General features: G+C 45.8%; 8 protein-coding genes across 28 annotated transcripts in view; 7 read left to right on the top strand and 1 right to left on the bottom strand.

Annotated features, from left to right (window-relative positions):
- Positions 1–72,588: 72,588 nt before the first annotated feature.
- On the top strand, positions 72,589–77,954 carry ASIP (agouti signaling protein). The gene is made up of 3 exons (XM_086474804.1): positions 72,589–72,769; positions 75,722–75,783; positions 77,802–77,954. Exons 1-3 carry the CDS (start codon positions 72,589–72,591, stop codon positions 77,952–77,954), a joined length of 396 nt encoding a protein of 131 aa, XP_086330930.1.
- Positions 77,955–93,628: 15,674 nt separating this feature from the next.
- AHCY (adenosylhomocysteinase) lies at positions 93,629–122,770 on the bottom strand. The gene is made up of 10 exons (XM_086474983.1): positions 122,739–122,770; positions 120,681–120,871; positions 117,773–117,848; positions 114,744–114,896; positions 108,160–108,272; positions 105,928–106,135; positions 104,999–105,086; positions 103,979–104,096; positions 97,704–97,898; positions 93,629–94,619 (listed from the first exon to the last, which is right to left on the bottom strand). The coding sequence occupies exons 1-10, from the start codon at positions 122,764–122,766 to the stop codon at positions 94,488–94,490; spliced, it is 1,302 nt and encodes a 433-aa protein (XP_086331109.1). The 5' UTR covers positions 122,767–122,770; the 3' UTR covers positions 93,629–94,487.
- A 10,763-nt stretch (positions 122,771–133,533) lies between these two features.
- On the top strand, positions 133,534–197,441 carry ITCH (itchy E3 ubiquitin protein ligase). Of its 5 annotated transcripts, XM_086474858.1 has the most exons (25): positions 133,534–133,557; positions 161,190–161,280; positions 163,786–163,924; positions 167,092–167,216; positions 168,475–168,612; positions 170,657–170,699; positions 172,729–172,898; positions 174,072–174,306; positions 175,558–175,653; positions 176,960–177,134; positions 178,111–178,177; positions 179,262–179,346; positions 180,713–180,841; positions 181,486–181,558; positions 182,528–182,599; positions 184,653–184,741; positions 185,387–185,546; positions 185,831–185,964; positions 189,728–189,868; positions 191,644–191,764; positions 192,522–192,626; positions 192,844–192,940; positions 193,296–193,368; positions 194,049–194,187; positions 194,452–197,441. In XM_086474858.1, exons 2-24 carry the CDS (start codon positions 161,211–161,213, stop codon positions 194,146–194,148), a joined length of 2,637 nt encoding a protein of 878 aa, XP_086330984.1. In that variant the 5' UTR covers positions 133,534–133,557; positions 161,190–161,210; the 3' UTR covers positions 194,149–194,187; positions 194,452–197,441. The 5 variants fall into 5 exon arrangements, with proteins under 5 accessions (XP_086330984.1, XP_086330982.1, XP_086330985.1 ...); XM_086474856.1 differs by having other exon boundaries at positions 194,049–197,441; XM_086474857.1 differs by lacking the exon at positions 133,534–133,557 and adding an exon at positions 138,436–138,453 and having other exon boundaries at positions 194,049–197,441.
- A 1,646-nt stretch (positions 197,442–199,087) lies between these two features.
- LOC147414212 (dynein light chain roadblock-type 1) lies at positions 199,088–213,418 on the top strand. Of its 4 annotated transcripts, none has more exons than XM_086474543.1 (4): positions 199,088–199,121; positions 202,549–202,624; positions 204,826–204,993; positions 213,379–213,418. In XM_086474543.1, the coding sequence occupies exons 1-4, from the start codon at positions 199,119–199,121 to the stop codon at positions 213,381–213,383; spliced, it is 252 nt and encodes an 83-aa protein (XP_086330669.1). In that variant the 5' UTR covers positions 199,088–199,118; the 3' UTR covers positions 213,384–213,418. The 4 variants fall into 4 exon arrangements, with proteins under 4 accessions (XP_086330669.1, XP_086330667.1, XP_086330666.1 ...); XM_086474541.1 differs by lacking the exon at positions 213,379–213,418 and adding an exon at positions 206,054–206,572; XM_086474540.1 differs by lacking the exon at positions 213,379–213,418 and having other exon boundaries at positions 204,826–205,664.
- On the top strand, positions 209,891–217,140 carry LOC147414211 (dynein light chain roadblock-type 1-like). Its single transcript, XM_086474560.1, has 4 exons — positions 209,891–209,954; positions 213,379–213,454; positions 215,645–215,812; positions 216,887–217,140. Exons 1-4 carry the CDS (start codon positions 209,952–209,954, stop codon positions 216,928–216,930), a joined length of 291 nt encoding a protein of 96 aa, XP_086330686.1. The 5' UTR covers positions 209,891–209,951; the 3' UTR covers positions 216,931–217,140.
- Positions 217,141–220,456: 3,316 nt separating this feature from the next.
- Positions 220,457–248,860, top strand: LOC147414210 (dynein light chain roadblock-type 1-like). Of its 9 annotated transcripts, none has more exons than XM_086474552.1 (4): positions 220,457–220,537; positions 223,962–224,037; positions 226,228–226,395; positions 234,526–234,565. In XM_086474552.1, the coding sequence occupies exons 1-4, from the start codon at positions 220,535–220,537 to the stop codon at positions 234,528–234,530; spliced, it is 252 nt and encodes an 83-aa protein (XP_086330678.1). In that variant the 5' UTR covers positions 220,457–220,534; the 3' UTR covers positions 234,531–234,565. The 9 variants fall into 9 exon arrangements, with proteins under 9 accessions (XP_086330678.1, XP_086330675.1, XP_086330672.1 ...); XM_086474549.1 differs by lacking the exon at positions 234,526–234,565 and adding an exon at positions 227,456–227,708; XM_086474551.1 differs by lacking the exons at positions 220,457–220,537; positions 223,962–224,037; positions 226,228–226,395 and adding exons at positions 231,037–231,100; positions 236,791–236,958; positions 245,101–245,140 and having other exon boundaries at positions 234,526–234,601.
- A 5,620-nt stretch (positions 248,861–254,480) lies between these two features.
- On the top strand, positions 254,481–259,435 carry LOC147414209 (dynein light chain roadblock-type 1-like; the record flags this gene model as incomplete). Its single annotated transcript, XM_086474561.1, has 4 exons — positions 254,481–254,495; positions 255,676–255,751; positions 257,941–258,108; positions 259,182–259,435. Coding segments are annotated over 4 exons (303 nt in total), but the record flags the coding sequence as incomplete, so codon positions are not given.
- Positions 259,436–262,761: 3,326 nt separating this feature from the next.
- Positions 262,762–285,128, top strand: part of LOC147414208 (dynein light chain roadblock-type 1-like) — a 26,230-nt gene continuing 3,863 nt past the window's right edge. Inside the window, exons 1-4 of one of the 6 annotated variants that reach the window (XM_086474557.1) lie at positions 262,762–262,825; positions 266,251–266,326; positions 268,516–268,683; positions 276,826–276,865. In XM_086474557.1, the coding sequence (XP_086330683.1) occupies positions 262,823–262,825; positions 266,251–266,326; positions 268,516–268,683; positions 276,826–276,830 (252 nt within the window). In that variant the 5' untranslated portion in view covers positions 262,762–262,822 and the 3' untranslated portion in view covers positions 276,831–276,865. The other 5 variants (XM_086474555.1, XM_086474556.1, XM_086474553.1 and 2 more) reach the window with 5 other exon arrangements.

The following is a 285,128-nucleotide window of genomic DNA, read 5'->3' as shown; positions in this document are numbered from 1 at the left end:
ATTACATGAGGTATTTTTTGAAGTTATCATCCTTTTATGCTGCAGCAAAAGGCAATTACATACAAGTACAAAGTCAGGCTCAGAATGAAATCCCAGCCTTACTGAAGTGAGACTTGACATCTTTTCCAGAGGATGCTTTCTGTACGATTTATCCCATTTTCTGTTTGTTTACCTAATACAGACACAGCTTCCGTTGTGAAGCACTCTGGAAACCTGTGCACCTTGCCAGTGCATCCACTATTGCACATGCAGTTCAACACTTTTTCATAAAACTGGCATTTTGCTCCAGTTATAAAAATGTTGAAAATTAGAACCAAGAAAAAAATCACGTCATTACTGAGGTAAGGCTGCTCCCCTCCCTTCTTGTAGGCATACCGATTGACTTACCCCTCATCACGCTGCCAAGAGTGCAGGTAAGAATGCTCCAAGAGCAACAGCCAGGTAATTAAAAAAAAAAAAAAGAATTTTTTTTCATTTTTTAACAACTTTAGGATGTTTCTTCTAATGCTGAAGTAAAACAGATTTTTTTTCAAACATCATTCAGGAAAATGGACATTTCAAGACATCTACCATCTATCTAGAAGCGTCTCAGCTGCATCTAGTCAGACCTGAAAGATTTGTACTTAAGTTCTTCAGACAAATATCATTACCAAAAAATAGGCTCCTCCCAACTAAATATATCATGTTATTTTAAAAAAAAAAAATTCTTTCTGGCCTCAAATAACTCAATTTCATCTTTCTTTACACTCCTTTAACTACATTATCTGGTAAAAATGTCTCAGAACAGTTACCTACCAGCACTGATACTCACATTTTCCTTCAAAGTGGTCAGCAGAAAACCACCTGGGCTTATAGGGAAATATTAACAATGCAAATCTGAAACGTCTCAAAACTTCTGCATAGAATATTTACAGAATAAATTTATTGGGCAGCATTCAGCTTGGTAAGCAGCTTTATCTCTTCCCTCTGAAAAAAGGCTGAATGTTACTCAGTGGAGAGATTCTGCCTCAAGACGTACAGTTGCCATTATGTAGGACTAGTCGAAAGTTTTGGCCTACAAACCACATAGTAAGAACTTTTACTACAGAGAAAAGGATTAGAGCTTATCATTACCTCATCTTAAAGGATAAAAAAAGATTCCCATCAAGCCAATGCATTGTACCTGTAATTTTTGCTATTAACAATTCAATAAAATTCCATTAGATAACACTGTGATAAGCACTTTTTCTTCCATCACTGCTGTGATTCAGAAAAGCAAATCAGCAGGAATGGACGCTAAATAGGAATCCAACTAAAGTTTTCTTTTATTGAATGCTTTTATATTTCTCTCACCATTCTTCCTCAGTATTGTGAGGTTTAGCTCCTCATTCTACAGTGGCTGGAATTCAAAATATTAATGTTTCAGTAGTCATGGCCTCTTCTCAATAACTTAGGCTGGGATTTGGACATGTAATGTTGAAAAGTCTGAAGTTTCTTAAAGTTATCTTAACACTCGTGTTCTGGACAGTGCTACATTCCTATGTCAACAAATTCATCTCCCCCCCCTATTTTTTGTATAGCTGTGTATGTTGTTTTCTTTATGATCTAGTATCAGTAAATCCCTTGACAAGTTCTTTTGTAGCAGCCTCCAAGGGGGGCATTCTGGCTTTGCTGGACCCTGTTCCAACACCAATCTCCTGCAGAGCAGAAGGCACTGCAGCCCCATCCTTGCAGCAGTGCACACCATAGAGCAGTGTGCATCGGGCGGAGCAGGGATACCTTTCTGAGCTCACTGTGGGCTTGTGTATCAGGCACTGGACTGCAAAAACTGCTGCAGATTGCCCAGATATATCTTAAGTCCTCATTCCTACATCAGTTACAAGCGTCCAAAGGCAACAGCGGGTCATGCAAATCTTCTTCCTTAACTGAATTTCTAAATTCCTTTTATGTACCCCACAGCATAAGCAAAACAAAATAGCACCAGATGAACTCGTATGCCGCAATAAGCTTTGAAAAGGAAAACAGCACTACTGTTTTGACATGCTCATGGGTTCCAAAATGAAAAAGATTAAAATAACATTCTGGAAGAATCTCTTGTTTGCACAGGATTTCCTAGTAAAGGAGACTTAATAGTCTTTCAGATGAGTCCTCTAAATCTGCTGCCTCTTTTTAACTACGCTGCTGAAAGGCCAAAGGTTAGAACCAACACTTCTGGGATTTGTGTTGCACACAAAGGAACTGTTTGTGTACAGTCAAGGTTATTTAAAATAACATTTGCGATGAGTTAAGTGGAGACAGATTCTCATTGACTTTCTCCCAGAAAACCTCTATTGCTTTTAAAATTTGCCAGACTGAGGAAAATAAGCCTAACAAAGAGACTTTGTATTACCCTTCCTTACATTATTGTAGGAACACAATCCTTCATGGGGGACATCAGTCCTAATCTGGGTTTGAGTTACTGGCATGTGGAAGAGAAGGTATCAGTGACCTCCAAGAGTTGCATGCTCTTGCAGGGACACTGCAGCAAGGGTGAATGTCAGAGAGACTTTGAGGCTGCCAAGTCGCATTCATAGCGTCAGGAAGCCACAATGGTCTCCGTTGTAACTGTCCCACAGCATGCTCTTCCATGCTATGGATACTGCTTTCCTGGTTACTAAAAATGAATCTGGGGCATCTGCTGCTTCTATTGCCACAGACAGGCAATGTATTGAAGACTATCTTAATTTGAATAAGTATTACATTGATTTCCTACAATCTTCGAGTTGTAGAAGACACTGAAATGTAAAGGATATTCTAGCTGAAAACATACAGAATGTGCTACCAAATATGCATTTTAAAAAGCTGAGCAGAAAAATGTGTGCATTCCTAATTACACGGCAAACAGCTCCTAAATATCAAAGCAAAATAATTTTTTAGGTCTATAAATGTAACTGGGTAGAGCTGAACTTAATTATTTCACTGTCAAAAGAGTTATTTTATGAAAAGACTTCATTTTTCTAAGATTTAGACTGAATTTTATCCTACTGGTCTTTATCACAATTGTTTCCCTTAATAATTTCTAAGCCAGACCAAATAACCATTATCTGCCTGGAGAACTTACTGCCCCCTTATTCAGGATGCTTTCTGCCTGTGCTGCACTTCTACTCTGTAGTTGGGGTCTGAGTATTGCTTCTCTTGCCACTGAGTTTTGCTTTCTTGTGTTTGGGTTTTTGTTGTTGTGATTTTTTTGAGCCTTTTCCATACTTTAATCCCTTTATCATACCTGCCTTTGCTTGTCAACAGCACTGAAAACTCAAATTATTCATTCAGTTCTCAGGCCACATCCAAGTTACCTTCCATATTTCTTTAATATCATTGCTTGCTTTCCTTCATTGCTTGCTTTCCTTCTTCTCTTTCAGTTTACATAATCAAGTAATCTTCTGTCATTTGGAAAAGATATTCTTTATAAGTTTTACATCTTAGCTGGCTTCATCAGCTTTAGGCAAATGCTGCAACTGCACACAGCTGTGTAGAGCTTGAGGCGTGATGTCCATTCGTCCCAGGCCTCCTCTTCTTCCTTCCCATGGAGGCAGGGGGTGGGGTGACTCTGGCAGCACTCCTCATCTACATTGAGCAGGCAGTCAAATTGCTTGAGACCACCATGGAAGATGGCTCGGACTAACTCAGCCAACTTGTTAGTGCTCAACTGTTACTTCCTGTAAGCTCAGCTCTGGGAACGAGTGCTCACCCAGCAAAGGCTCAGTGACAGGGAGCTCGAAGACCACAGTACCTTAAATTGCTGCAGCTATAGTCTGACCAACTGCTACTTCTAAACTCTGCTATCATATTTGAGGAGACATTCAGTTTGAATCCACTTACAGGAGCAGCATGAACTGAAGATGAACCAAGAACGCTTTTGAGAGAATGAACTTCAAAACAACTGAAATGCAAAACATCTTAGCTGGCTTCTGCTATGGCTGCCATCCTGCAATTTGGTTCCATGTCACAGCAGCTCTCTCTCAAGGCTAGAGTGAGTGACTGTTCAGAAAACATCTAGTTTATCCTCTCTTTTGTTTCATATCCCAGTACAGCTGTTATGGGCTGGTGCTCTGTTCAAACACAAGCCAACAAACAGCTTGTAACACCATGGGAGTTGTAAAGTGTTTGCGTGGCAAGGTTTTGGTAGCAGGGGGGTTACAGGGGTGGCTTCTGCGAGAAGCTGCTAGAAGCTCCCCCTGCATCCAATACAGCCAATGCCAGCCAGCTCTAAGAGGGAAGTGCCACTGGCCATCAGCTGATGATGGTGTTGCCTCTGGGATAACGTGTTTAAGAAAGGAATAAAGTGATTGCACAGCAGTTATTGCAGCGAGAGAGAGGAGTGAGAATGTGAGAGAAACATTTCAGCAGACACCAAGGTCATTGAAGAAGGAGGGGGAGGAGATGCTCCAGGTGCCAGAGCAGCTATTCCCCTGCAGCCTGTGGTGAAGACCACGGTGAAGCAGGCTGTCCCCCTACAGCCCACGGGCAGTGGAGCAGATGACTGCCTAAACCCCATGGAGAACCCCACACTGGCGTAGGTGGATACCTGAAGGAAGCTGTGACCCCATGGGAAGCCTGCACTGGAGCAGGCTCCTGGCAGAACCTGTGGCCCGTGGAGAGAGAGAAGCCCACGCTGGAGCAGGTTTGCTGCTGGTGACCCCATGGAGGAGACCCATGCTGGAGCAGTTCATGAAGAACTGTAGCCCATGGGAAGGATGCATGCTGGAGAAGTTATGGAGGACCGTCTCCTGTGAGGGAGATCCCACACTGGAGCAGGGGAAGTGCGTGAGGAGTCATCCCCTTGAGGAGGAAGGGGCAGCAGAAACAGTGTGATTAACTGACCCCAATCCCCATTCCCTGTCCCCCTGCACTGCTCAGGGGAAGGAGGGAGAAAAATTGGGAACAAAATTAAGCCTAGGAAAGGAGAGAGGGGTAGGGGGGAAGGTGGTTTAAGATTTGGTTTTATTTCTCATTACTCCTCTCTCAGTTAACTGGTAATAAATTACATTTTTTCTCCCAAGTTGAGTTGGTTTTGCCCATAACAATAAATGTTGGGAGATCTTCCTGTCCTTATCTCCACCCACAAGCCTGTTCTTATATTTTTCTCTCCCCTGTCCAGTTGAGGAGGGGGAAAGTGATAGAGTGGCTTTAGTGGGCACCTGGCATCCAGCCAGGGTCAAACCACCACAGGAGTGTAAAGCTAGTAATGATTAATTGGAACTCTGAAATGAGGTTTTTGCTACAGAACACATCAGCAAGAATGGGGCTTCCCCAGGAAGGGGACAAGCCAGAAGCCAAGGGTGACCCCAGTACAAGCCATAGCCTTGCTAGCAAGGCAGAGTCCCACAGGGTCTAAACAGGGTAACCAGAGCTGGGTGCTGCTAGCAGGATCCATCACAATCCAGGACAAGAGCAATGAACCAGGTCCAGGGTCCATCCAGAGAGTCCAGCAAACAGCAAAAAAAAATATAATATGCACCTAAAGCCCATCCAGGAGATAAGACCTACCTCCAAGGGGGTCTATCCAGGTGACCATCTGCCTACAGCGTCCATCCAAAGTCAATCCAGGAGGCAAGTACTCCTATGGCACAGCTCAAGGAAGAATTGACCTACCAGGCTTGAGCTTAAATGGGGCACCAGGACCCATGGGCAGGGCATGTGGGTGGGAGTCCCAGGTGACCCTAGTCAGGGCCATTAGGCCCTATTAGTGCACTCAGGGCCCTAACATTACACAACTATGCCCAAGGTGTGGAGGCCATGGACACTTTTCACTGCTGCAGACTCCTTCAGTATAGGCATGTGCTCAAGTGTCCTCTGTGCTACCTTTGGTTAGCAAAGGGTGCAGGTTCTGTGTTGCTCCAGAGCTATTAAAGTAGTAGTGAGAAAGAATTGCTATGTCATGGTCACATTCCCATAATTAGGGCTATTTCTGCAGAATCCCTGTATCCCCTTCATTCATGCCATATACAATGGGAATAAACAGCTGCTGTAATAGGACGGCCAAGGATTCCCCACCTCCAGCTGGGAGACCAGTGATGTGACTGGCTATAATCCAGTTCGCAGGCAGACTCCACAGACATAGCTAGGACTAGCATTGGGGGGGGCGCAGGGTGTCCTTTGCTTTCTTGGGGGAGCAAGGAAGAAGAGGGAACAGATCTGTCCACAGAAAATTTTGATGAATTTTTATTTAAAAATAGGGAAAAGTGGGAGAGGGAGAAAAGTGCAAAGAAAAGTCCTGACTTTAGCACTCCAGGAGAAAATTTTGAGACCTAGTGATGTGCAGTGAGGATGGAGTGGGAGGACATGAAGAAAGATTTAAATGCTGCTTAGCGTGAAATTCAAAACTTGGGCACAGCCTTGAAGAGCTGCTTTCCATCAATCCTGCTTTACAGGGTGGCAGTGCCTGCTGAGCTCCCACTGGAAACAGTTACTGTCCGACGCACAATCCTTGTTTTGTTCCAGGTGCTCTGCTTAGCTCATCTCTAACTCACTCTTTAACATTTCAGAGCTAAACTTTATGTTCTTCCTTTTAATAAACTGCCTAGGATAGGAGAAGGTAACTTCTTAGGTGACAGCGCTGATGGTGATAGCAGTATATCCCTCAACTCCCCCAGTTACAGCCGTCCCACGATAGTTCTTTATCCTGAGCTCCCAATCACTCGCAGACAAGACTAGAACAACTCCCCTTCTTGCCCTTGACATCCACGGAAAAGGTTGTTCGTCTTAAGTCAAAATTAATTCCTTGCAAACATACAAATTATCGGAGAATATGCCTTGCATAAACTAACGTTGTGCATTGACCTTAGCAAAACAAGTTAGGTGAGAAAAGTCAAATCCTTCGTGTACATAACAAAACTGGAGGATGGGTGGCTTTTTTCAGAGTGTCAGATCCCATACATCAGTAAATGAATATAAAGCAGTAATTCCTAAATAAATGCAAGCAGGTAATGTTTTGTGTGCTTTTGTATACGATGGCATCCATTTTGCTGGGAAGCAATGATGAAGCAGGGAGGAAAGGCTAGGTGACTGCATCCTTATGGTTTGAAGCAAGCTAATTCTTCTTTTTCTGTACACCAGTTAATAAAGCCAGCTATTTCCACTGCTCCTAGAAAACCTCCCAAGATGGCATTTAACAATTCCATTTCCACATGCCTGGTCAATGACATGCTTCCCATGATATTTTTGTAATTAAGCTGTAATGTGTTTGCCAGCACTGCTGGAGTTGGATGTTACTTACGCCATAATATGATCTCACAAAAGATGAGAGAATATAGAGATTGTTTTGTACAATATTCTGAATTTGCAGATTAAGTTAGCTGATTTATGAAAGTATAACACAAGAAACACTTGAGAAGGAAAAAGGTAATTCCTTTAAAAAGAGTAGTTTCTGAAGAAAGTTGTTTTCCAGAAATACAGAAGTTGTGTCAGCCACTGGACAAAATTTCTTATTAATGAAAATCAAAGGGTGTTGATAGCTTGGTTGTCCAAGTCAGGGAGGCAAGCAAAGCAGAAGAACTATTGTTTGCAAAATGTGATGAGTGTGAGTGCAGAAGCTCCTGATATCTTCCGAAAGAAAACAAAGAAGCAAGTGGCATACCTATCCATTTTAGACTTCTGGCAAGGGAAAACACCCACTTGAACAAACAAACAAGATTTCTATGACAAGGTAACTAAGGAATGGATGAGAAATAAGATATGACTAAAATCAGAATTAAATTGGAAGGCTAGGACTGTCACATGTATCTGAATTGGTATGAAATTAGCTCTTTGGCATTGCAAACTTGTAGAGGAAATTTGTATATAGCCTGTGCTCAAAAGGCGAATTATCTTTTGCAACAATTGCAACAGACTTGGTATGGGTCTGAAGTAAGCTTCTGGCAGGTACTTCTGAGGATATCATGGACATACTGCCAACTAATATATTTTACAGATTTCCAAGTCTGTCACATTTCAGCAGATGTTAGGAGCTATGGCCTCACAGAGGGTCTTATATTCACAAGAAGTCTGGAGCCTGTGATGTATTTTTCTCAATGGTATTTGTGTTCTGTCACTGTGCTTTCATACAAAAAATGTCTGAAACTCTTCCATTTTATACAAATATTTTAATATTGATTGAGCAGAGAGCAGAAATCATTATGTCCATTGTTGTTCAGATTGCCTTCAAAAGGGAAGAAACCTCTGACCCAGGAGGCGTACAGGGTGTACAGTCTCCATGCGGTGCACTGCAGCAATGATGCAATCTAGCTCAAGAATATACAAGAAATGAGAATGGATCTTCCTCTAGAGAGAGAAAAAAGTTAAGAGCAACAGCCATTGCTCATCTTCTTGAGTGAGAGACCTCTCATTTCCTGCCATTTTCCTTAGCACGATCAAGATGATCACAGGGTTGTCCTGTTCAGATGTCTTCTTCATTCAGACTCGCTTCCTATATCTCACCATGTGCTCAACAGATTGCAAGACTGCAAGAATTGCAAGGCCCTTCTTACATGTCTGTGGGCACGATGACTTGTAATGTGCGGGACTGACAGAAGGAGATCATGGCAAGCACAACCTGTCAGACCAGCGGGTCACCTCGACAGGCCTCTGTCACAAACCATGTACATATGATTGATCCTGCCTAGGGAAGTGAAACAGGCTGGAGGACTCCCTGTGAGCCCTGCCAATCCTATATCCTCTGGCAGAGCAGAGCCACCATGTCACAGCAGGGGCACTGAGAGGCCAAAATAGGAAAAGGAACTTGCAGATTTGGGAAAAGGGATGCAGAGAACTGAAGGATGGATATTGAGAAGGTAGTGGAAAAAGCATGTGTAATGGATAGGTCCTTTGTTGGGATGGTAGGGTAGCATCTTGCTAAGCAAATGTCCCATGTATTCCTGTCAGAGAAAGCACTTTGAAAAGAGGCCCTTGTTTAAATTTTCTGTCTTCCAAATTCTTCTTTGACTGTAACATGTGCTGTGTTCCAGTCCATCATCACCACAGGGATGATTCAAATCCTTCCGTCCTCAACTTGTTTTGTTCCCCTGATGTAACAAGAAGGATGAGGAATATTTCCACACAACAGCAAGTTCTGAATCTCCTTTTGTTTTGTCTAGTTCAGGTTCCTGCATCAACTATTTTCACTACAATGATACAGCCTATACTGACTCCTATAAACATCAGAACAAAAGACATCTTCTGGTTGGGACCATTTATTTGAAAGCAGAGGCTGCTGCAGTCAGTATTACCTCCAGAGCTGTAGAAACAATGAAAGGTAAATCCGAATCACAGAATTATTTAGGTTGGAAAAGACCTGTAAGATCATCAAGTCCAACCATTAACCCAGCACTACCAAGTCCACACTAAACCGCGTCCCCAAGTGCCACATCTACACATCTCAAATACCTCCAGGGACGGTGGCTCGACCACTTCCCTGTGCAGCCTGTTCCAATGTTCCCTTTCAGTGAGGAAATTATTACTAATGTCCAATCTAAACCTCCCCTGATGCAACTTGAGGCTGTTTCCTCTTGTCCTGTCACTTGTTACTTGGGAGAAGAGACCAACCCCCACCTCGCTACAGCCTCCTTTCAGGCAGTCGTAGAGAGCGATAAGGTGTCCCCTCAGCCTCCTCTTCTCCAGACTAAACAACCCCAGTTCCCTCAGCCGCTCCTCACCAGACCTGTGCTCCAGACCCTTCACCAGCTTCGTTGCCCTTCTCTGGACACACTCCAGCACCTCAGTGTTTGTCTTGCAGTGAGGGGCCCAAAACTGAACCCAGTATTTGAGGTGTGGCCTCACCAGTGCCCAGTACAGAGGCACGATCACCTCCCTGCTCCTGCTGGCCACACTATTTCTGATACAGGCCAGGATGCCGTTGGCCTTCTTGGCCACCTGGGCACACTGCTGGCTCATGTTCAGCCAATTGTCGACCAACATCCCCAAATTAAGTGTTATAAATGAAGTAGCATATCAAAACACTGCACTTAGGTATTTGGCAGTGGTGCTACGGTATGCTGGCCAAGACCCCCAGCCTCATCCTATTTGTACCCACGGAAGCCAAGGAGGGGAGTTTACTGCAGTGCCCGAGGGACAGCACTGGGGATTACATCTCCTTATTAATCCAATTAATCCAGCCCGCAATGCTTTCTGGTGCACCCAGAAAAGTGAGAGCAACAGCTACATCCCCAACACAAAGACTTCTGGCATTCAAGTTCTCACATTAATTGATACGCAGGTAGTTAAGGTTATTTCAGGTCTCCATGTACATAACTTAAGGGCACAAGAGCCCATTTAAGCTGCCTCTTGAGGATCACTCTCTTAAACCCATTGCCAGAGTCAGTAAGTAGTTTCTGTTTGGGAAGAAGGTTGCTTTTCAAAGAAAATAAACTGTTTCTACAGCTAGATTAAGACAACAGTCTCTGAAAAAGAGCAGAGATGAGGGAGAAACAGCCAAATCCACTAGAGAGCTGATTTAATGATGCCAGTGAAATTGGGTGAGAGGATAAATAAGGGCAAGGAGAGAAAAGGGCAAGTCTGCATGACAGCAGAAAATTGACTGCATTCGCTAAGGAGGAAATCACCTCCTGCTTAGCAGAAAAAGGCAACAAAATACCCACAGCTATTCCTGCCAGTCTTTCCTGCGGAAGATCTCCTCTTGACCCCAAATCTAGCAACAGGCTTAAGCCTGGGAACATCACCACCACACCCAGGTTTAGCAGCAAGACATTTTCTCAAGGTAACTGGAAGTACCAGCGTGTTGTGGTTTTTTTCCAGCCACAGCTGCAAACCCTTGCTTTGGTAGGGGGAAAAAAACCCAAAAGCCCAGCCAACCCTAAGACATTCTGATGTGAGGTTTAAAGACCATAGCACCAAAACTAGGAGGCAGCACAGCCTCCATTGCTAACTGGAATTAAGCAGTTTGGTTTATGTTCTTGTAGCACTCACCATCTCTTTCTGCCACGGTGCTAAAAATTTCCAACTTTTTTTCTCAGAATAAAATGTTACTTTTTATCATTCCCACCCAAACCCACAGATACATTTCAGAAGGTTTAGCTCCACGGCAGGGAGAGATGGTGCATTCCTTTTACAGATTGGGAACCATCAATGCCAACTGGGACTGTAGCTGTAGAGCTCATCCTTGTCCCCACAGTCTGGGGAAGCTCTGGCAGATCTGGTGTTCCCACTGCTGATCTTCTCAGCTTCACCACCTTTCAGGTCTTCTGTGCTGCTGGGAGAGAGAGAGAGGGATTTAGTTCTAGCTGGCATCAGCATTGCTGCTGATTTCATTCCACCTTCACTGAAGCTTTTTACAAGTTTTGTGGAAAAAAACAGGGCAGGTAAAAATCAAATTTTAAAAAATCAGATGAGGTACTGTGACAAATTGAACGAGGTGCTGTGCCAACCATGTCTTTTCTTGTGTTTCCTTCTGGTTTGCCTCAGAAATGGTATGTATGATGAGTTGCATGGAAAATAAATATTTTTTCATTTTTATACAAGTTTTATTTAACTAAAAGAAGAGCAAGTCTCATGTTATCAGCAATATTCTGAAATGGAAGACTGATTTTGTTTTTTCCCCCTTATCTTAAGCATTATAAAGTGAGACAAAATATGTTCCAAAAGGCAAGACTGGTCTGCAAGTTACAAGACATCCTTAATTTACCAGTGACTTTTCAAAAATTGCATAAAAAAAATAATCAGTTATAATTCCTTTTTTCAGGGCATCATTTGTTTCCTTTACTGCAAAATTTTTATCTCCATATCGGTCTATGTGTGAGGTGCTCCAAGTCCTTTCTGGTCATTAAGCCCTAATGGCAATGGTAGTATCAACCCTAATACAGCTGGCGTTGAGATCCACAAGCAGAAATAAATTACAGCTTGCATTCTAGCCTATTCCACATTATTTTATTTACAGATGAAAAATAAATTGCCTATAATTGTTCTAATATTATTTACCTTTATTCCTTCCCTTGGATTATAACTGTCTACTATCAGATGGGTAAGAAGTTGCAAAGATTTTTCCCTAGGATAAGGCAGGGCAGAAGGGACTACAGATTTCATGGGTGCCTTCTTTCACACAGCGTAGCCAGGAAAAAAACCCTGATATGCCTACGAAATCACATTAATATTCAATATTTGCATCAGGAGCTGTGCAATCCAATGCAAGGAAGAGGAAGCTGAGCAGGTCCAGTTGCAATGGGCCTTTTTAGATATCAGTGGGAAATATTTGCTAAAGGATCATTTTTCTTCCTGCTTAAAATTGTAACACTATATTTAAAATGGATGCAAATAGCCTGAAACCATAACATTTCTCATATTCTTTGCCCAAGACTATATTAGAGCAAGCTTTAACTTGTACAGTCCGGGTACACAGAGGTGGCCAGCTGCAAATGGCTGGAAAATGGCAAACCCACACCATCCTTAACCTCAAGTGGAGGAGCTGGAGAGTAAGGCCTGTAGAAATTAATTACCCCTTGTGACACAAACCCTAGGCTTCCTATAGTTTTACAAATCCAGACTCCATTCGAGGGGGAGTAGTGCAGACTGAAAAACTGAACCTGTAGGAAATACATCAGGTGGTTGCAGGATCAGGCTCTGAAGCGAGGCAAAAACCCAAAGAAATTAAAGCTCTGAAGGAGTATGTCAGCCAGGCTATGTTCATGTCAACAAGGAATGCTGGCTTCCTGCTCCTGGCAGAAAACCTGGATTTCTTTTGTAAAGAGTAAGTCTGTCCCTTGATTTTCAAGGGACCAGAAATTAATCAAGATGGCCTGTGGATTTCACCACAAATTAGAACCAGGGAAGAGATCCTAAACTACACTGCCAGCAATGACTACATCTGAAGAAGAAAAAAAAACTTCAAGATGGTTATACACTGGTGTGTTTCAAGTTCCATTTAGAAGGTAGTAACAAAAGCTCCTTAGATAAGAGATGGGAAACCAGATGGATTTGTGGTGGAGGCATGTCGCGGTTGAGATGGACAAAGCGATAAGACATCAAATCTTTTTGAAAGCCTGGTACCACAAAAGCCTTTATTGCCTGTTCATTTATAGTCTCTTTCCCCTTAGCTTTCCCAGATGTGTCTCATTCTAATTGGTTCAGAATTGTTATACAATCTTATCATTTGTTATTTGCACAGTTCATTATAACTCAGCTCTTCTGTCAAAAGGAAGGACATGTACGCCTTGTCTTGTGGTCGACACTTTCTCAGGACTTGCTTATCTTGCAGCTGCAGCTCCTGTCTGTTCTCTCACGGGTAGACCGGAATCCTCTCAAGGTCAAAGTCGACCTGTCCAGGGGCCTCAGTCCAGCTGAGATCCCCCACAGAGGCAGTACATTTTTGTCCTTTGTTGACTATTTTTTCTCTCCCCTCTCTTTATGTACAGAGGTGTGTGTCTTTTTCTGGAAGATGGTGCCAGATTTCTTCTTGCCTGAGAGGCTATAGCTTCTTAAAGGCAATGGCTGTTCCAGTTGCACTAGAGAGAATTTGGAGCCCTCAGAATGAATGATTAGAGCCACTCTCTGCTCAGGTAGGACAGAGTTCCTTGAGTTTGTCCCTCAAGCATGTAACAAATCGTATCCCTTTCCTTTCTTGTTCTTGCCTCTTTCTCTCAAAACCCTTCAGTGATACTACATGTTGTAGAGAAAGATGTCATCTCTTGGTTATTCAGGAAATTGTCTTGCACTGTTTTTTACATTTTCTTTTTCAGCTGCAAATGTACAGAAGACTGTCTGGGACGGCTCGCGGTTACTATGTGAATAGAAGATACCAAATTTGTGCGTATCCTGTTTCCGTAGGCAATGTTATGAGCTAAAACTGGCTATTTTAGTGGCTAGCTGATCTTTCGAATGAGTTGCTGAGATATCTGATTTCCTTATTACAGCAAGCTTCTTTTACAGATGGAAAAATGTAGGCTTTATCATTTAGAGACACCTATAAAGAAAGGTGCCAGAAAACATACCTTCAACTGGTGCTGCAAACACTGAGGGTTTTTCTTTGCAATACCTAGGAATCGCTTTATATATTAAGAATTTCACAAACTCTTTAAAAAAAAAAAAATTAGAAGTGCTGATCTTTGGTACAGAGGTGTGTACCTACAGGCCTCAATGTTACATTTCCTGTTTGCAAAGAACTAGGAATTTTATTCCAACTAGCACAACATAACGTGGTTTAGACTATTAATGTATTAAATTTGTGTGTGATTATTATTGGTGGCATAACTCAGAGAAGAAATAAGTACCTATGGTATGCATGCAAATCCACACAACACTCAGACTGATGCTGCACTGATTCTCAATAGCTTTTAATTTAAAATACATGCTTTTTTGTAGTACCTTTTTTACCGTTTGAATCATTTTCAATTAAGCTTTTATTATTAAATTAAAAAAATTCTTAGTAGAATGTACTGAATTTTTTACATTTTTAAAATAAGCTAATTTTCCAAGATTCATGGATTTATGGAATTGCTTAAACTATCAAAATAGAAAAAAAAAAAAATGTTTTCCTACCAATGTTTATAGTCGCTCCTTAACTCCCAGTTTTGTAAGGATGCTGAGGAAGCAATTTGATGAAATCATCATACACTGTTTTATTTTAATGATCACTGAGATAGAAGTGTTTCCAATATGCAATACATATGTGGATTATCAGTCTTATTTATTTCGTGTTATAAGTAGACAGTGATAAAGTCGAGCTATAACGTAAACCATCTATCGATATCAAATGTGGCAAAGCAACCCTGAATACAAAAAGCACCTCTTTAAAGCTATAACAATGATTTTTTAAAAGTGTTTCCATGTTTTGCTTAAGCTTTCTTTTTTTCTTCATTTTTGTCAATTCTTGTTAATTTAGAATGTGTCGAAACACGAGATAATACAGCTCATTTTTAAAAGTTACTATGTTTAAGAGCTGAACTTCCTTAAAGCCTTCTGCTAGTAAATCTTTTGCTTCTCCTGGGAAGGTAACTGCAGTAATGACATTACGCGCATTGGTGAAGCTTTTCAGAATTTCCTCTTAAGAACTGTTTGGTGACTTCACTTTCTCAGTGTATTGCAGTTACCTACAAGGAGATGAAAGTACGTATCCATAGTGACACATGTTTTTAATATTTGGGGAAAAATCCACTGAATGTGCTTTAAGAGTGTTTTGGTAACTATATTTCTCTATAAATACCACAAATGTCTGATGCAAAACCTGCGCATTCCAATTCTACATCTTGCATTGCAATGGCATGGAGTTCTGTACTGACTTTATTTAGTGATCAAAGTGTCTGATTCCAGAAGATTATTTTTAAAAAATCCAAACGCAGCAAGTGCCACCGTAATGAAGATTGTGATTATAGTTCTCTTTCTCCTTAAAAGTATAATAATACACAAAGAATATATATATTAATGTTTGTATTGAAATGTATGCTTATAGCAAGCTTAATGGATAACGTTCTCTTTAAAGATTTTACAAACACTGTGACAGATACATGCTAGCTATCGATTTACAGGAAGTTTTGATCTATTTAAATGGCAACATTAATTTTGAGTTTACTATACCACTTTTAACATTCTGATTTAAAATATTTGCTGAATTCATTTTAAACAAGAATTAAATTAATCTTCTATTTCAAGGGAAGTCTACTGAGTTGTTTTAAGGTCTATGAATAAGCCTAAGTTCTTTTTTCCTGGTTCCCATAAATAGTTTTTTTGCAATGCCTTCTTACTTTCAATTTCCAAAATGAAAGATAAGGTTTAATTATTAGCTTAGTTTCAAATGCCATATTTTCCTTTAATATATGAAATTGGTTTTGCACAGTGCGTTTCAACATTCCTCATGCTGAAGAAATGCAAGCTGCAGTTAAAGTGTATGTTTTTTCTCAGTGACAGCCAAAGTTGTCTTACGCTCCTTCCGTGTGCTCTGTGTGTAAAAGCAATCTAAGTTTTATGTGACTGTTGAAAGTACATTGTCATTTTTGAAAATCTAATCAAAGTTGGAAACATTAAAGTGGTTCATGAAAAAGTAAAAATATTTAGTTGTTTCAGATAATTTATCTTGCAAAAAAAAGGACTTGCAGGTAAAATTGTACTTGCCTGAGTAGCAATGTTGGCTTTTCTAGATTTTACATGAAGCTGAAGAAACAAAACCCTTGCTGATAGCGAAAGTCATTGCAGCTCCTAGATCAAAAAGAAAAAACACTTTTTAAAAGTCATAAACTTCCAGGGACAGATTTCACCGATGTTACAGACCTCCTCAGTCTTTGACGTATAAGTACTGACAGAAATGGAATTCTTGCTTCCCTATCAAAAATGGTAACTTTTGACATATCTAATTCAGAAAGGATCTTAAATAAGAACTGTTTTTTAATAATCTGAGAATTAAATCCTTACGTGTTTACCGTAGTCATCGCTCTTATGGTCACAGTTTTGTATTTCAACCAGCCTACGCAGTGTAACAGATGGTTATCATACTTGGAAATGTCTAAATCCCATTTCTAAGAGACTGAAACCCATAACTCACTTGATTTTTCACTCATATACAGAGAATGCTCCCCAGTGGGTGTGTGGTGTGGAGACCCTCTCAACGGTGTTTTCCATGTGGGAGCACAGCTCTAGAAATCCAAGTGGTAAATTACAGTCCATGTCTTGCACAAACTGACACATGTGCTTGACTTTCACACTCCAGATGGGATCATTGCCTTCAGTAATATGTTGTACAGAATTTAAACAAGTATTTTTATTAATAACAATTAATATATAATGCATGCGATAATTTTTTTAAAAAATAATTATTTCATTGTTTAAATAAGTAAAATACCTTTTCAGGATCTAGGCTTGTCTGCCTTACAGCCAAAATCAGCACCTTTCCAGCCTCTTTGTAGGCGGAAGCCCATCCTGACTCCCCTGCCTGCCCACCTCCCTGCTCTGTCTCCATCCCCATCTCCTCAGTCAGGGCAAATGTTTGGCTTCAGGTTTGAGGTTTTGCCAGTGTCTCGGATTAGCGCTGGAGAGGTGAGCTTACAGTTTTGCTAGCACAGCCCAGTGAGCAAACCCTCTGCAAATCGATGTTGGACAGCATGTTAGTACTATTTTATCTAAGAATCCATTACACCACTAACTGAAAACAGGAGCAAGATTTTTTTGGATCTGCAAAATAAGTTTGAAAAGTGAAAATGAAAGACATAAGAGAAGTGTATCAAGGGAAATAATTGTGAGCTCTAAGAATCTGCAAGCCCGGTGGAAATTTATAACTGTGCTTCCATTTTAATGTGACATTAAAACTTTACGGTCTAAAGCTTCTGGGAAGGAACTAGAGGGAAATATTGTGGCAAGATTTTTCACAAACTATTCACACTCACTGAAAAAGATATTCTGTGGAGACAAAATTCACTGGCAGACTTGGCAAAAAGAAAGGAGATGGCAGTCTCAAAATAGCACGCTTTACAAAAAACGTTACCTCTCAACACTTCCTTCTTGAAGTGCATTGACTCTTTCGCATTGTGTGTACCTCAAACAAAAGTGCTGAAGAGTTCAGGCATCAGAAAGGAATGCCTAGATGTATTCATTTAGCTAAAATTTCTTTTGCAATTTGCTCTATCACTTACTGATACTTTTTCTCCTTTTTTTGCCAGAGAAATGTAAAGTCTATATTGCACATAATTCTAGGAAAGGCTTTGTGGTACAAACACATGGAAAAACTTTAGTTTTCTGCTTTGATGTTAAATCAGGAATTACAAATTTATCTTGAACATCTACTGCAATATAGTTTTCTCACAATTTATATATGCATTCTTGCAATAAGTGTTTGTTGCAAACCTGGTCACAAAGCCTGGCTCCCAATGGTAACTAAAGAGACAGGATCTGTCTGCATCTCCTTTTGGGAAGGAAAGAGAGCTTCAGAGCCACCATGGGGCCCAACACAGACCAAGTTTTGTCAACTAATAAAACTTCCAAGACTAATGATTCGGGGGGGGGGGGGGGTATTATTCAGTAAAATGATGTGCTGGTGAGTGACAGTACAACAAGAACATTGTACATGACGAAGAATAGGTGGCCAAGGGATACAGTTAAACTGCACTGATCTGCACTGATCCCCAGCTTTGCTCTTGGCTCATTTTGAAGCAGATCTTGGGCACACTGACAGCTATGGTGTTTGATGAGCCTCCAGATAGTTACATCTGGAGCTTTCTCTTTAATTTTTTGCACATGACCATTAAGGGTTGCCTGTAATCTTTATGCACGTTGTAGTCCTGCTCCTCCCCAGTTTAGTCCAGCAGAGAAATTAAAAAATCTCAAATGACACCCTGAGGACCTTACATGCTTTTCTTTTCTACAAGGAATCCTCTCTACAGTAGTAAATGCCGACGGTTTATCTGTACTGAATAGCAAAGTCAGATTAAAGAATTCTGGCCCTTAGCTTAGCCCTGGTGCAGACTGGCATCTTTACCCTAATTAAGTTGGTCACACTGACACTGTTATGAAACCAAGGATCAATCAGGATCACTTCAATTATCTGCATCCAAGCCAAGGAAAAGGTCTGATTATCTAGTTCATGTTCACCAGAATGGTTCATGAGTCCGTTTTCTGTTCTAAGTAAAGCTGTGGTGTAAGCAAAGGTTCAACAACAGTAACAGATTTTAGCTGATGGCTGAGACGTATAGCTAGGTCTGCGCTAATACGGCTTGCTTTAACAATCCCATCACGGGAATGTGCCAAACAGAGTAAGAGCAGTGCCATTAGAGTTTATCGTTGGAGTTTCTTTGTCCTGGAAATTTATATACGTTGCAGCAGTAGAAGGGCATATGGAGACAAAAACACACACTCTCAGCACACAGGAAGTTTTGCTGGTGTGTCCGTAACCTTGAGTTTTTCCACTGGAGGAAATGCATGCTCCCTCTAGCATGTGACAGGCCAGCCACTGCAAAGAAGAGATCGGTCTGAATGGGCTGTGAGCTGCTAAGAAGCTGGCTTTCCTTCTACTAGCAGTGAAAAAGATTGTCCATATCAGATATAGTCTGAATGTTAAGAGTATAAGACAAATGCAATGAGAGGCATCCTTGGGCAGTACAAGAGACATCGCCCCTAATTTTTTGTTATTCGAACAAAACAAAAAAAAAGGGTCAATGTAACACGACAAAATGTTTCACACCTTGTGACAAACTACTTCTGAGCGTTTTTTAAAACAAACCTTTCAATTAAAAAAAGCCACAGTGACTGATGCCCTAAGGATGGGAGTCCAGATTCCTGTCTTCCCACTTACCACAAGCACAGATGTCACCCATCTGTCATGCGCAGAGAGACACACTAGTACAGAATGCAGAAGCACCATTTTTAGATACTATGAACAGCTGCCTGTTGACTCAAATAGGCAGCAAAAGAGTAGAGAAGATGGGAGCTCTGGATTTTGCCCCGAGCTGTGCGTAGCAGCTGGTCAGACTTCAGTTCTGTCTATTACAGCAAGCTGTACGTGCGGCTTACCTCGGGATTCCTGCAGAGCAAAATAAAAGATGTATGATTACAGAGCAAAAAAAAACCCATCACAGCACTGTACTAAAGAATTGCATTACAACAGTCTCAAATAGGTAAAATATTTAGATAAGAGCCAACATTGCTTTTGCAGAGAGAACTCTTGCCCTAGAAATCTAAACATGTGAAGGCATTAACAGGCAGAGATAAAGATCCACTGTTGATATACCACAGAATTTTTTTTTTTTTTAAATGCATCTTTCAACAGTGCCTTTATGAAGGCACTTAAAGAAACTGAGCTGTCATGGGGCAAGAATTAAGTGCAAGACCGGACACCAGTTTTGCACCGAAAACTGCTTAAAGGGTAGGAAATAATGGTTGCTTTTCAGGAAGGAGAGAGAGAAGTCCAAAGGGACTTGCAGGATGCTCACAGTTGCCAAGTGATATCTAGTCCTTTTCCAGGTTACTTAAGACAAAGTTTGCAGACACAGTTACTCAGGATAACCATGCTTAAAGCATAAGGAGGTCTTGCAACAAAGCTTGGTTAATAAAATTTCAACAATGTGAAAAAACAGACATGGAAGGTGAAGCCTGAATCCTTGATGACTCCATGAGCACTTTCCAGAGCAGTTATCAGAGTGATTTTCCAAATCAACTCTTAGCATTGAAAAAATGACGTTATCTCATTAGGAAAGAAATTTAGAGGGGTGAGAGGGAACTGCATAAGCCAGTGATGCATCTGTATTTCGAATTCTACATGCAGTTGTGAGTATCAAAAAGTCCAGAGAGAGGCAAAAAAAAGATGACTAGAGCTGAGGAACCACTTCCATCCAAATAAATCCATGTAATGCTGGTTCTCAGAAGACATGACTGAAGAAGGTGCATGCAAAGGACCTATAAACCAGCCAACCATACAGAGAGGAAATGACTGGTCAATGTTCATTGAATTCACCTCCATTTTGAGACAACTGATTCAGTAAAAGATACTCAAAATATGTAAACGAGTTGTTGATCTTGTTGGCATTGTTGAGGACATTGTTGAGTTCCAAAGTAGAAAAGGATTTTTTTTTACTGGATGGAAATACAGTTTGACCCATCATGGCAGTTCTTAAGAAAAGGCTTTCATCTAATGTTCTCAGATCCAGAACGGTTTTTATGGAAATAGGTTCCATCTAGTCTGGAAGCAGGACAAAAGGCTGTGATAAAAACATTACTCACACATTCTCTTACAAGTGTTTATTTTACCCAGAAAACCCAGTCTGTGCCATGACAGTGGGGTATTGTGTTCCTCCATTTTTTAAAAAAGATAAATATTTAGTTATGTAGAATGAATGGATGTTAGTAATCAAATCAACAGCACTGTATGTGCATTACACACGTACAAGTAAAGCTTCTGAAAATTGTTCGCATTGGCTGCAGTAGTTCGAGCTGTAGAAATGCACAAGGAATTGTGCACTCACCATCTTCTGGCATGCCCAGAGGGGACAGCACCAAGCAAGAGCAGCAGCCTGCCATGGCATTTTCAGCTCCTGGTCTGTGCCTCATGTCATTGAAAAACTAATGTTCTTACTGGCCACTGGGCAGATGACATCCCTGGTGGCAGTGTGTTTTCAACTTTATCTGTCCCCTGTTTAACTCTGAGGTTCCAGAAGTCAGCCCTTCACTTTTCTGTATTTCCAACACGATATTTTTCAGCACTGCCTTTGAGTCGTTTTGATGCCATCGTGTAGCCTTGCTAGTGTTGCCTTTTGGGTAAACATACCCCCATCCTGTGTGCCGAGGCACTGTCAGGCATAGCTGTAGACAATAAATGTAAGATAAAACTGCCAGATAGAACAGTGCAAATGTTCAGGCTATTTGTAACCAAGATTGTTCTGTTTAGATACATGAACGTACAGCACGTTTCCCCTGACACACTCAGGTTCCCCCAAGTAACAATTCTGCACCCAAGGCACAGCTAGAAATAGAATTTGCTCTAGTCTTTGAGCTGTGCTGGTTGCTGTGGCTGTAGCATGGTCTGGGTCTGTTGGAGACATCACCTTCCTGGGAATAGAGCACTCTCGCTCTGACACTGCATTTCCATACAGTTCGGGTTCAGTCTGGCTGTGCTGACAATGCATGGGCAGGGCTTGACCTCTAGATACTTCCAAACATCTTTAGAAATGTTCCAAAATCCCAACAGTGTATCGCAGGTTGGTTATTAAAAATCATCAACTTCATTGCAGAGCAGAGGGTGCTGATAAAATGTCATGTGTTACTGTTCTTGATGTAGAAAAATCTGTTAAATGTAATAAATGCTACAAATTCTCTGTCGACAGGCAGCACTAACTAATGATTGCCTGTGAGTCAAGAGGGAGAGGGATCTGCAATGTGATGCAGCTTCGAAATGTTAAACTTGATGGCTGTTAGTGGACACAACTTTGCTCAATACCTGTATGTTCTCGCAAAGATGACCAAGATTAACCTTTTCTGGGTAGGTCTCAGCACCAGTAGCAACACTCGCTCTCTTCAGTGTCTTTCTTTCGCAGTTAGTTTAAATTGTTATGACTGCAATGCCTTACCAAAAGCAGACGTTTCTGATATACGTGCATCACATTTTAATTCTGAGAACAAAAGGTTTTTTATAGCCAACTGTGTCCTTAATGCTCTTGCTGTGCTAAACCCTTTTTTGCTGTAGTGTTTAGTATGAAGCAACATATCCAGTATTTGTTTTGACAGCAAACAGACGTCTGTTAGCATGATATTACCAATAGGAGTAGAACAGAGTTCTGCAGATCCATGGCACCTGATAGAGGTCACATCTACATAGAGATATTCAAGCACAAACATCGTGCTTCTCTAAATACAACTTTTGTCTGAATTCAGCAAACTAGTAAATACTTAAAGCAATACAATTTTATAGGCCCAAGCCATATAGAAGCTGTTGAGCCAATATCATCCTAATGCAGTAGAAATGCTAACAGTGCAGGACTGAACCCACAAATTGTTTGAGTACATAGAAGTAGTTTAAATGGTAACACTTGTAACTTCAGGTACTGATTGCTTGAGTACAGCAGTACCATATATCTTAGCAAAATGCTTAGTTGTCCTCTGACGTCTCCATTGATTGTCCTTTGCCTAATGTAATAGCTTGTGGCATCAGAGGTATCGGCTAGCAGTGGGGCTGTTATTCCAGGGTATTTGGATTCATCAAGCTTACACTCTCTACTCTAAGCATGCTAGCAGTCTGCAGACCTCGCTTCAGCCTTTAAATACGTTCTGCTCCATCAGAGCTCAAGCAGAACAAGTTCATCTCCTACAGAAGCTCTTCACCACTGCCAGCTCATATGTAGGTTGCAAACCATTCTAAACTAACAATTAATTCTTACTAGTTCTTCTATAGATGTACAAAACTTCACAGGCCAGTTGTCACCTATCATCAGCTTAATTCCCCTCTGCCACAGATGAATTCCTCCTTGGGTAGTGACACCAACCTGCAGTCAGGACATTATTCAATTTTTCCAGTTGATTTGAAACACCTTCCAGTTCCAACTGCTTCGAATAACAAAGTTGTTGATATTCTCTCCTTTCTTGATGGAAAACAGTTTGTTAATTCTTAAGATACAATGTAATTAAAGGGAAAAAACTTTAAATTCAAAGCTCAAATCCTGTCATTATTATCACTTTTTCAAAATATTTCAGTTGAATAACCAGAGCATTACAAGACAATTATTTTGAAATAGCCATTCCCAGTTGTATCTACCTACAGACAGGTACTACCTCAGATATTTGTACACCTGCTTTCTTTAAGATGATATGTCGTGTACTCAGCGCTGCAGAAGTTGCAGTGCTTTGCACAGAGGTGCACACTCCCAACCATTCAAAACTTGTTCCTTAGCAATCCCAGCTCTAGGATGTGGTGAGCTGGCTATGGGGGCAGGAAGAACATTTTCTTTGTCCATTTCTCCCTCCTTCCTACCTCTTCCCAAAAGTAAGGTTAAAGAGATTAGAGGGTAAGGCATTGTGTTCTTCACTGCCATTACTGTGACCTGTCTATAGATTATCACTGCCACCATTTTGTTTACTTAAAATAAGCTATTCAAGTCTTGAACAAATCAGTCTGTGCCTGCCAGAATCTGTGGTCAGCATTAAATCGCATTCTTGTGGCTCCAGAACTGTTGGATGAAACACATCGGTTTTGCTTAGGAAATTCTTTTAAAATCCATCATCTTATTAATACCTTTTTTTGTTTGGTTTGGTTTGGTTTTGTTGGGGTTTTGGTTTTGGTTTTGTTTTTTTTTTATATTATCTTGGTGATGTCTTAGGGCAACTGCACCAAAATGGTGCTGAACTGGACAGCTGCTGCCTGGCAGGGAAACTCCTTCTGGTTGGTGGTGGCACATTTTTAGGAAGGTGATGGCCATCAGCACCGTCTCCTCACAGGTGGGCAAGCGGCTCCCTGCGTGCAGCACAGCTATCGCTGCCCACCCAGCTGCAATGTTGCCCTTGTGCAGGAGTCTGAGAATTCGTCTTGGCTAAGATTGCTTAGAAGCTGCTCCCCTGGTCGAGATCACGCCAATCTTGATATTAATGTATTTAGTAAAAGTTAGGACTTAAATATGTAAAGTGCGTCAATTTAGACTCAGCAAGTAAGGTGAAGGAAAGCTTGTATAAAAGGAACGTGAAGTTATATGACCAGGCATGAGCAGAAAAAGAAATGGCAGAACAGACATGATAGGTATCAGAGAGTCCAAAGCAGGTCAGATGTGATTTAAAGTAATGACTTATATAGCAATCTCCTAAGTTAGGCTGCTCTGCTTCTTGATTTTGCAGCTTTTAGGAGGGCATATTTTCAGGCTCTCAGTAACCATACAATGTCCCTAACCTTACACTTTTAGTCTTTCAAAAGTGTTGTTTCTCCCTAAAGGAACAGTAAATAGTCCTGGATTCAGTAAAACTCTTGAAGTCGGAAACATGTGTCTCACATCCTTCAGAACCGCTTTTGTTACAGCATGTACTTTAAAATTTGCAGTTAACAAGGTTCCAAAACACTCAAAAAGTGGAGTCGATGAATGAATGAATGAGTTTCACCAACGATATTTCAAAATTAAATTAGACTGAAAGCGGTTGAAATAAGTAACACTGGATCTAAGGTCTCTTGACATAAATAACAGGTGATTAGAAACAGGCAAATAGGACAGAGAAAGTAGCGACTAAAACCAAGGCTCTGTTCTGCACCTCTCCACCATTAAAGATGGTCCATCTTCATCTAACAGATTTTTCTTAACCAAAGATCTGTTATTTAAGTGAGGTAGATTGACAGCCTGTTTAGCATGTTTGGGAAATAAACTCTTCCTGAATGTGTACCTTTTTTCTTCAACATGTAATACTCATTCTGTTAAACACATACATTAAGGAAGTATCTACTTATCCAGAAAATTTATTCCAGAAGCCTTCTCTTTCTTTTGTACCAAGTTGGTCATGATCTCATTTCCTAAATGGATTTCCTTCTCTTTCTGAAGGTACAAAGAAAATACATCTAAAAGCAGCATATGTGTCTGCACAGTAGAAATGAAATGTCTGAATTAACACTCATCGAATGATACAATTTGAAAGATTCAATTGGTTCCACTTACCCACACTGTAAAGACTCAGAAGATAAAGGTGCAAGGAGTTGCCACATTCCCTTTGTTAAAACAGTAGCAGGAGGAAATTGTGGTGCACAGCATTCCTGCAAGAGCCTTCAGGCTACTAGACAACTAACCTAGTGAGAGATCTGTAGCTTCTTCACAGAGGCAGTTACATTTCAGCTGAGGCGAGTAGCTTCTATCTCTAAAGAGCATGGAAATTCTCAAGCTGTTAAAATATTCTGAGGCACAATTCATATGCAGTATTAATGTTTTGGGGTTTTTTTGTCCAAACCCAGTAACCCAGTAAGAATGGATTTTTTTTTTTTTTTTTTTTTTTTTAATAGAAGCTGAGCCCCCACTAGGATTCTGATTTGTAGTTCAAAGGAACTGTTATATTCTGTCACTGGCACATAGAGTTCTGATCAGCTGCCTGTGCAGGCAGGGAGACTGTTACTGAAAATGCCTATATACATCAAAATTAAGTATGTTTTTACCATTGCATTTCTGACTGCTACCCCTCGAGGCACTGGAGGGATTGCAGGGAGGCATTGAAGTTTACTATATTTCTCTGTGTTTCTCCTTGCTCAAGGGTAAGAAATTAGAATCTTTCCCTGAGCTATTAAAAAAACAACAACAACAAAACAAAAAACCACCCCAAAACAAAACAAAAAAACCACAAAGATTTAAAAAAAAAAGGGGGAAACAGTTGAAATAAGAACAAATATCTAAAATTACAACAGCATTCCACATTTCTATCCTTATTCCAGATATTTCTTTGATCCTGCTTGTTTTCAGCTGAAGCCCAGCAGTAGGTACATACCCTGGTCCCTGCTGTGTTCTGAGTGTTATTAAGATCTCCTAGGAGCAGATGGATTCACTCAGGTTTGTACTTGCATGTAGGGGACTGTGCCATGCAGAGTTTTGATTTCTTTGAATCTGAAATCGGCCAGCAGAAAGACTGCACAGCTGCAAATTGGAGCCACTCTTCAGATAAACTGATGGATTTTTTTTCCCCTGTGTTCAAACTGCAGCATTGTTACACCGTCATCCAGCACAGCAACCACGCATCTTGGAGACAAAAACTTACAATCTCACTGGATTCCAAGATAAAATGAGTAAAAATTATTTGTTTTCTGTCTTTCTTCTCAGGCCTTTCTGTTGCATGTAACCAGAATGAAGTCAACATTCTTTTCTATCAAAGCATTCAAGAGGGGACCGAATCATTAACTGACTTAACTGTAAACATGGAAACTGCTTTGTTTTCTAGAGGAAAACCAGAACATTCAGGCAACTTTGAGATTCATACTAATTGGTTACATTTGTTTTTACAGAGTTCCTGTTCGTGGGACTCATAGTTCAAATCTGTAGCTGCGCGGAAGGAGGTGGGGAATCAGCAGATCTTGCCTGTTTCCATCACTACATTTCCACATAAAGGTCACTGCACCACTTTGTCTCCTTTTCCTCATTTGTACTAATGCTGACTTCTCTTTGTAAAACATTTTGCAATCTAGTGACAAAATATTATAATCTTACATAAGAGATTATTATTATTAAAGCCGTAGTGCCAATGTAATATAGCCAATGTTCAGAGAGGAAAGTAGCCTGGTACCAAAATAGTGATTAAGAAGCTAGAACCATAAAAAAACAACAGTGGGATACTAAACAGGTTTAAAATGACCAATAACAAAACCAGAATCAAATGCAGTTAGAAATGGAGAAGGAGCAGCTGAGGACTCTGGGTTTGTCTAGTTTGGAGAAAGGGAGGCTGAGGGGCCCCTCATTGCTCTCTACAGCTTCCTGACCAGGGGAATTGGAGAGCGAGGTGCTGATCTCTTCTCCCTAGTATCCAGTGATAGGACACATGGGAATGGTTAGAAGCTGTGTCAGCAGAGGTTCAGACTACACATTAGGAAGCATTTCTTTACCAAAAGGGTGGTCAAACACTGGAACAGGCTTCCTAGAGGGGTGGTCGATGCCGCATGCCTGTCAGAGTTTATGAGGCATTTGGACAATGCCCTTAATACCATGCTTTAACTTTTGGTCAACACTGAAGTGGTCAGGCAGTTGGACTAGGTGATCGTTGTAAGCCCCTTCCAACTGAAAATATTCTGTTCTATTCTATTCTAAGAGTGGCTGGAAAGCTGCCCAGTGGAAAAAGACCTGAGGGTGTTGGTCAACATGCAGCTCAACATGAGCCAGCAGTGTGCCCAGGTGGGCAAGGAGGCCAACAGCATCCTGGCCTGTGTCAGCAATGGTGTGGCCAGCAGGAGCAGGGAGGTGATCGTGCCCCTGTACTGGGCACTGGTGAGGCCACACCTTGAATGCTGGGTGCAGTTTTGGGCCCCTCACTGCAAGACAGACACTGAGGTGCTGCAGCGTGTCCAGAGAAGGGCAACGAAGCTGGTGAAGGGTCTGGAGCACATGTCTGTGAGGAGCGGCTGAGGGAAGTGGGATTGTTCAGCCTGGAGAAGAGGAGGCTGAGGGGACACCTTATGGCTCTGTACAGCTACCTGAAAGGAGGGTGCAGTGAGGTGGAGGTCGGTCTCTTCTCACAAGTAACAACCAATTGGACAAGAGGAAACAGCCTCAAGTTGTGCCAGGGGAGGTTTAGGTTGGATATTAGTAAAAAATTTCCTCACCGAAAGGGTTGTCAAGCATTGGAAGTCACTGTCCCTGGAGGTATTTGAGAGATGTGTAGATGTGGCATTCGGGGACATGGTTTAGTGGTGGGCTTGGCAGCACTACATTAACAGTTGGACTTGATGATCTTATAGCTCTTTTCCAACCTAAATGATTCTATGATTCAAACCAAATAAAATTAATGTGGAAACATTACATAAATAAAACAAAACATGGAAATAGGCAGAAGAATACATATGGTTCTTCTGAGAACTTAGGGACAGATTGAAATAGTTAGCAGAGCTTTTAACAAAAGCGTTGACAGAAATAAGAAAAATTTATACGGGGCCTTTTGTTTAATTACAATTGTTTCCATGAACGAGCAACAGCAAAACTCACTTGGATTCAAGAAATCAGACATTCACAAAGATCAATCACATACGAAGCTCTACCAATAGCCTAATCAGTTTCAGTGACGATAATTTATCACCTTGCAGTATTGCTTCAAGATGAGCTCAAATACAACAGGACCAGATGATATAGTGTAGGTGGAAGTTCTTAATGGAGTTGTGACAGCTATGGATTGTAATGCAGCTCAATAGCAGCAGATACGTGGAGCAAAGCAGTCAACACTTAAGAAGCCAGCATCCACAATACACACTTCACAGAGGTTTTACCTTAGTCCTGCTCTAATCTGGTGTCATGACCCGAATAGCTATTAGAGGCTGGAGTGCAAGTGCATTAGGTGGGCTCCTGGAGTGCATTTGGGCACAGTTTTACTTGGAATGAACTTGGTGGCTGCAACACAGACCCGAGGGTGAGAAATAGGGTCCATCAGGAGATGTCCTTCAAAAGCATACTCTGGATCCGAACTAAGACACCAATGCAGGTGCACGCTCTACTTCGCACCTACACTAAGAATGCAGAAGCAGTTTCTGTCATACTTGCCTTGTCTTCACTAAATCCAGACTCTTACACGCAGCTTTAACAGCTACTATGTTTCTTAATACTTCTATCAGCAAAAATTTGCTAGCAAGTTGCTACTAGTTACTATGGAGAATTTTGATTAGCTATATTCTGCCTGGATTGCTCGTCAGTAACCATGAGGATAGAATATGCAGGCTGCATCCCAACTAACACTGCTTCTTATTCAATTTCCACAAAAACAGAAAAAATGCTTAAGAAGAAAATCAATACATTTTTAGTCCAAAAAATAATAAAAAACACCGATATCCACCACTTAAGTGACTTTTTACTTTTTCACCCACTACCATCAGTGCAAAATAATTGGACCCCAGCATGATTTTAAGATAACACGTGTGATTCTATAATCATAAAGTTTTACACAACTGTCAAATAATTGCATGTCCCTTTGGTAGCACTTACATACCTAACTACCTAACTGTTTCCAGGAGAAAGATACCCTGCCAGCACCACTCCTTTAAAGCAATTTCCAGGTGCAAACTTTCCAGGCAGACTTGAAGTCCATTTGAGAAGACAGGCTTATGGCTAGCCTGTTACACCATAACAGCTGGGGGTTGATATTTGCATCATCCAGCCACTGGAACCAACCTGGGACCATCTTGCAGGTAGCCCAGTTACAGTGCCGTGAGAGGAGTACCAGGGCAGCAAACCACCCTAGGGTTTAGCTCACATGCTTTCCTCGAACAGCATCTCTTCTTGCCACTGCTGGAGACAGAGTACAGGGTTAATCAGACAGCCAGTCTGCCCTGGCAAGCATTTCTTGGTTTATGTTCATCAAAGGACTTAACGTCTTGGATGGCATGAAGGATAGGGCTTCATGGGAAGGGCTGGCTTTCTGGGACTCAGCTCTTCTAGTACCAAGGTCTGAAGTTAATCCTCTGCCTATTTTTCCCTCTCTTTTAAAGCAAAGCAACTTTGAAGTTTTTGTTTATGTATATGACTACACACTTTAACGAGTCTGTGGAGATTACAAGTGGGGTGATGTATGGATGAGCTACTAACTCAGATACACCTGAGTAAAAAAAAAAAAAAAGGTAACTTGGGCCAAGTAAAGGTGCTAAAAAGTACTGCAGCCAGTTACTACAAAGGAAAAATCCCTGCACAGGATCAAAACTTACATAAGAAAAGGGCAAGTGCCTCTATCTGTAGATCTACACTAGCTTAAAGACTTGACTTTCAGAGGCAACAACTATCAATAGTTCTGTCTTGAATATGAGTAAAATTAATCCTATCCAACTTTCTTCCTTGATCATCCCCAGTAACCTCTCTTAGCACCAATTAATTTTGTCTTTAGCACTTACTGATGAAGAAATTCCCTCTTGCCTCAAAGCATGATAGTTTCAGATAGCATTAAAGTTTTGACTATATGTCATAAAGACCCATATTTCTATACATAGATCAGGCAATGTCTGAAGGCATAGATGTCAGAAATGCCAACCACAGCATATTAGAAACATCCCAGCTGCTATAGCTGTTCCTTCAAAGGAAGAAAGGCAATTTCCTTCTCTTGTTCTAAATGTACCGAAGAAGGTACCATCAGTTTGGCTACTCGGAATAACAGTCTTGAGGGCTTGGGAAGAAACTAACAGTGGCATTTAAAATTATAGGTATAATGTCAAAAAAACAACCCAGAGTCTTTCCCAGTGTACCTTGCCTGTGGCCGTGCTCCTAGCCATGAACATGCCAGACCAGGTCTTGGTTTCTTTTATCCAGTTTGCAGGCATCTAAATCTAACAACAATTATGTAAATTGTCTGCAGCCCTGAAGAATTTGAAACGGAAGATTGATGAAACCTCCTCTTTGTTCTGAATTCCACTTTATGCAGAACTAGTCTACCAAAAAACCTTCAGGTCATGCTAGACATACTCAGGGCTCTGACAGCTCCAGGAAACCAGATAAAGTTCAACTCTGGCAGCTGAATTATAACCGCTCTTGTGATTAATTCAGGATATTAAACTGTGGGGCTTATATGGAAGAAAGGTAGCTGAACTGACTGTATCAGTCAACAGAGATCACCTGGACGTACTAGTATATATTACCTGAAAACAAGCCAAATTGGTGAAAGGGGACTGAAAGCATGTAAGTGCTCTTGTCCCCCTATTTTGAAGAACAGAGACAGCTGTTCATTCAGTAACATTCAAATACAAGGTGCGTGAACTGCTCAGGAGCAAAGCTTCAAACACGCTGGCTAAAAGTCTTTTGCAGATGTGCAGTTTTCTTTCTATTTCTAAAAGCACCAAACACACTCACGCTTTGGCTGAATAAGGGAGAGCAACAACCCCTCCACTGTATTGCTCAACAGTTTGTCTTGGACCACTCTCCAGATAAGTAGCCTACCTGCCACAGCTGCCAAGCAAGGTCTCTCAACAAGTACATCTCAAGCAACCACAAGTAATCATAAAACAGGATGCTTCAAGAGGAGTGATTGTGCCACTTCAGAAAGCAACTCTGAAGTGTCTGGAGCAGGATATAATAGCAGGCTCCCTTCTGACACATCTCTTATGAAGTTTTATTTTGACTTAATTTCCAGTTCTCTTGATTGTGAGCATTTCAGCACATACTAGTCAGCACCAGTGGGGTATCCGTGTGGAATGGAGAGCAATTTTCCTCCTGGCAAGCATATTTTTGTAAATCACTATTCTTATTCCAGCAAAATTTATTTCCTACTTCAACTTAAGAGGGAAAAAAACAACCCCAACAAATAAACAAACTCCAAAATCCCCACCACACTGTGGTTTAAACCACTTCATCTTGACAAAAAGCAGTTGGGCTGGTGGCAACACAGTGATTGTGAAGCTCGGATTAAGGAAAAGTCAACAAATGCCAATAGCTAAATTCTGGGTTTGAGATCAAAGTTTGAATTACTTGAGTAATGAACACAGGCTGGGGTGAAAATGCCAGACAGGGCAGCTCTCTGCTGCCATTCCTATACCATCCTCTGCTCCTGTACCTCTCACTGCACTAGATGACTATGGTATTGGCTAAATACTCACTCCTTGTGCACTGCTGGAGTCAAAGTGAAATGAAAATTCAGACTAAGAATTTGTCCCATGGGGGATGCTGAGAAACCTTAAGCTTTCAAAGGGACACAAACCTGAACTAAAGCTTAGCACCTGTGCAACATGACTTTAGGAAGGGCAACAGTACTTCCAGCAGCAGGTCAATAGCACCTATTTGTTAGGCTTGAGTAGAGAGCATTCATTTGCTGCAGCATGGCTCACGGAGCCACCATTGGTGTTCCTGGGGCCAGTCCCACACATTTCAGCTGCCAGTGTTTCATTTCAACCGGTTTGATGAGCCTCATGCAAGTATACGTCTCAAAAACCAAGACAGAGATCTTTCTAAAGAAATAAACACATCAGAAAGTCTTTCATTTTTTTTGCTTTTAAGACAGAAGGCTTCATAAATGACATGAACTTTATTCATCCTCATCAACTGAGAATCTGCAGTGGAGAAGCTAGTGAAAAATATTGAGAGATTTCAGGGTTTGCTTATTTACATATACATGTGGCAAGGAAGAAGGGACAACAAAAGCAACACTGGTTTCCCAGCAGTGACACTACTGAATACAGTTTTCAAATGGTACATTCCTTGCACACATACTATAAAACCCTCTTTTTTCCACAGGGATACCCTGCACTGTGTCACTTCCAGATGTTGTCCTACTGTGGTACATATTAATTTCTCAGCTGCCATCTGCAAGCAGATGTTTCTCTTCATGCTATAGTCTGTAAACATTTTGCCTTCACCAGAAATGTATTTAAGCAGTATTTTTGAAGTTCAAAGAACTGCTGTATTTCAGTGTTGTATATTCCTATTTGAGGAGAAACACAAAACCATAATTTCCCCTTCAATTCATGCTTCACAGACTAACGTCTATCACTCAGCTCAGAGTAGAATTTTACTACAAAACTGACCGAGAGGTTAAATTTTTGCTCTATAAAATTGCAATCAATGACCAAGTTTAAAAATGCATGCTAAAAAACTTTGAACTTCTCTTTCATCGAATAAGCACACAAAGTAGTAGGGGACTGTTATACGAACCCAAGCTCAGATAAATAATACAAAAGTAATTTTATTCTTTGTATGCTGCTATCTTGATCCCACAAACCACTTTATAAGGTGGACCTTATATTCCTCATCTCCATGAAAATATATTTCTTTCAAAAATGTGTTTAAAAACAAGTCTTGCTTTACTTTAGGTATAAAGTTTATTCTCCCCCTCACCTCCCCACAATTTCTATTATTTCTGAAGTTAGCAATAATCAAACACTTTGAATTCAGCAAGAATTTTCTACAGAACGCAGTATGTTCTGTTTCACCAGACATATAAATTGTATTAAATACTTTCATTCTTTTCTTTTACTTTTTTACATACTATTTTGTTCTTTCTTCTCAGACAAATCTACATGATAAATACTTTAAAGAACACCTGCAATAGAATTAATTTGCTGTTATTTGTCAATGACAATGTTTACTGTTCTTAAATATTCAGATGGTTGATCTATATTTGGGAAAATATTGCAACCTGTCAAATTGTCACTTTTGTAAAATGATAATTCTGAAAGTTTAGGCTTAAAACCAAGTCATTATTTGATATAGTCAAAGTTGTGTTTATGCAAACAAGGAAAAGAAAATTCTGCAAATACTCAGAGTCTGCTCAGCCGAACTTCCAGTCCCTGCAGAAATACAGAAATATACAATTACCAGATTAAAGTCCCCATAGACAGCTTCTTTGAATGAAATATCTGGAGATATTTTCCTGTGTTAACTTTGATGCCACTGCATTTGCTCTGGGATCTAAAAAGGGTTAGTTTCATGCAGAGAGATGGTAAGTCATGAGTATGTTTCCTCCAAAAATAGTTAACGTTTCAAATATTTGTCAGATATAGTGTATTGCATTGAAGCATATGTCCACTGTAAGTCAGTTGAGAATCAGATAAGTGATTATCCAGGGAAACCATTATCTGTTTGCAGACCATTTAGGAAAAAAAGTGTTACTAACTGAACCAAGTCATAAAAATAAATGCTGGCTTGTGTGTACATCGTCTTGAAATTGTTCTGTATTAGGTATCTTATAAAAATTTACTAGAGCCCAACTTTTAGCTTTCTCTTTCCACCCTTAAATCCACACAAACTTGAATCCCATGGCAGAGCTCAGGTGCTCTTTGGCCCCCATTCCCCTCTGGTCACTTTAATCTCCTTCCAAGCATCATTCTGGGATTTACCTCCTGTGATGAACACCTACTCTGCCCTTTCCTAGCTTTGTAAGAGGATGTTCTTCCCCCATTCCCAAGTACTACTTATTCTCTAGAGGTCTAAGCAACATTTGTTCAAGACATCAGAGTAGGAGACCAGCTTTCTGCTCTCACCACCTGACATCCATCGTTATGAGTTTCAGTTATTCTTCCTAATTCCCAGCTTCTTTATTATACTCAGTCTGAATAGGTTCAGTTTGTCCTGAAGGAATGCACAGAACAAGCAAGGACAAAGCCAGGACAGCTCTTGGAAACATTGTCCTGTTTGACATGTCCCAATAGCATGATTTTCTTAAAGCACAAAGGAGATGGCAGAGGACACCTGAGACTCATTAGGAGGTAGTCAGGGCAGCTCTCCAGCCTGGTCCATATGCACACCTGAGGGCAGTGCTGTACTGTGCACATGCCGCTGTCAGCAAGGAGCTCTGCAGGCTTCATGCTATGCAGGGCTGAGCAAGAAAGGGTTTATTTCTCTTTTTTTCTCTAAGCATATTTGGTACAGGTTGGTCTCCTCAATACCAAAGTTATAAACCTCAGCAACTTTAAAGGCATGAAGCCTGGGAAAATACAAGTGTGAATTAAATTTCATAATCAGAATAACTATGACAAGAACAAACTAAAACCAGACTTTCATTAGTTTCCTAGACCATTTTACAACAAGCTCCACCTAGAGAGAAGACTGAAAGAAAGGAGTCCTGTAGAACAAACATACTGATATAGAACCATATAGCCAGATAGTTAGGATGCTGCTTTAATTTTGCTTGTTGGGTTTGATTTTTTTTTAAGCTCTGCTTCTTTGAATTGAAGCATTGTGCAGCCTGCACTGCATAGGCATCTTGCTCAGGTCTATGCTGACAACCTCACTGGATTGCACTTCTGACCTCCTTCATTCTTGAGTTGTTTTGGTTTTTCTTTATCTAAAATAAAGATTTTGTGCCTGAAAAGAATCTGTGTTCTTGCCAAGTCAATAAACTTAAGCCAGAATAGGAATTCACAAGCTTCTTTCTCTCCCTGCGTAAAGGTTACACGAGCACAGAAATGCCGCTGGGCTCCACGTCTTTCATATTGTCTATGCTTCACCTGTATCCAGGGCTAAACTACAGCACTTGCTCTATCACCTGACAACCCCTCACCAGCCAGGGAGGACAATTAGGAAAAAGGGGAGCAGATTTTAATGAGATAACACCAACAGAGATACACAGAGTTATACTCAGCTAAATGAGCACCCAGTCATCACAATCAACCAGAGAGCAATCCTTGGGAGCAGGGAAAAACCAGAAGAAGAACAGGAGGAACCCCAGAGGAGCTCCCTCTCCTCAGCAAAACTCCCCCTTTATAATGACCGTGACATTATGGGATGGGCTACACCTGTAGCTAACTCAGGTCAGCTGCCCTGGCTGACTTGAGCCTGCCTAGCATGGCTGGCCCATGATTCTATCCCAGCCAAAGCAGTACGTACGGTAAGTTGGTACTTGACTTAGTTAATTAACAAGTCATACCAAGATCTAAGTGTCAGTTATGCTCCTTCATCTGGCTGTACATTGTCTAGAGTCTCAAAACAAATTTAAGTATTGGTCTGTGGTCTTTTGCCTTATCTTTTACAACAGGCAGAGGGAAAAGCTGCAAAACTCAATATTTCTAGCAAAAGCAGTAAGCATATACACCACTGCTGTTGCTTTTAAATAGCTGAAGTCTGCAGGAGCAAAAAGGGTTATCTGCCCTGGCCTCTCATTCTTGTTTCTACCTGCTGATACCCAGATATGGGTAATATTGTGATTATTTAATATTAACTTGTTTGGATTAATTTCTGATAGTCATACTGAAATTATTAATAGTGATTCACAGGCTTGTTAAATAGAAATTGGGAAGTTGACTTTTGTGGATGAGGGGAGAGCAGAGAACACTGTCTAGCACAATATTCTTGTGTTCTAGTTAGGACAATACAGTCTGGGTGGCTGGAAAGCTAGGTAGGTAAAAACCTGGTTGAACAACTGGGTTGAGAGAGTGGTGCTAATGGGTCGAAGATCAGCAGCAAGTGGAGTACTGCAGAAGGCTATTCTGGGACACGTCCTGTTTAATAACTTTATCAGCAACTTGGATGAGGCAACAGAGCACTTGCTGTTGCAGTGCGTCAAGGGCATGGCGGCCATTTGGAGGGACCTAGACAGGTTGGAGAAATGGGCCAAGAAGAACCTTGTGAAATTCAGCATGGACAAATGCAAAGTCCTGCACTTGGGAAGGAATAGCCCCTTGCAACTATACAGGCTGGGGACAGAGTGGCTGTGCAACAGCTTTGCTGGAAAAGACCTGGAGATGTTGGCAGACAGTAATCTGAACATAAGCAGTGTGCCTTGGCAGCAAAGGTGAAAGCAGCTTTGGCTGTATGAACAAGGGCCATAGCCAGGAGATTAAGGGAAACGATTATCCCTTCCAACATTCCCTTCTATCCTCAATGCCCTCCATGTCAATGCTCACTGGAGCACATGTAGAATACCTCATCCAGTTTTGGGCTCCCCAATGCAAGACAGACATTGACAAGCTAGAGTTCAGCAGACGGTGACCTCCTGTGAGAGGACACTTCGAGACCTGGGCTTGTTGAGTCAGGAGAAAAGAAAGCTTCAGGGAATCTCCTTGCTTCTAAAATGTAAATTCTGCTTCTGTCCACTGTCTCCTGCTCAGATCTTGCACTACACCTCTATGCATGTTTCGGTTCTTTCTTTGCTCCACATGTAATGAACCTGACCTGACTGGTTTGCCTTCCATACTTACAGTCATGCAATCTGGACCAAACTGCCTCTATCTGTCAGACAAAGAATATGGTAATTTACTTGCTCAGATGACATTTCTGATTATCCAGTCAGAGAGAATTTACCTACTTAAAAGCTCTGTGTGCAGTTCAACTAGTGGAATTGCTCTAAAAAGGAAAGCAATCCCCATGACCTGCATGTTTTTCTGGTCAGCCTCTGGATCTGCTCCTCAAAAAAAAAAAAAAAAAAAAAAAATCTTTGTTCTAAGCACAAAAATGGTATCGGGCTCCATATTTCTTTTATGGTAAGTTGGTATTTACCTTAGTTAACTTGCTCATGCTTAGGAAAACCTGCACCCACATGGGGCAAAGCACTGCAACATTTAACAAAATCGAACCCTTGAGGAAGGAGAAACACGAAAAAAAAAAGTCACTTATTAAGAGAACAACAATAAAGCATTGACTTCCTTGCAAAGAAACAAAGCATGAAAACAAAGAACATTCTTAGCCTAGAGGATTGTTTCTCAAGGACTGGCCAGACTTTTGCCGTGAAACCCTCCCCTCAGACTCAAAGACTGTACCATTTCAAACAGACAAGTTAAAAGGAGATGCAACCTCCCATCTATAAGTCAATGGAAAGAAGAACTTTATGTAGCATCTGGAGGGGAATGTGTGGCAGTGTACTCCTACCCTACCCACCCCCCACTTAAACCACAACCACTAGTTGGGGTTGTGATCATAGAATCATAGAATGATAGAATCATAGAACAGTTTGGGCTGGAAGGGACCTTTAGAGGTTGTCTAGTCTATCCCCCCTGCAATGAGCAGCGACATCTCCCACTAGATCAGGTTGCTCAGAACCCCGTCCAACCTGACCTTGAGTGTTTCCAGGGATGGGGCTTCTACCACCTCTCTGAGCAGCCTGTGCCAGTGTCTCAGCACCCTCACAAGTAAAGAAGTTCTTCCTTATATTTAATCTAAATCTGCAATCTTTCAGTTTGAAACCATTACTCCTTGTCGTATTGCAACAGGCCCTGCTAAAAAGATTGTCCCCACCTTTCCTGCAGCCCCCTTTAAGCACTGGAAGGCTGCTGTAAGGTCTCCCCAGAGCCTTCTCTTCTCCAGGCTCAACAACCCCAACTCTCTCAGCATGTCCTCACTGGGAAGGTGCTCCAGCCCCCTGATCATCTTCGTGGCCTCCTCTGGACCTGCTCAAGCAGATCCATGTCTTTTCTCTGCTGGGGCCCCAGAACTGGAAGCAGCCCTGCAGGTGGGGTCTCACCAGAGCGGAGTAGAGGGGGAGAAACCCCCCCTTCGACCTGCTGGCCACCCTGCTCTCGATGCAGCCCAGAATGCAGTTGGCTTTCTGGGCTGTGAGAGAGCATTGCTGGCTCATATAGAATTTTTCACCCACCAGCACCCCAAGTCCTTCTCCCCAGGGCTGCTCTCGATCCACCCGTCACCCAGCCTGTATCTGTGTTTGGGATTGCCCTGACCCAGGTGCAGGACCTTGCACTTGGCCTTGTTGAATCTCATGAGGTTTGCATAGGCCCACCTCTCCAGCCTGTCCACATCCCTCTGGATGGCCTCCCTTCCCTCCAGCGTGTTGACTGCACCACACAGCTTGGTGTCGCCAGCAAACTGGCTGAGGATGCACTCAATACCACTGTTGTTGATAAAGATGCTAAACAGCACCAGTCCCAATACCGACCCCTGAGGAACACCACTCGTCATTCGTCTCCACTCGGACATTGAGCCGTTGACCACAACTCCTTGAGCGTGACCATCCAGCCAATTCCTGATCCACTGAGTGGTCCATCCATCAAATTCATGTCTCTCCAATTTAGAGACAAGGATGTCATGTGGGACAGTGTCAAATGCTTTGCACAAGTCCAGGTAGATGATATCAGTTGCTCTTCCCTTATCCACCAACGCTGTAACCCCATCGTAGAATGCCACCAAATTTGTCAGGCATGATTTGCCCTTAGTGAAGCCATGTTGGCTGTCACCAGTCATCTCCTTATTTTCCATGTGCCCTAGCGTAGTTTCCAGGAGGAGCTCCTCCATGATCTCTTTGTCGGGATGCTTCTGAGCTTGGAGGAGGTGATCCTTGAATATTAACCAGCTTTCTTGGGAACCCTCTTCCCTACAGGGCTTTATCCCTTGGTACTCTACCAAGCAGTACCCTGAAGAGGCCAAAGTCTGCCCTCCTGAAGTCCAGGGTAGTAAGCTTGCCCTAAGGATCTTGGATTCCATCCTTTCATGGTCACTGCAGCCAAGGCTTCACATTCCTCACCAGTCCCTCCTTGTTGGTGAGATGACCCCCTTATTTAAGAAGACATCAACAGAGCTGCACTGAGTCCCATTTAAAGAAGCACTTTCTTCATATACTTTGGCTGTATACATTAGTATGCAACTGCCTTATAGGTGAAATCAATATCTTTTGGAACTTCACATTCTCCCTCAGAAACATGGGTACCACTGAGATGAACATGCTTTAGCAAAAAAACAAAACAAAACAAAAAAAAGACTTTTTTTAGTGCTGAAATCATGTGCTTTCTTAATTACTGATGATTTTCACTCGAAACAGGAGATTTTTTACAAAGTTAAAAAGGAAGAAAAATAACTATGATGCAAGTTATATGCTAAGAAATTACATACTTTTTAGCCTTTTTTGCTACTTTTTTATATTTTTCCTGTTTAGCAAACAGTTTAAATTAGTATAATACTAAAGATAATTGCTATAATTGGAAGAGCATGTGTTCTCTGAGCAGGAAGAGACGACCAAATTTAAGTCAGTATATCAAACCCTACGCAGCTAAGTCACAGCGCGGTATAGAAATGCACACAGCATTTTATAGGCATGTAACAGACACAGCATTTCAGCTGAGAAGAGTTTGCTGAAGTTTTTGCTGTAAAACTACACCCAGGAAAAATCAGAGCTTTTGGTGAAAATACCAGGTCCAGTGAAACTTCTGCTAAGTAATCTATTTTTTCCAGAGCTGCGGGGCTGTGTGCCCTGTTTTTCCACTGCAGTTTGAGTTGAGGTGGAAGGCAGGTTGGAGAAATTAGGAAATTGCCATGGATTTCCTAGAGCTGGCAATCCACTCAGAGCAGTAGTATTTCCAGTTGGACTGCCTGCAGCCAGGAAAATGGCTATGTGTGTACCATTTATGGACAGCAAGACAAAGATGTTGTCTTTTGTTCACAAATACATTTCTGATGGAGCACTGGCAGGACCAGCGTATCCCAGGCATCCAGCAGCTCAGCTGGAGCAAGAGCAGCATCCCTGCTCAGACTGCCCAACACCAGCTGGTGGGAGAGAGCTGTGCCCCTGCAAACCTGCCTCTTGCTCAAAGCTACTACCTATGCCTTACTCCCAGATTCCTGCTCAGGACTTTCTGGACAGGAATACAGGCACCCTGTCCTAAACAAAAAAAAAAAAAAAAAAAAAAAGAAGAACAGTAGCTTTAATTCATCCACTCAGCAAAACTGAGAAACCTCCCTTCAATGAAATCTGTCATGTTAATTTTATAGTTTCTATTCATTTACAGAAAGGGAAACAATGTGCTTCATAGCTGACTGACTTGAACACTCAAACTGGCATGTACAAACCTTGGGTGAGACTTTTGTTCTTCCTAATTCCCAACAAAGCACTAAGGGAGGACTTGTCACCAGCCATATGAGCATCATAATTTCTTGGCAATGGCTAACATTTTTTCCATAGTCATAAAAGAAACCGAGCATACATTTATCCTATGTAAAAACTTCTCATTAAATGAAATTTGACTTACGGATGACACTAGTTATAAATTAGACTTACAACACTAGAAATCATCTGGAAGTCCAGAGAAGCACAGCCCACTCAAAAAGCCCTTACAGGAATGCGTCTGGTTAGCTTTCAGTTGGGAGTCAGGGAACCATGTTTAGATAAAACTCGGTAATGCACTTCACAGGAGACCTCTGGTTCTTGGAAGAGCTGGATGACAAGTAGATTATATAAATGTGGAAATGCCTCAGAAAAGCACTCTGTGGCTGCTCTTTCTGGGAGACACGTCTATTTGGTGTCCTGCAGAGGTAAAAGGTGATTCCTTCAGTGTATCACCACTGTGTGATGCAGATGATGCAGAAACACCCAAGCTGGGGCCAGCACACTAGCGCCATGCTCTGCAAGCACCACCACAGCCATGTGTGGATGCACCAGCCTCACAGCTACACTGGAGTGGGGCTCCCCCAAGCTGTATCGCTGCTGCTTCTACTTCTGTCTTCAATGTCTCCACTATTCCCACACCTACATGCACTTAAGGTGGGGAGACAGGTGGGACAGAGCTGTCACAGCCCCCCCCTGCCCAGCTCCAGTCCTGGGGCTGGAGCAGACATGGAGCCCCAGGAGGCATGGGGGGAAGCCCCAGAGACACTGCCCAGAGCTGCTGGGGCAGGGGAGCCCTCAGCACCCTGACACTGTGAAATTATCCCAGGGTTTTAAAACTGATGTGACAGGAGCTTTGGAAACAAAAAAAAAAAGGTTTCTTAGCCACTTTTGCTACAATACTAGAAAGGCAGTTCATAAATTAGAGGAATGGGGTATTTTATTATTGACAGAAAATTGATGTAAGGAGAATTACTACATGATTGGCAAGTTAAAGAAAAAAATAACTGTTTACTCCCTGGACAAAGCAAAGGAGAATATGGTGGGTAAAGAGAGAGGAGTTGTAGGCACTAAATCTTATTTGCCGCACTGGGAGGAGAGTGTACTACAAGGTGTGGGAGAGGTCCCTGGGCTGCACAGCCCACTCTGCCCATAGTATTTACACAATTACACACTCTAAACTCATTGTCCCTTTCCAAGATGCAACTGTTTTGTCCACCTGGCAGTGTTTTGGTCCCAATCAACCACAGCAATCCCTGACGGAGCGAACAGCAATAGTCTGCCAGAAAAAGTCTGCCAGTTGATTGACATCATCTATTTAGAGAAAAGATCAAAACCGTGGGTCGTTTGCTTCTCATCTAAGTTCTCACATGCTCATCTAACTTCTATGTCTTCTTTAAGCTGATGAAAACAATCCATGTTCCTCTGTCTTAGAGCAGATTTTAGAATAAAGCAGTTATTTAATTTGCCCTCAGTTCTGATGGTACTGCAAGCATATTTGTACCTAGATTTTCCAAATCTGCAATGACTTGGACAGCCATGTGTCTCCAAACCAGGTCTGTGCCTGACACACCCATGTTAACTCTGTTGCTGGTGGACTGCCATGATTCTGTAAGAGGAGCTGAAAGGCTGCTGGAGGCCTCCTGGCCTGGTCTCCACCAGGGATAGGTACACTGCTGGGAAGTGTTTCACCTGAACAAAAAAAAAAACAACCAGCAGCACACACCTGGAAGAAACTCTGACCAGTGCTGGGGCAGGGCAGGTGCAGGGAGAACGTTAGAAGCTACCTGGACCTCCGGACAAAGTATTAACTTGCCTTCATATGCAATACCGTGCTAACGCACTGCATTAGGTACTGAATAAGTACTCCAGAGCATGTATTTGACAAACCATGATGATATATCCATCAAACATCTTAGTTTCAAGGAGTGCAATTGTATCTTCACCCAGAAAGTGCCCTTCTACCTGGCAGGGCTCATTTTCAATGTCTGTAGTGTCAGGCATCCGAACTAATGCAGACACCTTGATATCATAGGCCTGTGAAAGCAGAACTTATTCAGACTTATTTTATCCTTATACATAGGATAAAAAAGGATTTTTCCTCTACAGCACTGAGAAGAAATATACACCCCACAACAGGAGCTATGTTGGGTCCTGAAACAGATCGCTCTATGTGTTTAATGACAAGGCACTGACGCTTCCTCTGCAATATACTGCGTTCACTGAACACATAATTCTCAGTAAGACTTCTGGTATATGTTTTATTAGGATTTTATTTTTTATCTAGTGATCTCACTCTAATTAACAATAAAACTAGGCAAAGATGGTAAATACTACAAGGACTGTTCAAAAATGACAGGTAATGTAGGGTATCCTGGCCATAAAGATTTTACCATTTAGTCTTTAAGTAAGCACAAAGGCAAGAGGCTTTTTGCAGATCTTGCTGGGGTGGTGGAGTTCAATAGGCCATCCTGAAAAAAAGACACATTTTTTTCTTGTTTCAAAGTTGGTCCTGTGTGCCCATTTGCAATGAGGCTTTTCAAGCTTCTGTTATTAGGAGTTTCTACACCAGCTGCAAAGGACCTTGAGGTCAAAATTTACGTATGGTGTAAGATGACAACTCCATTTGGACCTATTAACTTCAATCACCTGAAGATCTGGTCCTTCATATTAAACATTTTTACTCAGTACAAAATATTATTACTTCTAGGCTAACAGAAAAATTAAACAATGCAATTATGTTGTGTGAAAGGGGACAGTAGAAAAATATATAGATTGTGGAGACAGGAGAGAGTGTATCTTATACAGTCAGAATTAAAACACCTCTAGAAAAAAAATAGAGGTTTTGCTAAAAATAGCCTCAGTGGCAGAAACATGTCAGTGCCCTTCTCAGCCTAATTTTTTTCTAATATACAACTTAAGAGGCATGTTTGGTAAATACACAACCAAATTCCCTAGGGGAGATACCCTGTGTAATCACTGTCAGAGGAAGCTGAAATAATCACAGGTTTCATGCAACTGTGAGGAGGCTCCAGCTGGTTCTGGCAGGGCTATATGCTACACATATGTTAGGTCAGGTTCAGCCTGATGCAAACCAGATAAACTGAAAAAAGAACAAAAAGCAGGGAAAATACTGAAAAGGAAGACAAATTACATGGTTTGCTCCTTAAAAAATGAAATCATAATTTTACATGTTTACATTTCCAAATTAAACCTCAGTTAAAGTGTGAATTCATTATTAACTGCTCTTCGTTCTCTGTCTTGACAGCTTACAACAAAAGTTGTTCCAAAACAATTTCTAACTAGGTAATAGATAATATTTTCATCTACTGAAAGCCTTACTTACAGCTATTGAAGATTATATGTCCAAGAGCCTGCACAGCCCCAAAACTTTAGGAAAAAAACCCTAGAAATTTCTTCTCACTGAAATAATGTCACCATTTTTTTCAAGGTCCCAGTCTTTAAGCCTTTATCTGCTTCAAGTTGTTCTGTTTTCTTACTTCTTTCTTTGGAAAACCTGAATTAATAGATTGCTTACATGTGTAGTTCCAGTAGTTCCAGTCCCCATACTTAGCATCAACTGACATGCTCTCGCAGCCTGTGTGTGGTACACTCTGGGATGTGAAAAAGCACAGCTCTCCATGTGCAATGCTTTCAGCCCAGTACTTCTGTCGTCCCTCTGGCAAAAATAAAAATCAACAAGTTTTGCATGCAGTAAAAATGAGAAGGTTTTTAAGACTGCACAATGCTTATTCATGCTTAATAATTGCCTAATAAGAATTTCCATTCAAATAAATACCCTTACATTTGAGCAAGGCAGAGCTGCAGAAAGGGAAATGCAAGAGGAGAACGTATCCCAGGCCTTGTTAGCAGAGGAGTAGTAGGTCTTGCAGAAGTGGGACTCACTTCACCAAAATGTCATACCCAGCCATCAGGGAAGTAGGAATTGGTTTGGGTGCTGTAGCTCCAGATTTCTTCCTCTCCCTTTGTCCTGGTAACAGGCCCTTGATTCTCAACAATACAAGATCCATTTGGTTGCTGTGAAGAACAGCCTCTCCTCCTGGTCCTTGCCTCAGTGGAGGATGATGACCAAGCAGGAGACAGAGAGAGAAAGGAGTACAATTCTTGCAGTGTTACCTGCACCTTTCTTGAGCATGGCTTGTACAAGATGAACACCTCATGAATCAAACTGTGCAAAATGCCATGCGCTCTTCCACTTGCTCCCCAACACGAGAGGCTTTTGGCCACGTCCCTGAAGCCCACAATCAGCAGTGCCCAGGCACAGCCTTGACTCAGGACGCAGGTGCTGTGTAGTGTACGGCCCACAACACTGTCAGCGTAAGGATGGATGATGCACCAACACCACAGCAGCAGCGTGATGCTAACTGTGTGTTACAACCAGACACCCATACAATCACAAGATGCATTATGGTAGCTTTGTGCCTCACTCTGCTGCCCTACATGGCCAAGTCAGACCTTCTTCTGCAATATTTGACCCTGCTGTGTCCATGCCCAGTCTTCTGTCCCCAGCCCATGACAGTGCTACCAATTTAGTCCTGCTCTACTTAGGAGTGGGAAACAAAGAGGAGCTGAAGCCAGGCTGCACTCTCCCTCCTCTTCCCCTAGCCATTGATGTTCCGCCATTTCCTGAGCAAGCTGCTGGAGCAGAGCTGCAGCACATATGGGATCAATGAGTGTCCTGGGGGTGGGAGGGAAGGAAATGCTCTTCTACTGGGGAAGGAAGAGGTTTCCAACTGCAGAAGGGGGCAAAAGAGATGCAGCCCCAAGTCCTCAGCTGCATATTGTACTACAAGCCAACATCACCCTTGGTGGAAGAGGCCCAGGGCTAAATCAGAAGCACCTGGCAAGGGAACCCAGCAAAGGAGACAGCAAGAGGCATTCACCTTCTCTACAGTCCCCCAAAGCTCATTGGCCATTTTTAATTCCCCGCAAATTTGACAGAAACCCAGGACTCAGTGGCTTGATCTTAGCATTGGATGCTCAAAGGTTCCAGTGCTCTTGCCCACCATTACTGAGGTGAAAAGAGAGCTCTGGAGGCCATGAGACCTCATGCCCCTGGAGGAGGCAAAATATCTGGTCAGCGAAACCTAATATTTGGGGGTGTGTGTGGTTTTTTGGAAAACCTGGAAACCCCATTAGACCAAACATTCTGCCCATTCATACCTCCAAAAAGGAAGGTACCAAACCAATAGACTTCCCTCTATGATGGGTCTGTAACCTGCTGTGAAGAGGATACTGAATATAGTCTTTAGGCCTTTCAACTCTTAATAGCTGCCAGTACTAAAGGCACAAAACAAGTAACCAACAGGTCACGGCTGTAGAAACATAATTGTACATAGTAGAATTACGTTGCCAGTTGCTTCCTCCTCTAGAGCTGCACACTGGGTCTCTTACATCTTATGTACCTGCTGTATAAACTTCTCTTGTGTAAGAAAAAGGACCACGTGAACTGACAGCAGTAGTCCCATTTGACATTGCATTGGAGAGGGAGGAAAAAAAAACTATAATTCTTTCAAAGTACCGCCCCTGCCAATATGCCTTGGATATTCAATATAAGCAAGACCTCTCACATCTTTTATTCACTGATGGAAGGTTAGCTTCTGATTCGTATGAAAAGGAAGCGGAACCAGAAAGTTCAAAATACAGACAGCGGAAGGCATATAAAAAAGGTATGTGGTAAATGCATTTGGAGGTTCATTTCTAATGCAGCTAAACACAATGTATTGAGCATATCCTGCTGTTCATTGCTGCCCTTAAGCTATACTACAATGCCAGGATGCCTTAATCCTACAGCAGTTTTTACAATTACCTCCTTTCCTTCGGTAGTTTATTTTTAAGAAAAATAAATCTACAGAAAGGCCTTAAAACTTGAGCTGCATAGGAAGCTCTAGATAAATCAAAGGATTTAGCAGGATTAGCTTTGGTTGACTTGCAGTGAAATTTCTTGCAATGAGAAAAGCCAGAACTACCAGTCAATGTACATGTCTTCAGCTATGACTTTCAAGTCTGGCTGGAAGTACATTCTTCTCAGCTACATGCCTGGGGTGAGTAAATTATTTGTTATTTAAGTGGACATTTTGCTTTTATTAATAAATTATTCATAAATCTGTATTTTTTACTGTTTTTCTAAATGACAACAGATTATTTTAGGAAGATATAGCTACAGCGAGAACTGTAGGTGTGATATGGATTCGTTCAGCAAGCTAAAATGACAATACAGGGGCCAGAGAAATCTATGGTTTAAACACTCTGCTTGTATGTATGTGTAAATAGATATATCTTATTTACTTTAAAAATAGTAACACTGGCCAGTTGAAACATGAAGGGTAATATCTACTTGCCAGTTTTTGTGAAATAAAAGTCGAATATATTAAAAAAGGATACAACAAGTTTAGTTAAATGAAATAATTGATTTCTGCAACTCTCCTTTATGGGCAAGATAGTGTTTTCTTCTTGCTTTTTAAATTATCGGTTTGCCTTTAGAAATTGGACAGTTAAGACTTATAAATAACTTTTCACATAAAACATACTTTTACTGCTTTTAGAGTTTTGTCTCCCACTGGCCTCAAATTCCTTATATTATAGGGGAAAAATAAGTAGTTCCTTCGTTGTGGGGAGTTAACTCTTGTGATTTCATTGAATGTTAGATCGCTTTTTTTAAGCTGTTTCAAAATTTTTAGTTGCCCTTTTCCAGTACCAGCAACTCTTATTTATAAACATTATACATTGTATATGTTCAGATTTATACAAGACGTTTTTATGATGTGCATAAAATTCTAAAACCTGTAAACACACTGATGGTATTAATAAGGATCAGATGTCCATTGCCTTTCTTGTACAGAAAATAAGAAGGTGGGAGTTCTGAATATTTGAAGAATTTAATGAACAGGTCTTTAAATGCGATGCTTGATTTCACATGGGCGCAGTTTTGTGGCTCTCGCACAAATGCTAAAGAAGTTTTACACTTTAAGATTAATTCTAGTGAGTTTCCAAGAACGTTTGCTCCATTTGTTGAAGCAGGATGGCAAGCTCCGATAAATTTTTGTAGGGCAATTAGATCAACAACCTTCATTTCCAGTAGCTTTAAGTTTTAAATTGTAGAAAAGAAAAAAAAAAAAAAAAAAGAACATTTTATTGTAATGCTGGTTTTATGAGAGAGTTTTTTCCATCCCTTTCAAACTCCTTTGCAACAAAAAATGTACCAATTTATCTGACAGCATACATCAGCACTACTGAGAACTGTCCAATAGAAAATGTTGTTGCAACAGACAGAAATGTGGGAACATTAATTGAATGTTATGGGCTACTTTTAAAATCTTTTTCTATGTTTAGTTAGAAAGTAGATGTAGTAGGACAATTAAAATTCATCTAGAAGGTTCCAAGACACCAACAGTACAGCCTGTTTTAATGCTTGGATACACCCCCCAAAGTGCAGCAAATCACTAAGGTGTGAAAAATGTTATGACTGTAACATGAACAAACAAAGCTATGAATGTAGAATGTAATTTAGCTATTTAATTAAAATACCATTTTTCCTTTCATGTGTTGGTCACAATTATCATCAGAGCTTGTAATTTAAAATGCAAAGAATAAAAGAATTTAATGTAAAATATTGTAGCACTTCCCAAACCTCTTTTTATATATATAGAAGTTATGTGTGTAGTGCATGTATTTGACATTTTGAGGCATAGTGATGCACCATGTATTAGTTTTGCAGGGATCAGAAATACAGCAGGTACTTCAAAGAGTAGTGAAAATCCCTTCCCTAAAAGCATTTACAATTTAAAGTCCTGAAAACCTATCACAGATGTGATCAGAGCTGAAACAGATGCAACAAGTGGGGTATCCAGAAAAATGTTACTGGCAGTAATTAACATATGTGTGCCACCTTTACCTTTATGTCACCATTGCCTCTGTCTTCCCTGCATTATTGCTAATGCTCTGCTCTATCTGGTTTGCTCTTGCTCTCTTTCTTCTTCAGGCAAATGAAGAAACTTTTAACAAAGGAGACATCCTCTAAAATTTTACTGCTTATTTCTATGAACGCAGGAGCAAGCCAGATAAGTTTATAACGCAAATTCGAAATATTTAACGTTCAGTTAAACCCCTTTCTGATTAAGTATGAAAGAAAACAAAAAAGGTTAGGATTAACTGCTCACGGGTGGTTGCCATTATTAAATAAATCTAATGAAAGATGGTATTGATTAATTTTTTAAGTTTTTCAATCAATACTTTGCCTAGGATTGTTCCAATCCAAAAATGTTGACGTTTTCAATATTTCTATGATCAATATGCTCTCTCTATTTCTCTTCTCTGAGAAATAAAGCATTTAAATTGGAAACCAAAATCGTATCTCATACTGGCCACAATGTTCTGAAAATTAGGGCAACAGGTAAAGAAATAAGGTCAAATCTGGCTGAAAGACTTTAGATTATCACGAGGGTGAAAGACAACCCATGTTATGAATTTCCTAGCAATGAAAAGGCATGAGAGAAGCTGTGGTAATAATGACCACAGCATATCAGCAGGTGGTTGGGGGGCGTGGGAGGTGTGTGTGACCAGTTTTTATGTTGCATAAACACAGCAGTAAATCTAGTACAAACCTGTTGCCACATGTGGACTGTTTCCAGTGAAATAGCATTCTTTGATTTCTCAGGTTTGAGGATAAACCATTAAATACCAGACCTCTCAAGCCTGAAGATAAGACGTTCTGCTGAGTATTATTTTACCAAACTGTGATGCAACTATCCACAATATTTTACTAAAAAGCATGAATCAGATCGATTTCACTTGCATCATTCACATGCAACACTTCTCCAAATGCTAAGGTTCCTCTGAATGTTTTCCAAATATGCCCATCTCCTCCATTAATTATTACAGAAGAAAATCCTCTAATCTCATAGCAGTGCAACTCCACAGAACTAGCAGCGAGAAATGTACCACTGAAATAATAAAGATCTTAAATGGCCTTCCACTGATTTTTACAAAGCCACGTGTGCATAAAGTGGTATTTCTGAGGTTTTTGTTACATCTATTCCCATACAAAAACAACAATCAGATCAGACCTCATCAGTTTAACCAAGTGTTCTGTTTTCAGGGGGGATCAGGACTTGATAATTAAGAGAATGAGAAATCTCACTGAGGCATAATAGCCCTTCTGCAAAGGAACTCTTTCATGACTGATTGTATTGTTTGAACCTCATCTTATCATGATGTTTCAGACACTTCATTACTTTAATTTTAATTTGTTTTACCCATTTTGTCATGTATGGATAAGAATTTATTGGACTGTAATAATCTGTTCCCTTTTTAAAATATTAATTTTCACTCTGATGTTCGTTCTATTAAAGGATTTTTGTTAGTTGCCAGTTATTTCATATTTGCATTCCCAGATCTCACTATAACTGAACAATATAGAGATTTCTAATCCGAAGATGTCTGATTAGACATGTCATTGATGTAAATTGAATCAGAAAGCTTATAAGAGTTCAAAGTATGGAAATGCAGAAATTTGATTTTGCTCAGACAGGGTTCCCCATCCTTATACTGTATTGCTGCCCAAAGACATGTGCTATTTCTCCTCTCAGAAGTGAGCAGCATGTTCATGTGAAGTCTGTAATTGTCCCTTCAGATTGTCCTTCCAGCAAATCCATTTAGATCACCCGCCAATATTAACATGTCACAGAAGCAGAGAAACTTCTTCCTACTAAAACCAACGGCAGCCTTGTAAATAACAGCAACTTTTAAGCTGGGCTTCTAGCTTTCTTATTCATATAACAGAAAAAAACCCTGAAGCCAAGTTGCAAAGGTTTTCAGAATACCAATGGTTTCCTGATAATAGCATTTTCAACTGAGAAAAAATAGATAAATTAGAAGTGCTACATTGTTGTGCCATATAAATGCAGCAAAACAAGGGTGGATCAGGCTGCTTTCTGTCACATAAACATAACTTCAAAATCAAAGAGACATTGCCAAGAGGAATCTGCTCTCATATGCCCATGAAAAACATCAAATCCTATTATAAGGTAGCATTAGGCAGTTAAAAAATATGATCTGTAACTATCCACAGACTATTCGATGGACGTTGCAGATGATGGATATATACTGGTCCTCGTCTGAATGGCAAACAGACCACTCGCGTATCCACATCCTTATAGGAACAGGAGAAAAACTCCTTCTCCTGTTGCATCCCAGTCCTAATGCAACTAATAACAGCTGCAGAAAGATGTGGATGTGAGGAGGATACCAGGTACAGGTAGGAGGTAGGCATGAAAGAGTAGGGTGTCACGCAGCGGTATGTGTTGGGGATAACAGACAGTGATGAAGGGTATGGTGAGGGAGCCAGGAGAAGTTACAAGGAGATGGAGAGAATGACAAAATGGGGGAAATTGATAGAGAGCAAGAAGCATGGATAATAAAAAAATAAGGTGGATAAAGGAAAGACAGAAAAGAGAGCCTGAAAACATATTGAAGAGAGGAAAGGCGAACAGCCAGACAGCCAGATAGAAAAAGAAGTGTGGAAAAACAAATGTCATAGAAGAGTATGTGCATGAGACAGTACAGAAGAGGAGGAAGAAAAGCCAAGATGTGCCAACATTGAAAGAAGGAAGAAATAAAGGGAAAAAAAGGAAAGGCAAAATAAATTAGTTTAGTTTTTCATGAACTTAGAGCAATAGAAAATATGATGAGCCAAACAGGGAGAAATGAAACACTGACTGAGATCAGAGAAGAGAAAGACACACAAATGTGCACACACCCCAGCTACGATGGCTGGTACTGTGCATGCAAACCAGGCTTCCTGCATCATGTCCCACAACCTAAACCGTTCTCCAGACTGAAAGCTGAGTTTCATTTCAAAGCAGCACAGAACAAATCCCTGGGATCTCTTTCTTTTTTAAAGGAGACAATCAGTTACATCCTATGAATATCTACAAGATGTTCATTTACATCACAAGATGCAAATCCGGTGCCTCAACGCTGGAATAGAAGCTAAGAGCAGAATTTGGCCCTAATTCAGATAGCAGCAGTGTCTGAAAAGTAGTTTTTCTTTTATGGAAGTGTTGACTAAGTTATTTTTTGTTTCAAATGGACAAAAAGACAAAATCAGAACATTTTGAACTTGAACTTTTGAAATGGAGTAAGAACAGCATTTTCAAAAGAAAGGAAATTGCTGATGCTGTAAACTCCCCTGCAGATATCAGCACATAAAGTTTTGTAATTGAAATTCTTTCCATTGGAAAATTGGTTGCTGTTTGAGTTTTTCGTGAGATAAACGTCAATTTTAACAACTGGGAACATTCTAACCCTCTAAAACCCAACCAGATCTACCACTAAGTGTACCACTTTATATTCATCAACCAACAAAAGTGAAGCAACACAAGCAGAGAACAACAAGGGAAAAACATCTGTCCTTCTAAAAGCTGCAGAAATATTTTATGTTCGTGCAACCCTGCCTTCCTCCCGCTGTTCTAGCTTTCTTCTCACAGCTACTCTGAGAAGCTACTCAGAGCACCACACAGTTATTTTTGCTCATCTCCATCCAGTCCCTCAAACATTGCTTCTCAAACATCTCAAGCACGTTTGGGTAACTCACAGAAGACACATTTTTTTGCCCACATTTCTGGCTGCTGGATGCATCTTTCCTTTGTGTGGGAACTCTGTTGGTGGGTAATCCCTAGGTGCTCCAGGATCCAAGCTGACACTCTGGATGCTTTTTGGAAAAGTATAAGCTAAGCACTGTGCATTTCCTTTAGTAGGAATAGAAATCCCCAGGTGTCCTGTGATATAATTTTGCTCATATATTAACACCAAACATGACAGTTTCTGAAAATCTCTTGGTCGTTGCTTGGTCTGTAACAACAGGTGAGCAACACTCAAACTGATTTCAAACTGATGTCACAAAATTGAGGCAAAGTTATCTACACACATTTCAGACCAAATGGGGAAACTAACTTGCAGTTAGATGTTCAAAGGATTACAAGTAAAATGGCCTATGCACGTGAGATTGCCCCAAGTATCCCAGTCTTCATGTACAAGTCATGTCATTTTATGTATGCTTAACAAATAACTAATTATCTGTGTATCACCTGCCTGAGTCCGTGCACATTTCTGCTGGCTTGCAAAGTGGGAGAGGCTCGGCCACAAATGGCTGGTTTCACATAAAAAGCTTAGTTCCTGATCACATCTTTTCACTATTACTGCCATACTACAGCAGCACATGTCTTAGTAAAGAACATTAAAAGAGTGTTACAAATGTGCGGCTTAGTTACCTCTTTTATTTTGTAATGATGTAAATATTAAATTCTTAATTATTACTTCTTTGAAGGCACTTAGAAATTTTCGTTTCACAATATCAGGCCAGAAAATGGAAAAACACATTTCTTCAAATTTTGTTGCAAAAAGAGACATCTTGGATGCAGGAGGTTTTCTTTGATTTATAAAGTTATTCAGTTTGAAGCAAAAAGATGTTAACAGCCCTTTTTCACCCTGGTAGGGTTTAATTTGAATGCTGAAGGTCTACATTAATGCTATCAGTTTACTTCAGTAAACTGATACTCCTCAGCATTGCATTTGCATAGTAATATTATACGGTTATATGAGTCTTCTGTGAAAAGCTGATTTTTGGTCAAATTTTGTGCTCCAGCTCTAATCATCTCCATATAAATCTGGAATTGTTGCATTATGACTTAAGTAAAACTACTTTAGACTTCTGTCTCTGAAAAAAAATTACCTCAAATCAGGAAAATATACAAGTCCACAGTCAGTTTTGGCTGAATAACTTCACTCACTTAGATAAATTACCTACATACTTCGAGCACGTAGTTATATGCTTTTTGTCCCTTTGGGGACTTACAGTTCATATTCGTGTCAAATCCTTTCTTAAATTGCACGACCATGGTCTGTTCACTGTTCTGTTTCACTATGGAAGAGAAGAACTGAAGCTGTAACACTGGACAGGTAAAACCCCAGTACAAAAATAGGGAAAATCGTTTTTACTGAAGGAAAGAAAAAAAGTAAATAAAATCAGCCTAACAATGGAATATACATACAATACTGCTAGCAACAGGAGTTTCCCAGGAAATCAGTCATGACAGATATTCAGGACAATCACAAGAGCATAGTATTTTAAATCAAGAAAATAAATGGCTGCAGTCAGCGAAGAGTTAGGATAATTTACTAGAAAGAAACAGTCTGCAGTGTCTTAGTTCGCTCTCGGAAAAAAACTGCAGTTAGATAAATGGAAACTGAAAGACTTTTCAAATACGACAAAAAGCACACTATGTTTTAGACAGCACTCAAAAAAATAAAAAAGGAGCTTCACAATCTGTTATGCCTTAAATCGTAAGTAGTAAAAAAAAAAATAATTTTTCAAGTTTTTATGTTTACAAAATTTTCCAATATGTAGGTTGTGAGGAGTGGTTACGACTCCAAAGCAGCAATTCCCATGGCCCCACATTCTTTGCAAATGTTTCGGCATTTTTTGCAAAAGTCCTGTAAAGTCAGCTTGTGTTACTTTAGTATCGTCTTTCTCATCTAAACTTTCACACTTTGCGAGGCTTACTGAGAGAAAAAAAAAGCACTAATAAAAAGACCTCCCCAGAGAGGTATTTTTTTCAACCCAGGCATAGCCCTGATGAGATCCTGAGGGATCACTAAAAACGGCCTTTATGAAAATAGACCTGTTAATCACACAGAGCAATGCAAAGGGGCTGCAGTTTAACCTTACATTGGGGCTTTACTCCCCCCCACCCCATCATCTTTTTTCATACAAACACTCTCCAGGCTGTTAAATCAAATTTGATCATTCAGGTTCCAAAAACCCATTGATGCTTTGTCAATTATTCCATTCTGAAACTTCTCGTGCCCTAGGCTACAAACATGAGCCGTCTTGGCAGAGGCTAAATAGCGTAACAATTACTTATTTCCATCTAACACCTTGCACAGAACTTAAGTAGGCATAAAAAAACCTCTCAAGGCACATGCGACGCACATGGCTGTAAAATAGCCAAAAAAAATTATTAGTATATCATTGAAATGTATAATTAAACCCTTGAAATTATAAAGGGACATTTAATACGTTTTTGAATAATTGCGTCCACATTTGGTAAACTCGTCTGGTTTTTGTACATGCAGTTATCAAGCTTAAGAAAAAAGCCTTTCCTCCTCTATCTTCTTACTTTCATTTACTCCACAAAACTGCCTCGTTGGAGTGGAGTTAATCAATGAAAAACTCAGCTACTCTCATGCTTAAGAAACTGCTGAGGAGCTGCTCGTGCACGTGCCCAGCATTTATAATGATTGTTCCAGGGAGCAAGACTGCCAGACACAGGACCTTGCAGCAATGAGCCCTAAACAAGCACTAAAGAGCACAACAGATTTTTTTTTTTTTTATTGTTAGGTCATTCCAGTTGTCCCCCTGTAATGTACCTTTTTCTGCCTGAGTGACAGAAAAAACTAGCTGCCATCAGCTGAAAATGATTCTGCCTGAAGCCTGCTGGATTGGACTGTCCCTCTGGTTGTCAAATGGGGAGAAAAAGGAGGGGCTGAGGGTCAACTTTCCACCAGATTTTTTCAGAGCAACAGCCAAAAAGAGAAGGAAAAGAAAAAAAAAAAGACACATAAAAGAATAAACTGTCCATCCTCGTTATAATTTTGGCAGCTAAAATGTGGTAAATGCTTCTGCACTGCTTTCGGGAGGAGGTGATACTCAAAAGCAGGCTGCTCAGCAGTCAAGCAGGAGTACAAACAACTCCAAAAGCTTTGCCTATATTCTCTGCAGATCAGCAGAACACGGGAGACCAGCTGCATTGATTTTCGTTAGGGCCTGATGAATAGGACAACAGCTTACTGTTTCGGTAGGACCAAACCATTTAATCTCTTCTACAGGGCATTTAACTTCCACTGTGTTGCTTGTGCTTAAAAGATCGTGTTTTACTGGGATGTGGCACTGGAGATACTTGTCTGTAACAGCAACGGTCCTGCAAATCTATCTCACGGCTCTGGGAAGCAGTAAAGTTTTAAAACTCTCTTAACTTCAATATTTTACCTTTTTGCTCTTTTGCATTTCTTTGCTCCAGTTTTCTGTTCAACTTCAAATATTTCTTTTTCAGTATTGCCCGTGACTTAGATTGTTTCGATTCTGTTTGATATATCTGACTCTTCAATCTTTTGTGGCAAATTTTGCTTTTTAGTTTAGTCTACTTGTATCTAAGTTTTTTTCTGAAATTATTTTAAATGTTATATTATCTCTATGCACCCTTTTATTGTGTGATTTTAATGTAAACAAAGTACATTTTCCTAAGCTGTATTTTTTCACTGCTTCAATTGGTTAGCTAAATTATTTTTTCCCCATCAAAGTGAGGTAAATAAAATTCCTATATAATATTGAAATAAAATCTTTATTTTCCCAAAGCTTTTATAACTCCTGAAAGATTTTTAGGGGCTCAGATTTTATTTGTTTTGGAAGTGGTAATATTTCTCTTCAAACTTCAGACTGTAATTCTTTTTCTAATTTGCCCTGCCCATTCTCTCTATAGCACATTGCAAAGAAGTAATTCTACGCTACACATATCCGAGCGTCTAATCCTCCATTATTTTTCACAACTTGATATAATCTTGTAAAAGTTTAGCAAGCAACAGTTGCTTGATGTAGTTAGTAAGATATGAAATGTAGAAATAATTTACCATTTGCAATACCAGCATTTTTCTTCAAACCTAAATTTCTGCGGCACTCCTATTGACTTTATAGTGACTGCACCCACTAGAAAATCAACAATAACATTGTTCATTTTATTACGTTTGTTATTTTCCTGAACAGATGCATTTCTTACTGTTTTCTGTATTTTTGTTTACTTTTTTCCCTACTTTATTTCTCCTCCTCTATTTTACATCTCTTTTTCTTTTGACTTTCAGCCATATGGTGAAAGAAAAGGACAGCTCATTGTGTTCACAAGTGCCTTTGCTGCTTTGCTGGCATTTTCATAGTTTGTGGGCCATCTTCTTAATGTCAGAAACACTTCTGATTGAGGCAGGAAGGGTTCTTTAGAAGTGTTATTTGACTGTAGAGTCTGCCACCCCTCCCCTTTAGAGTTATATGCATTTTATTTGGCTAGTTTGAAGTGTCTCCAGTCCACATTTTGGGCGGTTTTGGTCACAGTCTGTCTCAAAAAGGTCTTTAGGGGTTTGGGGGGGGGGGATTTTTGTGGTTTGTTTGGCAGATTTTTTTTGTAGGTTCAGATTGTTGGGATTTTTTTAATAGAAAATGTCTTTTGTTTGGCTTTCCAAATGTCGAAGTCGCACTTCCCTGTGCATCTCCCATGTTACAGAACTATTATTTTTCTGCACTGAAACAGGCTCAGAAAGCTTTCATGAGCATTCTAGCCCAAATGCAAAAATACACAAACGATCACAGATAGGGAAGATAACTAGGGAAAAATGTTATTTTTCTTGTACATGGAAAAAAACAATTCACTGAAAACTGAAGAATTTTTCCAGCTTCGATATAAGTTTTTATCTTTAGTATTCCCTTTAATCTGTGCACGAACAGAGTCATAAGTAGAGCTACACGCATGAATTAGCCCTCAGTATTTTGCAGAGTAAAGACCTACTAAAATCCTTGACCAGATAGTTAACACCTTGTTAATTAAGTGTGCATGCTCATGTGGTATACCTATTTGCGTAGAAGAAATACTGCATAACTTTTATTTTTAATTTTTAACAGCATTTCTTAAAACCAGCAAATTTAATGGAAAACCCCTCTGGCTTCTTGAACAGTGTTTGCTTATGAAATTTATCTTTCAAATCACACTATTTCTTTTCAATCTTCTTTGACTCGGGTGGTTAAAATTTTTCTTAATTTGAAATAAGTATACTGAATCGAAGTTATGAGGAAGTAGAAGGCAGCACAACCAGTGCTCTACTCAGGAAGCACTAACTACAGCTTTTTTATTTGCTTCTCTCTGCATTTTTAAATGCTCATGCCATGAAAAAAAACGAGAGATGCATTCTCACCTACAAATACTTAGGAAGACATTACTTTAATAATAGTGTTTAATTAAGCATTTCAAATCCATTCAACATGATAACTTTAACTGTTTGGCAAAATATTAAGTATACTTTCATCCTGTCAATAGAATTATCCCAGTTAAAAATGTTTAAACTGTACACACATAAGCCTGCTTCGATTCTTCCTGCAGAGTACACTTTTCAGTGGATTTTGCCACGTACTTTTCAGAGGTGTCTATAACTGAGGTATTTCCTGTAAAGCAACCCTGAAATTAGGAGCTCTGCTCGGAGCGGCTGCAGGTCCAGTATCCAGCCGCGGATGGCGGCAGGTATGTTCTTTTTGGGGAACGCTCTGGGAAGGCTGCAGCTGGTAACAACACCGTGTTTCTTGGTGGTGGTAGTAGGTTTGCTTAAAAGAAATATTGTAAAGGCGACTGCTCACCCTGGGGGGAGCCATCCGCAATTGCCCACAATGAATCATGGGTTGTAGCATAATAAAACAAAGTAAAGCTCTGTGCTGAGCAGATCTAGTTCACTCCTGTGACCTATTAAAAATGTGAATTAGAAAGAATCCATGCAGACACCTTTCTGAGCCCAAACCTTGCAGGATCTACACAGAATTATTTCCTATCCTATTATTTTTTATACAAACTGGAAGAGAAGCAACTTCAAGCAGATCATCTGAAAGCAATACACTGCATTTCAGGGGACATGATGAATGAAAGAAATAAGTACATTGCAGTTACTACATATTTATATATATATATGCATAAATAACATCTATTTATATATTATTTAGGGATTCACCCTGAGCTTGTTATCATTTGCATGTTGAATTTCAAAGCTTACTGTTTCAGTGTATGCTTTCTAAGATTTTGGAATGGACTGCTTCAGTATGTCTGACTCAAAGCCTGACACTCTGGAGAGAAATATGGTTTATTTTCCTAGAGCTAAAGAGGTTTCAGTGACCTCAGGATTTAAAAAACAAAAAAAAAACAAAAAAAAAACAAAAAAACACCAAAACAGAAACAACACACTTTGAAATAAATAAGTGGAGAGGTAGGTCAAGTTGGTAGGAAAACTGTAACTACTTTTGCATAGCTTTGTCTCCGGGATTATCTGTGAGAGGTGTGCCCCAGCACACCCTACCTGAAGCAAGCATACACACTGCTGGCACAGATTCAGAGACCTGTAAGATCAGAAATAAAACTGGAGGTCTAATCATTAGTTAGCACATAACACAGACAACGATGTAGTTGAGAGCAATTTTGCTTAGAATTTATATTTCGGAGTAAAAAAAAATAAAATACATATTTTAAGTTTCTATAGTGGAAAACCCATACGAGCCTTTGGAAAGATGTTCTAAAGTATAATTGTTAGCAAGCCAGAATAGTCCAGATCTTAGAAATTTTTTAGACCTGGCTTCTACTTCTGGTGACTTTATCTCATTATACCTTTATCATCTTCCCTGAAAATCCTTCTGTCACTCTATCCTCCCTCCAACCCTGCCAAGTATGTTCAGGAAGTGAGACACTACAATTTCTCTTTCGTATTAAAGAGATTGAGCTTTCAGAGCTCTTTTTAGACATACTTTTCCATACTTTCAACCATTTTTACAGTTTTTCCTAACTCTTTCCACTCGATTAGTGGTGTTCGTGGAATGTCTTCCAGAAATAGCCATACTAATCTCAAATAAATACTTTGTTTCCTATTTTCTCATTCAAGAACTACATTAGCACTTTTGACAGCAGTGTTACCCTGTTAGCTCCTTTCCACCACAATTCCCAAACCCTTTTGAGTCACTGCTTTCCAGAACAGTATTTCCCATCCTGAAAGTACAATATTCATTTTTTTCTTTGATGTTTGTCCGTAATTTTTTCATTCTTGGGATGCGTGGCGTTTTTCCTATGGGTAGTTTATTAATTAACATATCTTCCAGACATTTGTCTTCATCCTTATTTCCCACTTATGGGCCACACATGGATTTCCCTTCTTCCATGAAGAAAGCTGTGCCTCACAGCCTTTGTAGAGATAGTCCAGATCTCTCATTGATGTCGCATAGATACCCAAGACTGCTCTGATGTCTTTCCTCCATATGCTGCGCAATGTCTGAGTCACTGATGCTAGGTTTTCCCACACAGAGACAAGAACAATGCAATCGATCTTATTCTTATTTTCTATTTTCTCACTTCTAAAAGGGCATGTAAGGGCAACAAATTGATTTGCATTCAGTACCTGCAAACTTTAATGGCTCCAACTGTTATTATTTGTCTATGGCACAGTCAGGATAACATGACCTTGCCCATATGTGGAAGGAATGTCCAAAACCCTCCACTTCTCCCCACATTCACCAGTGACCACACCAGAACGTCTCCCTTCCCCCGCATTCAGCACTTTCTCAGCTACGGCAGGCCAACATGTGTCAACAATATGTAAGTGGTACCTTCAAGCAGAAATTGTGCTTATTGCCAGACAAAGATGAGTCAGAACCCTCTAGTTTAGGATGTCCAGGATACAGGCAAGCAGAAGAGTAGGATATTTAGAAGTTTTGTTACGCATGGAAAATAAACAAAAGACACCTATCGTTCTTTTTTAAATTCAGCCTTTTAGGCATAGCCCCTTCAAGTTTCCTGTTTGCAGGTCCTTCCACCACCAGCCTTCTCCCTGGCACCCAAGGGAAGCAGTGAGCCCGTGAGAGGGCATCGCTCAGCTCTTCCCCAGCAGCCTGATCCCAGGTTACAGCTGCACCACGTCAAAACTGGCCTCAAGCCCAGGCAGCCCGATCACCGGCAGTGGGGAAGAGGCTACAGGCCCTGTTGGTGCGCTCGGGGCCCCAACAGTCGCTCAGGTGTAACATCCTGGATCAATCACCCAGTCTGATCACCACAGCTGTACCCCATCTCCTATGCATGTACTACACAGTGGGAACCTCTACCAACACTACAGCTCCTATTACTCACTTTGCTTTCCATCCGCTGCAAATAGGTATCATATGGCACTCAGCACTTCTCGTTCCGTTACCTTCACTGTGGAAACTCTCTGTCCTCTGACCTAAGCAAGCCACTTAATGTTAATCAGAAGGAAAAGGCAGAGAGTGATTTTATTTTGGCTTTACCATCAGATATAAATTGACCATTGTTCTTATTTATCACTTTGCCATTATCACCAGAAGGATTATTGTTGCCCAAAGGATTTCTGATCCTAATCTACCACCAGTCTCCACCAGTCACAGATCAAATATCTCATAACCCACATCCTGCTAAAAAAAACCCCAAAACTTCACCTTTTAGGTCCCTTGATTGTAACGTAAAAGCCAATTTATTCCTGAATGTACAAATAGAACAAAACCTAAGACAATAGAGGTTTTATAGCAAATACAAATAGGAAATCTCTTGTCTCCATGTCTGTAAAGCCTGTATCTAATCACGCATAGGAAGAGAGTAGAAGGGTGGGTCAAAAAAGTAATAGATTAGCCTCTCAATCAAAACAACATGTAAGCTCTTAAAAGATAATAAGGGGATAAGTATTTCATATAGTTGTTTCTCTGGAAAGTGAACATGGAGCAACAGTAGTTTCACACCTTCCACTTTCCTAGTCTTCCAAGATAGACACTTTGCCTGTTTCCCATCTTCTGAAAATATGCCTGCCCTCCTAGAGGCAGTTCTATAGAGTTGGAAAGAATTGTATTTCCCCCAAATGAGCTAGGAGAAAGATTTAAACATGCAGAAAATGAGGGACAGCACAGAACACTTAAAGAATGCTTTATAAAGTGCCCTAAATCCCAGTACAACGGCAGGGATAAATTTCCAAACAGTCAGAGTCCTGTCCCTGAGCTTCAAACAACTTGAGCACCAGGAGAACACTGCTCTAAAGCAATTTTAAAAGGATAAAATATTGTAAGAGGTAGATGTTAGTAAAAATAAATCAGAAGATTAGAATTATTTAAAAAGAGAAAGCAAAATTATAATGTGGCAGGCAGATTAAATTCCAAATAGGCCCTGTAGAGTACACTGGAGATAAGCCCCCCTAATAACGCTATGCATCTGTTACATGATAGCATATGACTTGAACTTAAAAACAGCAACACGGAAAAGGCAAAAGTCTCCAAAATAATTATTACATTCACTATTTCAGTAAAAGCAGATATTAAAAATGTTTTACCTTCCACCAGTCAATCAGAAGACAGGTACTGAAGTTGTTTTAAATGAACTGGTCTAAATAACTTGCCATAAAGTATTTAACATGCTGGCTCATGAACAGGGAGCTTATCCTAACCGAGATGTACATTCAGCATTGAGAGACAGGAGCACTGCTTCTCCCTGTAGTCCTTAAAGCAGGAATGTAGGATTCCTTCTGTAATCAGTGGACTGATTGACTGATTGATTGATTAGTTGATCCATCCATCCATCCACCCATCTATCCATCCATCCATCCATCAGTCCATGCAACCACAGCCCCACAGTTTTGTCCAATACTGGTGGAATCAGTTGCTCCTTCAAGGAAGGCTAGGTAACCACTTCAAAGTAGTAGTTAAGCTGGTGAAGCTGGGTGGGAAGCTCATTTTCAGTAAGATATGGAATAGCTAGATAACTGCCAATAAATGAAATGATTACATAGACAATAAGGCCATTGTACATGCATTGGCTTGCCTCAGATCCTATAAAAAGTTTGGAGTAGAAAATAAAGAACTTGATTAAAAATAACTAGAGTGGAGTAAGGAGATTATTTGGCATTGGCAAGGTCGCTAAAAGAATACTGTCTCTGTTTCTAATGAAGAATTAGAAAACTGAACAGAAGAGCCATGTGGATAGCTGAAGAACTGGGAGAAAAGTAATTTATACTTAGTAATTCTATGGGCTCAACGTGTTCACCTGAGCTGGAAAAAAACCCAAAGGTATTTCCCACAGTGAAGAGGAAGGTTTAGAAGAATTCAGTTCCTAGAAATTGAAATAAGACAAATTTAGAATAACAAATTACTGGGCTCTTTATCACTTGGTTTAATTAAGAATCAAGCAATGAAATCCAGGCAGGGTCCATACCCTGTCATAGAAGAAGTCAGGCCATATAATCACAATGGTCGTCTTTGCTTTTGTAAGCCTGCAGCTCCATTACAGCTTTGCTTTCTCCTAGATATTTAGCAGCACATTGTTTATCCAGTCCCATCATAGGGGTTTCTGGTGACTTTCTGAAGAGCTCTTCTGAATCAGTAGTCACTTCTAAATACATTGTAGACCTACAGTAACAAGCACAATAGCTCTGTCCCAGGCAGTATCCATGATGCGACTTACAAGAACCACATCATTCAGACTGGTCACTACAAATAGGCATAAAAATTATTGATTCCTCGTGCCTTTTCCACTTGGGTAGAACAACAGCTCCCATCATTCAGAGTTGCTTCTTTTGACATTAGTTGTGTCTAAGTACTTCTATTATTACAGTCTATTTTTAGTTTTAAAATTCACTCCATCCTCAATTGCAGCACCTAATATCTATATGAAAAGTGAGACAAGGATCCAACCCTTTGCTTTATAGGCACCATCAGACCAGAAAGTTTTTGAGCTTAAGGGTGTAGTTCTGTCTGGTTTTAGGGTTTTTTTTTTAATCTCTGTTAGTTTTGAATATGAGAGGTGGCTTACCAGACTGAATGACAGACATATGTTTAAATCATTCCTAAATATCTCTGACTTTGATGAATGAATAACTACCTCCAGGCAAGCTATTCCAGTGCTTCTCTATCCTGAACATCAGAAAGGTTTTCCTTAAGTCTCATCTCAACCTTTTCTCCTGTAATTCAAACCTCTGCTTGTTGTTCTGTCCATCCTGAACAAAGAATACAGCATCTGAGCAGATGGGGGTGACCCCAAATGAGCGATAGAAGGGAGGAGAGCAAGCAGTATAATTTATAGTGAGTTGTGATGGACAAGTTTTTCTTCTAATAGACCTCTTTTTAGTCCGAACATAGTTGATCTCTGAACCCCAGTGAGTCCTGGCTTCTAGCTGCTATAGAGAGTGATTCTTAAGCCTTTTTTACCATCCCAAAATTTGAGCCGTGATGGCACAGTGGACTCAGCTGAAGGTCCTCAAGATGGAAATGTATTTTCTTACTTTTTAGTCCATCTGAGCTCAAGTGGTTTTGGTCTAAAAAGTGTGTTATATGGCCTAATTACATGGGGTTTGATAGGTGCGTGTAGCTGCAGAGAAATAAACGTAGGGTGGTTTGAAAGAGTCTGTGCTGAGCTATCCCCTCCCTTATATGCACACACAGAGAGTTAAAGATGACTGCATTTATATGTATCTACAAAAACAATGCGTACAGCATCTGTACATCAGGGGTTTTAAACCTATACAATTATGGCTGTCGTTGCACATTCCTGCACATGGCAAATCTTTTTAGATTGGCTGTGTGCCTTGTTTGCCTTTAACTTCTCTGTGGTCATCAAGAAGCCCCAAGCAGTTTGAGGTCATAAGAAGGGTTGATGTAGTCCGTACAACTTTCACAACTGCATCTGCGTGTACGGTTATCAGACCCAGATAAAGGAAAGATAAAATTTTTACCATTGATCAAATTGCAACTACTGTTAACAGGAATAGATTGTAGAGGATGCCACCAGTTTTGTATTGATAGTTTTGTAATACATCTGCGTGATATCAGATACTCAAAGGTGTGAAAGCTGTAAAGCCTCCTGCTGCAGTTAATGACGTATGTGTTGCCCCAAACTTTGAGGACGCCACCCATCCAGAATTTGAGCAGTGCAGTCTTCCAGGATTGGAGGACTGCCTTCCACCAGGTTTTGATCACTCCATTCCCCCAGTGTTTGATGGCTGTGCTTAGGCAGAATTCAATTACTGCACTCCTCCAGGATTTGAGGACTTCGGAGTTGGCAGTGCTGGGTTAATGATTGGACTTGATGACCTTAAAGGTCTTTTCCAACCTAAACGATTCTGTGATTCTATGACTTGAAGGATGACAGTTATGTTATTCTTTATTTAATAAAGGAACAGGTAACATTAGACACAAGAAGAGCAAAGCTCAAAGCCAGTATAATTGAGTTCAGTACAGAGATGGAACATGTCTCAGATACTCTAAGAGTTGCCTTCCTTTTTCAAAGTAAAGAGGGAAGTTTGAAACAATTTTCACTGTGGATCATTTTACTTTTATCGAAAATACAACAAAACAGTTCAATGCAATCAAAGAAATGAGGGAATGGTATATGTTAGTAAGATGCTTTCAAAAATGTGCGGTCAGGTGTAATAATAGTGTATTAGAATCCAGGCATCCTTAAGAAATCCAAGAATATCTGACCCCTAAAGCATTGTTTCTAGGCATGGAACAAGATTCTTTTGCCTGATAATTTTCAGGCTTATCACAAGTGTAAATAAAATGTTCTCATTTGTCATCAACATCTATGAGGGAATAGAAGCCCAGATCATGTTAAGTCGTATCAGGTAGAGTATAAAGAAATTGGGTGTATAGGACAGTATCATTGGAGACATTACTAGATCACATGTTATCTCAAGCAATGACATTTTGTAACCATGCTATTATTCTTCGCTGGCATCCATTCTAATTTAAATGCATTTCTGCTCCACATGGGTGACCAAAATTGGACACCATACTCTAAATGAAGACCAGTGTCTGCATGCAATATCAAATGCTTTCATATTTCTTTTAGGAATACTTCTCTTGATACACCCTAGAATTGAATTTGCTTTTTTCACAGCTTCACATTGTCACTTTTTGTCATGCTGTCATCAATACTGACAGTTCTTCCCTTTCTAGCATTTGAAATCCAAAAGCCATTGACTTCAGAAAGTTTTTGCTCTCAAGCTTAAGTATTTGAGCTTGGCCTCTGCACTGTTGCATCTCATCCAGTTTCACTGCTTCATTCCTCAGGATTATCCAGCTGGAGATGATGAGGACAAGGTACGGAAACAATGAAAGAGAAACAAAAAGAAAAAGAATGAAATGCATGAAAGGCAAGAGAAATTTGTCTGAAGGAAACTCTATGTCAAAAGCAACAGGCCATAATGGATCACTGAAAACGAAAGAAAACAAAAGGTAGAAACAGAAAATAGAAATAAAAGGAGTACGGGAGCAGGAAGGGTAGACTGGGTTCAATAACGTAAAACATTGTTGAAATTAAAATTGCACAGAAACTTAATATACTACATCAAACACTACAGAAGCTTCACCTGAAGTTCCGGCTCCAGGGTAATTTCTGGAAAGCCTAGGGGAAAATATGTAGGCTGGAAGAGAAACTTAGCTGATAGAACTAAGTAGAGGTAGTAGAGAAGAACTATAAAAATAGTCTCAACTATTACCCTTAAAAAAAAAGACTTGGACCTAAATTTGCTTGAAGTCTGAGAAAGGTTGCTTTTCCGCTACAGCCATGCCTATCTTCATAGAGAGCACATGGATAATTTTTTTAACCAAACTGAGGTATGTTTAGACCCAAGAACCACAACTGCACACTTTACCTTTTTTTAAAGAAGCCAAAATTCAAAGGTAGAACATGAAATAATAACTAATGAAGCATCAGACTGGAAGACTCTCAAAACATGGAACCTGTTTTTCACAATCACAAGGAATTTTTTAAGAGCGAATCAGAAAACTTAAGTTAGAATGGAAGATGCCCAGAAAAAAATACACAAATGGGACAATCAAATAGTCATATTTCCTCTGGGCCTTTCCTAACACAAAATAGATATTGTGGGGGAAAAAAATAAATATCAAGAATCATTGACTCTTATAAATATGTAATCATGTTCAGAACAAATGCAATGGCTGTTACATTTTGTGTAAAATGCATTTGTGCAATGAGTTTTATAGTTGTGTACAAGGAATCCACATAAAGATAAATCTGAATTTCTGATTGAATGCCAAAACTCATTGGTAAGTGGAATTAACATTGTTGTCATGGCTTCCAGAACAGCTGAGTTTGGCAGGATTCAAATGCTGTGGTAATTATAAATGCAAGTGATTAGATCTAGTGAAAAACAAACCCTGCAGAGCTATGCCCATGCAAGCAGATGCAAACGGTAGGGCTGGAAGTAGCCAGGAAAGTTATCTCCAGGCAGTGTAGTGGTATTTACTATACTACATCTAGCTGTACTGAAGAAAAGAGGAAAACTTGGAGTATTTTGAGGATTTCCTATTCTAATCAGTAGCAGATGGGGATATACAGGATATTTCCCTCAAGAAAAAGCCTTTTACACTGACACTGCACTTAAGATCAAAGGCAGGGGATGGATGTGCTCACAAGGAGATCCACCGTACTCCATTCATCTTTGCCGTGGGTAGTGAGGCCATTGAAGTACTTTTGCTATGACAATTATTGGTAGTTAGGTGCTCCGGTTACGGTAGTGTTTAAGTGAAAGCAGCACATTCAGCATCACAGGCGCAGGAGGGCTGTGAGCAGGCGAGGCACACAGGAGTTCAGCAGCTGACCAGCATGAACTGCAGCACCTAACTCTCAATGCAAAGACACTCTGGAGACAGTGCTTGAGCCCCCCAAGTCCTTCTCCGCAGGGCTGCTCCGATTGACCCAGCCCAGGTGCAGGACCTTGCACTTGGCCTTGTTGATCTCCATGAGGTTTGCATAGGCCCACCTCTCCAGCCTGTCCAGGTCCCTCTGGATGGCCTCCCTTCCCTCCAGCGTGTCCACCGCACAGCTTGGTGTCGTCAGCAAACTGGCTGAGGGTGCACTGAGCCCACTGTCCGTGTCACCAACAAAGATGTTAAACAGCACCAGTCCCAATACCGACCCCTGAGGAACACCACTTGTCACTGGTCTCCACTCGGACGTCGAGCCGTTGACCACAACTCCTTGAGTGTGACCATCCAGCCAATTCCTGATCCACTGAGTGGTCCATCCATCAAATCCATGTCTCTCCAATTTAGAGACAAGGATGTCATGTGGGACAGTGTCAAATGCTTTGCACAAGTCCAGGTAGATGATATCAGTTGCTCTTCCCTTATCCACCAATGCTATAACCCCATCGTAGAAGGCCGCCAAATTTGTCAGGCATGATTTGCCCTTAGTGAAGCCATGTTGGCTGTCACTAGTCATCTCCTTATTTCCCATGTGCCGTAGTATAGTTTCCAGGAGGAGCTCCTCCATGATCTTGCCAGGCACAGAGGTGAGACTGACTGGCCTGTAATTCCCGGGGTCTTCCTTTCTTCCCTTTTTAAAAATGAGGGTTATGCTTCCCCTTTTCTGGTCAGTGAGAACTTCTCTGGACACACTTTTTTGGATTTCGTGGATTTGTTTCTTGTGGAGTTTTACCTATCATTTCTGAACTTACAGGAAGCTATTTTCTTGAAGTGCATTGGTTTAGTTTGCTCCCCTCTCTCCATTGTTTCTGAAGACTGACCTCTGTCAAACATCTGTATTTGCTCTTAAGGGTTCTTACACACTATGAGACAATTTTCTGTGCAGTAATGTCTATTTTGCTGTTGCAAATTTCTGATATTAATCTTCTTACCGCTTTTGAAGATTTCTTGTTTCTCCTCCTTAATTTTCAGTTTTACTACAAGTGCTATATTTACTTGCTGTGTACTCTCCCTCATATTCATTGCTTTTTGAAAATTTCACATTCATTTCCTGAATATACAGTACAGAAGGTCACTATAGCCCTTGGAGACTGTATCTGGGAAATTCTCTTTTACTTATTAATATTTTTATGAGGAAAAAGTGAGAAGACTTTAACATCAGCCCTAATTCAAATCTTCATCTATAACATTTTCTGCCTTAGTGTCGTTGTTCGCAGTGTCAGTAATGGCAACCCATTGCTAACACTGCTAACCCACACTAAAGGATCGCCAAGTCTGAGATTGTCATTACTCACTAGACACCTGTAAACCAGAGCTGATCTCTGACTCCATTGGTCATTCTTGTTGATATTTAGCCATGTAATGTGTGAAAGTGCCAATGATGCGTGTGAAACCTGTCGGGAGCAAAAAGCAATCTAGATTTTCTTCTACTGAAATCAGAAGTAATCATACTCCTTCAGAATGGCAGACAACTTGCCTTCCCAAATATATAATACTCTCACAGTTTCTATTGATCAGTCTTTTGCCACTGACAGGTGTTTTTTTTCTCTAGTTTAGAAATTTCAGTTATTTTCAGTAATGCCTTGAATCATAGATGAAGATTTCTCTGCTGAATTGGTAGATTAAGTAACCTTTTACGCTTCACATTAGTTAAGGAACTCTTAGTCTTTTAGTTTCCTGACAGTTTTCCTCAATAGTTGTCATTTTGTTCGAGATAGCACACAAAAATATTTTCCACAGCAATTTTCCTCAATTGTTTCTCTATACATTTGCTTTCACTTATACTATAGTAGCTAACTGAGCATTTCTCAGCAGCAGGACCCCTGAATAGCTTTTAATTTTTGTAGATGGCTTAGGGAAATGTGCCAGGAATTAAAATCTGTTTTGTATAGCTCTTACAGTTGTTACATGTATACACCTTCCCATTATATCAAGCCACACTAGACACTGTCTTTATAAGGAGGGTGAAAGAAGAACCAGTCAGTCACATCTCTTCCTACAAAATTTCAGCAAGGCGAGTCATAGCTGAATATTCCCTCCCTTACTGAGAAATAAGTACCCCCCACCATGCAATGCATTGTCACGTAGCAGTCAAGAAAGGTGATTTGGAAACTGAGCTTTCCTTGCATATTTATTTTATTTTAAATTATTTTGTGGTTTGAGGATAAGTAACAGCTATTTCTTTGTGTTTACTGATGTGTTTTTACATCTTAACAATGGCCTTTAAAGCCTCAGAAAAGTATCTTTGCTTTGTATTCTGTGCAGTCAATCCTAACCTGCTGTTAGGAAGTGAATACTGCAGAGGAACCCCTGTGGCTGGGCTCAGTGGCATGCTGCCTGGAACACTAGTGATTCCCATGTGTCTCAGGGGGATTCATTCCTTCCCTTTTTATTACTATTCCTTTGCTGAAACCTGATGGTTGAGATGGGATCGCTCTGGAGACTGGATAGCACGGTTCTAGGTGACCATGAAATAATCACTCGGAACCTCCCCAGTCATCCTATTAACCTCCACATCTAATTTCCTAACTTTTTCAGTCTCTCTCCATCTTAAAATCTCAACATCTTTCAAGGCATCCACTAATTCTTTCTTCTTTCCTTGCATTCCCTCTCTTCTTTCCTATCCTTTTCAAAATGGGAGCACAGCAGCAGAGCGCAGATGAACATTTGTCAGCAAGTTACTGAGTGATGTAAAACAGTTTTCACTATTTTATATTTCTTTGTTCACATACTTCAACGTTTTATTTATCTAAGCAGCTGTCTTCAGCTATTTGTAATGATACAGGTTTATTTATGAGTTGGTCCAAATTTGTCAGACCTCTTAAGAAAATTCCATCTTGTCCCTTCCAGTGTTTATGACAGATTTTATGTATGAATGTCTTAAACTGTTCACTCTGTTCTTGTATGAGGATCAATTTCCAAATAGAATGAAATCAGCTGTGACAGGAAATGAGTTCCAAAGTGTTGAATGCACAGGGTGTTTCTGGGGAAATCAAATTTCTTCATGAAGACTTTTAATATGACATCACAAAAAAAGTAGATTGAAAAGAGACAAAAACTGTTTCACATCATCTGTCTTCTTCCAAATTTACATCCAGGAAAAATGCTTGTGAGAGCTAACAATTGGAGTAACTATTGAAACACCTGATTTACATATCACACATCATAAGCCAAAGCACAGAGGAAATGGCATAGAAAAGGGTACTATGACGTCTGATGACAATCAACAAACTTTTAAATGCTTGCTTTTGTTTTTAAATGTACTTCTGTCATTCCCTTGACATTAAAAGGCACCGCCACTTGTTAACTACTTTCATGATTTGTTGAACTCTGGCTGAAGTTCAGTGCTTAGATTTCAGTGCTGTGCAAGACTAAGTGCCCATAAACATCCATTAGAAAATCATAAATCAAAGTTCTCCTAGTACATTTTAGCTTCATTAAAGCAATAAATGCTATCTAAAGATACTACTATTAAAGCAATTTACTTATCCACTGTTAGGAGCTCAATAGGAAAATAAACTCTTTTAAAATTGAGTGTTCATAGAAGAGAAGATGTGAAACTTTCTGGAGCTAAAGAAAATAGTTTGATTGTCTTAAACAGCGTCTGATGAGTTCCAAAAGGACAATTAGGAAAACAATGAGCAAACTTGGAAAGTAAACATCTCTTTAATGCCAAAAAAAAAAAAATAAAAAATGGGCAAACTTGGGTAAGGGTTTTGTCATACGATGAAAAAGATGAAACCCAAAATTACAAGCACCTTTTTTCTCATCTTCACTTCTGAGTCCGCTTTCCACCTCTTTCACATTTTCATGAAATCTGCTGCACACATCTAGCAGACTGTGCTGCTCTAAGGAGTGTTACCTTTCTAGCTAATTCATATAATTTCCAGATCAAATGCATATTCACCAATTTATGCTTTTTTCCAGGTTTAAACAGTCACTTGAAGGCTATAATGAACCTACCGCCTAAGTGCTTTTGGGAAAAAAAAAACACCCATGCACAAGAATTCAAATCAACACATGCAGCTATGTTTGCATTTTAGCACTACAGCATGTTCAGATCTCACTCTGAAGTGGACAGATGCAAGCTGTAAAATTTTACTAGTTTATTACATTTGCCCAGGCACAGTTGCATTTATTGGCAGTTTTTCCCGACATAAGGACAAGGAATTACAACGGAAACAATATTTTGAGATGAAAGAAGTTTATTTAAACAGTACTTTGGGGCCATGTTGACAAGGTTTCCAGCAGGCAATTATGTGCCAGCTATACAGATGGGCAGCACACACTGATCTGAAAATCATAGGTAAGCTATAGAGCGTATCCTGCAACTAGGCTACAAAGTTGCTTTAAAAAAGGCAAAATCTGCAGCATGAACACCACCATGTGCAAATCTAAACAGCTTCCAGCTCACAGCTTGCTCTCTTCACTCCGGCTCAGAGCATGGAAAGAATTAAAACGTAAATGTCTACATCTACCTGTCACAGACATGTCCTGCATCAGAATCACAGAAAAGTTTGGGTTGGAAGGGGCCTTTACAGGCCATCTAGTCCAACCCCCTGCAGGGAGCAGGGACATCTTTAGCCAGATCAGGTTGCTCAGAGCCCCGTCCAACCTGACCTTGAATGTCTTCAGGGATGGGGCTTCCACCACCTCTCTGGGCAGCCTGTGACAGTGTCTCACCACCCTCATCATAAAAAATTTCTTCCTTCCCCATATACCTAGATCCTGTGAAAATCAGCATACTTAAATGTTAAGCACGCTAAGAATTTTTTAAGTAATGTGTGTTGTTTGACCAGCTGCACATTTGGAAAATGCAGACAAGCTTTTTGGGAACACAAGCCAGTATTCAGCTCTTTTTCAAATTTTAGACACATACCTAGAACCTGAACTTCACCAGGGATACTCCAGCTGGTAAAAAAAAAAAAAAAAAGAAAAAAAAAAAAAGACACCAGGGTGGTGATACGCTCTGTGCACCCTGTCTAGCTGCACTGCATCACACAGAGGGTGGCCAGGGGGCCAGGGCCAGTAGCTTTCTTCCAAGCTGTACGGCCACATTCTGCAAAGCTCAGGTTTCTCCATAAGTACGCTCAAATCCCATAGACCTTGTTACATCTTCGAAGTTCCTAAGTACATTCTAAACCCTAAGACCTACAAATGCTTTACAGCACTTACTTGCATGAGTTATGGCTATGATTCACTATGGGACCAGAGCAGCCACATCAGGGTATAATAAAACAAGATATTTCTTCATGACGTATTTTTAAATGGAGAAAACTAATAGGAAACAATTTGTGGTTTTCTAAAATGATCATTATTTTTCTAGGTTTTCTAGAAAAACATTGTAAACAAGATTTTCTGGGAAAAATCTGATTATGTAATTGAGCTGGTCAAAAGGGACAGCAGAAGTTCTTCCCTTGGTCACACAATCAGCAACACTGTAAAACTCAGTGGGGAGAACTCATTCACAGTTTTGGGGAAAAAACAGCCTTTTGAGAAAAGAAACAGGAAAAAGGAAAAAAAAGACCATCTAACAGAGTTATATTTGAAATAGCGTTTTTCCACTCAGACAACTGCAGTGTTAGGTGTTCTGGTATCAAAGTGCTGGAAACAAAAGAATTGTCAAAGGTATGTTGCTGAAGCTGCACACCGTGACAGAAAACAGTTGCTGAGATTTGTATCCTTGTGTCTCTCCTACATAGAGGTTTTGACCAACTTCCGTTTTCATGACACTGGAATTTTTCCTCCTCAGGATGGAAAGCAAGAACCTCTTCCTAAGCCTATTGCTCTGCTACAGCTTGCTCAGAGCTGCATATTCACACATGGTAATCGAAGAGAAGACAGAACGCAACCTGTCAAGGAGCAACAAAATGAAACTCTCGGATCTCCCACCCATCTCCATAGTAGGTTGGTAAAATCTGCCATTTGGTGCCAAATTAACAAGATTTGCAGAAAATAGAATTGTTGGTTAATATGGATTATTTCGGCAGCATACTGCAACATTGCAGTTTCATACAAGTGCCTTAGTAGTATGCAGAACTGCAGTGGCGATGCAGCCACAGCATCCAAGAACGGCAATGTTGTAAACCACATTTAGAGTAAAAAAAAAAAAACACCAAAACCAAACCAAACCAAAACCTAGACAACTTATTTTAGTTTTACAGATTTCACTTCACGTCCTATCAAACTGTAAGTCTTTTTCTATTGAAGGGAAGTGTTTTTCCTCTAGTATGGGCAGCAATCTTCCTTTGAAAGTCTAGTGCAAACACAAAAAGCGAACACAGCCTTTTATTTTTAGGATCTGCTCTTGTGGCAGAGAAATTCGCAGTTCTTTAAAGTATTAATACAACCTCAATTTGCTTATGTGCCAAGCAATCTTTAACCAGAGAAAGAAAAGAGCACTGCAAGGGACAGGCAGAGGTCATCCATTTGCCCAAGACAGGACCAGCTATGTCCCTGCTGTTACTGGCAGGTGACCATCTGTCCTGTTAGGGAAGAACCTTGTTAGGGCAATGCTTAACTCTTCTCTTCACAAAAGTTTTCCTAGTGCCTGCCCTAACACTTTCAATGCAATTTAAGCCAACTTATTTCTTTCCAGAAACTTACAAGTATTTGGGATAATTAGCTTCAGAACATCATTCATAACTGGGTCAAAATGTTAATAATTCAAAAAATAAATCTCTTGTTTAGCTCCTTTCTACAGGCTTTTAGGAGGTTTGCTTAAAACAAGGTTGGTTTAATATCTTTTTCCCTGTGTTTTTTTTCTACACTTTTGCTCAGGACAACATTTCTTTAAGGAGAAACAGTTGCCCCACACATGCATTTCCAATGAAACCTGAACCTTTGAATCCTGACTTAGCATGACGTTGTTTAAGCTCATGCTGTTCTGCAGCCTTCCAAGCCAAATCATTTCATGGTCCTTCTGATCCTAGACGCCTTCAGTCTCACACTTCCAATAATTTTTTTGTTCCAATTAAAATCAGAGATATAAAATACATCCCCTCTCTGTCTTCTCACAAAAATTTGCCCATGCTTTAAATATGGCAGAGAGACTATGTCATGCCATATTGCCTTGCCAACAGACACCCAAGACAGCAAAAATCCTCTAACACCATCAGGTCCTTTTTCTTTGGTTGGTTCTACAGTGCCTCACAAAAGCCATTCCTCCCTCTCTGCCCTGTTTGGCTGTCTGCAAGAGACACCTCCTCCCATGGGAGCAGAGCATCCATGTATCCTCACCACTCTGTGGTGAAGCCCAGCTTCACTGCCTTCCCATTTTATAGTCAACAGAGAGATGGGACAATTAGCCAAGGTCAGGAAATAAATCCATATCTGAATCTAAACAAACAGCACAACCTCCAGCTAACCTTTACAGTCATTCTTACACTACATGCATATGAACAGGATGGACGTTGGACATCATAAATGCAAGAACAATTCAAAAGAGCAGATATTGGCATGAAACTCACCTCTTCCCTAGTCCACTTTTCTTGGCTGACTGTTCCAAAAGGAAAATACAGATGCAAAACCCACTATAACACTGCTGGCCAGGGCTGTACTCACTTTCTTGGGGCATGAGGCACTTCCAGAGGCATCCCAAGCCTTTTCTGCAGCCTGTTTGTTCAAAGGCGGGAGGCCAGTCTGAAACTCCTGAAGAAAACTGAAAAAAACCACAAAGTGAGTAATAGAACTGAGACTTCTCACTCTTCTTTTTCTCATTCAGAGGAATCTGACCTAAGTTTTTAAATAGTTTATTTTGGAGCTGAAATGGCACGTGCTCAAACCTTTCTGGTTTTATTTTGGACAACTAGTAGCCACATTACCTCTGTTACTTATTGACTAAAAAAATTAGAATCAGAGAACCATAGAGCAGTTTGGGTTGGAAGGGACCTTAAAGATCATCTAGTTCCCACCCCCCTGCCATGGGCAGGGACACCTCCCACCAGACCAGGTTGCTCCCAGCCCCATCCAGCCTGGCCTTGAGCACTGCCAGGGAGGGGGCAGCCACAGCTGCTCTGGGCAACCTGTGCCAGGGCCTCACTACCCTTGTAAGTGAAGAGCATCTTGCTAATATCTAACCTAAATCTCCTCTCTTTCAGTTTGAAACCGTTACCCCTCACCCTGTCACTCCCCTCCCTGATCAAGAGTCCCTCCCCACCTCTCCTGCAGCCCCTTTCAGCACTGGAAGGCCTCTGTAAGGTCTCCCCAGAGCCTTCTCTGCTCCAGGCTGAACAACCCCAACTCTCCCAGCCTGTCCTCACAGGGGAGCTGCTCCAGCCCCCTGAGCATCTTCATGTCCCTCCTCCGGACCTGCTCAAGCAGCTCCATGTCTTTCCTGTGCTGGGGGCCCCAGAGCTGGACACAGCCCTGCAGGGGGGGTCTCACCAGAGCAGGGTACAGGGGGGAGAATCCCCTCCCTCGACCTGCTGGCCACGCTGCTCTGGGTGCAGCCCAGGATGTGATCGGCTTTCTGGGCTGAGAGCGCACGTTGCTGGGTCATACTCAGTTTTTCACCCACCAGCACCCCAAGCCCTTCTCCCCAGGGCTGCTCTTGATCCACCCATCACCCAGCCTGTGTCTATGCTTGGGATTGTCCCAACCCAGGGGCAGGACCTTGCGCCAAACACACAGTTGTGGTCTTTTGCTTTGCACCAGCAACAGTGACAGCATGAGTTCAGACACACGACGTATAAGCGAGGATGGCTCCTAGAAATTAACGTCTCTACTACAAAACATGCAGTGATGAGGCAGCAATGCTGGTTCTCTGACTTTTCTCACACAAAAATAGTCTTAAGCATCTCAATTAAATTATGTGTTGTAAAATTGATTTAATATTATGTTGTGCTATTCTCTTTGAAGATTTAACTAAAAGATCCCAGAGAGTCAGCAGGAAAGAGGCAGAAAACAGGAAATCTTCCAAGGTAGGTGACTGTTCAGAAAACATTGTTGAATTAGAAGTGTTTATTACTTCTATGATTTTCCTCCATGCATTCATTTGCAAGTCTTTTACAGCCATTCCCCAATTTAAATACTTTGAAGCTCTAAATACTGTAAAAACAGATGCAAAACATTAATTGTGGAAAGAAAATTGTGATCTTAACTTACTTAGAGGTGATTGTTTGGGTTGGGGAGTTTTGATTTTACTTTCATTTTTTTACAGTCCTCTCACACAAGAAGTACTTTGAGTTGGTTTAAGTATTTGTAAAACTATTTAGGCACCTGCCATAACACACGTGGGTTAACGATACAGGCTGTGCAGCCCAGGGGCACAAATCCACTATCTGCTGATTTTTAACTGCAGGTGACAAAAAATTAAAGTAGAGCCATACAAAGAAGTTAGTATTTGGTTGAAAATATTAACTAGTAATTTTACCTGATCAGTAGATTCAGAGCAGTAGATTTCCTTAATGTAGTGTTACCCACAGGTCTCAAATGAGAAGTATTACATGGGCTGGACTCCTGTATTTTAAAGATTGTCTAGAAGAGTAGAAAACAGCATTTTTACTTTATTTTTAGTATGTCACGATAGGCATTTACAGCCAAAATAGTCATTGCTGCAACCAGAAACATTTAGAGCTTGTTCTTTTTCTTTCTAATTGATGTCTTGTGTCATTAACCTTCCTTGAAACACTTCCTAAATTTGCAGGATGACCCAGGTTGAAAGGGGCCTCAGGACGTCACTTCGTTCCACCTTTGGCTCAAAGCAGGACATTCTAGCAATCAAACTTTGTCAAAATATTTTGGCTTAAATGTTCCTAAAGCAAGTAGAGATCACAAACTGGTTTATCTTAAAATTGAAAATCCTCATAAACTACCAAGTTTAAAAACTACATTGGGTGCCTGTAGCTGGAGGGCTCCAGAGATCTCTCCTGGGTCCCAGGCACATGCTGATCAACCGAAAGTTTTCCACCTTTCCAAACCACAGACAGAGAAGCAGCACTCCTTGGGTAGGCTGAGAGATCTTTTTCAGCTCACTTACCCGCGTTTACACTACAAAGGATTGCCGAGCTTCAAAGGCAGCTTAACAAACCACGGGAGATAGGGCATTTCCAAGTCACCTCACCTCTCTCTCGGCCTCACAGTTCAGGACACAAAGTGGATACCAGCCCTGCAGATTGACAGGGAGGTTTCACTCTTTCATTTAAAAATTTTGGCGATCCAAGAGTAATTCCTTACTTTGTTTTGCCAATAACATCACTGTCCTCACAGATTCTTGCATCCCTTTCATCACTGCTGCCACATTCTTCCCTACAGAGTATTTTCCAATGCTCTATCCAGTCACGTGATATACGGGTCATGAGATTTACCATTTTGCTCGGTAGGTTGCTCTCAAGTCAGCATTTTCCATGATCCAATCCCACCACATCTCTATATTGCTACCAGTAAAGGTCTCACTACTAGTAACCACCTACTCATCTCAAGACAGAAGCTCCCATGTGTCTGTTTAGTCTGTACCTGGGGCTAAACTATAACAGTTGCCCTATCACCTGACAACCCCTCACCAGCCAAGGAGGGGAACTCCAGGGAAAAAGGAGAGCAGACTCATGGGTGGAAGTGAGAACAGATTTTAACGAGATAACACCAACAGAGATACACAGAGTTATACTCAGCTAAATGAGCACCCAGTCATCACAATCAACCAGAAAGCAGTCCTCAGGAGCAGGGAAAAGCCAGAAGAGGAGCAGGAGGAACCCCAGAGGAGCTCCCTCTCCTCAGCAAAACTCCCCCCTTTATAATGACCGTGACATTGTGGGATGGGCTACACCTGTAGCTAACTCAGGTCAGCTGCCCTGGCTGACTTGAGCCTGCCTGGCATGGCTGGCCCATGATTCTATCCCAGCCAAACCAGGATGCTGTGGTTCACTTTCTTTGCACTTATGCTTTATTCTGACCCATACTCATTTTATGTTTACATGAATTTTCATGTTTTTTCTTCTAGAAAAATGCTCAAATGAAGAAATCTCTGAAATCAAGGCTCACACCAGCTGCTGACTGTGTGCCGAACTTCAAAACCTTGAATTCATGTGCTTTGTGCAAGGGACGAATTTTTCAGACCATCTGCCAATGTCTAATGCTAAACCCAAAGTGCTAAGCCAGTCTGGGAACGCAATAAGTTTTCTGTCTTTCATTAGCTTCTCAAGTGTATCTTTCAAACTGCCCCATGTGTATAGCAATCAAAGTACAGAGCTTTGAAGCTGACAGTTTTGATTTGCCCCTCTTAAAATTAAATGGACAACTTTTTTTTCCATGGGGTTAATGCTATCATAAACAGTATGTTTTATGCAAGGAGCAGACAACCAGAGAGATTAATATTGAACAGGTATTTTTAGCAAAACTAACCTGCATTTTAAGAAGAATTCTGGGTTCTTATTGGTTTAGGTTTCCTTATTTGTTTGGGTTTTTTTTGTTTCGAAGGTTCACGTTAACCACAGGCTGCAGTAATGTCTAACCGGCACCGCAAGACCTGCACCAATGGCACACAGATAGCCACCTAAAACAGAACTGGTTAATCCAGTGAGGGACCAAAGCTTGTGTTTGCCCACAAGGACAACACAGCACCAGTGTCCAGCACAACCAAAATAATTGAGTTGAAAATGCAGGCCTTGGGGTTAACTCCCTTTTCACACATTCAGCAAAAATCAGGACGAGAATTTATGTAGTTTATTCTACCTGAAAGACAGACCCAAAACAGAAAGGCAATTTTTTTAATCATCCCTGGCTGAGCATCAGTGCATCCACCTCAGGGTTTTTAGTCATTCTACCAGTAACCAGTATCTCCAAGGTATATTTGAACCCTGAATGTATCTGTGCCTCATGACTTAAAAATCAGAAAATTTTTTCCCCAGCCATATCCATAGGAATAGAGTCCTCAGCCCTTCTTCTCCTGCTGCCAAGGACACAGTGCTGATGGAGCCCAAAAGCACAAACACATATCCAGGACTTTGAGGAAGAAAGGAAAAATCAGCAAAAAATTAATGTGCATCCCACATGTACATCTTGAAGAAAACCACTACATGCAATCAATCTTTGTTTCTTTGGCCATTCTTACTACGGGAAACTCCCAGCACCTACGCCAAGCATGAATTTAGGTGGCAATCTCCATATGCTGCATGAAACCACAAGGAAAAAAAAAAAGTTATTGAATGCTCTATCAACCCTTAAAGGCTCAGAAACAGCTCTGAAGGTATAGATAAAGCTCAAGGCAGCAGGAAGAAAACTGGTATCATCTTTCTCTTGTTCTCGAAGCTTTTTGCCTTAATCTTGAGTTATCCAAGATGGCACAGGAGGAAATCCCTTCTTGGTTAAATTACCAGGAGAGATGTGGTAGGTCACAGGACAGCAAGGAGGGAGCAGACCCCGAAGCTGTCCCAAATATTGAAGACTTCACCTGCCAGACCCCAGCTCTTGCTTTTTACCTCCTCTATTCTATATCTACAACGTTCCTCTCCCCCACTCCTGTACACTCTTTTTTCTTCTGTGGGCCTTTCTTGATTTTAGTATTTTCCCTTCATTCTTCTGCTATAGCATGCCAGTCATCACAGAAGCCATATGCACTCTCAGGGCTAAAATCACATCTTCTGCATTCACTCCACCTGTCTGCTAGGTAACTGCACCGGTGTCCCTACCAATGCTCTTGAGCTTTCATAATCAGGTATTTTCTAACCATGAATTTGTACTCCCAAACCTGAATTATCTAATGTTCTGTGCAGGTCTAATTGAAAGGAAATTTCTTTACTGATTTATTTCTAAACACAGCTGAGGGCTACAAAAATCTTCCAGGCAGACCAAGATGACACAGATGACACTCTAAAGGGGCTCAAATCACATGAACTTCTTTTTCGTCTACCAAGCCAAAGCCCAGAGTTCAAAACATAGGTTAGATGTTGACAGAAATGTTTGTTCGTCTTAGACATACATATAGATGACAGAGATTAACATAAGGAAGAGCCCAAATGATGACAGGATATCGTGTTCCTTATCTTTTATAAAATACATCAGCTGTCATATATGAGGAAAGGTTGAATTATTTTAAATGTACATAAGTAAATCTTTTAATCGGATATCTTGGCTCAGGAATCTGTGAGCCATTCAGTTATGATAAAAAGAGGAGAAGTAAGAGTGATACATCACAAAGGGCTTCGGATACAGAATCTGGCCCCCTCTTTTACTAGGTAAAGATTTACGTTCCTGTCAAATTGTCTCAAAATTCTCATATCAAATTGTCCTTGGTTGATACTAAAATCACATCAATAATCACAAAACAACTTCTTATGTGGAAACAATACCATTTTCTCACCAGAATGTCCAGCTGGTCAGAAAAAATAGATTTTACCAGGGTAGAGGGGAGCAGGAGGAGAGCAAAGTGAAGGAAGGAGAGCCAAAAATCAAACAAACAGCTGTTGTCTAGACAGCAGCTCCCACTCCAGCTTTGCAGAGTCACAGAATGGTTGAGGTTGGCATCTAGAAGTCATCTGGTCCAACCACCTGCTCAAGTAGGGCCACCTAGAGCTGGCTACCCAGGACCCTGTCCAGGCAGCTTTTGAATATCTACAAGGAGGGAGACTCCACAACCTCCCTGGGCAGTAGTATTTCCTGATGTTTGACTCTCTCCATGTCTCTCTCGTACTGGGGAGCCCTGACCTGGACATAGTACTCCAAGTGTGGCCTTACTGAGCAGAGGGGAAGGATCACCTCCTTGACCTGCTGGTAGCAGTCCTCCTAACGCATCCCAGGACACCATTTGCCTTCCTTCCTGCAAGGGCACATTGCCAGCTCATGTTCAACTTGGTGTTCACCAGGATCCCCAGCTTTTCTGCAAAGCTGCCTTCCAGCTGGGTGGGCCCCAGCGTGTATTTGTGCACAGGGTTGTTCCTCCCCAGGTGCAGGACTTTGCACTTCCCCTTGTTGAACTGCACAAGGTTCCTGTCAGACCGTTTCTCCAGACTGTCAAGGTCCCTCCAGATGGCGGCACGTCCATCTGGAATACCAGCCACTCCTTCCAGTTGTGTGTCCCACGCCGGCTAGCTGAGGATACACTCCGCCTCATCATCCAGATCATTAATCAAGATGTTCGCCACAGCTTGTGGCTGTCAGCTAAGAAAATGGAAAGGGCTGACACCCACAATGAGGAGCTAGAGACACGCAAGCTGAACCAGCAAAGTACAGGAAGGTACATGCATGCAATGAAAGAAAAGGAAAGACCCTTTCATATGAGAATGAGGGGATTTGTTTTTCAACACATACGCACATACTTTTCAATATAGCATTTATATGTAGTGCATTTTGACAAATCTGATTTATTAATAAGCCTTTTTTGTAACTGGAACTGATTCAAAAGAGGTTATGCTTTTTTTGCCGTTCATCTATCAAACCAAAGAATATATATAATCAAGTACTCTGAAACTGTTATTAGCCTTAGTGACTTTACTTTTCTGGGTAAAGATCACATTGCATGAGGTATCAATAGGATATGGAAATCAGTAAAAAATGTATGTCTCATATTTGCCTCCTGTATTTCATTTGAACGGGTTATTTATATTGAGGAGTTTCTAAGTGTATTTCCCAAGGGACCTATCTGAAACGTCATCAGCACAAAGACGATAAAACATACACATGACAAAGATGGAGCGTTTAATTTTTGATTGTCACATACCAAAATACCTCCACTGAAAACTTACTGGAATTCAAGCTTAGAGACAGACTCAGTAATCCTCCACGACAGAGTCATTTTGTTCCTAGAGATGAATGGAAAATTTAACCTAATTACAGCTTAGTAAGGTTAAGCACAAATAAATCACTATTAGCTTTTCCAAACATTGCCTATCTTGTGTGAATGTAAAACAAATTCTGTACTTTTCCCATCCAAAATCCTGCCTTGATTGTTTATTGTTGCACTCAAAGATCGTAAAACCCAAGTTTATCCTGATAAAACAAATGTTAGAATTAACACGTTAATGACTATACCAAACTAGCTTTAAATACCTCATAGTTTTTCAAGCTCATTCTTGAAACTGTCTGAGACCCCAGACAGAAAACAAACAACTCCCCATGCCAATCTTTAGGATCTTCTCCCAGAAGGAAAGATTTGATGGAAGGTAGAACAACGAGGAGGCTTTTGCTCTCAGAGTCTTTTCCTGCTGGGGGACTTCAACCACCCCGACATCTGCTGGAAAAGCAGCACAGCGAGCTGCAGGCAGCCCAGGGGACTCCTGGAGTGCGCTGAGGATAACTTCCTAAGCCAGGTAATAGACAGCCCTACCAGAGGGGATGCGATACTGGACCAACTGGTCACCAACACAACTGAGCTAATCAGTGATGTCAAGATTGGAGGCAGCCTGGGCTGCAGTGATCAGACACTGGGGGACGTCACAGTCCTGAGGGATATGGGTCAGGTGAAGAGTAAAGTCAGGACCCTGAATTTTAGGAAAGCAAAATTCCAGCTCTTCAAGCAGTTGGTCAATAGGACCCCCTGGGAATCTGCCCTCAGGGACAAGGCAGCCGAGCAGAGCTGGCAGATCTTTAAGGACACTTTCCATAGAGCGCAAGAGCTCTCGATCCCTGGGTGTAAGAAACCAGGAAAGGAAGGCAAGAGACAGGCATGGCTGAGTCGAGACCTGCTGGGCAAACTAACGAGCAAGAAGGAAATGCACAGGCAGTGGAAGCAGAGACAGGTGTCCTGGGAAGAGTATAGGGACACTGCCCAGTTGTGTAGGGGTGGGGTCAGGAAGGCCAAGGTGCGGCTGGAGCTGAACTTGGCGAGGGATGCAAAGAATGATAACAAGGGCTTTTACAGGTATGTCAGCCAGAAAAGAAAGGTTAAAGAAAGCGTACCCCCACACTGAGCAAGACTGGCAAGCTGCTAACAACGGATGAGAAGGCTGAGGTACTCAACAACATTTTGCCTCAGTCTTCACTGGCAACCTCTCTTCCCACACTTCTCGAGTGGATGAGCCACAAGACAGGGACTGGAGGATCAAAGTCCCTCCCACTGTAAGAGAAGATCAGGTTTGTGAGCACCTGATAAGGTGCATCCCAGAGTCCTGAGGGAATCAGCCAATGTAGTTGACAGGTCACTCTCCATGATATCTGAAAGTGATGGCAGTCAAGTGAAGGCCCTAGTGACTGGAAAAAGGTAAACATTGCATCCATTTTTAAGCAGGGTAGAAAGGAGGACCCTGGGAATTACTGATCTGCCAGCCTCACCTCTGTGCCTGGGGAGATCTCCTAGAATGAGGATCTGTGTGCCTATGCTAAGGTACATGGAGAACGGGGAAGTGATTAGAGACAGCCATCATGGCTTCACCAAGGGCAAGTCCCACCTGACCAACCCAGTGGCCTTCTATGATGAAGTGACCACATTGGTGGACAAGGAAAGAGCTACAGGTGTTGTCTGTCTGGAGTTCTGTAAGGCCTTTGACACAGTCCCCTACAACATCCTTCACTCTAAATTGGAGAGATACAGATTGGATGAGTGGACTGTTCAGCGGGTGAGGAATTGGCTACATGGTCACATCCAGAGGGTATTGGTCAATGGCTCAACGTCCAGATAGAGATCGGTATCAAGTGGTGTCCCTCAGGGGTCTGTACTGGGACCAGTGCTGTTTAATATCCTCATCAATGACATAGACAGTGGGATTGAGTGCATCCTCAGGATGTTTGCTGAGACACCAAGCTGTGTGGTGCGCTTGACATGCCAGAGGGACAGGATGCCTTCCAGAAGGACCTGGACAAGCTTGAGAAGTGGGCCCATGTGAACCTCATGAGGTTCAACAAGCCTAAGTGCAAGGTCCTGCACCTGGATCAGGGCAACCCCTGGTATCGATACAGGCTGGGGGATGCAGGGATTGAGAGCAGCCCTGCTGAGAAGGACTTGGGGGTGTGGGTGGAGGAAAAGCTGGGCATGAGCCGGCAATGTGCACTCGCAGCCCAGAAAGCAAATCGCACCCTGAGCTGCATCAAAAGCAGCGTGGCCAGCAGGTTGAGGGAGGGGATTCTCCCCCTGTACTCCACTCTGGTGACATCCCACCTGCAGTGCTGTGTTCAGCTCTGGAGTCCTCAGCACAGGAAAGACATGGACCTGCTTCAAGCACGTCCAGAGGAGGCCACAAAGATGCTCAGGGCATTGGAGCACCTCCCCTGTGAGGACAGGCTGAGAGAGCTGGGGTTGTTCAGCCTGGAGCAGAGAAGGCTTCAGGGAGACCTTACAGCAGCTTTCTGCTTAAAGGGGGCTACAGGAAAGGTGGGGGCAACCTTTTTAGAAGGGTCTGTTGTGATAGGACAAGGGGTAATTGTTTTAAACTAAAAGAGGGAAAATTCAGACTAAGGAAGAAATTTTTTACAACGAGGGTGGTGAAACACTTGAACAGGCTGCCCAGAGAGGTGGTAGAAGCTGCATCCTCAGAAACATTCAAGGTCAGCTCTGAGCAACCTGATCTACTTGAAGATGTCCCTGCTCACTGCAGGGGGGTTGGGCTAGATGGCCTTTAAAGGTGCCTTCCAGCCCAAACCATTCTGTGGTTCTATCTTTTTCCAAGTTCTATAGATGAGACAACAGTATCTGTGATGCTGCTTTGGCTGAGGGTGATGAAAGATTCAATAAAGACCCTCTGAGATGCAGAGATAGTGCTAACCTCATCATGAAATGAATTATAGGACAACCAGATGGAGATTTGTATAACCAAACTGAAGAGCCAAGGAAGAACTTGCATACACCATGCCCAAAGCTAACTCCGTGGGAGCTCTATTTTGAGGCGCAAAAATTATGTCATCTTAGTCCTACAGCAAAGATACTTCTCAGAGTATTGTAGGACACGCTATTCATGAGGTACTGCAGCCTCGAGGTCACTCATTGTATGAATGTAGACATTAAATGGCATCCGAGGCCAATGCAAATGAGCATTAAATCATAACATTTTTCATCAAAGCATTTCAAGTTGAATTACACCAGTCTATGATCAGAAGTGATTCTGTGTGCAGGTTTGGGCCCCTCATTACAGGAAAGACGTTGAGGTGCTGGAGCATGTCCAGAAGGGCAACGAAGCTGGTGAAGGGTCTGGAGCACAGGTCTGTGAGGAGCAGCTGAGGGAGCTGTGGTGGTTCAGCCTGGAGAAGAGGAGGCTGAGGGGAGACCTTATCGCTCTCTACAACTGCCTGAAAGGAGGTTGGAGTGAGGTGGGGGTTGGTCTCTTTTCCCAAGTAACAAGTGATAGAACAAGAGGAAATGGCCTCAAGTTCTGCCAGAGGAGGTTTAGTTTGGATAAGAAGAATTTCTTCACCGAAAGGGTTGCCAAGCAGTGTAACAGGCTGCCCAGGGAAATGGTTGAGTCACCACCCCTGGAGATGTTCAAAAGAGATGTAGATGTGGTACTTACGGACATGGTTTAGTGGTGGGCTGGTCAGTGCTGGGTTAACGGTTGGACTTGATGATCTTTAAATGTCTTTTTCTAACTAAACGATTCTATGATTCTATAAACATACTAAATAGATCAATTCGCCATTTGTTCACATCCCAGCATCCTATTTAACTCAGAAAGACATGACTCTGAGTTGCAGAATCAGATCTGAAAAAGAAAATTATTAAAAACAGACTCCCCTAACACACACCTGAGCACTTCACATTTTTTCTGTTTACTACTGATCTCTGAACTATTGCCCTTCAGGACAGCCTTCACCACACAGCAATCTCCCATACAAGGAAGGAAATACGTGGGGTGGCCTGCCACAGTTACTACATTGCAAAATCCCAATTGCCACTGTAAAGCCTGGAACAGAGTGGTCGCAGACACTTAATTTCCAAAACTGAAGGTTCACAGCAAACAGCCACTCATATCCAAACAGAAATATAATCTTAGATTTTTGTATTACATCTAATAGTTGAAAACAAGTAACTGCTTCCTCTGTCAGATGCAAACAGCCTCAACCACTGCATGCTTTTCTGACTGTGGAGATGAGAAAGTCCCACGTCACCTTTGATGGGTGTCCCACCAAAGGCAAGGAGTGAATTCCCCCACTCTGCTAAAGGCTACAGTCAGCAAGTCACAACAGCGATAATAAGGCAACTGGGGACACCACAGGTGGGCCCACACATGTGGGGTGCTGAAACTTGGCCCTCCGTGAGGAGTTCTCTGTTCATACGAGCTCCACTCCAACGTGTTTCAGCTTTCATTTTGCCAGTATCCAGACTCCACTAAGCATTTTTCAACGGCATCATCAGCTCCCATCAATGCAGGTATAGCACAAAGCATGGGAACACACATGTTAGACCTACAACATATTTCTTTATCTTAGTAGCCCCTTAACCCTGTAAAATGGAAGCGAAATCTTGTGGCTCCTCACCCTAGTTAGTAACATAGTCAGCTACAGGACCTGCTGTAATACCCAGTACTCATAACATGCTTAATGCCACTCTTGAACACAACAAAAAAGACAACACCAGAAAGCTCCAGATTAGAGATCCTGAGATCCTCTGCCGATAACTTACCTAACACGGTTTAACAATGCTCCTGATTTCTTCCAATCCAGCAAAATATTGAAGACCCTGAAGTCAGCAGGAGCTTGCAGCTCTGTTGTTGATTAGCTATTTCCAGTACATTGAACAACAGTGAGAGAAGTTTTATACCTTGAGAGGATTTGGTGGAATTTTCTTCCCCTTCCCCAGCAAATTCCCCTGATCTGGGGGCCAAGACATCCAAATGTCAGTCTGGCATGCTAGGCTAGTTCAGGTTTTTCTGGTCAACACAGGTATTTTCTGCTTCTTGCACAGTTATACTTGAAGGACCTGAGAAGAGGGGTATGAAAATTTGTCCCCCCCTGCCAATCTGGTAACTGACTTTCACTAAAGGACCAGCTCAGCAGCATCAGCCTAAGTGGCCGGTGCCATCTCAGACATCAGGAACATATGTGCAAGGCTGGCAGATGTGACATGGTACCTGCAGGAGACCATCCCCATCTGGAGCAGCAGCACAAGGCCAGAGACATACTCAGCTGCCTGAAAGAGCAATCAATCACTCTAAGTGCCCTTAAATTTGTGGTGCCTGCAGATTACTGTCTGAGGTAATACAAAGATTTTATTGGCAAACTTCTCAGATGATATGCAGATGGCCAACACATGGCTAAGTCCCTCTCCCACCGCTCCCAAAGGAAAAAGGAGGCTTTAGTCATTTCTGCAAGATTTTTCAGTTAAATAAAAAAATATTACAATTGCTGCATGGCATATGCACACGTATTTCTATCCAGGAAATCCGTTGAGATAAAATCTTGGCCTGAAATATGGGAGCCCTAAAATGGCTGCAATAATGTCATAATACAGTTCACATGTGGCATTCATTTAATACACATAAAGGAAGGAAAAGGCAAAAATACAGTCCCTAGTGATGCAGTTCAGGCCCTTTGAATCAGTGGAAATCTTCTATTAACTTTAATATTCTTTACTAAATATCTTCATCGCTCACTCTCTACCATCCGGTAGATTCAGCTAATAACAGTGTTCTTGTGGTACTCTTGCTATTTTTGGCCATTTTCTCATCTAAAATGTCATTTGTGATCTCACATGGGCTTCCCTTCACTCTGCACAGCTGCCCCAAATAGGTGAGCAACAGATTATACAACTTGTAACAGCAAAAGCCAGAAAACCATCATAAGAATATAGTCTCGCTCTTCCTTATGTTCCATAACAAAGGCCTCAGAAATACCTAGCAGTCCCAGACCACTTTAAGCTAGAAGGGTTTAGTATTTAAAAGACCTCCTTGCTATAAAACTGTGATTCAGATCATAATAATTTCTCCATTTGGGAAGCAAATATTTGGAGCACTAAATGAGCATGCCAGATGGTTCACTTCCCTTTATTCTCTCCAACTTGTTCAACATCCCTCCATCACTACAGCTTTCTCCTAAGTGCAAGGGTTTGGTCAGAGATGTTCTTGATCTACAAAATGGCATCTCGGTGGCAGGTCAGACGGTACCACCACCAAAGGCCTTCACTGCCAAAAAGGGTCAGGAGGAGTTTGTATCCAGTTGTTCATAAAATACACATAGGAAGCAGTTTTGGAGGGCAGGAAAAACAGGACCATCAAATGTTTGTTCTGAGTGGAAATCAAGGTAATAACGCAAAGCAGATACCTACAATTAGTGGCTCAAAACAAAATCTGTATGTCAGTCTGATTACTAAGCATTTAAGGTGCTTAAATGCAATATTGCAACTAAGATGCTGTTCAGTTTACTTCTAAAATGGTGCTGTTCCATCAGGGAAAGGAGCACTTGCTATGGATGTGGCCCATTTAATATTCCCTTACAGAAATGATTTCCCAGTTGACGAAACCAAAACCAGAGGTGTTACAAAACAGTAACAGGTTTGCTGAAAAGTGTCTCTGGACTTAACAGAAGGAACAAGAAGTAAAATCTGCTGTAGATTTCCTAGATATCCTAAAAAGATTAGTCTCTGCTATGGAATTTCAGGGAATTAGACAAGCAGAAGTGATGTCAGTCCCCATCCAGTTCAAAAGGATGCTGCAGAACCTTAAACCCTTTTGTTTCCATCCTATTGACTTCTGGAAGTATTTTTCCACAGGACTTTTTTTTTTCTTCTTCTTTCAGTCTTTTGTTTGGTTTTGCTTTTTCTAAGCTGGCATGCAAACCACAAACACTTATGAAGGGTTAGTGATTTTAAAAAAGGAAAAAATACTCAATTGTAATACATCTTATAGTTGTACAAAGTCGTCCAGTGGCAAACAATGCTACTGAAAAAACTACCGAGGCTTTACAGTGCACATTTGCCACATTTGATTGATTGTAACAAAAAAACACCAAAGACTAAAAAACCACAATTGACTTCTCAGAAACTTTGCATCATCAAGAACCACCACTGCTATGAAAACAAGCTCAGTCATGAATCACAGCATAATCAGCAGAGCATTCATTCACTCATCCTTTGTTCTCCGCTCGCAGTGATCTGTATTTCCTAAGGCCATCCCTATGCCTCCATCAATCTCCATTTCACAGAACATCTAGCTGTGCAAAAAAATAAAAAGCAGGACCTCGCAAGACTGTATTGCAATCAGTTGCTTTTGTAAAAATCATGGAGACTAGCGTATCTGGCTGAGAGAAATGGAGAGAAATGCACAGCCTGTACTCTTATCACTTCTGAATCAACAGTGGAGGGAAAACAGGGGCAAGAGCTGCCCTATTTAGAAGTGAACAGTATTTTTACTGGTAACAATAAGTAAAGCAGTAACAGAAAACGAATCTGAAAGACATTTGAGGAGATATGTGATTACCCTTTTTGGGCACAGAGGCCTGTCTAAAGACTAGAAGTACAACCCTTCGTCATTAATTTTACCACCAGGTTCAATCATTTTGCAGGGGCAGACTGCCCAAGAAGATGGTGCTCATTACCATCCTGGGACAGCCTAACCACACTAAAGGCAGTGGGCTGATGAAAACTACTGAAGATATTAAAAAACAAAATTAAAATGGACATAACATTAAACAAGAACTTCTCCCAGTGTGCTAATCAGGTCTGTTCTAGCACTACTTCATTACTAGTTTTTTGGGGGTTTGTTTTGGGGTTTTTTTTTTGTTTGTTTTGGTTTTTTTTTTGGGGGGGTGGGGGTGCAGCATTTGTCTGGGTTTTTTCTTTTTCTGATCTACTTAAATCCCTGTTAAACTAATAGCTAGGAATGGCTAAATTTGAGGGCACAACCACCCGTCTCTCCCTCTCTGGGATCCTGTGTGTCAGATCCAGAGAGCCTCCAGCTCACACCTCACCCCATCTATGTGACATCTGCTGTGCAGAGTCATGCAGGTGAGAAAAGCTCTAGTCTGACACTGTGATACGACTGACCGTGCCAGATGTGGGATGCCACATGAGCTGATGCACACGGTCTCAGTGCTGGGGAAAGGGCACTTGTGAGCCTCGATACCTACAGAAGCTGGGCTCTCTTCAGTGCTATTGTTCTCCATTCGTTAGCTCCTGCTAAAACTGTTGTAAGGCAATCACAGTGGGACTACCCGTATTCAGGGAATCAAAATGCTCGACCTCAGGCTAGACTGAATACTGAATTAATTGCATGTAGATTAAAAACAAAAAAAATTATGAGAAAACAGCTAAAAAATGGGTTGTAAATGATTTAGTGAAAACTCCCAGTTACAGCAGATGTGCTCTTGCCAATAAAAACCAAGTAAGCAATAACGCTGAGTGATTTCAAAGAATCATTTAGTTTGGAAAAGACATTTGAGATCATTGAGTCCAACTGTTAACCCAGCACTGCCAAGTCCACCACTAAACTATGTCCCTACATACAACATCTACCAGTGTCTTAAAGACCTCCAGGAGTGGTGACTCCATCACTTCCCTGGGCAGCCTGTTCCAATGTTTGGCCACTCTCTTGGTAAAGAAATCTTTCCTAATGTCCAACCTAAACCTCCCCTGGCATAACTTGAGGTTGTTTCCTCTTGTCCTGTCACTTGTTACTTGGGAGAAGAGACCAATCCCCACCTCACTACACCCTCCTTTCAGGCAGTCGTAGAGAGCGATAAGGTCTCCCCTCAGCCTCCTCTTCTCCAGGCTGAACCACCACAGCTCCCTCAGCTGCTCCTCACAGACCTGTGCTCCAGACCCTTCACCAGTTTCGTTGCCCTTCTCTGGACACGCTGCAGCACCTCAGTGTCTGTCTTGCAGTGAGGGGCCCAAAACTGCACCCAGCATTCAAGGTGCGGCCTCACCAGTGCCCAGTACAGGGGCACGATCACCTCCCTGCTCCTGCTGGCCACACCATTGCTGATACAGGCCAGGATGCTTGAGGAAGACTTCAAACTGAAGTAACACATGAGTTTAGCCAAAGTATAGCTCATACCATAGCAAGAGGTAAGACAACCCCATTTAGGAAGAGAGGCTGCCAAGCTGTACCTGAATAATGGCTACACAGTGCACAGTAACAGCTGAACAAAGATATCCAACACCCTCTTGCATTAACACTGCCCATTCACAAGCCACACTGTTGACAGGTACTGGGCACAGCATTTCTTCTGCGGGCAGCACTAAACCACAACTGCACTGCAGGGAGTGGGAGGGAGAACAGAAATTCTGCTAATGGTTTTATTAGAGTCTGTGTTTGATCTAGTCATCTTCAACAAATAAAATAGAAGATCTAGTCAAATATATTCCAAATATAAATTTTATCAACTCAAACCATGTTTCAAGTCAAATTCCCACACTGTTAACTTGCTCAGCCTACTGTATTTTCAGTAGCGAATCAGATTTTTATGAGTTTGTTCAAGTCACTAGACAGTTCTCTTCCATTTTGCAGTGATGCTTTAACGCCCTGGCCCAGGGCCTGGCAAAGCAGATGAGATGTTTCAGACCTGGTCAACTGCTGGTGCCTGGACACTTCCCTGACTCGTCTATGGAATCATGACTGTGTGTGCTTAAAGCCTCTGGAGTCTAAGCAGGGGCTAAACAACATGAATTTGCACTGGGCTCTCCAGGCATAGCTCTGCACAATCTCTCACTAGAAATATTTTCTGAAACTCAGGAGCTGCTGCCCCTGAGCCTAATGTTTACCAGACTTCCTAAGAGCTTCAACAATCAGGAAACATAAGACCCCAGGTCCTTCTGAAGAAAACCAAACATTTTACACACACACACACACAGATTTCTCTACACATTAAACACATGAATTCTGCAAGCAATTTATAATGAACATAAGCAAAAACATGGAGGGGGAAGGTTCTGACTCACTACCCAACATCCAAAATGACAACAAAGCATCATTAACACAGAACCACTGGTTGCTAGACTCCACTCAAAAACACTCTTTGACAAATCTTCCTCCAAAAAAAACATTTCAAAAAAGCACACCGCTATCGTAACACACTGTATCTTGATCACCCAATGGAATACGTACGTTAGGTAAGTTCAGGGCATCAGCTAGCCCTTTCATCTTTAACTTCTGTGAAAGTACTATTCTGAGACTTGAGTCAAAGCTTTCCAGGTTAAGTACCAGAGGACAGATCAACTCTGGTGACACTCTGGTGGGCATCCAAAGACCACCAGACCAGAATAGGGAGTAGCTGAAAATTTTAGATAGCTGGAAAAAGCCTCTTGATAGCAAACCCTGGCAGACTTCATCTCAGCCACTCCGGCAGCAGCTGGAAGTGCAGTAGGGTTGCACACAAGCAACCCAGATTTATGGAGACCATCAAGGCCAGTTTCTTGACACAGGTGGTCAGTGAGCCAACTGAGGGAGATGCTCTGTTGGATGCATTACTCAAAAAAACCTCAAAGAAAACTGATCAAAGGTAGAAAGGTGAAGGCATCCTTTCCTCCAGAGACTGTGAAGTGTAAGGTCCTCGACTGCCCGTGCAGTAAAGCAATCAAACTTTATCCGGAGCTGTACCAACAAAAGCAGAGCCAGCAGGTCGAGAGAAGGGATCCTTCTCCCCTGTTTGACACTTTAAAGACACCTGCATCCAGTTTTGGCTCCCCAGTGTAACGACAACATTGACATACCTGAGAGCATCAACGTAAGTACAGAGGGGACTGAAGGACAGGACACAAAGAGACCAAGACCCGGGTTGATTCAACCTGGACAAGGTGAAGGGAGATTTATTGCTGCCTATGACTACCTAATGCAAGCACATAGTGAAGACTGAGCTAGACCTTTCTCAGAGCTCCAGAGGGATAAAATGAGAAGCAATGAGCATAGGCTGCTACACAGGTAATTCCAGTCAAATGTACAGAAAAATATTTTCATCTAGAGGGTGGCCAAATATTGGGAGACAAGCCTAAGGTGGTTACATGATCTCTGTGCCCAGAGACAACTGAAACACTTGCACAAGCTCATCTCCAACCTGATCTAACTGGCCCTGGTATAAGGACAGGGATGAACCAGAGACATTCAGGGGACCCTTCCTAACTAAACTGTTTATGAATCCACAATCCAACAGCAGAATTACAACCCTGTACTTCACGATAGCAGATGTTCAGCTGAGAAATGGGTTTAGGAAAGTCAAACCCCAGCTAGAGGAAACTAATGAAGAGTAAGAACAACACCCAATCCTTGTTTTCCTATTGCACTTGTTCTACTACAATGACATTTTCTATCATTATTCTCTGCCACATGCAGCTACATATGACACTACATGACCATCACCTACATTTCAACGTGCACTGCAACCATCTGTCTGTATAGAGCTCAGTGTATACATGTAAGTTTAAAAGAGAATCTCCATTACCAATTGCAGAATCATTTATGGTGGCTTTGTGGGACCCAAATGCAGTTAAAATTGGTGCTTTTTATAGGTCAATGCAAAACAGAGCAACACCTTGTTTACTCATCCCTTTTTCCTCTTCCAACAGTTCGTACTCTACACCATCTGTTTTAATTGCTGACATCACACCTGGTGCTTGGACATGAACCTCAGAGCACTTCACACATGTTTTAACATCATACCAAACCTTTCATTTTCTTACACCCAGGTGGCCTGCTGTATTATGTTGACTGAAGAGGCAAGGGAGCACTTCCATGACATATATAGAGATAAATCTGTGTTGGCAGAGGGGAAGAGTGTTTTTCCTGTAATATTCAGACCTTCAAATATTAAAGTAACCTGAGGAGCAGCTTTTCCCAGCTCAAGTATATGATGCAGGCTAGCCACAGCACTGGCATTCGCCTTGAGGAAACCCCATGGGGATACATTAAATATTTTCAGTAGCTTAAGGATCACACAAAATTAAACAAACCCCAAAGCCATCTCACCATACAAAACATGTCAGGCCACAGTCAGATCTTTAATAAAAGCACTTTGAGTCAGTGACAAACAAGATACAGCAGACATGACAACTCAGAAAAATCAACTTGGGGGTAGAAGTGTGCTGCTGGTGTTTTCAGAGGATCGAACAAGGTCCCTAAACCTAACTGTCCCCTTAGGTGCTTCTCAGCCATTCACAACACTAGAAGGCTGCTAAAAAAAGTCATTCTTGCCTCACCCCTCCTCGAGCTGGTATGGAAGAACAGAAGGGTCTTTCTTCTGAACAAAACGAATGGAGTAAACTCACCCAGAAAAAAACTCCAGCTCTCATCTCTGAGGAGGAGGTTAAGTTGATTTTATAGGAAGACCACCAAGCAACCTATACTCCTCCCTACTTCCTCCAGTTTCACCACATGCACTCCAGCTAGGGCACCTTTGTGGAGAGAAGCCTGCCACCACTGCCAGCCTCCTAACATGATTCATCAAATTTGAGCAGGGCACAGCAGAAAACAGCTTCTACAGTTTCTCCCTGTAGAAACCTCATCTTCTTGGTCAGTCTGTTCAAGAAGGCTGCTAAATCTTGTCAAACATGTGGCTGACGATCTTCTGTCCTGCTCCCCTTATTGGGACACATTAGGAGCCAATAAAAGGTACATAGGATCCTTTTCACCATAACATTAGCTAAGTAACCAATTCTAATTCCAAGAGTCAGAGAGATCCTCTTTCACTAACAAATAAGGCCCTGAAGCTTCCTTGGTAAGGGGAGGGGTTCTGCAGCACAGAGGAATATGGCAAAAGGCTTGTTCTCAGAAGCCCAGCACACACAAGAGCTTTGGAAGGTTGTATCCCTGCACTTTGGTCTTTGGGTAGTGCCACCTGCTCAGTATCTGTAGTGGTCTGGCTTGAATGGCCCATCTCTTGGTAAGCCTAGGTATTTGGCCTGCTTGTCACTGAGCTTAGTCAGCTTCACACACAGTTTATCCAGATGAGCAGCAGCCACAGCTTCATCCAGCTGGAAAACAAAACAGTGAGACAAGAATATTAGCAGAACAGAGTCCTATGGTTCAGGAAGTCATGGTCAACAGTGAGAAATGAGTATGTGAAAACCAACATCAGCCCCAAGGAGGACTTAGACTGACACAGATGAACAGTCCTGCCAATGTACCTCACCTGCTTGAGCACAGAGGCATCTGCTTTGAGCACAGAACTTCGTTCAGATGGAAACACCCCACGCTTTTGAGGGAGTCAAGTTAAGCTTAAGTAAGATGGACAGCTTTAAATAATCAAGCCCTTTTCAATCTCATTTACACATTCACATCCAACAAGTAAAGAACAGAGCTCAAATTATTCACAGATAAGAATATCCAGTTTGATAGAATGGTTATGTTTCTACTACAAAGACACCTGGACATACTAGACTCATACTACAATTTTAGAGAAGCTCTAATACTGGAAAAAATGCAACTCCTTTCCAGAAATCCCATCTTAGGGGTACATGTATTGAGAAATTCATTCCAGAATCATTATTCATCAAGAATACAAGTATCTATGGGCATTGTCTTAATGAAGAATAAAGCCAAGGTGGGCTATAGGACATAGGCTCAGAAATGTTGATATACTTTATCCCAGAGGTGTCAAGCAGAAATGCAAAGTCAAGGGATGGAAAAAAAAATGTGTACAGTTACAAGACAGTTAAGTGCCTCAGGAGACAGGTACAGAAAAGACGACAAATCGTAAAATGGCAAACTAGCTGCTATGTCAGAGGAGAAGGCACAACCATAAAGGACATTCAAAGACAGAAGGACAGCACTAAGAAGGGATCAGGTGCTGCTGAGTTACAATAGAAGGATCAGTTTGATGACCATTTGTAATTCCTGCAAAATACAAGTAATCACCGCTAAGGAAACAGATAGAAAGTCTAAATTCCAGCAGCACAGTAAAGACTGGCAATATTTCGTCCATACTAGTTAAACAGATGTGAAAGTTTGCAATATATTTGAAGGGCAATAAATCAACAAAACAATCAAGTGCCAGATACGCAGCTTGTGTGAACCAGCACGTCCTAAATGATTCAATAACTAGTCCTAGATTTCCCACTCAAAAGGAGTGTGGTAACAAGCAACTACTCTGAAGTAATCCCATTGTAATAAACCAGGTAAAAAGCTAAAATCTGTACAAAGTATAATTCACTGCAGCACAACCTGCTCATAGTAAGTATTATGGAACTGCCAACACCTCTTGAGAATCAACAGAGCCAAAATTAAAAATATAAGATGAAGTGGTCAAAGAATGTGGAAGTGAACCATGAAAGCTACTGAACACTATGTAAGAGTCAGGAAAATCACAGAAGAAAAAGCTACCTGGAAGGACTGTGTTTAGAAGGGAAAGAAGTATTTAAGCTTAGTAGATTCTGCCAGGAAAAAAAAGGATGCTAAAAATTGAATGCATATCTGGTGACTAGACTAACATGTGACAATCTGATAGGTGCATTTCCAACAAGTTTAAGACACATTACACCCACTTGAAGAGGAGCAGAGTCCCTGACATTTCCCAGATCAGGTTCTCAAACTGCAGTAGAGAAGTTGTTTCACAGCTGCTTCAGCCTGGGGACTTCCAACTTTTAGATAAAAAAGTACACAAGTTTAGATGAAGGTAAGATGACATTCTTAGCTCAAAAATCAGACAGCTGAGCATAAGGATGGACAGGTTTGGTGCCAAGTACATGGGCACAATAGTTAGCCTAGTTCTCCAGGAACACACATTGCAGGAATGTGTGCATGTTTGTAATAGCTGATCATCAAATCAATATTCTTGCAGTCAAAGAAAGGTACTTGGTAATTCTTCAATTCCACATTTGGACCTCAAAGCCTCTACACAGAACAAGGAAAGATACTATCCAGAAAGTTATCAGAGGAAGTTCTTCTGCTCGTCTTTTGCTGGTTCTAACAAGGCAACTGCTTTATTCTTTGAAATACTCTGTGGAGCACAGAAGGTTAAAAGAGCATTTTGTCACTGTCTATGAACCAGAAGATATCACTGCCATGTGCTCCACTAACATGCAACTCTAACTGATCTGGGCACCACTTCTGATTTCCAGTTAAGTATGCTTACTAAAAATTGTTATTCAGGAAGAGGATGAAGCCACATTTTATTAGCAAAACTGGACTACCATTTTCAAGAGAATTGTCAACAAAACTTTTCCTTTGAAGATGATTATGTGTCAGCTTGCTGATCAACTCCTACACTGTATTTCTGGTATGCTTTGCTTGATCATCAACAGATGGTTTTGGAAGCTTAAGTCCTTCAGCAATCACCTCGTAAGTAAGCCCAAACATACACATTCTACTTCCCAAATGAAAAGTATTTTCACATTTAATCTCACACCTGGTTGCATTCCAAAGGCAGTGGGATTTAACTCCAGCATCTTTTTCAATGACTAATTCTCAGGCTTGTTTCAGAAAATTAAAACCAGGTTAGTTTTCTAAAAGGAATTTGAGTTGTGACATGATCCAGATTTTTCCCAAGAACAAAGAATGCAGAGGTAAGTTTAAAGGGAAACTGGAGGGAATCTGTCAGAAATATTTTGTGAAGCTATTAGGACCAGATTGTGATAAGCTCTGCTTAGGTGCAAATGGGACTCAGACTCTACCAACCTCAGTAAAAGTGATTCCTAGTTTCACTCCAGCTTCAACTCTGCCCCACTAGACCTGGCTGCTGGATAGGTATATGTAAGCTTGCTGTGAACACTGACATTCAGCAGAACGAATAAGTTGGCTGGGAGAAGCTCCCTGACTACCCTGAGGCAGTACAGGGCTTCCCAGCACCTTCAGGAAGAGCCCCAAGTCAAGCCAAAAAGTGACTGGATGTTCCTATCACAGGACAGACAAGTCCCAGTTCTGCACAACACGTTAGCCACAAAAAACAGCCCACTTCAGACTCAGCATGACCAAAGCCAAGCATTCACTGAAGGACAGAAGCTCCTTGCAACAACACCATTCAATACAAAAATGAAGTCAAGCACAAACGAAAAATCTACATGATCACATCTGAAGTTGGCTTCCTTACAAGCTGGCATCTTCCTGCTACTCTAACTCACCTTCTTTGGCAGGAAATGGACTCCAACAGAGTATTTGTCACTATTGGTCCACAACTCGATCTGTGCCAGCACCTGGTTAGTGAAGGAGTTGCTCATAACAAAGCTCGGGTGACCCATGGCACAGCCCAAGTTGACCAGCCGGCCCTCCGCTAGCAGTATGATGTGACGGCCATTCCTCAGCGTATAGCGATCCACCTGGGTGGGAAAAAGCAAGAGCAGTGCGATGTCAGGGTGAAGAGAGTACTTCAAATCATGCAAAGCTTTGTGGGCTTCCTTCCCACATCAATTCAGCAGTGGGTTTGCAACATGGACTTTGATTACAATTGAGACACCCCTCCCTCAATTCCCAGCCAGTGTTCACGAAGCCTGCAGCTATTCTGGACTTTACACAACACAAAACTTAGCATCTGCTTCATATTTAACCAGGTATCCAGCTCTGGCTTTTCCACATGCACGTTGTCTCAGATGGCTGTGGTGGGGAGCATGCTGCTAGTAGTAAAATGCAGCTCATATATGCCTAATTGTAACAACTGGTGTAGAGAGACAGAGGAGAAGAGGGAACACCTCTGCATGCAACAGTCCAGAGCCTTTGCATCTAACACAGGGGTAAGAGCCAAAGTCCTCAGCCTCAGCTTGCTGAAACTGCTCCCCGTAGCTCTTCCCACTTCTGTAAGGCCAGTGCTTTACAGTATAATAAACAGCTGTCCTAGCTTCTGGTGTACCCTCCTCTGCTCTCAGGGGGCAAAGACATGGTCTTCCACTCAGACCAACTTCTTAAGCTATGCTGGGGACAACAGGACACTGCACACAGAATCAAGTCTCAGCTGGGCTAAAGAGACTGGTCTTCAGCTACATGACAGTTCCACACCATTCAAGAAATAATGTCACTTAATAGGTGCCTCAACTGTCTGGGCCAGATAGGGCTCCTGCAACATTAAAGTTAACTCTACTTCTCCTTTCCACCAGTCACTAGCTCTTCTCTCCCCTGCCTTCACCCCTGTAGGAGGTTACAGTATTAAAGCCCAGGATGAAACACCAATATGGCCTGGAAGTTACAAGAATATTCAGTGTTCACTGGTATTTACCATTCATGTCACACAAAGGATGTGGGAGTAGAGCAAACCTTTGGAAAGACTTAAAAGATAATCAATGACCGACTTTGACAAAGGTTAATGCTTTGGACAGGTCCATTCATCTTATGCTGTCATAGCACAGCAACTGTGAAAAACCTAAAAGGGTCCCTCCCCACAGCTGTATTTATACTTTTAGTCTCAAAAGTTATTTAATACGAAGCAAACCACATCACTTTCAGTTTTATTCTTAAAGCTTTGGCCTGTAAATTAAAAGCCATGTGGGATGAAGCTTTACCTGTAACAACCACCATAGTTTAACCCCACTGGCAACTAAGCATGACACAGCCATTCACTCACTCCCCCCAGTGGGATGGGGAAGAGAATCAGAAGAGCAAAAGTGAGAAAACTCACAGGTTAAAGGTAAGAACAGTTTAATAGGCAAAGCAAAAGCCGTGCACACAAGGAAAGCAAACCAAGGAATCCATTCCCCACTCCCCATCAGCAGGCACGCATGCAGCCATCTCCAGGACAGCAGGGCTCCATCACACATAATGGTGACTTGGGAAGACAAACACTGTAACTCCAAACGTGTCCCCCCTTCCTCCCTTCCTCCTCCAGCTTTATATGCTGAGAATGATGTCACACGGTATGGAATATCCTTCTGGTCAGCTGGGGTCAGCTGTCCTGGCTGTGTCCCCTCCCAATTCCTTGTGCATCTCCAGCCTCCTCGCTGGTGGGGTGGTGTGAGGCAAAAAAGGCCTCTGCTCTCTGCAACCACCGCTCAGCAGCACCAAAAACATCCCTGTGTTATCGACACTGTTCGGAAGACACTTCTGAAAAAAACACCTCTGGTTTTTAGCAAAGATGCAATAAGTAAACCAATAGAAAACATTTTATTAGAACAGGTATTTTGCCCTCAGAGCAGTCTGCGCCTTCACCTGTCTTCCCCAGCTATGCTTAAATCACAGCACTATTTTCTACTTCTTGGGTTTATATAACAGATTATTGTGTTTCCAATGCAACATATGCGGACAGTAACCACCTCAAACAGAAGCCCTATCTCCCATCCAAGAGCAGTACAGCAAGACAGGGTTAGTAACAATGCTCTCCACTGAGCAGCTGCAGTTATTTCTTATGGATGCTGATCATTCATTGTGGATGACCAGCGACAGGGCTCAGTCCACCCGAAAAATACCATATGGCTGTCGTAAGATTATGGGAGGAAGTAAGGAAACACAGCTCGCACCTGGACAGCTGCTGCTTGTGCATGGAATCACATACCTTCAGCAATCTGCTGACACGACTCATTCAATGCACAGGGTAATGCAGAAAATGCAAATGAATGCCCTTGCACAGAATAAATACAAAATAGTAGTGGTACCAGCAGAGGCTTAAGTTGGTACTGTGAAAACACATCTCACCTATGGGCAGATAAACAGACCAATTCCTAAGCTCAAGACATTGCTACAGAAGAAGAATTTAAGTTCTTCAAGCATTAAGTTTATCTCCACACTTACACAGATGCCTCCTCCCTTTCACCATTGGCATTTAGCTTGCTCTGGACTTTCTGGCTGCTTTGCACTTCCCTTCGCATCACAGTACATAACTCATTTTCAGAGCCAAAGCTCATTGGTCCCAGCCTGACCTTTTCTTCCCCTCTAGAGTTGAGCTTGTGCCACACATCAGTCTCCAACACCAGAACACAGCCAAGCAGGACTGCAGTGCAAACCTGTATTCAAAACAACCTGCCAGCTTTCCAATAGTAAGCCTCTTTCCTCCTGAACTGTGCTGTGAAAGCAACAGATGAGACAGAATGGCACAGTAAGATGTTTTCCTTTCCCAAATACTAAACATTTCTTATCCCACTTCTTACCACTTGTAAATGGAGACCATACAGTACTGAAAACTACCACGCTGGACATTTTCACAGTTACTCTGTACCTCTGGCTGAAGACTAGCAACCCTCAGCTCAGGTATTAATCCTCCAAGAGACAGATGTCTTCATGGGAGGTTAGAGATTCTTGCTCTTCTACTATACTCCCCTCCCTGCTACAGCATATAGAAAAAGCTGACAGGTCTTAGTAAAAATTTGAATATTTAGAGAGTTAGTACTTGGTATTATGAAACAGGATACCTCACCAGGAACACTAATGTGAAAGCACATACGTTATTTTAAGGATAAGTGCAAGATCTCACGCCTATAACACAGGACTGACCTCCCCTTAAGGCCCCCCAAAAGACTGGTGATAAGATGACCACAGAACTGTCCCTTTGATGAATCTGAGCAACAAAACTGAGAAGTCAGCAATGGCCTAAGTGGCAAACTGATAATTTCCTTCCCAGGTTTCAGTGTAAAAGCAACTCTACTAATTACTGTAATGACTCATCACTGCTGCCCTGAGAAAGGTCTCAACACACACAGACGTATTCCCAGGCAGCTGGAGACAGACAGAAGCTGCAGGATACCTCCTAGGAGCTTCTTTCTAAACCTAAAGTTAATGCATGTCCTGGAAGAGTTAAGCAATTGCAGCAAAATTCTACTCAGCACCTTTAAATTTGTTTCAGGCATGGAATTCGGGGCTCTAAAGTCACATTTTGCCTCCCAGTCCTGCCCCTCCCCCTTTTAAAACAAGTAAGCTTTTAGGATGTATATTAGTCCGCTCCTGCTCAACTGCCCAGCCATCATGGCAATCAGGCACAGAGAATGAAAATGAAGAATAACAGAACTTTTACACAACAGAACTTGTTCACATGGCACCTGCTCAGCAGGTACTTCCTTACCTCATCATGCAGGTCTGAGGTCTTTAGGGACAAGAAATCTAAACAGACACAAAATGGAGCACAGAGGTATACCACTAGCACAGTGCAGCTGCTTATAGCATTAAATACACCAACAACAGAGCCCAACTGGAGACTCACAGTGCTTCAGATTCACTGCTAAAGTCAACAAAATCCAAGTACTAACCTGAGTCAGGGACCAGCTTTTATTTGGCTTGGCAATGTACGCATCTATAGGCCATCTTTGCTTCAGTAAAGCTTCAAACATGTGGAATGGCCATGTAAGATCAGATTTACCTCTAGGTACATCCCATCTCCAGTGGTAAACAGTAGACAGGTAAGGAAAAGTACCAGAACAGCCCAATGGTTATGTGCTATTTCCCCCAGTAAATCCACTCAGCTTCAGCTATCTATGCATCAAGCTGACACAGAGGTGGTTCACCCAGGGCTGTCAGATACCTTTTACAAACTTTAGCTAATGACTTTTAAGCAAGCACACTTGTGGCACCCACAGCTTGCTGGACAGCTACATTCACAGCTTTTGGTCTGTGAGCAAGTATCTCCCCTGCACCACTGAACATCCTGCTTGTGACAGCAGCGTTTTACATAACAGACCAGAGAGGTTCAGGGCGGGAGGCAGGTCTTCAGCATTACACCATATGGATGACCTTAACCCCAGTTCCATCCTTTTGAAAAGGAAATATTCTTTTTTTAACCAGAAACTTGTTACAGTTTTCACACCTTGGACCAGACTGCATCTCATTGCACTCAATACATCTGTGACAGACTGGCTCCTTCAATACAGAGTATATAAAGAAAAAGAGACTACTACCTCTGCCAACAGCGACACAATTTTTCGTATGGACTTTAAGAGCCACGTTGAATGGCCACGCACAGGTACTTTGCATGATACCATACCAACACCCAACTTAGCCTTCTGCAATGTTTACTTTTTGAGCGGTGCGAGTTTTAGTTTTAAAACCCAAGCTACAGGAAAGCAAGCAGCAAGCTGCAGGCTTCTCTAGGACAAGAGCTGTTGAGCAAAGTCAGCTCCCCACTAAGGTCATGGGCAAGAACAGACTCGAATGTAGTGAGAGCTTGAGGGCATAACTTCATACCTAGTTGAGCCCATGCAGAGCGTCCCAACAGCAAACAGAACATTGAAAAGACTCTCACGACTGCTTAGTAAGAGTTTGATGTGGGTGGCCAACAAGCCACAAGGGAGTAATGAAAATTAGAAGGGCAGATTGGCATCTATTAAGACATATGCTTGGGTGTGGTGTTTTTTAAAAAGTAGAAAACCTGTCCCAGAATCCTACTATCAGCAAGCACACTCCCTCCTTAAAAGATAACTAGAAGTCCCATATCAAGTCAGATAAAGCCTGGTTTGCTTTACGTGATGTTCTCCCTCAATGCAGGCGTTACAAAACAGTTTTGGTTTAGTTTAGTTTTGTTTCTCTGCTTTAGGAAATGCAGCTGAAAAGCTGAAATGTTTAGATCCCTATTTTCCTGTGTAGTTACAGCCATAGCCTGAAGTAACTACATGATGGGAATACAAGCTGAGCAAGTATAAAACACCTCGCCTTGTCTGCCCACACATAGACTTCTGGTCTACACAGGTTTCTAAAATGAAGCCACTAAGTCTGGAAGAGAAGTCTGAGTTTGGCAGAGCTCCAGATAGGCTTTCCTGAGTCTTCAACCTGAACTAAAAGAGAAAAACTTTGAAAACAAAGAGGTGTGAATTTTTTCAAACCCTGTCAGAACCCCAAAAGACATTCCCTTCAGATTCACTCTAATCCTGGCACCCTGCACCAGGACCAAGATTGTCCTGGTGCAGAGCAGTACATGAGCAAGCAGCTTCACAAGAGAAAAGTCAGATCAGCCTCCAGGCAATCTATGGGCTTAGTTCTTAAAGAAGTTTTATGCTGACTAATGGTCTATTCTGTATTCATCATTTAATTTCCTTTTCGAAAGCAAGTTATGGCATTGTTTTCAGCTTGGGGCTAACAAAGAAAGCATATTCCCATACCTCCTCATCATGCCCCAAGTGTCAAAGCTGACTTCCTGTAAGGAATTCGATGCAGTTAATTGTCTACACAACCTCCACTAAGGAGTAGGCTCCTGTTTGTCAAGAGAGTAGGAACAAATGGAGAAAGATGCATTCACACCAGGTGCCTTTTACCAGAGACCGTGCTGTGCTCTTGGGCACTGGCTGGAACCAACTGCTTTAATACCAACACAAAAAAATGTTCCACATCAACTGGGGAAGAGAATCTCCATTCTGATCAGCCCAGAGCAACACTTGGCTTCCAAGAAAGCTAGAAACACAAAGTACCTGAAGAGAAACAATCCCCTATCTGGAAACAGACACTGAGCAACTACTGCTTCTTTCTAGCAGGAGGGCTTGGGCAAGGGCTGTCTCACCTGAGGTTTAACATTCACTGCCTCTACTGCATTTTCATTCAGCCACTTTGCATCAACTTCCACATCAAAATGACCAATATTACACACTATGGCATCATCCTTCATCTGCTCAAAGTGCCTGCAAAAACAAAAGTTACATCAAAAGTTAATGCACAAAAAATTTCTTCTTCAGCCCCAGAAGATGCTCTGGTCCCTAGCTCTGCTCAAGGACAAAGGAAGTGTGCCTGGCTCACTGACCGCCTTTGACTTTCACAAGACATGTGGGTCTAGTAATCTTCCAGGCATGTGAAGTCTACTGGAAAAACACTTTCAAGCTTCTAGGGAATGACACTTCCCAAAGATATAAGAGGCTATTGGAGAGAAAATATTTTCCCAGTATGGGAAGTAAAACTGTATCGGTCAAAACTAAAATATCTGCACAGAAGAAAGTTTTTCATTACTTTAACGTTTCCAGCAGTTTTACATCTCTGGAGAATAACAGCCTTATCTCCTCCCACTTGATTTGATCCTCCACTACAAAGCGTACAATCATAATGGCAAAGATCAGAATGAGTTTGTGTAGAGTGGAGGGGCTATAAATTGAGATCTAAGAAGTGGTAACAAAAACTGCAGGGTAGTTTGAGAACAGGCTCATTTCAAATCTGCCATGTGTATTCACAAATGGAATCACTTTCAACCTTTACTTTTTAACCTTTACCTACCTCTTGTTCTGTTCACATTTACCTGTCCTAACACAGAACTTAGCCCTGATGCTCTCATTCTCCAGAAGTCTGTCTATCCCTCTACACCTTTTGTTTCTCCATCGTTACATGCTGTAAGACAGGAACAATTGCAAGGTGGCAACATCTAACAGAACTGAAAGACCAAAACCCTGATTTCTCACTAAATGGATGCTAAATTCTGATGTCCAGAAATGAGCCTGTGTGCTAACCCTCAACATACTGCTGACAAGTTACGATTGAATTTATAACATCTAACTGCACAGGTATGCTTTCAACAAAACAAGTGGCTAGACCGTACCTGCCCTGAACAATGTCAGTGCAGCCAGTGGTGGTAACAAAGATATTGCCTTCTTTGCAGGCCTCCTCCATGGTTGTAACTTCATAACCTGAAAAGAGAAAAAGTTATTCCTTTACCCAACCACCAGTACTTATTAAAAAATGAGATGTAATACTAAAAGTAGAAAAGTACAGAGAAAGATTGAGTAAGAGAAGTCTGTGCCAACACCTGACCTGTGGAGGACGCAAGGTAGTGGGCATACTTGTCTTACTGAACACCAACATCGCACAAAAATATCTATCTCTCGCCTGTTCCCAATCTGTAGATCTCTATGTTCAATGTCTTATGTCCACAGGTGCACCAGCTGGCACAGACTGGATTCGGGGGGTCAAGTTTGCAAAGGGAAGCACACCCACAACAGCTGCATGTTCTAGTCAGGTATTAAGAGAAATGGGATAAACTGGTGCCAAGAAGCACAGTTACATGAGGCACCTACAGCAGAGAAGGAGCACAGCTTCCAAAGCATGCTGTGAGCACAGCTGGAAAAGCAGAAAGCATGGCATTGCTCTCCAAAAGCATCTACTGAAGGTAAGGCCTGGGGTTTCACTGTGGAGATATTCTAGTGAAGCGTTAACCCACTCCAGAGGATGGAGTTGTACAACTTGAAGATAATGAACCCATTCAAAACCAGGCTTACATCATTACAAAATGGGGGCCTTACCCCACTATAGTCTCTATATCCTTGACTCCAAAACACATCTTCAAGGCCTGTACTAATAAACTTCTTCCCCCACTGCAAGGGAAGAATTCCTACAGTTAAACTGGAGTCACCTCTACCTCAACAGGGATAGGACTGAAACCCACTTGGACAGCTATCATTTACTGCTCTACACTGACATGCAGAGACTCCCATCAGATGCAGTAATTCCTGCATCTCCTTCAGTTCTCACCTTCCATGGCTGCCTGCAGTGCGTTGATGGGATCAATTTCAGTGATGATGACTCTGGCTCCAAAGCTCCGCAGAGCCTGAGCACAGCCTTTGCCCACATCACCATAACCTGCCACGACTGCTACTTTTCCAGCAATCATGACATCTGTAGCACGTTTGATGCCATCGATGAGGGACTCTCTGCAACCGTAAAGGTTATCAAACTTGCTCTGAGGAAGAAAAAGGAGCAGTTTCAGAACAGAAGTCACTCAAGTAAAAATTCCTTAAAGAAACAAAATGGAATTATAATGCAACTACTACAAACGAGGAGGCTGACAGTCAGCTAAATACTTTAATCATAATGAGAGACATGAACAAGATAACCTGATTTGATGTTTTTATTTATCCAGTTTCAATCTATAGTCATACCAGATACTGGCTTCAGCACACCCCTGGCAAGAAGCATTTCATAAATATGTTGTGTCTACTGACTAGAGCCTGGACATGTTTAAAGCTTGTTAGATGTAACCTGAATTTATCAAGTAAAAGCATAAACAATTCTTGTGTAGAGAGGTAGGATCTTTCATATGAGACCTACCTTGCAGCTATGGCTGGTGCCATCTAGCATGTGTAAGGTGATGTTACAGTTTGATTTTCAGTCTACAGCTTACAGCTGTAAGATTCTTATAATAAAAACACGCAAAATCCATGTATAAAAGTGTTGCGGCTATGACTCCAACGCATTATCTACACGAGTGATGTGGCATATTGCTCCCAGCCTCAGAAGCTGGCCAAGGACCAATGTGTAAGAAGTCACACTTCAGATCCAGAAGGTCCTGACTCAGTGCCTTATCACTTACATCTTATTACAGGCACATTTGTCATTAATACTTCAGAAAATTTGTTTTATCAGTCCTTCAAATTCCAAAGCTAGTGCCAGTTGGTAATCTCTTTTCTAGTCCTCCAGCAAGTTTTCCTTGCAGTATAAGCTTTCTTAAAGAGGAAAATAGCATGGTCAGATTTGATTCCTCATCACCAAATGCCCCAATTGCAATCAAAACCTTTCATGTTCCTGTGCGTTCCCATGCAGGCAAGGTAGCAGAGTGCCTGATGCAGACCAAAAATACATCTGAGTGGCAGGAGGGGAGAACAGAACTGGCTGCTGTCTGCCTTCTCTCTCTAAATGCTAGTATAGGAACCTGGCACCAACTGAAAGTACCAAACTAGGAGAGCAGAATTTGTCAGCTCAGTTGCATATCTTCCTGGAAAATAAGCACTTGTTGGGCACTAGAATAAAATGAGCTCAACCCAAATCCACTCAAGAGGCTTTTTTAGAAACATCTGAATTTCCAAATCTACTAAACAGTATTAACAGTTATTATGCAAGGAAGCCCAAATCTAGGTGAAAAGGATGCAAAGAAACAAGCTTCTTCCAAGATCAACTGGATTCCAAGCCCACTAGCTATGAAATAAAAGTGCCAGATGCACCTTTGTGGGCAGGAGATATTCTTCAGATAGCAAACTGCAGAGAAAGTAGGCCAAAGAGTCAGTGAGAAATGCCATGCCCAAGAGGATAATGTTAGTATGGTAACTTGAAATAGATTTAGCAACTAGATTTAAAAAAAAAAATCTAGATGCAGAAACCTTAAGTACACCTGAAATTCCTACTATAATTCACTTGCACCCAAAATGTACCAGCACCCTTTAAACACCATTCCCCCTCATCCCTCAGTTCACCAGGATTTGTCTTGGGAAGCAGTAATATAGCCCAGCACAGAATAAATCCCTCTTGCCCTATCCTTTGCAACTGCAGCTTGCAGAGATACCTTGTCAGATCAACCAACCCTTACCAGCCACAAGCCCACACAGGTCACACTTGCTTTTTCCAGCTGGTACCTGCCACCTGCCTGTGGGCTTTAAGCCACTCAGAGTGAGGACATGCCCCTTGCCACAGGAACTGACTACGCCCCAGGAGCCATGATTTCCAAAGGTGTTTTCAGATTATTGAAATGCAGAAGAATGCACATCCTTGTATATAAAAAAAAAAAGCCCCTGATGTTATGAAAACAGAATATTTACAATGTGACATCCCATTAGAGACATCATGGGCTCACTTCAAGGATATGGTGAAAATATATTCAGTAGCGTGTCAAGAATAGCTCAGCAAAAGAAGGAATACTTGCACGGGAATGACAACATCCCAACACCAAACTGGTCAGAAAGCAGAATAGCAGAAGGGCTATGGCTGCATTACCTTGGTGACAGAGTCATTAACGTTGATAGCTGGCACTTTCAAGGTCCCATTGGCCTTCATCTTGTACAGGTTGTGAACTCCAGTGGTTGTCTCTTCTGAAATACCTCTAATTCCTGTGCAGAGAGTAAAGGGATTCACTCGGAGTTAACACTGATACAAACCAACACATCCAGGTGCTGGGAGCATCTTCCAGAGGCCTAAGTTAAATAAACCCTTCGCAAGAAGCAGGGAAGAGAAAAATCTTCATTTGGATCCTCAAACTGTAGTTTGAAACTTCAACCCAGTTTCTTCCCCCGTAAAGCACTTAGAGCAGGACAAAATATTCTTTGGAAAAATGGAAGGGGGACCAGCTCTAGACCAGGGAATCAAGAAAACCCCCATTCTAACCTATTTTCTCACAAAATGATCAAAACACTCTCACGCAAAAAGGGCAAGATGTTCACCTCAGTGATGTTTCTACAGCCTAGTCCATTCTTGCAAGGTGGCTTGAAAGGAGATAATACCTAAATATCCACACTTAAATCTAAAGCACTTGGATCAACTGAAAAAAAAAAAAGTAAAAAAAAATCAAATACACAGTTTGCCATTCCCAATCCTCCTGCTGTAATCAACTTCAGCTCTGATTAAAGAGCCAACACCCCCCCTAAATCTGGGTATCAGCTACATGAAACTTCAGTTTCATGGGTATCACTAGCACAATCAAGAAACATTATTTCAAATATATCCTTGTTTGAAAACAGTCCAGGAGGCAGAGACCAGAGACAAAGGACTGTCTAGAGACACCAATTAAGGACTAAATTCCTGATAACACAGGAACTGTCATGGGGTTACCTGGCTCCACATTACAACGAAAAGCCAAAGCTGTAAAGGAACCCCCTGCTTTAAGGATCCCAACTCTTCGTGGACTTTTTGAAAGCAGGCACTTGTTCAGAAGTGGCATCACAGTGGCACTTCTGGGCCTCTCTCCTCTCTAATGTCTCAATAATACCTCATTGTATATAAACTCTCTAGTTGCTGCACTGGGCAGCACCCCGATTACTTAGAAAGCCTATCCACATGAAGGCACTCAATTTAGGACATCAGAATAAATCCGAAACTAAACTATCCAGTCTGGCTGAATTTCCACAGTAGAGGATACGGTAATTATGTTCGTTCTTGAAGGACTGGAGACATACTGCAAGACAATTATTTTGCTGGAGCATGAAGTATTGGGGGAAAATGGAGGAATTCTGCTAAATCAGGTTGAAACCACCAACACAAGCCACATCTCTATAAAGAGATCCATGTGGCATTTGTAACTCATTCAGATTCACAAGAAAAGAAAAAATATGAGACAATTAATACCATGTTCTATGTACATCAGAGATTTATGCCCCTCCAGACAAGCGACCTTTCACACTGACCTCATAGAATAAAGGTGAAAGCAAAACAATTTTCCAGTCATTGTGATGAAATGACTAGAGTTGAAAAAATCCGAGAAATAAAAAACATTCATAAATTGTTCTGTTCAGGCCCTTTTACGGACAAAGCAGATGCCCGTCTGGGTTATGGTAAACAAGTGCACATGAGCAGACAGAAATATTGCTCCTTTTCATATTATTTTTCTTAATTCCTCTCTCTCACTGTATAACATACGATCACTTCCAATACCTACGCACACTTTTTTATCTACACTCTATCCACAGTCCTCCTAACATTTCAAAAAGGTGAGCACTAGCCTTCCTATTTCACAAACAGCAAAAGCAGAGGGGCCACAGGACTTGCCAAGACCAGCAGCCAGCAGCAACAGCAGCGCTCCTCAACCACAGCCCACGCACCTCCCCAGTGGCCAACCTTACTTCAGGGATGGGCAAGTGGGAACCAAAACAAATAACCCCCAGCAAAATCAAAACACATTATTCATTTAGTTCGTTAATTCTGGGTATCAAAGAGAAGTGTTCAAGTGTCACCACCTGCCCAGCCGCCAAGACCTATGAGAAGTTTATAGGACAGGATGAATGACTGGAGAACGACCTCTGTGAACAGCACACGCAACAGTCACCACCACTGCTGGGAGCAACAGCAGCAGCACAGCCCAAGGCGGGAACAGGAACAGCTCCCTGGCAGGCACCTGCACCCTCCGGGCACCCAGGGGTGCTCTGTCCCCCACACACGGCTCCCTAGCAGGCACCTGCACCCTCCGGGCACCCAGGGGTGCTCTGTCCCCCACACACGGCTCCCTAGCAGGCTGCAGGAGCACGGCTCCTGGGAGAAAGCAGGCGGGTGCTTTGCCCCCAACCCTTTGGGTTTCATCTGCACGGCTGGAACACGGGCCAGGGCGACAGCCGCCAGGAACTCAGGCCACCCCGTCCCAGCAAGGTGGGTGGGGGGCGAAAGGGAAATCCTGAATTTGCACGAGAGCTCAATTAAGTGAGAAAGAACAAAGCTGGTTCGAGTGACCCCCAGAGCTCACGGCTGAGGCCCCCGGAGGCGCAGCTCGCTGCCTTGCCCCGGCCCCCCCCGGAGACAGCCGCCCGCCCGCTTCCACACGGGGGCGCCCGCCCCGCCGGCGCTCTGCGGCGCAACACCGCCCCCTAGCGCCGCGCCCCGGCCGGGACCCCCCAGCGCCGCCCCACGCCCGCAGAGGTTCCTGCCGCGCCCCCCGCCGAGCTCTCCCGTCAGGGCAGCGGCACCCGGATGCCCCCTGGGGTTCAAACCCCTCCCCACTGCTTAAAACACGAAAAAAGCTGCGAAGCGGGCCGAGCCCAGAGGAGCAACCCAGGCCAAGCGCACGGACAAGGCCGGTTTACGGCTCCGAGCGCCTTCCAAAGCGGTTTTCAAACAGAACTTGTACAGAGCTCTCAAGGGAGTCTCAGACAGACAGGGCCATTAGACCTCCCTTTCACTTCCCAGACCACCAGATAGAGCACCAGCACTGTCACACGAAGGAAATGAGACCAACAATGCTCGAAGGAAAAAAAGAGCGCTCACTTGGGCTGATTTCCGCCCCCAAAGGCCTGCCTGCTCACAGACCTCACGCAGAGCCTTCAGTAACTACACTCCCCAGACCATGACCTGCAGGGAGGAGGAGTTCAGGCTTTAGCACATTCAGGGCTTGCTTGGAGGGGACAGGACAGTTCAAAGAACACTGCCTGGTGCTCAGTGAGATACAACGTTCGTAGTAAGTGACTCAAAAGTATCGATTTTCCAATGCAACCGCCTAGATCAAGTACCATCACCCCCTTGTGATGGAAATCTGTGGGAGGTCATGGCAGCAACCTCCAGTTCAAACTGCCCTCTTCTGATCTACCTGGCAACTAGGAGAGACATTCATCATCCTTCAAAGCACTCCAGGCTGACACTTCTAAGCTCAGCAGATTGTCTTTAAAAGGGCACCAAGAGAACCTCGCAGGCCAGCAGCATCCCTTCCCCAAAGACCACCTGCCTGCTGCCCCCAGGCCACATTTACAGCTCATCTAAACTACTTTGCAGCTCTGCTGAAGGAAGCGCTGCCTACACCACGCAATGTCAACACCCGAGTGACTTTAGTGCCTGGAGAACAGCAAAGGGCCTACAGCAAGGAAAAGGTTGAATTAAACTGAAACAGTCTTGCTAAACACTCAGACCTGCTTTGCTCCCCTGTACTACTTACCTGATCAATGAGCGAGTCTGCACCGATGGATCACAAAGGATCCAATCTTCTCCATCCTTTCTCAACCACGGTCCTCTGCACAGTTGCCAGAGCCCTCCCTCGCACAAGTTCAGATTACTTTCTCCTTTGTTCAGTTTAGTTTTTCCCCTCCTGCTTTTATTTATGTTGGTTTTGAGGGCATTTAGTTTAGTGGAATAAGGCAACAGTACCAAGGCCATTCTGCCCTCTAACAGCAGTCACAGCTAGGGAGAGGGGAAGCTTGCTGAGCATTTCCACACAGCTATTTAACACGTCTCCTAGTTGAAGCAGACTTGAATTAGCCTTACTTTCAACTGTTAGTTGCACACTAGGACTGAACTAACTTCTGTATACACTAGAAGCAGCTGAAGCATGGAAGACAGACAGTTCCCTTTGAAATTAGCCCAGAAAACTTGTCCTGCCTCTAAACAGCAAGTGGCACTTTCAGATGTTGGATGCCACAATGTCTTCTGCGCTCACAATCCCATCTTTCCTCACCCTGTGCATGCTCTGATGTTACTCTTGTCCCACCTCTCCCCCAAAGAGGTCAAATATCACCACAAGCCATTAGGATTTATTAGCCTCTATTATCTTCATGATACAAAAAACCAGATGCTACACAGCTTCACTCAAGCAGTCTTTGCAGAGAAGGGCTATGTGCAGAGATAAATGTTAAATGAGATCAAGGCTTTACTCCACAGGTCCCATTCTGTAAGTTTTGCTGTTTCCAAGGAGCAATGGACTGGAAGGTAAAACAGATCAAGTTCTATCACCCTCCACAGAGATCAGTCTTAATTAGTTTACTGAACTGCTGCAAGGAGGCTTTTCAACTACAGTCAGCGCAGATAGTGCAGACACTTTGGCAAGGGAAACGTTGACAGGTATAGCATCCTGCCTAGACTCTAAAGACCCAGTGGAAGAGCCATTTCTATGAATTTAGGAAGCAACCTCAGGCAGTAGTGATGGTTTTTATCAATGGCAGACGAGAAATGGATGCAAAGACAGGAGACAGTTCAACAGCCATTGCCCTACTGCACCGTACTACACCGCTCCCTTCCACAGCAGGAGCATGGGACAACAGGGAGCAAAGGGCTGGCGGGAAGAAAGCAGCAGACAGCAGGGCTGCAAGAGTGAAAGGAGCTCAGCATACGGACCCCCAGGAACAGGGACACTGAGGTGCTGCCTGTGCATGGAAGGGAAACAACCCTGCGAAACAAGAGTATGAACATGGGTGTCCTGGTTTCAGCTGGAGCTGATTTTCCTTCTCAGTAGCTAGAATAGTGCCGTGTTTTGGATTCATTATAAGGCTGTTGATAATATACTGATGGTTTTGGTTGTTGCTAGGAAATCAAGCACATTTCAATTTCCCATGTTTTGTTAGTGTGCAGGAGCACAAGAAGCTGAAAGGTCACCTGTCCCAAAGTAGCCAAAGGGATATTCCACACCACAGAATATCATGCTCAGGACAAAGTGGGAGAAGTTGTTGGGGGGACGGCGGGTGCAGTGGGTTGCTGCTCCAGCATCGGTCAGCAGATGAGCAACTGCATTGCACATCACTTGTCTTTTCTTGGATTTTATTTCTCTTTTCATTATATTCCTTTTCATTACAACTACTATTGTATTTTATTATTGTTACTATATTTTATTTTAGTTAAACTGTTATCTCAACCCACAAGTTTCACTTTTTTTCCAACTCTCTCCCTTATCCCACTTGGAGGGGGAAGGAGTGACCGAATGGCTGCATGGTGATGGCTGCGTGGTGTTTAGTTGCTGTCCAAGGTTAAATCTGACAATGGAAAAAAAATGCATTTTCTGGCCTCTGACAATGCCAGGAAGACAGGGAGGCATGATCAATTGTGGTATTCCTTGGCATCAAGTAGCAGAAAAGCAAGGTCATGAACATGAGACAGAGGCAATCTAGGAAGCAAGAGACCTTTGACAGAAGAGAGGGGATCCCAGCATGGCCGAGCAGACACCAATGACAACCTCTTGTTACAGTTTAAATTACAAAAATGTTGACTGTTGGATTACTAGTGACATCAGGTTGAGGATGAAGGAGAAAGTGAGGCCTGTCACACAGGAGAAGTTTCCTCTCTTCCTGGTGCCCCTACCCACATGAGCACATGGATGGGGAACAGCCCCACACTCCTCTTCCCACACAGCCCTATCCCATGGCCTGCTGCCTTCAGAGTTTTTCCCCCACAGCTTCTTCTTAAAGCAGTGCAATGGTCAGGAGAGCTGATCCAGCAGGCTTCTACAGCAACCTCACCTCTACGGACCAAGAACGAACATCAGCACATCCCACTGTACCAGTTTAGTTTCCACCCCATATCACCATCCAGTTTTCTTCACGTCCCAAAAGCACGCTCTCTAGCAACATGGGGCACCTGTGGCTTGCAGCAGCACGTATGATGGACACCAGCAGAACCAAAGAGAATCTGTCATACTTGCCAGGCACAGATCAGCCTGCTACTGCGGGTCATGCCAAACTCCCTTCAGTTAAATCTTTCTACATAAACATGTGCTAGCAACACACACTGATCTATTTTCATTTTTACTAAGATTGGGGAAGAAAAAGCATTAACGCTAAAAATAATGGCAAGCAGACATTCTAAACCACAGCCCGTTCCCAGGAAGCTTTTGGCAAGTCAGCAGTACCTCCGGTCATTCTCAGGTAATGGGAACCATGAAGGATGGCCAGGACAGGTCACTGCAGCTTACATACCACAGAGCAGAGATGGAAACAGCTCCTGCAGCTAAGAGATTCTGGTCTTGGACTGCAAGTAATTTTCACAGACTCATTCATAGCTTGTTTGCACATGCCTGTCCCTCTTCCCCCACCCCTTTTACACAAACAGGGAATTCCCACAGAAACAGACTGCCTAAACAGGCTCCCCAAGCAGAACCGTGCCTGACAAAACAAAATACAAGTCACCTTTCAAGAGCTGTGGGTATTTGGTATGAACTAGGTTCGTAAGATCTCCACCATCATCCAAAATCATGTTGAGGGGCTGCCCATCCTTGAAGTACAGGGTCTGCTCAATGCACCACAAATATTCCTCGTCGGTCTCTCCTTTCCAGGCAAACACTGCACAGGAACAAAACACACACTATTAGCCAGTTTCTTACTCAGCAGTAGTAAAGCAGCCAACAGAAGATTTCATCGGCAGCTCTCAGTAGCAGAGCCAACAGACAGATGATTATCTGTGCCTGCAGGCCAGAAAAGACATTTGCATTGAAAAAAAGATCTCAGAATGAGCAGAAGTGAAATGACTTTGCCTTTTGTTCCAGACCACAAACTTGGCCTAAATTTTGAGACTTCACTGCTCTCCTTATTTTTCTTCCATGTTAAGAAGGAGAGGACAAAGCAAACTAAAGCACGCTTACAGCCACAACACCCTGTTGCTCCCCTAATACACCCTACATTAACAGGAATTAGAAATAGCCACTGGATATATTGATACAGACAAATGAAAACACAACTACAGCATTTTCTAGCTCAATAGAAAAGGACAAGACTTTAGCATGAGCTAAGCACTAGATTACAAACTCTTCAGCAACTTTGAGTTTAAATTCTAGTCTATAGCACAGCACTAAAATCCAAGCTGCCATGCCTTGTCCGCTCTTACTAGGGCATGTTTCTACATCACTACATCACCAGCAACATGCTGCAACCACTACCGTGTTTTATCTTTCCAGGCATTTGTACTGGCTTCATGCTATACTTGAGCCTCAGTGGTAGCCAGCCATTCAAAATATTCATCAGGCACACGATTTACATACCCCAACATTTGGATAAATTGTCATGTTTTCACTGAAAACTAACCTTTAGCCATGAAGAGACAATCATGCAATTGCCCCTTCTGAAGAAATGTGCATCAGTATTTCATATCACATCCAAAGGGTCAGCATTCCTCCAAGGTCTCAAATTCAGTATGTGACATGCAATATTAACAAAAAGCGCAAGTTCCACAAAACAAGGATACCAAGGGCAGAGGTCAAAATCTTAGACAAACATCCCACCTGTAAACTGCTCTTCAGTTGAGTTTTGGGTGTTGAGAGCAGTAAGGAAGGCAATATCCTAACATCAGATCCAGAGAGTCCGGCCTGGGCCTTTGGCATCACATGCCAGAGACAGGCAGGGGTGACGCCTGCAGCTAGTAAGGCCAAAGCTGCTGATGAAGGGACCCCTTTCTTCTGTTACCTTAGAATGGGCCACAGCTGGGGAAAGCCTCATGGCAATAGCTAACAACAGAAATGAAAGGCACCTCCCAAAGCAAAGAGTCAGGCTGCCAGAAATCAGATTTAGCCTCTGCCCACATCCAGGCTCAGGCCATGCAGTTCCCAGCACCAAGCCATTAGGACTCTATGTCCTTAAGCTGAGTAACACAGCAGCCAGCTTAATGTACTCCTACTGATCTGCAAGGAATTTACCTTTATTGAAAGGCAACAGTAACAAAACAGCAGGATCCTGATAAACTGCTTCAGGGATATCAGGCAGAAAGACAGCTGGCCTAGCTCTAGCTTAAAAATACCTTGGGTATTGACCCTGTCACTGTAACAGGGGACACTTCCCCAACCCCTCATCATTTTTGGGGTATGGGCCCAATAGCTTTGTTAGCTGACTCTACTAGAAAATAATATAGGGGAAGTATGAAGAGTTTTGATTTCTTTTGCGTAGGTTCGACTCCTATTTTTCTAAGTTTTGTTAAGGAAGTGAGGGGGTGGTGTACCTCTGTGTTCACTTTATCATAGTGACCCTTGTGTTCAGGCACACTTCCTTGTGGCCCTCAGGTAAGGGGGCAGGCCTGCACAGCAGACTGGTATGCTAGTATGTCAGAGGCATAGTGCCAGGGTTATAGGTAGAAAGTTTTTTCAAAGTAGGTGTATGAGTTGGTTGTAGCAGAATCGAGGGTATGAGGCACGGATTCAAAGGAAGCCTGAGGAGAGAAGTGGGGTTTTTATGGCCAGAATAATAGGAAACAGTTCTGAGGGAGGGTTGAGTGAGCTAGGGTTTACAAATAGAATAGTGGTTAGTGTGTTTATGAGTATAATGTTTGCATATTCGGCTAAGAATAGGGCAAATGGTCCTGCAGCATATTCTACATTGAAGCCTGATACTAGTTCAGATTCTCCTTCTGTAAGACCAAATGGGGCACGGTTTGTTTCAGCAAGCGTGGAGATATACCATATTATTGCAAGTGGTCAGGAGGAGAAGATTAGGTATAGTGGTTCTTGGGTTATGGCAAGGGTGTTTAGGGTGTAGTTTCCGCTAATTGACGACAGACAGGAGGATAATAGCTAATGCTACTTCGTAGGAGATTGTTTGTGCTGCTGCTCATAGTGCACCAGTTAGGGCGTATTTTGAGTTTGATGCTCAGCCAGACCATAAGATTGAGTACACTGCTAAGCTTGACATGGCTACGAGGAAGAGGAGGCCTAGGTTTAGGTCGGCAAGTGAGAATGGGAGGGGAAGGGGTGTTCAGATGGTGACTGCTAAGAGGAGGGCTAGTATGGGAGTTATGATAAAGAGAAAGGGGGTGGAAGTGGATGGCCAGATAGGCTCCTTGATGAATAGTTTTACACCACCTGCTAACATCCTTTCTCCAACCCCTCTTCAGCACCAAGTGGGCTGGAAAGTCCCAAGCACTCTATCTACAACATTTACACACCAATCCATTTAATTACCTAGCCCATTCAATCACCTTAATGACCAGGCTTAAAGCTGGTAACATACAGCCACGCTCTTTCATAGCCTCACACCAGCTATTGTCAGGAGCGCCATGCATAGCCTGATGCAATGCAGCTTGAATCAAATGTCCTGTTTTGTAACAATCACTGCTTTTGATGGGCTGTTTCTATCCTGAAGCTTGTTCAGAAGAGCTTGATTTGTACACAGTTTGATTTAGCTAGAAGAGGCAGTACACCCCAACTCAGAGCCAAATTAGAACACAGAAAACTTACCAGGGATACCAGCTTTTGCAATAGCAGCTGCAGCGTGGTCCTGAGTGGAGAAAATGTTGCAGCTTGACCATTGTACCTGGAAAGCAACGCAAGTTTTGTTTGCTGAACAAAGTTCTGAGATATCGGGCACTCTCTTCCAGAGACAGGAGTTAAAAAGGGAGCAAGAGCAGAAAGGTATATTAGTGCAGATTCCTGCCTTTCTCAGTAGCTCTGCAAAGTTAAGGTGAAAACTAAGTATCTGACTAGGCCAGGAAAAATAATGTCATTCTGGGAGAGAATGTAACAGAGCTTCAGCTGTGCCACAATTGGCCATCTCCTTACTGACGAGAGCTTCTGCCAGACAGCCCGAGCATACATTCAGCTGTAAGACCTTCAGGAAGTGTGCAGCTAAGTGGGTTTAGAAAGTTTTGGTCATAGAAGTTCAGATTCTCAGGACAGCCACATAGCAAGTGTCCACTGAGGGATATGGACACGCAGCAACACACCTGCTGGCACTCAGAAGAATCAGAAATGCATCTGAAACACTACACTCAAAAGGCATTCTCTAAGATTATGCTGACCCAACTCCCACTCTGTGCTCCAGTCATGGAAACTTTTCCAGCTGAGCTAAGTGCTTTCCACAGATTTCATAACTAGGCTCAGGCATGTAGAAAAGCAACAGCCTGTTACAGAGTTGCATTGAAAAGTATCTGCATACCTACTGCAGCTCCCCAGCAGGCACAGAAACCACCACATCCTAAAGCCACACATGAGTTCTCACTCTGCTCCCCCCAGGGCTGACCAGCAGGTATTTGCATGCTTATTTATAACAGACCTTGAGGAGAGAGGGCAATACAGCATAATCCTTCAGCCTCTTTTCAATACTCATCCCAATTCATCAAGAACTGACACTTCAAAGGGCTGCAGCAGGAAGCACCTCATCTGAGCCTTGTCAGTGAAAACACACCTGGAGGGAGCACAGAAAAACTGAATCCATGACCTTAAGCAGTGCACCTCCTCACCTGGGTTTTTCTAAGCTCCCTCCATATCAGTAGAGATGACATCAGGAGGTGTCACGAAATTGCAAACATACAGAATACCTCTATATTGTTTAGACTACAAGAACTTGATACAAGACATGGGCCACTTCAACTCTGCATCCTCAGATGTTACACCAGCTTGTGATAACGGCACAGACCCTAGAACAGTTGGCATACCTGATGTGCTCAGAGCCTAATACTTACATCACTGGTTACAAAGGGGATGCATTCTTATTACAACTTTAGAACTTACACTCCAAGGCACAGAGTATTTATTCTATATTTGTTAATCTAGCCAAAAAAGGGATACCATGATTACTAGGCTGCAGTGAGCTACATCCTCACTATGTAGGTTTATGGTTTCACCAGAGTTTCAGTCCTCCCTCCTAAGCAGAACAGATGAACCAGAGCTGAATCCAAAGTCAAGTCAAAGTCTAAACTAACGTGCAGGCATCAAGACAAGGAAGGAGCTAACACAACAGCACAAATCTTACAGACACAACCACAAGTTACACTTAGAGGAACAAAATCTCTGCAGGTACATCCCTGAATGACTTTAATCCCATACAGCATTTATTTGGGGTTGTGCTCAGACTAAAGCAGCTTGGCAATGTTTACACAAGCACACAGCTGCTGCCTAGGCCAGCCATATTGGGATACAAGCAACCAACAGGAGCAGCAAGGAGCTTCCCAAATTTCAGGGGCTACTGCCTTCTTTCAAATCCTGTGGAGGGACAAGAGTTTCATACACAGAGTAACTGGAATAAAGCCAGGACTGTACCTCCACATCAAAGGTCTCTTTCAGCACTGCACCATTTGCAACCGTGGAACAGCTCTGAACAGGCTGAAAACCACCTGCACAACTGCATGTACCTTGCCCAGGCTGACCTGGCACGCTGTCTACACCTGCCCCCTCCACTTTTTGAGGAAATGCTTTAACTGCTACAGAGAGAGCACTTCCCCTTCTCCCAGTGCCTTTTGACCAGCATGACACTGCTCAATTCTTTCAACCATTCCCACAATCCCATCTAGGGCACCTCTGGGCAGCCTGAGTTCCAATAGTTAAGCTTCAGGAAGAAGGAATTTCAGATCACATACGTACTTAACATAATCCATCATCAAGTTCCAGTCAGCTCCCTGCTCAGCATGCAAGCTATGTGGATTGTGCTCAGATGCCGGGTTCTCCTCATGGCCTGTACGCTGAACAGTCAGCCATGATGTCTGGACCTCACTCAGCAAGCCAGGCAGAGGACACAATGTAGTAAATGACTTAAAAGTATCCCAGCCTTTAATATGGACCAGGGTAACTGGTCCATAGTCACACAACAAATACAAAGTCAGCGGAGTCTCCAGTCCTCGATCACTGAACCCCACTGATTCCCTGTTGTGCTCCTGCACAGCTCAAGGGCCAGAATGAGCTCTCAGAAAGCTTCATTAGTCTTTGCTGACTTTACTGGGGCACGGTGTGGTTCTTAAGACAGGCTAATCTGTGCCGGAGGCAGTCACTAGAGCTTCAGCATTACCAACAACAGCACTGCATGCCCGAGCACAACACGATTGCGTGGGAGCAGCTTTTGGCACCACTGCTCAGGGTGCTATACACACAGCTGACAGAGCTGTGGAAGCCAGCAACCCAGCCCAAAACAGGCACTCATGGAGATGCAGCTTGTCCAGAAGGAAGACACACCCCAGCGGTGCACGCAGTACAGGTGACAAGCTTTTTGCTTAAGGAGTGAAGACATAACACATCCACCTGGAGATTGCAGCATGGTCTCTTTCAAAAAGCAGAGACACTTGCAGGATCCCCCAAGGCAGTTATCTAATCAGCAGTGCCCCAAGCAGAGCATTACCTAAGCACTCCCAGAAGGAGAAACTCAGCAACACCTTACCTCAGCTCCCAGCTCTATGAGGGTCTCTATGAGAACCGCTGTCTGCACAGTCATGTGAAGGCAACCAGCAATACGTGCACCCTTCAGTGGCTTTGATGCAGCATACATCTCCCGCATCTTCATCAGCCCTGGCATCTCATTCTCCGCAATCTCAATGGCCTTGCGACCCCAGTCTGCAAGGCTGATGTCAGCTGCGAGAGGAGGAGGACAGGTGTCAGTTTAAATAGCGGAGACTAGGTATCTGTTCACACACTTGTGGATAGGCATTGGCTGCAACAGCTGAACACCCAGCAACAGCTGGCAGAGCGAGCTGGGGTCAAAATGGGCCTATCGCAGTTCCTCCCTGCTTTTTTACAATCGTACACAGGCTTTCAAACAAGTTTAGACCAATCCTAACAGCCCCACTGAAAAAATGTGCTCCTGAATGAGCATATTAATCAACTGTGATCTACATGCAGACATCCTGAGGCCCATTAATTCGTTAAGCCCCAGCCTTAAGCACTCCTCTTACAGACACTGCCCCTGGGTTTGACACTTCCTACAGAGATTTACTTCCACAGCATTAACACTTGCATGAGTGGGCAGGGGGCTGCCTGTACAGAAATAGCTTCCCCACATGAGAACACACACAGCATGCTCCCTGCCAAGTGCACCAGGAGCTGAGCCCAGCCCAGCTCCCCCTCTTAAGAGCTAAGCTGCAGGGTTCCTACCCCCTTGGATCCACAAAGATTATTTTCAAGGCACCATAACTACCTTAGTTACAAGTCTACCTCTGCCTTTGTAAAAGGGATCTACAGTAGAAAAGTTCAGCGAAAACTGTACAAAAGAGAATTCTGACACGCTAGCTCACGGTAGCAAATACTGCACTCACTATCAATGTCTGACTCATCTTAAAAAGACAAGGGTCAAACAGCTAACACCTAGGTGCACCACTTTGCAGCATTGGCCAACATCAAGGGTCCCCCTCACTCAGCTCTTTCAGAGATTTCAGAAGCTTTCCATCTCACTTCAGAACACGGTCAGATACTTTTCTTCCACCTACCCAGTGAACAAAGGGCATTTAAAGCACTCAGGAACACTAGGACCTCTGAGTCAGACTGCTGCATTTAATAGAGACAAGCTAACTGCGTCTTGCTCCAGAATGAAGCCTAGGGGCCACTGAAGCTATTGCCTACACTTTGGCTGACTTGTGCACAGCCCTTATAGCGACAGGACTGAAAACAGCACATGCAATGGAAGTACCACAGAAAAAAAACTGTATCAAGAGGGGGAGTCCCGAATCTTACCCCTCTTAAAGGCTTGGTAGTTTTACCAGCACTGCTTAAAAAAATATGCTGTAGTATTTCAGGTTCATAGCCTCCAAGGCAAATTATTTATGAATCTGAGCCTTGCAGACTAATGTTCTTCTCTTTGAGTTTCGTTTTCAAAGAGCATGCAACTCTTCATAAAAATTGGGTGATTTTGTGGAGTTCCAGGTCTATAAAATCCTTAGGGAAACGTGTAACGCAGGTCCCTGATGTAACGATACTTCCACGTTTCGAGTGAAAGCCTGGCCCCAGGCAAGGGCTTCTGGCCGGCAGTCAGAGCACGAGCCTAGGGAGGGGCAGCCGGGCTCACCCGCCCTGGGCTCCGGGGCAGGAGAGCAGCAAAATCGCGGGTGGAAACCCCAGTGGTCCTACGCTGCGGAAAGAGACGGCAGCTCCAGAGAGCCGGTGCAGCCCCCAGAGGCCCCGTCCTTCTCCGCGGGTGCACCAGCAGCGCGGGTGCGAACGCAGCGCCCCCCCGCAGCGGGGAGGGGGCGGGCGGGCTCGGACTCCCCGTCTGTCCCGCAGCCCGCGCTCCCTGACCCCGCGGCGGCGCGGCCCACAGGCAGCTGCCATCTTCCGCCCGCGGCCGCATCCCGCCGCGGCACCGGGACGGCGGAGCCCCCGGCGCGCTCCGCGGCCCGGCCCCGCACGCCGCCGCAGCAGGCCGGGCCCGGCGCAGAGCGCTCGCCCCGGCCACGGAGGAGCCACCAGAGCCCCGCGGAGGCAGGCGGGGCCCGGGGCTCGCACTCACCCACTTTGTACGGCAGCCTGTCCGACATGCTGGCGGGCCGCGGCAGCCGGCAGAGCAGAAGGCAGCGGCGGCCCCGAGCGCGCTTTAAGTAGAGGCGGTGGCGCCGCCTGCGTGGGGCGGGGCGGGACGGGGGCCGCGCCGGCACGTGCGCGTTGGGGCCCGGCCGCTGCGAGCGGGAGGGGGGCTCGGCCGGCGGGGCCGCCCCCTGCGCCGCCGGGCTCGTGGGGCCCGCCCGGCCGCGGATCCGCCTCCCCCGCGGCCAGAGGGGGCCCCGGAGCCCCACCTCCCGGTGCCTAGGGTGTCCCCAGAAGCTGCCCGCCGCCCCCGGGGGCTCCACAGGGCTCCTCTGCCCCTGAGAGCAGGGGGAGGCCCACGCCAGGGCCCCGCCACCCGCCACCAGCGGTGCCAGGACAGGCCTTGGAGCCACCCAGGACCAGAGCAGGTCTGAGGGGAGTGCCAGGACAGGTTCTGCTCCCCAGTAGCAGATCTGGCCATGGAGCCGCTGTGGGCACTGGCCAGGCAGCACACCCCAGCAGCACACCCTGTCCCACTCTCCTGGGAGGTTCCCATGGGTTCGCCCATGTGAGCAGTTACTCTGTGGTGTAAGGACCCTGCCGAGGGCAGCGCACAGCTCGGCCAACCAGGCCTGCACGGCAGGTGAGATGGAGCCGAGGCAGAGCGCGTGGGCCGCCCTATCTGCCTGGACCTTGGACTTGGCTGCGGTCTGTTCCTCTTTCCAGCCTACAGCCGGTTTACCAGGTGCAGGGCAGGAGCAGCACGGGCATGCCTGCCAGCTCTGCCCTCCGCCACAGCCAATGCCGGCTGCACACGCAGGAGGCAGAGCCCTGCTTCAGCCTTGTCTGGGGGTCACACACGCATTCACCCCTGTTCTAACACCTGAAATGTTTTTCATAAGCCTCAGTCGTAAACTGGGGCGAACTTCGCAACCAGGGTGTTATACACCTCTTATCTGTGAAATACTGAAAAGTGAGGATTTCCTCATGCTTACCCAGAAATTCTCAATTATTTTGCAAAGTTTGAAATCATTCTCAGTGCAGTGTTCACCCCGAGACCCCAACTCTCAGTGTTCCCGGTAAATGAGATTCAATATTTGTTACCAGCTGACCTTCAGTGATTGGTTCTACAGTGAACAGTCCATATAGAAAGACAGAAGTCCCAGTATAAAACCTGCAGCCCTATAGCCAGTACAGGTGCAAGTGGTAATGTTTGTGTTTGATATTCAGCGTGCTGCAGGCACACCAGCACACCTGATACCATACCAAGCAGTTCTGTAAATCAAACGGTGCCCAAAGGAGTAGCATGTCCATTCCCTTGGAACAGGTTAATCTAGCCCAGTCACACTTTCATTGGTTTACATCACCAAACTTTTTGTCACAGCTCGAATGCCCCGACTCGCAGCAGCAGGACAGCAGTTTGAGCTTTGGCAGTTCCCACACACTCGTCCAAGACACCAAGGCTGTATTGCTGGCAGACTGCAGTTTCTGTGTGCTCCTGCACATCTGCCTTTGCTGACAAGCAAAGGGGGGACTTCCCGACAGCTCTACGTTATACAGTGTGACCTAAGGGCAACAAAATGCTCAAGATGCCTTGCGTGAGGTATCAGCCCACAGCCTCCCCAGCAAACCCGATCATCAGTTTGTCAAATACAGTCAATGTCTTTATGCACTAACCCACAGCAACACATAAAATGTCCTTCCTAAATTAATGAGGAAGGCCAGAACAAAGATGATTTCATACCACTCCCACCAATTTCAGTTCAAGGTGTACTTCCCTGTGAAGGCCGAAAGGGACCAGCACCTGACTACAGCTAAGCCAAGGAGCGGGTGGCAGGAGCTGACAGTGTTTATGAAATGAGGACAGATCAGCTCCATCTAGCGTGAAGGTGCTCCAACGCTTGTCGAAGTAGTCTCAGTTGTTTATAAGTGCATAAGGAGTGCCTAAAGACAGGTCGTGCTAGCAGCATGGTTTGCCCCGACCCTCTGACTTTGATTAATTCCTCATAGCACTGTATTATACTACAACTTAATGTATAAGTAGTCAGTGCCTGGACTAGTCATATATACCCTGGTCCTTTCACTGTGGCTGTCACTTGTGGATTTAGGACACCAGATGGCACAAGGCAGGCACAAAATGGAGGGAATAGGATGTAGTGAAGAGGAAGGAACAGGAAACAGCAGAAGAGTCAAAAAAATCACTACCTAACAGAGTACATGAAAAAACAACAGGATGTTATTCATGTTATACATCCTGTGACTGTTTCATTTACTGCAGTAGTTCAGGTAACAGAGTTCTGGGTTGTAAATTTAAATATCTCACAGTCACTGAAAAGCTGTGAAACTCCGGAAAAAAAAACACAACACTTTTTTTAAAAAAAATGAGAATAAGAACTGTATTTTAACAAAGATTGGACTTACTGGCATGGCTAGGAAATACTGTAGATTTCAAGACTAGGAGAAAACATCGGTCTGAGCTTCTGTATGATACAGGTGGTACTTCACAGAGGCACTCCATATAAAGCCAGTTGGCTGCTTGACTGGGGCAATTTATATATTATATACATTATAAGAAGGATGCCCATGATTTGTTCAACAGGATCCTCGCTTGACAGTGCACTGGGTGGATCTGTGCTGAGTGTGAATTAGAAACGTACAGAAAATGAGGCTGTTGTTCACAGAACTTCACTTGTCACAGCAGGTAGAAGATGGGTGTCAAAGAGTGGCAGGAATCATCTGCCAATTAATGCAGCGCTGTGGGAGTATGGAGAACTGGGTTCTATCCCTACCATAGCCTATCATCCCCCTGTGGTGCTGGCTCAGGCCCTTAGGACAGGTTTTGCATGAGTGATCATTCTCTAGGTGCCTGTGACAAGCATCCTCTGCTCTTTCCTGCTCTTTGACCGATGTTCTGCCAGGCTGCGTGGACTGAAGTCCAGAGTACATCACTAACCTTAGAAAATGCAGCACAACGCCAAATACTCTGACGAAACAAACGGTGTGTGTCTCAAAGTGGTACCCACAAACAATGAGAACTTGTGATGTTATATTCTGTACCTCAGTTCACCCTTACACATAAACTGCAGACAACGACTTCACTTTACCACAAACTTATATACACATTGCAAAAATAAATTCATTTCCGCCTGTGAAACACTACAATATTGTGGTGGCAACATTCAGGAGCACCCTGAATTAGGAAACTAATGTTGTTTTACCCTGCGTAGAGGTTTGGTGAGGAGTGAAGAAGAATCCCCACAGTGAATGGTGCCGATGAAAGAGGTGTTGCCTAACGACGTTCCAGCTGGCACAAGCCATGCCGTGCAGTGGGGCAGGTACAGTGATGATCCAGTTAGATGGTATCATGGTAGATGTCACAAGGTGCCTAATGAAGGTTGTAACTGTGATGCCATCACTGGCATCTTCTAAGTAAAGTGCTTTGCTCTGTAGCCTTACTGCTTGCAAGGGCCCAGCCAGCAGCTGGAGGTTGCAGCAGCCTTCTTACATGCACCCTGGATGACTCACGCTGCTAATTTAGCTCAGCAGGGGTCCCATGTGGACTAGAGCCCTTGTTGTTCATGCCTCAAATTGGCTGTTCACATAGTGCTGTCACGGGTAGCGCAGACATGCACTTCCAGTACTCACAAACGTGTTACAGCTCACTCACTGTCGTCTTGTGCAGCAGTATGGAGTAACACCACTGGGGATCTAGTTCAGTTAACGCTATCTCAGTCCACAGCAACATTCATATTACTGTAGCAAGCATTAGCATTATGATGATAGTACCGTTTACCACCATGATATTAAATTCAACAAAATTCCAGATTCACCACAGCTAACTTTCTCCTCCCTTCTCCTCAGTAGAGGCTTCTGCACTTTACCAGGTCCCGATTTTGTTTGTGGTATCATCCATTTCCCATCATTAACTGCCCAACAGGGGGCACAGGGAGCCTTCGGTTTGACTTTGCTGTGAATGAGGACTAGCAGCATTTAAGTACGAGTTTGGTGTGATCAAGCTGGTGCCTTTTGGGAGGTGTACAGTTAGTCCACAGGTTAAAAGGAGGCTATGTTTTGTTGCAAGGACACTAAAAATTATTGACTTGTAAACATGCTGTCTTACACCCAGTGCAAGCATGAACTGAAGCAAGAGCTAGAAGATAATAAATAAACTGGTGTGAAGGGAAGTTTGGACTAATTTTACCTCTTGCCTCTTATTTTCCCTATACCTCCAACAAGAGAAAAAAATCCCAGGTTTTGTTTCTTAAAGGAACCCCAGGGCCAGACAGTTACACAAGAGGCCGGTTCAGTCCCAAAAAGCCTGAGGCTCTGGGTTGGTGGTAACTCCATACAACATCATCTTCTCCTCCCTGTCACAGTTGTAGCAAGCATGAGGATAACATGAACTGAGGACCAAGCCCTGAGCCTTGTAGAGCAAGTTTAACCAAGTATATTCTCCCTTAATCCAGCCTGGGAAATTATGAGCAGTGCAGCTGGTATGTTAATGGCATGTGATGGGACTGGTACAGCAACCCTCCTGCCCCTTGCTGTTACTCACCTTAAGTTTGCAATTCAGCTGCCCAGTTACTCAGTGCACACTGAGCATAAGAAAGGCTGGATAAAATAAATAGGGCGAATGAGCAAGCTTACTACTCACAAGGGATATTCAAAGCCTGGGCCTGTTAGCTTCCTTGCAGTCCAAGACCAGAGGTTTGGTTCAGAGTTCTTGTTCAGAAGTGCAATGCTCCAAGGGACAGAGGGGCTTACACACAACTTGGCCCCTTACTCAACAGGATTGATAGCTTGGGTGGCTTTGTTCTTTTTAACGGCGGGCATTGGGGTAGTTTCCTGGTACAAGGGACTATGTAAGGTAAAGAAGATACAGCCCCCTGAAGCTAATAAAAACTTTTACAGAATTCACAATGGAAACCAGTTCATTAGCTTCATTTGGCTTCGGATCAAGCCCCAGGTATTTAAATCATTCCTTCTCCCTTTGCATTAGTTTTGACATTACATAGCTTTTTATCAGCATCTGTTCTGCTCTGAAATGCAAGCTGATTTATTCCAGAGCAATTTGCAAAGAGGTGAACCACTCAGGGGACAAGTCAGCCTCTCTGATGTAGATAATTTACAACTGTATAAATGAGGGAGGTTATCAGGGTGGGACAGGAATAAACCTGTGTCTAAACAAGATAAAGGTCCCCTCTCTACTATCATCTCCATTTCAAAAACTCTTCTCAAAGAGTCTGGCAGAAGCAGGCATCCAGCTCACACTGAGCAAATGCATGTGTGCCCATCCTTTAAGAGTCCTAGATGCAGCATCCAGAGAGCAAAGCCATAACTGCAGCCCAAGTGGTGCCCGTGGGTACCCTGCACATCTGCCATGCTGCCCCACCAGCCCAGCTGACCTGAAGGCTGCTTGCAAGGTTTCTGTGTAGACAAGAGCTGGACAGAGTGGTCAGTTAAAGAATGCACGGAGTGTTTCACCTACCCCAGCACCAGCATGTCATGTCTTTTTCTGAAAACTCCCCAGCAGATTTATGGTATCATGTTCTTCAGCCCCAGGGAAAAATAATGTTCAGCCTTTTGCTTGGGGAAGAGAGGAACAATTTTCTCAGTACCTTGTCCTTCCTTTAAAACATCTACGTATCTTGGTTGTGTCATTTCCGTTCTCAAGACACCTAATCACTCCCTCCCAATTGTCTGATTATGCACTGTAGAGCAATTGAGTAATAAAATACTTAATTAAATAGCCACATCTTTGTTTTACCCTTTAATTAGATACTTGTAAATAATAATAGTTTCCCACCAACCTGAGGGTTTCGTTCATTCCTTCTCCAGATAAGAGGAAATAATTTATCTTTTCCTACTGATACTTTTCTAAATCCCAAGTCAAATTAATCAATTCTGATTTTAAAATTGATTAGAAATAGATACAGTCTGACACCGCACTGTTATCTTCATGAGTGAAATCACGAATTCAGACTCCGATAACAAGGCAGCACAACAAAAATTCTCTTTTTAGGGATGACAATTTCAAGAGAGTAAGTCTAATTTTAAAATACAAAGCACTTGCTGCGATCATTACCTAGTTAAAAAAAGCTCCAGAAGACTTATTTATAAGAAGACTTACTTTACAGCTTTTTATAGTGTGCTTTGAAAAACAGTAATGAAAAATGATGTGAAAACAAAATATTTCTGCATTTATAAATCACCAACTTTACAAAGCCTTAAGTCAAACAGAAGTGTTTAAGCCACTGTTAAAGATTTAAAATAGCTTAGCAACTAATGGGTGTTGATGACACCTGATGACTATTCATAGTCATTGTGTGATACTTGCTTGGGGCTGTGTCTAGCCCAAAGTGGGTAAGTATCAAAATTGCTTCCATGGAGAGATGGTGACTGTGATCTCTTCAGTATTAGGACCAGCTTTATGTTGTCGATTTATACGGTGTTAGCGGACTAAGGCCCTAAATGAAGGTGAACAAAAACCTCAGGAAACTCAACAAAGACAAATGTGGGTGGTCAAAGAGGGTTCTGTGTCTGGGAGGGGGTAACCCCAATTCAGCAGGACATGGGGTCAACTGCCTAGAGAGCAATTTGGTGGAAGAGGTGCTGTGGTCCTGGTAAACAAGTTGAGTAGGTGTCCACTGAGTAGCCCTGTCACAAAGAGGGGCAACTGCATCCAGGGCTGTGTCATCAGGAGTGCAGCCAGCAGGGTGAGACAAGGGAACCTTGCCCTTTACTCTGCAGTGGTAGGAACCCTTCTGCTAGTGCTGGGTCCAGTTTGAGCTCCCTGGTATAAGGCAGGCACTGGTGTACCAGAGTCCAGGGAAGGCCACCAAGATGGTCAGGGATGGAGCACAGGACATATGAGGAGATGCTGAGAAAGCTGGTTCTGTTCAGCCTGGAGAAGGCAAAGGGTGCTGTCTACAACTGCCTGATGGGAGGGTGTAAAGAAGATGGGGCCATACTCTTTGCAATTGAACAGGGACAGGATGAGCAGCAAGAAGCAAAAGTTCCTACAAGTGAAATTCCAATTAGATATCAGGAAAAAAACATTCACTATGTAGGTCATCAAACACTCGACCAGGGCAGGAAGAGGCTGTGGGATCTCCATCCTTGAAGACACTTGTCTCTCAACTGGACAGGGCCCTGTGCAACCTTGTCTAAGTTGTTGCTGGTTCAAGCAGGGGGTGGACCTAGAGGCCTCCAGAGGTTCCTGCCTACCTAAATTATTTTGTATTAAATTCTGTCTGGATTTTTGTGTGCTTCACTAAAATAAAATTTTAAAAATATCATTAAACACTTGTCAAGGAGCTAAGAAACCCAGTTCTGTTTCCAACTCTGACAGTGACCTGCTGTGCAACCTTTAGTAAATGTCATTATCTTGTAAAGAATAGGTTTGTCATATGTGAGGTCAATGGGGATCTGTTGATTGAGAGTGGAAAAAGGAAGCGAACAAAGGCAGGGTCTATTTCAGGAGAGGGGATCCCATATGCTAGGAATAGCAGAATAATAAGGGTGTTCAGTGCTTCTTTTACATGGTCTTGTCCCAGCCCTCTAGCTGAGGGAGCCTAGGGCTTTGAGATATCAGGTAGCAATCTCCATTTATAGACTCCTGCTAATAGAATCACAATATTTTAATGATCCTGCAGGATTTTTTTATTACCACATGAAAGTTTCAAACACGGAAGCGATTTATACAACTCTGCCACACAGACCCTTATCCTCAGCAGTTTCCCAGTGAACTCCCAGCACCAATAGCACTAACTTAGTGTGCTAGTTCTGAACATAAACACACAGTTAAGACTGCATTAGTGATTTGAATATTGTTACTTACAATAGCCCAACAGAGAATAAATGCTGTACATACTTTGCCACAAGAAATAATCTCTGTCCCAGTGACCTTGAAATCTGGATTGGACTGAAAAAGAATGGAAAAAATATTATTAATATTATTAGATATTATCTCTCAGAAATTAACTCCCAGAAGCACTGCTTGACCAGATCAAACCTAGGAAATCTGAAAAGCTATAAAGTACACACAGTTTTCCTAAAAAGCCTTTGTTCAAGATCATCCTGCGCAGTTCTAGCAAACTTTCCTAATCTGTTGGGGTTCTTACTAGGCAAAAGAAAGTTATTACAGGGAATAGCAAGAAAATTCCATCCTGCCTGAGTATCTTGTAGTTGTAGAAACTATAGGGAAAAAGAAAATATTTGAGTAGTTTCCTCCTTTCCCCAAATAAGCAAATAAAAGAAAGGTAAAATCTTGGATACGTAGCTCTTTTGCCACTCAATTATATTAATCTGTGCTTGCCAAGTTGTTCTAGCATTAACTGATTATTTGTTATTCCAGTTCACTGATAGGCCATGATTTTTAACAGGGAAAATGATCTCTGAAAGACTGTCAGTGTGAAGATTGTTCTACATTCATCTTGTCCTGGCAAGCATAAACAAATCAGCAGTCCATGCACCTGGAATGCATTCTTTTTCTCATGAATTTTACAGAACAGATGGTGCCAGTGAAACCTGACTTGAGGCACCAGAAGCTGAAAAATTAATTGATTAAGGTTGCTGGGGTTGAACACCAGTCAAAATGCCAGTTACAAAAGGAGGGAAAAAGAATATAACACAGAGGACAACTTATGTGGCGTCCTTGAAAAGAGACACAGAATGTTATTAATTCACATCTGCTTTAGCAGCCATTACCTTGGAAACCTGAAAACCAGTAAGACAAAAACAGAGGCTGCAAATGGCCCTAAGGATGTATGCACATTGAATATACATTGATATATACGTGTTGAATTGCACAGGAGTCACACATATGTGTGCTTGGGGAAGCAGTCAGCTTCTTCCCGCAAACACTGAACTTCTATTAAAGTTAAAATTAATTTGGACGGCTGGGGTAAAAGGTCATAGTACACCTAGCTGTGATGTTCCTACAGTTTCGGGAATCAAACCACAGGCAACCTGCAGAAACAAGCCCAATGTTAAGTACCAGCTGGGAGACAGAACAAATACACTGTAAAGTAAACCCAGCTATGCAGATGTGGAACTCCAGCTGAAGTCAGCCTGAGCTTTACTGTCCTGCCAGGACAGGAATCTGTGCTGCAGCAGTGGATGATAGATGACTGTTTATGCAGGTGATGCATGATAGAGAAATTTCTGTTAAGTAAGGCTTGCAGAACTAACTTTTATTGTTCTTAATTAGAATGGACCATTTAAATATGGAACTGTAAATATATGTATATGTGTTCAGATATCTATAAAGGAATGTAAAGAGTTAAAGATGCATAGAAAAGCTTTAGAGAAAACCAAAACCAAAACCAAACAAACCTCCAGAACTTATTTCAGCTGTTCAATTTGCTTGGTTCTTACATTGGGCTGTAACCTTGGCTTCAAACTTGCTTCCCAGGCTTGTGCACCTTTCTGACAAAGCCACAGGGTTCTGATTTTTCAGTACTCCCAGGCTCTGACTGAGCAGCATATCTTGTTCTGTGCTGGAATGAAAGGGATTCCTGTGCTTGAAGTTATGTGCATATACTTGAGCTTGGTCAACCATAACTGCAGATGGCTGACTGGCATTGAAACATGGATGTTGTTCTGTTAGGGGAAGACAGTCTGAGATGTTCTCTTGCTTAGGCCCCATCAACAGAAATGCTCACTTGATTATAACTGTGGGATCTTTCTTGATGGAGTTTATGTGTGAAGTAGGGAAGACAAGATGGATTTTCACATCCCTACCAGTTGTAAGAAAATGCTAAATTTTGCACTTGTAAAGTATGTAATTTTCCTGAAAAGTTAGTGAGGATGTTCTCCTGCTCTTTGAAAATGAAGGAGTCTTTTCTCTGATTTCGGTGCATGGAAACTAAACTCTCTCATTCCTCACTGTCAAAAGAGGAGGTGTATTGTAATTTCTATGTATTCACTTACGCAATAGTGCACTCTGGTTAAGAAAAAAACGACTTGAAACAAGAAAATTTTTATGTAAAGGTTAAGTGTTATCAACAGCTTACGTATTTGCAGTGGATACCTTAGAACTGCAAAACCTTAATTAAATGTTACAAAGCCTAGGCTGCTGCTGGTGACAGCCCTGTTGCTTGACTGGTAGAAACTGGGATTACCCAGTACGTCCCTTTATGCTATCAGAAACTTCCCGTTATTAGTGTTGGTGTGATGACCCAGTGCCATGGACAGCCGTGGGTTCATCAACATGTTCTTGCAACTTCAGAGGAGGTTTAGCTTTGCCTGCAGGGCTGCTTCGCTGATCAATGATTTTTACTATAGTGTGTGTATAAATATATATGCACACACTCTGTGTATGTATGTATACCCGTAATTCTGTTCAGGGACCTGGCCCAGAAGGTTGCTGCGCGGGGCGAGGGGACGACCGGGCCCAAAGAGCTCCCTGCTGCTCTGGGCTGCCTCACCACCGCACGGACAAGCCTCAGCTGCGGCCGGGGAACCATGAACGTGAGCTGAGCGCCCCGGCCCCGGCCCCGGCCCCGGCCCCGGCCCACGGCCCCGGCCCCGGCCCCCGGCCCACCGCCCGCCGCCCGCAGCCCCGGCGAACCAGGCAGCAACACCGCCGCCGAGGCCGACCCGCCGGTCGGCCAGCCCCGCGCATGCGCAGCGCCTGGCGCGGAGCACGCCGGGACTTGTAGTCACTACGCGCCTGTGGCTTCAGAGCGACTCGGCGCGTGCGCAGATCCCGCCCGACTTTGTAAAGTCGCTGCCTCAGGTTGGGCTCGGACCGGCTGCCATCTTGGCCGAGGGACGGAAGGGCTGCTGCGCCGCCGTGCCCGGTGAGCGGAGCGGGAGTCCGCGCTGCGGGCAGGGCAGAGGGGAGAAGGCGGGGGGGACGGGGCCCTGCGGGGCGGCGGGGGGGGGGGCGGCGCGGCGGCCTCGCCGCTCTCATCGGCTCCGGGCGGCCGTGGCGCGGCGGCGGAGGCAGGGGGGCGCGGGGGACCCCGGCGGGTGTAGGCCTGGCTTCTTGAGGCGCTTCTCGCCCCCGGGAGGGCCTCGCTGAGGGAGGCACTCCGCACCGCGCTGCCTCCCCGAGCCCCGGCGGGGGCAGTTCTTGGGCCGGGGGCTGGGCTAGGATGGCAGCTTCGTTCCTTCCCCGGGGCACGGGGCGGCGGTCCCGGGACCCCGACGCTCCCCTACGAGGGTTGCCTGGTCCCGCCGCCCCTTCTGCGGCGCTGCCGGCCTACGCTGCGGAGCCTATTCCCTGCTCCGGCTGGTAGGGGCACCTGCCCGGACCCCGGGCTCGGGTGCCCATTTCCCCCAGCGCTGCATCGCTTGCTCCACTTGTCCCCAGGAGTATTCGCTTCCCCTCCCCGGTCGGATCCTGCTATCCTTTCCGGGCTCCTTGTCGCTGAGATCACCCTCTAAACCTTCGCCCTCTTAGGGCCTTGGGGATTCGCTCCCGTCGGAGGCTTTGCTTTCCGGCAGTCGTTCCGTGGCACAGCCCTCTTTCCAGCCTTTGCATTTATCCCCCTCTAAGGAGGGCACCCCCTCTGCCCTGGGGTCTCCTTCCAGATTAGGCTGCTGCTGCTGCAGCCGCTTTACGAGTGTTTGCAGCCTTTGTCTTGTCAGGGAACAGCCGTGCCTTCAAGTAATGTTTCCCAGCGATAAAGCATGGCTATGGCTGAAGGTTTCTGCTGAACTATGTTCCCTCTTGTAAACACGGCAGAATGGCAACGCCGTGCCACCGCTTATATTTTGGAAACACGGACAAGTTCTAGCTCTTAACCCTTCCACTTCCAAATAGGGTGTCTTTGACCTTGTGTGACAGCAGTATCCAGATAAAAGCAGAAGAGGGTATTTGAGGATTCCTTTATCTAATTATCTCCGATATCCAAGAATTCAGCTTGTTTTAATAACTGTAATTTACGATGTTATATTGACAGAAGAACTTCAGATCTCTGTGTGATGCAGAGAGAAAAGCAGGTGTAGCATTTGGTATATCTTTTGTCATTTGTGTGGCATCCTTTACCCTTGAAGCTTCAGAAAATGTCCCCAGCAAGACTTATCTTTATAGCTTAGTTAGAATTTTAAGAAGTCAGAAACTGAGGGTATTTTAGACCGTCTTTTCCCAACATATTATTGATTATTTTAGTGAATTTCTTATGGTTTTGTTTGGTCTCTGGTACCCTGCCACTCATCCTTCTGAGAAAAGGAGAGAAATCTGGACTGATGTTTGTAAGAAGACAGTCCATGTAGAGAGAATGACAGTAGATCTAGCTATTGCTTGCTTGTATTTACCTGGAAAAAGGCATAGGTGTTTAAGAATGAAACATGAACTGCGAGCTGTCTTCAGTTCTGAGGATTTTAATACTTTAAAAAACAAATTTAAACTCTTTTTCTCTCTTCTTGCAGCGAAAGTCCAAAGCAGTTCTAATTTAATTACAGTTACATTACTCTGCTATAGCCGTTTGAATCTGAACTTGGTCTAGTGTGCATTCTTAGTTGTGGTTTGGCTGACAGTTTTAATCACTACACTTAATGCATTCACCTCCAAGTGATCATTGGAATAATATGTAGCATTCTGATCCAAAGTGAGCTTTCTTGTCTTTAAAACACTGAAAGGATACAGTACATGTGAAAGATGATGCTGCAGTGGAAAATAACTGAGACTTTAGAGTGCTAACTTTGAAAGCTTCTTACAGATTAGGCAGTTATTTTGGGGCTTAAGAAGAAGAAGAAGATTATTTATATGAATTTATTAGTTAAGCAGCATCACCTCATTTTCTTCCTGCAATTTTCTCTTGCTTCTTAAAATTCTCTTTCTTCTGTGGTGAAACAGACCTGAAATATGAAGTTGTCTTGTTTCTCTGTTTTTAAGTTTCAAAATGGGTTGAGGAAGTTAACTGCAGAATACATAAGCTAATAGGAAGACAGGTAGTATAGTAGTATGAAGTTTCTCTTATAGAGTTTAAATTAATAATTGTTTCTAAGAAAGCTTGTCTTAGGACTGCTTGAAAAATATGTTTCATGAGAGATTTACAAAGTAAATTAATTTTCTTCTATTTTACTGCATACACAATAGGTAAGTTGCTTCTCAACAGCATTATCAGTTAGTATCAATCAATGATAGCATCTGAACAAACATCTTTTGGAAATTTAAGCTGTTTAAACAAAGTGGTGGACATATTCAACCATAGTGAAGTGCTTTCCATGCTGCAGCAAAACAATTTGATTTGTGTTTAAAAGCAAGGAAGGGAGTCTGTAGGGTTAGAGCAGAAGAACAACCCCTTGCAAGTGGTAATGGTGAAGATTCTGGGAGTGCTGTCACTGATGCTGTTTATTTTTAAGCCTTTCTGTTTGACTATTCAGTGACTTTGATGTGATGTTCTAATATTTGTCAGTCTGCTGTACTTGTATGTAATTGGAGGAACTGCTTTGTGCCCTTACACCTAAGGAGAGCGAATACGTGTGCATAACCTAGAGGAGAGTATTTGCCTCGCTTGCTGGAACCACACTTTGCTCAGCTACAGGAGCCCTTTGAAGTTGTGCTCGCCTCAGAAGAGGAAGTAGACGAGCCGTGATTATAGTCTAGCCTGGGAGTATTCTGTTTTTCTAGGTATTTACTTTTTACTTCTCATAAATTGAATATTTTTAAAGGTTTTAGGCAATCCTTCTTGGGCTTGGTTTGACTTACCTGAGCTAATTTTGTGTCCACATTTTGGAGAGGGAAGGGTAGTTTTTCTTCTTCATCCCTCTCATCTAAAGAATAAAGTGATAAGGACTTGAGTGTTTTCCCTAAGTGACTGGCATTCAGGTTTTACTTATTGTAGTGCAGAGTTGCTGCAGTTGAAGGATTGATCTTTTTCTTCATAAGAATTGCAAATTACACTTAATAGAAATGAAAGTATTGTAACAAACTGGGAAAGAGTATTTTAAAGAAACCGAGGCCCTGTTTCATATGACCAGCTCTTAAGTTATGCCTGGAATTTCTACTATACTGGGGCAGACAACAACTTCTGGGTAAAACATCAAGGGCAGATTTCCCTATTCTGCACACCCCCCCCCCCCCCCCCCCCCAGGAGACACAATACTAGATCTTGTTATGCTGGTTATTCAAATAATTTTTTAAAACTTGGCAGTATGCTAACATGCTGGTTTGGTTTGTTTTGGGTTTTTTTTAAAGTTTTATTACAGACCTCCCATTTAGAAACTGATAATGCCTGCCTGCCACCCACCTGCCTGAGCTATTCTAAACGGTGCTGGTAGGAGAGGCCTATTGTTTCAGTCATGAACAGAACTGCTTACATGTTTGCACTTCGATCATTGATTTTGAAGCTCAGAGCTTAGACTCAAGTGATATTGTTGTTGAGCAAGAGAAGGCCTATTCAGTTCAGGTGGATTGTTAAAGTTTTATTATGTGGAACCCCGTTTCTAATCAAGAAATGGTGAAAATTAGGTAACTTACCTTTGCCTGAAATGTGCAGATCTCTGGTTTGGATTTGGTATACCATGATACGGAAGCTGGAGCTTTCAAGAAGAAGGTGTTGATATCACCCTCTAAAATCTTCGTGCTCTCTGTTTTCTGTTCTTCATAGGCTTAGCTTTTTGTCAAGGGTAGCCTTCAGACATACTTTTTCTCTCTTAGTGTAGCTAGATACCTGGTGATCTTTTTCAAGTTTAATACTAAGGAAAAGAAAGATCAGTGAAGGTTTAAAGCAATCTTCAATAGAAAATACATAGTAAAGCCAGATCTATGATCTGGTTCTGATTTATTCATTAATTAATCCAATTTGCTGTTTGCAGGAGGGAGTGTGTTCATTTACTTAAAGATAAAATGGGCTCTTTGATTCCTTCAGTTTCACATGAACTTTCCCTGGGCAAGCCATTCATAAGTGGGTACTGCCCTTTTTAGCTTTGCCTTATCCAGTATAGGGAAAAAATCTGAGGAAGGCCCGATGCTGAGCAGGTTGAAGAGCATGTACTGAGACACAGAAGGGTGGATTGTGTTAGTTTTTAACATACTTTTGGTCAGTATCCAGCCCTAGTGCCTGCTACTATCCCCAGCGCTAGCTGGCTTTTAATTGTATGTTAATAATCATTACTCTTGCTTGACAGAGTGGTCAGATATCCAAATTTTTATTTCATCACTACTGGTTTCATAAACATTTGAATGGATTAAGAGCTGTTGCTCCAGGTACTGCAGTTGTGCTTTCCTGACACCTTAATTTTTGCTCTGCCGGTGCCATGAGCTGCTCTTGATTTATTTCCAAAGCAGCTAGATGGAGTGAGTTGTTCTTTAGAAGGATTACTTCACTTTAAAGTGTTTTTTACTTTGGCTTGTCAGAGCCTGAATTAATTGACCTTTGGATCACTCTGATTAATTTCGCTTCATAGCGCTTGCCTCTACAGGTGTGCGTGTGCATTGTGTGTGTATGTATGGGTGTATTTCCTACTGCTGTGAATACATCTTTTCAGAGACCAGGTAAAAATGCAGAGATTAAGATATAAAAACGTTCATAAGGTGATAATATGTTTGGTCTAATCTTTAACCAGGCTTGCTGACTTCTGTGAAAGCGATAATCTGCCTGTTTTCACTAGATTTTACCTGAAGTCGAACACCTTTTCCTATCTATTCAAGTTAAGACGTCCTGAGGTGATCCTGCATATGAAGGGCACTTCACTCTATAAAGGAAGTGAGAAAAAAGAAAATACAGGAGCTTAGAAGATAAAAAGTAAGTGTGACACTGCCTTGTTTTTTGTGTAAGGATAGCAAGGCTGCTTCTGTTCTTAAACGTATGCGATTCATCCAGTGCATGTGTTGTCATGAACAATGCAGTCTTCAAAGCGGCTTCTTATTCCGGCTGTTTGAAGGGGAACAATGTGTATAAGGATAACAGGAAAGAGGAGGGAAATGCTGAAGGTTTAGGAAAACACTCTGACCACCTCAGTCTACATTGAACAAGTTTCTACAGCTATCCAAATTGAATAGCTGTCTTTTCAGGGTTTATTTTACATTGTGTTATTCAATAAATACTGGCCATATGTAACATGTCTAATTCCATTGAAAAGTGTTCATCCCCTAAGGGTAAGAGGAAGACCTAGGGTCAATGGCAGTACTTCTGCAGATAATTGGCATACTCCATTTTGTGCTTGTTAAATCCAGTTTACCAGTGAGACATTAGGATAGCTTTTTTGTCTTTTGCAACCGCACCGTGTTCTGTATGTTAGAATGACCGATCTCCAGAGCAGCACTATGTTTGTTAAACATCCGCCTCCACCAGGTCTAGTGCAGGTCAGTGAACAGGCTTTCACAGGCAACAGTGTTCTCCTTGTTCTTCCTTTTGTGCACCCATCGAATCAGTGTCTTTAACCCCTGTTCTGAAATCTAACTTGGGCAAGTGGATTTGCTCTGTGTGGAAACCTGTTGATGTTGCTGGTGGTTTATTTAGATATTCTCAGTGGTTTAAAAGTTTTAAACGTAGTCCTGTAAGATGTGGCATGTTGTTACTTTTTTCCTTTCCCTTCCATTCCACCCCTTATCAGGCCCTCAGAACTACAAGAATTCTATGGCATTAGTGACAATTTGAGTTATTAAAGTAAAAGGTAATGTTTAAGAAGAGTCTTGCTTTCATCTGAAATGTGAATGTCCGAACAAAAGAATACTGTCCTGATGGTGATATTAGAGGTGAAAATTATTTCAGACTAATGTGTGTTCACTTCAAAACTGTGAACTTCCCAGTGAACTATAGGTTTGAGTGTAGAGGATACCAACAAGATGAAATTCACAGTTGAGGGTGGATGATGTGGGAGTTGAGAGGCGAGGGACTTTGTAGACTGTAATGATAGGGGTAAGATTATTGTGAGAGACAGCCTGTGCTGCAGCTGGGATTTCTTTGCTTTTTGGAATTTCACTTTCTATTTTTAAAATAGCAAGCTGTACTTTGTATTTTGTATTTCTGCTTTCATGACTTATAATCAAACACAGTAAGGTTCTTATGAATTACAAACTAAATAAAAAGATGTATCTGAGCAAAGTTTAGAAGAACAATTGTCAGAACTCCTCACATGACTCAGACTCAGGGTTTGCATCTGGAAGAGGGCTTTGCTGATTAAGAAGGTCATTACATAGCATTATGACCCTATGAGCCTATACTTTTATTCCAGTATGTGAGTACCTTTTTGGTTTGCCACATAATGGACAGGTAACCTGTGGAAGGGTGTATGTATGGTGTAATAATTGTGTTCACACTGAATTACGCTGCTTGTATAGAATGCTTCACCAGCGCATGCGAAATATGCCTGTTTTATTAAAAAAAAAAAGTTTTGTAGCTATCGGGGCCCTAGACTTTTTTCCTGAAGAGTTACTGAATTTAAACAGGTCAGTGAGTGTCAGTTCAGCACTAAAACTGGCACAAAGGTAGAGAAGGACTGTGTGACTGGCACGAGTGTAAAGGGGAAGGTGGGGCCACTCATTCACCCATATCAAGCTGCCAGAGTAGGACTGGACCGTCTGCGCTCCCCTGATAGCTGCTGCAGCTGGATTGCCGTCCCTCTTACTGGACAGTTACCTCTGACTCACTGTCAAGCGTTAGTTTAGGAGAGAGGTCTAAGCTTCTTCACAGAGCTGTGGGCTTTACGTTGTATCCCTGCAGTATGGCGATTCCCTTGAAATCGAAGGATGCAATTGATGATTGTTGTTAGCAGGAAATCCTCTTCTTTTTTTAAATGTGCAGTTGTCAGTTCTTTGTACACAAGATCTAGGACGTAAAGACTGAAACTTTCATTCAAGGATTTTATTTATTACTACAGTTGGAAGTCTTCGGTAACCCAAGATTTCAGAAGTCTACTTTATCTTTTGATAAAGGGCAAAAGGGTTTTAGGGCAGCCCCACAAAAAACAGGTTAAGTGGAAGTGCAGAGAATATTGACAATAGCAGTGCAGTTCTAAGCCATCTTTTTCGTATAGTTTCTGTTTTATTTTTCAGAGAGACATTAGCTAGAATGTAGCAAACAGTGGCATTTTGCAGGGTTGGGATGGTTGTGATGTCCACTCCTGGCTATGCTTTCATGTTGCCATCTGGTCACTCACAAAATGTTCCTAGCAAGCAGATGATGAACTTCTGTTGTGATTAGAAAACATGAAGAAGATTCCTCTGAAACTCAAAGATTTTGCTTGCAGCAGTTTGCAGTTTTAAGAGACAGTGACCCATGATAGCTCAGTGTTTACTTAAATAATCTTAATTGTATTTTTTTCAGAAATTCTCATTTGCATTACATCATTTTGATTTGTGTACTTAATAATGCATAATTTAGGTTGGAAAGATGCAAGCTTTATTTCCGACTGGTGTTGAATTAAGCATGCAGGAATATATACTTCATTTTGTTGCAAATACCAGATTTCCAGTTGTACTTTCTTTGTTTGTAGTGCTTAAGTTTTATTCAGAGAAGCAGCTTATTTTTCTTGTGGGGCAATGTATGTATATTCATCCCTTGTAACTGGTTAACTGTAAGAATTTCAGTTCACTGGCTACAGCAGTTCTTGTTCTTACAGCTGAGTCAAAGTTAATCAAGAGGGACTGTGTCTTACACCATCTCGTTTGCTAAGGCAAGTACAAACAGCAAGTGACAAAGAACTTTCTTTTTCAAGAGATTTCAGATAATCAGCAAATTTCAGATTCGTGCTTGTCAGTGGTAGTAGAGAGTGATTCATCCTTTCTTTGATGAGCCTCACCAGGCTGAGTTGCAGATCTTCGCAGTCTGTTCTGGTCTGGTTTATTGCTCAGGTACCTACAGTGACAATCTGTTTAGCAAGATAGTTCTTGTCAGGTGATATCATTTGCCGATATCTTTCTACTGATGGCTTCATGGCCCTTTTTATCTGTGTTCTTGGGAGCAAAGGAAGCACAGCTGTATCTGGGGCTCTTGTCATTTTTGTACCCCCAGTGGGAGGTTCCTTTGTACAGGTGTGAACCTTCATCAGTGCTGCTGAACACTCTTCAAACAAGGTGTGGTGTGTGCTGTACAGTTCTGTAGAGGATGTACTAAAGAACCATGTTTGGGTTCATGTAGATACCAGCTTTATTATGCTTTTCAAAAATGTAGCTGCTAGATTTCAGTCTTCCAGGTGACAGGATCTGATCTTGGTTCTGAGTTTATAGACTGCTAGTGAACATCAGCCTTCCAAAAGGCTACTTTTAAGAAGATTCTTTAGAACAACTGTAATAGTAGGTGAAGTTGTCATTCTTAGTAATGAATACAGGTAATAGTGTAGTTTTATGGTCAAGCTTTCTGTTTTTTTTTTCCTTTCCCCCAGAGTTAAAAACTTTATGTAGGTTTGTTTGCATAAGAGTGTATGTGAGCCATTGATAATGAAATGTAGCACTGACAATGGAATGGGGAAATAAGTGGAAGCAAGCATTGAGCTGTAAACAAGAAGAAAAGCTAAGAGCCAGAGATTACGAAATCCTCTGTAGATGCCGACCTCTGTTAATAACTGAATACATACCTGCTTCTCAAGTGACTTGTCTAAAAGCTGCAAAGTGGATGGTGAAAGAGAAGGTGGTGGCCTTGTATTTTGTTTTACTGTGTGAGCTTATAACAGATTGTTTCTTACTGACACTTCAGAAGTAATGCCTTTGAAATACATTTCATAGTAGCTGTAATACAAAACCACTAGTTTTCTTCTGATGCCAAATCACAAAATAACCAGTCAAATCAGTTAAACCTCAAGTGGTTCTCTAACACATCTACTAATATCAGTCTTTTATCTTTCTTCCCATAAGCATCAAATTAAGTTCTGCAGTTTCTGAAGTTCGCTCATGAAGGTTAATGATTTCCACCTTTTTAATTGGAAAATAACATAAAACTGTAATCTGAACTGTGATGCTATCTGGGTATTTCTGTAATAATGAGATAGGGGAGCTAAATGTATGCACTGGGAACTGTGAAAGGAGTGAAAGTTACAGGAGATGTTAAAACCATAAGGCTGAAGTGGTAGAACAGCACATCGCTGTGAATTTTTCAGCTTGGTATGCAGCTATTGTGCCTCCACAATCAAGTTACCTGTATATATCATTGGGATTTTTGGCAGCATCATTCTTGTCTGGTTTTAGTATCATAAGTGAAACTCCATTGCTGTTCTTTCCCCTGAGGTTTGGATTCATTTATATAGATACCTGGGAGAAACTTTTAGAAACTTAGAGGATCGATAACCTTTAAGTGACACTCCAGCCCAAATTTTTACATTAAAAATATCCCATGTGTTACAGTAAAGTAATTAGTTTGATCAAAAGTACTGCAGAGATTGGGACAGAGGCTTTATAGATGCGTGGGAGAGGTATGGTGCAACATACAGGTAACTGTCCAGATTTCTCTGGAAAGTTATCACTGTATGAGATAAAATGAAGGAAATTCTTAAAGGTATGACAGTTGGACACCTACCAATAGCATAGTAAAACATATTTTTGAAGTGATGTTCAATGACTTCCCCGTCTCTGAAGTTATATAACTAATGAAGGGACACCACAGGTTCCAAGGCAGCGACATGTGAATGTTTTATGAGGTTTTGTATCAGGGCAAAAGAAAATTAAAACACGCCAGGAAAGCAGTGTGCATATGAAGTTGTACAATAGCATTCCTTCTGTTGGGACAGTTGGACTTGGCCTTGAATTTTGCATGTTTTTCAATTTCACATCACCTGATTGTCATTAATTGAAGCTAGCTAACAATTTGGTGTGTACAGTTTTGGACTTTTGGTAGAAGATTGACTCAAGCTGTATTTCTTTGCTCTTTATAAAAGAGAGCAGCAATAAGGTAAATGGAATAGTTTTTACAAGTGAGAAAAAATACCTCATGTAGGCTTGTACATTAAATTTGAATACAGGGCTTGGGAAAAGCTGTAGAAACTAAAGTAGCTGACACTCAAGATGAAGATTACTGAACCTGAAGAAGGTGCATGCTGACTTATGCTGTCTGTGCCTTTCTATTCAAACTAGTAAAACGTAAGCTGTAATCAACAACTGGGCACTGAAAGGGAACCTCAGTTTGAAAAAAAATCTATATAACCAACTTGATAGAAGTCTCTTTAGAGGAGGAATCTGCTACAAGACAGAGACCCAAAGAGAACAAGCAGGAAGAACAGGACAGGTACAACAGGAATTATTGAGTTTGTTTTAAGGAAGCCAAAGAATTGCAGAATAATTGAGGTTAGAAGGAGATTCTGGACATCATCTGGTCCAAACCATCTGCTTAAAGCAAGGCCAGTTGCAGCGGTCAGTGACGTGTTCAGTCGGGTTTGGAATATCTCCGAGGGTGGTGACTGAACCTCTCTTGGCAAGCTTCTCCACTGTTCAACCACCTCACAGTAAAATAAATAACTAAATCCCCTGTTTTTAAGTGGAATTTCCTGTATTTTAATTCGTGCCCACTGGCTATTGTCCCATCACTGAGCACTGCTGGGGCAAGTCTGGCTTCATCTTTTTTAACCCTTTATACCCCCTTCAGGTACTTACACACGCTGATAAGATCCTCCCAAGCATTCTCTTTTCCAGGCTTAACAATTCTAGCTCTCTCAGCCTCTCTGCATATGTTGTGTTCCAATCACTTTGTCATCTCTATGGCCCTTTGCTGGTGTCACTCTTGATTTGGGGACCCCAGAACTAGACACACTAGCACACCAGATGTGGTCTCACCAGTGTTGAGTAGAGAGGAAGGAGCACCTTCCTCATCCTGCTGGTGATGCTTTTCCTAATGTAGCCCAGGATGCAGACAACCCCCTTTTTTTTTTTTTCCTGCAAGGAAGCATTGCTAGTCACTTTCATAAATCCATGCTGACTAATACAGATTGCCTTCTTGTCTGTAATATGTTTGGAAATGGCTCCGATGAGAATTGCTCCCTGACCTTCCCTGAGATTGAGATGAGACTGACAAGCCTGTAGTTTCTTGGATCAACCTTCTTGCTCTTTTGAAGAAAGAAGTGACATTTGCTTTTTAAGTATCTGGGAATGTGGAGAATCACTCACAGTTGAGTGACCTTTTCGCTTTTACATGGCACGTGGTCTTCACTGAGCTCAAACGTGACTTCAGATGGCCGAGCACAGAGAGTGGTGGTGCATGGAGTTAAATCCAGCTGTCGGCTGGTCACAAGTGATGTCCCCCAGGGCTCAATATTGGGACTGGTCTTGTTTAACATCTTTATGGATAATCTGGATGAGGGGATTGAGTGCTCCCTCCGTAAGTTTGCAGATGACACTGAATTGGGTGGGAGTGTTGATCTGCTTGAGGGCAGGAAGTCTCAGCAGAGGGACCTGGCCAGGTGGGATCGATGGGCTGAGGTCAATTGTATGAAGTTCAACAAGGCCAAGTGCCGGGTCCTGCCCTTGGGTCACACCAACCCCACGCAGTGCTACAGGCTTGGGGATGAGTGGCTGGAGAGCTGCCTGACGGAAAAGGGCCTGGGGGTGCTGGTCAACAGCCGGCTGAACATGAGCCGACAGTGTGCCCAGGTGGCCAAGGGGGCCAACAGCATCCTGGCCTGTGTCAGCAATGCTGTGGCCAGCAGGAGTAGGGAAGTGATCGTGCCCCTGTACTGGGCTCTGGTGAGGCTGCACCTCAAATACTGGGTTCAGTTTTGGGCCCCTCACTGCAAGAAAGACATTGAGGTGCTGGAGTGTGTCTACAGAAGGGCAAAGCAGCTGGTGAAGGGTCTGGAGCACAGGTCTGGTGAGGAGCGGCTGAGGGAACTGGAATTCTTTAGTCTGGAGAAGAGGAGGCTGAGGGGAGACTTTATCACTGTCTACAACTGACTGAAAGGAGGGTGTAGTGAGGTGGGGATTGGTCTCTTCTCTCAAGTAACAAGTGATAGAACAAGAGGAAATGGCCTCAAGTTGTGCCAGGGGAGGTTTAGATGGGACATTAGGAAGAATTTCTTTACCAAGAGTGGTCAAAAATTGGAACAGGCTGCCCAGGGAAGTGGTGGAGTCACCATCCCTGGAGGTGTTCAAAAAACGTGTAGATGTGGCACTCTGGGACACGGTTCAGTGGGCATGGTGGTGTTAGATCAACGGCTGGACTTGATCTTAGAGGTCTCTTCCAACCTAATGATTCTATGATTTGTCAGAAATTTTAGTTTTGACAAATTATTTTCTCTAGTGCATAGAATGAATGGGGAAAGAAACATAGTTTTTCATCATCTCTGTAGAATCTTGAAATTTATCCTCCTTGTAAAAAGAAACATTTGCGTTTGCAGAGGTAGTGATACTCAGTTACTGGCCTTTCTTCCATGTGAAACGGGTAGTTCTGTGGTCCAGCTCATTGCTTAGGCCTCAGACACACACCCCCTATTTGAAGACGGAAATACTTTGTGCTTTGTGCCATAGTTGTTGTTTTTTTTTTTTTACCTACAGTATTAATCATTCGAGTTAAACAGATACATGCTTTAAATGCAATCTTAATCTATTTGACTAAAAAGATCCATATTATTTACTTAGTTTTGGCTGCTGTGGTCATGTCTTTCCAGTAGTTCTGCAGAAACAATTTTCTAGGCTAGATTTTGTGCAGAAGAAGGGAGAAAACACATCTGTCCCAATGGTGGAGAGTGGGAAACTTTGGGGTTTCCTTTTTATATTTTTATAAAGGAAAACTTTCTGTGAAAGAATCTCCTCTGAAACTGTCGAAGCAGAGTGAAAGGTAGAAGTCTTGAAACAAAGTGACTAGGCATATTCACGCATGAAAATACTTACACCCACATTCACAGAATTAAGGAGAGAGAACAGAAGTAGTGCGAAAGAATGAGCTTGAGTCAGTGGACATAACTTGGACCTGTTGAGGTTTTCCGTATGGCCAGAAGCATACCAGGTGAAGGGGAAACAGGGAATGTGTCTGCATTAGTGTTACAATTGTTTTAATTTGGCCAAGGATGCACTTTGGAGAGGAATCCCTTGGCGGTTCTTTCAGACTGCACTTTGATTTGACTTGTGAAACGAGCTCAGATCAAGGAGGCTGAATTGCTTTTGGATGAAACTAAACTGGAAGCTGCAGTGCAACCAGTGTGGTGCCGTGGGATCAGAGTAGACCTGTTCCAAATAAAACTCTAGAAATGTAGTGTCAGTATGAGGTCTACAGACCTGTCCTGCTCCCTAGCTCCACTTCTGTTCCATTGCAGTGCTTGCCGATGTGGAGATAGCTACAGCAAATCAGCTTCAGGAAGGTACGGCCAGAGTTCAAAGACTATCATCACTGGAAAGAGGCTGTTGCCATTCTAAAAGACACCATAACAAAAAAGAAGTGGGTCAGCTACAGTATTTCTGAAAGGTGTGTGCAAGGAGTTTTTAGAAAGATTAGAGTACAGGAGGTGAAAAATGTGTCTGTAACGAAATAGGAACCGTTTCGGCAGGTATTTCCCTCAGTGAAGCTTAGAAGCCATAAGACAACGCAATAAGCTAATACAAGTTAAAAGATAATAGACCTATTTTTAAATACAACTTTTAGAAAGGAATTATTTTAATTTTCCTTGAACGTGTACAATATGAACAAGTGCAGAAAATGAAGAAGCAGTAGAAGTCTTCAAGAAGGAAAAAGAAACAAACCAAAAAGAAACCTAGATTGAAAGAAGGGAAACATTTATATGGATTTTTATTAATAAGAGTGCAGGGACACACACATCCTAAGGTGTTAAAGGAGTAGCTATTACATTTGCTAAACCCAGGGTTATTTTTGGAAAACAGTGAGATGGAGAATGCTCCACAAGCTTAGAAGCTCTTCTCAGTCTTTCAACTGAGAGCCATATGAACGGAATGTACAAACATATACTGGAAAAGTTATTACACTTCCAAGAATGAAATCGTGTAACAAAACAAATCTCGTCATATAAAATGATGTTTTTAGAGCTATTAGATTTGCCTTCTGGTGTTAGTAAAGCAGTTTGATTTACAGTTTGCATGAAGTCCTGAAAGAAGTAAATTATCTTGACAGTGAAAAATCTCTTAGGAAATGAAAGCTGGCTTGTGATTAAACTTGATTGGAAAGTGACTGCTTAGGGTGGCAGAGGCAGTTGTCTTTGAGTTCACCTGTTTCACTTCATTCACTCTATTTCTCCGTATTATTGCAGATATCAAGAGGAATAAATTTTCTAAGAAATGCATCTTTAGGTAACAGCATATTTTAACTTTCACGTTAAATATGTTCTGTTTCTCTTTATGTGTTTTAGTAGCAGTATGGCAGGGGTATGTGAAAGGCCTGAAATGGTAAGAATGGAAGGCACTTGTGCACACTTCTGCGTTAGGAAAATGGGATGTGCACTTGGGTAAAACCACAGAGCCACTCACTTGATTGTTAGTGTATCTGGAAACCTGGATATCTGTTGAGACAAATACTTTATTACAACGTGTATCTTGCTGCTGGTTTCATGTTCTGAACATTTGTATGAGACACTGAGCTGCTTGGTCTAACTTTGAAGCTGGCCCTGTTTTGGAAGGGTGTGGACAGGCTGACCTCCAGGGGTCCTTTCCAGCCTAAATTGCTGTGTGGTTCTATTAAACAAAAAAAAAAGTTTGGGAGGAAATTAGAAAGTAATTCATAGAGGTGTGTTCTCATTTTAAGATACCCTTGTTTCCTCCTATGCTCTTTCAGTAACACATTTTCATTTATGATGTTTTCGGATAATTTTTAGATAGTTTTTTTTTTTAGATGCACAGTGTAGAGGAGAACAAAAATACCCATAGGAAGGTTCTGAGAGATAAGATACAAATGCGGCTTGACACTTGTTTAGACTATGCTTAGAAACACCTGAGAGTAAAACCCAGCAAGCTTTTCTTACCCTGTGTAAAGTTTTTCACACAGCTTTGTACCACGACTTTAAAGTTAGTGACTGTTCTATGTATTTTGTTTCCCTGTCCTTAATTTTCTGGATGCTTCGTAACTGGCAAAATTTTGGGTTTTATGGTGTATTTTTTATCTTTTCAAGTTTTGTTCACGTGTTTTATGTGAAATAACTTTTAATCCTCGAATATCTTTGTTTTAAATATGGAAATGTTAATTTCTGTTTTTCCTGACTATTTCTACTAACTTCTTGCATTTTAGGAAAGCTGTTAAAACTGCAGAAAGATGGGTAAAAGGGAGACGATTTGAAATATCTCTTCCAGGCCATCGTCAGTTAATAGATTACAAATAAGAAAATTGCTTAAAGGGGAAAAAATAGCTTAATATTTTTGCTCCGGGTGATCACATTAAGATTATTTCATTGCCCTAAATAAAAAATTGAATAACTTGAATAAGTAGCTTATGGCTTGTGGATTTGTGTGACCATCTCTTCTCACTACTGTGTCATGTAGCTAAAGCAGTGATAAGTGAAGACCTGCAGATAAATTCTTTCCTTCCCCTTCCCATAGCAACAGGCAGGAAGAGACTTTGGGTGAAGTTCTTCAGAAGTTATCCTTTCCATGCTTTTATAGTAAGGTCTAAAATAATCTGTTGCTATCACCAACATGAATATTTGACTGAGGTGCTCAAGACTGGGATTTTTGTTTTGTAGGAACCTCTTGGCCTCAGAGCCAGCTGAAGCGTAAACGTAGCTGTAGGGCTAAATGAGATTTTATACGGCACACAGAACAAAAATATTGCTGCTTTTTGTAACTGTTTTGTAACTATCTTGGACTTCTCTTCAATGCTTCTTTGTGCTCGAAATTGTCCTTTGTGATAAAATTTGAGCAGTGTTGAGAAACGTGATGTCTGAATTTCAAAACAGATGCATGTATTTCTACAGTTAGGGTACAATCTTAGGTAAATAGTAACCAAGGGTGCGTGCTGTAGAACACTGTGTTTATGAAACAGCTGCAATTCAAAGAAAGCCCTAAGTGCTTTCAGATACCTGGTCAGCTTACTTAACGGGCACAGTTTAGTAGTGACTGCTTGTAACCATCTGGCCACACTGACTGATTTTCCCTCGAGAAAATTCTCTTCCAAGGTTACCACTGGAAAATGTTGTTTATACTTTCTAGGTACTGTCTTTTTAGAAACCTGGAAATATAATGAAATTGTTTTTTAAAGGGGAAATATAAAAGGGTTTTTTGCCTGTTAGGGCTCTGTCAGTACATGTCTGACAGTTACATTGCTTCAGCCTTTATACCTGTCTTTTCTTCCTCTCTGTGAAAGGATGTCCCTGAAGTTACGCTACAGATTATTTTTTTTTTTTCAAACTTGTATTTCTGCAAATTCCATGTAGGACATCGTTCATAGTGCAAGGAAGTGGAAGAATTAAGAGGGAAAGCTGTAATTAATTTCTACAAGATGTGAGAGTTCTAGTTGCTGGAACTTGATGCCTTTTTATTGGAGATCTATAATAACAGTTTAACAGTCCCAATAACAGGAATTGTGTAAGGTCAGAGGTATTTGGAGGTGCTAAAAGGGTATTTCCCTAAGAAAGAAGAATATTGCTCATTCTGAGAAGTTGTTTCACTATATAGTCAGTCACCCCAGTTCTGGAACCTTCACCTCTTCAGGGCATGAACTCTCTGATCATAATACTGTCAGCTGATAGGTTTCAGGTCGTAAGTGTAATTTGTATGTTGGAAGCTGAACTTCCTTTAAACCATCCTAGAATAAATGTGATGCAACTGAAACGTGATGGTCACAGTAGACCAGTGCGATGGGTTAACCATGGCTGGCGGCCAGGTGCCCACCAAGTCACCCTCTCCCTCCTCAGCAGAAATAAGATTGAAAAAGCTCATTAGTCAAGATAAGGCTATGGAGATCACTCACCGGTTGCAGTCATGTGCAAAACAGACTTGACTTGGGGAAGGTTAGTTTATTGCCAGTTAAAAATAGAGTAGGATAGTAAGAAATAAAAACAAAACAAAAAACACCTTTAGTCCACTCCCCCCTTTTTTTCCAGGCTGAACTTCACTCTTTCATTCCCAATTCTTCTACCTCCTCCCGCCCCAAGTGGCACAGGGAAGTAGGGAATGGAGGTTGCAGTTAGTTCATAACACTTTGTGTCTGCCAGTCCTTTGTCCTCACGCTTTTCCCGTGCTCCGCATGGGGTCCCTCCCATGGGGTAAAGTCCTTCACAAACCTCTCCAATGTGGGTCCTTCCCACAGGCTACAGTTCTTCAAGAATTGCTCCAGCATGGGTCCCCTTCCATGGGTTGCAGCCCTTCAGGAACGGACTGCTCCAGCATGGGTCCCCCATGGGCTACAGGTCCTGCCAGAAAACCTGCTCCCATATGGGTTTTGCTCCATGGATTGCAGCTCCTGCCGGGAGCCTGCTCCTATGTGGGCTCTCCACGGGCTGCAGCTTCCTTCGGGGCACATCTGCCTGCTCTGGTGCGGGGTCCTCCATAGCTGCAGGTGGGTATCTGCTCTAGTGTGGTCCTCCGTGGGCTGCAGGAGGACAGCCTGCCTCCCCATGGTCTTCTCCATGGGCTGCAGGGGAATCTCTGCTCTGTTGCCTGAAGCACCTCCTCCTCCTTCTTCACTGGCCTTGGTGCCTGCAGAGTTGTTTCTCGCATTTTCTCACTCTTCTCTCACATGGCAGCTGCACAGTGGTTTTTAACCTTTTTGTAAATATGTTACCACAGTGACACTACCGGCATCACCGATGAGCTCAGATTTGGCCGTGGGTGGGTCTGTTTTGGAGCTGGTCGGAGCTGTCTGTGCAATGTGGGTGCAGCCCCATGTCTCTTCTCACAGCAGCCACCCCTGCAGCTCCCCACTACCAAAACCTTGCCATGTAAATTCAATACAACCAGCTACTATGGAGATGGATTTGGGGTTAAATTTGATTAGTTGTCTTTGAAAAGTTAAGTAAAAATGTTCTGTACTGATACCTTTGGGGATTTGTTACTCCATCAAGAATAGACAACCCACAGTGATTTAAAAACCTTGAAAAAGGTAAGCTTCTGGAAGAGGGGGCCTAGGAAAATTCTTTTGCCCATCTTGAAATGGGTAAAAGAGCACAAACCCTTATAAACGAACTTTTACTTTGCGAGTGTATCATCAGCCCCAGATAACACCCGAGTACTTTCAGCCGTAGAAGGAATAGACTTGAATATCTGGTTTCTTGAATGAAAAGCAGTTTGTGTTGCTTTGTGAATAGCAAGGTGACCGCTTACCTTCCAGTCCAAGATTGTAACGTTGTCCTGGTTGTGCAATACCACTGAAAAATTTTCCTGAAACCTTATCGCAGAAGTATTAAGATGAAGTGTAGTTCTGAGTCAATGCAGTATTATGTTGAAACTGTATTATTACGAACAATTTTTTTAAAAACGAGTTTAAAAGACCAAAATTAATTTTTAAAAGCAGTGATTTATAAAGTGTAGGAGTTAATCCAGTTAATGTCCAGTTAATACCAATAAACCCAGCAGTTTAAAAATCTGTTTAAGTTTGTGTTAGTTACAATGATGCCAGTTTCACTGTCTTCTCCTCTGTTTTCCTAATACCAGTTTAATTCTCTCTGCTATGGGTTAACGTGCATGCCAAGTTTAATATATCTTGTTTTCCAACAGTGGTATTTTGAGAACCAACCATTTTAAGGATTGCTCTATTTCTAAGATTACAGCAGTGAACCAGTTTTAGCTTAGTGGTTTGCATATATGAATTGTTGTCCTCTTTGAAATGGATTGTACCATGAGAAGGAAATGGCTGAAATAAAAATAGACTATCTGTTTGTTTTCACAAATGGTTTTAATTATGTCCTGCAGCTCTCTGCAGTGGCTTTTCTTGCCAGGCTTTTTGGCATCAAGGAAAAGGGGTGTGATGTTCGTGTACACTTTTGTCTTTTTTTCCCCTCCTTGAGTGTTTCTTAAAAGTTAGTAAAAGCAAACATCTTTTTAGTTATGAGGGAAATTCATGGGCAAGTTATCTGAGGTGGTGGCAAAGCCTCTTTTGTGCTTTTTGTCCTGCCTGCCACAGTTTTAGTCTAAGAACTAAAGAACTGTGGTTGTGGAATTACTGATGTACTACTGAAAGGGGGAAAACCTGTCAAACTACATGATTTTTTTCCTTTGAATTTTGTATGTTGCAGTACTGTTTCTTTATGTCTCTCTCTTCCAATGCTTTTATTCAGTATCAAATAGTATATGTATGTAGAAAAAAGTCGTAGGAAATCTCTGCTGAGGTGCAGGTTATACAAGCAGGCTTGGTGTGTAGAAATGTTAGTGAATGAATTCTCTGTGATTTTGATGTAAGTCTTTGGTTTGGGAGGCCTGAAGACATAATTTAATTTGGATTGCAAGCAGTGTTGTTGGAAGCATTTTTCTCTGCAGGTTGAAGTTGATGGACCAGTTTTTCTAATCTGCGCAGTTTGCATAAGGAACACTGGTGATCCCTGGTTTTGAGGTGAAAGTTACAGCATGAATATCACCGGCCATAACTTTTCCAGAGTTATTCTGTCTTTCCTTGGGCAATCTCTTTGTTTTGATAGTTAGGTTAAATGTTTTTCAGCTTTTCCAACTTAGAAACTTTGGATTCAGAAGAGTTTCCCATGTTCAGTTCTCTTTTGAAGTGGTAGACACTAGGAAGAACAAGGAATGAGCATTGAGGATTAGTGTTGCATAAATAGTCCGAGTGTTTTTAAGAAAGGTGTTTAAGGCTTTTAGTCTGTAGTTCCTTAGTCTTTGCTGCTGTAATTTTAAATTTGTTCATGACACAGAACAGAGCCATCTTTTGATCCTACTGTAGGATATCAATATGGTGTCAGATTGATTATCATTCATGTTGTGTAGGAGGTCGCAGGAAATTAGTATAACAAAATTCAGTGTGAGACTTTACAGGAAGGGAATGTGGTATTTACTTTTAAAGTCTAAAATGAATTTTACTTACTCTCACTCATTCTCTCATACATTTCAGTTACTCTTTCTCTCTTGCTCCTGTACTCACAAGCACCAGGACATTTCTGTCTGTTGAGGTGGCATAGCCAGTGTCTCTTATGTGCAGCGTGGAGGATGGAACTAATGGTATCAGTCAACCGTCTGTCAGGCTTTGGGTTCCTTTTGGTGGCAACAAACTAGTTTAGAGACAGACATTTTATGTTCTTTGGGAGTCAGGACTTGTTTTACGCTAGTCCTTTGCTTTAGAATCTGGCTTACTTCAGGCTCCATCAGTCTTGAGTGAAGGCTAATGCTAGTTGTTGTGCCTTATTTGGAATATCCATATCTGTATAGCTACAGTATGTTTTCCTGTTGGGCTAACAGGAAAAGGAATGACGTGATGTAACCCTGTTGGCACTCTCCTCTCTTTAAAGCACAGGCTCTCGTGCTGGCCAGTCATCTGCGCTGTAGTCTTATCAGAGTGAAGGCATCCTGGTCTTGACACAAACACTCCTCAGTTTTACTACTGTAAGAAGTGTCCTTTGTTACCAATAAAAGCCATTCTTTTAACCTTTGTTCTGCTGTTTTTTTCTGATTTATACATGCATGTTTCTATTCCTTCTTTGTTCATACCAATCTTAACCTCTCCATTACAATTCCCTACAAGGTATATTTACTTGTAGCAGAGAAAATCCAATAGAAAGATTCGGGATGGTAGTTAGAATAGATTCGGATAATCTCACTCAAAGTATGATTAGACCTGTTGGTTTAAAGATGATGTGACTTTTGACTCTGTTTACACCCTTTCAAACTACAGTGGTATGAAGTGGTATATCTGTAAGCAAACATAACAAGAAAGTGGTTCCTATGTTGAGCCAAAAGTACAATGGATCATATAGATTGTGTACATGAATTTGGGAAAAATGTAAACCACACATTTTTAAGACAGCATAATGGATGAAGTTTATACTTCAGTGTCAAGGATTTCTCATTAGCAAGGTCATAGTAGGGAAAGGACAGAAGTTGGGCACCTCTTCTCTGTTTCAAGGTTTATATATCTTGCTTTTCCCTCAGTGCAGCCTCTGAAGGTCATGTCACTTGGGTTGCTTCCTAAACTGATTAAATTGTATTTCCCACAAATGTTTTTTTAGCTAGGGTATTGAATTGGCTCAAGTGATGTATTTGAGTCTGCACCTCACTTGTTCTTATCCGAACAGCTGTCTGCATGTTAGCTTTGTAAACAGTTAAACGGTGAGTGTACACAGCGAAAGGGCGGTGTGCCTGCAGTGCTGACCGGGGTATCAGCGCTGGCCCTGATCTGGGGAGTGCCCTTACTGATAGCAGTGGAGATAGAGCAACAGCAGCTCAGTAATTCAACCTGGAGTCTGGGTTTGGACCCAGTATGTGCTGCATTTCACGTGTTTAAAAAACAGTGTAGGCATCTGGATTTTAAATTTCAACAGATGGATTAAGCAGGGACTACTTTGATTTCACTGCATTTTCAGTAAATAAGTGTTTTGCTGCTCACATGCAGTAATGGCCGAGGGAGCTAAGCTGCATTCTGCTGTTAAAACCCTCTTTGTTTCCATTCCTTACATAAATATCCCTTGGTGCAAACCTCATAATTGCTTCCCTTTCCAGCGTGTACACAACACTTCTAATCTGTGTCTGTTCTTTTCTTCCTGGTTGATTACTCAGCAGTTTCTTTCTGTCTGTCTTCTTACTTGTTTGGGCAAAACTGACCATGTCCTTAAAACTTATTTTAGGGGAAAAAAAAAAAAGGCAATAAAAACGTAAACCAATAAAACCAGCTTTGTCAAACCACTTTTTACTTTAAAGATTAAACTTGAACAGTTAAAGTAACTGCAAATTTGCGAAAGAAGTTGCCAAACTAGCTGTCTCTGTCGAGGCTTACTGGGTGATTATATCTAACAGTTAAGAGAAAAGAACTTTTCCACAATATGTGCCTTCAGTTGAGAAGAGGCTTCAGTGTTTTGAGGGAAGGAGAAGAAGAGTTTGTATTTAATTTCTTGCACACAAAAAGGTGCAGTGTTAATGTAAACTAAACAGGTGACTGAACTTTCTCTGAAATATCTAGTCTAATCTCTTTCTAATTGTATGTAATTCACATACCTGTTGATACAAAAAATTAACTGTTGTGAAGGGGACATGTTACATCTTATATACAGTTTTATTAAACAAAACTTTGTATATTTTATACTTTTCCCAAAAGTTTGTATTCTTGTGTTACATAATGAGGTTTTTAATCCCATTGTTAAAATTACTAGATACGTTAGAGATCTTTTCATTATGTGATTTTTTTTTTTTACTGGATTATTGAAATGGCAAATACAGTTTGGACTGGTACACCTGTAAAGAGCAGTTCAGCCTGTTCTTAAAATTAATTACTAAACATAAGGCTTACAGTGGCCAACAATGTGCAATTATTTCAGTATTTTTAAATTATAAAGAGCATGTGCCAACATATTTTCAAAGCTGTGCATATATAATATACAGTCACAGGACTTTATTCTGACCTACTTGTGTGTTCTCTTCTTTCAAATAAATATGAAACAAAATTACCTTCGAGAAGCTAGTTCTTTAACAGATGAACCCCATCACTGAATGAAGTCACCGTAAGTTAAATTGGTGTGGCACTCTGAAGCTCTCTCAAGCCTTTGATAGCAGTTTTCTTCTATTTGTACTCCCTGATTTTGTGGGGTAAGAAGCTCCTTCCCACCTCTTCACTTACTTTGCTTTAACCAAGAAGTACTCAAAGCTGCTTTTCTCTCCACTCTTTTTCATGATTTTTTAAAAGAAAAATAAATTAGGATCCTCCCTTTCTGCCTTCCTTTTTCTGAAAGTGTTTGTAGCATCTGGGCTGCGCTCGTCTAGAATTTCTTCTTTCTTCCACACCACTCACAAAAAAATCTGATGATGACATTTGCTGTCTTGGTTAAAAAGCCACTGAAGATGATGATGCAGTTTGGCCTAACAGCATCAGGTCATGCTGTGGGGGAGGCTTCTGAGAAAGCCCTCTAGTTAGGGGTGGAACTCAAAGAACTGAATCCCAAAAGGATGCGTGGACAGAGGTTCCTACTGTGAGGCAGGTTTATTTTAAGCAATGTTTGTTCAAACCTTCCTGAGTACAAACAATGGCATATGTAATTATGAAACTGAGCATAATTTATCTAATAATCTGCACATTATGGTAACATGTTATAAAAACAAACCAACCTTCCTGGGAGTAGGTATTCAGCCAATGAAGAAATTGAGGCAAGCATTTGAATAGTTTATCTTTAATGACAAGAAGATATTAATTCTGTTATATCTTTTTATACACCAAATAATTTGTAATTTTAATTTCTAAGAAAATTATACTTAGATGACTGTGCTCTGAGTGTCTGTTACACTGCCCCACACTGTCACAGCTTTCAGACCTTTCAGCTGATGTTCCTAAATTTCAAATTCTAACAGATTTCTTGGAAGCGAGTAGCAGCATCTGAGGGGGAAAATGGCAATATGAGCTTATTATCATTTAAACCAAAATAAAGTCAGAACAAAAAAAACCCAGAACCAAATCCCTAAATATTTATGAAGATGTGTGTAATTTTCTACTGCAGAGAAAACCATGAGCATGCATTTTGGAATGACAGTTTCCACTTGTGGAAGTAGTTGTTGGATTACAATGAATTTATGAACTAGGTATGTCTGCTTTATAATGATTACTCAAATTACATTTTTGTTCCTAAAATGATTATTTATAACGTAGTTTGAAAGCAATCATACTCCTTTCCGCTGGTGAGGGGTCCAAAGGTCTAGTACAGGTAAAATGCTTGTTGGTGTTCACACATGATGGCTTGTTCACATCCAGTTGCTGACAGAACTGCTTGGCTTACAGGCATTTGCTTTTCACGGAATCCTAACTGTTCCTTCTATTGTAACAAAACTAAATGGGAATATTTTAATAATGATTGAGGAGCGTATGTTGTTTTATTTTGTGATTAAGTTTATAAGTAGCCTTAGGCTGTTTTTGAGTTGAAATCATATGCAGTGTTACCATTAAGCATAGCTGTAATAGAGTAGTTTCTTACCAGATTTGTGTGTGTTTGTTATATAAACAAAGAGGAGTTAAATGCTAAAAATTAAGTTTAGATACCGAAATTAGCTGGATGTGTGTTATTTGTGGCGTTACTGTCCTTTGCAATCTCTTTGTGCTTCTTTGAAGTCTAGTTCATTAATCGGAATGGATTCTTATTTGATTAATTAGTGTATTTTAGCCTGTTTCCTAAGAAAATGAGGTGTATGCAATTGTATCTGCCAATCCTGTTCTAGTCTCTTCCCCTTTTCCTGTGTGTTGCACTACAAACTTTCTTGATTGCTGATCTGTTCCAGCTAAAACTTGATGGAGATGGAGATATTGAAGTTTATTAAATTTCTATGAGTTACAAAATATCTGGGTAGAGTATGGACATACATGGTAGAGAAGAGGCTTAAATTAGTGCCCAGCTGAGAGCAAAGCTGCAGTGTGAGCTCAGTGATTATTCCGTGCTGGATGCCTGGCTGGGAACCAGCTGTTCTGCTTGCTGAGCCTCTTTGAGCTGGCAGTTAAGGAGAGCGGAAGAGGCATCGGAGTCAAGGTATTTGAGAACATGAAAATAGGAATAGGGCTGTTGAAGTGCAGGGCGCAGGTAAATTGTCGCTTGCTGCTGCTTCCTGTGGAACTCTCCTTCTTTTTCCTGGTTATCTAATGGAGCTTCTTAGGAGAGAACTAAACAATGAGTAATGTAATTTCTTTTTTTTTTTAGAAGTATTGGTAGGCAATAGATTCTTGAAATTTCACTTAAGCTAGTTGTTAGTGAAAGCTGTCTCACTACGTACACACTTGCACATATACATGTGCTAACTCACCACATGTTTGTGGGACAGTCATTTCGGACATGATTAAGCCACTAGAATTTTTTCTGCATGTTCTCAATGAAAATGATGAGATATAAAATCATTTTAATGAGTGTATTTTTTAGGCATAGAAATGAAAGTTAGCTTTGACGTGTGCTTCTGAATGAATGTTGTACGTTGTATGTGCTTACTGTACAACTTTAATTGGAAATTATCACCTTCAGTAATTGCGTTTGTATTATGTACAGTGTTACTTCTCCAGGTGGAAAACAGCAGCTCTTCTGTAAATGCAAACTCCTTTGGGCTATCCAGTATGTCTGTATTGGTCTAGAACGCTATTCAACTGCTTTCTTAAAGCATAAAGGATACCTAGGGTGGTTGGTCCAACTAATCATAGGATCAGAATTAAGAATTGTCCTCTAAATCTTCTAAATTTAGACTGCTTTTGAAATACTTACATTAAAAGCTTTTTCACTCCAGCAGGATATAGATTTGTGTGACTCACATCTGGAATCTAGTAATTAACTCCACTAGTAACACTATATACTCTTCAAGCAAGTCGTTAGTACTTTTTTTGATGGCGTCATGTTCTCCAGTAGTTAACAGTAGATCAGCAAGCTGTCGGATGCAAGAACTTTCCATTTGACCACTTTCGAAATACCTGTGGCATTATCAATTTCACAGTAAACGTCACAGTATACAGCCTTTTGCTGCAGATTGCAGCCTCTAAAAAGAAAGTTGGGATATTCAGGTCTGGTCTCCTTTTACAAATTGTTTTGCACGGCATGGAGGGTAAGACATGCACTTGTTTCGACTGCTGGTGGTGTTATCAGTTGGTGAACTCACATGTATAGCCTTTTCGTGCTCAAGATACGGGTATCAGCAGCTTAAGCTAACATGTTTCTTTCCTTATTGGCAATAATGTTGTGTGCAGAAAATGACCTGAGAGCTGGCATGTGATATCTGATCTGCTTTGGGATTCAGATTCGGTGGCTGACCACAGATGTGCAGCGGAGGGCTGGGAGATTTGCTCATGCTGATTAGCCAACCCCTGGGCCAGAGTAGCTGAGCCTCGCAACAGATGGGAGCCCAAAGAGAGACATGTATAGGTGCATGAATGGTTTTGCAGTAGGTTGTGACCACAGAAGACAGTGAGGAAATGGCTCAAAGGAGGGAACACATCACGAGAGCAATGTGGTAAATAGTCTGGAAATTGTATCCAGCAGGTAATTTGGAGGCTTCAGTGACCAATTTTCCAGTGGTGGTGTGGTTTAACCCCAGCTGGCAACTAAGCATCATGCAGCTGCTCACTCACTCCTCCCTGCCCCAGTGGGATGGGGAGGAGAATCAGAAGGGAAAAAAAGTAAAACTTGTAGGTTGAGATAAGAACAGGTTTTAGTAATTGAAGTAAAATATAATAATAGTAATAGTAATGAAAAGGAAGATAACAGAGAGAAAACCCAAGAAAGGACAAGTGATGCACAGTGCAGTTGCTCTCCACCTGCTGACCGATGCCCAGCCAGTCCCTGAGCAGCGATTGGCCCCCCAGCCAGCTCCCCCCAGTTATATACTGGGCATGACGTCCTGTGGTGTGGAATATCCCTTTGGCCAGTTCGGGGCAGCTGTCCTGGCCATGCTCCCTCCCAGCTTCTTGTGCACCTCTCGCTGGCAGAGCATGGGAAACTGAAAAGTCCTTGACTTTGGATAAGTGCTACTTGGCAACAACTAAAATATCAGCAACAACTGAAACATCAGTGTGTTATCAATGTTATTCTCACACTAAATCCAAAACACAGCACTGCACCAGCTACTGGGAAGAAAATTGACTCTGTCCCAGGCAAAACTAGGACAAATGGGTAATGTGCTGTAGAGGACTTAGTCATGTATGTCTAGTTTAGTTGGTAAGGGATGTTGAGCTGAAAAATGTGTTTTGAAAATGAATAGGAGACAAGGATATTTGGGTATTTACAAAGTGATGTCTATTTTGAATATAATAGCACACTGTTTCATTTGTCTGTTAATATTGAAGCTATATGATGCATATTGTCCACTGTGCCCCCCAAAATCAAATACTGAATTAAGTTCAAAGAATAGTAGGAATACTTGCTTGCTTTGGTGCTGGAAGGCTCAGGCTAGCACAGGTGTGAGGCTTGGGGTGTGGTAAGAGGGAAGGCTGGGCTGTAAATGAAGGCTGTCTTACCCTCCTTCAGTAGTGATGTATCTCTTCTTTTAGTGAAGTACTTTGTAGAATTCAGCCCCTGTCTATAGACGTGATCTGACCAGGTGAAAACAAAAGACATATAGAAGCAGGTTTCCCTGAACTTGACATTCACTTTTTAATGTAATAATTAATTTTCAGCTTTTTTTTCCTATACTTGTGGATTGTGTTTTTTTTTTTTTTTACACCAAGTAATACTTGACATGGGAAGATAAACTTCTTACTCAGGACTTACAACATCAAAACAGGCAGATAAGAGGCACAGCAGACTTTGTGATTAGAACATCATTCACTCTCAGTTAATTGGCAAATTGAAGGGACAAAATCAAAAGACCTCTTTTGCCTGGGACATGAATATTGGCAGATCATTTAACAGGAGAGACTAAGCCCTTTGTAAACCATTTTCTGTACTTTGGGGAAGGGGAAAGGAACTAGAAAGAAAACGAGTGTCGTGGTTTTGTTTGCAGTATAATGTATCTACATGTCAAAAAACAGATGATTTAATTTTGAGTTTCTGAGGATTCAAATGTTTACATTGTCTCTTCATCCAGATTCCAGATCCAGCCCATATTATGGCTGGCAGTGGGTCCAGATCAGGACCGTCCAGTGGGCTTTCCATGAAATCACAGCTGCAGATCACCGGTAAGCATTTGAAAGGATGTGTCTTTCTACTTAGAAATGTGAAAGTGTTTTTCCCACAATTAAACCAAAGTTACTAGTATGTTGTATTTCAGGAAGTTTTGAGTTGTGCAAAACCCAAGAGGAGTCGCCTAATAAAATTGATGGTGTTGTGCCATCATTACTTGGCAGAAATACAGCTATTTTATTCAGGATTTTATGTAAAATGTGTTTTCAAATTATATACTTCTGTGTAAAAAGAAAAAGGGAAGGAATAATTCTTTTGAATGCTGTTAAGTAAATTGTACAGAACAGTCCTCTTTGAAATGTAATCATGTGTTATGATACTGCTTTCAGTTACTTGACATAATACTGAATTTAGCATTTTCTCCTAACAATCATTTTACATTTTAAGCTAAGTGAATCTGAACAGCTGATTTGACTTATTGCTTCTCCCTTGTTACATGTTTTCACAGGCACCATTGTAAAGGAGCTTTGATAAAAGTGTTGGTGAGAATAGTCCTGTAATTGAGCACCTGTAGATTGCGTAGGAATGGATTTACATGACATGCTTTGCTTTTTGTAGTGCCCCACCAACAGAGCAGCTGTTGAAACTTCATTACCAAGTTTTCCTCACTTTTGCTCTCTGACAAATTTTACTGAAGCATAAAGGTGAAGTCTGGGAGCAGGAGATATGTGGATGTATGCAGGTCTATGTTTAGAAGCGTCAAGGGTGATTTTGCAGCATCAGTGTGGAAGATCTGTGGGTATATGCAGAAGTTCCATAAGTTGATGTTGTGGGGATGAAAAGAATTGTGAAAAATAGATGGGGAAGCTTTAGGCTAGAAAGGAGGTTGGAACAGAGTAAGCTGTACTGGCTCTAGCAGTCACACTGAGGTCACAAGCTTGTTTTTCTCAGCATGCCGTGAGACTTCAAGAAAAATCTTGTCCTTACAGGTTGATATTGGAGAGAAAAATTGAAGAGGTTTGGAAGGAGGTACATCTTCCATATAGCTATGGAGAGCAGAGCTAAGGATTGATGTGGTGATTGCTGTCTAAGGCTTGCTCCATTAAAGGCCTGTGACTCACATAAAGGGAAATTGAAAAAAATGTCTTGGTGTTTAGAATTGAGACTATTAAGGTGTTTGAATGGTTCTTAAGCTCTGTAGAAGTTCAGCTGGAGCCTGCGAGCTATTTCCTGTGCAAGCAGGCGTTACCTTTTGTAGACAGTTCTGTAAACAGCACCTCCCACCTCCCCAGCCTCACCTCCCCGTTCTGCTGTCTTCATTAGTTTAAAAAGAACTTTCAGATTGTCTGAGTAAGAAAGAACCTTGAAAGTAGGTACAAGACTGCTGATTTGTGCTGCCTCAAAGTAGGTCTTGATGTCTTTGAGATAGCTAGTGGTGTTGAGGCTTGAGATGCTGTAGTATAGAAGTACTGGAGGCACGAGGGGAAGGGAAGGGGAGCTATTTGTGAAAATTAATGTTAGGTAATTGAAGTTAATTTCTGTAAGATGTCTGTAATAGAGAGTTTCCCTTGGGAGCAGTTCAGAGCAGTTTACACTAAGCTACTTCTCTAAATCTCTGAAGGAGCATAGACTATAAAGGGAATCTAGGTAGATTAGCCATATGGGCTTCAATTACTCATCTTTTTTTAAGGATGTAGTGCAGCTGAGGTAGGTGGCAAAATCACAGGAGACTAAGTTGTTATTTGTTAGAACACAGCGGAGTTCACGGGCCACCTGGAAATGATAATATCTTTGTCTTAAGTACTGTTTTGTGAGTTTAGTGTAGACAGATGTGTACGCATGCTGCTTTGGCTAACTGAAGGCAATGTAGACAGTGTTTGGAAACACAGGAGTGTTGCAGTCAATGATGTTGAATGCTTTAAAAAACCTCAAACACCCCCAAAACCAACCAAACAGAAAACCAAAACACTCTCCCCCCGCCTTTAAAACTCCAGAGCTGCAAGCCTGGTCCAGATTTTGTTGTTTCCAGAGCAGTAGGTGGTTATTGGAACTCAGAGTTTGCCTTTCATTAGCTTTTCTGTAAGTTTGCTTTGATACAGGACACTTAACACAAAGTTCTTTTTCTTAATTATCTTCTTTTAACCAGAAGTGGTGGCAGTTTTCCACAATTCCTTAATGAGAGTGATAGATCACGTTTTGAGCTTTTTAATGAGCAAGGGTAATAAACTCCAGGAATTCTCTTGGCTGGCGATAGACAGGAGGCGGTTGTGGAGGATATTTTCTACTTTCCACACCGAAGTGCTTTTGTGGCTCTTACAGTTATTAATTAGTGTCTGATCTTACAGAAGTGCTGTTGCATGTTTTACGCATTTGTGTGAGCTATTGCATTGCATAAAATGATCTGGAATGCAAGAGCATTTCTGTCCATCTAATGTATTGTTTCTTTAGTGTTATTGTCAGGCATCAGTGACCTCATACTTGAATAGTGAAGCACAACTGAGAAATACTATTTGCATTTGAAATCTTACTGAGTGAATTTTTATTTTTCTCTTTCTTAACAGTTATTTCAGCAAAACTCAAAGAAAAAAATAAATGGTTTGGACCTAGCCCTTATGTGGAAGTCTCGGTAGATGGACAGTCAAAGAAGACAGAAAAATGCAACAACACAAATAGTCCAAAGTGGAAACAGCATCTTACAGTGTAGGTTTGATGGTTTTGTTTTCCAGCTTCTTTGAGCTAAATGGATGCAATTGACAGTGGACTTGAGGGTTGCATTTTTTTTTTTAAGCAAGGCATTCAGTGTTACATGGTATGAAGATATTTGTGTAATTTTTGCAGCAAATATACTACAGTCTGGAATATATCTTTACAAACTGTTGCGTTATGTCCTATGGAAAGGACCCAGTGCTTACAAAGGAATGTAATTTGTATTAACGTATGTGGCATACCAGACGAGCTTTAATTCTGTGAGTAGTAAGGAAAGTAAGGTAACTTGGTATTAAGACTGACAGTCCCATGCACGTTTCTGTTGTCGTGTTTAAGGTAAAGGTGTTTCAGAAATACTGTGCCTGAAAAGTGTGGCTGTTCTTTGTGTGCCACTTTGTTGTGTGCCTTGCCATAGCACAGGTAGTTGGCTCTGTCTTGTGCGTGTCTGAGTTCAGTCACAAGTACCAAATTCCTGATCAGTTTGTGCCTTCAGAGACACAACTAAAATTGGATTCAAGACGAACACAGCTGTTGATGTTTGCTTGGCCCAGTATTTGCATTGAGATGGTAGGATGTATAAAGCACAGAAAAAAACCTATCTGCAGCTTCTATAAAATTTGGTTTTCTCTCAAGAATGTCACATGGAACACTGGGATGAAGGTCAGTCTTGTGCTTGTACCTTTGCTTATGCTTAAATTCTAGATTATTATTCTTGAGGCACCTGGAACATTCCTGCCTGATGAAAACCTTTTTTGTGCCTGTTCTTTACTTGTAATTCAGGTTATTATGAAGTTTTAGTTACTATGTACCTTTCTGCTGCAAAGAAGTATTCTGTGGAAAAGAAAACCTTGTGCTTTACATGCATATCAATGGGCAAGGGCAGAATTTTATTTTCGCTTTTAAAGCCTGCCTTTTTTTCTTTTTTTTTTTAATTGAAATGTTTGTGGCTTGTGCTGTGCGAGTCCATACAATAATAGATGGGCAATTTTTGCTCCTATTGAGTAAGCGCCAAACAGACACCCAATGCCTGTCAACTTCGTTGAAGATTACACTAATGCTACATGGAACTTAGTGGAGTAAGCTAATTGGTTTTTAGGAAATATTTTGACACGGCTGCTTACATTCAGATTCAGAATTAAAAGGAAAAGTGTAACGGCTTCTGCAAATGGGTGTGGACCACGGGCTTCTCTTTGAGGAGGCTGTCTGTTAGGTGGAGCTGCATATTCTGAAAGGATTGTCTGACTGTGAAAGTCTGGACATACCAACCATATACAAGTGACATTATCCACTGAGAAAATGAACAATTTAAATAATTTAAAAATATATAAATGTTAGAATATTTCTAACAGAAAAAGAGTATCAGTATTAAAAATTACTTTGAAGTTGCTGTGGGGGATTTTAAGAAAACAAAACAAAAAGCAAAACAAAACCAAACCCCCCCAAAAAACCCCAAAACCAGAAATGTGTTCATACAATGTCAGCAACTGATACATAAATTTGTTTCTCTGTTGTAATGCTTCTCAAAACTCAAGGGACTATGAGGCGCTGGTGAACGTTTTGCCTCTAAGAGCGACTTTCTAGGAAAAAAAAAAAGGTTTTTTGAGTCCATTCTTAGTTGTAATATCAGCTATTTTGTGATGCTTATCTTTCTGCTGTTAGAATACTTTTAAGAAGGAAAAAGTGAAATCCATGATTTTAGGTTTTTATTGTCACTGAGAGTGCTTCCTTTATTCTCCAGATTTGCCTGATCGCATACACTGTCTCAGCTGTCATCATCTTGCTAAAAAATGTTTGGTGAGATTTAGCAGTTTTGACATGAGCATGGTTTGATTCAGCTTGTTTTGGAGCTAGAGGGAGGAAGAGCAAGCAACTGCTGCAGCAGCAAATATTTGTTGGGATGTGTTCCTTCTCCAGTAAGGGGCTCTCCCAGTACATAACTGCTGGCATAGATCTGGGAGTGGAGGGTCTTGCTGCATAGGTAGCCCTTGACCAAGAGCTTTTGGGTTTAGTGAGTGACTCTGCTGATGGTTTTCTAGGAGCAGAGATGTCCCTTCTCTGCCACAGGTTGACAAATTCAAACTGTGTGTTTGGCAGAGGCTGCAGTGTTGTGGTTTTATGACCTTACCAGCCCATGAGATTTTTCAGGGAGAACTTTGGCTCTGGTTTGGGCTACATAGAGGCTTACATTGCCGTTGTTTGTACTGTGCCTGCTCTCTGGAAGGCATCTTTCCAGGTTGTAGCACCATGCTTTGAATGAAGTTCAGATTTTTGTGTCACCAAAACAAGTAAAAATTTTTAAAAAGCCTCAGGGAAGTGAAAGAGGGGGTAGAAATAAACAGTTGGATTCTTGTTTGAAATACTTGATTTGGAATGATGAGACACTGTTGCTGGGCCCATAAACAACTTTTCTGGTAGTAAACCTGGAACCGCTTCTCCAAGGACATAATCAAATTAGCACACTGTAGAAGTAATACATCCTACTCCTGGAAATGGTGAAGGAAGTTTTTGAATTGTTATGGCATGGCAGATGTAGTATGTTCTTCTCTTCTCAGTAAATGCATTGTGAAGCTAGAAGTTTATTAGTAAAAAGTTCAATAATTTTGTATGTATTCCTGCTTCTTTGTCATAATATGATGTAAGTATGTGCCAGCTTATTAGTCATCTTCTAAAAATAATTGAATAAATAATTTTTAGTATTTCCAAGTACTTCTGTGTTTATGTGATGTCCTAAAATTTTCTGATAACCCCTTCAGAAAGCGAATTTGCTGTCTTCCCTTTCTGTGTGAAAAATTCTCACATCAAGGTACACAAGTGCTGCATGCTCATGAGATGTGAACCCGCAAGAATCAGTCTTTTTTTTCTGATCCTGGTTACACTCAGATGCTAGTTGTGAGCTGGTAGTTTTTCTATAGATATTTCCCTTAAAATAGTAATAATAAAAAATGTATTCAGTCTATGAAAGGTCTTGCAGCAGTCTTGATTTACATGACATACACACATGACTGCGTACAAGAATGTGATAATTAGAAATGGTTTGATGTTACCACCATTATTTCTTTGTTTTAAAATAATTTTAAGTGGCAGTCGGGGTAGATTGCTCGTTTCACCCACTTCCCCTGCTAACAAATGCTCTTACACAGTGCTCAACTTTTTCTTTTCAGAATTGTCACTCCTGTAAGTAAATTAAACTTTCGAGTCTGGAGCCATCAAACCTTAAAATCGGATGTCCTTCTGGGAAGTGCTGCTCTGGATATTCATGAGACTTTGAAATCAAACAGTATGAAACGTAAGTACAAGATTAACGATACCTTGGAATGCTGCAGAATTTGTCAGGAATTGTCTTTTAATGAGTGCTGTGTGCAACTCTGTAGATGGCCCTTAAGAATTCTTTCTGTTGCTACAGATTGCACTTAGGAGCTTCTGCCTACTTTTTCAGTGTAATTTTTTTTTTTGTTATACACTGTTTGCTACGTTGTCGTGGAAAACATGATGTTTTTCTCTTTGGTAGTATGTGCAAGAGTGAAAGCCTAATTAAAGAAAGGAGTGTTTCCCTTTACAGAGCTTAAAAATGAAAACTGATATGTTCCTGGTGCTAGACCAGGAAATACATAAAGTTATTTTTGTCCTAAATAGTGTTACAGGAGTGTGTTGTGTTATTTCATGCGTCTTAGAACTAGTCAGGCTTTAGGCAGCCTGTGCATCTTGTGACGCTGGAACGAGCAGTACAGAACTCTGCACGCCCGTTACAAAATTTGGGTTGCTACAGCAAACAGCTGTGTGCTGTCGTACGCCTGCTCTGTCCTTTAAAGGGGTGTTTGCTCCCGGACTCTCAGGTGTGGGCATTGTAAATGCAGTGTGTGGATAGCGCTGTAATAAGCTGTTCTTCCGACAGTATTTCTGTCCTGCTGAATCTGAGTGAAGATTACCTTGGTGACTGCATTGTTCTGTGTGACACCAGATACCCTGCTGTGATTCATGCATTTGGTTTCAAACCGTTTAATTGACAATGTTTATTTACAGTTCTGTTTCACTGAAAAACAGTTAGTTACCCTGACAATACCTTTGGTCTGCAGATATCATGCAAAATCTTCACATTCTAGATGTGAATCTTGATCATTAGCTAAATGGGGAAATATTTTAATCAGAAGATAGAATTGATGTCTGCTCTCTATGAAGAGTAAGGTGAATTACATTTCCTGACTCTAGGTTTTTGAGGACAGGAGTATTAATTGCTTTGAAATGTAGGCAGAAAAGTGAGATGCAGTCTCTGCTGCAACGATAATCCTTTCTTTAGGCAGCAACGAGCTTATGCTCCAGTTTTCCCCTTTATGTAGAAATAATAACTTTTTACTGACATCCAGAAATTATTAGTTTTATCACACAAAACATAAAAAAAATATGGAAAGACAGAGCTGTAGTTCTGGGGTTTGTTTTGGTTTCTTTTTCCCTTGATCGCTGTCATCTGTGATCAGCTTCTTGAATAAAATGCACTGTTTTGTCGTGTAGTAAGATAAAACTCCCATGCTCTTCTGTCCTTTCCTCAGTTGAGCAGGTAGTGGTGACGTTGCATCTTGTTGGTGACAGAGAACCAGCAGAAGTGGTAGGAGATTTGTCTGTCTGTCTGGATGGGATGCAGGTAGATCCTGAGCTCCTAACCAATGGTGATGCCTCAAGTACAAGAAGTAAGTAACTTTCAATTCAGACGTGCCCTCTAAGTATATTTGGTTTATCTTTGGATCAAGATCAGTGTCTTTATTTTCTGGACTTTGCTAACTTATATCTAGCAGTCCCAAACTTAATGAGAGCCTCTAGCTTCCCTGAATGTTTAGTAACATCATAAAGTGAAAAGAATATAAAATAAGTTAGTTTGATCTTATCATAAAATAATAAGTATTCTGCTCACTAGGAGACATGGGTTTATATTAAATTCTCTTAACATATCTTATTTAAATAAAGGTTTTCATAGATTGTGTTCGCTGTGGTGTGCTGCAGAGATGGATCCACTATTCTGTTTATTTGGTGTCTTCATTTTCAGATATCTATACCGTATGACTTTGAGCTGAAAATCTGTGTATGTGTAAACTGTGTACACTAAAATAACAAGTAAGGGGGGTTAATTCCATTTAATTCCAGGACAGGCAATGGAGCATTTTTGAGGGTATTGTACATTGCAAAGTAGAGATAGATAAAAGGTTATTTCTCCAGAAGGCAGCATTGGAGAGACTAGCTAGGCAGTCAGTTGGCAATTTTTAGGCTTCTGGGTCTTAGTTGGTTTTGGTTTTGTTTTTTTAAAGGACTAGAGGAAGTTGCTTTGAGATTCCACCTGAGTATCATAGGAAAACTGAATTAACACACTAGCTTTGTAACCATTATTTCTCAAAGCTTTTAGTCCATCTTTCTTTTCAACTTGTTAAAAGGATCAATCACGTGAACTGACAGTGTGGGATTTTTTTTGCAAATAAAAGCCAAATGCTGGGTTTGTGTGGGGCTTGTAGAGCAGGGCTGAGTGTGTTGCTAGAAATACCTAGTGAAAGGAACAAATTTTTTTCGTATGAAATACTTGGTTTTCATCTGTGCTCTCTTCCATTTCCTGAAATTCACCTACTGAGAAGAGGTGGTAGCAAGTAGGAAAAGGCATGCAGGCAGGGGCTTGAGTACTGTATACGGTTTGGGGCTTGACAGCGAAGTCAGATGTGGACATACCAAGCCAGAAGTTTAGCAGAGGGTTCCCGGAAAATCGGGGGACTGGAGCACATGAGGAAGGAGTTTAATCTTAAAGTAGTCTAACACATTCTTACTGGACAGGCTAAAGGTACTTACAGGCAAATACATTGTTTATTGAATAGCTTTTTAAGATTTCTGTTTCTGGGATTAAAATCACTTCCATGCACAGCCCACTAACAGCACGTTACCATAAGCTTTTCCATGACTACATCCTTGTCTAGCTTAGATCTGTACACAGTTCCCATCAGAATTGATAACTGATTTCTTTGTTAATGATACTTGTTTAATTCTATGGAGATAAAGTACTTGTGCTGTCTACATGAGTGAGCAGTTCTGTGCTGCATATTCAGGTATTGCAAATGCTGGCACAAAAGGTAAATATTTCCAAGTTGGCAGAATAAGCAGTTGCAAAATGTTTGCAAATCTAGGCTGAGCTGCTAGTGTCTGGAGTGCTGCTGTATTTTGTACCTGCTGGAATGCCTTTATGCTATATAATTTACAGAGAAGGGAAGGGTCCGGGCTAGAGAGCCCCAGAAAACAAAGCCCTGGCAGCTGCTTTCTAGCCAACCAGAGAGGGGATTTTAGAGAAGTTGTTGCCCTTCCTGCTTTTGCTGTCATCATTGAAAAGGGAGAGAATATGAAAAGCCAGCTCCACTTGAAGAATAGAGAAGACTGCTTGATACTGCTGCAAAGACAGGAGACAAGTTATTGAACTGTGGGTGTTTGGGAATATTCATACAGCTGAATGATATCCCATTGTATCTTCTGTGAGGTGACAACATTACTCACAGTAGCAGTGGTTTGAAAAAACCATATACACACACACACGTGTCTATAGAGACATGCAGAATGTATTCAGTTTTGAAATAAGACCTAGATAAGCAGCACATAGTGTATCACCCCCACACTTGAAAGAAATGTGAGCATTGAAGGCTGCTTTTCTTGGGAATTATTCAGAATGTTGCTTATACTTCTGTTGTCTTTTTCTTCCCGGTATTTAAGGTCCTACACAGAATGACAGCTCCAAAGTAAGGAATGATACACGGTAAGACTTGTGTTTGCAGTTTGGAAGTAGTAATTATGTTTTATAAAGAAGACAACTGAAAAATTTCTGCGTATGCCCTGCAACAGTATCTGTTCAGACCTGAGCATGTCCTAAACAAAAATACTGTACTTTTGTACATTCGTATATTAAATTGTTTTCGATATGAGCCCCATTTTCTAGCTGCAGTTTGCTTCCATACTTGACTGATCTGTAGTTTTTTTCTGTTTGTGTTACTCATCCTTCTCCCCATGATTAACCAAAGTAAAATATATTAAAAAAAATTTCACTGGTGAGTAAGTGGCACTGGTTATTTTTACACTGTTTTGCTTTATAGCATGGAGGTATCAGAATTGTTTAGCTTTGTTAAGAAGATACAAGAAGCTGTCTAGCAGTTGCAGTGTCCTAAGGTCTCTATTGGATTATGTACCATGCTGCTTGGTAGGATAAAAGTGTGACCATACTTGATGGTGGATTAACCTGCAACGAGCACCATGCCACTTTAGTTACTTCCCAGTACTTCTAGCGTTTTAAGGATCTTATACAATGCACAACACTCTTGGATGACATCTGGAGGTGCTAAGTTAAATTTCACTGTTTTATACTGATCATAACTCTTTTGCCTATGTCATCCAAAGTCTTCCCATGAAAGTTTATTATTGTTATGTTTCCTTTTCATGCTCAGAAGAACATTTCCATGCTTGGGTATTCAGAATGCCTGAGTGTGTAATAGTATAGTAGTAATAATAATAGTAGCAGCTGATTTGGTTTTTATACCCACCAGTGGGGTTTTTGATGTTCATTAAAGGTCCAGTTTGAGGATCACGTAAATGATCTGGAATATGTCTAGCAGTGGTTATTGTTATATGTATAATAATGCTTTGTTATACCTTAAGCCAACTGGTAAATACACTAAAGATAAACAGTTACTCTTCTGACTCTAATGTTCAGACAGCAGCAGTATGCTTTCTGGGCCTGAGGAAAACCTAGGCTGTAGCTGTTACAAACTTCAGATCACTAACGATTTGTGCATGCTTTCACGGTCATTTGCTTTGGGGTTGGCGTGGTATGGTATGAATTATGTGCACCACACCTGGTATAGAGCAGAAGTGTGTTTAACAAAGATATTGAGGTCAAATGTACATGATTCTACTTGATCCTCTATGGCTTGTGATTTACTTAGGCTTAGCTACTGGTTTTTATTTTGTGTACATTTAGAGGAATGTAATTTTAGAGGTACTGGACTGAAACCATAACCTCTGGTTTAATTACTGATGGCCTATGGATTTGACCTGTCAATCCGCTAGAATTTTAGTTGACAGTCTTTTTATTTTGTTCAACATATTCTGAAAATGAAGTGCTTTACAAGCAAAGATGTAGATACCTGGAACTCTGCTTAAGGAGCTACAAAAATATCAGAATAATACACTGCTAGGTCTGACTGAACGGTCCAGAACGGTTGAGTATTGCTGTTTAGTTTTTAATTCTTGCGAAGTTGAGAAGCTTGTGTTCATAGCTGTTAGTCAAAACTGTAAAGCTTAGTCCTAAACTCTCCAGCCCTTTCCAGAATTGAGTTTAGGGGGAAAATTGATGTATGCTTCATGAAGTTTTCTAAAAGTTTGAAGAGTTCTGTGTGTTCTGAGCATCTGCTAGCAAATGCACACAGGCTGCTCTTGGTCTTAGTCAGCTTCCCATCTCATTAGAGACAAGCGGAATTCATGGGCAGAAATAGCTGAGCAGCAAAATCCAGAGCCTCGGCCTGAACACGGGTGTATCGAGTTGAGAAATGAAAGAGGAGGGTTTGGTGACAGGTGTTATACACCTCTGTTTCACAGCCTTTTCATCAGTTCAGGTTTCATGTACTTCGGGAGATAAACTCTTAGTCTGTTTGTAGAGGTGTATAGGTTTTTATGATTACTATGAATGTAAGAATCTCACTTAGTCATGATTTGCCTTCTAGTGTCTTCCGTAAAGTTTAATGTCATCTGTACGCTCTTAGAATGGTTCCTCTTTCTGTCTTTTCCTGCAAAAGGACTAACTCAAATGGCCTTGAAACCTGTGAAGATGCTGCTCCCAGTGAAAACAAGACTGTTAATGGCAGCGATTCTCCGTTACTCACAAATGGGAACTGCAAACCTGCTAGACCTCCCAGGCCTTCTAGACCACCTCCGCCCACTCCCCGCAGACCCACTTCAGTAGCTGGTTTGTATTCTAGGGCCAGGCATTCATTTCAAAGCTGCACACTATTTGAATGAACATAGCTGGTTATGAAGCTGATGTTTAACAACAGTTTTTCATGGTAAATTCTTTGGCAGATTACTTCCGAAGGACTATTTTTTAGCTTGCATTCAGTACACGTTGTTTAATTATTGTTCCTATTATTAGAAATGTCTTGCTTCCACATCTGCTAAGTAGTGATTGCAGTGATAGTGCTACACATAGTGGAGCTGGGACCAAAAGAACCCAAGTGAATGCTCCTGCTGCACTGAGACATCCAGTGAGTTTGAGGCTTGAGTTGAAATCTACTGAAGGACTTTCAGAACTGTCTCGAGTTGATAATACTGGGTGTCAAAATACTAGTGATTTGTTTCTACAATTCTGGTTAAATTCTATGAAATAGCAGCACTTAAACATTCATTACTCTTTTGCATTGAAATGGATAGATTTTTCTTTTTTTAAAAATTTTATCTGATTATATAAAAACTGCAAAATTTTAGGACAAGTAGTCCTGAAAAGTTAGTTATTTGTGTAACTCCTTTACCCCCATACCCTGCAATCTGTTTCAGTAGTTTCATTATTACAATTGATAAATGCTGAGTCTGGATGGGAAATTGCAATACAGTGATTACTTTAAAAGATTAGGCCGGTGTAGTTCAGTGATAAGGCCTGAGTTGCATGCACTTTTAATTCCTACCCACCAAATGGCGTTCAGAAAAAAATGAAAGCTTTGCAGGAATGTACGTATTCCCCTCCCATTCCAATAATTTTGTCCCATGCAATGTGAGATCTCTTCTTGAAAATCTTATGCTTATTATCGCTTAAATTGTTATTCCAAATAATAAATGGAAAATAATTAACTCAATGCTAGAAAGTAGTTTTTTGTTTATAATTGTTTAGTATTTACAGAATGCAGACAACTGGCTTTGGTAAATACAATTGTGCCATTGGTGGTAGTTCTCGGATTAAAGCATTTTTACAAAGTGAGACAAAATTGCTTTTCAGTTTCTGTGAGAGCTGTAAAATGTGGCTGTATGGGTGCACTTAGCAGTTCTTGCATGTTTACTTTTGTGATTTACAACTCCTGAAATAGATCGGTGATGAATACCAGTTAAACACTTTTTTTTTCTTCTGTCTTTGATGTCTCTGACTTCATAGCAAGTGTAAATGGTCCTTCATCCACATCCACAGAAAATGATGGGGCCAGTGCAGGATCACTGGCAGGTACAGCTGCAAATACATCTTCAGAACAGAGCCCTGAGGGGGCAACAGCTGCAACAACAGCTCCTGCAACGGCTGCACTCACCACACCTCCAGTGTCAAGACAAGTCCAGCCAGTAAATCCTCCACCTCAGGCAGTTACTACAGTCAGTCAAGGTCCTCTTCCACCTGGGTATGTTTAATGATTTTTTTTTTTTAATTTGTGCTGACACTTCTGGTTTTACTTTATTTTACTTACAGTAGGTATAGCAAAACTTTCTTAACATCTGCCTTTTGCTGCATAACAAAAATCCCCATCAATATTAATTTGGAAGTTTTCATAACTGTTTTATCTGGTAGGCCTTCGAGCATGGGCTATTCAAGAAAAGAACTAGTATTTAGAGATCTTTGATACTTGTCAAACATTCCTGCATCAGTGAAACATAGAAGTTCTAAATAGTGTAACAGGGTACTGTCTTCAAATTAGAATGAAGTCAGGTAGTAAAACACTGGTATGGATAAGTAGAAGAAAAGCTGCTATTGCGGTGCCTACCTGCAGCGTGTCCTGAAGTTTTGGACTTCATCCTGCAGCTCCTGGGAGTAGTGTGGGCACATGGCTGTGTTTCAGGCACGTGTGGGATTTGCCAAATGGTTGGTCTGTTGCCTCGAAGATGTCACTTAGATTCTAAACTTTAAAAATTTCTGAGCTCTCTGAGTAAGGGAAAGCAAAAGCTTCCCAGTGTGAATGGTGTAATTGGTGAAATATCTGCCTTAACTTTCAGGCAGTTGAACCAAAAGGTAGTAGGTGGCTGAATTACCTCACAGGATAACTGGGAAATATCGAAGTAGTCTTGAAAACATGGGTTCTTACTTTACCGTTTTGATGGCAACAGAAGTGGCCAAGTAGCGTGCTTTTTTCCACACGATGATACATTTTCTGTAACAAGGGCTAAGTCAGTGTCCCAAATGCTGCATATGCAGAAAATGTGACCAGTGCCCTTAGGATGAATGGGATCTGTGTAAAATTTGCATATTTTGAGGATTTAAATTGAATTCATGTTACTCAAAAAGAGGATTATGCTCTACAGATGATTCTGTTCAACAGGCTGTTGATATACTTGATATTGGATACAAAACTTTGCTTCATTGCTTGCTAAAATTGTATGCGTAGGCATGAATTTCAGCTTCAGTTCCCCAGAAACTGAAGGTGGTCATGTAGAATTTTTTTGTGTTTCAGTTGACATAGAATTACTGTTAATATGAACATCCTACCGTGGTGTATTGTACAGCAATTTGATGCGTCTTACGCACCAAGTGTTAGTTTCAAGCTTTTTATTTAGAAAGAAGCGTTTTATGAAAACAAACATTTCTCATCTTTATACTATAGATGAATGGTTGGAGTAGTTTGATCTGGAAGAAGATAAAAATATTGTTTTATTTGCAGTTGGGAGCAAAGAGTAGACCAACATGGTCGAGTGTACTATGTAGATCATGTTGAAAAAAGAACAACATGGGATCGGCCAGAGCCTCTTCCTCCAAGGTGAGCCAGGATAAGTCATATGATTGTCTAGGATATGTCTGGAGTTTTCAGAAGTTGACTGACAGTTTACTAAAGCTAGAAAACATGTTTGTAAATAGAAATGTGAACCCAGTGCAAACAGTTGCTCCAGATTGTTTCCAAGGAGTTCTGCGAAAATGCATGGTACATAGTGTGGAAGAGAGTTCAATGTCAAAAATAACAGAATCTGACTTTCCTGGCAAAAGATGAAGCAAGTACATCTTTACTGAGAAACAGATTTAAGTTAAAGACAGTAGACACCTCCAACTGTAAAAGAGAACCAAAACCATGGAAAAGTATTTTGGGTTGAAGCAACTATCTGTTTGAGCAAGAATGTGTTGGTTACCTCTGTATCCTGAGGTTACTGTTTGAGTCCTTTAATCTCGTCTTGGGGTTCTGCTGCTCCATTACTACGCCCTTCTAAAACAGCTTTGGTTACTTGGCATCTCCAGCTGTTTGCAGCAGAACAGCCAGTGATGTTAGTCTCTACATGGAAACAGTTTTCACATTTCTTCTGTTTCTTATTTTTTAAAAAAATGTAAAAAAAAAACCCATAAGAATTATTGTGTTGCACTGCATTCATACTTGAGTGGTTTACACATGGTACAGAACTACAAAGTAAAAACATGGGATAGTAAAAACGACTTAATATTAAAGAACAAAAACTGGCGGCCTCATAAAGGGAACCCATCTGTCGTACTCTATTTTTAACTCTTTGGGAGGATTGACTAGTGTGTTACTTAAACTTACTCAGAATGGTAGTGTTTTCATTCAATTTTTGTAAATAGTACTGGTTTCATAGGAACTGAAAGTAATTAAAAAACCCCCAAACAACCCAAAAGCAAACCAAACTAAAAAAGCCAAACCAAACCCCAATGCCTACACCTTCCTTTTCTGCCAGATTAGAGTGTGAGGAAATCTTGCACTGTATAGCCCAAACTATCAGGATTCTCTCTTTTTAGGAGAAACCAGCAAACTATTGTCTTCTGGGTTGGGCAGGATAAATACAGTAATGACAGTATAGTACTGACAGTGGTTTGTGGAGCTCTTGAAAACTGTAAGTACAGTAAATGGAATGAGTCTGACTTGGCAGAGTGTGCAACAAAGTGAAAGTGATCTCCTCCAACAATTTCAGCTCTTACATAAGAGCTAAAAGGAGAAAAAAGAAGTCTGCTGATAAGCCCATGCTTTATATCCACTTCCAACATACTGCGTGGTTGCTTAAAAGTGCTTCGTGCCCTTAAAATTGTCTGCTATTGAGAACTGTTGTTTGTAATTATTTTAAAAGCTGGGAGCGACGAGTCGACAACATGGGGAGGATTTATTATGTTGACCACTTCACTAGAACAACGACGTGGCAGAGACCAACACTAGAGTCTGTCCGAAATTACGAGCAGTGGCAGCTTCAGCGCAGTCAGCTTCAAGGAGCTATGCAGCAATTTAATCAGAGATTTATATATGGGGTAAGGAATGTAATAGGATTACTATAAATGTTAAGTAAGTAAAATTTTTCAGGTTTTCAACCCATTAGTCTCTGTTCTGTATATTGAAAGTATATATGTGTTTGGGTTTTGGGCATGCTTATGGGTGACTTTTCCCCATGAAGATCCCAGACTTTGTTATGGTTTATTCTTTATGATAATCTACTATCTGTGTGTGTGTAGCATGGCAGGAAGTAATAGTTGGTAACCTTAGTTCATGTCCTTGCAATGACTGCAGGCAGCACATGCAGTGTAATGGTTTTTATTTGTCAGCTGGATATAGGTGTTGTTCTTTGATAAAATGTATGTACAATCTTGATAAAAGCCATTGATTCAAAGCAAGCTATGGCTTAGTAATAAGCTGGTTTATTTGTACTGTGTCTTGTATTGGCTTGGCCTCAGACCTGGAAGGAAGCAAGCTCACAGAACATACATTTCTCCTTTGGGTGAGATGATATATGCACAACGAATGTTAACAAAAGCAGGGAAATTGAAAATAATCCTTCCAGAATTTTAAATCCATTGTTTACCTCTGGTGAATAGTAGACTTCAGCTGACTCCAGCTCATGCTGCTGGTTTGCCCAGAATGGTGTAGGATCTAAATTTGCTGTGTGCGTAGAGAATAAAATGGACCTCGTAAATGGTGGTAGGGAGAACTGTACTGAGTGCAGGAATGAAGTAGTTTGCTTTCTGGTTGGTTTGGGTGCTACTGTACTAATTTCCCTTCTGCATGGGCAGAGGCACTAAACAAAGAACAATTATTTTCTTGGCAGTGTGGTTAATTAAGCATGCCAAGGCCTGTAAAATAGGCCTCTGTGGAGAAAAATTGTTGGCATCTCCACTTATATGTGACATGAACAAAAATACATTTACTTCAGTAATTCCTGATGGCTGTGGTAGAACATCTGGAAAGCAAATGACTGGTCATTAATGCACCATTTGTTTGTGTGACTTGCAGAACCAGGACTTTTCATCCACACAGAACAAAGAGTTTGATCCTCTTGGCCCTCTGCCACATGGATGGGGTAAGACTGACTTGAAAGTGTTTTGCAATGCAGTGTAATTAAACATTAAAGCACACTTCTGCCAAATTATTTTGTCAGCTGTTCTGGGCTATCTTTTTAAAATGAAAGTCTGGATTAAAAATCTGTTAAAATTAAATCTAATGAAATGTGCAGTTAAAACCGAGTCCTGACAAGATCTGCAGTTTCAGGGTAGATTAGAAACTATAAAATATTCCAGTGTACTCCCTGTAACTCTCATAATAGCTTCTTTCACACTGTCAACCTTCTTTTACCACTTTCATTAGGTAGGATTCCTCCCACATTCCCATTCCTGCCAGATCAGACTCCAAATCCCCTCTAAATCAGACTGCCAAACTCCCTCTCCAAGCCAATTCTTGGAGAGTTCTGTTGGTCTGAAAATGTTTTTTATCATGACAACTAACTACTACTTACTTGTCCCTCTCCCTGGAATAGATTTGGTTTTGTACTTTACAGGGTTAACAATTTACAATTAATATAATGGGGGGGGTGTGTACAAAAATTAAGTGTAAAACTAATTTTTGGTGTGACTATCCAGCTGATACAGGAATTCAAGTTTCATGATACATAGGCAAAGTTCTCAAAATTGTGTAGTTTTAAAGCAAGTAATTACCTGGCAGAGTTAGATCTGGGTTTTTGGCTCGTCCGTTTTGCAAACACAGCTATTCAGATTTTTAGTTCTGGTATTGATGCAATTTCATGCCATAAAATGGTTGTTCCCAACACTTGTGCTTTGCTGCATTACATATATAACATTTCAAAGAAAGTTCTTTAGGCTGGCGTTGTCCAGGAAACAACAAAACTGAGTTTCCACATCGTGTTGAATTCTGCTGGCAGCGTAACTCATAGACAAGTGTCTGCTTCCAGACTTCTCTTGTAAAGTGAAGCTTTTTACCTGTGGTAGTCAGATTTTGGCCTGGTTTTATCATTTGTATTCCATGTCCTGTGTTTCTCTTGCAACACTGAATAAAAATTGCACAAAGAGCTGCAATACTGTTCTATTTGATGTAGTCTCAGTGATATATTAAGCAGGTATTGAAGTTTTTTTCCTTTCGCCCCTTTTCAGAGAAGAGAACAGACAGCAACGGCAGAGTGTATTTTGTCAATCACAACACACGAATCACGCAGTGGGAAGATCCCAGGAGTCAGGGGTAAGAAATCAGTTGCAGCTTCATGTAAGTCTGGAATGAACGTGTAACAAAGTGAGTGAGACTGAGAGCTAGGAAATGCTGTCCACAGCTGAAACAGGGACTGTCCTACACAAACTACAGACAGCCTGTTAAAATAGTAAAAGGTACTAGCCAAAATAAAAGCTGTCACAGTTTTACTTTACTACTAAGGAAAGTCTTGCTCAACCGCAGTAAGTTCATTCCTCAGAACAGTTCCTACTCTTTTTTATAAATAAGACACACGTCTAAAAATTTGTATCGCTGGGGGAGGGACGGATTTCTTTCATACGGTGATGGGATAGTCCAGAGGATCCTGTACTACACCTGATCATTTTGTAAGCAGTCATAGCTAAGAGACAAAAAGAAGACAAACTCGAAAAACTGCAGCACCCCTCCCCACACTTTTTAAAGAAAAAAGAGGGGAAAAAAAAAAAGGACAGAGAACTTGAGGCACTACTAAAAGTAATGGAGGCCTCTGTGTTTTGGGCTGTGATCACCCTGCCTATTTGAGATGGGGAATGTGGGCAGGAAATTGAGGGTGAAGGGTGTTCAATCCCACCTCCTCCTGTTTGAGCCAAACATTTCCATTTGGTGAAGCAACTTCATCTCTCCTCCATAGAGGAGGGGGCAGGGGATAGCCTAGTATGTGTGGAGCTGGAGATGACAACTTCTACATCCCAGTCACGTCTGCAGCAGCTGGCTGTGTGGAGAACACTATTGCTCTTCATACAACCCAAAACCCAGATGTGCTGGCTTCCCAGTTAGAAACATGGCCCTACGGTGTAATTCCGTGGAGGGAAGTCAGTGAGAGAGCACGTTGGAGTGGCGCTATTCAGGTCTTCCCAAGATACTGAGGTCTATGTTTGTTTATACCAAAATTGAGTTGGAAGTTTTTGAAAAATTACACAAGATCAATATTTGCATTTTCTTTTATTTTTGTCATTCTGAAAGTCTTTTTTTGGCTGCTGTGATTATACGTGAGGTATCAAAAGCTACTTGTTAAAATTATGTCAGTTTTTGAGTAAAAACCTAATAGAAGATAAAATTCTGTTGTTTAAGTGGAGGAGGCATTGATAAACCTTGCATACGTTTTTCCATTATGTTTCTATTTGCTGTTATTCCAGGTAGTGGAACCCAGTGAGCTATAATTATTTAAATAGTCATTTTGGTCTCATTGAGAGCGGGCATGAAAATTTAGGAGGAAAAAAAGGCAGAATAAATATTGAACAGAAAATTTCTCAATCCATAGTTTTTCTAGATCTGCTGAAATTTTTACTGACTCAGGTATTGTTCAATTGACTTAATGTATTAAGTTGATCAGTTACCATATATTTTCTTGTATCCATAGTCAATTAAATGAGAAACCCTTACCAGAGGGCTGGGAAATGCGATTTACTGTGGATGGTATTCCATATTTTGTGGATCACAATAGGAGAACCACTACATATATAGATCCCCGCACGGGCAAGTCTGCTCTGTAAGTGTTTTTAACGTTATACTAAGTTTTCAAAAGTAAAGTTTAGCACGCATCATTTTGGAAAGTTTTTTTCCCCCTCTAAGTTTTTTATGCAGAAAATTTTACCTGCAGTAATGCTTCTTAGTTTTCTGGGTTTGATCCCTGTCCCAGAAGAAGGCAGTGTTTTGAATGCTTCAGAAGCCTTCTTGCAAAGTAGTATGTAAGATTTGAGGGTAGTGGAGGAACTTCGTAACTGCTGTTGATGACCAGATCCCTTCCTTCCAGTTACTAGTGTTTCTTTATAAAAGTGCACTCAACTCTTTCTTTGATTTTTGGGAACCAGAATGGAGTTAAACCAAGAATTTAGCTCCCAACTTAAATTAACAGAATGTCATCCCATCCTCATTGGTAGAATCTTTTTTGCAGTTAATAATCAGGTAGTGTTTAAAAAGTACTGTGTATGCACTCCACAATTTACAAAGGAATATTTTTTTTTAGTTTACAAACAAGAAAATTACACCCCAAAACCAAAAAAATGTGAATAAGAATCTTCCAGCTAGATAGCAAACTAAACCATACAAGTCTATAACTAATACATTTGCAGGCTTTTACTTAAGTTATAAAAACACTTTCAAAATTAATTTTTTTTCTCCTTTTGGTTCCAGAGACAATGGACCCCAGATAGCTTATGTGCGTGATTTCAAGGCAAAGGTCCATTATTTCAGATTCTGGTGTCAGGTACGGATTAATTTTTGGGGAATATTTGTTTGCATTTTTGGTTTTCGCTTACATGCTTTAAGTGAATTCTTCAGTACCTTGCAAGGTGATCAAACTACTTTAAGGTTAAAGATGAGTTAAATTAGGAGGGAGTAAATACAGGACTTGTATAAAGTCATGTAACTTTTAAAGCTAGGTGCGCTATGGCTTTAAAACATTTTAGAATAAAGAAAAGCATCAATTTAGCTGCCTTTTTTTTTTTTTAAAGTGGTGGGTTTCAGAATAGTGCTCTCTTTCTGCGGTTAGGAGAGTATATGGGGCACAGTGTTTTTTATAGTTAACACAAGATCTACTTTGTGCCAATGTATAGTTCTGGAAGAAAACGCAGGGCATTTGACACAGAACATGGCACTTGTAAAAACTGAGGAATATACAGTGTTGCACGTTCGTGCGCTCTAACATAAACTCAGATTCCAGCGTGTCAGTCTTGGTCCTCCAAACTATATGTATATTGAAAGATTAACTAGCTTGGTATTTAGGAAAAAGTCTTAGGTTTAAATGTTCCAGTTTTCAGGTGTCAATGAATTATCGTTTGAAAAATAACGGCGAGATTAGCCTAATTTTTCACTTTGGATTTTGTGCAGAATAACCTAAATTTTCTAATTTTTTTATTAAATTCTGGGGTAGAAGCCTTGCTGACTTAGAATATGTTATTAATCTTAATGTTTTCCTGTGTCTTGTAAGAGTAGGGTATTTGAACCTGTTCTAAGGAGGATCTGGTGGCCTGTGTGCCTTGCTGTGGGTATCAGTATCCGAAGCAATTTGTTCTTGGTGTAAATTACAGTTAGAGTATCTTGATTACTGGGGTTGTTTTATATGGGTTAGTGAAATTCAACGGTACCTCTTAAAACAATATATGCAACAAAGAACTGTCCAAACTCAGGAACTTTAAGTGATGGTACACTTCACCTGTAACAAATTTCATTTCAGCAACTGGCAATGCCACAACACATAAAGATTACAGTGAGCAGAAAAACGTTATTCGAGGACTCATTTCAACAGGTATTGTGTTAAAACATGATAGTAGTGGGCATGAAAAGCTGAGTTGATTATTGTCACATGTTGTTCTTGGTCCTTTGACATCTTGCTAATGTTATTTTAGGTGAGACTAACAAAAAATACTCGTTTAATAGTTAGGATACATTCATACTTATGTATTAAAAGACCGGCTAAAATGTGAAGTCCTGCCTCTAAAGACTGATTTATCTGACACACAAGGTGATTTTTTTTAAATAATTTTTTATTTTTCTTAAGAGTTTTTTAAACTCTGAGCTAATTTTGAGGGGAGCGCTGTGGCAGAGCAGCTCCCCATTCTCCAGACGTTTTCATGTTGTGCCTTATGTTTGGCACATTTTTCCTCACAGTGTGTTATATAAGCACGGGCTGTGCCAAATATTAAACTGATCTTAGTGTGGGTGTTACGGGTCTTTAAATGAGTAATTAAATGGTACAAACAAAAATTATCAATTCTGTTGAGATTATTAGTGGCAAAACTCCTGTTAATGTCTGTAGACCTAAACCATGGTTAAAATTTGTTCTTATACAATATTTTCAAATGCTTTGGAATTTTACGTTTACTTTTTTGAATGTTCATTGTGGCAATAAATCATTCCCATGGCTTGTTAAATTGAAGCCAAAGCAGCTCTTTGTCAGTTTAATAAGATACGTAGAAACAGGCTTGGAAGTGCAGAGAACAATTGCTCTTGGCAGATACTTCTCTTGCCCACTTCTGTATTGTTCTGACTTAAAAGTAACTTAAGAAAATTCAGACCTTATCTAAGAAGACAGGAACTCTTACCTTCTTCGTCCCTAGCTGATTTTTTTTTTTTCTCTTTCTGTATATCTTCAGCCTTCCTTTCTTGTAGGAACTGTCACAGATGTGTCAAGCCAGGAAATTTGAACAAATAGAATAGCATGTTTTGAGACAAATATGTTCTTAAATAAGGATTAGTGCTTTCTTGTTCAAATTATTGTAAACTGGCTTAGCAGAAGCAGCAGTGCAGTTGGCTAGTCTTGTCTTTTGGAACAGTGATGCCTTCAACTAAAAGGGGTTAGAAGGGGACAAAGTAAATCCTGTAACTGAGAGCGAGCTCCAGCCTTGTTTCTAAAATTGCCCTTTGTTCCAGTAACCATAGAGGTAGCAAAATTACACTGTACTGGAAAGAATCAAGAGGTACGTTATGTAAATGGCATCAAACCTGGGTTTCTTAGGGAAGAGTTAAGATGACATAATCACAAAGACCTGAGTTAATTTTTTGTACTTGTTAGTCATTCAGCGTTTGCAAATATCTCTGTTGGGGTTATAAAACTTTTTGTGGTGATTAGAACAGACCTCTAGGAGAGATTTTAAAATGCAAATCTTGACCCAAATTTCATGCCTTGCATTGCAAAAACTTAAGGCTCTTGGACACACACAAGTGTTAAATTAAATTTCTTTATGTAAACCTCTGACAACTGACCAAATCAGCGTAATCACAAATTTGGGCATTGTATTAAAACCAGCATTAGGAAAGTCCCTTAGCATCTATGTTTCTTTCTACCTTTTAAAAAACAAACCAGCTGGATTTTTATTGTGCTGTTCAGGAGATGAAGCTGTAAAATGGAAAAATAGACCGTGTATGTTTATTATTGTTTTGTTTCTAGCTTATTTCTTTGAGTCCTTGATCATGTCTTTTCATTACTTGTAACTGGGAGATACCATTCAGTACGGTATTTAGCAAATACTGAATTTACTCACTTTGGGCCCATTATTTATTGGCTGGATTTCTGTCATATGCTTACAGACAGGCTGCTGGCCTAAGTATCCAGAGTCTTTAATTTCAGAATTATTGCTTCCCTTTCTCTTACATCTTTTACTTTTTAATCTGTGGAAATAGGTTTGCACTAACACTTCAAATCCCATGAACATTCCGTAAGCGGGTACTTCACATACTCATAGTTCATTTTATGGCCTGAATTATTAAACGCTATATTGCTTGATAGCAAATAGTGATAAGTCTAGCCAGTGCTTTTAGCTGTTTTCTTAAAAAGAATTGATTGTTTTTCTTTTACTAAGATAATGAGCTTCAGCCCTCAGGATCTACGGAGACGTTTATGGGTTATTTTCCCTGGTGAAGAAGGCTTAGATTATGGAGGTGTCGCAAGGTAATCTAAACTGAAATGACAAATAATATCTTTTTCTGCAAGAGCAGATACTTAAACTGCAGTGCTTTCAAAATGTTAGTAAAGTTTCTTACGTATCTTTCCGTGGAATATCTGAGGAAGAGTTCCTTAAGATGCATGCATGTCGTAAAACTGTATAAAATTATTTTCAGTTCACATTAGGAATTACTTTAATCATCTCAGTGATTAGAGATGCACAGTTTACTGAACTACAGTAAGCCTTTGGCACAACCGTTACTATCAAAGTGGAGGTTTGTAGAAAAAGTGAGTAGAAATCTACTTTCAAGGCAAAAGTCTTTACTGGAGTGTAACTGAGAAGTGCATATATTAATTAGCATTCCCTAAAACCCTAGTGTTTAAATCGGTGATAGACTTCTGATCTGCTCATTTAGATAAGGGTGGTTTTTATTCAAATCGCTGATAGTTGTATGCCATTGTAACTTTGCATATTGATTTGTAATTTGTGTTAGTTTCAATTTAGTTTCAATTCGGTCTAGCATTCTTTATGGTAAGGAAGTCAGATTGCCTACTGGTGTGCTAACGAGTTCCCAAGTCAAAATGACTTACCTAAAGTAATTTCTAATTTGATTTATTTTGAAATGTATTTTTATTGTTTTGTGATTTCAGGGAATGGTTCTTTCTGTTGTCACATGAAGTTTTGAACCCAATGTATTGCCTGTTTGAATATGCAGGGAAAGATAACTACTGCTTACAGATAAACCCAGCCTCTTACATTAATCCAGACCACCTGAAATACTTCCGATTTATTGGAAGATTCATTGCCATGGTAGGTTCAAAAGTAGAAAGAGGTTCTCTCATGTAATTTTCCTATAAATAAATATTGTACCATCAGATGGATAATTAAACAACTAATTTTTGAGTTGAAGCTATTATAAGGTGTTTGGGTATAACTACTGTTGGTATAAGTTAATTCAGCATGTTAGAAGTCATGGTATTTAGGTGGTTTTAATTCTTTGGCTATCAGATTTCATTGGTACAGAGTACAGAATGTTGTCATGTTAAGTATTCAATCATCCTTTGCATTATTTTGTCTGTTTTCATGTTCTTCAGGCTTTGTTCCATGGGAAATTCATTGACACTGGTTTCTCTCTGCCGTTCTATAAACGTATCCTAAACAAGCCAGTAGGACTCAAGGATTTAGAATCTGTTGACCCAGAGTTTTACAACTCTCTCATCTGGGTAAAGTGAGTTTGACTTGATTTTGTTCTTGAAATAGCAATATGATGGTTTTGATTTTTGTTTATGCTAGGAAGTAGGTGTAAATTTAGTACTAAAAACTCCACTGGAAGAAAGTGTAATGTAACCATTGCAGAGCTCTGCTGGGACTTTTACTCTAATTTTAGATACACAAATAATAAGTTGATAATGCGGAGGCCTTTCTGGTCCATTGAATATTCTGCACAGCATCTTGCATTCCATTTTTACTGTTTTTTTATAAATCTAGCTAGACTTTACACATATGTGGCAGTGTAACACTGTTACAAATAAAATGGCTTGAGTAAATTCCACTGAAACTTTTCAGATAACTGATAAAAAGAAATCAGCAAAAATCCACTCAATGTTTTTCTCTCTCTAGTACCTGCTTTAGTTAGAAACCATCAAAAGTTTGGTGCTACAATAATGTGAAGTTAACAAATGTAGCTTATTATTTACTAGCACAAAATTCTTCTGTTAGTCGTACCTGAAATTTGACTTAAAGGTTGATGTTGAAGATTGAATGCTTTAAAGAAGTTAATGCTCGTGCATTTTTCTAGATGTCCTTGGTTTTTTGCTCCAAGCTGAGTGATTCAAGACCATTCCTACGTATAGCCTTCCATGTATGCATTGTCAGTCGTCTGTCTATTCTACATTCATACTCTTTTTGAGTCCTCCTTCTCCACTCCTTTGCAGGTTCTTCTCCAGAGAGAAGCAAGTAAAAAGGATCTGGAGTTTGTAGACCATAATTATTTTTTAATTGTGTTAAAAATATTTTAACAAATAATTTTTTAAAAGCCTTAGATCTAAAGCTTTGTAACTCTGTACTTACAATAGCAGAACTCCAGGGTGTTACAGTCCGTGGTTGATGTGCACCATTTGTTTCGGTCACACAGGCGACTTTCCTTTCCCAACAGTTTAAAAAAAAAAAAAGGAATGACAGAAAGAGAAATTGAGAAATTCAGTTAAAAGTTGTTTGCTTCTGCTATAGTAAAAACAATTTAGCAGAGAAATTAATCTTTTTTATGTGGCTAGAGAGATAAAACATTGTACTTAAGAATCATACAAAACCAGAGTAGTTTTAAAATTGCTTTGATATATTCATAGAAGTTGTGGGGATAGACTGGTTTTTAAAATGCAGAAATAAATATAAAAGACAAGATTGTCATCTCCTATCATTGTGAATCCTGGAAGCATTATCTTGAATAATGAGGTGGGGGGAAGCGGCTTTATGAGATGTTCACCAATTGAGATATGAATTTTGATTTGGTTTTCAAAGAGTAGTATATTCCGTACTCAGTGTATGTGCTGCTAGAAGGTACAGCAAGTTAAAATTCCGTTAGGAATCCTGAAAATAGTTGCTATTTGAGTAAAGATGCCATGAAACTGTGACCCAAAAGGGAAGAAAAGGTCTCAAAGCTGTGAGTCCTGGTTTCTGTCATTAAGAAACCATGTTATCTGTTTTGTAGTCAGAAAATGTATGTATACTTTTTTAGAAGGGCACTTTTTTTGTCATCTTGTGACTTACTGAGTTTTAGAGACAAAGGAAATATGATACTGAAAAACGCAAGTTACAGGGAAGAAATTTGCATGAAATCGTGGGGGAGGCTATTACTGGTGAATCATCTTCTGACTGAATTGTGAGGAGTGGCACGTACAACGTTTACCTTATGAACAGTATAAATCTGTTAATATTTTGTGGGAAGTCTAGAGCAGAGGGTGTTGCTTTCAGCTGTTACTGTAGACACAGTTTGCGTTTGTGGTGCACGTAAGGTGGCCACTTCCCGCGTCTCAAAGCAGTGGGATTTCTTTGTAACCAAATAATCACAAGGTCTTTCAGTGCTGCTCGAGTGTTACATTCATTGTCTGTGGTTCTCTTGGTGCACAGGTAATTTGTGACGGTCTAACAGGGCATAGAGGCTTCTGGCTGTCAATACTAGGCTGCTTCTCTATGGCTACTTTTTCCCCTCGTTTTAATTCAAAGTATGCAGTGTGGCCAGATACCACCCAGTGGATTGTTGGTGTGAAACTTCCAAGACTGAATTCTTGGTTACCAGCAGTCCCTAATGAAAGACCTTGTCAAGGACAGGAGAAAGCTGCATCTGTAGTAAGGAACTGGAAAACTCAGAACGCGCTGTCAAGAACAACCCTTACCTCTCACTCTACATGAGGGTTTCAGATTACTAAGCTGTGCTGGCTACATATGCTTTTATTAATCTGCACTGTTTGGTTTGGGGTTTTTGTGTGGTGTTTTTTGGTTTGGGTTTTGTTTTGTTTTGTTGGGGGTTTTTTAACCACAGAGGAAAGCAATAGGAAAGCTTAAGGCTCTCACAAGAACTTTTCTGAAGGCTATCTCTAGAGTAAATATGACCCAAATATCAGTAGCAATTGTGTAGTGATAAAGAAATCTTCTAGGCCAGAGTCCATGAAAGGCTTTGCCCCTTGAAAAAACACTTAAGGATATGAAAATTCTGGAGAAGAACCTTCAGTCCTCTAAGTACAGAGACCCAAACTCCAGGTTTAGTATAGTTGCAGCTGCTTATCTGTAATGCTAATGAAATCCTCTAAGGAAATGACTGCAGATTTGTAGGGAAAAGTCATGTCTGTCAGGAGGGCAGACATAATTTTGTTCCTGACTAAAAAAAACAGATTTTATAACTTTCCAGGAAGCTTTCAGTAGTTTTGAATTTCTTGGTGCTTCTCCTATCAGGTGACCATTTTTCTTGTTCCCACGATTTTGAAATTTTCACAGAATCATTGAGTTAGGAAGGGAACCACTAGAGGTCATCTAGTCAAACCTCTTTGCTCAAACTGAGCTCGAGCAGGCATCTTTCATCTTAAAAGGAACAGGTGATTTTATGTCATCATCCACTCTCTGAAGCCTTCCTTCCTCATCTGAGGTTTCATGCAATAGCATGTGTTTTGGAAAGATCAAGTTCAGAAGCACTGTTGCATCATGGTGCTAGATAAACCACAGCAATGTTTTCAAGACTTGACATTTCTGTGTCAGGACAAGTATCTTGATTTTACACTTTATTTTTGGGGAAAATGGTTATCAAAACCTCTGCAGATGCAGGTGATTCTTCACTTTACAGAAGCATGTACCAAATTAGTGTTGTACCTGTTCTCCTGGCTATTAACACTGTAAAGAGAATAGAGTTTATTTGAGCAATGTTTGCTGGTTACAGATTCTTCCTATGTTGAAATTTCTCACAGAATTCCTCTTCAGCAGTATTTGTACTTTAACTGAGGAGCCTGGGACATTTCAGTGTATGCTTACAAGATAGTCCCATAAATATACTGGAATTGAAGATAATTCGTTAAGCATTCAAAGTCTGTCTTAGCTGCTTCTTATCTGCTATTACCTGACAAAATGACAGCTAAGCTTTAACACAGTCTTCACAGTACCTGTTAGAAGGAGCATAACACAATGAAACACACAGAAGTCATTACTTGAAAAGTTTCTGTGTTCCATATACATACCACAGGTCACAGGCAGCAGGCAGCTTGTCAGCCTTGTGATTGGTAAATTTAAGGGTACTGCTGATCAAAAATTTCTGATCAGCAGTACAATTCATGTAGACACACTGGTAAATGAGTCAGTACTTCTTGCAAAACCATAATTACTGTGTAAGGAACATTTCCTTATCGTGATTATTTAGCTCCAAACCTTTTTTCTTAAGGTTCTTCCTACCCGTCTACTGAGTACAAACTCTTGACACAGTTATTTAAAATGACATTTTTTCCTTACAGAGAGAATGATATTGAAGAATGTGGCTTGGAAATGTTTTTCTCAGTTGATAAAGAAATTCTAGGTGAAATCAAGAGCCACGATTTGAAGCCAAATGGTAGCAACATCCTGGTCACAGAAGAAAACAAAGAAGAGTACATTAGGTGAGAATAAACGAAGATTTTACTTTTCTCTCCGTCGCTTTCTTTAGTTCTAGCAAGAAAAGATTGACAAACTATGTAATCCGAAGCATTGTTGAAATTCTGTGAGTAATTGCTGATGTTCGCAACAAGTGGCAATTGTTTGGATATCATAATTGAAAGAAGAATATTGATAGAAATGAGTTTTTAAAATCCACTTTTCCTAAAGCTTACAGTTAGTAGAAGGTCCACTTTTCTCCTAGAGCTATTTAGCAGAACACCGTGGCAACAAATGTGAATGTTGGGTATTTCATGAAGTCGCTGCATGTGTTTATTATTGGAATTATATTGCTTCATAGCCTGCTGAGATTCTGCCCAGCCATTTATGTTTGTTTGGTTTTTTTTTAACTTAACGTTTTCGGATGCTTTTGTGATGATTCTTACTTTTTAAAATACTTGGGATCACTACTAGTGTTATCTGAACTGGTCTTGTATGATTAGGTCTTGGCATTTGTAACAGGACAGTGTTACGAATGATGTCCGAAGTTGTATTGTCAGAAACGAAGGATTATATTTGCAGTACCAGAACATTTTGAAACAACAGGTTAAGAGGGGAGGAACCTAAGAGTGATTAAATATTAAAACTGTGAACGGTGACCTGCTTGGTTCTGAAATATCCCCTTCTTCCTTAACGTGCAGCAGTACGTAAACTCTACTTTGACTTGGAGTCAAGTATAAGCTTGGAGGATGTGCTTGAAAAAGAAGAATACAATCGTACATTGCAGGCACAAAGTAAACTGAATCACGATAGAATTTTCCTCTGTCTTATGATGTGTTCTGCGAAGGCATCTTTCACGGGAAGGTGTGAGGGAGAAGGGAGTGGATTTTGTTTTCATTGCATGAGTAACCTAAAGACATTTCAGTGACTCACAGGCAAGGTAGTATTTGCAGAAGAAACTTGCGTTTTGCAGTTTTGCAAAGTATTAATATTGGGGTTGAAAATAGGGAGGATCTGCAGAAAACCATTCCCTTCTAGTTTCTAGGAACCCAGGGAGAGCTATGATTTCACTCATATTCTTTTGTCTAACTCTTGAGTCCTGCTTTAAGTCCCCGAAGTTTCTAGGATTGAAGTCAGAAATTAGCCATCTCTCCTTTAGACTCCAGTTCTCCTGACAGGCTGGGCTTGAATTCAGCATAATATCTGCTTCTCCCTGGGTTCAGGTTCTTCGGGTCTCCTGCCTGCTTTTCACCCTTTTATTAATGGAGAGTGGAGTTTCTGCCACAGAGCAAAGTTTCATGCTTAACAGAAACAAATATGGAACTTTCCAAATGGACATAGTCGTTTCTTGGTAAGCTAGCAGTCCTACTTGTCTTCACCAGTACAACTTGACCTAGTTTTTACCTTTTCATGGATAATGACTGAGATTTCTGGGGAGAATACTAGACAGATATAGCTCTCAAATACAGCATTTTTTTTCTTTCTTCAAATACCTAGGGACTGCTGTGCTGTCATTTATATAATCAGTGAATAGATGTTGCCTCCTCTTTGAGTCTAAAATACTTTCTGTAGCAGAATGGTTGGAAACGTAGGGTTTTAACTTAAACGAAAACCTAAATCATTTGCACACAGTAAAGATTACTAATCAAATTATACAGTACTCTATTCCCAGAACTTTCCAGACTTTCCTTTTTCCTTTTTTTTAACTTGGCTTGCAGTTCGTCTCAAAATAGGCTAACAAATATGTGGACTTGGGTTAGCACAGCCCATTTAAGTTACCTTTCTGTATCTTCTTTTACAGGCTAGTAGCAGAATGGAGACTTTCCCGAGGTGTTGAGGAGCAGACGCAGGCTTTCTTTGAAGGCTTCAATGAAATTCTGCCACAACAGTATTTGCAGTATTTTGACGCAAAGGAACTGGAGGTAAAGGATTGTTGGGCTCTTGCTAGATCCAGGTTGTTACATGGACAGTACTTAAACGCCAGTCATTATGTGTGAAAAGCAGAACTCGCTAAGGCTGACAACTCTCTTTTATAGGGCATATGAGGGAAACTTCATGGAGCAGTATTTGATTAGTGTGTTTCCCTTCACCTTTCCTCTTTACAGCCTACTTATGCTTTTCTAAAGGCTGGGATTCTTCCAGTAGAAATTTCTTAGCAAATTGCTTCTGTAATCCTCAGCCATTTGATTTGCCTGTGTTCAAAGAATGAGTAACTTGACAGAAGGGGAGATAAAAGCAGATATGCTATGGATGGTCGCACGTAGACTGGACCAGGTTCTAGAGCGTTTTGATCTCTCCAAATTACACTTCCTGAAGCTTCTCTTCAATTTAAAAAGATAAAAACATAAAAATAAAACATCCAGTTCCTAGCAGAGAGTGGTACGGCTGGGCAATGGCAAACTGTTCCTGGTGTGACTGTCTAATGCAAGACTTACTCCAGTTCTCATGCCAGGGATACTTTCTGTTTTGTGACCTCTCCAAATGCGCTTCATGAGTAGTCATCAGTCTTTGTTGTAGAAGTTGTGGATAAAGTTTGAAATTAAAAACAAGTGTACTGTCGTCACAGATGCTTCTAAGTATGGGTGCGGTTGGTGTTCTGGTTTGCTATGTGGGAAGTCATGGAAGGACGGTCATCACTGGTACTGGCATGTTTTATTTCCCTTTTTCTCCCCTAAAAAGGTGCTTCTGTGTGGAATGCAAGAAATTGATTTGAATGACTGGCAGAGGCATACCATCTACCGGCACTATACCAGGACCAGCAGACAGATAGTGTGGTTTTGGCAGGTTTGTAGACTACTTCTTATTCTCAGACCAACACAAGTTGCAGAGCAGTAAACAATAATCAGAATTATTGGACAGATCTATACAGTGTGTAAATACCAATTGTTACTGCTAATCCAGCTGTTGCGAGCAGTCCTGTAATTTGTAAATCTGTGGAGGATGATGATGTGAAGATCTGAGTATCAAATCTATACCTAAATGTCCAATTACTGTTTTTCAGTTTGTGAAAGAAATAGATAATGAGAAGAGAATGAGACTCTTGCAGTTTGTTACTGGGACATGCAGATTACCAGTGGGAGGATTTGCTGACCTCATGGGTATGCATTGATAATCCCTGTAATTCTTTTTAAAAGAGCCAAGTTACGTGTTTAATGACATGTTAAATGAATTTTATATTGAATGCTGTTTGTAAGTCCTGCATGTACTTGAGCTGTGATGGAAAAAGAGATGGAGGGAGTGTTTACACCTGTTGTATTGAGTTTCAAAATCACTTCAAATTTATGTGTTTCACCACATGCATACTTTGATCCAGACAGAGCTGTATACTGAAAAATGCCCTTTTTCTGTGCCTGTCTGGTGCTGCGCTTAAGCCTTTCATACTTCAGTTGTGACCTATTACCTGCTGGGGCGAAGTAGCTAGACCTATGCCTTGTGTATTTGAATTTGTTACAGGGAGCAATGGACCCCAAAAATTTTGTATTGAAAAAGTTGGAAAGGAAAACTGGTTACCCAGAAGTCATACCTGGTGAGTGTGTAACAAATCAGAATATTGCTACTGCTCTGCTTTTGCTGACAACTATCTACTTGGAGATTTTAGTAAATGGGTAATATTCTCAAATGGTTGGGGCTGCCTGAAAGCAAACACTGAGTTACACCCATGTACTTGGTTGAATAATAGCTGAACTTCTGAAAAACTCTTGTGGCATAGAGTAGATTACATTGTAAATTCCGTGGATTTGTGTATTACTGAAAATTTAAAGTAATAAACAGTACTGTCTAAAGAAGTTGGGATTGGCCTTTTGGTATTACTACACGCCATCTTGATAGCGAAGGAGCCACATTCACACTCCCTCTTCCCTAGAGCAAAGACAGCTTCTACTCAGTTCCTCGGGTGTGTCAGTGGTTAGTGAAAACACACAAATTAAAATGTTAAATGTGAACGATGACTCTAGTTAACCAGCTAGGAAACGTTAGTGAAACTTCTTACCAAGTACATTGCATTTCTAGAAAACTGTCACTGTTCAAGTGCTTGAACTCTGACTTTTGCTCTCATAAATATGTAAATCTGTGTCAGTAGCTTTTCACAGGATATAAATCCAGGTATCCATCTGCACAGCAAAAAGTTTAATTGCCCATATTCATAATGGATTTTTTTTGTGATGGTTTAATTATTTTTCAGTACTTAAGTTTTTTCTTTATTTTCAGTTTCAATCGCTTAGACCTTCCACCCTATAAGAGTTATGAGCAGTTGAAGGAAAAGTTGTTGTTCGCAATTGAAGAAACAGAAGGATTTGGGCAAGAATAGCTAAAATTTGCACCTTGAAGAATGTGAACTCAACATGACGTATGTTCTTCACTACTTCTGCTTGTTGCACACTTCATTGTAAAGTAGACTTGACTTGGATTTATTTAACAATACTGATGTGGATTCTGGAAACTGAGCACTTTCAGAAATCAAATGAGCAATCAGATGTGGCTACAAAAGAATTATGACCTAAGTAGAGGTTTAATACAGCTTTGGGCTCTGCTTTCTTTTACCATTCGTTAATTAGAATGTGTCCTTAATGACTGACAGATTTTTAACAATAGTTTTGTCTTTCCTTTTTAGTAGCATTTTTTGCTACTGATGCACTGGGAAGTTCATTGGTAGCTGCAGTGCTGCAGCATCATCCGAAGCCTCTTCACAGCAGTGGTGTTAGAGCAGCTCGTATCCATCCTCTGCCCGCTGTGAGCACCTCCACGGCTTAAGCTCTGTTTTCTAACCCAAGTGTGGCCAGACTGTTCTTTCTCCACCTGGAGTCTGCTCACATGCCAGCTGGACTCAAGCTGCTGTTTAGGGGATGTCAAACTGTGGCACAAATCCAGGGCATAGCTTTGCTGTGGTTTTTCCCAATCCTGCTAATTTCAGCAAAATAGACACCCGCCCAAAGTTGTTGGAACGTTTTCTGTGTGGCCTCAGAAGAATCTTTTTTCTGTGTAACACAATTAATTTTTAAATAAATTTTAACACTGTGGTACTTCACTTGTTTTGCAAAAGACAAGACCACCTGGGATTGCACTGATTCCACTTAGATCCTGTTTGCAGACTGGTGTTTCCTGTCGGAAGGGTTAACAGACATTGTTCTCGGCGTTGCTCTCGCGTGTTGCAGTCAGGTCGCTCTGAAGGCTTTATTGGGCTCTCAGGAAGAGGTGCAAACCAACTGAATTCAGAAAACAATAACACTTACTGTTTTTGCTGGTGAACTGTTATGCAATACTGGCCAAGGCTAAGAGGATTAGAAAGTTCAGATACAGATTACAGATTTCTGAAAAGCTGGAGCATCAGTGAATAGTTCTGTAAAGACTGAAGCTAAAGCTGTGGGGGGAGGTTTCTAAGCTAATTCACCCTAAGCTGCTTATAGCTAGTAACTTTGGTAGCGAGTTCCTGTTGGATGAATAACATCTTTTATTTCCTTTTAGAATCTGTTAATATTCAATTCTTTTCTGGTTTACAATAACATTTTGCATTTTATTGCTCCTTTAGACTGAATGCACTTTTTGGGTATGGTCAGCTCTTTCCCTCTCTGAAGGGAGGAAGGCGAACGCCAGCGAGGCGAGCTGCTAGCCCTAGCGAGGTGTGACACTTGGGCAGCACATAGTGCGTGTAGAGCAGAGCCACAGCTCCCAGCGTTGGGAGAGGAGCTGGTTTGGGGAGGTTTTTAGATATCGGAGCTGAAACAGGACAGGAGGAAACTGTAAAACTGAACTTCCCGCCTCGAAAAGAGTATTTCTTTCCTGCTGTCCCTTGTGTCTAAACTGTGAGGGGGAAAAACTGATCCAGGTCTAAGAAGAACGGAGACACCACCGTTTTTAACTGACTTTGCGAGTTTTTCAGGTTGCAGAAAGCGATACGTGCCTGTGGGCAGGCAGAAGGGCGAGACTTGGGAGCGAACAGCTCCTCTGCCATGCACGTTCTGCGGCAGGCACGGAGAGAGTTTCTGAGGATACAGAAGTGACCCTCTTTTACAGCTTCATTGGTGGTGGAAACTAACCTGACTTCATGGTTTTACTAGGAGGAAAATCTGCCAACTTCAAAACATTTGATGGATATATTACAGTATACAGCTCGTGAGGAGAAAAAAAGCCTTATAAATATTTTCTGTTTATATTAATTCTTACGATGAAATGTAGTTATCTAACGTATTTACAAGAGAGATTAAATTAAGCAAGATAATGCAAGATTAAGCTATGAAAAATAGTCCGTGTTCTGCATAATGCTTTATGATTCATGTAGGGAACCTAGAAGTATTGTTAATGTATAAATATCACCCAAAAGGCTTTCAGCCCTATATTTTTAAAATAAAGAATAGCTATAATTGAAATAGCCTTAGCCCTAGTTCTATAGGGTGTGGCTGTTTAATATTTTTATGGTTGACATGTTTAGTTCAGGAAAAAGGTAAATGCTTGTATATATTTTTGCAGTCCGGGATTCCACTTACTCCATTTTTCTTCCTTTAATTTAAATGGCATGTTTATATGTCTTTTCTGCTGTATTAGGATGGGGAAAGGGGGCTGGATATCCCAAGCACCAGATAAGATTTTAAAATATTGCAAGTAAAGAATTCATTGGGGGGGGGGGAAATTCGTGAAACATTGGATTTGGCCAAAATATAAGAAATTTAAGCAACTTTACTGTGTTAAATTGGCAGTGTTTCTGAAGGCAGAGGTTAAGATTACTGAGGCATTTTACTTCGTCAGCATTGTGAATGCTAAAAACTCTGTTAATTCTTGACATCATGCTGTGTAGAAATAAAAAGGAGTTAATATCAGCCACTGGTGCACTTTTCTGTTCTTTACGGGGATCTGGTGAAGACGACCCGTGGGTGAGGCCACGGCGTCTGGTGTCCCAGGTGATGGATGGTTATGGATGGGACGTACAGGAGGATTTTCAGCAGAGATCAGTGAATTTGTCTCCCACTGCTTCAGCTGATTCAGCAGCCTGAGCTGCAGAAATTCATCGTATGTCACAAATGCATATTCATGTGTAACCATCAATTGATCCCAAGTTTCAAGTATTGCCAGAATTTTGCCTTACTAGAATGACATGAGGAAATTAGAAGCTGAGACGCTGATCTAAGAATTAACAAAGCCTTATTGTTATGGGTAGCTCAGGAAATGTTCATATACTAATGGAATGCACAGTGAATGCATCATGTCTTCATCTGAGCTAGTATGGAAGGTGGTTTGTATTTAATCCCGTTGCTTGTGGTTAAAAAAAAAGCTTTTTTATTATTCTAAGTAAAACAAACAAAATGCTTGTTTAATTTTTTTGTTTGCATTTTTATTACTTGCTGCACTGGATTTGTAACCTCAACTCTCTCTGTTATATTGGTATCTCCAGCCCCCTTTTTGTGGTGTCTTTTTAATTTTCTTCAAGAACCACTGTTTGTGTATATGTGCTCTAGTGAACTCGTATATAAACTGGGATCAGCAGCACTGGATTGTAAAATACTGTACTGAAATTCGTTGTTGAAATTTCCTTGCATTGTAATTTCAAATACTCAGGTAACTGTAACAGTATCTCAGTAAGTCAAATACTTTTATAAAACTACTTCAAGAGCTGGTCGTCTCGTTGTTATTCCATCTGTGTGCAAATGAACCGTCTGCTTGGGGGGGTGAGGGTCTGGCGCTTGGAAGTCCTGCAGGAATGTTCTTTCCTGAGACCTCTTTGGCCCTTATTGATTCATTGGGAATTCACTGGGCGATGCCTTTGTGACTGGGTGGAAACCGCGGACAAAACGACGCAGATGGTCTGGAGAGAGGTTGTGCGGGAGCCACAGCTTCAGCGTTTCTTGTGCCGCTGTGGCAGCAGTAACAGAAGCGAGGTGGGACTGGGCCGGTTTGTGTCTTCTGTCCAGGCCTGACAGGAAGGAGGGAACAAAAGCTCAGCCGAGACTGACCCGCCTCGTAGCTCCCCTCATCCTCCGCACGAAGGGAGAAGCGGGGGTTACTCCTTCCTGCCGGCAGGAACCTCTCCCGCCTGCCATGACCTGTCCGAGGTGACGGACATCAGCTTTACAGGGGCACCGCCCAGCTGACGGGTGCGTCCCGTCAGGTCTCAGGGACGTCCTTGCGGCCAGTTTGTTCAAGTGTTCCCTCAGCTGCCCCTCCCCCGCCCAGGGTCATCCCTGGCCGCAGGGCTGCGCAGGGGGGTCGCTCCGCTCGCTTTGCCAGACCTTCACAGAGGCTCCGTAACGCAGTTTCGGCGGCAGCAGCAGCCGCCGCCCCCAGGAAGGCTTTTCTCTGCCAAGGAAACACCCGCAGTAACAACGGCCTTTTCTTCCCGCAGCGGGGCAGGTTGGAGTCGCTCCCTCCGTGCTTTGGAGCACAAATGACGGGGTTTGTGGGAGAAATGTGCTGTTTTCTCTGGGCATAAAGTAGTCCTGCCAGATGGGAAAGGCCAGGGAGTTTAGCTGCTGTCTGTCAAATCCCGGTTTTCAGAGTATCGGGGGGGGGGGGGAACCCCAAGAAAACCCCTTGATGAGGTCATCTTTCTACTGTTTACCCAGCAGCCACCTGCTCTCTGTAACCGGTGTCGGTTCTCTGCGGGCAGGGCCGCAGTGCTGAGGGAAGCGCCGTCCGGTCCGAGCAGAGCGGGTCCGGGGGGAAGGGGCAGAGACCCCAGTGCTGCTCTTGGGCCCGTGCGGCACCCGCTGGGGGGGCGTTTGGCCCCGCTCTTGAGCACGTTACTGATTCCGCCCCCAGAGCACGGGGCCTCCCCGGCCCTTCCCGAAGGCGGGTCTCACCCGCGGGGGCAGCCGCCACCGTGCCCCGGGGGACGTGAATTCGGGGGCTCGCAGCAGGCAGGGGGTTCCGAGGGGGTCAGCAGCCCCGTCCCTGGGGCTGCAGCGCGCCTGCCGGGAGGTGAGCGGCCCAGCCCTGCGCAGCGCCTCCCCTTCTCCCGGGGGCCGCACCGGCGGCTGGGGGGGCAACTCTTTCCCCCCCCTGTATCCCTCAAGTCAAGGCCCTCACACACGAGGGCAACGAGCGGCCGGGCCTCGCCCCCCGCCGGGCCCTGGGGCAGCGGGGAGGGGGCGTCCGGCCACAGCGCCGGTTCTCGGCTCCGCCCCCGCCGGGGCACAAGTGCTGCCGGGGCACGGCGCGCGCTACGGCGCCCGGCCCGCCGCTGCTCCGCGATCGCCGCTGCTCCGCGATGATTGGCGGAGCGTGTGGCGCATGCGTGTGGGTGCCGTTGCAGAGCGGAGCCGTGAGTGAGCGGAGAGGCGGCGGTTCGAGATGGTGGGTGAGGCAGCGGCGGGCGCCGGGGCTGCCCGGGCCGGCGGGAGCGGGGCTTTGTCGCCGCCGCGGGGTTCCCCCGGCTCTCGGGCGGCCGCTCGGCCGCGTTCGCGGTACGGCGGGCGGCCGCTCGGCAGCAGGAGCGAGGCGGAGAGGGCCGGTCCCGGGGCCTCCTCGGCCAGCGGCTGCCCCCGCCCGGGCCGCTGCCCGCGCCTGCCGGCGCCCTGCACCGAGTGAAAGCGCGACCCGGCTGCTGGCGGCTGGTTGATCCCTCTCCGGTTTCTCTCCGCGCCCCCGGTTTGGGTTTGGGTTCGGGTTCGGGTTCCGCGCTGGGCACGCGCGGGCGCGGCCCCTGGTTTGGGCTAGGCCGGGAGCTTCGTGGCGTCCCGCGGCCTTGCCGGCGCTTCACGGGAGCGGGCGGGTCAGGCCGCTCCGGAGGCCCCGCTTTGTCGCGGAGGGGTTGCCCCGCGGCAGCCGAGCCCCGCCTGCCTGGCCGTGGGCTTTCGTGCCGGGGTCCCTGCGGTGGGAAGGGCGTCGCTCCCGCAGACCTTCCGTTAGTTCTGACAAGCGCCGTGTGGCGGGGGAAAACCTTTGCCTTTCTCGTGGCTGCCGGGGGACGATTCCCAGAGCCGAAAGCGATCGGGAAAAAGACTGTTTTAAGACAACTGCCTGTTTAATGTTCGGTGGCGCCTGGCACGTGTTTGCTTTATCGTAGTTGTGTTGGAGGCTGCTTCCCGTGCAGACGGGGTGTTGGTAAGCGCTTGTTGGTGAAATTGGGGATCAAAATGTGTGGGAAAACTTCTAAAGAAGTAAATACTGACCTAAGTTCTGGGTGGCAAATTGAAGCGGCCTAATAAGACATACTTTAGGCAAACCTAGGAGTTAAAGCTTTCTAGGTGAAAACAGGAAGGTAAAGGCAGCTGTTGTATACGCAGCAAAGGTTATGTAAGAGCAGATTGGTGATGGGGGAGCATTTACTCTCCTTTTGCAGACTGCATCTCTCCTCCTCCGTCTCTTGTAGTTAGTCGGCTCTGTATTGAGAGAGTTTCTGTTTGTTTCATGAGTTAAACGTATCAATCCTTTTTTTCACTAGTGTTTGTGCTGGTGCAGTGAGTTGAACTTGTAATAATCAAGTTTGGATTTTGAATAGATAATCACTTTTGATTGATAACTTAATTGGTTTTAATGAATGACTTAATTGCTTTAAAGAATAACGCTATGTATTAACGATACTAGTTTACGTTGTAGTAAGAAATATACAAAACCTCGCTTATGCTAAGAAACAACAACTGCTGCCTTCCAAAGAAGGTCAAAGCTAAAGCTGCAGCTAATTGTGAAATTGTCCAGAACAGAACAGGGAGGCGGGAGGCAGGTACAAGAAAGTGCACATTCTTGGCGTGTCTTCTTATCTTATGGGATGGAACCAGAGAAACTGAGGAATATTAAGGTGAAGACCCTCACGTGATCCCCATCCTAATTTGTATATCAGAGATCTTGATCAGTAAGATAACCAATAATGATATTAGTATAGGCATATTAATGAAGTTAGTTAATAGGGTGGACCAATCATTGTAAATGTCAAAATTAATAGCGGGCATAACACGCATGCTTATGTTAAAATATGTTGAAGACCATGACTTTGCAGAAAAAGGATATAAAACGCTGAATTTTTTGTGTAACTTTGAAGCACGTCAGGTGGAGCTATCCCCTGTGCTTCCCATAAAGAAGTGCCGGCGTCTCTGCAGCTGTGTAGATAAGTTTGTCGTGATGGCGACCTTTTGTCAACAAACTGGCTTGTGGAGGTGTGAGACAAGCCCCAGAGCTGGTGTGTGGGAAGTGTGTGGGGGGTGTGTGTGTGTCGGGGAGTAAGGACGGGAGGAGCAGGACCTTCCCCTGCCCGCAGCAGTGACCGTCAGAGCGGATCACCCCACCTTGGGAGTCCGGTTATCGGTTCGTTGTTAGAAGAAATTAGAAATTGGTGTTGTTCTGCGTGGACGCTGCTTTGCATCCAAATAGGTTTGTTAAGGGCCAACGAAGGAGAGTATTTACCGAGTCAGGACTTCAATGCTGCCGGTAACAAGTCGGGAGGTTATTTCAGACTTAACAGTTTGCCGCCAGACTTGTCTCAGCATTTGTACGCGCTGTAGTTTGTCCTTTATTTCACTTGCCTCATCTCCCATTTGAAAATATTCCAGCATTCAGAAATAATCAAGAGCGCTGTTGGAAAGACTGAATTCTTCTGTGCTGGGTAAGGCGGGAAAACCATCTCCTAGCAGCAGCAGTTGGTGTCGCTCCAAGCTGCTTGGGGCGCTGCTGACAGCTCTCTGCACAAAGTTTGCAGTCCTGAGGCTGAGGCCACGGTGGTTTGTAGGACAAGTGCTCTCCCCGGGGACCCGGGCTCAGAACGTGGCTGTGCCCGTCTGCTGCGGGGTGGGAGCGGAGGGGTCGCCCACGGTGCCTGGGGAGCACAGCCGGCTTGGCCGGACTCCCCCTGCCGGTCTGCCCTTCCCGAGCTCAGGGGAGTCCCGTCTGCCCTCCCGGACCGTTTCTGCAGAGCTCGGGCTTGCGGGATCTGAAAGCTGCCGCGGGTCCTTGAGCAGGGATAGACAGCGCCAGACAGTCCCCGTGCGGAGGCCAGCTCAGGTGCTGGGGTGCTGTCACCCTGGTAGAGCACCCGTGGTTGAGCATCGATGGGTGCCCTGTGGCAGTGGCCGTCGTGCAGGAGGGCTTGAAAGCTCTTCTGAAGCCGGTGGGGGTGTTTCCAGAGAAGGCAAAGGCACTGCTGCCTCAGCCTTTTGTTTCTGTTTTCCTTCTTTTTTTTTTTTTTTTTTTAGGTTGACTTTGCCAAGTTGTAAATTATTGTTAGTGGTTATAATCTTGTAGCTTTCCCAGCACAAATGATAATTATAAATAAATAGCGTTTATTTATGATTTTCCCCCTCACTTTTCTTATTTGTAATTGCTCTTAGCGTTCATTTGCTAAGAGGGAAGGTGGCCTTGCACCCCGAATGTGTCTTTTTCTGCTTTTTTGATAAATTCGATGTGTATTTTCATACATGATTGTTGCTTGACACCTGAACTGTAGCAGTCTGACTGAGCAGCCTTCCAGTTCAAGCCTACAGTGAGGATCTGGTGCGGGAGGTTGCGGGAGGGTTGGGAGGAGAAGAGAGGGAAAGATCAGAGGGGAGGTCCGTGTTTCCACGAGGGTGTCATCACGAGTGAGTGCAGAGCGAAGACAGGCGGAAAACAACTGAAAAGGTCACGGGGAAAAGGCAGCACGGAAGCGCACAGCCCTCGCTGTGCAGAGCGGTGTGGGCGGTGTCTGTCTGAGTCCCCTTTGGGCCGCTTCATTCTCAGACACGCCGTTACAAAGCCGGGCGGCGGGCGAGGAGCAGCTGCAGACTCCTGTTGCCTTGTGCTTTCTCTGCAGGCTGAGGTGGAAGAAACACTGAAGCGAATTCAGAGCCAAAAAGGAGTGCAAGGAATCATTGTTGTTAATTCTGAAGGTACTGTGTCAGTCTCGGTTTTCTGAGGTAAAACTCGGTCCGAACACGCGCTTTCACGGCCGCTGACTGTACTGCTCGCGGTTACGGTCTGCCTGTAGCCAAGGTTCTCCTGTAGCCCAGGCAGACAGACAGTAGTTAGGCTACAGGAGGAAGCTGGATCCCCATGTCTGCTTTTCTGCAAGCTCACTTTATTGTTTTAGGGAGTGAATTAAAATTAGTTGCAAAGGCTGAGAAATGTTTGAGTTACGCCAGCGCTTGAATGTCCTGTCACAGCCTCTCTCAGTAGCACTAAAAGCTCTCAGGACCTCTGGAATGTCGCTGCTGTGCGTGTCCAGAGCGCTGCTGTCCTGGCAGACCCGGGTAGCTCGGCAGCTGTCTCGTGCTCACGGCCTCATGAGCCCCGTACGCTTGTTGTCTCTTTTGGAGTTACTGAAGGGTCGTACCGAGCAGGCTTGCTCAGAGCACTCCAAGTACACTGGGAGCGGCCCAGCTTCTTAAAATTGCGCAATTAATAATTTAAATTGAATGTGTCCCAGAGATAATCCTTAGAAAGGATGACAGATAGTAGCTATATATGAATATATTGACTGTCAGATCCCTGTGTACTTGTATGCAGCTTGTGTTCCTGCTCCTTTTTCACGATAGTGAATAACAGGTTGTGCTCCCCAGGCTGAAGCTGCGCTTATTTGAACATCCACCTGGAGCATGCCAGTATTTGGTCGTGACGTTGAAACCTTGCTGTTCCTCTCTCCCCACCAGGGTAATGGTTTTAAGCTGAAAAAGGATAGATTTAGATTAGATACAAGGAAGAAATTGTGCACTCTGAGGGTGGTGAGGCACTGGCATAGGCTGCTGAGAGCAGCTGTGGCTGCCCCCTCTGTCATGGGTTGAGGCTGGGCCGGCCGCTGATGAATGACAGACGCTCTCTATTAACCCCTCTCCCCTCCCAGAAGGGAAAAGGAAAGAGAACAAGGGAGAGAGACTTTACAGTTTGGAAAAGAAAACTCCAACAGCTTTAATGAAACAGTGTCCATAAAAGAACAGATAAGAATAAGGAAATAATGAAATATGTACAATATGTACAAATAGATACAAATAGATACAACAGCAATACCGACCCCAGCTCCCCCCACCCTGATGACGATACGTCACTGCTGGGGCTGCAGGGCTGGCACTGGGGCAGTCCCAGGCTGGACTGGGCAGCAGACAGGGACGGGCTGCAGGAGCTGGACTCAGGCCCTGGATTCAGGGACGCACGGGTCGGGATCGACGACAGAAGGACAGACAGAGTCCTCTTCAGATGTCACCATCACAGAAGAGAGATTGACCCTCGTGATCCCTCAGCTTTACACTGACCATGACGTCTATGGGATGGAACACTCTGTGGGTCAGGTTTGGGTCCCCTGTCCGGTTCGCTCCTCCCTGCAGGGGCGGCCTTTTTCGTGCTTGTGACCCTTTTCACTCCCCCACCCCAACACGGGGTACAAGACTCAGCAGTGACCTTGGTCGCTGTAAGAACAAGTCTAAGCCAGGGCCCCTCTGCATCCCATTCCTTGGTACTGAGTGTGACCATCAGGGGCTGTCACTGCTGGGAGCAGTCACTGTCTGGAAAAACATGCTGCTGCTTCAGAAAGTGCCGTTAGTTAGAGGAGGCTTGACTGAAAAGTGAAAGCACTAAACCAGAATTAGTTCTGGTTCAGCCCAAACCAGGACACCCCTGTAATAAAGAATGTTTCTCGGCGTCACCCCTCCCTGGCAGTGCTCAAGGCCAGGCTGGATGGGGCTTGGAGGAACCTGGTCTGGTGGGAGGTGTCCCTGCCCAGGGCAGGGGGGTGGGAACTAGATGATCTTTAAGGTCCCTTCCAACCCAAACCACTCTATGGTTCTATTTTTGTTATTATTTATTTCTATTTATAAATCTCATAAATAAACAAATAAATGAAAAAGCAAAAGTAAAGCACTGATGCTACTAGAGGTGAGCAGTTCTCACCTACCCCCGTGGTTCCAGACCTTAGCCCCTCCACATCTGACTTGTGTTCACGTTCTTCTTTTAAGCCTTCAAGAAGAGCACTGCTGATCCCTGGTGCAGGGCCAACATCTCCTCTGGTGAAGTAGCCACCCCGGTTGGACCGGATGATGCCCGAGGCGGGGTTAGTTGTGGGGTGTTGTCGCTGACCCGTGCTGTCCCCTGTTCCTCACAGGTATTCCTATCAGAAGTACTATGGACAACGCCACAACCATTCAGTACGCGGGGCTCATGCACGGCTTCATCATGAAGGCCAGGAGCACTGTGCGAGAAATCGATCCCCAGAATGACCTCACGTTCCTGCGGATCCGCTCCAAGAAAAACGAAATCATGGTGGCACCGGGTAAAAGCGCGCGGGGTGAACGCGGGCGGCGGGGAATCCAGCAGGGTTTGTTCTTGGGAGGCTGACGCTGTCAGCCTGAGAAGAGTTCCGCCTGCTGCTTTCATGTGCGCTGTGTAATCTCTTCTGTTCCAGGAGCTGTTGTGCTTCCTTCAGAGTTGGAAGCTTTGACCTGAGTTTGCGTTGTGATGTGTGACTGGGGGAAATCACTTCCCTCGTTTTGTGTTGATCAGAGTAGAAACTGTTAAATCGTGTTTGAGAGCGTGTTGCAGCCTCTCCTGCTTTGTGGTTTTCAGTGTAAAACCGCAGGAGCTGGGAAGGAATATGTTTTGAGAGCAGTTTTAGTTCAGTGCGGTAGACTAAGTGATCAAGCCAAACAGTCTTAACGGATTTTCCGGTTCAGAGGGATTCCCAGAGCGTGTTGCAGCTGTAGTCGCGAGTCGTAGAATGCAGCAGCGGCAGCAACAACCTTCTTTAAGGAAGCGCCCTCGGTGTTTCATCCAGTTGTGTGAGACGGGAAGCGGTGGGATGAGCGCAGCTCGCTCGTGTGCAGGAGCTCGGCTTTGCTCCCTCCGACCGCGCCGGCCCCGCGGTGAGGTGGTGCTGACGGGGAGGCAAGGCGGGCGCTGCACGGGCAGCAGGCTGCTCCCCGCAGGCCGTAGACAGGCCCTGGGGTCTGTGCGGAGGCAGCCCCTGGTTCCCGTGCGGAGGATGAAGAGAGGAGGAAGCGTTGCCCCAGCACAGGCGCGGCTGCAGGCACCGCACCCGGCTCTGCACTCTCTCTGGGAAGCCTCGGCCTCGCACCAGCCGCTTGGGTGCCGTCCCCGCGTGTGCCAGCCATTTCCGAGGCACAGGCGGAGCTGGGGAGCGCGCGGTGCTAAGGCTGGCTCACAGACGGGTGATCCGCCGGGCCAAGCCTGCTTTGCTTATCGAGGGTGAATGTCAGGGCTCTGCAGTTCCCACAGTGTGCCAGTGAGAGACGAAAACCGGTGACATTTACTGTTGCTGCGAACAAATACCAGCAATGAGAGACTAACGATGGTTGTTTTGGTTTTTTCTCCAGATAAAGACTACTTCCTGATTGTCATCCAGAATCCAACTGAGTGATTACACTGACTTGGTCTGTTTTTTCTCTTTGCCCAACTGTTTGTTGTTTTTTTTTTTTTATTTAATGGTAAATAATAGAGTATTAGTGTTAACTCCACTGTGTCACTACAGTGATGTCTGCAGAAACAAAAGCAGGTGGTTTTGTTGTTTAAAAACAGGAAAAGTGATTTGCTTTTTGTATCATAAGTCGTTTTGAGGAGGAGTTGGTAAATTACGATCAGGCAGTAAAAAATGCAACAGATTCTTTCTACTAGTTAAGAATATAATATAATAAAATTTTAGGAATGTCCTAAAAAAGATTATTCTTTGTATGTTTCAATGCTTCTGTCATCACTGTTTGAGAGATGCTTGTACTTTAATACTTCTGAATGACTAATACGGTCAAATATGAAACTTGCCTGCCCTCTAGTTGTGTCTTACTCTGTGTTACTTTGAAAAAGTCTGACCATATCGAATTAAACAGTTTCATCAGTGACTGTTTTTCTCGTGTGTTCCTTCTGAAGATTTAAATTATTCTCACGATTGATTGAGTTTTTCTTCAAAAGAATAGGACTATTTTTACTCATCTGTTGCTTTCTCTAACCAAGGATTTAGTCTAAGTGTGTGCACAATATCCTCATAATTGCCTCGTGTGTTGGAGCGTTTTCCTGCCCCTCCGTGTTTCGGACAGAGAAGTGTTGTGGCTCCGTAAGGCCCTCGAGACTGCCCGTGGGAGCTCTCATACAGTCACAATTCAGTAGCCGATTTGATCTGGTATCTTCCTTTTAGTGATTTTTTATTAATGGCCATTAAGGACAAAAAAAAAGGTCACCTGGTTCCTCCAAAACAATAAAGGGTTATTTTTGTAGCCTCGGAAGAGCCTCGTAAGGGCCCGCAGAGCGCTCTGTGCAACACGTCTGCACTGAGGGTTTGTCACGTGTGTGACAGACCCAGCTCTGGCTCGTACGGAAGAGCCTTCGCGGAGTGCAGAGCGTCATCGCCCAGGCTGACAACGGAGCCTGTTGGCTTGTGCTGCGTTTCCTTCACACGCTGGGGGAGCTCAGCACCGCTGAGGGCTCCAGCCGGGAGCGGGGCCCAGCCAGCCCGCTCCCTTCCCAGCCCCGTGTGTCCCTCAGAGATGGGCAGCGTGGCTGCCTGCTCGTGCTTCAGCCTCTCACGCTCTGGCCTCAGGCTGCTCGTGCTGGAAGGGTTACACCAGCCTGAGGAGGAATTTCTCCCCAAGCGCACCGGAGCGAAGAGGCCCGGCCCCCAGCTGCGAAACTGCCGGACGGTCAAGGAGCCTCGATCGGGTAGCGGTGGTTTTGTCACTGGGGCTTTGGTCGGGGCTCCTTGTGCCGGTGAGGGATCGCTCCCGGCTCGTGTATCTGTCAGCAGAAGTGATTAACCCGTGTTCAGCCCTGCTCTTTCGACACTACAAGCAGCAGTAGGAACAGGGGATACTGTCCAGCTCTGCACCGAGGGACAGACTAAGAATTTGTGGGCGATCTCAGCAGGTACGGGGCTGTTCCAGGCTCCAGGGCAGTTTTGGAGTCTCTAGGAAAAATGTTGGTGTTGACACTTGAGGCCTGAGGCCGTGTTCTCTTGTGCTGCCTCTGCTCCGAGATAAGGCTCTGGCAGAGGAGCGGGGGTGATAACGCATTAATGCTGCAAAAACTGGGCTTGTAGAAACTCATCTTCTGTGGATCTTAGAGCAGCTCTTTTAAGCTGCTCCAGCTTGTGTTCGCCCCAGCGCCCTCCCAAGCAGCTCCGTCTGCCCGAGATGGCTGAGCTCTCGCTGGGCAGCGCTCCTCTTCACGAACGGGGCGTCTGTCTTTGATCTTAACACTTGTCGTGCGTAGCTACGTCTGTAGGGGACGAACGTCTGGCACAGGTAGTTACACCAGTGTAGGCTGCCATTCTGTCAGCAGGGCTCGAGCAGCTCCTTGAACCAGTGTAATCTGCAGTAAAAGCTGGGGCAGCTGGGGTGTGCGGGGTCGGAGAGCTCCGACAAGCACAGCCATGGCAGCAGAGGCCTGAGTGTCAGCACTGTTTCTGTTGACAAAATCCACTTCCTTTACCAGCACAACAGGATTCCTCCGGGGAGATTTCGCTCCACGAGCAGGGTTTCACAAGCACCCAGGGGTCCCCTTTGTCAGTGGTGTTTGCCCTGTGGGAGTGCTGGCATGCCTAGAGCTCGTTGGCGATCCTAGGTGAGGTTAGGACAGCGTGCTGGTGCTGGGTTGGTGCAGCTGGCTCCTCCCATCTCCTTTAAACCTTTGACTGACCCGGGGTTTTTTGGATCTGAAGTGCACCTCCTTAAATAAGGAGTTTTGCCAAGGACATCAGTAGGAACAGGCAAGAGGGGTATTGTGCAGTGGCTGAAAGAAAATGGACATGTTATGAGCGATCCAGACCGAGGGGCCTCACTGTAAGGACAGACGACAGCTGTTGTTACAGACAGAGGCAAGGTCAGGGAGCACAGTTTGTGTCTTCTGTCCAGGCCTGACAGGAAGGAGGGAACAAAAGCTCAGCCGAGACTGACCCGCCTCGTAGCTCCCCTCATCCTCCGCACGAAGGGAGAAGCGGGGGTTACTCCTTCCTGCCGGCAGGAACCTCTCCCGCCTGCCATGACCTGTCCGAGGTGACGGACATCAGCTTTACAGGGGCACCGCCCAGCTGACGGGTGCGTCCCGTCAGGTCTCAGGGACGTCCTTGCGGCCAGTTTGTTCAAGTGTTCCCTCAGCTGCCCCTCCCCCGCCCAGGGTCATCCCTGGCCGCAGGGCTGCGCAGGGGGGTCGCTCCGCTCGCTTTGCCAGACCTTCACAGAGGCTCCGTAACGCAGTTTCGGCGGCAGCAGCAGCCGCCGCCCCCAGGAAGGCTTTTCTCTGCCAAGGAAACACCCGCAGTAACAACGGCCTTTTCTTCCCGCAGCGGGGCAGGTTGGAGTCGCTCCCTCCGTGCTTTGGAGCACAAATGACGGGGTTTGTGGGAGAAATGTGCTGTTTTCTCTGAGCATAGAGTAGTCCTGCCAGATGGGAAAGGCCAGGGAGTTTAGCTGCTGTCTGTCAAATCCCGGTTTTCAGAGTATCGGGGGGGGGGACCCCCAAGAAAACCCCTTGATGAGGTCATCTTTCTACTGTTTACCCAGCAGCCACCTGCTCTCTGTAACCGGTGTCGGTTCTCTGCGGGCAGGGCCGCAGTGCTGAGGGAAGCGCCGTCCGGTCCGAGCAGAGAGCGGGTCCGGGGGGAAGGGGCAGAGACCCCAGTGCTGCTCTTGGGCCCGTGCGGCACCCGCTGGGGGGGCGTTTGGCCCCGCTCTTGAGCACGTTACTGATTCCGCCCCCAGAGCACGGGGCCTCCCCGGCCCTTCCCGAAGGCGGGTCTCACCCGCGGGGGCAGCCGCCACCGTGCCCCGGGGGACGTGAATTCGGGGGCTCGCAGCAGGCAGGGGGTTCCGAGGGGGTCAGCAGCCCCGTCCCTGGGGCTGCAGCGCGCCTGCCGGGAGGTGAGCGGCCCAGCCCTGCGCAGCGCCTCCCCTTCTCCCGGGGGCCGCACCGGCGGCTGGGGGGGCAACTCTTTCCCCCCCCTGTATCCCTCAAGTCAAGGCCCTCACACACGAGGGCAACGAGCGGCCGGGCCTCGCCCCCCGCCGGGCCCTGGGGCAGCGGGGAGGGGGCGTCCGGCCACAGCGCCGGTTCTCGGCTCCGCCCCCGCCGGGGCACAAGTGCTGCCGGAGCACGGCGCGCGCTACGGCGCCCGGCCCGCCGCTGCTCCGCGATCGCCGCTGCTCCGCGATGATTGGCGGAGCGTGCGGTGCGCGCGCGGGTGCCGTTGCAGAGCGGAGCCGTGAGTGAGCGGAGAGGCGGCGGTTCGAGATGGTGGGTGAGGCAGCGGCGGGCGCCGGGGCTGCCCGGGCCGGCGGGAGCGGGGCTTTGTCGCCGCCGCGGGGTTCCCCCGGCTCTCGGGCGGCCGCTCGGCCGCGTTCGCGGTACGGCGGGCGGCCGCTCGGCAGCAGGAGCGAGGCGGAGAGGGCCGGTCCCGGGGCCTCCTCGGCCAGCGGCTGCCCCCGCCCGGGCCGCTGCCCGCGCCTGCCGGCGCCCTGCACCGAGTGAAAGCGCGACCGGGCTGCGGGCGGCTGGTTGATCCCTCTCCGGTTTCTCTCCGCGCCCCCGGTTTGGGTTTGGGTTCGGGTTCGGGTTCCGCGCTGGGCACGCGCGGGCGCGGCCCCTGGTTTGGGCTAGGCCGGGAGCTTCGTGGCGTCCCGCGGCCTTGCCGGCGCTTCACGGGAGCGGGCGGGTCAGGCCGCTCCGGAGGCCCCGCTTTGTCGCGGAGGGGTTGCCCCGCGGCAGCCGAGCCCCGCCTGCCTGGCCGTGGGCTTTCGTGCCGGGGTCCCTGCGGTGGGAAGGGCGTCGCTCCCGCAGACCTTCCGTTAGTTCTGACAAGCGCCGTGTGGCGGGGGAAAACCTTTGCCTTTCTCGTGGCTGCCGGGGGACGATTCCCAGAGCCGAAAGCGATCGGGAAAAAGACTGTTTTAAGACAACTGCCTGTTTAATGTTCGGTGGCGCCTGGCACGTGTTTGCTTTATCGTAGTTGTGTTGGAGGCTGCTTCCCGTGCAGATGGGGTGTTGGTAAGCGCTTGTTGGTGAAATTGGGGATCAAAATGTGTGGGAAAACTTCTAAAGAAGTAAATACTGACCTAAGTTCTAGGTGGCAAATTGAAGCGGCCTAATAAGACATACTTTAGGCAAACCTAGGAGTTAAAGCTTTCTAGGTGAAAACAGGAAGGTAAAGGCAGCTGTTGTATACGCAGCAAAGGTTATGTAAGAGCAGATTGGTGATGGGGGAGCATTTACTCTCCTTTTGCAGACTGCATCTCTCCTCCTCCGTCTCTTGTAGTTAGTCGGCTCTGTATTGAGAGAGTTTCTGTTTGTTTCATGAGTTAAACGTATCAATCCTTTTTTTCACTAGTGTTTGTGCTGGTGCGGTGAGTTGAACTTGTAATAATCAAGTTTGGATTTTGAATAGATAATCACTTTTGATTGATAACTTAATTGGTTTTAATGAATGACTTAATTGCTTTAAAGAATAACGCTATGTATTAATGATACTAGTTTACATTGTAGTAAGAAATATACAAAACCTCACTTATGCTAAGAAACAACAACTGCTGCCTTCCAAAGAAGGTCAAAGCTAAAGCTGCAGCTAATTGTGAAATTGTCCAGAACAGAACAGGGAGGCAGGAGGCAGGTACAAGAAAGTGCACATTCTTGGCGTGTCTTCTTATCTTATGGGATGGAACCAGAGAAACTAAGGAATATTAAGGTGAAGACCCTCACGTGATCCCCATCCTAATTTGTATATCAGAGATCTTGATCAGTAAGATAACCAATAATGATATTAGTATAGGCATATTAATGAAGTTAGTTAATAGGGTGGACCAGTCATTGTAAATGTCAAAATTAATAGCGGGCATAACACGCATGCTTATGTTAAAATATGTTGAAGACCATGACTTTGCAGAAAAAGGATATAAAACGCTGAATTTTTTGTGTAACTTTGAAGCACGTCAGGTGGAGCTATCCCCTGTGCTTCCCATAAAGAAGTGCCGGCGTCTCTGCAGCTGTGTAGATAAGTTTGTCGTGATGGCGACCTTTTGTCAACAAACTGGCTTGTGGAGGTGTGAGACAAGCCCCGGAGCTGGTGTGTGGGAAGTGTGTGGGGGGGGTGTGTGTGTCGGGGAGTAAGGACGGGAGGAGCAGGACCTTCCCCTGCCCACAGCAGTGACCGTCAGAGCGGATCACCCCACCTTGGGAGTCCGGTTATCGGTTCGTTGTTAGAAGAAATTAGAAATTGGTGTTGTTCTGCGTGGACGCTGCTTTGCATCCAAATAGGTTTGTTAAGGGCCAACGAAGGAGAGTATTTACCGAGTCAGGACTTCAATGCTGCCGGTAACAAGTCGGGAGGTTATTTCAGACTTAACAGTTTGCCGCCAGACTTGTCTCAGCATTTGTACACGCTGTAGTTTGTCCTTTATTTCACTTGCCTCGTCTTCCATTTGAAAATATTCCAGCATTCAGAAATAATCAAGAGCGCTGTTGGAAAGACTGAATTCTTCTGTGCTGGGTAAGGCGGGAAAACCATCTCCTAGCAGCAGCAGTCGGTGTCGCTCCAAGCTGCTTGGGGCGCTGCTGACAGCTCTCTGCACAAAGTTTGCAGTCCTGAGGCTGAGGCCACGGTGGTTTGTAGGACAAGTGCTCTCCCCGGGGACCCGGGCTCAGAACGTGGCTGTGCCCGTCTGCTGCGGGGTGGGAGCGGAGGGGTCGCCCACGGTGCCTGGGGAGCACAGCCGGCTTGGCCGGACTCCCCCTGCCGGTCTGCCCTTCCCGAGCTCAGGGGAGTCCCGTCTGCCCTCCCGGACCGTTTCTGCAGAGCTCGGGCTTGCGGGATCTGAAAGCTGCCGCGGGTCCTTGAGCAGGGATAGACAGCGCCAGACAGTCCCCGTGCGGAGGCCAGCTCAGGTGCTGGGGTGCTGTCACCCTGGTAGAGCACCCGTGGTTGAGCATCGATGGGTGCCTTGTGGCAGTGGCGGTCGTGCAGGAGGGCTTGAAAGCTCTTCTGAAGCCGGTGGGGGTGTTTCCAGAGAAGGCAAAGGCACTGCTGCCTCAGCCTTTTGTTTCTGTTTTCCTTCTTTTTTTTTTTTTTTTAGGTTGACTTTGCCAAGTTGTAAATTATTGTTAGTGGTTATAATCTTGTAGCTTTCCCAGCACAAATGATAATTATAAATAAATAGCGTTTATTTATGATTTTCCCCCTCACTTTTCTTATTTGTAATTGCTCTTAGCGTTCATTTGCTAAGAGGGAAGGTGGCCTTGCACCCCGAATGTGTCTTTTTCTGCTTTTTTGATAAATTCGATGTGTATTTTCATACACGATTGTTGCTTGACGCCTGAACTGTCGCAGTCTGACTGAGCAGCCTTCCAGTTCAAGCCTACAGTGAGGATCTGGTGCGGGAGGTTGCGGGAGGGTTGGGAGGAGAAGAGAGGGAAAGATCAGAGGGGAGGTCCGTGTTTCCACGAGGGTGTCATCACGAGTGAGTGCAGAGCGAAGACAGGCGGAAAACAACTGAAAAGGTCACGGGGAAAAGGCAGCACGGAAGCGCACAGCCCTCGCTGTGCAGAGCGGTGTGGGCGGTGTCTGTCTGAGTCCCCTTTGGGCCGCTTCATTCTCAGACACGCCGTTACAAAGCCGGGCGGCGGGCGAGGAGCAGCTGCAGACTCCTGTTGCCTTGTGCTTTCTCTGCAGGCTGAGGTGGAAGAAACACTGAAGCGAATTCAGAGCCAAAAAGGAGTGCAAGGAATGATTGTTCTTAATCCTGAAGGTACTGTGTCTGTCTCGGTTTTCCGAGGTAAAACTCGGTCCGAACACGCGCTTTCACGGCCGCTGACTGTACTGCTCGCGGTTACGGTCTGCCTGTAGCCAAGGTTCTCCTGTAGCCCAGGCAGACAGACAGTAGTTAGGCTACAGGAGGAAGCTGGATCCCCATGTCTGCTTTTCTGCAAGCTCACTTTATTGTTTTAGGAAGTGAATTAAAATTAGTTGCAAAGGCTGAGAAATGTTTGAGTTACGCCAGCGTTTGAGTGTCCTGTCACAGCCTCTCTCAGTAGCACTAAAAGCTCTCAGGACCTCTGGAATGTCGCTGCTGTGCGTGTCCAGAGCGCTGCTGTCCTGGCAGACCCGGGTAGCTCGACAGCTGTCTCGTGCTCACGGCCTCATGAGCCCCGTACGCTTGTTGTCTCTTTTGGAGTTACTGAAGGGTCGTACCGAGCAGGCTTGCTCAGAGCACTCCAAGTACACTGGGAGCGGCCCAGCTTCTTAAAATTGCGCAATTAATAATTTAAATTGAACGTGTCCCAGAAATAATCCTTAGAAAGGATGACAGATAGTAGCTATATATGAATATATTGACTGTCAGATCCCTGTGTACTTGTATGCAGCTTGTGTTCCTGCTCCTTTTTCACGATAGTGAATAACAGGTTGTGCTCCCCAGGCTGAAGCTGCGCTTATTTGAACATCCACCTGGAGCATGCCAGTATTTGGTCGTGACGTTGAAACCTTGCTGTTCCTCTCTCCCCACCAGGGTAATGGTTTTAAGCTGAAAAAGGATAGATTTAGATTAGATACAAGGAAGAAATTGTGCACTCTGAGGGTGGTGAGGCACTGGCATAGGCTGCTGAGAGCAGCTGTGGCTGCCCCCTCTGTCATGGGTTGAGGCTGGGCCGGCCGCTGATGAATGACAGACGCTCTCTATTAACCCCTCTCCCCTCCCAGAAGGGAAAAGGAAAGAGAACAAGGGAGAGAGACTTTACAGTTTGGAAAAGAAAACTCCAACAGCTTTAATGAAACAGTGTCCATAAAAGAACAGATAAGAATAAGGAAATAATGAAATATGTACAATATGTACAAATAGATACAAATAGATACAACAGCAATACCGACCCCAGCTCCCCCCACCCTGATGACGATACGTCACCGCTGGGGCTGCAGGGCTGGCACTGGGGCAGTCCCAGGCTGGACTGGGCAGCAGACAGGGACGGGCTGCAGGAGCTGGACTCAGGCCCTGGATTCAGGGACACATGGGTCGGGATCGACGGACAGAGTCCTCTTCAGATGTCGCCATCACAGAAGAGAGATTGACCCTCGTGATCCCTCAGCTTGACACTGACCATGACGTCTATGGGATGGAACACTCTGTGGGTCAGGTTTGGGTCACCTGTCCGGTTCGCTCCTCCCTGCAGGGGCGGCCTTTTTCGTGCTTGTGACCCTTTTCACTCCCCCACCCCAACACGGGGTACAAGACTCAGCAGTGACCTTGGTCGCTGTAAGAACAAGTCTAAGCCAGGGCCCCTCTGCATCCCATTCCTTGGTCCGGACTGTGACCATCAGGGGCTGTCACTGCTGGGAGCAGTCACTGTCTGGAAAAACATGCTGCTGCTTCAGAAAGTGCCGTTAGTTAGAGGAGGCTTGACTGAAAAGTGAAAGCACTAAACCAGAATTAGTTCTGGTTCAGCCCAAACCAGGACACCCCTGTAATAAAGAATGTTTCTCGGCGTCACCCCTCCCTGGCAGTGCTCAAGGCCAGGCTGGATGGGGCTTGGAGGAACCTGGTCTGGTGGGAGGTGTCCCTGCCCAGGGCAGGGGGGTGGGAACTAGATGATCTTTAAGGTCCCTTCCAACCCAAACCACTCTATGGTTCTATTTTTGTTATTATTTATTTCTATTTATAAATCTCATAAATAAACAAATAAATGAAAAAGCAAAAGTAAAGCACTGATGCTACTAGAGGTGAGCAGTTCTCACCTACCCCTGTGGTTCCAGACCTTAGCCCCTCCACATCTGACTTGTGTTCACGTTCTTCTTTTAAGCCTTCAAGAAGAGCACTGCTGATCCCTGGTGTAGGGCCAACATCTCCTCTGGTGAAGTAGCCACCCCGGTTGGACCGGATGATGCCCGAGGCGGGGTTAGTTGTGGGGTGTTGTCGCTGACCCGTGCTGTCCCCTGTTCCTCACAGGTATTCCTATCAGAAGTACTATGGACAATGCCACAGCCTGTCATTACGGGGAGATCGTTCGCAGCCTCAGCATGATGGCCAGGAGCGCTGTGCGAGAAATCGATCCCCAGAATGACCTCACGTTCCTGCGGATCCGCTCCAAGAAAAACGAAATCATGGTGGCACCGGGTAAAAGCGCGCGGGGTGAACGCGGGCGGCGGGGAATCCAGCAGGGTTTGTTCTTGGGAGGCTGACGCTGTCAGCCTGAGAGAAGAGTTCCGCCTGCTGCTTTCATGTGCGCTGTGTAATCTCTTCTGTTCCAGGAGCTGTTGTGCTTCCTTCAGAGTTGGAAGCTTTGACCTGAGTTTGCGTTGTGATGTGTGACTGGGGGAAATCACTTCCCTCGTTTTGTGTTGATCAGAGTAGAAACTGTTAAATCGTGTTTGAGAGCGTGTTGCAGCCTCTCCTGCTTTGTGGTTTTCAGTGTAAGACCGCAGGAGCTGGGAAGGAATATGTTTTGAGAGCAGTTTTAGTTCAGTGCGGTAGACTAAGTGATCAAGCCAAACAGTCTTAACGGATTTTCCGGTTCAGAGGGATTCCCAGAGCGTGTTGCAGCTGTAGTCGCGAGTCGTAGAATGCAGCAGCGGCAGCAACAACCTTCTTTAAGGAAGCGCCCTCGGCGTTTCATCCAGTTGTGAGACGGGAAGCGGTGGGATGAGCGCAGCTCGCTCGTGTGCAGGAGCTCGGCTTTGCTCCCTCCGACCGCGCCGGCCCCGCGGTGAGGTGGTGCTGACGGGGAGGCAAGGCGGGCGCTGCACGGGCAGCAGGCTGCTCCCCGCAGGCCGTAGACAGGCCCTGGGGTCTGTGCGGAGGCAGCCCCTGGTTCCCGTGCGGAGGAGGAAGAGAGGAGGAAGCGTTGCCCCGGCACAGGCGCGGCTGCAGGCACCGCACCCGGCTCTGCACTCTCTCTGGGAAGCCTCGGCCTCGCACCAGCCGCTTGGGTGCCGTCCCCGCGTGTGCCAGCCATTTCCGAGGCACAGGCGGAGCTGGGGAGCGCGCGGTGCTGAGGCTGGCTCACAGACGGGTGATCCGCCGGGCCAAGCCTGCTTTGCTTATCGAGGGTGAATGTCAGGGCTCTGCAGTTCCCACAGTGTGCCAGTGAGAGACGAAAACCGGTGACATTTACTGTTGCTGCGAACAAATACCAGCAATGAGAGTCTAACGATGGTTAGTTTTTTCTGTTGTTTTTTTTTTTTTCCCCAGAGAACGACTACCTCCTGATTGTCATGCAGAATCCAGCTGAGTGATTACACTGAATTGGTCTGTTTTTTTTCTCTTTGCCCAACTGTTTTTTTGTTTTGTTATGTTTAATGGTAAATAATAGAGCATTAGTGTTAACTCTGCTGAATACTTCTGAATGACTGTAAATATGAAACTTGCCTGCCCTCTAGTTGTGTCTTACTCTGTGTTACTTTGAAAAAGTCTGACCATATCGAATTAAACAGTTCCATCAGTGACTGTTTTTCTCGTATGTTCCTTCTGAAGATTTAAATTATTCTCACAATTGATTGAGTTTTTCTTCAAAAGAATAGGACTACTTTTACTCATCTGTTGCTTTCTCTAACCAAGGATTTAGTCTAAGTGTGTGCACAATATCCTCATAATTGCCTCGTGTGTTGGAGCGTTTTCCTGCCCCTCCGTGTTTCGGACAGAGAAGTGTTGTGGCTCCGTAAGGCCCTCGAGACTGCCCGTGGGAGCTCTCATACGGTCACAATTCAGTAGCCGATTTGATCTGGTATCTTCCTTTTAGTGATTTTTTTATTAATGGCCATTAAGGACAAAAAAAAGGTCACCTGGTTCCTCCAAAACAATAAAGGGTTATTTTTGTAGCCTCGGAAGAGCCTCGTAAGGGCCCGCAGAGCGCTCTGTGCAACACGTCTGCACTGAGGGTTTGTCACGTGTGTGACAGACCCAGCTCTGGCTCGTACGGAAGAGCCTTCGCGGAGTGCAGAGCGTCATCGCCCAGGCTGACAACGGAGCCTGTTGGCTTGTGCTGCGTTTCCTTCACACGCTGGGGGAGCTCAGCACCGCTGAGGGCTCCAGCCGGGAGCGGGGCCCAGCCAGCCCGCTCCCTTCCCAGCCCCGTGTGTCCCTCGGAGATGGGCAGCGTGGCTGCCTGCTCGTGCTTCAGCCTCTCACGCTCTGGCCTCAGGCTGCTCGTGCTGGAAGGGTTTCACCAGCCTGAGGAGGAATTTCTCCCCAAGCGCACCGGAGCGAAGAGGCCCGGCCCCCAGCTGCGAAACTGCCGGACGGTCAAGGAGCCTTGATCGGGTAGCGGTGGTTTTGTCACTGGGGCTTTGGTCAGGGCTCCTTGTGCCGGTGAGGGATCGCTCCCGGCTCGTGTATCTGTCAGCAGAAGTGATTAACCCGTGTTCAGCCCTGCTCTTTCGACACTACAAGCAGCAGTAGGAACAGGGGATACTGTCCAGTTCTGCACCGAGGGACAGACTAAGAATTTGTGGGCGATCTCAGCAGGTACGGGGCTGTTCCAGGCTCCAGGGCAGTTTTGGAGTCTCTAGGAAAAATGTTGGTGTTGACACTTGAGGCCTGAGGCCGTGTTCTCTTGTGCTGCCTCTGCTCCGAGATAAGGCTCTGGCAGAGGAGCGGGGGTGATAACGCATTAATGCTGCAAAAACTGGGCTTGTAGAAACTCATCTTCTGTGGATCTTAGAGCAGCTCTTTTAAGCTGCTCCAGCTTGTGTTCGCCCCAGCGCCCTCCCAAGCAGCTCCGTCTGCCCGAGATGGCTGAGCTCTCGCTGGGCAGCGCTCCTCTTCACGAACGGGGCGTCTGTCTTTGATCTTAACACTTGTCGTGCGTAGCTACGTCTGTAGGGGACGAACGTCTGGCACAGGTAGTTACACCAGTGTAGGCTGCCATTCTGTCAGCAGGGCTCGAGCAGCTCCCTTGAACCAGTGTAATCTGCAGTAAAAGCTGGGGCAGCTGGGGTGTGCGGGGTCGGAGAGCTCCGACAAGCACAGCCATGGCAGCAGAGGCCTGAGTGTCAGCACTGTTTCTGTTGACAAAATCCACTTCCTTTACCAGCACAACAGGATTCCTCCGGGGAGATTTCGCTCCACGAGCAGGGTTTCACAAGCACCCAGGGGTCCCCTTTGTCAGTGGTGTTTGCCCTGTGGGAGTGCTGGCATGCCTAGAGCTCGTTGGCGATCCTAGGTGAGGTTAGGACAGCGTGCTGGTGCTGGGTTGGTGCAGCTGGCTCCTCCCATCTCCTTTAAACCTTTGACTGACCCGGGGTTTTTTGGATCTGAAGTGCACCTCCTTAAATAAGGAGTTTTGCCAAGGACATCAGTAGGAACAGGCAAGAGGGGTATTGTGCAGTGGCTGAAAGAAAATGGACATGTTATGAGCGATCCAGACCGAGGGGCCTCACTGTAAGGACAGACGACAGCTGTTGTTACAGACAGAGGCAAGGTCAGGGAGCACAGTTTGTGTCTTCTGTCCAGGCCTGACAGGAAGGAGGGAACAAAAGCTCAGCCGAGACTGACCCGCCTCGTAGCTCCCCTCATCCTCCGCACGAAGGGAGAAGCGGGGGTTACTCCTTCCTGCCGGCAGGAACCTCTCCCGCCTGCCATGACCTGTCCGAGGTGACGGACATCAGCTTTACAGGGGCACCGCCCAGCTGACGGGTGCGTCCCGTCAGGTCTCAGGGACGTCCTTGCGGCCAGTTTGTTCAAGTGTTCCCTCAGCTGCCCCTCCCCCGCCCAGGGTCATCCCTGGCCGCAGGGCTGCGCAGGGGGGTCGCTCCGCTCGCTTTGCCAGACCTTCACAGAGGCTCCGTAACGCAGTTTCGGCGGCAGCAGCAGCCGCCGCCCCCAGGAAGGCTTTTCTCTGCCAAGGAAACACCCGCAGTAACAACGGCCTTTTCTTCCCGCAGCGGGGCAGGTTGGAGTCGCTCCCTCCGTGCTTTGGAGCACAAATGACGGGGTTTGTGGGAGAAATGTGCTGTTTTCTCTGGGCATAAAGTAGTCCTGCCAGATGGGAAAGGCCAGGGAGTTTAGCTGCTGTCTGTCAAATCCCGGTTTTCAGAGTATCGGGGGGGGGGACACACCCCCCCCCCCCCCAAGAAAACCCCTTGATGAGGTCATCTTTCTACTGTTTACCCAGCAGCCACCTGCTCTCTGTAACCGGTGTCGGTTCTCTGCGGGCAGGGCCGCAGTGCTGAGGGAAGCGCCGTCCGGTCCGAGCAGAGAGCGGGTCCGGGGGGAAGGGGCAGAGACCCCAGTGCTGCTCTTGGGCCCGTGCGGCACCCGCTGGGGGGGCGTTTGGCCCCGCTCTTGAGCACGTTACTGATTCCGCCCCCAGAGCACGGGGCCTCCCCGGCCCTTCCCGAAGGCGGGTCTCACCCGCGGGGGCAGCCGCCACCGTGCCCCGGGGGACGTGAATTCGGGGGCTCGCAGCAGGCAGGGGGTTCCGAGGGGGTCAGCAGCCCCGTCCCTGGGGCTGCAGCGCGCCTGCCGGGAGGTGAGCGGCCCAGCCCTGCGCAGCGCCTCCCCTTCTCCCGGGGGCCGCACCGGCGGCTGGGGGGGCAACTCTTTCCCCCCCCCTGTATCCCTCAAGTCAAGGCCCTCACACACGAGGGCAACGAGCGGCCGGGCCTCGCCCCCCGCCGGGCCCTGGGGCAGCGGGGAGGGGGCGTCCGGCCACAGCGCCGGTTCTCGGCTCCGCCCCCGCCGGGGCACAAGTGCTGCCGGAGCACGGCGCGCGCTACGGCGCCCGGCCCGCCGCTGCTCCGCGATCGCCGCTGCTCCGCGATGATTGGCGGAGCGTGCGGTGCGCGCGCGGGTGCCGTTGCAGAGCGGAGCCGTGAGTGAGCGGAGAGGCGGCGGTTCGAGATGGTGGGTGAGGCAGCGGCGGGCGCCGGGGCTGCCCGGGCCGGCGGGAGCGGGGCTTTGTCGCCGCCGCGGGGTTCCCCCGGCTCTCGGGCGGCCGCTCGGCCGCGTTCGCGGTACGGCGGGCGGCCGCTCGGCAGCAGGAGCGAGGCGGAGAGGGCCGGTCCCGGGGCCTCCTCGGCCAGCGGCTGCCCCCGCCCGGGCCGCTGCCCGCGCCTGCCGGCGCCCTGCACCGAGTGAAAGCGCGACCGGGCTGCGGGCGGCTGGTTGATCCCTCTCCGGTTTCTCTCCGCGCCCCCGGTTTGGGTTTGGGTTCGGGTTCGGGTTCCGCGCTGGGCACGCGCGGGCGCGGCCCCTGGTTTGGGCTAGGCCGGGAGCTTCGTGGCGTCCCGCGGCCTTGCCGGCGCTTCACGGGAGCGGGCGGGTCAGGCCGCTCCGGAGGCCCCGCTTTGTCGCGGAGGGGTTGCCCCGCGGCAGCCGAGCCCCGCCTGCCTGGCCGTGGGCTTTCGTGCCGGGGTCCCTGCGGTGGGAAGGGCGTCGCTCCCGCAGACCTTCCGTTAGTTCTGACAAGCGCCGTGTGGCGGGGGAAAACCTTTGCCTTTCTCGTGGCTGCCGGGGGACGATTCCCAGAGCCGAAAGCGATCGGGAAAAAGACTGTTTTAAGACAACTGCCTGTTTAATGTTCGGTGGCGCCTGGCACGTGTTTGCTTTATCGTAGTTGTGTTGGAGGCTGCTTCCCGTGCAGATGGGGTGTTGGTAAGCGCTTGTTGGTGAAATTGGGGATCAAAATGTGTGGGAAAACTTCTAAAGAAGTAAATACTGACCTAAGTTCTAGGTGGCAAATTGAAGCGGCCTAATAAGACATACTTTAGGCAAACCTAGGAGTTAAAGCTTTCTAGGTGAAAACAGGAAGGTAAAGGCAGCTGTTGTATACGCAGCAAAGGTTATGTAAGAGCAGATTGGTGATGGGGGAGCATTTACTCTCCTTTTGCAGACTGCATCTCTCCTCCTCCATCTCTTGTAGTTAGTCGGCTCTGTATTGAGAGAGTTTCTGTTTGTTTCATGAGTTAAACGTATCAATCCTTTTTTTCACTAGTGTTTGTGCTGGTGCGGTGAGTTGAACTTGTAATAATCAAGTTTGGATTTTGAATAGATAATCACTTTTGATTGATAACTTAATTGGTTTTAATGAATGACTTAATTGCTTTAAAGAATAACGCTATGTATTAATGATACTAGTTTACATTGTAGTAAGAAATATACAAAACCTCACTTATGCTAAGAAACAACAACTGCTGCCTTCCAAAGAAGGTCAAAGCTAAAGCTGCAGCTAATTGTGAAATTGTCCAGAACAGAACAGGGAGGCAGGAGGCAGGTACAAGAAAGTGCACATTCTTGGCGTGTCTTCTTATCTTATGGGATGGAACCAGAGAAACTAAGGAATATTAAGGTGAAGACCCTCACGTGATCCCCATCCTAATTTGTATATCAGAGATCTTGATCAGTAAGATAACCAATAATGATATTAGTATAGGCATACTAATGAAGTTAGTTAATAGGGTGGACCAGTCATTGTAAATGTCAAAATTAATAGCGGGCATAACACGCATGCTTATGTTAAAATATGTTGAAGACCATGACTTTGCAGAAAAAGGATATAAAACGCTGAATTTTTTGTGTAACTTTGAAGCACGTCAGGTGGAGCTATCCCCTGTGCTTCCCATAAAGAAGTGCCGGCGTCTCTGCAGCTGTGTAGATAAGTTTGTCGTGATGGCGACCTTTTGTCAACAAACTGGCTTGTGGAGGTGTGAGACAAGCCCCGGAGCTGGTGTGTGGGAAGTGTGTGGGGGGGGTGTGTGTGTCGGGGAGTAAGGACGGGAGGAGCAGGACCTTCCCCTGCCCACAGCAGTGACCGTCAGAGCGGATCACCCCACCTTGGGAGTCCGGTTATCGGTTCGTTGTTAGAAGAAATTAGAAATTGGTGTTGTTCTGCGTGGACGCTGCTTTGCATCCAAATAGGTTTGTTAAGGGCCAACGAAGGAGAGTATTTACCGAGTCAGGACTTCAATGCTGCCGGTAACAAGTCGGGAGGTTATTTCAGACTTAACAGTTTGCCGCCAGACTTGTCTCAGCATTTGTACACGCTGTAGTTTGTCCTTTATTTCACTTGCCTCGTCTTCCATTTGAAAATATTCCAGCATTCAGAAATAATCAAGAGCGCTGTTGGAAAGACTGAATTCTTCTGTGCTGGGTAAGGCGGGAAAACCATCTCCTAGCAGCAGCAGTCGGTGTCGCTCCAAGCTGCTTGGGGCGCTGCTGACAGCTCTCTGCACAAAGTTTGCAGTCCTGAGGCTGAGGCCACGGTGGTTTGTAGGACAAGTGCTCTCCCCGGGGACCCGGGCTCAGAACGTGGCTGTGCCCGTCTGCTGCGGGGTGGGAGCGGAGGGGTCGCCCACGGTGCCTGGGGAGCACAGCCGGCTTGGCCGGACTCCCCCTGCCGGTCTGCCCTTCCCGAGCTCAGGGGAGTCCCGTCTGCCCTCCCGGACCGTTTCTGCAGAGCTCGGGCTTGCGGGATCTGAAAGCTGCCGCGGGTCCTTGAGCAGGGATAGACAGCGCCAGACAGTCCCCGTGCGGAGGCCAGCTCAGGTGCTGGGGTGCTGTCACCCTGGTAGAGCACCCGTGGTTGAGCATCGATGGGTGCCTTGTGGCAGTGGCGGTCGTGCAGGAGGGCTTGAAAGCTCTTCTGAAGCCGGTGGGGGTGTTTCCAGAGAAGGCAAAGGCACTGCTGCCTCAGCCTTTTGTTTCTGTTTTCCTTCTTTTTTTTTTTTTTTTAGGTTGACTTTGCCAAGTTGTAAATTATTGTTAGTGGTTATAATCTTGTAGCTTTCCCAGCACAAATGATAATTATAAATAAATAGCGTTTATTTATGATTTTCCCCCTCACTTTTCTTATTTGTAATTGCTCTTAGCGTTCATTTGCTAAGAGGGAAGGTGGCCTTGCACCCCGAATGTGTCTTTTTCTGCTTTTTTGATAAATTCGATGTGTATTTTCATACACGATTGTTGCTTGACGCCTGAACTGTCGCAGTCTGACTGAGCAGCCTTCCAGTTCAAGCCTACAGTGAGGATCTGGTGCGGGAGGTTGCGGGAGGGTTGGGAGGAGAAGAGAGGGAAAGATCAGAGGGGAGGTCCGTGTTTCCACGAGGGTGTCATCACGAGTGAGTGCAGAGCGAAGACAGGCGGAAAACAACTGAAAAGGTCACGGGGAAAAGGCAGCACGGAAGCGCACAGCCCTCGCTGTGCAGAGCGGTGTGGGCGGTGTCTGTCTGAGTCCCCTTTGGGCCGCTTCATTCTCAGACACGCCGTTACAAAGCCGGGCGGCGGGCGAGGAGCAGCTGCAGACTCCTGTTGCCTTGTGCTTTCTCTGCAGGCTGAGGTGGAAGAAACACTGAAGCGAATTCAGAGCCAAAAAGGAGTGCAAGGAATCATTGTTGTTAATTCTGAAGGTACTGTGTCTGTCTCGTTTTTCCGAGGTAAAACTCGGTCCGAACACGCGCTTTCACGGCCGCTGACTGTACTGCTCGCGGTTACGGTCTGCCTGTAACCGAGGTTCTCCTGTAGCCCAGGCAGACAGACAGTAGTTAGGCTACAGGAGGAAGCTGGATCCCCATGTCTGCTTTTCTGCAAGCTCACTTTATTGTTTTAGGAAGTGAATTAAAATTAGTTGCAAAGGCTGAGAAATGTTTGAGTTACGCCAGCGTTTGAGTGTCCTGTCACAGCCTCTCTCAGTAGCACTAAAAGCTCTCAGGACCTCTGGAATGTCGCTGCTGTGCGTGTCCAGAGCGCTGCTGTCCTGGCAGACCCGGGTAGCTCGGCAGCTGTCTCGTGCTCACGGCCTCATGAGCCCCGTACGCTTGTTGTCTCTTTTGGAGTTGCTGAAGGGTCGTACCGAGCAGGCTTGCTCAGAGCACTCCAAGTACACTGGGAGCGGCCCAGCTTCTTAAAATTGCGCAATTAATAATTTAAATTGAATGTGTCCCAGAAATAATCCTTAGAAAGGATGACAGATAGTAGCTATATATGAATATATTGACTGTCAGATCCCTGTGTACTTGTATGCAGCTTGTGTTCCTGCTCCTTTTTCACGATAGTGAATAACAGGTTGTGCTCCCCAGGCTGAAGCTGCGCTTATTTGAACATCCACCTGGAGCATGCCAGTATTTGGTCGTGACGTTGAAACCTTGCTGTTCCTCTCTCCCCACCAGGGTAATGGTTTTAAGCTGAAAAAGGATAGATTTAGATTAGATACAAGGAAGAAATTGTGCACTCTGAGGGTGGTGAGGCACTGGCATAGGCTGCTGAGAGCAGCTGTGGCTGCCCCCTCTGTCATGGGTTGAGGCTGGGCCGGCCGCTGATGAATGACAGACGCTCTCTATTAACCCCTCTCCCCTCCCAGAAGGGAAAAGGAAAGAGAACAAGGGAGAGAGACTTTACAGTTTGGAAAAGAAAACTCCAACAGCTTTAATGAAACAGTGTCCATAAAAGAACAGATAAGAATAAGGAAATAATGAAATATGTACAATATGTACAAATAGATACAAATAGATACAACAGCAATACCGACCCCAGCTCCCCCCACCCTGATGACGATACGTCACCGCTGGGGCTGCAGGGCTGGCACTGGGGCAGTCCCAGGCTGGACTGGGCAGCAGACAGGGACGGGCTGCAGGAGCTGGACTCAGGCCCTGGATTCAGGGACACATGGGTCGGGATCGACGGACAGAGTCCTCTTCAGATGTCGCCATCACAGAAGAGAGATTGACCGTCGTGATCCCTCAGCTTGACACTGACCATGACGTCTATGGGATGGAACACTCTGTGGGTCAGGTTTGGGTCACCTGTCCGGTTCGCTCCTCCCTGCAGGGGCGGCCTTTTTCGTGCTTGTGACCCTTTTCACTCCCCCACCCCAACACGGGGTACAAGACTCAGCAGTGACCTTGGTCGCTGTAAGAACAAGTCTAAGCCAGGGCCCCTCTGCATCCCATTCCTTGGTCCGGACTGTGACCATCAGGGGCTGTCACTGCTGGGAGCAGTCACTGTCTGGAAAAACATGCTGCTGCTTCAGAAAGTGCCGTTAGTTAGAGGAGGCTTGACTGAAAAGTGAAAGCACTAAACCAGAATTAGTTCTGGTTCAGCCCAAACCAGGACACCCCTGTAATAAAGAATGTTTCTCGGCGTCACCCCTCCCTGGCAGTGCTCAAGGCCAGGCTGGATGAGGCTTGGAGGAACCTGGTCTGGTGGGAGGTGTCCTTGCCCAGGGCAGGGGGGTGGGAACTAGATGATCTTTAAGGTCCCTTCCAACCCAAACCACTCTATGGTTCTATTTTTGTTATTATTTATTTCTATTTATAAATCTCATAAATAAACAAATAAATGAAAAAGCAAAAGTAAAGCACTGATGCTACTAGAGGTGAGCAGTTCTCACCTACCCCTGTGGTTCCAGACCTTAGCCCCTCCACATCTGACTTGTGTTCACGTTCTTCTTTTAAGCCTTCAAGAAGAGCACTGCTGATCCCTGGTGTAGGGCCAACATCTCCTCTGGTGAAGTAGCCACCCCGGTTGGACCGGATGATGCCCGAGGCGGGGTTAGTTGTGGGGTGTTGTCGCTGACCCGTGCTGTCCCCTGTTCCTCACAGGTATTCCTATCAGAAGTACTATGGACAACGCCACAACCATTCAGTACGTGGGGCTCATGCACAGCTTCATCATAAAGGCCAGGAGAGCTGTGCGAGAAATCGATCCCCAGAATGACCTCACGTTCCTGCGGATCCGCTCCAAGAAAAACGAAATCATGGTGGCACCGGGTAAAAGCGCGCGGGGTGAACGCGGGCGGCGGGGAATCCAGCAGGGTTTGTTCTTGGGAGGCTGACGCTGTCAGCCTGAGAGAAGAGTTCCGCCTGCTGCTTTCATGTGCGCTGTGTAATCTCTTCTGTTCCAGGAGCTGTTGTGCTTCCTTCAGAGTTGGAAGCTTTGACCTGAGTTTGCGTTGTGATGTGTGACTGGGGGAAATCACTTCCCTCGTTTTGTGTTGATCAGAGTAGAAACTGTTAAATCGTGTTTGAGAGCGTGTTGCAGCCTCTCCTGCTTTGTGGTTTTCAGTGTAAGACCGCAGGAGCTGGGAAGGAATATGTTTTGAGAGCAGTTTTAGTTCAGTGCGGTAGACTAAGTGATCAAGCCAAACAGTCTTAACGGATTTTCCGGTTCAGAGGGATTCCCAGAGCGTGTTGCAGCTGTAGTCGCGAGTCGTAGAATGCAGCAGCGGCAGCAACAACCTTCTTTAAGGAAGCGCCCTCGGCGTTTCATCCAGTTGTGAGACGGGAAGCGGTGGGATGAGCGCAGCTCGCTCGTGTGCAGGAGCTCGGCTTTGCTCCCTCCGACCGCGCCGGCCCCGCGGTGAGGTGGTGCTGACGGGGAGGCAAGGCGGGCGCTGCACGGGCAGCAGGCTGCTCCCCGCAGGCCGTAGACAGGCCCTGGGGTCTGTGCGGAGGCAGCCCCTGGTTCCCGTGCGGAGGATGAAGAGAGGAGGAAGCGTTGCCCCGGCATAGGCGCGGCTGCAGGCACCGCACCCGGCTCTGCACTCTCTCTGGGAAGCCTCGGCCTCGCACCAGCCGCTTGGGTGCCGTCCCCGCGTGTGCCAGCCATTTCCGAGGCACAGGCGGAGCTGGGGAGCGCGCGGTGCTGAGGCTGGCTCACAGACGGGTGATCCGCCGGGCCAAGCCTGCTTTGCTTATCGAGGGTGAATGTCAGGGCTCTGCAGTTCCCACAGTGTGCCAGTGAGAGACGAAAACCGGTGACATTTACTGTTGCTGCGAACAAATACCAGCAATGAGAGACTAACGATGGTTGTTTTGGTTTTTTCTCCAGATAAAGACTACTTCCTGATTGCCATCCAGAATCTAACTGAGTGATTACACTGACTTGGTCTGTTTTTTCTCTTTGCCCAACTGTTTGTTTGTTTTTTTTTTATTTAATGGTAAATAATAGAGTATTAGTGTTAACTCTGCTGAATACTTCTGAATGACTGTAAATATGAAACTTGCCTGCCCTCTAGTTGTGTCTTACTCTGTGTTACTTTGAAAAAGTCTGACCATATCGAATTAAACAGTTCCATCAGTGACTGTTTTTCTCGTATGTTCCTTCTGAAGATTTAAATTATTCTCACGATTGATTGAGTTTTTCTTCAAAAGAATAGGACTATTTTTACTCATCTGTTGCTTTCTCTAACCAAGGATTTAGTCTAAGTGTGTGCACAATATCCTCATAATTGCCTCGTATGTTGGAGCGTTTTCCTGCCCCTCCGTGTTTCGGACAGAGAAGTGTTGTGGCTCCGTAAGGCCCTCGAGACTGCCCGTGGGAGCTCTCATACGGTCACAATTCAGTAGCCGATTTGATCTGGTATCTTCCTTTTAGTGATTTTTTTATTAATGGCCATTAAGGACAAAAAAAAAGGTCACCTGGTTCCTCCAAAACAATAAAGGGTTATTTTTGTAGCCTCGGAAGAGCCTCGTAAGGGCCCGCAGAGCGCTCTGTGCAACACGTCTGCACTGAGGATTTGTCACGTGTGTGACAGACCCAGCTCTGGCTCGTACGGAAGAGCCTTCGCAGAGTGCAGAGCGTCATCGCCCAGGCTGACAACGGAGCCTGTTGGCTTGTGCTGCGTTTCCTTCACACGCTGGGGGAGCTCAGCACCGCTGAGGGCTCCAGCCGGGAGCGGGGCCCAGCCAGCCCGCTCCCTTCCCAGCCCCGTGTGTCCCTCGGAGATGGGCAGCGTGGCTGCCTGCTCGTGCTTCAGCCTCTCACGCTCTGGCCTCAGGCTGCTCGTGCTGGAAGGGTTTCACCAGCCTGAGGAGGAATTTCTCCCCAAGCGCACCGGAGCGAAGAGGCCCGGCCCCCAGCTGCGAAACTGCCGGACGGTCAAGGAGCCTCGATCGGGTAGCGGTGGTTTTGTCACTGGGGCTTTGGTCAGGGCTCCTTGTGCCGGTGAGGGATCGCTCCCGGCTCGTGTATCTGTCAGCAGAAGTGATTAACCCGTGTTCAGCCCTGCTCTTTCGACACTACAAGCAGCAGTAGGAACAGGGGATACTGTCCAGTTCTGCACCGAGGGACAGACTAAGAATTTGTGGGCGATCTCAGCAGGTACGGGGCTGTTCCAGGCTCCAGGGCAGTTTTGGAGTCTCTAGGAAAAATGTTGGTGTTGACACTTGAGGCCTGAGGCCGTGTTCTCTTGTGCTGCCTCTGCTCCGAGATAAGGCTCTGGCAGAGGAGCGGGGGTGATAACGCATTAATGCTGCAAAAACTGGGCTTGTAGAAACTCATCTTCTGTGGATCTTAGAGCAGCTCTTTTAAGCTGCTCCAGCTTGTGTTCGCCCCAGCGCCCTCCCAAGCAGCTCCGTCTGCCCGAGATGGCTGAGCTCTCGCTGGGCAGCGCTCCTCTTCACGAACGGGGCGTCTGTCTTTGATCTTAACACTTGTCGTGCGTAGCTACGTCTGTAGGGGACGAACGTCTGGCACAGGTAGTTACACCAGTGTAGGCTGCCATTCTGTCAGCAGGGCTCGAGCAGCTCCTTGAACCAGTGTAATCTGCAGTAAAAGCTGGGGCAGCTGGGGTGTGCGGGGTCGGAGAGCTCCGACAAGCACAGCCATGGCAGCAGAGGCCTGAGTGTCAGCACTGTTTCTGTTGACAAAATCCACTTCCTTTACCAGCACAACAGGATTCCTCCGGGGAGATTTCGCTCCACGAGCAGGGTTTCACAAGCACCCAGGGGTCCCCTTTGTCAGTGGTGTTTGCCCTGTGGGAGTGCTGGCATGCCTAGAGCTCGTTGGCGATCCTAGGTGAGGTTAGGACAGCGTGCTGGTGCTGGGTTGGTGCAGCTGGCTCCTCCCATCTCCTTTAAACCTTTGACTGACCCGGGGTTTTTTGGATCTGAAGTGCACCTCCTTAAATAAGGAGTTTTGCCAAGGACATCAGTAGGAACAGGCAAGAGGGGTATTGTGCAGTGGCTGAAAGAAAATGGACATGTTATGAGCGATCCAGACCGAGGGGCCTCACTGTAAGGACAGACGACAGCTGTTGTTACAGACAGAGGCAAGGTCAGGGAGCACAGTTTGTGTCTTCTGTCCAGGCCTGACAGGAAGGAGGGAACAAAAGCTCAGCCGAGACTGACCCGCCTCGTAGCTCCCCTCATCCTCCGCACGAAGGGAGAAGCGGGGGTTACTCCTTCCTGCCGGCAGGAACCTCTCCCGCCTGCCATGACCTGTCCGAGGTGACGGACATCAGCTTTACAGGGGCACCGCCCAGCTGACGGGTGCGTCCCGTCAGGTCTCAGGGACGTCCTTGCGGCCAGTTTGTTCAAGTGTTCCCTCAGCTGCCCCTCCCCCGCCCAGGGTCATCCCTGGCCGCAGGGCTGCGCAGGGGGGTCGCTCCGCTCGCTTTGCCAGACCTTCACAGAGGCTCCGTAACGCAGTTTCGGCGGCAGCAGCAGCCGCCGCCCCCAGGAAGGCTTTTCTCTGCCAAGGAAACACCCGCAGTAACAACGGCCTTTTCTTCCCGCAGCGGGGCAGGTTGGAGTCGCTCCCTCCGTGCTTTGGAGCACAAATGACGGGGTTTGTGGGAGAAATGTGCTGTTTTCTCTGGGCATAAAGTAGTCCTGCCAGATGGGAAAGGCCAGGGAGTTTAGCTGCTGTCTGTCAAATCCCGGTTTTCAGAGTATCGGGGGGGGGGGGGGGGACACCCCCAAGAAAACCCCTTGATGAGGTCATCTTTCTACTGTTTACCCAGCAGCCACCTGCTCTCTGTAACCGGTGTCGGTTCTCTGCGGGCAGGGCCGCAGTGCTGAGGGAAGCGCCGTCCGGTCCGAGCAGAGAGCGGGTCCGGGGGGAAGGGGCAGAGACCCCAGTGCTGCTCTTGGGCCCGTGCGGCACCCGCTGGGGGGGCGTTTGGCCCCGCTCTTGAGCACGTTACTGATTCCGCCCCCAGAGCACGGGGCCTCCCCGGCCCTTCCCGAAGGCGGGTCTCACCCGCGGGGGCAGCCGCCACCGTGCCCCGGGGGACGTGAATTCGGGGGCTCGCAGCAGGCAGGGGGTTCCGAGGGGGTCAGCAGCCCCGTCCCTGGGGCTGCAGCGCGCCTGCCGGGAGGTGAGCGGCCCAGCCCTGCGCAGCGCCTCCCCTTCTCCCGGGGGCCGCACCGGCGGCTGGGGGGGCAACTCTTTCCCCCCCCCTGTATCCCTCAAGTCAAGGCCCTCACACACGAGGGCAACGAGCGGCCGGGCCTCGCCCCCCGCCGGGCCCTGGGGCAGCGGGGAGGGGGCGTCCGGCCACAGCGCCGGTTCTCGGCTCCGCCCCCGCCGGGGCACAAGTGCTGCCGGAGCACGGCGCGCGCTACGGCGCCCGGCCCGCCGCTGCTCCGCGATCGCCGCTGCTCCGCGATGATTGGCGGAGCGTGCGGTGCGCGCGCGGGTGCCGTTGCAGAGCGGAGCCGTGAGTGAGCGGAGAGGCGGCGGTTCGAGATGGTGGGTGAGGCAGCGGCGGGCGCCGGGGCTGCCCGGGCCGGCGGGAGCGGGGCTTTGTCGCCGCCGCGGGGTTCCCCCGGCTCTCGGGCGGCCGCTCGGCCGCGTTCGCGGTACGGCGGGCGGCCGCTCGGCAGCAGGAGCGAGGCGGAGAGGGCCGGTCCCGGGGCCTCCTCGGCCAGCGGCTGCCCCCGCCCGGGCCGCTGCCCGCGCCTGCCGGCGCCCTGCACCGAGTGAAAGCGCGACCGGGCTGCGGGCGGCTGGTTGATCCCTCTCCGGTTTCTCTCCGCGCCCCCGGTTTGGGTTTGGGTTCGGGTTCGGGTTCCGCGCTGGGCACGCGCGGGCGCGGCCCCTGGTTTGGGCTAGGCCGGGAGCTTCGTGGCGTCCCGCGGCCTTGCCGGCGCTTCACGGGAGCGGGCGGGTCAGGCCGCTCCGGAGGCCCCGCTTTGTCGCGGAGGGGTTGCCCCGCGGCAGCCGAGCCCCGCCTGCCTGGCCGTGGGCTTTCGTGCCGGGGTCCCTGCGGTGGGAAGGGCGTCGCTCCCGCAGACCTTCCGTTAGTTCTGACAAGCGCCGTGTGGCGGGGGAAAACCTTTGCCTTTCTCGTGGCTGCCGGGGGACGATTCCCAGAGCCGAAAGCGATCGGGAAAAAGACTGTTTTAAGACAACTGCCTGTTTAATGTTCGGTGGCGCCTGGCACGTGTTTGCTTTATCGTAGTTGTGTTGGAGGCTGCTTCCCGTGCAGATGGGGTGTTGGTAAGCGCTTGTTGGTGAAATTGGGGATCAAAATGTGTGGGAAAACTTCTAAAGAAGTAAATACTGACCTAAGTTCTAGGTGGCAAATTGAAGCGGCCTAATAAGACATACTTTAGGCAAACCTAGGAGTTAGAGCTTTCTAGGTGAAAACAGGAAGGTAAAGGCAGCTGTTGTATACGCAGCAAAGGTTATGTAAGAGCAGATTGGTGATGGGGGAGCATTTACTCTCCTTTTGCAGACTGCATCTCTCCTCCTCCGTCTCTTGTAGTTAGTCGGCTCTGTATTGAGAGAGTTTCTGTTTGTTTCATGAGTTAAACGTATCAATCCTTTTTTTCACTAGTGTTTGTGCTGGTGCGGTGAGTTGAACTTGTAATAATCAAGTTTGGATTTTGAATAGATAATCACTTTTGATTGATAACTTAATTGGTTTTAATGAATGACTTAATTGCTTTAAAGAATAACGCTATGTATTAATGATACTAGTTTACATTGTAGTAAGAAATATACAAAACCTCACTTATGCTAAGAAACAACAACTGCTGCCTTCCAAAGAAGGTCAAAGCTAAAGCTGCAGCTAATTGTGAAATTGTCCAGAACAGAACAGGGAGGCGGGAGGCAGGTACAAGAAAGTGCACATTCTTGGCGTGTCTTCTTATCTTATGGGATGGAACCAGAGAAACTAAGGAATATTAAGGTGAAGACCCTCACGTGATCCCCATCCTAATTTGTATATCAGAGATCTTGATCAGTAAGATAACCAATAATGATATTAGTATAGGCATACTAATGAAGTTAGTTAATAGGGTGGACCAGTCATTGTAAATGTCAAAATTAATAGCGGGCATAACACGCATGCTTATGTTAAAATATGTTGAAGACCATGACTTTGCAGAAAAAGGATATAAAACGCTGAATTTTTTGTGTAACTTTGAAGCACGTCAGGTGGAGCTATCCCCTGTGCTTCCCATAAAGAAGTGCCGGCGTCTCTGCAGCTGTGTAGATAAGTTTGTCGTGATGGCGACCTTTTGTCAACAAACTGGCTTGTGGAGGTGTGAGACAAGCCCCGGAGCTGGTGTGTGGGAAGTGTGTGGGGGGGGTGTGTGTGTCGGGGAGTAAGGACGGGAGGAGCAGGACCTTCCCCTGCCCACAGCAGTGACCGTCAGAGCGGATCACCCCACCTTGGGAGTCCGGTTATCGGTTCGTTGTTAGAAGAAATTAGAAATTGGTGTTGTTCTGCGTGGACGCTGCTTTGCATCCAAATAGGTTTGTTAAGGGCCAACGAAGGAGAGTATTTACCGAGTCAGGACTTCAATGCTGCCGGTAACAAGTCGGGAGGTTATTTCAGACTTAACAGTTTGCCGCCAGACTTGTCTCAGCATTTGTACACGCTGTAGTTTGTCCTTTATTTCACTTGCCTCGTCTTCCATTTGAAAATATTCCAGCATTCAGAAATAATCAAGAGCGCTGTTGGAAAGACTGAATTCTTCTGTGCTGGGTAAGGCGGGAAAACCATCTCCTAGCAGCAGCAGTCGGTGTCGCTCCAAGCTGCTTGGGGCGCTGCTGACAGCTCTCTGCACAAAGTTTGCAGTCCTGAGGCTGAGGCCACGGTGGTTTGTAGGACAAGTGCTCTCCCCGGGGACCCGGGCTCAGAACGTGGCTGTGCCCGTCTGCTGCGGGGTGGGAGCGGAGGGGTCGCCCACGGTGCCTGGGGAGCACAGCCGGCTTGGCCGGACTCCCCCTGCCGGTCTGCCCTTCCCGAGCTCAGGGGAGTCCCGTCTGCCCTCCCGGACCGTTTCTGCAGAGCTCGGGCTTGCGGGATCTGAAAGCTGCCGCGGGTCCTTGAGCAGGGATAGACAGCGCCAGACAGTCCCCGTGCGGAGGCCAGCTCAGGTGCTGGGGTGCTGTCACCCTGGTAGAGCACCCGTGGTTGAGCATCGATGGGTGCCTTGTGGCAGTGGCGGTCGTGCAGGAGGGCTTGAAAGCTCTTCTGAAGCCGGTGGGGGTGTTTCCAGAGAAGGCAAAGGCACTGCTGCCTCAGCCTTTTGTTTCTGCTTTCCTTCTTTTTTTTTTTTTTTTTAGGTTGACTTTGCCAAGTTGTAAATTATTGTTAGTGGTTATAATCTTGTAGCTTTCCCAGCACAAATGATAATTATAAATAAATAGCGTTTATTTATGATTTTCCCCCTCACTTTTCTTATTTGTAATTGCTCTTAGCGTTCATTTGCTAAGAGGGAAGGTGGCCTTGCACCCCGAATGTGTCTTTTTCTGCTTTTTTGATAAATTCGATGTGTATTTTCATACACGATTGTTGCTTGACGCCTGAACTGTCGCAGTCTGACTGAGCAGCCTTCCAGTTCAAGCCTACAGTGAGGATCTGGTGCGGGAGGTTGCGGGAGGGTTGGGAGGAGAAGAGAGGGAAAGATCAGAGGGGAGGTCCGTGTTTCCACGAGGGTGTCATCACGAGTGAGTGCAGAGCGAAGACAGGCGGAAAACAACTGAAAAGGTCACGGGGAAAAGGCAGCACGGAAGCGCACAGCCCTCGCTGTGCAGAGCGGTGTGGGCGGTGTCTGTCTGAGTCCCCTTTGGGCCGCTTCATTCTCAGACACGCCGTTACAAAGCCGGGCGGCGGGCGAGGAGCAGCTGCAGACTCCTGTTGCCTTGTGCTTTCTCTGCAGGCTGAGGTGGAAGAAACACTGAAGCGAATTCAGAGCCAAAAAGGAGTGCAAGGAATGATTGTTCTTAATCCTGAAGGTACTGTGTCTGTCTCGGTTTTCCGAGGTAAAACTCGGTCCGAACACGCGCTTTCACGGCCGCTGACTGTACTGCTCGCGGTTACGGTCTGCCTGTAGCCAAGGTTCTCCTGTAGCCCAGGCAGACAGACAGTAGTTAGGCTACAGGAGGAAGCTGGATCCCCATGTCTGCTTTTCTGCAAGCTCACTTTATTGTTTTAGGAAGTGAATTAAAATTAGTTGCAAAGGCTGAGAAATGTTTGAGTTACGCCAGCGTTTGAGTGTCCTGTCACAGCCTCTCTCAGTAGCACTAAAAGCTCTCAGGACCTCTGGAATGTCGCTGCTGTGCGTGTCCAGAGCGCTGCTGTCCTGGCAGACCCGGGTAGCTCGGCAGCTGTCTCGTGCTCACGGCCTCATGAGCCCCGTACGCTTGTTGTCTCTTTTGGAGTTACTGAAGGGTCGTACCGAGCAGGCTTGCTCAGAGCACTCCAAGTACACTGGGAGCGGCCCAGCTTCTTAAAATTGCGCAATTAATAATTTAAATTGAACGTGTCCCAGAAATAATCCTTAGAAAGGATGACAGATAGTAGCTATATATGAATATATTGACTGTCAGATCCCTGTGTACTTGTATGCAGCTTGTGTTCCTGCTCCTTTTTCACGATAGTGAATAACAGGTTGTGCTCCCCAGGCTGAAGCTGCGCTTATTTGAACATCCACCTGGAGCATGCCAGTATTTGGTCGTGACGTTGAAACCTTGCTGTTCCTCTCTCCCCACCAGGGTAATGGTTTTAAGCTGAAAAAGGATAGATTTAGATTAGATACAAGGAAGAAATTGTGCACTCTGAGGGTGGTGAGGCACTGGCATAGGCTGCTGAGAGCAGCTGTGGCTGCCCCCTCTGTCATGGGTTGAGGCTGGGCCGGCCGCTGATGAATGACAGACGCTCTCTATTAACCCCTCTCCCCTCCCAGAAGGGAAAAGGAAAGAGAACAAGGGAGAGAGACTTTACAGTTTGGAAAAGAAAACTCCAACAGCTTTAATGAAACAGTGTCCATAAAAGAACAGATAAGAATAAGGAAATAATGAAATATGTACAATATGTACAAATAGATACAAATAGATACAACAGCAATACCGACCCCAGCTCCCCCCACCCTGATGACGATACGTCACTGCTGGGGCTGCAGGGCTGGCACTGGGGCAGTCCCAGGCTGGACTGGGCAGCAGACAGGGACGGGCTGCAGGAGCTGGACTCAGGCCCTGGATTCAGGGACACATGGGTCGGGATCGACGGACAGAGTCCTCTTCAGATGTCGCCATCACAGAAGAGAGATTGACCCTCGTGATCCCTCAGCTTGACACTGACCATGACGTCTATGGGATGGAACACTCTGTGGGTCAGGTTTGGGTCACCTGTCCGGTTCGCTCCTCCCTGCAGGGGCGGCCTTTTTCGTGCTTGTGACCCTTTTCACTCCCCCACCCCAACACGGGGTACAAGACTCAGCAGTGACCTTGGTCGCTGTAAGAACAAGTCTAAGCCAGGGCCCCTCTGCATCCCATTCCTTGGTCCGGACTGTGACCATCGGGGCTGTCACTGCTGGGAGCAGTCACTGTCTGGAAAAACATGCTGCTGCTTCAGAAAGTGCCGTTAGTTAGAGGAGGCTTGACTGAAAAGTGAAAGCACTAAACCAGAATTAGTTCTGGTTCAGCCCAAACCAGGACACCCCTGTAATAAAGAATGTTTCTCGGCGTCACCCCTCCCTGGCAGTGCTCAAGGCCAGGCTGGATGGGGCTTGGAGGAACCTGGTCTGGTGGGAGGTGTCCCTGCCCAGGGCAGGGGGGTGGGAACTAGATGATCTTTAAGGTCCCTTCCAACCCAAACCACTCTATGGTTCTATTTTTGTTATTATTTATTTCTATTTATAAATCTCATAAATAAACAAATAAATGAAAAAGCAAAAGTAAAGCACTGATGCTACTAGAGGTGAGCAGTTCTCACCTACCCCTGTGGTTCCAGACCTTAGCCCCTCCACATCTGACTTGTGTTCACGTTCTTCTTTTAAGCCTTCAAGAAGAGCACTGCTGATCCCTGGTGTAGGGCCAACATCTCCTCTGGTGAAGTAGCCACCCCGGTTGGACCGGATGATGCCCGAGGCGGGGTTAGTTGTGGGGTGTTGTCGCTGACCCGTGCTGTCCCCTGTTCCTCACAGGTATTCCTATCAGAAGTACTATGGACAACGCCACAGCCTGTCATTACGGGGAGATCGTTCGCAGCCTCAGCATGATGGCCAGGAGCGCTGTGCGAGAAATCGATCCCCAGAATGACCTCACGTTCCTGCGGATCCGCTCCAAGAAAAACGAAATCATGGTGGCACCGGGTAAAAGCGCGCGGGGTGAACGCGGGCGGCGGGGAATCCAGCAGGGTTTGTTCTTGGGAGGCTGACGCTGTCAGCCTGAGAGAAGAGTTCCGCCTGCTGCTTTCATGTGCGCTGTGTAATCTCTTCTGTTCCAGGAGCTGTTGTGCTTCCTTCAGAGTTGGAAGCTTTGACCTGAGTTTGCGTTGTGATGTGTGACTGGGGGAAATCACTTCCCTCGTTTTGTGTTGATCAGAGTAGAAACTGTTAAATCGTGTTTGAGAGCGTGTTGCAGCCTCTCCTGCTTTGTGGTTTTCAGTGTAAGACCGCAGGAGCTGGGAAGGAATATGTTTTGAGAGCAGTTTTAGTTCAGTGCGGTAGACTAAGTGATCAAGCCAAACAGTCTTAACGGATTTTCCGGTTCAGAGGGATTCCCAGAGCGTGTTGCAGCTGTAGTCGCGAGTCGTAGAATGCAGCAGCGGCAGCAACAACCTTCTTTAAGGAAGCGCCCTCGGCGTTTCATCCAGTTGTGAGACGGGAAGCGGTGGGATGAGCGCAGCTCGCTCGTGTGCAGGAGCTCGGCTTTGCTCCCTCCGACCGCGCCGGCCCCGCGGTGAGGTGGTGCTGACGGGGAGGCAAGGCGGGCGCTGCACGGGCAGCAGGCTGCTCCCCGCAGGCCGTAGACAGGCCCTGGGGTCTGTGCGGAGGCAGCCCCTGGTTCCCGTGCGGAGGATGAAGAGAGGAGGAAGCGTTGCCCCGGCACAGGCGCGGCTGCAGGCACCGCACCCGGCTCTGCACTCTCTCTGGGAAGCCTCGGCCTCGCACCAGCCGCTTGGGTGCCGTCCCCGCGTGTGCCAGCCATTTCCGAGGCACAGGCGGAGCTGGGGAGCGCGCGGTGCTGAGGCTGGCTCACAGACGGGTGATCCGCCGGGCCAAGCCTGCTTTGCTTATCGAGGGTGAATGTCAGGGCTCTGCAGTTCCCACAGTGTGCCAGTGAGAGACGAAAACCGGCGACATTTACTGTTGCTGCGAACAAATACCAGCAATGAGAGTCTAACGATGGTTAGTTTTTTGTGTTGTTTTTTTTTTTTCCCCAGAGAACGACTACCTCCTGATTGTCATGCAGAATCCAGCTGAGTGATTACACTGAATTGGTCTGTTTTTTTTCTCTTTGCCCAACTGTTTTTTTGTTTTGTTATGTTTAATGGTAAATAATAGAGCATTAGTGTTAACTCTGCTGAATACTTCTGAATGACTGTAAATATGAAACTTGCCTGCCCTCTAGTTGTGTCTTACTCTGTGTTACTTTGAAAAAGTCTGACCATATCGAATTAAACAGTTCCATCAGTGACTGTTTTTCTCGTATGTTCCTTCTGAAGATTTAAATTATTCTCACAATTGATTGAGTTTTTCTTCAAAAGAATAGGACTATTTTTACTCATCTGTTGCTTTCTCTAACCAAGGATTTAGTCTAAGTGTGTGCACAATATCCTCATAATTGCCTCGTGTGTTGGAGCGTTTTCCTGCCCCTCCGTGTTTCGGACAGAGAAGTGTTGTGGCTCCGTAAGGCCCTCGAGACTGCCCGTGGGAGCTCTCATACGGTCACAATTCAGTAGCCGATTTGATCTGGTATCTTCCTTTTAGTGATTTTTTTATTAATGGCCATTAAGGACAAAAAAAAGGTCACCTGGTTCCTCCAAAACAATAAAGGGTTATTTTTGTAGCCTCGGAAGAGCCTCGTAAGGGCCCGCAGAGCGCTCTGTGCAACACGTCTGCACTGAGGGTTTGTCACGTGTGTGACAGACCCAGCTCTGGCTCGTACGGAAGAGCCTTCGCGGAGTGCAGAGCGTCATCGCCCAGGCTGACAACGGAGCCTGTTGGCTTGTGCTGCGTTTCCTTCACACGCTGGGGGAGCTCAGCACCGCTGAGGGCTCCAGCCGGGAGCGGGGCCCAGCCAGCCCGCTCCCTTCCCAGCCCCGTGTGTCCCTCGGAGATGGGCAGCGTGGCTGCCTGCTCGTGCTTCAGCCTCTCACGCTCTGGCCTCAGGCTGCTCGTGCTGGAAGGGTTTCACCAGCCTGAGGAGGAATTTCTCCCCAAGCGCACCGGAGCGAAGAGGCCCGGCCCCCAGCTGCGAAACTGCCGGACGGTCAAGGAGCCTCGATCGGGTAGCGGTGGTTTTGTCACTGGGGCTTTGGTCAGGGCTCCTTGTGCCGGTGAGGGATCGCTCCCGGCTCGTGTATCTGTCAGCAGAAGTGATTAACCCGTGTTCAGCCCTGCTCTTTCGACACTACAAGCAGCAGTAGGAACAGGGGATACTGTCCAGTTCTGCACCGAGGGACAGACTAAGAATTTGTGGGCGATCTCAGCAGGTACGGGGCTGTTCCAGGCTCCAGGGCAGTTTTGGAGTCTCTAGGAAAAATGTTGGTGTTGACACTTGAGGCCTGAGGCCGTGTTCTCTTGTGCTGCCTCTGCTCCGAGATAAGGCTCTGGCAGAGGAGCGGGGGTGATAACGCATTAATGCTGCAAAAACTGGGCTTGTAGAAACTCATCTTCTGTGGATCTTAGAGCAGCTCTTTTAAGCTGCTCCAGCTTGTGTTCGCCCCAGCGCCCTCCCAAGCAGCTCCGTCTGCCCGAGATGGCTGAGCTCTCGCTGGGCAGCGCTCCTCTTCACGAACGGGGCGTCTGTCTTTGATCTTAACACTTGTCGTGCGTAGCTACGTCTGTAGGGGACGAACGTCTGGCACAGGTAGTTACACCAGTGTAGGCTGCCATTCTGTCAGCAGGGCTCGAGCAGCTCCTTGAACCAGTGTAATCTGCAGTAAAAGCTGGGGCAGCTGGGGTGTGCGGGGTCGGAGAGCTCCGACAAGCACAGCCATGGCAGCAGAGGCCTGAGTGTCAGCACTGTTTCTGTTGACAAAATCCACTTCCTTTACCAGCACAACAGGATTCCTCCGGGGAGATTTCGCTCCACGAGCAGGGTTTCACAAGCACCCAGGGGTCCCCTTTGTCAGTGGTGTTTGCCCTGTGGGAGTGCTGGCATGCCTAGAGCTCGTTGGCGATCCTGGGTGAGGTTAGGACAGCGTGCTGGTGCTGGGTTGGTGCAGCTGGCTCCTCCCATCTCCTTTAAACCTTTGACTGACCCGGGGTTTTTTGGATCTGAAGTGCACCTCCTTAAATAAGGAGTTTTGCCAAGGACATCAGTAGGAACAGGCAAGAGGGGTATTGTGCAGTGGCTGAAAGAAAATGGACATGTTATGAGCGATCCAGACCGAGGGGCCTCACTGTAAGGACAGACGACAGCTGTTGTTACAGACAGAGGCAAGGTCAGGGAGCACAGTTTGTGTCTTCTGTCCAGGCCTGACAGGAAGGAGGGAACAAAAGCTCAGCCGAGACTGACCCGCCTCGTAGCTCCCCTCATCCTCCGCACGAAGGGAGAAGCGGGGGTTACTCCTTCCTGCCGGCAGGAACCTCTCCCGCCTGCCATGACCTGTCCGAGGTGACGGACATCAGCTTTACAGGGGCACCGCCCAGCTGACGGGTGCGTCCCGTCAGGTCTCAGGGACGTCCTTGCGGCCAGTTTGTTCAAGTGTTCCCTCAGCTGCCCCTCCCCCGCCCAGGGTCATCCCTGGCCGCAGGGCTGCGCAGGGGGGTCGCTCCGCTCGCTTTGCCAGACCTTCACAGAGGCTCCGTAACGCAGTTTCGGCGGCAGCAGCAGCCGCCGCCCCCAGGAAGGCTTTTCTCTGCCAAGGAAACACCCGCAGTAACAACGGCCTTTTCTTCCCGCAGCGGGGCAGGTTGGAGTCGCTCCCTCCGTGCTTTGGAGCACAAATGACGGGGTTTGTGGGAGAAATGTGCTGTTTTCTCTGGGCATAAAGTAGTCCTGCCAGATGGGAAAGGCCAGGGAGTTTAGCTGCTGTCTGTCAAATCCCGGTTTTCAGAGTATCGGGGGGGGGGGGGGGACACCCCCAAGAAAACCCCTTGATGAGGTCATCTTTCTACTGTTTACCCAGCAGCCACCTGCTCTCTGTAACCGGTGTCGGTTCTCTGCGGGCAGGGCCGCAGTGCTGAGGGAAGCGCCGTCCGGTCCGAGCAGAGAGCGGGTCCGGGGGGAAGGGGCAGAGACCCCAGTGCTGCTCTTGGGCCCGTGCGGCACCCGCTGGGGGGGCGTTTGGCCCCGCTCTTGAGCACGTTACTGATTCCGCCCCCAGAGCACGGGGCCTCCCCGGCCCTTCCCGAAGGCGGGTCTCACCCGCGGGGGCAGCCGCCACCGTGCCCCGGGGGACGTGAATTCGGGGGCTCGCAGCAGGCAGGGGGTTCCGAGGGGGTCAGCAGCCCCGTCCCTGGGGCTGCAGCGCGCCTGCCGGGAGGTGAGCGGCCCAGCCCTGCGCAGCGCCTCCCCTTCTCCCGGGGGCCGCACCGGCGGCTGGGGGGGCAACTCTTTCCCCCCCCCTGTATCCCTCAAGTCAAGGCCCTCACACACGAGGGCAACGAGCGGCCGGGCCTCGCCCCCCGCCGGGCCCTGGGGCAGCGGGGAGGGGGCGTCCGGCCACAGCGCCGGTTCTCGGCTCCGCCCCCGCCGGGGCACAAGTGCTGCCGGAGCACGGCGCGCGCTACGGCGCCCGGCCCGCCGCTGCTCCGCGATCGCCGCTGCTCCGCGATGATTGGCGGAGCGTGCGGTGCGCGCGCGGGTGCCGTTGCAGAGCGGAGCCGTGAGTGAGCGGAGAGGCGGCGGTTCGAGATGGTGGGTGAGGCAGCGGCGGGCGCCGGGGCTGCCCGGGCCGGCGGGAGCGGGGCTTTGTCGCCGCCGCGGGGTTCCCCCGGCTCTCGGGCGGCCGCTCGGCCGCGTTCGCGGTACGGCGGGCGGCCGCTCGGCAGCAGGAGCGAGGCGGAGAGGGCCGGTCCCGGGGCCTCCTCGGCCAGCGGCTGCCCCCGCCCGGGCCGCTGCCCGCGCCTGCCGGCGCCCTGCACCGAGTGAAAGCGCGACCGGGCTGCGGGCGGCTGGTTGATCCCTCTCCGGTTTCTCTCCGCGCCCCCGGTTTGGGTTTGGGTTCGGGTTCGGGTTCCGCGCTGGGCACGCGCGGGCGCGGCCCCTGGTTTGGGCTAGGCCGGGAGCTTCGTGGCGTCCCGCGGCCTTGCCGGCGCTTCACGGGAGCGGGCGGGTCAGGCCGCTCCGGAGGCCCCGCTTTGTCGCGGAGGGGTTGCCCCGCGGCAGCCGAGCCCCGCCTGCCTGGCCGTGGGCTTTCGTGCCGGGGTCCCTGCGGTGGGAAGGGCGTCGCTCCCGCAGACCTTCCGTTAGTTCTGACAAGCGCCGTGTGGCGGGGGAAAACCTTTGCCTTTCTCGTGGCTGCCGGGGGACGATTCCCAGAGCCGAAAGCGATCGGGAAAAAGACTGTTTTAAGACAACTGCCTGTTTAATGTTCGGTGGCGCCTGGCACGTGTTTGCTTTATCGTAGTTGTGTTGGAGGCTGCTTCCCGTGCAGATGGGGTGTTGGTAAGCGCTTGTTGGTGAAATTGGGGATCAAAATGTGTGGGAAAACTTCTAAAGAAGTAAATACTGACCTAAGTTCTAGGTGGCAAATTGAAGCGGCCTAATAAGACATACTTTAGGCAAACCTAGGAGTTAGAGCTTTCTAGGTGAAAACAGGAAGGTAAAGGCAGCTGTTGTATACGCAGCAAAGGTTATGTAAGAGCAGATTGGTGATGGGGGAGCATTTACTCTCCTTTTGCAGACTGCATCTCTCCTCCTCCGTCTCTTGTAGTTAGTCGGCTCTGTATTGAGAGAGTTTCTGTTTGTTTCATGAGTTAAACGTATCAATCCTTTTTTTCACTAGTGTTTGTGCTGGTGCGGTGAGTTGAACTTGTAATAATCAAGTTTGGATTTTGAATAGATAATCACTTTTGATTGATAACTTAATTGGTTTTAATGAATGACTTAATTGCTTTAAAGAATAACGCTATGTATTAATGATACTAGTTTACATTGTAGTAAGAAATATACAAAACCTCACTTATGCTAAGAAACAACAACTGCTGCCTTCCAAAGAAGGTCAAAGCTAAAGCTGCAGCTAATTGTGAAATTGTCCAGAACAGAACAGGGAGGCGGGAGGCAGGTACAAGAAAGTGCACATTCTTGGCGTGTCTTCTTATCTTATGGGATGGAACCAGAGAAACTAAGGAATATTAAGGTGAAGACCCTCACGTGATCCCCATCCTAATTTGTATATCAGAGATCTTGATCAGTAAGATAACCAATAATGATATTAGTATAGGCATACTAATGAAGTTAGTTAATAGGGTGGACCAGTCATTGTAAATGTCAAAATTAATAGCGGGCATAACACGCATGCTTATGTTAAAATATGTTGAAGACCATGACTTTGCAGAAAAAGGATATAAAACGCTGAATTTTTTGTGTAACTTTGAAGCACGTCAGGTGGAGCTATCCCCTGTGCTTCCCATAAAGAAGTGCCGGCGTCTCTGCAGCTGTGTAGATAAGTTTGTCGTGATGGCGACCTTTTGTCAACAAACTGGCTTGTGGAGGTGTGAGACAAGCCCCGGAGCTGGTGTGTGGGAAGTGTGTGGGGGGGGTGTGTGTGTCGGGGAGTAAGGACGGGAGGAGCAGGACCTTCCCCTGCCCACAGCAGTGACCGTCAGAGCGGATCACCCCACCTTGGGAGTCCGGTTATCGGTTCGTTGTTAGAAGAAATTAGAAATTGGTGTTGTTCTGCGTGGACGCTGCTTTGCATCCAAATAGGTTTGTTAAGGGCCAACGAAGGAGAGTATTTACCGAGTCAGGACTTCAATGCTGCCGGTAACAAGTCGGGAGGTTATTTCAGACTTAACAGTTTGCCGCCAGACTTGTCTCAGCATTTGTACACGCTGTAGTTTGTCCTTTATTTCACTTGCCTCGTCTTCCATTTGAAAATATTCCAGCATTCAGAAATAATCAAGAGCGCTGTTGGAAAGACTGAATTCTTCTGTGCTGGGTAAGGCGGGAAAACCATCTCCTAGCAGCAGCAGTCGGTGTCGCTCCAAGCTGCTTGGGGCGCTGCTGACAGCTCTCTGCACAAAGTTTGCAGTCCTGAGGCTGAGGCCACGGTGGTTTGTAGGACAAGTGCTCTCCCCGGGGACCCGGGCTCAGAACGTGGCTGTGCCCGTCTGCTGCGGGGTGGGAGCGGAGGGGTCGCCCACGGTGCCTGGGGAGCACAGCCGGCTTGGCCGGACTCCCCCTGCCGGTCTGCCCTTCCCGAGCTCAGGGGAGTCCCGTCTGCCCTCCCGGACCGTTTCTGCAGAGCTCGGGCTTGCGGGATCTGAAAGCTGCCGCGGGTCCTTGAGCAGGGATAGACAGCGCCAGACAGTCCCCGTGCGGAGGCCAGCTCAGGTGCTGGGGTGCTGTCACCCTGGTAGAGCACCCGTGGTTGAGCATCGATGGGTGCCTTGTGGCAGTGGCGGTCGTGCAGGAGGGCTTGAAAGCTCTTCTGAAGCCGGTGGGGGTGTTTCCAGAGAAGGCAAAGGCACTGCTGCCTCAGCCTTTTGTTTCTGCTTTCCTTCTTTTTTTTTTTTTTTTTAGGTTGACTTTGCCAAGTTGTAAATTATTGTTAGTGGTTATAATCTTGTAGCTTTCCCAGCACAAATGATAATTATAAATAAATAGCGTTTATTTATGATTTTCCCCCTCACTTTTCTTATTTGTAATTGCTCTTAGCGTTCATTTGCTAAGAGGGAAGGTGGCCTTGCACCCCGAATGTGTCTTTTTCTGCTTTTTTGATAAATTCGATGTGTATTTTCATACACGATTGTTGCTTGACGCCTGAACTGTCGCAGTCTGACTGAGCAGCCTTCCAGTTCAAGCCTACAGTGAGGATCTGGTGCGGGAGGTTGCGGGAGGGTTGGGAGGAGAAGAGAGGGAAAGATCAGAGGGGAGGTCCGTGTTTCCACGAGGGTGTCATCACGAGTGAGTGCAGAGCGAAGACAGGCGGAAAACAACTGAAAAGGTCACGGGGAAAAGGCAGCACGGAAGCGCACAGCCCTCGCTGTGCAGAGCGGTGTGGGCGGTGTCTGTCTGAGTCCCCTTTGGGCCGCTTCATTCTCAGACACGCCGTTACAAAGCCGGGCGGCGGGCGAGGAGCAGCTGCAGACTCCTGTTGCCTTGTGCTTTCTCTGCAGGCTGAGGTGGAAGAAACACTGAAGCGAATTCAGAGCCAAAAAGGAGTGCAAGGAATGATTGTTCTTAATCCTGAAGGTACTGTGTCTGTCTCGGTTTTCCGAGGTAAAACTCGGTCCGAACACGCGCTTTCACGGCCGCTGACTGTACTGCTCGCGGTTACGGTCTGCCTGTAGCCAAGGTTCTCCTGTAGCCCAGGCAGACAGACAGTAGTTAGGCTACAGGAGGAAGCTGGATCCCCATGTCTGCTTTTCTGCAAGCTCACTTTATTGTTTTAGGAAGTGAATTAAAATTAGTTGCAAAGGCTGAGAAATGTTTGAGTTACGCCAGCGTTTGAGTGTCCTGTCACAGCCTCTCTCAGTAGCACTAAAAGCTCTCAGGACCTCTGGAATGTCGCTGCTGTGCGTGTCCAGAGCGCTGCTGTCCTGGCAGACCCGGGTAGCTCGGCAGCTGTCTCGTGCTCACGGCCTCATGAGCCCCGTACGCTTGTTGTCTCTTTTGGAGTTACTGAAGGGTCGTACCGAGCAGGCTTGCTCAGAGCACTCCAAGTACACTGGGAGCGGCCCAGCTTCTTAAAATTGCGCAATTAATAATTTAAATTGAACGTGTCCCAGAAATAATCCTTAGAAAGGATGACAGATAGTAGCTATATATGAATATATTGACTGTCAGATCCCTGTGTACTTGTATGCAGCTTGTGTTCCTGCTCCTTTTTCACGATAGTGAATAACAGGTTGTGCTCCCCAGGCTGAAGCTGCGCTTATTTGAACATCCACCTGGAGCATGCCAGTATTTGGTCGTGACGTTGAAACCTTGCTGTTCCTCTCTCCCCACCAGGGTAATGGTTTTAAGCTGAAAAAGGATAGATTTAGATTAGATACAAGGAAGAAATTGTGCACTCTGAGGGTGGTGAGGCACTGGCATAGGCTGCTGAGAGCAGCTGTGGCTGCCCCCTCTGTCATGGGTTGAGGCTGGGCCGGCCGCTGATGAATGACAGACGCTCTCTATTAACCCCTCTCCCCTCCCAGAAGGGAAAAGGAAAGAGAACAAGGGAGAGAGACTTTACAGTTTGGAAAAGAAAACTCCAACAGCTTTAATGAAACAGTGTCCATAAAAGAACAGATAAGAATAAGGAAATAATGAAATATGTACAATATGTACAAATAGATACAAATAGATACAACAGCAATACCGACCCCAGCTCCCCCCACCCTGATGACGATACGTCACCGCTGGGGCTGCAGGGCTGGCACTGGGGCAGTCCCAGGCTGGACTGGGCAGCAGACAGGGACGGGCTGCAGGAGCTGGACTCAGGCCCTGGATTCAGGGACACATGGGTCGGGATCGACGGACAGAGTCCTCTTCAGATGTCGCCATCACAGAAGAGAGATTGACCCTCGTGATCCCTCAGCTTGACACTGACCATGACGTCTATGGGATGGAACACTCTGTGGGTCAGGTTTGGGTCACCTGTCCGGTTCGCTCCTCCCTGCAGGGGCGGCCTTTTTCGTGCTTGTGACCCTTTTCACTCCCCCACCCCAACACGGGGTACAAGACTCAGCAGTGACCTTGGTCGCTGTAAGAACAAGTCTAAGCCAGGGCCCCTCTGCATCCCATTCCTTGGTCCGGACTGTGACCATCGGGGCTGTCACTGCTGGGAGCAGTCACTGTCTGGAAAAACATGCTGCTGCTTCAGAAAGTGCCGTTAGTTAGAGGAGGCTTGACTGAAAAGTGAAAGCACTAAACCAGAATTAGTTCTGGTTCAGCCCAAACCAGGACACCCCTGTAATAAAGAATGTTTCTCGGCGTCACCCCTCCCTGGCAGTGCTCAAGGCCAGGCTGGATGGGGCTTGGAGGAACCTGGTCTGGTGGGAGGTGTCCCTGCCCAGGGCAGGGGGGTGGGAACTAGATGATCTTTAAGGTCCCTTCCAACCCAAACCACTCTATGGTTCTATTTTTGTTATTATTTATTTCTATTTATAAATCTCATAAATAAACAAATAAATGAAAAAGCAAAAGTAAAGCACTGATGCTACTAGAGGTGAGCAGTTCTCACCTACCCCTGTGGTTCCAGACCTTAGCCCCTCCACATCTGACTTGTGTTCACGTTCTTCTTTTAAGCCTTCAAGAAGAGCACTGCTGATCCCTGGTGCAGGGCCAACATCTCCTCTGGTGAAGTAGCCACCCCGGTTGGACCGGATGATGCCCGAGGCGGGGTTAGTTGTGGGGTGTTGTCGCTGACCCGTGCTGTCCCCTGTTCCTCACAGGTATTCCTATCAGAAGTACTATGGACAACGCCACAGCCTGTCATTACGGGGAGATCGTTCGCAGCCTCAGCATGATGGCCAGGAGCGCTGTGCGAGAAATCGATCCCCAGAATGACCTCACGTTCCTGCGGATCCGCTCCAAGAAAAACGAAATCATGGTGGCACCGGGTAAAAGCGCGCGGGGTGAACGCGGGCGGCGGGGAATCCAGCAGGGTTTGTTCTTGGGAGGCTGACGCTGTCAGCCTGAGAGAAGAGTTCCGCCTGCTGCTTTCATGTGCGCTGTGTAATCTCTTCTGTTCCAGGAGCTGTTGTGCTTCCTTCAGAGTTGGAAGCTTTGACCTGAGTTTGCGTTGTGATGTGTGACTGGGGGAAATCACTTCCCTCGTTTTGTGTTGATCAGAGTAGAAACTGTTAAATCGTGTTTGAGAGCGTGTTGCAGCCTCTCCTGCTTTGTGGTTTTCAGTGTAAGACCGCAGGAGCTGGGAAGGAATATGTTTTGAGAGCAGTTTTAGTTCAGTGCGGTAGACTAAGTGATCAAGCCAAACAGTCTTAATGGATTTTCCGGTTCAGAGGGATTCCCAGAGCGTGTTGCAGCTGTAGTCGCGAGTCGTAGAATGCAGCAGCGGCAGCAACAACCTTCTTTAAGGAAGCGCCCTCGGCGTTTCATCCAGTTGTGAGACGGGAAGCGGTGGGATGAGCGCAGCTCGCTCGTGTGCAGGAGCTCGGCTTTGCTCCCTCCGACCGCGCCGGCCCCGCGGTGAGGTGGTGCTGACGGGGAGGCAAGGCGGGCGCTGCACGGGCAGCAGGCTGCTCCCCGCAGGCCGTAGACAGGCCCTGGGGTCTGTGCGGAGGCAGCCCCTGGTTCCCGTGCGGAGGAGGAAGAGAGGAGGAAGCGTTGCCCCGGCACAGGCGCGGCTGCAGGCACCGCACCCGGCTCTGCACTCTCTCTGGGAAGCCTCGGCCTCGCACCAGCCGCTTGGGTGCCGTCCCCGCGTGTGCCAGCCATTTCCGAGGCACAGGCGGAGCTGGGGAGCGCGCGGTGCTGAGGCTGGCTCACAGACGGGTGATCCGCCGGGCCAAGCCTGCTTTGCTTATCGAGGGTGAATGTCAGGGCTCTGCAGTTCCCACAGTGTGCCAGTGAGAGACGAAAACCGGCGACATTTACTGTTGCTGCGAACAAATACCAGCAATGAGAGTCTAACGATGGTTAGTTTTTTGTGTTGTTTTTTTTTTTTCCCCAGAGAACGACTACCTCCTGATTGTCATGCAGAATCCAGCTGAGTGATTACACTGAATTGGTCTGTTTTTTTTCTCTTTGCCCAACTGTTTTTTTGTTTTGTTATGTTTAATGGTAAATAATAGAGCATTAGTGTTAACTCTGCTGAATACTTCTGAATGACTGTAAATATGAAACTTGCCTGCCCTCTAGTTGTGTCTTACTCTGTGTTACTTTGAAAAAGTCTGACCATATCGAATTAAACAGTTCCATCAGTGACTGTTTTTCTCGTATGTTCCTTCTGAAGATTTAAATTATTCTCACAATTGATTGAGTTTTTCTTCAAAAGAATAGGACTATTTTTACTCATCTGTTGCTTTCTCTAACCAAGGATTTAGTCTAAGTGTGTGCACAATATCCTCATAATTGCCTCGTGTGTTGGAGCGTTTTCCTGCCCCTCCGTGTTTCGGACAGAGAAGTGTTGTGGCTCCGTAAGGCCCTCGAGACTGCCCGTGGGAGCTCTCATACGGTCACAATTCAGTAGCCGATTTGATCTGGTATCTTCCTTTTAGTGATTTTTTTATTAATGGCCATTAAGGACAAAAAAAAGGTCACCTGGTTCCTCCAAAACAATAAAGGGTTATTTTTGTAGCCTCGGAAGAGCCTCGTAAGGGCCCGCAGAGCGCTCTGTGCAACACGTCTGCACTGAGGGTTTGTCACGTGTGTGACAGACCCAGCTCTGGCTCGTACGGAAGAGCCTTCGCGGAGTGCAGAGCGTCATCGCCCAGGCTGACAACGGAGCCTGTTGGCTTGTGCTGCGTTTCCTTCACACGCTGGGGGAGCTCAGCACCGCTGAGGGCTCCAGCCGGGAGCGGGGCCCAGCCAGCCCGCTCCCTTCCCAGCCCCGTGTGTCCCTCGGAGATGGGCAGCGTGGCTGCCTGCTCGTGCTTCAGCCTCTCACGCTCTGGCCTCAGGCTGCTCGTGCTGGAAGGGTTTCACCAGCCTGAGGAGGAATTTCTCCCCAAGCGCACCGGAGCGAAGAGGCCCGGCCCCCAGCTGCGAAACTGCCGGACGGTCAAGGAGCCTCGATCGGGTAGCGGTGGTTTTGTCACTGGGGCTTTGGTCAGGGCTCCTTGTGCCGGTGAGGGATCGCTCCCGGCTCGTGTATCTGTCAGCAGAAGTGATTAACCCGTGTTCAGCCCTGCTCTTTCGACACTACAAGCAGCAGTAGGAACAGGGGATACTGTCCAGTTCTGCACCGAGGGACAGACTAAGAATTTGTGGGCGATCTCAGCAGGTACGGGGCTGTTCCAGGCTCCAGGGCAGTTTTGGAGTCTCTAGGAAAAATGTTGGTGTTGACACTTGAGGCCTGAGGCCGTGTTCTCTTGTGCTGCCTCTGCTCCGAGATAAGGCTCTGGCAGAGGAGCGGGGGTGATAACGCATTAATGCTGCAAAAACTGGGCTTGTAGAAACTCATCTTCTGTGGATCTTAGAGCAGCTCTTTTAAGCTGCTCCAGCTTGTGTTCGCCCCAGCGCCCTCCCAAGCAGCTCCGTCTGCCCGAGATGGCTGAGCTCTCGCTGGGCAGCGCTCCTCTTCACGAACGGGGCGTCTGTCTTTGATCTTAACACTTGTCGTGCGTAGCTACGTCTGTAGGGGACGAACGTCTGGCACAGGTAGTTACACCAGTGTAGGCTGCCATTCTGTCAGCAGGGCTCGAGCAGCTCCTTGAACCAGTGTAATCTGCAGTAAAAGCTGGGGCAGCTGGGGTGTGCGGGGTCGGAGAGCTCCGACAAGCACAGCCATGGCAGCAGAGGCCTGAGTGTCAGCACTGTTTCTGTTGACAAAATCCACTTCCTTTACCAGCACAACAGGATTCCTCCGGGGAGATTTCGCTCCACGAGCAGGGTTTCACAAGCACCCAGGGGTCCCCTTTGTCAGTGGTGTTTGCCCTGTGGGAGTGCTGGCATGCCTAGAGCTCGTTGGCGATCCTGGGTGAGGTTAGGACAGCGTGCTGGTGCTGGGTTGGTGCAGCTGGCTCCTCCCATCTCCTTTAAACCTTTGACTGACCCGGGGTTTTTTGGATCTGAAGTGCACCTCCTTAAATAAGGAGTTTTGCCAAGGACATCAGTAGGAACAGGCAAGAGGGGTATTGTGCAGTGGCTGAAAGAAAATGGACATGTTATGAGCGATCCAGACCGAGGGGCCTCACTGTAAGGACAGACGACAGCTGTTGTTACAGACAGAGGCAAGGTCAGGGAGCACAGTTTGTGTCTTCTGTCCAGGCCTGACAGGAAGGAGGGAACAAAAGCTCAGCCGAGACTGACCCGCCTCGTAGCTCCCCTCATCCTCCGCACGAAGGGAGAAGCGGGGGTTACTCCTTCCTGCCGGCAGGAACCTCTCCCGCCTGCCATGACCTGTCCGAGGTGACGGACATCAGCTTTACAGGGGCACCGCCCAGCTGACGGGTGCGTCCCGTCAGGTCTCAGGGACGTCCTTGCGGCCAGTTTGTTCAAGTGTTCCCTCAGCTGCCCCTCCCCCGCCCAGGGTCATCCCTGGCCGCAGGGCTGCGCAGGGGGGTCGCTCCGCTCGCTTTGCCAGACCTTCACAGAGGCTCCGTAACGCAGTTTCGGCGGCAGCAGCAGCCGCCGCCCCCAGGAAGGCTTTTCTCTGCCAAGGAAACACCCGCAGTAACAACGGCCTTTTCTTCCCGCAGCGGGGCAGGTTGGAGTCGCTCCCTCCGTGCTTTGGAGCACAAATGACGGGGTTTGTGGGAGAAATGTGCTGTTTTCTCTGGGCATAAAGTAGTCCTGCCAGATGGGAAAGGCCAGGGAGTTTAGCTGCTGTCTGTCAAATCCCGGTTTTCAGAGTATCGGGGGGGGGGGGGGGACACCCCCAAGAAAACCCCTTGATGAGGTCATCTTTCTACTGTTTACCCAGCAGCCACCTGCTCTCTGTAACCGGTGTCGGTTCTCTGCGGGCAGGGCCGCAGTGCTGAGGGAAGCGCCGTCCGGTCCGAGCAGAGAGCGGGTCCGGGGGGAAGGGGCAGAGACCCCAGTGCTGCTCTTGGGCCCGTGCGGCACCCGCTGGGGGGGCGTTTGGCCCCGCTCTTGAGCACGTTACTGATTCCGCCCCCAGAGCACGGGGCCTCCCCGGCCCTTCCCGAAGGCGGGTCTCACCCGCGGGGGCAGCCGCCACCGTGCCCCGGGGGACGTGAATTCGGGGGCTCGCAGCAGGCAGGGGGTTCCGAGGGGGTCAGCAGCCCCGTCCCTGGGGCTGCAGCGCGCCTGCCGGGAGGTGAGCGGCCCAGCCCTGCGCAGCGCCTCCCCTTCTCCCGGGGGCCGCACCGGCGGCTGGGGGGGCAACTCTTTCCCCCCCCCTGTATCCCTCAAGTCAAGGCCCTCACACACGAGGGCAACGAGCGGCCGGGCCTCGCCCCCCGCCGGGCCCTGGGGCAGCGGGGAGGGGGCGTCCGGCCACAGCGCCGGTTCTCGGCTCCGCCCCCGCCGGGGCACAAGTGCTGCCGGAGCACGGCGCGCGCTACGGCGCCCGGCCCGCCGCTGCTCCGCGATCGCCGCTGCTCCGCGATGATTGGCGGAGCGTGCGGTGCGCGCGCGGGTGCCGTTGCAGAGCGGAGCCGTGAGTGAGCGGAGAGGCGGCGGTTCGAGATGGTGGGTGAGGCAGCGGCGGGCGCCGGGGCTGCCCGGGCCGGCGGGAGCGGGGCTTTGTCGCCGCCGCGGGGTTCCCCCGGCTCTCGGGCGGCCGCTCGGCCGCGTTCGCGGTACGGCGGGCGGCCGCTCGGCAGCAGGAGCGAGGCGGAGAGGGCCGGTCCCGGGGCCTCCTCGGCCAGCGGCTGCCCCCGCCCGGGCCGCTGCCCGCGCCTGCCGGCGCCCTGCACCGAGTGAAAGCGCGACCGGGCTGCGGGCGGCTGGTTGATCCCTCTCCGGTTTCTCTCCGCGCCCCCGGTTTGGGTTTGGGTTCGGGTTCGGGTTCCGCGCTGGGCACGCGCGGGCGCGGCCCCTGGTTTGGGCTAGGCCGGGAGCTTCGTGGCGTCCCGCGGCCTTGCCGGCGCTTCACGGGAGCGGGCGGGTCAGGCCGCTCCGGAGGCCCCGCTTTGTCGCGGAGGGGTTGCCCCGCGGCAGCCGAGCCCCGCCTGCCTGGCCGTGGGCTTTCGTGCCGGGGTCCCTGCGGTGGGAAGGGCGTCGCTCCCGCAGACCTTCCGTTAGTTCTGACAAGCGCCGTGTGGCGGGGGAAAACCTTTGCCTTTCTCGTGGCTGCCGGGGGACGATTCCCAGAGCCGAAAGCGATCGGGAAAAAGACTGTTTTAAGACAACTGCCTGTTTAATGTTCGGTGGCGCCTGGCACGTGTTTGCTTTATCGTAGTTGTGTTGGAGGCTGCTTCCCGTGCAGATGGGGTGTTGGTAAGCGCTTGTTGGTGAAATTGGGGATCAAAATGTGTGGGAAAACTTCTAAAGAAGTAAATACTGACCTAAGTTCTAGGTGGCAAATTGAAGCGGCCTAATAAGACATACTTTAGGCAAACCTAGGAGTTAGAGCTTTCTAGGTGAAAACAGGAAGGTAAAGGCAGCTGTTGTATACGCAGCAAAGGTTATGTAAGAGCAGATTGGTGATGGGGGAGCATTTACTCTCCTTTTGCAGACTGCATCTCTCCTCCTCCGTCTCTTGTAGTTAGTCGGCTCTGTATTGAGAGAGTTTCTGTTTGTTTCATGAGTTAAACGTATCAATCCTTTTTTTCACTAGTGTTTGTGCTGGTGCGGTGAGTTGAACTTGTAATAATCAAGTTTGGATTTTGAATAGATAATCACTTTTGATTGATAACTTAATTGGTTTTAATGAATGACTTAATTGCTTTAAAGAATAACGCTATGTATTAATGATACTAGTTTACATTGTAGTAAGAAATATACAAAACCTCACTTATGCTAAGAAACAACAACTGCTGCCTTCCAAAGAAGGTCAAAGCTAAAGCTGCAGCTAATTGTGAAATTGTCCAGAACAGAACAGGGAGGCGGGAGGCAGGTACAAGAAAGTGCACATTCTTGGCGTGTCTTCTTATCTTATGGGATGGAACCAGAGAAACTAAGGAATATTAAGGTGAAGACCCTCACGTGATCCCCATCCTAATTTGTATATCAGAGATCTTGATCAGTAAGATAACCAATAATGATATTAGTATAGGCATACTAATGAAGTTAGTTAATAGGGTGGACCAGTCATTGTAAATGTCAAAATTAATAGCGGGCATAACACGCATGCTTATGTTAAAATATGTTGAAGACCATGACTTTGCAGAAAAAGGATATAAAACGCTGAATTTTTTGTGTAACTTTGAAGCACGTCAGGTGGAGCTATCCCCTGTGCTTCCCATAAAGAAGTGCCGGCGTCTCTGCAGCTGTGTAGATAAGTTTGTCGTGATGGCGACCTTTTGTCAACAAACTGGCTTGTGGAGGTGTGAGACAAGCCCCGGAGCTGGTGTGTGGGAAGTGTGTGGGGGGGGTGTGTGTGTCGGGGAGTAAGGACGGGAGGAGCAGGACCTTCCCCTGCCCACAGCAGTGACCGTCAGAGCGGATCACCCCACCTTGGGAGTCCGGTTATCGGTTCGTTGTTAGAAGAAATTAGAAATTGGTGTTGTTCTGCGTGGACGCTGCTTTGCATCCAAATAGGTTTGTTAAGGGCCAACGAAGGAGAGTATTTACCGAGTCAGGACTTCAATGCTGCCGGTAACAAGTCGGGAGGTTATTTCAGACTTAACAGTTTGCCGCCAGACTTGTCTCAGCATTTGTACACGCTGTAGTTTGTCCTTTATTTCACTTGCCTCGTCTTCCATTTGAAAATATTCCAGCATTCAGAAATAATCAAGAGCGCTGTTGGAAAGACTGAATTCTTCTGTGCTGGGTAAGGCGGGAAAACCATCTCCTAGCAGCAGCAGTCGGTGTCGCTCCAAGCTGCTTGGGGCGCTGCTGACAGCTCTCTGCACAAAGTTTGCAGTCCTGAGGCTGAGGCCACGGTGGTTTGTAGGACAAGTGCTCTCCCCGGGGACCCGGGCTCAGAACGTGGCTGTGCCCGTCTGCTGCGGGGTGGGAGCGGAGGGGTCGCCCACGGTGCCTGGGGAGCACAGCCGGCTTGGCCGGACTCCCCCTGCCGGTCTGCCCTTCCCGAGCTCAGGGGAGTCCCGTCTGCCCTCCCGGACCGTTTCTGCAGAGCTCGGGCTTGCGGGATCTGAAAGCTGCCGCGGGTCCTTGAGCAGGGATAGACAGCGCCAGACAGTCCCCGTGCGGAGGCCAGCTCAGGTGCTGGGGTGCTGTCACCCTGGTAGAGCACCCGTGGTTGAGCATCGATGGGTGCCTTGTGGCAGTGGCGGTCGTGCAGGAGGGCTTGAAAGCTCTTCTGAAGCCGGTGGGGGTGTTTCCAGAGAAGGCAAAGGCACTGCTGCCTCAGCCTTTTGTTTCTGCTTTCCTTCTTTTTTTTTTTTTTTTTAGGTTGACTTTGCCAAGTTGTAAATTATTGTTAGTGGTTATAATCTTGTAGCTTTCCCAGCACAAATGATAATTATAAATAAATAGCGTTTATTTATGATTTTCCCCCTCACTTTTCTTATTTGTAATTGCTCTTAGCGTTCATTTGCTAAGAGGGAAGGTGGCCTTGCACCCCGAATGTGTCTTTTTCTGCTTTTTTGATAAATTCGATGTGTATTTTCATACACGATTGTTGCTTGACGCCTGAACTGTCGCAGTCTGACTGAGCAGCCTTCCAGTTCAAGCCTACAGTGAGGATCTGGTGCGGGAGGTTGCGGGAGGGTTGGGAGGAGAAGAGAGGGAAAGATCAGAGGGGAGGTCCGTGTTTCCACGAGGGTGTCATCACGAGTGAGTGCAGAGCGAAGACAGGCGGAAAACAACTGAAAAGGTCACGGGGAAAAGGCAGCACGGAAGCGCACAGCCCTCGCTGTGCAGAGCGGTGTGGGCGGTGTCTGTCTGAGTCCCCTTTGGGCCGCTTCATTCTCAGACACGCCGTTACAAAGCCGGGCGGCGGGCGAGGAGCAGCTGCAGACTCCTGTTGCCTTGTGCTTTCTCTGCAGGCTGAGGTGGAAGAAACACTGAAGCGAATTCAGAGCCAAAAAGGAGTGCAAGGAATGATTGTTCTTAATCCTGAAGGTACTGTGTCTGTCTCGGTTTTCCGAGGTAAAACTCGGTCCGAACACGCGCTTTCACGGCCGCTGACTGTACTGCTCGCGGTTACGGTCTGCCTGTAGCCAAGGTTCTCCTGTAGCCCAGGCAGACAGACAGTAGTTAGGCTACAGGAGGAAGCTGGATCCCCATGTCTGCTTTTCTGCAAGCTCACTTTATTGTTTTAGGAAGTGAATTAAAATTAGTTGCAAAGGCTGAGAAATGTTTGAGTTACGCCAGCGTTTGAGTGTCCTGTCACAGCCTCTCTCAGTAGCACTAAAAGCTCTCAGGACCTCTGGAATGTCGCTGCTGTGCGTGTCCAGAGCGCTGCTGTCCTGGCAGACCCGGGTAGCTCGGCAGCTGTCTCGTGCTCACGGCCTCATGAGCCCCGTACGCTTGTTGTCTCTTTTGGAGTTACTGAAGGGTCGTACCGAGCAGGCTTGCTCAGAGCACTCCAAGTACACTGGGAGCGGCCCAGCTTCTTAAAATTGCGCAATTAATAATTTAAATTGAACGTGTCCCAGAAATAATCCTTAGAAAGGATGACAGATAGTAGCTATATATGAATATATTGACTGTCAGATCCCTGTGTACTTGTATGCAGCTTGTGTTCCTGCTCCTTTTTCACGATAGTGAATAACAGGTTGTGCTCCCCAGGCTGAAGCTGCGCTTATTTGAACATCCACCTGGAGCATGCCAGTATTTGGTCGTGACGTTGAAACCTTGCTGTTCCTCTCTCCCCACCAGGGTAATGGTTTTAAGCTGAAAAAGGATAGATTTAGATTAGATACAAGGAAGAAATTGTGCACTCTGAGGGTGGTGAGGCACTGGCATAGGCTGCTGAGAGCAGCTGTGGCTGCCCCCTCTGTCATGGGTTGAGGCTGGGCCGGCCGCTGATGAATGACAGACGCTCTCTATTAACCCCTCTCCCCTCCCAGAAGGGAAAAGGAAAGAGAACAAGGGAGAGAGACTTTACAGTTTGGAAAAGAAAACTCCAACAGCTTTAATGAAACAGTGTCCATAAAAGAACAGATAAGAATAAGGAAATAATGAAATATGTACAATATGTACAAATAGATACAAATAGATACAACAGCAATACCGACCCCAGCTCCCCCCACCCTGATGACGATACGTCACCGCTGGGGCTGCAGGGCTGGCACTGGGGCAGTCCCAGGCTGGACTGGGCAGCAGACAGGGACGGGCTGCAGGAGCTGGACTCAGGCCCTGGATTCAGGGACACATGGGTCGGGATCGACGGACAGAGTCCTCTTCAGATGTCGCCATCACAGAAGAGAGATTGACCCTCGTGATCCCTCAGCTTGACACTGACCATGACGTCTATGGGATGGAACACTCTGTGGGTCAGGTTTGGGTCACCTGTCCGGTTCGCTCCTCCCTGCAGGGGCGGCCTTTTTCGTGCTTGTGACCCTTTTCACTCCCCCACCCCAACACGGGGTACAAGACTCAGCAGTGACCTTGGTCGCTGTAAGAACAAGTCTAAGCCAGGGCCCCTCTGCATCCCATTCCTTGGTCCGGACTGTGACCATCGGGGCTGTCACTGCTGGGAGCAGTCACTGTCTGGAAAAACATGCTGCTGCTTCAGAAAGTGCCGTTAGTTAGAGGAGGCTTGACTGAAAAGTGAAAGCACTAAACCAGAATTAGTTCTGGTTCAGCCCAAACCAGGACACCCCTGTAATAAAGAATGTTTCTCGGCGTCACCCCTCCCTGGCAGTGCTCAAGGCCAGGCTGGATGGGGCTTGGAGGAACCTGGTCTGGTGGGAGGTGTCCCTGCCCAGGGCAGGGGGGTGGGAACTAGATGATCTTTAAGGTCCCTTCCAACCCAAACCACTCTATGGTTCTATTTTTGTTATTATTTATTTCTATTTATAAATCTCATAAATAAACAAATAAATGAAAAAGCAAAAGTAAAGCACTGATGCTACTAGAGGTGAGCAGTTCTCACCTACCCCTGTGGTTCCAGACCTTAGCCCCTCCACATCTGACTTGTGTTCACGTTCTTCTTTTAAGCCTTCAAGAAGAGCACTGCTGATCCCTGGTGCAGGGCCAACATCTCCTCTGGTGAAGTAGCCACCCCGGTTGGACCGGATGATGCCCGAGGCGGGGTTAGTTGTGGGGTGTTGTCGCTGACCCGTGCTGTCCCCTGTTCCTCACAGGTATTCCTATCAGAAGTACTATGGACAACGCCACAGCCTGTCATTACGGGGAGATCGTTCGCAGCCTCAGCATGATGGCCAGGAGCGCTGTGCGAGAAATCGATCCCCGGAATGACCTCACGTTCCTGCGGATCCGCTCCAAGAAAAACGAAATCATGGTGGCACCGGGTAAAAGCGCGCGGGGTGAACGCGGGCGGCGGGGAATCCAGCAGGGTTTGTTCTTGGGAGGCTGACGCTGTCAGCCTGAGAGAAGAGTTCCGCCTGCTGCTTTCATGTGCGCTGTGTAATCTCTTCTGTTCCAGGAGCTGTTGTGCTTCCTTCAGAGTTGGAAGCTTTGACCTGAGTTTGCGTTGTGATGTGTGACTGGGGGAAATCACTTCCCTCGTTTTGTGTTGATCAGAGTAGAAACTGTTAAATCGTGTTTGAGAGCGTGTTGCAGCCTCTCCTGCTTTGTGGTTTTCAGTGTAAGACCGCAGGAGCTGGGAAGGAATATGTTTTGAGAGCAGTTTTAGTTCAGTGCGGTAGACTAAGTGATCAAGCCAAACAGTCTTAACGGATTTTCCGGTTCAGAGGGATTCCCAGAGCGTGTTGCAGCTGTAGTCGCGAGTCGTAGAATGCAGCAGCGGCAGCAACAACCTTCTTTAAGGAAGCGCCCTCGGCGTTTCATCCAGTTGTGAGACGGGAAGCGGTGGGATGAGCGCAGCTCGCTCGTGTGCAGGAGCTCGGCTTTGCTCCCTCCGACCGCGCCGGCCCCGCGGTGAGGTGGTGCTGACGGGGAGGCAAGGCGGGCGCTGCACGGGCAGCAGGCTGCTCCCCGCAGGCCGTAGACAGGCCCTGGGGTCTGTGCGGAGGCAGCCCCTGGTTCCCGTGCGGAGGAGGAAGAGAGGAGGAAGCGTTGCCCCGGCACAGGCGCGGCTGCAGGCACCGCACCCGGCTCTGCACTCTCTCTGGGAAGCCTCGGCCTCGCACCAGCCGCTTGGGTGCCGTCCCCGCGTGTGCCAGCCATTTCCGAGGCACAGGCGGAGCTGGGGAGCGCGCGGTGCTGAGGCTGGCTCACAGACGGGTGATCCGCCGGGCCAAGCCTGCTTTGCTTATCGAGGGTGAATGTCAGGGCTCTGCAGTTCCCACAGTGTGCCAGTGAGAGACGAAAACCGGCGACATTTACTGTTGCTGCGAACAAATACCAGCAATGAGAGTCTAACGATGGTTAGTTTTTTGTGTTGTTTTTTTTTTTTCCCCAGAGAACGACTACCTCCTGATTGTCATGCAGAATCCAGCTGAGTGATTACACTGAATTGGTCTGTTTTTTTTCTCTTTGCCCAACTGTTTTTTTGTTTTGTTATGTTTAATGGTAAATAATAGAGCATTAGTGTTAACTCTGCTGAATACTTCTGAATGACTGTAAATATGAAACTTGCCTGCCCTCTAGTTGTGTCTTACTCTGTGTTACTTTGAAAAAGTCTGACCATATCGAATTAAACAGTTCCATCAGTGACTGTTTTTCTCGTATGTTCCTTCTGAAGATTTAAATTATTCTCACAATTGATTGAGTTTTTCTTCAAAAGAATAGGACTATTTTTACTCATCTGTTGCTTTCTCTAACCAAGGATTTAGTCTAAGTGTGTGCACAATATCCTCATAATTGCCTCGTGTGTTGGAGCGTTTTCCTGCCCCTCCGTGTTTCGGACAGAGAAGTGTTGTGGCTCCGTAAGGCCCTCGAGACTGCCCGTGGGAGCTCTCATACGGTCACAATTCAGTAGCCGATTTGATCTGGTATCTTCCTTTTAGTGATTTTTTTATTAATGGCCATTAAGGACAAAAAAAAGGTCACCTGGTTCCTCCAAAACAATAAAGGGTTATTTTTGTAGCCTCGGAAGAGCCTCGTAAGGGCCCGCAGAGCGCTCTGTGCAACACGTCTGCACTGAGGGTTTGTCACGTGTGTGACAGACCCAGCTCTGGCTCGTACGGAAGAGCCTTCGCGGAGTGCAGAGCGTCATCGCCCAGGCTGACAACGGAGCCTGTTGGCTTGTGCTGCGTTTCCTTCACACGCTGGGGGAGCTCAGCACCGCTGAGGGCTCCAGCCGGGAGCGGGGCCCAGCCAGCCCGCTCCCTTCCCAGCCCCGTGTGTCCCTCGGAGATGGGCAGCGTGGCTGCCTGCTCGTGCTTCAGCCTCTCACGCTCTGGCCTCAGGCTGCTCGTGCTGGAAGGGTTTCACCAGCCTGAGGAGGAATTTCTCCCCAAGCGCACCGGAGCGAAGAGGCCCGGCCCCCAGCTGCGAAACTGCCGGACGGTCAAGGAGCCTCGATCGGGTAGCGGTGGTTTTGTCACTGGGGCTTTGGTCAGGGCTCCTTGTGCCGGTGAGGGATCGCTCCCGGCTCGTGTATCTGTCAGCAGAAGTGATTAACCCGTGTTCAGCCCTGCTCTTTCGACACTACAAGCAGCAGTAGGAACAGGGGATACTGTCCAGTTCTGCACCGAGGGACAGACTAAGAATTTGTGGGCGATCTCAGCAGGTACGGGGCTGTTCCAGGCTCCAGGGCAGTTTTGGAGTCTCTAGGAAAAATGTTGGTGTTGACACTTGAGGCCTGAGGCCGTGTTCTCTTGTGCTGCCTCTGCTCCGAGATAAGGCTCTGGCAGAGGAGCGGGGGTGATAACGCATTAATGCTGCAAAAACTGGGCTTGTAGAAACTCATCTTCTGTGGATCTTAGAGCAGCTCTTTTAAGCTGCTCCAGCTTGTGTTCGCCCCAGCGCCCTCCCAAGCAGCTCCGTCTGCCCGAGATGGCTGAGCTCTCGCTGGGCAGCGCTCCTCTTCACGAACGGGGCGTCTGTCTTTGATCTTAACACTTGTCGTGCGTAGCTACGTCTGTAGGGGACGAACGTCTGGCACAGGTAGTTACACCAGTGTAGGCTGCCATTCTGTCAGCAGGGCTCGAGCAGCTCCTTGAACCAGTGTAATCTGCAGTAAAAGCTGGGGCAGCTGGGGTGTGCGGGGTCGGAGAGCTCCGACAAGCACAGCCATGGCAGCAGAGGCCTGAGTGTCAGCACTGTTTCTGTTGACAAAATCCACTTCCTTTACCAGCACAACAGGATTCCTCCGGGGAGATTTCGCTCCACGAGCAGGGTTTCACAAGCACCCAGGGGTCCCCTTTGTCAGTGGTGTTTGCCCTGTGGGAGTGCTGGCATGCCTAGAGCTCGTTGGCGATCCTGGGTGAGGTTAGGACAGCGTGCTGGTGCTGGGTTGGTGCAGCTGGCTCCTCCCATCTCCTTTAAACCTTTGACTGACCCGGGGTTTTTTGGATCTGAAGTGCACCTCCTTAAATAAGGAGTTTTGCCAAGGACATCAGTAGGAACAGGCAAGAGGGGTATTGTGCAGTGGCTGAAAGAAAATGGACATGTTATGAGCGATCCAGACCGAGGGGCCTCACTGTAAGGACAGACGACAGCTGTTGTTACAGACAGAGGCAAGGTCAGGGAGCACAGTTTGTGTCTTCTGTCCAGGCCTGACAGGAAGGAGGGAACAAAAGCTCAGCCGAGACTGACCCGCCTCGTAGCTCCCCTCATCCTCCGCACGAAGGGAGAAGCGGGGGTTACTCCTTCCTGCCGGCAGGAACCTCTCCCGCCTGCCATGACCTGTCCGAGGTGACGGACATCAGCTTTACAGGGGCACCGCCCAGCTGACGGGTGCGTCCCGTCAGGTCTCAGGGACGTCCTTGCGGCCAGTTTGTTCAAGTGTTCCCTCAGCTGCCCCTCCCCCGCCCAGGGTCATCCCTGGCCGCAGGGCTGCGCAGGGGGGTCGCTCCGCTCGCTTTGCCAGACCTTCACAGAGGCTCCGTAACGCAGTTTCGGCGGCAGCAGCAGCCGCCGCCCCCAGGAAGGCTTTTCTCTGCCAAGGAAACACCCGCAGTAACAACGGCCTTTTCTTCCCGCAGCGGGGCAGGTTGGAGTCGCTCCCTCCGTGCTTTGGAGCACAAATGACGGGGTTTGTGGGAGAAATGTGCTGTTTTCTCTGGGCATAAAGTAGTCCTGCCAGATGGGAAAGGCCAGGGAGTTTAGCTGCTGTCTGTCAAATCCCGGTTTTCAGAGTATCGGGGGGGGGGGGGGGACACCCCCAAGAAAACCCCTTGATGAGGTCATCTTTCTACTGTTTACCCAGCAGCCACCTGCTCTCTGTAACCGGTGTCGGTTCTCTGCGGGCAGGGCCGCAGTGCTGAGGGAAGCGCCGTCCGGTCCGAGCAGAGAGCGGGTCCGGGGGGAAGGGGCAGAGACCCCAGTGCTGCTCTTGGGCCCGTGCGGCACCCGCTGGGGGGGCGTTTGGCCCCGCTCTTGAGCACGTTACTGATTCCGCCCCCAGAGCACGGGGCCTCCCCGGCCCTTCCCGAAGGCGGGTCTCACCCGCGGGGGCAGCCGCCACCGTGCCCCGGGGGACGTGAATTCGGGGGCTCGCAGCAGGCAGGGGGTTCCGAGGGGGTCAGCAGCCCCGTCCCTGGGGCTGCAGCGCGCCTGCCGGGAGGTGAGCGGCCCAGCCCTGCGCAGCGCCTCCCCTTCTCCCGGGGGCCGCACCGGCGGCTGGGGGGGCAACTCTTTCCCCCCCCCTGTATCCCTCAAGTCAAGGCCCTCACACACGAGGGCAACGAGCGGCCGGGCCTCGCCCCCCGCCGGGCCCTGGGGCAGCGGGGAGGGGGCGTCCGGCCACAGCGCCGGTTCTCGGCTCCGCCCCCGCCGGGGCACAAGTGCTGCCGGAGCACGGCGCGCGCTACGGCGCCCGGCCCGCCGCTGCTCCGCGATCGCCGCTGCTCCGCGATGATTGGCGGAGCGTGCGGTGCGCGCGCGGGTGCCGTTGCAGAGCGGAGCCGTGAGTGAGCGGAGAGGCGGCGGTTCGAGATGGTGGGTGAGGCAGCGGCGGGCGCCGGGGCTGCCCGGGCCGGCGGGAGCGGGGCTTTGTCGCCGCCGCGGGGTTCCCCCGGCTCTCGGGCGGCCGCTCGGCCGCGTTCGCGGTACGGCGGGCGGCCGCTCGGCAGCAGGAGCGAGGCGGAGAGGGCCGGTCCCGGGGCCTCCTCGGCCAGCGGCTGCCCCCGCCCGGGCCGCTGCCCGCGCCTGCCGGCGCCCTGCACCGAGTGAAAGCGCGACCGGGCTGCGGGCGGCTGGTTGATCCCTCTCCGGTTTCTCTCCGCGCCCCCGGTTTGGGTTTGGGTTCGGGTTCGGGTTCCGCGCTGGGCACGCGCGGGCGCGGCCCCTGGTTTGGGCTAGGCCGGGAGCTTCGTGGCGTCCCGCGGCCTTGCCGGCGCTTCACGGGAGCGGGCGGGTCAGGCCGCTCCGGAGGCCCCGCTTTGTCGCGGAGGGGTTGCCCCGCGGCAGCCGAGCCCCGCCTGCCTGGCCGTGGGCTTTCGTGCCGGGGTCCCTGCGGTGGGAAGGGCGTCGCTCCCGCAGACCTTCCGTTAGTTCTGACAAGCGCCGTGTGGCGGGGGAAAACCTTTGCCTTTCTCGTGGCTGCCGGGGGACGATTCCCAGAGCCGAAAGCGATCGGGAAAAAGACTGTTTTAAGACAACTGCCTGTTTAATGTTCGGTGGCGCCTGGCACGTGTTTGCTTTATCGTAGTTGTGTTGGAGGCTGCTTCCCGTGCAGATGGGGTGTTGGTAAGCGCTTGTTGGTGAAATTGGGGATCAAAATGTGTGGGAAAACTTCTAAAGAAGTAAATACTGACCTAAGTTCTAGGTGGCAAATTGAAGCGGCCTAATAAGACATACTTTAGGCAAACCTAGGAGTTAGAGCTTTCTAGGTGAAAACAGGAAGGTAAAGGCAGCTGTTGTATACGCAGCAAAGGTTATGTAAGAGCAGATTGGTGATGGGGGAGCATTTACTCTCCTTTTGCAGACTGCATCTCTCCTCCTCCGTCTCTTGTAGTTAGTCGGCTCTGTATTGAGAGAGTTTCTGTTTGTTTCATGAGTTAAACGTATCAATCCTTTTTTTCACTAGTGTTTGTGCTGGTGCGGTGAGTTGAACTTGTAATAATCAAGTTTGGATTTTGAATAGATAATCACTTTTGATTGATAACTTAATTGGTTTTAATGAATGACTTAATTGCTTTAAAGAATAACGCTATGTATTAATGATACTAGTTTACATTGTAGTAAGAAATATACAAAACCTCACTTATGCTAAGAAACAACAACTGCTGCCTTCCAAAGAAGGTCAAAGCTAAAGCTGCAGCTAATTGTGAAATTGTCCAGAACAGAACAGGGAGGCGGGAGGCAGGTACAAGAAAGTGCACATTCTTGGCGTGTCTTCTTATCTTATGGGATGGAACCAGAGAAACTAAGGAATATTAAGGTGAAGACCCTCACGTGATCCCCATCCTAATTTGTATATCAGAGATCTTGATCAGTAAGATAACCAATAATGATATTAGTATAGGCATACTAATGAAGTTAGTTAATAGGGTGGACCAGTCATTGTAAATGTCAAAATTAATAGCGGGCATAACACGCATGCTTATGTTAAAATATGTTGAAGACCATGACTTTGCAGAAAAAGGATATAAAACGCTGAATTTTTTGTGTAACTTTGAAGCACGTCAGGTGGAGCTATCCCCTGTGCTTCCCATAAAGAAGTGCCGGCGTCTCTGCAGCTGTGTAGATAAGTTTGTCGTGATGGCGACCTTTTGTCAACAAACTGGCTTGTGGAGGTGTGAGACAAGCCCCGGAGCTGGTGTGTGGGAAGTGTGTGGGGGGGGTGTGTGTGTCGGGGAGTAAGGACGGGAGGAGCAGGACCTTCCCCTGCCCACAGCAGTGACCGTCAGAGCGGATCACCCCACCTTGGGAGTCCGGTTATCGGTTCGTTGTTAGAAGAAATTAGAAATTGGTGTTGTTCTGCGTGGACGCTGCTTTGCATCCAAATAGGTTTGTTAAGGGCCAACGAAGGAGAGTATTTACCGAGTCAGGACTTCAATGCTGCCGGTAACAAGTCGGGAGGTTATTTCAGACTTAACAGTTTGCCGCCAGACTTGTCTCAGCATTTGTACACGCTGTAGTTTGTCCTTTATTTCACTTGCCTCGTCTTCCATTTGAAAATATTCCAGCATTCAGAAATAATCAAGAGCGCTGTTGGAAAGACTGAATTCTTCTGTGCTGGGTAAGGCGGGAAAACCATCTCCTAGCAGCAGCAGTCGGTGTCGCTCCAAGCTGCTTGGGGCGCTGCTGACAGCTCTCTGCACAAAGTTTGCAGTCCTGAGGCTGAGGCCACGGTGGTTTGTAGGACAAGTGCTCTCCCCGGGGACCCGGGCTCAGAACGTGGCTGTGCCCGTCTGCTGCGGGGTGGGAGCGGAGGGGTCGCCCACGGTGCCTGGGGAGCACAGCCGGCTTGGCCGGACTCCCCCTGCCGGTCTGCCCTTCCCGAGCTCAGGGGAGTCCCGTCTGCCCTCCCGGACCGTTTCTGCAGAGCTCGGGCTTGCGGGATCTGAAAGCTGCCGCGGGTCCTTGAGCAGGGATAGACAGCGCCAGACAGTCCCCGTGCGGAGGCCAGCTCAGGTGCTGGGGTGCTGTCACCCTGGTAGAGCACCCGTGGTTGAGCATCGATGGGTGCCTTGTGGCAGTGGCGGTCGTGCAGGAGGGCTTGAAAGCTCTTCTGAAGCCGGTGGGGGTGTTTCCAGAGAAGGCAAAGGCACTGCTGCCTCAGCCTTTTGTTTCTGCTTTCCTTCTTTTTTTTTTTTTTTTTAGGTTGACTTTGCCAAGTTGTAAATTATTGTTAGTGGTTATAATCTTGTAGCTTTCCCAGCACAAATGATAATTATAAATAAATAGCGTTTATTTATGATTTTCCCCCTCACTTTTCTTATTTGTAATTGCTCTTAGCGTTCATTTGCTAAGAGGGAAGGTGGCCTTGCACCCCGAATGTGTCTTTTTCTGCTTTTTTGATAAATTCGATGTGTATTTTCATACACGATTGTTGCTTGACGCCTGAACTGTCGCAGTCTGACTGAGCAGCCTTCCAGTTCAAGCCTACAGTGAGGATCTGGTGCGGGAGGTTGCGGGAGGGTTGGGAGGAGAAGAGAGGGAAAGATCAGAGGGGAGGTCCGTGTTTCCACGAGGGTGTCATCACGAGTGAGTGCAGAGCGAAGACAGGCGGAAAACAACTGAAAAGGTCACGGGGAAAAGGCAGCACGGAAGCGCACAGCCCTCGCTGTGCAGAGCGGTGTGGGCGGTGTCTGTCTGAGTCCCCTTTGGGCCGCTTCATTCTCAGACACGCCGTTACAAAGCCGGGCGGCGGGCGAGGAGCAGCTGCAGACTCCTGTTGCCTTGTGCTTTCTCTGCAGGCTGAGGTGGAAGAAACACTGAAGCGAATTCAGAGCCAAAAAGGAGTGCAAGGAATGATTGTTCTTAATCCTGAAGGTACTGTGTCTGTCTCGGTTTTCCGAGGTAAAACTCGGTCCGAACACGCGCTTTCACGGCCGCTGACTGTACTGCTCGCGGTTACGGTCTGCCTGTAGCCAAGGTTCTCCTGTAGCCCAGGCAGACAGACAGTAGTTAGGCTACAGGAGGAAGCTGGATCCCCATGTCTGCTTTTCTGCAAGCTCACTTTATTGTTTTAGGAAGTGAATTAAAATTAGTTGCAAAGGCTGAGAAATGTTTGAGTTACGCCAGCGTTTGAGTGTCCTGTCACAGCCTCTCTCAGTAGCACTAAAAGCTCTCAGGACCTCTGGAATGTCGCTGCTGTGCGTGTCCAGAGCGCTGCTGTCCTGGCAGACCCGGGTAGCTCGGCAGCTGTCTCGTGCTCACGGCCTCATGAGCCCCGTACGCTTGTTGTCTCTTTTGGAGTTACTGAAGGGTCGTACCGAGCAGGCTTGCTCAGAGCACTCCAAGTACACTGGGAGCGGCCCAGCTTCTTAAAATTGCGCAATTAATAATTTAAATTGAACGTGTCCCAGAAATAATCCTTAGAAAGGATGACAGATAGTAGCTATATATGAATATATTGACTGTCAGATCCCTGTGTACTTGTATGCAGCTTGTGTTCCTGCTCCTTTTTCACGATAGTGAATAACAGGTTGTGCTCCCCAGGCTGAAGCTGCGCTTATTTGAACATCCACCTGGAGCATGCCAGTATTTGGTCGTGACGTTGAAACCTTGCTGTTCCTCTCTCCCCACCAGGGTAATGGTTTTAAGCTGAAAAAGGATAGATTTAGATTAGATACAAGGAAGAAATTGTGCACTCTGAGGGTGGTGAGGCACTGGCATAGGCTGCTGAGAGCAGCTGTGGCTGCCCCCTCTGTCATGGGTTGAGGCTGGGCCGGCCGCTGATGAATGACAGACGCTCTCTATTAACCCCTCTCCCCTCCCAGAAGGGAAAAGGAAAGAGAACAAGGGAGAGAGACTTTACAGTTTGGAAAAGAAAACTCCAACAGCTTTAATGAAACAGTGTCCATAAAAGAACAGATAAGAATAAGGAAATAATGAAATATGTACAATATGTACAAATAGATACAAATAGATACAACAGCAATACCGACCCCAGCTCCCCCCACCCTGATGACGATACGTCACCGCTGGGGCTGCAGGGCTGGCACTGGGGCAGTCCCAGGCTGGACTGGGCAGCAGACAGGGACGGGCTGCAGGAGCTGGACTCAGGCCCTGGATTCAGGGACACATGGGTCGGGATCGACGGACAGAGTCCTCTTCAGATGTCGCCATCACAGAAGAGAGATTGACCCTCGTGATCCCTCAGCTTGACACTGACCATGACGTCTATGGGATGGAACACTCTGTGGGTCAGGTTTGGGTCACCTGTCCGGTTCGCTCCTCCCTGCAGGGGCGGCCTTTTTCGTGCTTGTGACCCTTTTCACTCCCCCACCCCAACACGGGGTACAAGACTCAGCAGTGACCTTGGTCGCTGTAAGAACAAGTCTAAGCCAGGGCCCCTCTGCATCCCATTCCTTGGTCCGGACTGTGACCATCGGGGCTGTCACTGCTGGGAGCAGTCACTGTCTGGAAAAACATGCTGCTGCTTCAGAAAGTGCCGTTAGTTAGAGGAGGCTTGACTGAAAAGTGAAAGCACTAAACCAGAATTAGTTCTGGTTCAGCCCAAACCAGGACACCCCTGTAATAAAGAATGTTTCTCGGCGTCACCCCTCCCTGGCAGTGCTCAAGGCCAGGCTGGATGGGGCTTGGAGGAACCTGGTCTGGTGGGAGGTGTCCCTGCCCAGGGCAGGGGGGTGGGAACTAGATGATCTTTAAGGTCCCTTCCAACCCAAACCACTCTATGGTTCTATTTTTGTTATTATTTATTTCTATTTATAAATCTCATAAATAAACAAATAAATGAAAAAGCAAAAGTAAAGCACTGATGCTACTAGAGGTGAGCAGTTCTCACCTACCCCTGTGGTTCCAGACCTTAGCCCCTCCACATCTGACTTGTGTTCACGTTCTTCTTTTAAGCCTTCAAGAAGAGCACTGCTGATCCCTGGTGCAGGGCCAACATCTCCTCTGGTGAAGTAGCCACCCCGGTTGGACCGGATGATGCCCGAGGCGGGGTTAGTTGTGGGGTGTTGTCGCTGACCCGTGCTGTCCCCTGTTCCTCACAGGTATTCCTATCAGAAGTACTATGGACAACGCCACAGCCTGTCATTACGGGGAGATCGTTCGCAGCCTCAGCATGATGGCCAGGAGCGCTGTGCGAGAAATCGATCCCCAGAATGACCTCACGTTCCTGCGGATCCGCTCCAAGAAAAACGAAATCATGGTGGCACCGGGTAAAAGCGCGCGGGGTGAACGCGGGCGGCGGGGAATCCAGCAGGGTTTGTTCTTGGGAGGCTGACGCTGTCAGCCTGAGAGAAGAGTTCCGCCTGCTGCTTTCATGTGCGCTGTGTAATCTCTTCTGTTCCAGGAGCTGTTGTGCTTCCTTCAGAGTTGGAAGCTTTGACCTGAGTTTGCGTTGTGATGTGTGACTGGGGGAAATCACTTCCCTCGTTTTGTGTTGATCAGAGTAGAAACTGTTAAATCGTGTTTGAGAGCGTGTTGCAGCCTCTCCTGCTTTGTGGTTTTCAGTGTAAGACCGCAGGAGCTGGGAAGGAATATGTTTTGAGAGCAGTTTTAGTTCAGTGCGGTAGACTAAGTGATCAAGCCAAACAGTCTTAACGGATTTTCCGGTTCAGAGGGATTCCCAGAGCGTGTTGCAGCTGTAGTCGCGAGTCGTAGAATGCAGCAGCGGCAGCAACAACCTTCTTTAAGGAAGCGCCCTCGGCGTTTCATCCAGTTGTGAGACGGGAAGCGGTGGGATGAGCGCAGCTCGCTCGTGTGCAGGAGCTCGGCTTTGCTCCCTCCGACCGCGCCGGCCCCGCGGTGAGGTGGTGCTGACGGGGAGGCAAGGCGGGCGCTGCACGGGCAGCAGGCTGCTCCCCGCAGGCCGTAGACAGGCCCTGGGGTCTGTGCGGAGGCAGCCCCTGGTTCCCGTGCGGAGGATGAAGAGAGGAGGAAGCGTTGCCCCGGCACAGGCGCGGCTGCAGGCACCGCACCCGGCTCTGCACTCTCTCTGGGAAGCCTCGGCCTCGCACCAGCCGCTTGGGTGCCGTCCCCGCGTGTGCCAGCCATTTCCGAGGCACAGGCGGAGCTGGGGAGCGCGCGGTGCTGAGGCTGGCTCACAGACGGGTGATCCGCCGGGCCAAGCCTGCTTTGCTTATCGAGGGTGAATGTCAGGGCTCTGCAGTTCCCACAGTGTGCCAGTGAGAGACGAAAACCGGCGACATTTACTGTTGCTGCGAACAAATACCAGCAATGAGAGTCTAACGATGGTTAGTTTTTTGTGTTGTTTTTTTTTTTTCCCCAGAGAACGACTACCTCCTGATTGTCATGCAGAATCCAGCTGAGTGATTACACTGAATTGGTCTGTTTTTTTTCTCTTTGCCCAACTGTTTTTTTGTTTTGTTATGTTTAATGGTAAATAATAGAGCATTAGTGTTAACTCTGCTGAATACTTCTGAATGACTGTAAATATGAAACTTGCCTGCCCTCTAGTTGTGTCTTACTCTGTGTTACTTTGAAAAAGTCTGACCATATCGAATTAAACAGTTCCATCAGTGACTGTTTTTCTCGTATGTTCCTTCTGAAGATTTAAATTATTCTCACAATTGATTGAGTTTTTCTTCAAAAGAATAGGACTATTTTTACTCATCTGTTGCTTTCTCTAACCAAGGATTTAGTCTAAGTGTGTGCACAATATCCTCATAATTGCCTCGTGTGTTGGAGCGTTTTCCTGCCCCTCCGTGTTTCGGACAGAGAAGTGTTGTGGCTCCGTAAGGCCCTCGAGACTGCCCGTGGGAGCTCTCATACGGTCACAATTCAGTAGCCGATTTGATCTGGTATCTTCCTTTTAGTGATTTTTTTATTAATGGCCATTAAGGACAAAAAAAAGGTCACCTGGTTCCTCCAAAACAATAAAGGGTTATTTTTGTAGCCTCGGAAGAGCCTCGTAAGGGCCCGCAGAGCGCTCTGTGCAACACGTCTGCACTGAGGATTTGTCACGTGTGTGACAGACCCAGCTCTGGCTCGTACGGAAGAGCCTTCGCGGAGTGCAGAGCGTCATCGCCCAGGCTGACAACGGAGCCTGTTGGCTTGTGCTGCGTTTCCTTCACACGCTGGGGGAGCTCAGCACCGCTGAGGGCTCCAGCCGGGAGCGGGGCCCAGCCAGCCCGCTCCCTTCCCAGCCCCGTGTGTCCCTCGGAGATGGGCAGCGTGGCTGCCTGCTCGTGCTTCAGCCTCTCACGCTCTGGCCTCAGGCTGCTCGTGCTGGAAGGGTTTCACCAGCCTGAGGAGGAATTTCTCCCCAAGCGCACCGGAGCGAAGAGGCCCGGCCCCCAGCTGCAAAACTGCCGGACGGTCAAGGAGCCTCGATCGGGTAGCGGTGGTTTTGTCACTGGGGCTTTGGTCAGGGCTCCTTGTGCCGGTGAGGGATCGCTCCCGGCTCGTGTATCTGTCAGCAGAAGTGATTAACCCGTGTTCAGCCCTGCTCTTTCGACACTACAAGCAGCAGTAGGAACAGGGGATACTGTCCAGTTCTGCACCGAGGGACAGACTAAGAATTTGTGGGCGATCTCAGCAGGTACGGGGCTGTTCCAGGCTCCAGGGCAGTTTTGGAGTCTCTAGGAAAAATGTTGGTGTTGACACTTGAGGCCTGAGGCCGTGTTCTCTTGTGCTGCCTCTGCTCCGAGATAAGGCTCTGGCAGAGGAGCGGGGGTGATAACGCATTAATGCTGCAAAAACTGGGCTTGTAGAAACTCATCTTCTGTGGATCTTAGAGCAGCTCTTTTAAGCTGCTCCAGCTTGTGTTCGCCCCAGCGCCCTCCCAAGCAGCTCCGTCTGCCCGAGATGGCTGAGCTCTCGCTGGGCAGCGCTCCTCTTCACGAACGGGGCGTCTGTCTTTGATCTTAACACTTGTCGTGCGTAGCTACGTCTGTAGGGGACGAACGTCTGGCACAGGTAGTTACACCAGTGTAGGCTGCCATTCTGTCAGCAGGGCTCGAGCAGCTCCTTGAACCAGTGTAATCTGCAGTAAAAGCTGGGGCAGCTGGGGTGTGCGGGGTCGGAGAGCTCCGACAAGCACAGCCATGGCAGCAGAGGCCTGAGTGTCAGCACTGTTTCTGTTGACAAAATCCACTTCCTTTACCAGCACAACAGGATTCCTCCGGGGAGATTTCGCTCCACGAGCAGGGTTTCACAAGCACCCAGGGGTCCCCTTTGTCAGTGGTGTTTGCCCTGTGGGAGTGCTGGCATGCCTAGAGCTCGTTGGCGATCCTGGGTGAGGTTAGGACAGCGTGCTGGTGCTGGGTTGGTGCAGCTGGCTCCTCCCATCTCCTTTAAACCTTTGACTGACCCGGGGTTTTTTGGATCTGAAGTGCACCTCCTTAAATAAGGAGTTTTGCCAAGGACATCAGTAGGAACAGGCAAGAGGGGTATTGTGCAGTGGCTGAAAGAAAATGGACATGTTATGAGCGATCCAGACCGAGGGGCCTCACTGTAAGGACAGACGACAGCTGTTGTTACAGACAGAGGCAAGGTCAGGGAGCACAGTTTGTGTCTTCTGTCCAGGCCTGACAGGAAGGAGGGAACAAAAGCTCAGCCGAGACTGACCCGCCTCGTAGCTCCCCTCATCCTCCGCACGAAGGGAGAAGCGGGGGTTACTCCTTCCTGCCGGCAGGAACCTCTCCCGCCTGCCATGACCTGTCCGAGGTGACGGACATCAGCTTTACAGGGGCACCGCCCAGCTGACGGGTGCGTCCCGTCAGGTCTCAGGGACGTCCTTGCGGCCAGTTTGTTCAAGTGTTCCCTCAGCTGCCCCTCCCCCGCCCAGGGTCATCCCTGGCCGCAGGGCTGCGCAGGGGGGTCGCTCCGCTCGCTTTGCCAGACCTTCACAGAGGCTCCGTAACGCAGTTTCGGCGGCAGCAGCAGCCGCCGCCCCCAGGAAGGCTTTTCTCTGCCAAGGAAACACCCGCAGTAACAACGGCCTTTTCTTCCCGCAGCGGGGCAGGTTGGAGTCGCTCCCTCCGTGCTTTGGAGCACAAATGACGGGGTTTGTGGGAGAAATGTGCTGTTTTCTCTGGGCATAAAGTAGTCCTGCCAGATGGGAAAGGCCAGGGAGTTTAGCTGCTGTCTGTCAAATCCCGGTTTTCAGAGTATCGGGGGGGGGGGGGGGACACCCCCAAGAAAACCCCTTGATGAGGTCATCTTTCTACTGTTTACCCAGCAGCCACCTGCTCTCTGTAACCGGTGTCGGTTCTCTGCGGGCAGGGCCGCAGTGCTGAGGGAAGCGCCGTCCGGTCCGAGCAGAGAGCGGGTCCGGGGGGAAGGGGCAGAGACCCCAGTGCTGCTCTTGGGCCCGTGCGGCACCCGCTGGGGGGGCGTTTGGCCCCGCTCTTGAGCACGTTACTGATTCCGCCCCCAGAGCACGGGGCCTCCCCGGCCCTTCCCGAAGGCGGGTCTCACCCGCGGGGGCAGCCGCCACCGTGCCCCGGGGGACGTGAATTCGGGGGCTCGCAGCAGGCAGGGGGTTCCGAGGGGGTCAGCAGCCCCGTCCCTGGGGCTGCAGCGCGCCTGCCGGGAGGTGAGCGGCCCAGCCCTGCGCAGCGCCTCCCCTTCTCCCGGGGGCCGCACCGGCGGCTGGGGGGGCAACTCTTTCCCCCCCCCTGTATCCCTCAAGTCAAGGCCCTCACACACGAGGGCAACGAGCGGCCGGGCCTCGCCCCCCGCCGGGCCCTGGGGCAGCGGGGAGGGGGCGTCCGGCCACAGCGCCGGTTCTCGGCTCCGCCCCCGCCGGGGCACAAGTGCTGCCGGAGCACGGCGCGCGCTACGGCGCCCGGCCCGCCGCTGCTCCGCGATCGCCGCTGCTCCGCGATGATTGGCGGAGCGTGCGGTGCGCGCGCGGGTGCCGTTGCAGAGCGGAGCCGTGAGTGAGCGGAGAGGCGGCGGTTCGAGATGGTGGGTGAGGCAGCGGCGGGCGCCGGGGCTGCCCGGGCCGGCGGGAGCGGGGCTTTGTCGCCGCCGCGGGGTTCCCCCGGCTCTCGGGCGGCCGCTCGGCCGCGTTCGCGGTACGGCGGGCGGCCGCTCGGCAGCAGGAGCGAGGCGGAGAGGGCCGGTCCCGGGGCCTCCTCGGCCAGCGGCTGCCCCCGCCCGGGCCGCTGCCCGCGCCTGCCGGCGCCCTGCACCGAGTGAAAGCGCGACCGGGCTGCGGGCGGCTGGTTGATCCCTCTCCGGTTTCTCTCCGCGCCCCCGGTTTGGGTTTGGGTTCGGGTTCGGGTTCCGCGCTGGGCACGCGCGGGCGCGGCCCCTGGTTTGGGCTAGGCCGGGAGCTTCGTGGCGTCCCGCGGCCTTGCCGGCGCTTCACGGGAGCGGGCGGGTCAGGCCGCTCCGGAGGCCCCGCTTTGTCGCGGAGGGGTTGCCCCGCGGCAGCCGAGCCCCGCCTGCCTGGCCGTGGGCTTTCGTGCCGGGGTCCCTGCGGTGGGAAGGGCGTCGCTCCCGCAGACCTTCCGTTAGTTCTGACAAGCGCCGTGTGGCGGGGGAAAACCTTTGCCTTTCTCGTGGCTGCCGGGGGACGATTCCCAGAGCCGAAAGCGATCGGGAAAAAGACTGTTTTAAGACAACTGCCTGTTTAATGTTCGGTGGCGCCTGGCACGTGTTTGCTTTATCGTAGTTGTGTTGGAGGCTGCTTCCCGTGCAGATGGGGTGTTGGTAAGCGCTTGTTGGTGAAATTGGGGATCAAAATGTGTGGGAAAACTTCTAAAGAAGTAAATACTGACCTAAGTTCTAGGTGGCAAATTGAAGCGGCCTAATAAGACATACTTTAGGCAAACCTAGGAGTTAGAGCTTTCTAGGTGAAAACAGGAAGGTAAAGGCAGCTGTTGTATACGCAGCAAAGGTTATGTAAGAGCAGATTGGTGATGGGGGAGCATTTACTCTCCTTTTGCAGACTGCATCTCTCCTCCTCCGTCTCTTGTAGTTAGTCGGCTCTGTATTGAGAGAGTTTCTGTTTGTTTCATGAGTTAAACGTATCAATCCTTTTTTTCACTAGTGTTTGTGCTGGTGCGGTGAGTTGAACTTGTAATAATCAAGTTTGGATTTTGAATAGATAATCACTTTTGATTGATAACTTAATTGGTTTTAATGAATGACTTAATTGCTTTAAAGAATAACGCTATGTATTAATGATACTAGTTTACATTGTAGTAAGAAATATACAAAACCTCACTTATGCTAAGAAACAACAACTGCTGCCTTCCAAAGAAGGTCAAAGCTAAAGCTGCAGCTAATTGTGAAATTGTCCAGAACAGAACAGGGAGGCGGGAGGCAGGTACAAGAAAGTGCACATTCTTGGCGTGTCTTCTTATCTTATGGGATGGAACCAGAGAAACTAAGGAATATTAAGGTGAAGACCCTCACGTGATCCCCATCCTAATTTGTATATCAGAGATCTTGATCAGTAAGATAACCAATAATGATATTAGTATAGGCATACTAATGAAGTTAGTTAATAGGGTGGACCAGTCATTGTAAATGTCAAAATTAATAGCGGGCATAACACGCATGCTTATGTTAAAATATGTTGAAGACCATGACTTTGCAGAAAAAGGATATAAAACGCTGAATTTTTTGTGTAACTTTGAAGCACGTCAGGTGGAGCTATCCCCTGTGCTTCCCATAAAGAAGTGCCGGCGTCTCTGCAGCTGTGTAGATAAGTTTGTCGTGATGGCGACCTTTTGTCAACAAACTGGCTTGTGGAGGTGTGAGACAAGCCCCGGAGCTGGTGTGTGGGAAGTGTGTGGGGGGGGTGTGTGTGTCGGGGAGTAAGGACGGGAGGAGCAGGACCTTCCCCTGCCCACAGCAGTGACCGTCAGAGCGGATCACCCCACCTTGGGAGTCCGGTTATCGGTTCGTTGTTAGAAGAAATTAGAAATTGGTGTTGTTCTGCGTGGACGCTGCTTTGCATCCAAATAGGTTTGTTAAGGGCCAACGAAGGAGAGTATTTACCGAGTCAGGACTTCAATGCTGCCGGTAACAAGTCGGGAGGTTATTTCAGACTTAACAGTTTGCCGCCAGACTTGTCTCAGCATTTGTACACGCTGTAGTTTGTCCTTTATTTCACTTGCCTCGTCTTCCATTTGAAAATATTCCAGCATTCAGAAATAATCAAGAGCGCTGTTGGAAAGACTGAATTCTTCTGTGCTGGGTAAGGCGGGAAAACCATCTCCTAGCAGCAGCAGTCGGTGTCGCTCCAAGCTGCTTGGGGCGCTGCTGACAGCTCTCTGCACAAAGTTTGCAGTCCTGAGGCTGAGGCCACGGTGGTTTGTAGGACAAGTGCTCTCCCCGGGGACCCGGGCTCAGAACGTGGCTGTGCCCGTCTGCTGCGGGGTGGGAGCGGAGGGGTCGCCCACGGTGCCTGGGGAGCACAGCCGGCTTGGCCGGACTCCCCCTGCCGGTCTGCCCTTCCCGAGCTCAGGGGAGTCCCGTCTGCCCTCCCGGACCGTTTCTGCAGAGCTCGGGCTTGCGGGATCTGAAAGCTGCCGCGGGTCCTTGAGCAGGGATAGACAGCGCCAGACAGTCCCCGTGCGGAGGCCAGCTCAGGTGCTGGGGTGCTGTCACCCTGGTAGAGCACCCGTGGTTGAGCATCGATGGGTGCCTTGTGGCAGTGGCGGTCGTGCAGGAGGGCTTGAAAGCTCTTCTGAAGCCGGTGGGGGTGTTTCCAGAGAAGGCAAAGGCACTGCTGCCTCAGCCTTTTGTTTCTGCTTTCCTTCTTTTTTTTTTTTTTTTTAGGTTGACTTTGCCAAGTTGTAAATTATTGTTAGTGGTTATAATCTTGTAGCTTTCCCAGCACAAATGATAATTATAAATAAATAGCGTTTATTTATGATTTTCCCCCTCACTTTTCTTATTTGTAATTGCTCTTAGCGTTCATTTGCTAAGAGGGAAGGTGGCCTTGCACCCCGAATGTGTCTTTTTCTGCTTTTTTGATAAATTCGATGTGTATTTTCATACACGATTGTTGCTTGACGCCTGAACTGTCGCAGTCTGACTGAGCAGCCTTCCAGTTCAAGCCTACAGTGAGGATCTGGTGCGGGAGGTTGCGGGAGGGTTGGGAGGAGAAGAGAGGGAAAGATCAGAGGGGAGGTCCGTGTTTCCACGAGGGTGTCATCACGAGTGAGTGCAGAGCGAAGACAGGCGGAAAACAACTGAAAAGGTCACGGGGAAAAGGCAGCACGGAAGCGCACAGCCCTCGCTGTGCAGAGCGGTGTGGGCGGTGTCTGTCTGAGTCCCCTTTGGGCCGCTTCATTCTCAGACACGCCGTTACAAAGCCGGGCGGCGGGCGAGGAGCAGCTGCAGACTCCTGTTGCCTTGTGCTTTCTCTGCAGGCTGAGGTGGAAGAAACACTGAAGCGAATTCAGAGCCAAAAAGGAGTGCAAGGAATGATTGTTCTTAATCCTGAAGGTACTGTGTCTGTCTCGGTTTTCCGAGGTAAAACTCGGTCCGAACACGCGCTTTCACGGCCGCTGACTGTACTGCTCGCGGTTACGGTCTGCCTGTAGCCAAGGTTCTCCTGTAGCCCAGGCAGACAGACAGTAGTTAGGCTACAGGAGGAAGCTGGATCCCCATGTCTGCTTTTCTGCAAGCTCACTTTATTGTTTTAGGAAGTGAATTAAAATTAGTTGCAAAGGCTGAGAAATGTTTGAGTTACGCCAGCGTTTGAGTGTCCTGTCACAGCCTCTCTCAGTAGCACTAAAAGCTCTCAGGACCTCTGGAATGTCGCTGCTGTGCGTGTCCAGAGCGCTGCTGTCCTGGCAGACCCGGGTAGCTCGGCAGCTGTCTCGTGCTCACGGCCTCATGAGCCCCGTACGCTTGTTGTCTCTTTTGGAGTTACTGAAGGGTCGTACCGAGCAGGCTTGCTCAGAGCACTCCAAGTACACTGGGAGCGGCCCAGCTTCTTAAAATTGCGCAATTAATAATTTAAATTGAACGTGTCCCAGAAATAATCCTTAGAAAGGATGACAGATAGTAGCTATATATGAATATATTGACTGTCAGATCCCTGTGTACTTGTATGCAGCTTGTGTTCCTGCTCCTTTTTCACGATAGTGAATAACAGGTTGTGCTCCCCAGGCTGAAGCTGCGCTTATTTGAACATCCACCTGGAGCATGCCAGTATTTGGTCGTGACGTTGAAACCTTGCTGTTCCTCTCTCCCCACCAGGGTAATGGTTTTAAGCTGAAAAAGGATAGATTTAGATTAGATACAAGGAAGAAATTGTGCACTCTGAGGGTGGTGAGGCACTGGCATAGGCTGCTGAGAGCAGCTGTGGCTGCCCCCTCTGTCATGGGTTGAGGCTGGGCCGGCCGCTGATGAATGACAGACGCTCTCTATTAACCCCTCTCCCCTCCCAGAAGGGAAAAGGAAAGAGAACAAGGGAGAGAGACTTTACAGTTTGGAAAAGAAAACTCCAACAGCTTTAATGAAACAGTGTCCATAAAAGAACAGATAAGAATAAGGAAATAATGAAATATGTACAATATGTACAAATAGATACAAATAGATACAACAGCAATACCGACCCCAGCTCCCCCCACCCTGATGACGATACGTCACCGCTGGGGCTGCAGGGCTGGCACTGGGGCAGTCCCAGGCTGGACTGGGCAGCAGACAGGGACGGGCTGCAGGAGCTGGACTCAGGCCCTGGATTCAGGGACACATGGGTCGGGATCGACGGACAGAGTCCTCTTCAGATGTCGCCATCACAGAAGAGAGATTGACCCTCGTGATCCCTCAGCTTGACACTGACCATGACGTCTATGGGATGGAACACTCTGTGGGTCAGGTTTGGGTCACCTGTCCGGTTCGCTCCTCCCTGCAGGGGCGGCCTTTTTCGTGCTTGTGACCCTTTTCACTCCCCCACCCCAACACGGGGTACAAGACTCAGCAGTGACCTTGGTCGCTGTAAGAACAAGTCTAAGCCAGGGCCCCTCTGCATCCCATTCCTTGGTCCGGACTGTGACCATCGGGGCTGTCACTGCTGGGAGCAGTCACTGTCTGGAAAAACATGCTGCTGCTTCAGAAAGTGCCGTTAGTTAGAGGAGGCTTGACTGAAAAGTGAAAGCACTAAACCAGAATTAGTTCTGGTTCAGCCCAAACCAGGACACCCCTGTAATAAAGAATGTTTCTCGGCGTCACCCCTCCCTGGCAGTGCTCAAGGCCAGGCTGGATGGGGCTTGGAGGAACCTGGTCTGGTGGGAGGTGTCCCTGCCCAGGGCAGGGGGGTGGGAACTAGATGATCTTTAAGGTCCCTTCCAACCCAAACCACTCTATGGTTCTATTTTTGTTATTATTTATTTCTATTTATAAATCTCATAAATAAACAAATAAATGAAAAAGCAAAAGTAAAGCACTGATGCTACTAGAGGTGAGCAGTTCTCACCTACCCCTGTGGTTCCAGACCTTAGCCCCTCCACATCTGACTTGTGTTCACGTTCTTCTTTTAAGCCTTCAAGAAGAGCACTGCTGATCCCTGGTGCAGGGCCAACATCTCCTCTGGTGAAGTAGCCACCCCGGTTGGACCGGATGATGCCCGAGGCGGGGTTAGTTGTGGGGTGTTGTCGCTGACCCGTGCTGTCCCCTGTTCCTCACAGGTATTCCTATCAGAAGTACTATGGACAACGCCACAGCCTGTCATTACGGGGAGATCGTTCGCAGCCTCAGCATGATGGCCAGGAGCGCTGTGCGAGAAATCGATCCCCAGAATGACCTCACGTTCCTGCGGATCCGCTCCAAGAAAAACGAAATCATGGTGGCACCGGGTAAAAGCGCGCGGGGTGAACGCGGGCGGCGGGGAATCCAGCAGGGTTTGTTCTTGGGAGGCTGACGCTGTCAGCCTGAGAGAAGAGTTCCGCCTGCTGCTTTCATGTGCGCTGTGTAATCTCTTCTGTTCCAGGAGCTGTTGTGCTTCCTTCAGAGTTGGAAGCTTTGACCTGAGTTTGCGTTGTGATGTGTGACTGGGGGAAATCACTTCCCTCGTTTTGTGTTGATCAGAGTAGAAACTGTTAAATCGTGTTTGAGAGCGTGTTGCAGCCTCTCCTGCTTTGTGGTTTTCAGTGTAAGACCGCAGGAGCTGGGAAGGAATATGTTTTGAGAGCAGTTTTAGTTCAGTGCGGTAGACTAAGTGATCAAGCCAAACAGTCTTAATGGATTTTCCGGTTCAGAGGGATTCCCAGAGCGTGTTGCAGCTGTAGTCGCGAGTCGTAGAATGCAGCAGCGGCAGCAACAACCTTCTTTAAGGAAGCGCCCTCGGCGTTTCATCCAGTTGTGAGACGGGAAGCGGTGGGATGAGCGCAGCTCGCTCGTGTGCAGGAGCTCGGCTTTGCTCCCTCCGACCGCGCCGGCCCCGCGGTGAGGTGGTGCTGACGGGGAGGCAAGGCGGGCGCTGCACGGGCAGCAGGCTGCTCCCCGCAGGCCGTAGACAGGCCCTGGGGTCTGTGCGGAGGCAGCCCCTGGTTCCCGTGCGGAGGAGGAAGAGAGGAGGAAGCGTTGCCCCGGCACAGGCGCGGCTGCAGGCACCGCACCCGGCTCTGCACTCTCTCTGGGAAGCCTCGGCCTCGCACCAGCCGCTTGGGTGCCGTCCCCGCGTGTGCCAGCCATTTCCGAGGCACAGGCGGAGCTGGGGAGCGCGCGGTGCTGAGGCTGGCTCACAGACGGGTGATCCGCCGGGCCAAGCCTGCTTTGCTTATCGAGGGTGAATGTCAGGGCTCTGCAGTTCCCACAGTGTGCCAGTGAGAGACGAAAACCGGCGACATTTACTGTTGCTGCGAACAAATACCAGCAATGAGAGTCTAACGATGGTTAGTTTTTTGTGTTGTTTTTTTTTTTTCCCCAGAGAACGACTACCTCCTGATTGTCATGCAGAATCCAGCTGAGTGATTACACTGAATTGGTCTGTTTTTTTTCTCTTTGCCCAACTGTTTTTTTGTTTTGTTATGTTTAATGGTAAATAATAGAGCATTAGTGTTAACTCTGCTGAATACTTCTGAATGACTGTAAATATGAAACTTGCCTGCCCTCTAGTTGTGTCTTACTCTGTGTTACTTTGAAAAAGTCTGACCATATCGAATTAAACAGTTCCATCAGTGACTGTTTTTCTCGTATGTTCCTTCTGAAGATTTAAATTATTCTCACAATTGATTGAGTTTTTCTTCAAAAGAATAGGACTATTTTTACTCATCTGTTGCTTTCTCTAACCAAGGATTTAGTCTAAGTGTGTGCACAATATCCTCATAATTGCCTCGTGTGTTGGAGCGTTTTCCTGCCCCTCCGTGTTTCGGACAGAGAAGTGTTGTGGCTCCGTAAGGCCCTCGAGACTGCCCGTGGGAGCTCTCATACGGTCACAATTCAGTAGCCGATTTGATCTGGTATCTTCCTTTTAGTGATTTTTTTATTAATGGCCATTAAGGACAAAAAAAAGGTCACCTGGTTCCTCCAAAACAATAAAGGGTTATTTTTGTAGCCTCGGAAGAGCCTCGTAAGGGCCCGCAGAGCGCTCTGTGCAACACGTCTGCACTGAGGGTTTGTCACGTGTGTGACAGACCCAGCTCTGGCTCGTACGGAAGAGCCTTCGCGGAGTGCAGAGCGTCATCGCCCAGGCTGACAACGGAGCCTGTTGGCTTGTGCTGCGTTTCCTTCACACGCTGGGGGAGCTCAGCACCGCTGAGGGCTCCAGCCGGGAGCGGGGCCCAGCCAGCCCGCTCCCTTCCCAGCCCCGTGTGTCCCTCGGAGATGGGCAGCGTGGCTGCCTGCTCGTGCTTCAGCCTCTCACGCTCTGGCCTCAGGCTGCTCGTGCTGGAAGGGTTTCACCAGCCTGAGGAGGAATTTCTCCCCAAGCGCACCGGAGCGAAGAGGCCCGGCCCCCAGCTGCGAAACTGCTGGACGGTCAAGGAGCCTCGATCGGGTAGCGGTGGTTTTGTCACTGGGGCTTTGGTCAGGGCTCCTTGTGCCGGTGAGGGATCGCTCCCGGCTCGTGTATCTGTCAGCAGAAGTGATTAACCCGTGTTCAGCCCTGCTCTTTCGACACTACAAGCAGCAGTAGGAACAGGGGATACTGTCCAGTTCTGCACCGAGGGACAGACTAAGAATTTGTGGGCGATCTCAGCAGGTACGGGGCTGTTCCAGGCTCCAGGGCAGTTTTGGAGTCTCTAGGAAAAATGTTGGTGTTGACACTTGAGGCCTGAGGCCGTGTTCTCTTGTGCTGCCTCTGCTCCGAGATAAGGCTCTGGCAGAGGAGCGGGGGTGATAACGCATTAATGCTGCAAAAACTGGGCTTGTAGAAACTCATCTTCTGTGGATCTTAGAGCAGCTCTTTTAAGCTGCTCCAGCTTGTGTTCGCCCCAGCGCCCTCCCAAGCAGCTCCGTCTGCCCGAGATGGCTGAGCTCTCGCTGGGCAGCGCTCCTCTTCACGAACGGGGCGTCTGTCTTTGATCTTAACACTTGTCGTGCGTAGCTACGTCTGTAGGGGACGAACGTCTGGCACAGGTAGTTACACCAGTGTAGGCTGCCATTCTGTCAGCAGGGCTCGAGCAGCTCCTTGAACCAGTGTAATCTGCAGTAAAAGCTGGGGCAGCTGGGGTGTGCGGGGTCGGAGAGCTCCGACAAGCACAGCCATGGCAGCAGAGGCCTGAGTGTCAGCACTGTTTCTGTTGACAAAATCCACTTCCTTTACCAGCACAACAGGATTCCTCCGGGGAGATTTCGCTCCACGAGCAGGGTTTCACAAGCACCCAGGGGTCCCCTTTGTCAGTGGTGTTTGCCCTGTGGGAGTGCTGGCATGCCTAGAGCTCGTTGGCGATCCTGGGTGAGGTTAGGACAGCGTGCTGGTGCTGGGTTGGTGCAGCTGGCTCCTCCCATCTCCTTTAAACCTTTGACTGACCCGGGGTTTTTTGGATCTGAAGTGCACCTCCTTAAATAAGGAGTTTTGCCAAGGACATCAGTAGGAACAGGCAAGAGGGGTATTGTGCAGTGGCTGAAAGAAAATGGACATGTTATGAGCGATCCAGACCGAGGGGCCTCACTGTAAGGACAGACGACAGCTGTTGTTACAGACAGAGGCAAGGTCAGGGAGCACAGTTTGTGTCTTCTGTCCAGGCCTGACAGGAAGGAGGGAACAAAAGCTCAGCCGAGACTGACCCGCCTCGTAGCTCCCCTCATCCTCCGCACGAAGGGAGAAGCGGGGGTTACTCCTTCCTGCCGGCAGGAACCTCTCCCGCCTGCCATGACCTGTCCGAGGTGACGGACATCAGCTTTACAGGGGCACCGCCCAGCTGACGGGTGCGTCCCGTCAGGTCTCAGGGACGTCCTTGCGGCCAGTTTGTTCAAGTGTTCCCTCAGCTGCCCCTCCCCCGCCCAGGGTCATCCCTGGCCGCAGGGCTGCGCAGGGGGGTCGCTCCGCTCGCTTTGCCAGACCTTCACAGAGGCTCCGTAACGCAGTTTCGGCGGCAGCAGCAGCCGCCGCCCCCAGGAAGGCTTTTCTCTGCCAAGGAAACACCCGCAGTAACAACGGCCTTTTCTTCCCGCAGCGGGGCAGGTTGGAGTCGCTCCCTCCGTGCTTTGGAGCACAAATGACGGGGTTTGTGGGAGAAATGTGCTGTTTTCTCTGGGCATAAAGTAGTCCTGCCAGATGGGAAAGGCCAGGGAGTTTAGCTGCTGTCTGTCAAATCCCGGTTTTCAGAGTATCGGGGGGGGGGGGGGGACACCCCCAAGAAAACCCCTTGATGAGGTCATCTTTCTACTGTTTACCCAGCAGCCACCTGCTCTCTGTAACCGGTGTCGGTTCTCTGCGGGCAGGGCCGCAGTGCTGAGGGAAGCGCCGTCCGGTCCGAGCAGAGAGCGGGTCCGGGGGGAAGGGGCAGAGACCCCAGTGCTGCTCTTGGGCCCGTGCGGCACCCGCTGGGGGGGCGTTTGGCCCCGCTCTTGAGCACGTTACTGATTCCGCCCCCAGAGCACGGGGCCTCCCCGGCCCTTCCCGAAGGCGGGTCTCACCCGCGGGGGCAGCCGCCACCGTGCCCCGGGGGACGTGAATTCGGGGGCTCGCAGCAGGCAGGGGGTTCCGAGGGGGTCAGCAGCCCCGTCCCTGGGGCTGCAGCGCGCCTGCCGGGAGGTGAGCGGCCCAGCCCTGCGCAGCGCCTCCCCTTCTCCCGGGGGCCGCACCGGCGGCTGGGGGGGCAACTCTTTCCCCCCCCCTGTATCCCTCAAGTCAAGGCCCTCACACACGAGGGCAACGAGCGGCCGGGCCTCGCCCCCCGCCGGGCCCTGGGGCAGCGGGGAGGGGGCGTCCGGCCACAGCGCCGGTTCTCGGCTCCGCCCCCGCCGGGGCACAAGTGCTGCCGGAGCACGGCGCGCGCTACGGCGCCCGGCCCGCCGCTGCTCCGCGATCGCCGCTGCTCCGCGATGATTGGCGGAGCGTGCGGTGCGCGCGCGGGTGCCGTTGCAGAGCGGAGCCGTGAGTGAGCGGAGAGGCGGCGGTTCGAGATGGTGGGTGAGGCAGCGGCGGGCGCCGGGGCTGCCCGGGCCGGCGGGAGCGGGGCTTTGTCGCCGCCGCGGGGTTCCCCCGGCTCTCGGGCGGCCGCTCGGCCGCGTTCGCGGTACGGCGGGCGGCCGCTCGGCAGCAGGAGCGAGGCGGAGAGGGCCGGTCCCGGGGCCTCCTCGGCCAGCGGCTGCCCCCGCCCGGGCCGCTGCCCGCGCCTGCCGGCGCCCTGCACCGAGTGAAAGCGCGACCGGGCTGCGGGCGGCTGGTTGATCCCTCTCCGGTTTCTCTCCGCGCCCCCGGTTTGGGTTTGGGTTCGGGTTCGGGTTCCGCGCTGGGCACGCGCGGGCGCGGCCCCTGGTTTGGGCTAGGCCGGGAGCTTCGTGGCGTCCCGCGGCCTTGCCGGCGCTTCACGGGAGCGGGCGGGTCAGGCCGCTCCGGAGGCCCCGCTTTGTCGCGGAGGGGTTGCCCCGCGGCAGCCGAGCCCCGCCTGCCTGGCCGTGGGCTTTCGTGCCGGGGTCCCTGCGGTGGGAAGGGCGTCGCTCCCGCAGACCTTCCGTTAGTTCTGACAAGCGCCGTGTGGCGGGGGAAAACCTTTGCCTTTCTCGTGGCTGCCGGGGGACGATTCCCAGAGCCGAAAGCGATCGGGAAAAAGACTGTTTTAAGACAACTGCCTGTTTAATGTTCGGTGGCGCCTGGCACGTGTTTGCTTTATCGTAGTTGTGTTGGAGGCTGCTTCCCGTGCAGATGGGGTGTTGGTAAGCGCTTGTTGGTGAAATTGGGGATCAAAATGTGTGGGAAAACTTCTAAAGAAGTAAATACTGACCTAAGTTCTAGGTGGCAAATTGAAGCGGCCTAATAAGACATACTTTAGGCAAACCTAGGAGTTAGAGCTTTCTAGGTGAAAACAGGAAGGTAAAGGCAGCTGTTGTATACGCAGCAAAGGTTATGTAAGAGCAGATTGGTGATGGGGGAGCATTTACTCTCCTTTTGCAGACTGCATCTCTCCTCCTCCGTCTCTTGTAGTTAGTCGGCTCTGTATTGAGAGAGTTTCTGTTTGTTTCATGAGTTAAACGTATCAATCCTTTTTTTCACTAGTGTTTGTGCTGGTGCGGTGAGTTGAACTTGTAATAATCAAGTTTGGATTTTGAATAGATAATC

This window comes from Leptosomus discolor, chromosome 17 (assembly GCF_034619465.1).
Source record: "Leptosomus discolor isolate bLepDis1 chromosome 17, bLepDis1.hap2, whole genome shotgun sequence".
Taxonomy (NCBI): Eukaryota; Metazoa; Chordata; class Aves; order Leptosomiformes; family Leptosomidae; genus Leptosomus; species Leptosomus discolor.
This window is presented reverse-complemented; position numbering and strand designations above follow the sequence as displayed.

What these genes read in the sequence shown, in the direction of transcription:
- ASIP (XM_086474804.1), top strand. Translation starts at nt 72,589, where the DNA reads ATGACACTGGAATTTTTCCTCCTCAGGATGGAAAGCAAGAACCTCTTC. An exon ending in CCCACCCATCTCCATAGTAG is followed by an intron (nt 72,770 to 75,721) that starts GTTGGTAAAATC and finishes TTCTCTTTGAAG; the next exon opens with ATTTAACTAAAAGATCCCAG. An exon ending in AAAACAGGAAATCTTCCAAG is followed by an intron (nt 75,784 to 77,801) that starts GTAGGTGACTGT and finishes TTTTTCTTCTAG; the next exon opens with AAAAATGCTCAAATGAAGAA.
- AHCY (XM_086474983.1), bottom strand. Translation starts at nt 122,766, where the DNA reads ATGTCGGACAGGCTGCCGTACAAAGTGG. An exon ending in CAGGCTGCCGTACAAAGTGG is followed by an intron (nt 120,872 to 122,738) that starts GTGAGTGCGAGC and finishes CTCCTCTCGCAG; the next exon opens with CTGACATCAGCCTTGCAGAC. An exon ending in ACTGACATTGTTCAGGGCAG is followed by an intron (nt 104,097 to 104,998) that starts GTACGGTCTAGC and finishes TTGTTTTTGCAG; the next exon opens with GCACTTTGAGCAGATGAAGG.
- ITCH (XM_086474858.1), top strand. Translation starts at nt 161,211, where the DNA reads ATGGCTGGCAGTGGGTCCAGATCAGGACCGTCCAGTGGGCTTTCCATG. An exon ending in AACTCTCTCATCTGGGTAAA is followed by an intron (nt 185,965 to 189,727) that starts GTGAGTTTGACT and finishes TTTTCCTTACAG; the next exon opens with AGAGAATGATATTGAAGAAT. An exon ending in TTGACGCAAAGGAACTGGAG is followed by an intron (nt 191,765 to 192,521) that starts GTAAAGGATTGT and finishes TCCCCTAAAAAG; the next exon opens with GTGCTTCTGTGTGGAATGCA.
- LOC147414212 (XM_086474540.1), top strand. An exon ending in CATTGTTGTTAATTCTGAAG is followed by an intron (nt 202,625 to 204,825) that starts GTACTGTGTCAG and finishes TGTTCCTCACAG; the next exon opens with GTATTCCTATCAGAAGTACT.
- LOC147414211 (XM_086474560.1), top strand. An exon ending in GATTGTTCTTAATCCTGAAG is followed by an intron (nt 213,455 to 215,644) that starts GTACTGTGTCTG and finishes TGTTCCTCACAG; the next exon opens with GTATTCCTATCAGAAGTACT. An exon ending in CGAAATCATGGTGGCACCGG is followed by an intron (nt 215,813 to 216,886) that starts GTAAAAGCGCGC and finishes TTTTTTCCCCAG; the next exon opens with AGAACGACTACCTCCTGATT.
- LOC147414210 (XM_086474544.1), top strand. An exon ending in GATTGTTCTTAATCCTGAAG is followed by an intron (nt 245,177 to 247,365) that starts GTACTGTGTCTG and finishes TGTTCCTCACAG; the next exon opens with GTATTCCTATCAGAAGTACT.